The sequence below is a fragment of the Agelaius phoeniceus genome, chromosome 4 (genome assembly GCF_051311805.1).
Source record: "Agelaius phoeniceus isolate bAgePho1 chromosome 4, bAgePho1.hap1, whole genome shotgun sequence".
NCBI classification, from domain to species: Eukaryota; Metazoa; Chordata; class Aves; order Passeriformes; family Icteridae; genus Agelaius; species Agelaius phoeniceus.
The window spans coordinates 2,308,077-2,551,869 of NC_135268.1; the positions used below are offsets into that span (position 1 = coordinate 2,308,077).

The 243,793-nt window shown below is 40.9% G+C and overlaps 3 protein-coding genes, 1 long non-coding RNA gene and 1 other non-coding gene across 7 annotated transcripts; 4 read left to right on the plus strand and 1 right to left on the minus strand.

Moving 5' to 3' along the window:
* Window positions 1-119,739: 119,739 nt before the first annotated feature.
* On the plus strand, window positions 119,740-172,202 carry LOC129120450 (bifunctional heparan sulfate N-deacetylase/N-sulfotransferase 3). Of its 2 annotated transcripts, none has more exons than XM_054633058.2 (14): window positions 119,740-119,978; window positions 126,327-127,453; window positions 144,124-144,211; window positions 144,784-144,938; window positions 147,733-147,918; window positions 150,347-150,475; window positions 159,515-159,697; window positions 161,208-161,304; window positions 162,154-162,277; window positions 165,065-165,239; window positions 165,611-165,781; window positions 166,801-166,910; window positions 167,367-167,469; window positions 168,650-172,202. In XM_054633058.2, the coding sequence occupies exons 2-14, from the start codon at window positions 126,473-126,475 to the stop codon at window positions 168,767-168,769; spliced, it is 2,622 nt and encodes an 873-aa protein (XP_054489033.2). In that variant the 5' UTR covers window positions 119,740-119,978; window positions 126,327-126,472; the 3' UTR covers window positions 168,770-172,202. The 2 variants fall into 2 exon arrangements, with proteins under 2 accessions (XP_054489033.2, XP_077032832.1); XM_077176717.1 differs by lacking the exon at window positions 119,740-119,978 and adding an exon at window positions 120,448-120,607.
* A 1,933-nt stretch (window positions 172,203-174,135) lies between these two features.
* On the plus strand, window positions 174,136-175,976 carry LOC143693903 (uncharacterized). The gene is made up of 2 exons (XR_013181899.1): window positions 174,136-174,340; window positions 174,758-175,976. It is a non-coding gene; the product is annotated as an uncharacterized LOC143693903 (long non-coding RNA).
* Window positions 174,484-174,614, plus strand: LOC129121080 (small nucleolar RNA SNORA24). Its single transcript, XR_008534364.1, has one exon. It is a non-coding gene; the product is annotated as a small nucleolar RNA SNORA24 (small nucleolar RNA).
* A 1,217-nt stretch (window positions 175,977-177,193) lies between the features above and the next one.
* PRSS12 (serine protease 12) lies at window positions 177,194-210,937 on the minus strand. 2 transcript variants are annotated; one of them, XM_077176718.1, is made up of 13 exons: window positions 210,751-210,937; window positions 202,406-202,544; window positions 200,322-200,500; window positions 198,649-198,799; window positions 195,780-195,958; window positions 195,439-195,580; window positions 194,303-194,508; window positions 191,193-191,334; window positions 187,383-187,588; window positions 186,611-186,689; window positions 184,552-184,674; window positions 181,413-181,693; window positions 177,194-179,782 (listed from the first exon to the last, which is right to left on the minus strand). In XM_077176718.1, exons 1-13 carry the CDS (start codon window positions 210,920-210,922, stop codon window positions 179,475-179,477), a joined length of 2,307 nt encoding a protein of 768 aa, XP_077032833.1. In that variant the 5' UTR covers window positions 210,923-210,937; the 3' UTR covers window positions 177,194-179,474. The 2 variants fall into 2 exon arrangements, with proteins under 2 accessions (XP_077032833.1, XP_054489136.1); XM_054633161.2 differs by lacking the exon at window positions 210,751-210,937 and adding an exon at window positions 210,237-210,721.
* Window positions 204,364-240,793, plus strand: METTL14 (methyltransferase 14, N6-adenosine-methyltransferase non-catalytic subunit). Its single transcript, XM_054633188.2, has 12 exons — window positions 204,364-204,404; window positions 222,705-223,132; window positions 223,236-223,324; window positions 224,511-224,598; window positions 228,722-228,802; window positions 229,174-229,261; window positions 232,209-232,299; window positions 233,778-233,919; window positions 235,226-235,318; window positions 236,046-236,162; window positions 238,375-238,585; window positions 239,354-240,793. The coding sequence occupies exons 2-12, from the start codon at window positions 223,067-223,069 to the stop codon at window positions 239,665-239,667; spliced, it is 1,380 nt and encodes a 459-aa protein (XP_054489163.1). The 5' UTR covers window positions 204,364-204,404; window positions 222,705-223,066; the 3' UTR covers window positions 239,668-240,793.
* The last annotated feature ends 3,000 nt before the right edge of the window (window positions 240,794-243,793 follow it).

The following is a 243,793-nucleotide window of genomic DNA, read 5'->3' on the forward strand; positions in this document are numbered from 1 at the left end:
TCTTTTGTAGTAATTCCTGTAACCTCTTCACCATAGTATTTTAAGAAAATATAGGTACATAATTTATGATTACAGTGGTAATGCAAACTACTCAAGTCCTACACTAATTGCTTCAGTCTGGGTTGGAATGTAGAACCAGTGGTTATTCCTATTTCATAAAGGGATTTAATAACTTTGAGTAAGAGTTTTTAAAGGTGGTGAGGTAGGTGCTTAATAATGCGAAGATGTTTTTTGAAGTGCTCAACAAAATCTGCATCATTATTTCCTAATGGAAATATCTGGACTTAGCTGACTGATATTTTTGGTGACTTCTTAAAATCCTAGTAGCTGTTTATTGCTAGTTTTCGACATGAGTTTGTTTCAGCTTTTGTCTGTGTGGGGTGTACTCGTCACTCAGGGATGCACTCCAAGTGTGTGGATGTTCGTGTTCCTGCTGGCTTGGCAAGTCTGAGCAATTGAGCCCTCGGGCATCTCTGAGCACAAAGCAGGAGTTCCTCTTGCTGGAGCCCAGTGGGGTTTGCTGGAGGGATGGCTGAGTGCTGCAGGGCAGGGATGGGCTCTGAACAGAGTGCAGAGGGATCCTGGGCCAGTGGTGTGAGGGCAAATGGTTCCTAGCACTGACTGATCCCAGAGGTCAAGGGTGGGACTCAGGATCAGTGCCAGCATCCTCGTTCTTGCTCTTGTACGTTGAGTGCAGATCCTGAGCTCGGGCCCCTGGGATTCCCCCTGGGGGACAGCAGTCCCAAAGTGCTTTCAGTGGGAACCGTGCTCCGAGGAATTGGAATCCTTCCCTGGTGTTCTTTCCTTGGCTGCTTTTAAGCATCATAGTCCAAAGACTATTGTCTTTGGAGTCCTGCCTAACCTGGACTCTCTTGGAAGCAAATTACACTTCTATTATTTGAGATGGCTGTTTCATAAATAAGTACCAGATTTCAGCTGTTTTGATAATTGTCTTAGTAGAAAGAAGCTTTTGGAGCTCTTGTTTCTACTTTGTTTAATCCAGGATGATAGCATTTCATACTGAGGAGGATTACTACTGGTTCTGGCTTTGTTGTCTCAAAGCATTAGGTGAATTGACATTTAAGAAACCAACCACTAGCAACAATAACAACTAAAAATCTGCCATTTCTCTGGAGAGTCCAGATGAAGCTTTAATATAATGTGCCCCTGTACAACATTTGAGTCCCATTGACCATATATCATGAACTTTTTACAACACTTTTGACAAGAGCCAGTTAAGGCAGTTTTTATAGACATTTTTTTTCTCATTTTGTTGTGCACTGAATTTAGTCCCTGTGGAATTTTAATAATTTTAGCTGCAGCAGGAAAAGATACTTGTATCCAAGCAAAGGATAGGTTGTTTACAGTTCAGTGAGCCTTAAATTTATTAAAAGTTGAAGTACTTTATAATGGTAGTAAAATTAGATGGAAAGATTATTTATTGGGTCAGAGGCTGTGAACATATCGCCAGATGTTTGGCGAATGAGAATATCACAGCCTGTGCCCAAAACATGGATATACTTATATATAAACAAGAACTTGAGCTGCTTTTATGGAAAGCAGTTTTGTTGGTAATCTGAAAACTGCATCAAATGCGTTGGTGGGGTCTTTGCTGTGAAATAATTCAGGCACTTGTGTATTCATTGATGCCTCTTGGTGTGGTAGCAGTGGTTGAATCAGTGCTGGTCTGTAGTCAAAGCTCTGTGCTGGCCCAGGTGACCGTGCATCACAGCAGGGCGTCACTGGGAAGGAAATTTCTGCAGCTAAAAAAGGACAGCTTCCTTATGTTTTGTCCAATGCTTATATTGCCAGTGGATTAGCTGAAATAAGCTCCTTTCCAAACTTTTATGAGACTTTAATTGGTAGCTTTATTTGTAAAGCATTGAGAGGTTTGGGTTTTTTAATCTGTCCAAGAGACATAGCAAGGAAGAGTTCACGAAGGACCTTGAGAATTCCTATCGAAGATGGCAAGTTGTTATCAATAAAAATGACAATGGAAAGCAGTACTGAAGTCATAAATAAAATCAGGACTGTCCTAAAATTCAGCAGTAACCTCTCTCTCTTTGCACACATGCTGTAAGGAATTGAAATGATACAGTTCAGAGCATTTCTCTTACCTAAGCACTAAGTAGGAAAAGTACATCTTCCCAAAACCAAATGATGCTTAGATAATTGACAGCATTAGTGCAACCTCATGTAAATAGAAGATGAAAGGTGAGAAGAAGGAAGCAAATACCAGAATTTTTATGACTTTATCACTTCTCCTTGAGAACCTGGAGATATAACACTCATAAAACATTACAGACACCAAGAGTTCTAATGAACACACGTATAGCATCATAAAGAGATGACATTTGCATTAAAGGGGACTTTAGCTGTTCCATAATTGCACCTCAGCTAATATAGGAAGCTGAACATATGAGCTGCCAGCCTGACTCACTAAATCAGAGGGAGGTTATCCTGCAGGAACCCAATAATTGTGCCATGGGCGTGTTCTAATGGATCCAGGACGTGGATCTGGTAGCAGCAGCTGCTGAGATGGTGCAGGCTGGGGAGCCTGGCTTGCAGGAAGCTCCAGAGCTGTTCATCGTCTACATGGAAGAGAGAAAGGAGTAGGAGAGTAAGTTAGTAAGTGACAAATAATCAGTGTCTTAAAGGCAGTAATATACAGATAATTACCTATTTACCAGCTAGCTTTACATGACAGTCACAAATTGAAGAGCAAATGATTAATTCTTCGATGGAGCTGTGATGTGTATTGTGCAGTTCTGTTTTAGGTAGTGCTGGAGAATTGCTGCTCGTGGTTTTTCTGTTCTGGAAGAAAGCTGTTCTTTGTATGTGGAGCTGACATCAGTGCTGCAAGGGGTTTGTGCACCTCAGCAAACGGCACTGGCAGCCCCAAAATGTGGCACCATGCAGTTGGCTTGAGTGAATAATGTGCAGGAAGTGGCATTACTCACAATTCTGCCTACAGAAAATGTCAGGGAGCCTCAGATACGGCACCATTTTTCTCACTGTAGAGTTGATAGGTTCTGTGGCATCTGCTGAGTGACAGTGCCCATTCTGTGCACTTAGAGCTAGCACTTGAATATGAATTCTTAACAAGGTAGTAATTTGTGTCTGTCTGTAGCTGCAGCTGACCTAGAGTGTAGCAGCAAATGGACTCCCTGTTGTGAAGGACCACAGTTGTCTGCTGCTTGTCTTCCTAGGGCTGTCTGCCTGTGTCCAGGTCATTTTTAAGATCTTGTTTTACTTAATTCGGATCTTTCTCAGACCTTGTCCTTGTCTCTGCTCAAATACATGGGTGATCTTGCTAATGCATTTCAGGCTGTTTGAATCAGATTCCCCTACTGTGACTGTGCAGTTTGCTTTTCTGAAGGAAAGCAACCCAAGGTTGTTATTCACTTTGCTGCTTACTCTGTCTTTGGGTCCTTCTGTTCAAGTATATGTTTTGCTTTTATCTGGGGATCTGGGCTGGAGCTTACCAAGTTCAGATTTGCTGTGAGTGAAAACCGGAAAGGAATTTGCAGAAAAGCTTTGCTCTGAAAACATTCTCCCTTTGTTTTGATTTCTCAAAGAAACATTTGTTTAAATAAGCAATATTCAAATCCTGGCATGTCTCTTTCCCTTATTTTAATATTAAATGGGCTCCCTCACTGAATTTCTGTTGGCTGTGTCACAGTTTGTTGACATGTGCTGAGCCATCTCCCAAAGGGACAATTCCCTTAATGTTATCAGAGATGTGAAAACGAACAGCAAGCTTCATTCTTAGGGCTACTACAAGATATTTTGTGGGTATTCAGTTGTTTTCAAGAATTTCTTTGTGCTTGCCAAACATTAAGCTTCTGTGGGAAGAAAAAAGAGGAAAATTCCTTGACACTTAATCTCATCTTTCTATACCTTTATTTTTCATAAATTTTTAGAATGGAAGCTTACATGTGGATGAGCAACCCCGCTTTACAAGCCAACGAACACGTGTAGAATTGGAAAGTAAGAAAATTGCTTTGCGTTTTGCAGTGTTTGGGTTGTGCTGCTCCCACGCGGTGGCAGCAGTGAGCGGCAGCTGCCCCTTAACCATCGCTACGGAGCCGTAATTCACATTTTACTCGAGGCTGCGATAGAGCTAACTGACATCCCGCACACACACCTTGGAGTTGGATGTATGTTGAAGACATGAGGAGATAATAAGCCAAAAACTTCTTAAGCATTGCCATCTGAACCGTTCTTTCCAACTGAAAGGGAAACTGTATGAATGTAAACTGTGCTGAGAATCCAAGTGCTACAAACACAGTTTTTATGTTAGTGTAACTGTGTTAACAGTACTGATATTTGGCCCTGACAGGTTTCCTTAATTCAACTCCCTCGCATGCTTTTTGGAAAGGTGGGGGTTTTTCAACTCCTTTTTCCTTGCTTTTTTTATTTAACCCTTTCTATATTCCAGGAAGCATTTGCTACTTGGAATTTGTTTAGAATTGCAGGGAAGGGAAGAAGAGGTCAAGAGGCAATATCTATGTGCATGTTCAGTAATTCCTGCAGTTACTGCTTCCTTGGAATGCCTTGGAATGGGTTTCACTGTGCTTGGGATTTTAGTGCTTTGGATTATTGTAGTTAGAAAAAAGAAGGATCAGAGTTCTTTGTAGTCTTATCAGCAGGTGACCAAGCTGGGATGGGAGCTGGTCCTGTAAGCTCCAGGAGAGATCTGCCTTGTGATATCCTCACTGCAGGATAAAGAAGGTTGGAAGTTGAAAGTTTTGTTCTATTTTTGCACCTCTATGAGTTGTTTTTAAATAATTTTGAAAGGGATTCTGTTCCAATACTATTTTGAAGTGCTTTGAAAACACATGAACAGCAAAAAGGTTTTCTTTCCCCGTGGTCTTGTTCCTTTGCAGAAAGAATATATTTGAAGCTTGCTGTTCTCACATCCTGAAAGGACTTGGTCAGGATCACATTGGGGTGACTTGTTGGGTTTGGTTAGAGAAATGGCAGAATCCAGGCAAAGGACTGGATCCACCTCCAGTACTGCTGACTGCCATATGAGGATGAACCCCACATGTGTCAGTGGGACACTGCTGTCACTGTTTGTAGCCCAATAAAGAAGGGATAGCTGATGGTAAGAAGGAGGATTTAACATTTCAGTTATCAAGGTGCACATTATAATTGGGCATTGGGAAGCTCCACTCTGTGCTCCTGCTGAAGGATTTTGAGATAATGTGGTTTTTTTTTTAAATCATGTTCTTCCTTGAGGAACATTGGAGACCCAAATCTACTTTTGCTGTCACTTGGTTCGCACAGATTTGAGTATAAATTGAGTAACCATGGGAAACAGTCCTTCATGGGGTTTTTTTCTTTTAGTGCAGTGATACCACTGTGGAATAGATAAGTGTGAGTAGAAACATGCAAAGCTCACACTGGAAGCTACTCAGGTAAATAACTGCACATTAAATGTATTTGCTAGAATATATCTCTGGAGTTCATCACTGAAGAGCCTCTGCCTTGTCATCCTCATAATACAGTCACAGAAGAGCTTCTCATTTTTTTGCTGTGCTGTTTGTGTGACCCGGGGATGTTATTCTTTAACCTGGCAGAAAAGGTATCTGTTTGCTCTTAGTATAGGTGAAATCCACCAGGACCTGAATTCTGAGTTTGGTTTTTTTTTTCTTTACTTTGGGTTTTTTGCCCATAGCATAAGAAATAAGACTTCATATTTATGGTTGTGTTCTCCTCTAAAATAAAATGAAAGTAAGTATTTTCTTCCTCATATCCCATACTGTAATAGTTTACTGCAGCACCTTTGAGATGTTTTAGCTTCAGAAGATGTGCTTCTTAAAGAAGAATTTCGTGTTAAGTCTCTGAGATTCCGGATATATTTCTGAGACATTGATTCAGTGGATGATGCATGATCTAATGTGTAAAACAACCTTGAACATGAACATCCAGCTCTGATGGGAAAGTTCTGTGGCTGTCATTGGACCATTCTATGTGTCTTAAGAGTTGTTTCCAGACAGCTTGTCCAGGTCCTTGCTTAGGCTTTCCAGCCACTGTTTGGATGTCTGGCTAAATTGCTAGAAAGAAAGCAATTAAGAAAACATTAAATGGAAAACAATATAATAATAATTCTGATGTAGCCTATGTCTCCCTGTGCAGACATTGTGGGCAGGGTTTGTAATGTATTATCTCCTACTGAAAAAAACCCAAAACCCCAAACTGAAACCTAGAGACTTTTCTCCCTAAAAGATAGGTTTAGTTACTTGTAGTTCTACCACACAAGTCAGTTGGTTTAAAATGTTCTCTTTTAAGCTTTTCAGAATTCAAGCCTTTGTCTTTCTTGGCCCCTTACCCTTATGCCTGGTGCTGAGGCTAGTTGAGTATGTCATTCCTGCTGAGTGTTTTTTACCACTGTATGGCCACCAGGTAACCTCCTCTGCAGTCATCCTCAGCAAGATGCAAGAAGGAAACAGTCATCTCCAGAAATACAAAAGCACCAGTGGCTCCCTAATTTAGTGCAGTTACTTTGGGTCTGTTCAGCAGTGTCCGGTTTGCACTGTGGTGCCACAATCACAGGAGATGTGGGAGAAGTACGAGCAGACATCCTACACTTGTGGCTACCAGATTTTTAGGAGATGCCAAGGCAGGCATGGGGTGCTTCATGCATGTTCTGTAGCCTGGAGATAGGAGAAACCAAAAGTGCCAAGTTGTCAACTTAAACTTTGTCAAGTAAAATATGAGGAATAGTTGTGTCACCCTGGGAGGTTCCCTCTTGTCTTCTGAGAGTGCCAGGACACCATGAGAGAGGCATTAGGAAAACGTATGGTGTGACCAACATGGACTTAGGAGATGTTTTACTTAACTGCCCTTCTTGACACCAGCTGTGTAACAGGAATTAGTGTCAAATCTTTTCAGAGAGCAGAGGTGCTAAAATCCATACTGAGCCAACCTGTTCTTGTTGGAGGAGAGTAAAATATGGTAAGATTTCCAACTCTGCTCAGTTTTAGAGACATACTGAGTGGTGCCAGTTGATGTCAGAAATTGTTCTGTGCACTGTCTTTTTCCCAATTAAAACATATGAAACAAACACAATCATGGTCATGACAATACACAACTAGTTGGTTCTCTTTTTTTTTCCTCTTTTCTCCCTTGGCATGATTTTAAATGAAAATCATGGGGCTGGAGTCTAATACTTAGTGTGTTGTGACTCTGAAGTAACTGCATTTGCATCAATGCTGAACATGAGTGATAAGAGAGATTAAAGGCTGACTCTCTAGGCCCCGTATGGGGGGGTTGATTCTTATTTAGTTTCTTGTTCAGGAAAGTCGGGAGAGAAATGGAAGTTTGCATTCAAGGAATGTAACCTCCCAAAGCCCTTCATTAGCACTACAAAGAGCTCCTATCTCTGTAGTTGACCTGTTACAGTCTGTAAGGGTTTGCAGCTATCATTGTTGTGGCTTATTAATGTGATTTTGGTTTTGCCCAGAGATAAAGCAGGGAACAAAACCAAGGAAAACTGGCAGCTAAGTAGGGAGACTGCTAGAGAGACTGCAAAACTGCTTGAATCCTTCCTTCTTTCTTTAGGTGGAAATGTGCTTCTCTAAGAAATCAAACTGACAGCACTGAGAGAAGTCACACATATGGCTGTTTTTGTGCAATGGGTGATAGTTTCTAGAGGTCAGATGCATTTGTGAGTAGAAAAGAACCGCTTTGTTCTTAGCTCTACCGGTGAAAAAATATGGGCACGATCTATCAAATTGGAATGGATTTCATTTATATCACTGTAGCTCAGATGCTCTGTCACGCTGGAAAATTCCCTAGAATTGTCAGCCTGCTTTTGCTTAACTGTAAGCATTTATGTCTGTTAATTTGACCACTTAGCTAGAGGTAAAAGCTGTTCAGTTCTAGTTAGTATACAGTTAGTGATGATTTGAACTGCCCCATTTCTAGCCACTACAGACCTAAGGAGATGAGGATAAGTGGCTTACATAGGCACAGGTTGCTAAATGCAGATGGGATGGCTCCTGTATGCTTTAAAGTCCTGGTGAATGAATAAGCCAGACACAAAAATATTTGTGTGTAAGAGATCTGATGAGGCTTGGTTTAGATGAGGAAGGGAGCTGCAGATGACTGCAATTTTCGCTTTGTTCACGCTTCTGCCAAGTGATGGTTTGGGCATCTTCTAAGTCCTGGGCTGTGTCCTCAAGATGCTCGTGCTTAAATGGCCCAACACTGGGGCTTCATTGTCCTCGTCTGTGAGACAAATGGGGGTACCATGGTTCCAGTTTTTTCCTTAGTGTCTTTTGTTCTTTGAAAAAGTCACCTGTGTTTTACCTGTGGCGCTTGGTGCTGATGTAGTCAGTCATGATTTCTCATCACATTTTGTGAACTGAAACTATAGAGGGGACAACCTGAAGTCTCTGATGAGCAAATTGGTTCTGAGGTACACCACTGGCAAGGCCACATTTTTTCCAGATACTGCGCTGCTTATTTATTCAGAGTGGAGAAAAAGTTTTGCATGTTGCCTAAGGCAACTTACAGACCAAGTATGTGATGTAACCCATCCATGAGAGCCAACAGCTCTGAATTCTGTAGCTTTGACTAATTATTCAATCTGTGTCATTGTGAATAGACTATTTCTGTTGAGGTGAGAAATAAAACCAGCTTTCAGGGTAGGATTTTTGTTGGCTTCATAGGGAGTTGCGTGACTAAACACTAATTGAGGTTCTGAGGTTTAGTGCTCATTTCCCAACAAACTCCTTTTGAAATTTCAGCTTTGGAATTTAAAGCTTCTGTACTGATTTGAAAAGCTCATCTGCATTTGTAATGCAGAAAAGTATGGGTTTTTTTACTTTCAAATTAATACTTTTCAGTTTCTGGCTACTCATCATAATTTCCTCTATACAGGCTTGTGTTCTCACTGGAAAAGTGATATTTGATGGAAACTTTGTGTTTGTGTCCAGACTGCTGCCTGAAAAGTACAAAGTGAACCTGACTTTGCTCTGACCACTCTTAGGAGGCAACTGAGCTACCTCAGGGCCAGGCTAGATGAGAGATCCGGTCTGCAGTTTAGGTGTACCCAGATTACAGGACTGGGGCTTTCTTTGCCACTTGAGGACCAAAACATTGACAATAGAAACGGCTGTGCACAGTCCTGGCTCTGATCCAGGAATTTCCTTAAAGGTTAGCATCCAGGATTGTTCCAAGTGGCAGCAATGACATGAGGAATAGAGAAACATAGATCTAAGTCTGTTTCTGCTTTTACCAGCAGATACCTAAGAGACAGGAATTAGTAATCTATCATCTTGCTCAAGATTTTTTAAAAAAATCAACCTGAATCAATAGAAACTGATCTGCTTAAGCTGGAAGTTCTCAGAACTTTTGCTGTGGAAATGGGATAATGTCATGGTTTAAGGAGTCTGAAAGGGGGAGGGAGATGATTGTGAAGCTGTCCAGGTACTGCAAAAAGTGTGCTTTGGTTTCTTGGTGTGCAGTATTTGTCTCTACTGTTCCTTCTTGATAAGGTAGACCTGAAGCTTGTAGAAAAATACATTTCTGGTGGGACTCCATAGAATCACACCAGATTCATGAAATTCATGTGACTTTGTAGAACGCTTTGTTTGGAAGGCGCTTGAAAGATGATCTCATTGTACTCCCTGCCCTGGGCAGGGACACCTTCCTCTAGACCAGGTTGCTCAGAGCTCCATCCAACCAGCCTGTGGCCACTTCCAGGGACGGGGCAGCCGCAGCTTCTCTGGGTGACCTGTGCCAGGGCCTCACTAGCCTCACAGGGAACAATTTGTTACTAATATCTAATCTTACGCTTACTTGCCTCTCTGGCAATTGGAAGCCATTCCCCATTGTCCGGTCACTACGTTTCTTTTCTGTTGGGAGAACCATAAATTACATGAAGGGGTGTTTTCCATAGTCTAATCTTGTCTTGTATTTCTCACGTACCTTTTGAAAGTATTGAGGAAGAGTATAAACAGGAAAGGGAGTACTGACTGTACTCTGAACAGCATGAGACATGAGTATGTTTTTTCTTTCTGGAGTGAAGGCATATAATTTTGCAGAGCAAAAGCTGCTGAACTAGGTTTATTTTTATTATGTATTTATCTTCTGAAATTTTAAAACTTCCTAGGAAAATGTCAGTTTATCAAATTGAATTATGCAACCTTCAGACTTACTAAAACCTTACACTTTTCTACTTCCCACATGCTTTCTATATTTAAGAGGAGCCTTTTTTGCAGTAACTAGCCTTGACAGAGATAATTAGGAAAGCAGTTGGCTTTCTTCCTACCTCCTTAATCTATAATTTTTTACTTTTTCAACTTGTTCCTCACTCCAAGACAGAACACCTCCATCTTGAAAATATTTCAGTGGTCACAAGAGCTTCCTGCAGGAGCAATTGTTTAGGAGTGGTTTGAGTCTAGTCTGCAATTCATTACAATTCCAATGCCAGGTGGGTTTTAATGGCTTATTTTAAGACACTCCAACAGCATTGATAAATACTGAGGAGGCATATCAGCCAATCCTGTTTTCATTTGTAAGGGTTTTACACAGCTCTTTTCAGTGGTTTGTAGTTGCTTTAGTCAACTTGTCTCACAGCATGAGGCTGTGTTCTTCCTTTTAAGTCAGGTCATAACTGAGTGTGCTGGGAGGTGTTTGGCATGGTGAGAAGCACAATGGATGAATAATTATGACATGGTGTGGCACCTGCTGGAGGTGTTTGGACAGGTTTGAGGACTCTCACTGCTTTTATGATTTGTGATTCAAATGGGATGGCTCTTGGTCAGAGGGTTTGATCTGGAATGCCTGCACATTGCTGGTTTGCTGGGAGGAATGTTAGTTCAACATTGTCAGTTACAAGGAAAGGTTTTACTTCATTTTGTTCCCAGAAAAGATAATGAAATTATAACTCATTGATAAGTTTTACACTTAAATATGGACTTTAGTAACTCAGTTTTCCTTTTTCCTTCAGAAGGGCCCACTGCTATCAGTAGGATTGGACATGACATAAATGTTGTCTGTTTAGGGACTGTTTTAAGTAGCTTCACAACAAAATACTACCGCAGATTTTGTAGGGCTTTCCATTTATATATTTCTGTATTAAAAACATACCTTTCTGTTTTATTTTTCACATGCTACTTCTAAGTGCATTTGGACCAGCATACTTCAGCATGGTACCTCCTGGACTATTTGGAGATACTTGAAGGAAATGGGTTTTTAGGTTTTTTTTACTTTTAATGAAGGGGATCAATAAACAACTACCTTTATGCAATAAAATTCTGTCAGGAAATCTGAGCTTTGATTAGCTGCTATTTAGAACTGAACTGTCATCGTAGCAGAAAATTATTTCAGTCTTTCATTCATGTATATAAGAGCACTGTAGAGTATTATGCATCTGACATTACCTGTTCCTCCTTTGAAGAGGACAGGTGGACAACGGCCTTTGCAAAACATCACAAGGCTGTAAAAAGACCAGATGATGGCAGTGGCTGAGACCAAGGTGGCAGTGGCTGGAAACAACAAAGGCATCTTGACCTTTTTCTTCCTTTGGTCCTCCCAGCAGCTGTAATCCTGTACTGTGGAGGAGGGTTACAGCAGGGTAGCTTAGTGGCTGTAGAGCATTTCCTTAACATAAAAGGAATAGGCTAAGAAGGACATGTATTAATCCTTTCCTTCTCCAGAGGTTAAGTTAATAACTTGATGGTAGGAAAAGGAGCCCAGAATTCTGATGTCAGACCAGAATTCACAGCTGGGTGTGTTTTATACAGTAACTGGTGAGTATGAAATGTGCTGTCTGTCCTTAGGAGCAGGGCCAAGCTGAGCTCTAGTTCAGATCTCCTCTGCATTGGGTTACCCGTGTAATCACTGGGCTGCAGTGTCAAGCTCACCTGTGCTCTCACATACTGCTTCTATGAAGGATTCCTTTTCAGTAAGGACCCAGAAAGGCCTCTCTTGCAGCACAGATGTGGACAGTGTCTTCCTGAGGCCAAGACAATTTACATTTGGGTGTGTGAAGCAATCAGTTAAGATGTCCTAATTTCAATTCTGTTGGATCAAAGAGAACAGTGTGGCTTTTCTGCATTCACTACTGGTGCTATATGCACTGGGGAAAGGGAGTACTCAAGGGCTGTGCTTTTTATTTGGGTGTGTGTTCTGCAGGTGGGAAGGGTATCTGCGTGTTTGATTGGACTTAGAGGAAGACAAGCAGGTGGGCATCTGTGTTGATGCCCACCAGGCTGCTCCAGGTCCATGAAGATGGAGTCAGTTCTCTAGGTATTGCATGCAGATTATATATTTAGTCACACATGCGAGAACACTTAGGGACTGCGAAAAACATTGACCTGTAGAGGATTGATGATGGTTGGGGATTTACCTGCTGGGATATTGATGCCTTATTCCCTTTTAGTTTCTTTTCAGCATTTTAGTCTTCTTGTAGATCTGGGTCTAAGATATCAAAGTAATTCAATGAACTCCTGAATGTAGTTTTTTGGAGTTTATTTTTCTATTGGCACGTTTGCAGAAATCTGCTCAAAGTGAAAAACCTGTCTTTGATGTAATCACCTGCAACAAAATAGTAAGCTGGGCTATGTTCAGACATCATTAATCCTTTGACATTCATTTAAGATGTTTATCCTAAAGAAAACATTGTTAACAGTCTTCATAAGAATATGTTGGATTTTACAAGGCTCTCTGAAGCAGCATTTTAATAACTTGGTAATTAGTTTTGTAATTATTAGGCAATGAGCAGAAGTGGTTTAGTGAAACTGGGCCCCACATTGGAACTTCCCCTGAAAAAGAGAAGCATAGAATCTTCAACCATCACATGGCAAACATTTTCTGTGGCCACTTAACTGTGTATTATTGTCATATATACTGTATTCTTAATACTATTTACTGAGTTTTTCTAGAAATCAGCAGGACTTAAAATGAAGCACTCTTTGACCACACTACATGAAATATGTCAAGTTTCACTTCCGGCTTTGAAGATAGCTGGTATTTCAGGGTCTCATTTTCCATCCTGGTTGCTGGGGAGAGGACATGCAGACTAGGACATGGCCATGGGATGCCCCTGTGCGTCTGAGTCAGGGTCCACACAGCTTTTGACTGATCCCATCCAGAGAGAGTTGGCAGGAGCACCTGATACAGTTGGGCTCAAATTCATAGATGTTAAATGGCTGCATCAGTGCATGAGTCAGACTATAACTTGGGATGAATATTAGGTCCCCATCTGTTCCATTATGTAGTGGTTCATGTCATGTACCTCCCACTTTGCAGTCAGTACAGTCTTGTAACCAAAAGCAAGTTGGCTCTGGTTTCTGTTAAATTTTAGGAGATGCCCTGTCTCTCAATCTTGGTTTCACCGAAAGGCCAAATGAAGAGTTTTCTTGTTTAGTTTTTTCTTAAAAGAAAAAAAAAGCCTTTCAAATGTGGAGGAAAGGGAAACTTTTGAAGAGCCACCTGACACTGTAAAATCTCTGCTTGTGTTGTAAACTTGTCTCATTTTTCTAAATACAAAATAGGGAAAAATAGTTTCAAGAGGCATAGAAAAACATATTCTAGGCAGAGTGATGCCATTTTCATTTTTCATTAAACCTAGTCCTTCTTTTTTTAATAAATTCTATCCACAATTATGCTGTATTCAATTATGCATTTCAGCTTCAGGCTAATGAAAATCTAACATTTGCGATTGTATCAAATTAGCCCTGAAGACTGAGAAAGTACTTAGTAATCTATGCAGCTTGGCCTATATTAAGTACTGATTGATTTAATGTATGAATACGTTTTATAAACTGAATAAAATAGCAAGCCAAAACCTAAAATATATAAATAATATATTATCATAGATTGTATATTATAATTACAATTTGTACTTTTTTGGAAGTATACGTGGACTCTAAACATGTAGAAATCATCTGGGATTCTATCATTCACCATTTCTGCCATCCTTTTTTCAGCTCATGATTTAGTTTCCTCCTTCTGTGGTTTGTCTGTCAGGTGTTTGTCATGTGGAGCATGTTGATGCTGTTGGGGCAGCTGCATCCAGCAAAATTCTCTGTGTGTGACTTGTGGATTTTCTTCTCACAGGCATTTCTAGATGGCCTAATCTTCTGTTTGTTACTGTGAAGTTTGTCAGTTGGATAAAACAATTCTAAGAAGAGTAATAGAGAACCAAGTTGGTGACTTGAAAATAAGTTTCAAGTTTTTTGGGGTACATTAACTCAAGCTTGATTTTCAGCCATGTGAATTTCTTTGTATTATTAAGGAGTGTGTGTCCAAGCTGCTTCTGAACTCGAGAGCATTTACTGTAAAGAACTCGGAGGGGAACAGTTTAGGGCCTACCAGGCTGGCAGAGATCCAAGATTAAGGATGAGGACCTGAGCAGTCAAGTCTAGGTGTGAATAACTGCATAATTCAGACAGGTACCATGTTACATTTGCCAGCATTTGGTTTCTGTGCCTCAACAACCGGAATAAGGTAGTGAAGAATAATCAGTGCAGATTGGCTGAGCACAAACCACATCAAACAAATCTAGTTTCTTCTTTAGATCAAAAAGGCAGCAGAACAGATGAACAGGAAGAAGGAAATGTGTTTTGAATTAGGAAGCTTACTGAAATTTCTCAGACAAAGAGTTGAATTTTCTAATCTTGAGACTAAATTAACCTCTCATTCTCAATCCAGTTCTATTCACCAGTTTCCTTGAAAAGGTCAAATGCCATAATGTTGGGGAAAACAAAGCGGGGGTCCTTCAGAGGAGATAGTCAGATTTTGGTGCCCCTTGGAGCATGACAAGGAGTATTTAGGAAAAGTCTAAATATAACTAAATTCAGAAGCATATATATATATGTAATTAATCTTGTCTTAGAGCTTCCAGCCATACATTTCCATGATTCTATCACCTGTATTTAAAGCTCTTACATGACTGTGTTACTGCCTATCCAAAACATTGCAATATATAAACTAAAAATAGCTCTATATTCTTCTCCATTAGAATGTGTAAGCACAGCTTTCCTAGCCTGCAGCAATGCAGACCAAAGCATTCTTCACAAACAGCAGTATTAAACTACTCTGTGTGGCACACAAAGATGTATTAAAACAAATACAGCATATCGTTGTCTGTCTGGATGAGGCATTGAAGGAGAAGGAATGCCCTGAGCAACACAGCCCTTCTTCAATCCCACTCAGTCCAAAAAAAAAAAAAAGAGAGGAGAAACTGCCTATTGCACATAAATGCATTTGACACTTTTCTAAATAGAATCTTTATGCAGAGAGCTAAAATGAAAGCCAGGCCATAAAAAGGCTTTTCCGAGAGCAATCTCCTGAAAGTCACAGCATATTAGAGAAATTTTAAAAGTCACCGAACCTAAGTTCAGGCCCTGGCATCTTGGAGTCTTAAAATTTATGACTTCTTGTTGGTGGGAAAAGGGAGAAGGAAGTATTTCTTGTACTGGGTTTGCTTTTCTCAATCCTCAAGTATAATCCATGCCTGTAATGCTTCAGTCAGTTTTCAAAGTGGGATCTGAACTGTCCTTTGGGTTCCTTAGCTTAGGATAGATCAATATATTCATTTAATAGCATAGGTAAGGAGAGAACCCCCAAATTATAGCAGATGTGAAATCAGATAGTGGGGAGAAGCTTACATGGACACAAGTTCTCTGTGTGGAAAAGAAACCAATGTTCTTGCTGTTTTTTTCCTTTGGTGTCAGAAGCACTGAAATCAGACAATACCCATAAAGCAGTTTTTGCAAAGTGTTTCAGTCTCCCAGTAAAAATAGAAAGCAGGAGCACCTTCTAGAACAAAGTCCTTATTCGCTTGGAATTAAACTTTGGCTCCAAGTGAGAATGCCAGCATGAAGCCTGTTTTAGTCCTAAAACCAGTCAGAAAGGAGTTGGGTGGAGCCAGAAGATGCTCATTGTGTTCTGCTACTCCTGCCTGTGGGAGAGGGAGCGTCCAGAACAACCTGCTCACAGGCTCCCAGGTGCTAAACCAAAGCCTGACCTTGCTTTGTACTCTGAGGCAATTTTGGTTACAGGAATGCTATTGCCACTTCATATTGCATATAGGGAAAGAACTTGCTGTGTAACATTTTTCAGTTATTACAAGTGTTTAAACCAAAATGCAATCAAGTACTTAATGGAAAGAAATGCATGTACAATTTGTCATATCTAAATACTGCAGCAGGCAGTTTGAGTGTTTGGAAGACTTAGTAGAACTACTCTAAATTAAGACTGGAGTAGTGAACCAAGAACCAGTCAGCTGATCCAAAGAAGTGAGAGCTCTAGGGGTTTTTTGCGTAGAAAAGGCAAACAATGTTGGTATATACCACATGGGATTTGGCTAATCACAGTCCTAAATGCAAAACACAGCACTGCACCAGCTACTAGGAAGAAAACTAATTTGTTCCCAGCCAAAACCTGGCCAAGTAGTCAAAATTCAAGTAGTGCTTATCAAGCCTAAGAAAGTCCTTCAACATTTGCTTTATTCCATTCTTCTTGTAGAAAATGTCAAGTGCCACTTGAAATGGAGATGAAGTTTGAAACACCCAAACTAGGTTCCATTTTCTCCTAACTGTAGATTAGCTGGTAGGGAGTTAGAGTGTTCTGGATTTCAAACAAGACTGTATCCTCTGGACAGAGTGTCTGCTGAACTCCCACCTGAAGTACAGTTTATCAAAAACCTAAATCCAGACTAGGGACTGTTTCAGCAGCTCAAATATGATCCAGTGCAAAAGTGGTGTTTGCAGTTTGTGGGAGAAACAACAGCCTGTGTGGATCTGTTCTCTTTGCTATAGAGCACCTACCAAGTACTGGTGGCATTATAACAAGTTGGGTTATTTCTGACTCTAGAGCAACATGCTGACCTTTTTGTTAAGTGTACTGTGGCGTGCTGCAGATGGGCAAGAGACATCTCCTTTCTCTTGCTCTTTCCATTTGCAGAAGGGAGGCCAAGTGCAGGGGCATTTGTCGTGTGTTTCTGGATCAGTGATGAGCATCACGCTGCCTTTCTGCCCCCGCGCTGGTTGTGCAGGGTTTGCCACCTGCGGCGTGTGGCCGGTGCGGTGTGTGCAGACACACAGCTCACACAGCTCCAGCCTTACCCGGTGTGCAAGAGCAGCTGCAGTGATGGCAGGGCTGGAGGAGTCAGTGAGCTGTGCTGCTTCCCTCCCAGCCCCTGTGCCTTCCCAGCAGGCAAAACATCCAGTCTGTGTTTCTTACTTGGTGCTGCTGTTTGCTGATCATGTTAGTTGAGCTAATTAATTATTGGTAGTACAATTACATCTATGCCTGTTACAGTTTTACCACTGGTCTTGTCCACAGACCATTTTTTCAGAATCACTGAAGCAATTACAAGCACTATCTGACTTGTCATGAGATTTCAGATCCTAGGGCTCTTGGTTGCTGTTGGATTGCACATTTACAGACAGGTGTTGGTAGAGAGGAGCAAAGGGGGCAAGTTAAAATGTGTTGCTATATGTGTGTACAGAAAAGTGCAAGGTACTAAAATTCAATGTGACTTGTTTCTATGAAGGCCAGTGAGTACATTCAGTGTCTTAAAAAGCTGAATAAGTAAACTGGGCTGTGTTCTGCTGACTCGTGTGGGGATAGGAATTGATCTCAGGGATGCCCAGTTAGCAGCATCAATAAGAAAATTCCTGCTGCACCTCTGAGGCTGAGTTCTTGGGGGCTGTCTTCATCTCTTACGTGGCCCGCAGGAGGGAATAAAGATGCCCTCGTTTGTTAAATGTCCACAGTGTTTTAATATGTTTGCATTATAATTAAAGCTTCTGTTCCTTAGTATTCCTCTGATGCCTGGAAAAATTAGCAGCCTGCCAGTGCTATTGGGGTTTGCTGTACTTTACAGAGCTTAGACAGAATCAGATTAATTCTTAATTATTATCATTTTTAGTTTGGCTTTTGGTTCTTGTTTTCTTAATTTTAGGTGATGATGGGTGCATGCCATGTCCTGCACCTTGTTGTTCCTTAGCAAGTCTTTGAATTGTTGGTCAACAGGTTTGTATTGTATAGAGAACACTTAATTCCATTACATTAGTTTTGCTAGAAAATGTATTTGGTTGTGTGAGGGAGAAGGGATTTTTAAAGCTTAGAGGATGAAAATAAATTTTGATGAGATTCCTCTTCAAATCTCACGTTTTGTGAGTGCTTTCTTTTTATATCAGGTTAGTCTGTTTTGTTTAATTCCTTGATGAAAGCAGAAATAAGCTGACAAGAAGTGAAATCAGTGGGCAAGTTAGATCTAGAAGGAAAAAAATGCTAACCAAGGAGCTGTCAAAGGTGAAAAGTCTTGGGCTCCAGGCCATTGGTGCTGTGGTTCCTGGAGAGGCAGAGAAGGTTCCCATCCCCTAGAGGTGGGAAGTGAAATCAGAGTTAGCCTGCCTCAGGGGTGGATTAGAGAGCCCTCATGTGAAAAAGTGTTTGAGATTTGCTGATCTAAGGAAGCTGCTACGCTTTGGCTTTTTCCTACCTCTGTGCATGAAAGGTAACCTGTAGTGACTTTCCCTGTCAAGTGCTCCCATTCTCTAGTCCAGATCCTACTCTGTGCCTTCCACTGTGGTACTGAATTGGGCCTCCAGCTGACCAGCACTTGAGAGTAAAGGCTTGTCAGCTGTTTGATCCAGTCCTGCTGCCGACTGCGATCGTGTTCTGTACTACTCACAGTAGTAAACAACAGCTTTGTGGAAATCAAAAACTTAGAAGGAGCAGTCACAGCAAGGAGAGAACTTGATTTAATAAATGAACAACCACTGCACCAAAATAGATCAGACTGGCTCAGAGGGTCAGAACATTTCTTTCCCCTAAGGCAGTAATTTGTAAGTAAGGAAAAGAAGCAAAATCAAATAAACTGGGAGCAGAGTAGAAGAGAACCAATAACATCCATGATGCCAGTGATACAGAAAAGTCAGTAGCAGGAGGAGGGATGAGCTAATAAAAAGAAGCAGAGGAGGAAAGAGATGAAGGCTCCCAGCTCATTACAGCTGCTGGTGCTGCTCTGTCTCTGCTTGGCAAACTCGCAGCATGGCTCTCTGTCATCCCTATAGGTGGTTTTGGTTCCACTGTTCACCAGGAAGAAAAAAATTCATGTTCCCAGAAACGCTCCTGGCAGATTTGGATGAGTTTATAAGACACGATAGGATTTTGTCAGCAGTGATGAGATCTTTCAGGGAGACTGGTGATTAGTATAACAAGATTGCTGTTATTAGGAGTTGGCTGGCAAAATTACAGAATTACATGGGAAAAACTAATAAGAATTATTGATGTTACTTTCGAAGATGCTAAATTCGTCAACCAAGACAAATAAAACTTCAATATTTGATTGCTGGTTTTTTCTGTGGTGAAAACCATCTAAAACAGAATCACAAGTGATTAAGGAAAATTGACATCAGTGAAGGGAAAAATGGAAGCACATCTTAGTGTGAGAGGCAGAAGGAAAATCCAGTGAAGAACAACTCTTTTATCTCAAGGTTTAGATTTAGCCCTGAGATTTTTTAGGGCTTTCAGATTCTCTAACAGTTCTGACGTTTTAGTAACAATTACTGAAATTGTTGGTGAGTTGCATGAAGAGACCACTGATAGAGGAGGATCTGGACTCCATGGTCACAAATGTACATTCACAGTGACAAACACTTAAATTTTTCTTGTTCTGTCCTTGCCAGTGCCTTATCATCACTCCACGTGACTACATCACTGTTCTTACTCCCTCACTGGAGTTATTTCCGTAGTGATGTTTTCCATGGGATTTTTTTCCTCTCTGGTAGATTTCAAGCAGATATCCATCATCTGAAAGGGACATCCCAGGTTTGGAAAAGAGTTTGCCGGAAAGGATGTGGAAGTGACTGCTCTTGGCAGTGCTGTAGCTACTTGTAAGTTGTAATTTATACCAGGCTGACACAGAATGCCATCTGGTCGTGCCAGAGCCATTTGAAAGGAAGCACAGAAAGGCACGTTTGAGTTGGCCATCTGTCCTCGTATCTGTAACTTCATAGAGGGAGGTGTTGGCATGGCCAAGGCAGGGAGCTGAGGCTTTGTTGCTTTCAGAGAGCATGGAAGTAGGATCTGGCACAGCCCTCTCGTGCTGGAGCTCCTTGGATTTTTGCAAACATGATTGTGTAAGGTAGAAGGGGAAAAATGCCAGCTTAAGTCTGCGTCTTGGGTTTCTCACTCACATTTCCCAGCAAGAGCATGAGTTTGGGGACATGTGGATAGGTATATCCAGTTCTGGAATCACGGTCTTGGGAGTAGTTGCTGTCTCACTTGAGGCAAGGTTGTAACACAGAGTTAACAGTTCTGAGTGGTGAAGATACTTCTGTGGTTTCATCTGTTTATTTAAGGGGTTTGGGGTTTTTTTGGGGGGGAGAGCACTGGTTTGGGATTATTTGTGGGGCAGGGTTTAGGGCATGGAACTTTCTGTCAAGCCACTTTCTGTGAAGCCAAAGAAAAATTTTGGCTGCCTACTGCAGAGCTTTGGTGCTTATACTGAGTTTTTAGGAGCAATTAGAGTTTGATGGATGAGTCCATCCATTTGTTACAATTACTACTCATAAACCAGTGCTAATCTTGTAATTCATTTATGTAGAAAGCACAGCGCGCGTATTTTGTATGAGTTCTTTACAGAGCCTTCACAGTTCAGGAAAAATGAATACAATTCTAGGACGTCTTCCATACCAATAGGTGTTTCTGCCTGCTAGGGTAAAGGGTTTGGTTCCCTTTTATTTAACATCCTGAGTTGTCTGGTGGCCAGATAGCCACAGAAACTGCCCAAGATCCACCAACTGCAAAGGGTTCTCCAGAGAACTGGAGGCTGAGAACTTCCTAAAGGGCTCCTGCTGGTTATGGTGTGCAGAGCACATCTCCCACATCCTGCACAGTGCTCTAGGCAGGGGGTTGGGACCTGAGCTGAGCTGGGTTTGCTCCCAGGCTCGTTCAGCCCCGAGCTGCAGTGCATCAGGTGTGTTGTACTTGGAGGGCATGCCCGGCACACCGAGCTGGTTCATGGCTCCAAGGCTCTGGTGCTTGAGTTTGGGTTCAGCCAGCTGGTGGCAGTGGTTGGTACCTGGGCAGTTCTGTGCCTGCTGGGACAGCCCGGGAGCGCCTTTGTGTGCGTGTGGCATCTGGATAGGCTCAGGTGGGGCTTCTCTCAATGCTCTTCCGAGCTTGGTATTTAGGAGCTGAAGGCTTGCTTTGATCTTTGTTCTGTTTGATGCTGCATCAGCGAAGTAAATGTGAGTTCTATCGGTGACTTAGGTGCTGGATTAGTCTTGAACAAATTGAATCCTGGTAATACTGCTGTTGAGGCATGGATCTGGTAAATACTTTGTTTATTAAAAGAATGCCTTAAATTCTTACCCATATCTCTCAACTACAGTCCTCATTTAGCATAGGGAAAATGTGATGCATGTTTTTGTGATGGGGGTATGGGAAGGGGAAAGGAGGGGGGACAGCATATTTTAGCTGAGAGCCTTTTTCATTTTTTTTATATACAGAAAGTAGAAATAGGTAGAAAGAAAATAAATTATAATATAGCCAATTGTGAATTCTGTACTCGTGGAGAGCAGGAGGCTGTCTGGGCCTTTTGGGAAGCAAACTTGGGGAAATACAAAGTGCAGATCACAGCAGTTGTTCCCAGTGTGCTGTTTGGTATGCAGCGACTCCAGCACGCGAGGTCCTAAGCAGCAATCTTTGGAATCCATTACATTTGTTCCACAAAGTCACTCTAAACCCATTTAATCTCCTTCATCAGCGCTGCTGACATCTGCAACTTAGGCACCGAGGAGACAACTGAAGGAGGAGATTTATCAGGCAGCTCTGTCCATTGATTCTTAGCAGGCCAGTTTCTGCACTTTAGGAAGGGCAGTGCTTCATTTTACTTTAGCTTTTGATTTGACCATCTTCCATCTTCTCCCATAGTGGATAACGCTGCTACTGCTGACCTAGCAATGCTTGCAGGTTTTATGAACAGAAATTAAATGGTGATTATCAATGGCGCCTTCCCAGGGATTACCTTGCGCAGAACATAGTCCCCCTTCTCCACGTGTAATGTGGAAAGGCTGGGAGCACAAAAATGGTGAGGGACTGTGGCTTTTGTGTTTATTCAAAGGCTTTTTCAAACCAAGCATTTAATAGCAGATTGGTCTTTTTTTCCAAATCCTTTTGAGGGCACAGGGGGCACAGAAGCTGTGGCAGAAATCCTGAATGCAGCAGAAGGAGCAGCTTGTTTCACACACTAGTGCTGGCACCAGTAAATGGGTATTGGCAGGGTGACTGAGTGAGGGACTCTGGGCTGGGAAGTAAATCAGCAGCTTTTCTCTGGTTTATTTTCTCTTGCTTAAAAGGCCAGTGCAAAGGAAAGGGAGGCAGAGAAGATGGTAAACTTGCTGTAGAATTTTTAAAAGCTTTCAGTATTGATCTGACACCCTGAAGTTACAGAAGCCTCTATCTGGAGTTAAAGAGGGAAGAGTTAAGCCAATGCTTTGTGCTTAACTTAAGAAATCTTTTAACTGGAGATTATATTGGGCTGAGTAAGGCAGACTCTTAAGGCAGGTAAATTCCCGGGAGCAGAGGCAGTCTGTCCCTGCATTAAGGTGTGAGCTGGATTTGCAGGAAGATCAGTATCACATCCCCCCGCAAATCCACTGGCGCAGCAGCAGCACTGAAGGTCTGTCTGTCCATGGCAGTGTCACAGCAATGGGGATTGCTTTAGCCCTGCTTTCACAGGGAATGGCTTGTTGTCCGGAGGCACGTGGGAGCTGGGAATCACACTGGTCAAGAGCTATGTAGCTCTTTCCTCAAGACCTTCTACAGTACAGAGGTCAAAAGTACAGGAAACTGAGACTGTCTAAAAATGCTATTGGAAGGCTAAGCGAAATTATCCCAGAGCATAAAGGATGTTGGAAGACATTTTCTAGAGAGAAACAAAATTGGACTGAGATCTTAGTGCTCAGTAAATACTGCTTATGAAGTAGTTCAAGCCATTTAGACTCAGTTCTCTCACCTAGTTGTATGTTGTTGTGAAAAGCAGTATTTCATCAGTTTAATAATGATCATAAATTATAAAGTTGCTCTAAAACTGTTAGTTATTTCCCAGGTAAGTGATATTTGGGCTTCTTCAGCTGATATTGCATGCTAATCAGAGTAAGGAGTTCAGTAGGTAGATGGTGTTAAATTAATTAGTAATTCCCACTTGGCTTTTCTTGCTAACATCTTGACTTTTAACACGCATCCTTCACAATTCAGAAATAGAAATGTGTCTCTGAGAGATCTGGGAGAGGTCAAATAGAATCTTAGTCACAGGCTTTGTGGGTCTATAATTAAATACGTTTCTGAAACATGGCATAATGTGCAAAAACTTGCTTAGTTGCTGTTCTTTGGAATTCCTTCTCAACAGAGAGCTATTACTGTCTTGGAGGTTTCTGACTGCAACAAATTAAATACCATCTGCTAAAAGAACTGTGGCAATACCATCATCTAGAGTACTTCCCTTCTGGTTACTGTGGGCCTAATACAGGGAATATTCAGAGAAAACAATGAGACAAAGACCCATGTCATCCTTACTTTATTGTATCGTGGCCACAGAGATAGCCTCCATAAAGATCTGGGAACCCACTGTGTTAAGTGTGAATTGGGTATGGCTGGATTGAGGTGTATTTGTAGCTGAGAGAAATTATGTGACCTTACTGAGGCAATTAGGTTTGTGAGAGTAGCTTTTCTACTTTTCAAGTAGTTCACTTTTATTTTATCATACAAAAGAAATGAAGAGAGGGATGAGAGATGTGGAAGGGGATGAATGAAAGCTGAGAATTTGTGGAAAAAAGAGGATGGGTTGGAAAGTAGGTTACTGTCCCAGCAGAGATGTGAGGGAAGGAGCCAGGGAGCAGCCGAGGTACTGCAGCATGAGTCGTGCTCAAAGGCTTGAAGGAGATCAAGTGATGCTGTCACCTCTGCTGGTGAGCTCTGGGTGGTACCTGCCACAAAGGCCCTGGAGATGAGTTCCAGTTTTGAGATCCCAGAACCAATGACCAGGAGGCAAGAGGAGGATACCAATAGCTGGGAAAATGCACAGGAACACAAATTGTCAAGGGCAGCCTTTAGCTTCCGGAGAACAGTGAACATCTGCTAGATGCTTTGCTAGCTTGGGAGCTGCTCTGTCATTTCTGCAGCACTGTTTTCATTTAGGCCAGTCCTCATCTGTTTACCCTAACTCATCAGGCAAATATGGCAAATCTCTTCAGAGGAATATTCTCTCCAGAAGAACGAAATCTGAAGGCACATGCAAGTCCCAGCTGATCTGTGTTAGTTTTGTTTATTCTCTTGTTCCAGACAGTAAACGAAACAATTTGTCTTCCATTAACTGGTTTCTCTTGTATGGAACAGCACGCTTATTGAATAATTTCCATCACAGAAGTTTGTTTTAATGAAAAGTTTTGAAAGCCCTTCCTTCTTTAACTGCGCCAGTGAGAGACTCAAAAAGGCTGCCCAGAATTACAACAAATTACAAAGGTACATACATAAAATACTGCTTTTGTTTTTGGTCTTTGTCTAAAATTAATGAGTTTAAGGTTAAGATACACATTTTACTCTTCAGCACCATCCCTATATTGAAGATGCAGACAGAGAGCTTTCTCTTTCCCTGCTCAGAGAATGAATGCTTTGACTCTACCTGCAGCTTTCTCAGGAAGCACCTGATTCTTACACTATTTTTCCAGTTGATGACCCTCCTGAGGTGTACATGGAGTAGCTCCAGAGGTGTGGGTTTCTGTATATGCTGCGATGCTCTTCCTCAAAGGCAAATTCATTTTTTTTTCTATCATGTTTGCATGTCTGGCTGATAGCTGAAGAAACCTACTTGAGACGTTTGTAATTGAATCAACGGATGTTTATATAAAGAAAGGAGATGTAAGTTTGGAGAAATGTTGGCTCATATCTGTCTGTACTGCTTAAGGAGTTCAATTTGGGCTAAAGTAAAAAAGCCTTTACAATTGGACATCTTCTGTTTGGCTGGACTTGGTGTCTCAGCATAAAATAAAAATGAAATAACACAGATACAGGTATGAATATAAAGATTGGGAGGCATCCAAGATAGAAGTATTTAAACTATTTTTAATACATGAATATATTATTGTAATCACTTCACCTGGTTTAATCATTGCCTTTTGGCTGCCAGGAAAAATAAATTTGTAGTGTACAATAGGTCAAGGATCTGGTAGGGAACAGAATGTGCAGTCAATAAATCTGTACAAGCATGCAAGAAGCTCAGCCACAGCTGTAAGTGCAGCAGTGGCCCCAGCCTTTGCCTAAGGATGACATTTTAAGAAATTGTGACTGCTTTCAGGGCATCGGTTGTTAGACTGGACTGCATTCATTGCTATGTGCTGCCTGTATGGACAAAAAAGAATTTACTCTCTTGGGCCAGCTGGCACACTGTATTGGCAGGCTGCTGTTCTGGGCTGCTCAGGTGCAGTGATGACACTGCTCCATCAGAGAGAGAAAAAACCCCTGTGGTTCAATTCTCAGGGATTGGGTTTCCAAAGGCAAGCCCTCAAAAGTTGAAGTACAGAGTTAGAGTTTTGAATCTCTGAATTTCGTCTGGCACTTCTGTGTATGACATTTATCAAACCTTTATTTCTGTCTCCTATATCCGTATGTACCTTTTCTTTCTATGGTGCTCCTTCTAGGCAGCCCACAGATACCTGCCAGTGAATGTGGGGAAATCCAGTCATTTTTTAGTGTTCAATGTGAGGTGCACAGTTCTATTTACTACGCAGTGCCCTAATATCACACTTAGTTACAGATTTAATCCTGGTCTCAGGGGCTTTCTGTGCAGTTCATTATCGCAGCATCGGAGCGTTTCGCAAATGTTAACGGGTTTATCTTCTCGACTCATTCTGAGTGCTGGTATCATTACGGGCTCCTCTGAGAATTTCCTTGCCAGTCTTTAATTATTTTTCACTGAATATTTGCAAATGGCAGCTTCAGACACTGCAATTCAGTGAACGTTGGGCAGATTTGTTGGACATCAATAAGCATCCATATTTCCTGAATCTTTGCCAGTAATTTAGCAATGAAAAGTAATCCACTGCACATTGCAAAAGTATGAGTGCTGGAAAGCTCCTTAACTAAGCACTTGTAAGTTTGTTTCCTTGTTTTTAATTGTTGAACTTAGATATTTTCTCTGGCTTTGTTTTTGGAAAAAGCTGAGCCTTTTATTTTTTAAACTTCCTAAACCAGTTTTTGTGGACTGTTGCCCAAGCTGTTCAAAGCCTGCAGAATGTTAAGCCATTGATAATGATTTTTTTAAAAGGCATGCCAGAAAAAACAACTGTAATTAATACTTGTAAACACCGTGCAGTTCAGTAGCTTCAATTTGTTATAACCCAATTATTAAAATAAGTCATGGTGTTTAAATATGATATAAAGTACATAGAAATGCTATTAGGACATATATCTAACTTGTAATAAATATTTCTAACTGCCTAGTGTTAAGTCAGCTTTAACTGAGGTGAAGAGTTTCTCCAGGGTGTTGGTGTGAACCCATTGTGTCTCTGTGAGCCCTCCCATGGCTCTCATCGGTGGTGCTGGCACCTGGTCTCCAAGGGCCGCCTCCTTTCTCTCTGGACTGCAAGTAGGTCACCATTGCAGCAGTATGGGAAGTGGAACGTAGAAAAAACAGAAAACAAAGAAAAGCAGCCGGGAAACTGGGAAAGGTCTGTTCAGATTCATAGAACCGGCATCATTTGTCAATGGGAAATCCAAAAGTACTTGGAGAACCACGTTTTAACCCACTTTATAAAAAGCTGTACGCTGCACAGCCATAGTCTAGTCTTTGCAAGAACAACTTAGTCCTTCATGCATAATTTTCTATTTTATTTCCACGCTGAGTATTTTTTTTACTTTTTTCATTCTATAGAGTGGAGAACCTTGATTAAAAAGACATAAATTACTAGTGTATTAGGTAGATGAAGAGCAAGGACCAGATTTAAAGGACTTTAAGGGATCCTGTGACAGTGAGTTTTAGCACATATCCACACACGTTTTTATGTGCTTTTACACTTAGTTATTGATGTGAAATGTAATTCCCCTTAGGTGTCACCTTGGAGGTGCTGAAATGGCTGTGAAAATCCCTTGGCACTGGTTAGCAGAATTAATGTGTGTAAAAGATAACATATCGTGACATGACATGAAGACAGCTAGCCTCAGCTTTTTGTGTTGTAAAGCTCTCTACAGGTCCTTCACTTCGAAACATGTTCTATTTTGCCTGTGTTTAAATGAGTTTTGTTTTTATGACCTAATATAATTGACTTGGTTGTTTCAGCTTCTGAAATGAAAAATCTTGTATATCCTCTATATGTGTCGCCTTCACAAATGTTGCTGACCTCTGGGGCCAGAGCTCCAATGTAATTTTTACCTGAGCATGCCACAGTTCTATGGGATTTTAATTGGGTATGAAGAGGTGAGATAGATATAGTTTTAGAAATAGATGCTTGCGCTTCTGATCTGTGCTTGAAAGGGCTTTGCAGGGTGTCAGGAAGAGGATTCTTCTGCCAAAGCACCCGATGTGGGGAAGGGCAGCAGGCATGAAGGCTCCCTCATGCTGCATGTCCAGCCCTGGTGTGCTGGGCCAGACAAGTTGTCATTGTCCTCTACCAAGTTTAGAAGGGGGAATTGAATGTTAGCAAGAATGATGCTTGTAGAAGTGGGAACACCACAGCAGCATTATCTCTAAGGCTGCTCTTTCTGTGTGTACCTGTTTCGTTCGCTTTCTCTTTGCTTTTACATTTTGCTGATGCTCTCTCTTGCTCCATGTCGTGGGACTATTCTATTCAAGCCATGTGCCAGAAATCATCACTTTTACTGAGGGAATTGCTGTGTTCTCTATTGAATCCTCACTATTTTCTCATTGTGATGTTCAGTGGGATATTGTGATCTTAAATGAGTCTGAATGGTTGTTAAATCTAATTTCTAATGCATATGTGTAAGTCTTATACATTTAAAATATCACAGTGCCCATTTCTTCCAGATTTACACTTTGTTACAAATTAATTTTTTTTATGCAACAGGAAGATGATCCTTGTGTAAAAAGGTTCGCTTCCTGAAAGCAGAGGGAAGACACTTTAGGGGTGGTGTTACTCCTACCCATCATTGTCCCAAACAGTTGAATTAAATTGAGTTAGATAAGGGTCTATGGCATGAGCTGAGCGTGGCAAAGATAAAAGGCTGTTGATGTTTCTGCAGAGGTATATGATAAATTTTAAAATAATTTAGAGTTACTGAATGACTGAGAGGGAAGGAAATTAGGTTAAAAGAAAAATTATTGTATATTTATACTTAAGTACATGTATGTGTTGGCCATGTGTTTATCATCTGAGGGACAAGAATAATTAAAAGCATGGTGATGGATAAATGATACAAGAGTGCAGGCAGATGCAGAGGAATAAATGTTCTACTCTTAAAGTTAGTAAAAGTTTGATCCCTCACATCAGCTTGGCTTTACCCAGCCCATTCGGAAATACTCAGCATCTAAATTCCCCGTCCATTTGTGTAAGAAATTAGACACTGCTCCCTCATTTCACTACAAGGAGGTAGCATATAAAGATGCTATTGAGGCAGCACTCGGAATATTTCAGGAACTAAGTGGGTCTTGCCTTAAGAACCCCCTGGGCTGTATGTAACATAAATGTAGTTGGTGCTTTCTGAATGGGTCTTTATAGCTTGGTTGGAAGTCTGTGGGCATGGGGATGTTGGACAGCTATTGATATGTTCTAATAATGGAGATAAAACAGCCAGAAGTGGCAGAAAGTAGCCTAGAAAGCCTCCCATAAGTTGGATTGCAAGCCTTTGAGCAATTACTACATTGTAGTTTACTTATTTTAAACTGTGGATATTGAAACCTATACTGCAACTACAAAAATCATGTCTACTACCTTGTTCCAAGCTCCAGGTTACTGCTACTATAACAGAATGGTAATGTCATGGACTGGAACCAGAAATTATTTTTATCTGGGGGGGACTGAGAAGAAAATCCGTAGTTGTGAACCCCCTTGAGTGGTAGGGCAGTATACTGACTCGTTCAATGTCAACGCAATTGGATGTGCAGATGCTGTTACAAACTGGGCATTCTGTTCATTGAGTTCTCAACAAACTGTGGTGCAAGGGAAGTTGTTTCAACTTTTGCTGTGAGGTTTGTGCAGCACACTCCCTTTGAAGTTTCTTAACTTTTTCTTCATTTTTCTTTTCGTTTGGTTACTAACCACTGTCAAATAGAAGAGGAAAATCACAGGTTTTGGGACAAGACAGCATGAGTTGATAGAAATATTCACTAGCTCTTTTCCTTCATCACTTATTTTATTCTTTTGAACCTTATTGTGAGAGTCTGCTGGCTTTAATTCCCTTGCAAAGCTAAATGCCTGTTCATTATTTAATTCTGAAAAAGTCCCATTGATGAATAACACTTGTGGCAGAGTAACATTCAAATTAGAAATTATTGTTAAATGTTTTTGAAAGGTACTTGGGTGACTCTTAAGTTGTGACCTGGCTAAGTTCCTGTTTTGTGAGATCTCTTCAGATCCTGAATCAGTAACTGTCAATACCATTTCATTCAGCAGGGGAATTGTCTGACTGTACCAGAAATTCCAGCTTTCTCCAACCAGCTGCCAACACATGGAGCCTGACCCCTGACAAGATCTAATAGTACATATATAGTGTAAAGGGAAAATTCACAATCCAACATCTGCAGTCCACAGGCATTTGGAAGCCAAGTAAGGTTGCCTGTGCTGAATATCAAGTTAGGGAGATGACACAGAATATGTAACAGTTGTTTTGGAAAGAAATTTAGAGAATTTATTTTAAATGGATGGGGAAATGTGTGTATATTGGGGCCCAGGTTCCGACTGGGACCATTCAGAGCTAGTTCAGTTGCAAGTAAATTACAGCTTCCAAATACCTGAGCTGCTTTTGTTTTCTGTAATTTGCAGATCTCAGAGCTAAAACATGCACCTCAGTATGGAGTTTCAGTTATAATGAGCCAAACAGATTTTCAGGTTCTTCAGTGAAGTAGCTTTTATCTCTCTAATGGCAACTATGAGCTAAAAGGTAATAATTTTGCAACATCAGCTTCTGTGCAGTTTAATAAAATGCTTCCTTTTTCCTTTAGTTTGGTTTGTAGGTTTCTCAGTTTCCATCCCCCACCTTAGAACTATATGCAAAACTGAGTTATTAAACTTCAGAGTCCTAGAGGAGGTAAGCAAGTATTTGTGGTCTAGTGGTTGATTCTCCTGTGGTTGGAGCAGCTGATGCCCATCTGGGTTTGTGTTTCATCTCAGCTTTATTACTCCTTTCTCACTCTATCATTTAGTTCCGACTCAGCACTCCATTGGCACTTGCTTTTTCTAGAGCCATCAGCGCATCCATGGACCACGTTAAGCCTGAGATGCTTAAAAATACAAACAGCTTTGGTAATCTTCAGCTTGGAATTTCTGCTGCAAGTGAATTAATGGTTTCAGTATTTGGGTTCATTTGAGATTTCCAAAGCTTTGGAAGAAGATAATAGCCTATTATGCAAACTAGTTTTAGCAACTTCATTAGTGGAGAATTCCAGCTTAGCAGGCCCCTGGAGCATTTATCTCAAATGGCGTATTTTGAGATGTTTAATGTTGTTCTGTTGTCACTGAGTTGATGGCATAAATGGCCCATCTTAACAGCTTTGTATGCAAGCAGCGGTTTGAGAACCTTCTTCTGTGGTCTGTTTTGAGTACTTTCTGCTTAAAAAATGTTGTTTAAATTTTAGCAAACCTTAGTGTTATGTGAAATAAACCCATACCAGTTCAAATAAAAAAATTATGAAATAAAGGTGACTTGTAATTTTTGAGTTGTTCCAAGTTGAGCTCTAAAGTCAAGTGTTTCTCAGTTTTGGCACAAGGGCAATTTAGAGTAGGTTTTACGCATTTATGATTTTAGTGTTTGGCTGAAAATCAGTAAGAGGGATTAATGATTTCTATTACTGAAAGGCAAAGGGGTATTTTTTAAAACAAGAATTTGCTAGAATTTGTTGATTTCACATTTACCATCTCCTTGACCTTGCTTTTAAAAAAACCAAAAAACCCTACAAACAGATTTAAAAATCAGTAGAATGGGAACAGCTTCAAACAACCACTTTTATAAAACCGTGGTCTTTTCTGACTGAAATTGTTGATGTGAGTGTGTTTATGTCAATGTTTTGTTTTACCAAGGAGAATAGACTAGATCATCATCTGAAGTAAATAATTTGTTTTCCACTTCCCTCCCATGGGATTACAGTGATCTAAATCAGAAAAATTCTTTCAGTGGCAGACCAGTAATAAATATAGCTGTATGGAACGTAGTCTTAAGTGTAGAGTAGAATAAAGGGTAAGGTGACCTAGCAACTCTGTCATATCTCATTTTTATTGCTCCTTGGGGTAAGAAAGAAAAAGTCTTTTGAGCTGACTATGTTCATTGTAGCAAAATTACTATGAAAGATTCCCGTGGGACACTTGCATAACTGACCATTAGGAATAAAACTGGCAGTCAGGAGAGTAGAGCAGATACATTTTCTGTTCTCGTCATTATCTTTGTCCCAAGTGTAGGACAGGGTTATATAATCACAGTTAGAGTCTGTCTTGCATTCTAATGCACTCATCAGCCACTGAGAATCTCTCCAAGATGGGAAGATGCCATTGAAGTAAATCTGTCTCGGGGCAAATTGGAAACACTGACTGAACAGAAAACAGCTACAGTTATGTTCAACTTCTTACAAATGTTTCAGGCTACACAAAAATCTCAGCAGCTTCGTAGCTGCTGGTATGAAAGCATGATGTGGGCAGTGTAAAAGCTGATTTGGGCCATGACATTTCCTACATGAGCAGATGTATTGTAGTGATTCCTACTGTGCTGGTGCATTGGACACTAGGAAGTTTCACCTCAAAACAAGTATGTCTCTGTCAAATGGAGAATTGAGTGTGGTGTGTCTCAGACCTCGTACTATTTTTCTCAGGGAGTGTGAACTTGAGCGTTGGAAGGCAATGTGAGGGTTATGCTTAATTCCATATGTGTAATTCATGATGAGGCTCTGTCTGGGTGGAGTTGGTGTCTAGGATATTTGGACAGAGTCATGGGAGTGAACACATCTGGAATTGTGCTAATTTTGTGTTACCCAAAAAACTCATAGAAGTCAGTGGAAAGGCTTCCATTAATTACAGTAAGTGCTGGAGCAGAAGATCCTTGGCCTGATCTTTCGAAGGCAAGTGTACTCTGGTTCTCCTGTCTCCCTCAGTGTCTTGTCCAGAATTGTTCAGCAATATGGATAACTGAGTTGCTTTCCAGAAAGGCCTTTTATTGACAGCAATTTAAAAAATCATATAAGATGCACTGGAGTGGTGTGAAATGATACCTTGAAGTGTGTGCCATTGGGCAGGACAGGAAAAGGAGCTGCAGCTTGGCTTGCTGGAGGAGTTTCCCAAGCACCAGAGATTTTGTGCATTTTGTTTTTTCTGTAGCTTGTTAATAGTTAATCTATGTTGTATAGAGAGGCTGGTGAAATCAATGTTCTGCCAATTCTTCCCTGTATGTTTCCCTAAATGAGCTCTGCTGAAGTAACACTTGAAACAGGTCAAAATAATTTTTAAAAGCATTTTTAAAGATATGTGTTTTCTTTTCTAATATGGTACCACAGAATCCCACATGCTGAACTGTGAGAGTTCAGTTACTGATTCACCCATAGCAAGTGATTCTCATAAGACTGCAAGTGACATGATTCTTGAGAATTTTGATAATTATCATCTTGATAATTTTCTGTTTCGATGGACACGCACACAACCCAACACATTGTGTGGCTATGGGTGCACAGGTTTTCTGGAACTGTTTAAAAAGTGCTGTATCTAAATTACCAAACACTTCTGAACAAGCAGGTTTCTTCTTTGTTTAAAAAGGTAAACCAGGCTAAAATTAGAAGCGTCAGTTGGGAATGATTAATATTCATTACCCTGGGTGTTGGTGCAGTCGAACAGTATTGATTTCTGCTGTTGAGGATTGCATTCTATACCTGTCTGTCTGATTGTGACACTGAGTTCTGGTTGTTGTATGTCTTGGGCCACCCTGTGCTTTGGGTCTGCTGAGGCACGGCCAGACCATGACATCAGGCGTTTTCAAACCTCAGAGAATTCAAGCTGTAAGTAATACAAACCCAATCTAACACTGGCATTTCCAGATTGCTTTGGTCTGTCTTCTATCCTGTTTGTTGTTCCGAGAGCCTGGATGTTACTCCGTGCAGCAGCAGGTCCTATTCAACACCAGGAAGTGACAGAGGGATGTGGTGTTGCAGCCCAGCTGTGCTTCCCTGTGCTGCTATAATAGGAGGGGCTGCATCCAGGCCTTTGTTTGCCCTTCTCCAGCTGCACCAATTTATCCTCGCTTTGGGAAGATTCCATATTTATTCCTCTTGCACCTGGGCATGCTGCATGTAGTTGCAGCAGTGCTGCAGTCAGTGACTGACAGAGAAGGCACAGCAGCCAAAACCAAGTACTAGAGACAGTTTTGTCTTGCGGGGAGTTCTTTGTGATCCAATTTTCTTATTCAGTTACTTGTCCTGCTGTTCACAATTGAATCTCAGCTCTGTGCTATGGGTTTAATCCTCAGAGATTTCTGTATAAATGCACAGTAATGCATTTATGCACCTTTTAAACTGTACCAGAGGTATCTTTAGCTGTCAGTAAGTGTTTATGATCCAACTTTAAAATGCCTTTGTCAAAGTTTTTTCTTTAAGAGAAAACTTGTTTTGGAAGTATTTGCATACAGTCCTAGACTTGTCTGCTTTAATATCTTTTTCAAAGGGTTGGGAGTTGAAACCTAAAATGGAGAGAAAAGGGATGAATGTTGGTTTGTTTTTAAATGTTAAAATGCTGTTTCCAAAATATATGCCTGGCTTTAAATTGTAGAAATGCTGAAATCTCATGTGTTTATGCATTTCAGTAACAGGTAATTTTCCCTCTTGTCTGTTATTGATCAACTTGTATGTTAATTTCACTACTTTCAACATCAGTACCTAGCATTCATACTCCGAGTTCATGCTGATACAGGACTTATTCAAGGGTTACCTTTTGAGGCTTTTGTTTTTGTAGTGACGTATATTTCTTTAGGCTTTAGTACAAAGAATGCACAATATTTAGCACATGTAACACAAAAGCTAAATCATTCTTGCACGTCAGCAACAGCAACATAATTTAGTATGAGAATAACTGCTAATAAGTGTCCATACAATACAGTGAGTGATCTATAAGCAAACATACGTACCATGGTTCGTTTTGCAAGAACTGCAGTCTTTTCCTAGTCTCCTTTTCTATTGCATTGCTAGGCTAACAGTAAAAATTCACTTTTCAGTTGTGTTATTAAAGTGTGGTGGTGGAAGAATGTGTGTCAATTAATGTCAAATTCAGCTGAGAAATGTGATGATTAAATGGTCAGCAGCAGGTGAGGATTATGAAAAGCGGTAAAACCCGCAATGGGAGCCACATTCAATAGCAACTTTCTGGCACAGGACTTAACATGAGCATGTTGCTGAGGTTTCCAAGTACAATTTAGTTTGACCTTGAATTAAGCACCAATCTCTGCAAGGTAACTTAATTACCTTTTCCCTTGGATGGTCATGTAAGGTAGGCAGTATTGTTTGTGTGAGGTAGTTGTTAACTATATAGGCATAAGAAAAATATGCAGAGAATAACTCTTACCTCCTTTCTTTTCATCAGTTGCCAAGCCATGACTTCCCTGAAGTAGTTACACTTCTTTTGTGCTGCTACCCAGCAGTGCCTGTGTATTTTGCTTGTCCAGAAATGCCTTGTGCTTTTGTTGCACTGAAGTCAATTAGAGTAAATGATAGTAAATGATTATGTGGAACATCTTGGGACCTGAAAGACAGCAGAACCTTTCCATGCTCTGTATGCCCATTTGCTATTCTGTTGTTTGCACTCCCTTCTTTTATGCAATTACTTTTTCCTTTTTATGTCAGTAATTGCTTAAAATCACTCACAGATTGAACCTCTCTTGCTGCCTTTGTCAGTCAGTTCCACGGGCTGGTTTCCTGCTCTACACAGAGAAGTTTCTCCTCAGTTGCTGTAGTGACGAATCTTGTGTATATGCAGGCCATAATGTCTTGTTTCGGGACAGGCTCTGTTGGCCAGAAGACTGCTTAGGAAATGTAAGTTTGTGTCTACTTACTTTCACAGCTACAAGGGAGTGTTAAATACAGCATGGACCCTGAGGTTCTCTGTGCATTTCAGGCTCTGCATGCGTCTCAACTGATGCACTGGAGGACAGGGTATGTTCAGGTAGAGATGCAATGAAGCAAAAAAAAAAAAAAGTACAAAGCAAACTTTGTTTTTTTCCTCTGAGACATCAGGCAGGATGACACAATTAGAAATATCAAAGAAATGCTTGTGCTTAGGTGAAAAGGATTTACAAGCTGAGGTCTGTCTCATGCAGCAGAGCTTTGTTTGTCGGCTTGCTGTTGTAAAATGAAGACAGAGATGAGATCAAATGAGACTCAGGAGCTGGGAGAAGGGGGTGTACCTGGCCTAGCCTTTTGTTTCAGTCATTTGCCGTTTACCTTTGCATACTAAGACAGTGAAACTGGGGCCCACAAGTGGGTCTCTGTGTCCTTTGTCCAGCTGGGAAGAAAAGAGATTGAACTGAACTCTGGTGAGTTTCTGTTGTTTTCCTGAATGTATTTGCTGTGCTGGACTTTTCGGATGATTCGAACATTTCTATACCTGCATCTGATTCACCTCTGCTGTTAAATTGACAACAAGACAGCCTGGTTTAGACCTGACTAACACCTTCCCAAACAATTTTCAAGTGTGGCTTGGGCTTGCATCAGCTTTCTTTTCAATGCTAACACAAGATAATAAATGGAAAGGATGTATCACTTAGGCTGTCACACGTTTTTGTTTTGAACTGAGATTTTCCTCTCCTCTCAGAGAGCAAAAGGAGCAACCTTGCCTCCACTTGCACTGTGTTGTGCTTATTGTGAGTGTGTGTATGTAAATAAAAGGTGTAGAAATACTGAAAGGCAGAGGTGAAGAGCATCTTGGTAGTGTGAAGATGGTGGATTTCACCAGTTAGAGCTTCTCTAGCACTGGAGAAATTATTTTGAGGCAGACATAACCTGTTTAGCTGAGCTCTTGGCCAGGTTATTTCCACACACAGTGAGAGCCTTGCCAGCCATTGTCCTGGCTTTGTTGAGGGGACTTGGTGAAAGGTTCAGATAGTGGAGGAAAAAAATGGATTGTATGTGTTGTTGATCACTGCTTGTGGGATTTTGTGTGAACTTGCAAGTGATGAATAGGAACAGGTCAGACAGGGAGGCTGTGGCAGCAGCCCAGCTATCCTGCAAGGACTGCTCCCCCTGTCAGGGGAAGGATATGCCAAGCAGAAACTTAGTTTGGGAATTGGCAAATTTGGATGTTTTAATTTCCCGGATATCTTTTAAGAAACTGTCTCCATTCCACTCAACAAGCCCTGAATTTGTTCCATGAAATAAAAACAAAGAGAGCTTTCTCCTGAAACATTCCTATGAAGCATCTGTTTTCAGTTAGACACAAAATTTTGCTTGGAAACATCCTGCTGGAGATGAACACCAAACTTGTTTAATAAATCATTGCCAAAAACCATCTGAAGAGATCTTAGCCGATAATTGGCTTGACAAGATTCCTCTCCAGCATATTTGCCAAGCATTAGGGGCTGCTGATTCCCCTGCCTGGAGCAGTGGGGCCCTTTGCAGCTCAGTTACCAGCGGTGCTGGCAGGCACAGAGAGCCAGGCATGCCTGAGTGACACCTGCATGCTGATGAGCCTGGTTCTGCTTTTCCCTGGGCTCTGGGGTAATCAGCATTCAGGGGCATGGGCTTGTGCAGCCACCCCTGCCATAGTTCTGCATATGGAAATGGGCACTTCTGCCTCGTCTCAGCCGCTTTTGGGAAGCGGCAACAAAAGGGCTCTTGATCAAGTGCACTTATTTATTTAACTGGATCAAATGTAACAATGTGCTTGAGAGCAAGACAAAGCCTTAGTGGTCTGTACAAGTTTTCTTATTTTCAAACATGCTGATGCTAGCTGTCCGACTAGTGTGCAGTAATCTGCAGTGTCAGGTAATCAGGATGGAAATACTTCAGGGTTTTTTGCCCTTTTAATGTTATTGTTTTCCCCATCAGGAGAGGTTGCCGGCCAGGATGGCACAATAGAAAAGCCTAGGGAAGCGCCTCTTGGCTGGCATTCTTCTACAGCAGCACTAGTTATGCAGTCATCATGTTTCATCACTTCTGAGTTTTCACATTTTCATCTGAATCACTTCATGGCCCAAAGACATTAAATTGAAAGATTTTAACCATTTTGAAATAGAGGAGTCTTTCAACATTGATGGGGATGAACAGGAGCCCTGCCTGTTGAATTCTGTTTAGAAAATGCCTTGAAATATCCATGATCTGGAGTTAGCTGACAAAATGCATCTTCTGAATACTGAAGGAAACCTCTTCTTAGCTTCTACTGGAGTTTTTTAAAGGCAGAAAAGTAAGAAAAAAAAAAAAACCTTGACTGATTTTTCTTCTCAAAATATGGAGGAAGGAAAGTAAATTTGATTAAAGGGTTTTGCTTTACTGATAGTCTTCTTCACTAAATATCATCCCTTACATTTTGTGCAATTAGCCAGCTCAGTTTCCTCAAATAAATGCAACGTTAACAAGATGTTCATTAGAGCTGATATATCCTGGGTAAGGAAGTGGGTTTAGGTTTTCTTTTTCATCAGCAGCATATTTTTTAGTGTCACTGATTGCAGTTAATTTTTAAGAGGCAGTTAGGATTTTAGCTGGTAGGTTATGCCCACTGGAGCTGTGCCGCTCTGTGGGATACAAAACTGTGTCTGTGGGGTGACAGGAGAATGTTAGTGCTGGCCACACAGTGGGCAGTGTTGTGGTGAGTGCTGCTTCAGCTCTTTCCTAGTGCAGTGTAATACCCTGCTTCAATGGAAGTAGCAGAGATAAAAAATCCCTGTCTCACTTTACATCACCATTGGCTTACCTCACAAACAACTGCTGATTTCACAGTTTCTTTTGAGCTTGATTGTGTGGCACATTTGTTGTTCATGGAAAAATTCTTTTCTGAAATGGCTTCTGATGACACATGGGCAAGCAATGGAAGAAATACGAGTTTTGGTGCCATTTTCCCAGCAAGACTCACTCACAGTAGCAGAACACTTGTGCATATAGTTCTTCCAGACATATCATCTTTAGTAGAACTGAATGTTGGGCTGTATTTATAGAACTCCTCTTAAGCTAGAAAATTACAATCATCTACTTTTCAAATGTGTGTGGGTAGAGGCTGCAGATCCAAACTGAAGCGTCCTTTCTGCAGAGAGAAAATCAGTGACATGTTGAAATTCACAGCCAGCCTAGCTCCAGGGATTCAAATTCTTACAAACAAGCACCCTGAGCTTATGAACTTGGCAATTCTCACTTCAAATTATTTTGAAAGACAGTTTCAAATTTTACTATTTAATTCCCAAATGATAATAGCAATTTCTGAAATTTCCAGTGATAGGAGCAAGGTCTTTTGAAGTACTGACTACAGTAGTTGGATTGCTAGCACAGGTAGAGCAATAAGGAAATAATAACGCAGTAGGCTCTGCTTAACCAATATGTTAATGGGCTGAATGTCAGCGTACTTTAAAAAAAAACCATGGAAATTCGTAACATCACAGCCTACTGGTCAGTCACCAGTATCCCAGATGCACGTGACCAGTAACTAAGCAGTGTCTTTAGAAGGGGACATGATGCAGTGTCTAGAATTCATTGCTTATGGAGCTGTTAATTGGCAAAGTTTGAATTAGGCCTGGAAAACTTTCAAAATAGACTAAAATCAGATGGAAAACATGGTTAGTCATTATGGATCATGTAGTCATTCTGTTTTATCTAGCGTGCAGCTTATTGAAGTTGACAAAACCCTCATAAAGCTGCTGAGAAATTTCATCGGAACCTAGTTGTTAAAAAAACATTGAGATTAATGTCATCATTTGCTCTTCTAACTCATAGTAACAACTTCCTTAGAACCCAAGGCAATGTGTCAGGTGTAGCCAGGCTGTGGAGAGCAGACTGTTAGCTCTTTGTGGTTTGTGTAGTGTGTATGTGTCTGCAGCATAAAATTGCATTAACCTTTCAGACTTACACACCCCACGAAGAATAGAGCCCTAATTATCTTTCCACTGTCACCCTTAGCTTTATTTCAAAATTACTGATTTCCAAGTTTTCACATCTCTTGAATTAGCCTTATTTTGGATTTTCATTCTCCAGCTATTAGCTTGCATGTATTCCAGTCTGAATCATATTTTCCTGGGGGAACTCTTGCCTATTTTCTTTCGTTTCCCTAATAATGTTTTCTTTAATACACATTAGACTTTCAATTTCATTGGAACCTAATATTATGAGCAGATTGGTTGAAATAGTATTGCTGCTTATTTCCAGCTGCCTAGTGACAAAATTAATCACGAACAGGTATGTGGGCTGTTCCAGGTTCCATGTCCCTTCTTGCTCCGTGCCTGGTATTCAGCCAGAGTCTTAATTTATGGCCTTCAACCTGTTTTTAATCCAAACCCATGCTAACAACTTTTTTATAATTAGCATTCTTTGAATATATGAAAGCTATCCCTTCAACAACTAATTCTGATTGTATATCAAGGCAAACCATGAAATCACAGTGGTATAAATGTTAAGGCAAAAAATCTTGATTATACACTTTTTCCAAAACTTTTTGCAACATTAAGACAGGATTCAGCTCCCCAAGTGTAGGCATATCAATATCTGAGCTTGTCATCTACGTTCCTTTTATAGTAAATGAAGCAAAGGAAGCAGTTTCAGGCTGTCGTTGATGGCATCCTGTAGGGAAGCCTCAGTCTATGGAGCAGAGTCCTTCCAGTGTCTGCCTCTTCACTAACCGAACAAAGCTCATGTAGACACTGTACAAACAACTCTGACTTCTGTCCTTAATACCACATTAATTAATCTTGTTTATTAGATTAGGCTTCTAACCTCTTGCATTAACATCAGTAGCCTTTTCCATATGAATTTGAGGAATTAGAATCCCTTATTGTAATATGCCAGCTCGAGCCCTCTCATGTACCATTTGCTAACACTGAAACAGAGATTTAGGCTTTTCTGTGTGCATCCACAATAAGGTTTTACAAAAACAATCAGAAGGTTTGCAACTGACTCTTTACATCAAAATCTTAATTTTAATCTACTGAAGTTCAGCTACACAAAAGGAGTTTTTCAATGGCAGCAGCTTCTGCATGTCACGTTAGTCATTTGGGGTTGAGTTTTGTAACTTTTCGTTAAGCCTTGTTAGCAAGTTGTTCCACCCCCACAGTGGGGTCAAAAAGGACTAAGTAACAGGATTGTTAAAAGTGTTGTTTTCTTCCAAGTGCACTTGATTCTGCTTCTTAGACCAGATGGAATAAACAAGTGATCAGTGTGTTGTTTATCCCAGCAGCATAGCCTCCACAATTCAGCCAGGGTTTTTGCAGACACTGCCTTCAACAATAAGCTTCAGGATAGCAGGCTGGAGAAATCTATAAAAGTGTGTTAGAGCACTAAGTTCTCACAGAAAATAGCTTACATAATAAGGGTTAGGGTGACAAATCTGAGTTCTTTCTCTGAGGGTAAGTATCATGATAGCCACATAAGCCCAATACATTGGTATAGCATAGAAAGCTGGAAATCAAGAGTCACTATTAATGTTGAAACTAATTTCATTGTCCCAGTCACGCTATTTAAAGGTTGGTGTATAAAGAGAAGTTTTTTCCATGGTATTGAACTTCTCTACATATCTTCCTTTTCCTTTTTGCAACCTTTGGGGCTCAGCAGGGAGCAGTCTTAAATGTTTTGTGCTGTGCTGCCTTTGCTATTCCAAGTGACAGACTTTGTTAGCACTGGAGTTTGGTCAGAGCTTGTGGGAACTGTGACCAGCTCTCCCAGAGGTCCCTGACCTGATTTGCAACATGTACATTCAGCAGTTTGGAATCTTGTCCTGGAGGATTGCTGTGTCTAAATATCACTTGTGCATATCTAACTGCAAATAGAAAAGGGAATTATACCTTTTCATTGATTAGGAAGTCTGTCCACGTATTTTATGCACAACGATAAAAAACCCCAACAAACCTAGACACACGGGGTTGAATGCTTACTCATTCCAGCTTCCCTTTCATTGATTGGCAAATAGAGGGTAGATGGAGAATTTTAAAAGCCTATGACCAACAAAGAGGGCTGCAGCAGATAACTAAGTAAAAATAGAAACCAAACAAATCAAGATAAACAGGAAAAATCATCTGGAAAAGAATCTGGAATTTTCACTTTTCAGTTGTCTAAAGCTGAGGAGGTTCTTCAGGGGATTCTGGAGTCTGGTCTGTCTGTGCCCTGGCTCGGGATGTGTGGTGCAATTCCAGTGATATCAGTGGGATTTCCCTGCTAACACTGACAGAGCCCATGCCTGCGAGTGCGTCAGAGGGTTCAGACCTGGACTGCAATGAGGATAGACCCTGGCAACTTTTGGGCTGTGAAGGGTCTTCTGCCATTCCATCTTGTCATGTCATACCCTGTTGCTCATTCCAAGGCAGGACAGCAGGTCAGAGCTACAGGGAGCCATTCCATCAGCTTGTCTGTGTAGGAGGTACTGGAAATGCAGCGAGATAAATGTGCAGTTGAGGCAGCCACACAGGAGAGTAGAACAAAAGGTGCAGCAGAATCAGGATGCTTTTGTAGCCATTGAATCTTGTAAAAAGCCTTGCAGGGAGCCTGCCTGCTTGAAGCTACTCAGAAAATGGGAGATAGAGTTCTCTCTGCTTTCTCATTTTTAACACTACATGATCTGCTGCTTCTGTGCATCCTTGAGGAGTCATTTTGGAACATACTATGTTGCATCCAGTAAAATATGTGCTTGGATTTCTATCTTCCTAATGTTTACTGGAGTCATTACACTGGACTTAAATCCAGGGAGTGCTGTTTGGTGTCTTTTATTGGAAGAAAGCCCTGTGTTGAAAGTGCAAAAAGCATTTATGCTTCCCTTTTCCTCATTCAGGATGGACTTAGGTGTTCTTGTCTTTTGGTTATGTGGTAAAGAGGTGGTGTGGCACATGGAATTCCTAGGCAGAGACGCCAAGGCCAAATGATTGATGTCTGGTGCTGCTGTAGACTGGTCCGAACAGCATTCCCTAATATCTGCTTGCTTCAAAGTACAGGTTGTTGTCTGTGTTTCTGAGCCCATTATTACCTCACTTTGCCAAAAGGAACATTCCCAGTCCTGCATTTGCTGTCTCCACATACAGGCTCCCCCCCCCGGTCGCTGCCCACATGCTCTGGGCACTTCATTACACAAGTTTTGCCTTTCTGCACACCCTTCTGGGACCCTGTGCAACTCACTGAGCTGGCAGGAAGATAAAGCAATGTGTGTGTAAATAATTTTCCTGGGAATTTTTTTCCTGCAGACTTTGGAAATTGAAACAAGTCAGTGGGGGATGTGAGAAGCCCCAAAGCTGGTGTAAGGGGAAGGAGGTTGGGTATAAGGAGCAGGATGGGATCATCAGAGCATAGGGTCAAGAAGCAAAAGGAAGGGAGGCAGAGTAGCAGAGGAGGGAGGGGAATGGAGATGCTTTTTGGGGAAGCTTTTCCACCAGCCTTTCAGAATGTTTAGGTTATTGAATCGGACAAGTAGCTGTTGACAAAAGCCGTTGTTGAGCAAAGGCCTGTGACTGCTTTGAGGAATGAGAGGCATCTCCTCTTGGCACAGTATATGCCCTTGGGTTGTATGTTCTTAGAAGTATGAATTTCTGAAGGTAAGTCCCCAGTGTAAATGCACATGACTCCAGTGAGCTCAGACAAAGCTGACCTGGGATCTTTTCTCCTTGGCTAAACCATGTGCTGTGGCTGAGCCAATGGCATTGTTCCCTGGCTCTGAAAGGAGTATTCCTGCTCCCAATCCTCAGGCTGACTCCCTTCCTTGTGCTGCCTCCAGGATTGTTGCACCCTGCTGAGCCACTTCAGCTGGCTATAGCTGGAAAAACCAAATTCCAGCTTTACTCACAGTCTAAAGCCAACTCAGTGCTTTTTCAGAGATGTGGAACTGGTATAGAAGTGAATGTGTCACTTAATAGCAGTCTGGTTTAGTTCTGTAACATTAGGTCAGAGCCACTTTGAAGGCACAGATGCTTTTATATTTTATTAGACATCTGAGAGTTTAGTTTCCAGAAAGATTTCTGGTGATGTTGAGTTCTGGGGTAGAAATAATCTCATTTATTATGTAAGTGTTCGTGCACAGACAGTTTCTTTAGAATCAAAGCTCTCTGTGCCTTTAACAAGAAGGCTTCTGATAAGAAGATGTAAACTTAAAGTGGTTCACTTGAGGTCTTTGTCATATTTAGTAAGTATGAAATAAGATTTCTCCAGTTATGTATGATAGAACTGCGTAATGAGAGCTAATGAAACAGTCAACAGAAAGTAATTTTGTTCCTGCTACATAATGCTGTACGATAGAATCTGAAATTCGCAGCGCTTCTATCAGTTTGATTAAAGCGCGTTTCGTTCTCTAAATAAAGCTTCTTAGGTGCTGGATATTGAAACTGAGAACTGGCATCTCTGGAGTATTTCCTAAGGATTGTTTAATACCATTACCTGAGTCAGTTATTATTACGTTAATCAGCACCAAATTCAAAAAGGAAAATAAACAAAAACAACAATGCAACCCACAAAGCAACCAAAACAGCCCAGGGAAAATGAGAATTTCACCTCATATAAACTTGAAATTATGTTAAATTCCAGGACAACTGGATGTCACGCTGTAACTGTGATACAATGACTCTCTCTACATATAAGCAAACTCTGCAGTTTGTAGTCTCTGTAGACACTCTGTGTATAGTCTTGCCATCTAATTGGCGATTTATCTTGTTCAAAATGAAAGTTTTCTTCACCTAAAGAAATGTGTCAGTTGCTCCTGCTGGTGCAAAGTGTTAGGCCAGACTTGTGCCTCTTGCTGCTTCACTGCTCAGCCAGTCTGCTGCTGCTCAGCCTCAATTCTCTAGAGGGAGTTTAGTTGTAACCATGGGACTTAGTATGTAAAATAACTCATTTAGTGGAATTAAAAGTACATTTCTGAGCTAGTAACTGGATAGCATGCAAGGTATATGATCTGCTCTCTATTTGGGGACTGAGAAAGCAAATTGAAAGGTCAGCTGAACTTAGAATGTTCAGCTGGGCACTTAAAGGCTGGGCATGCAGGTTAGTAGTACAGATATTTGTTAAATGCATTTCTTTAAAATAATACTGTAATTCTCTGATACCTGTGTCATAAATCTGGGAACTGCAGGTGATGATACAGAATAATCAATATCATTCATTCGGATGACTTGTCCATCCTTGAGAGAGGGTAAGTCATCTACTGTGTAGGGTTTTTTCAGCTGCTGATAATCAGACTTCCAAAAAATCAATGCTTGGAGAAAGAATTCAGGTATTGCAGCAAAGGACTGCAGGCTGTACTTCTTCGGGTAATGAAAGTATCCAAAGAGGGCTGTGCCATCTCTTTCAATTCACTAAGGTTCTTTCTAGCTTAATTAACATATATAACATATGTAACCATTATGTTAGTCTCAGGTATTCTGTGTAAAAAGGTTTTGATAATGCTTTCTATCTCAGCCCAAAAAAATAGTCCTTCAGTCTACAAAAGGATGCTGTCCTTTGTGCCATGAGAGCACATACCTGTGATTTGAAGCTGTGCTTAGTCAGACTTCTAAGTGTGTTTATGTTCACCTTATGAACATGTGAGGTAGGGGTTATCTTTTTCTGATGAAGCCTCACTTCCTCCCAATTTAGGTTTCTTTCCTTGATAAAGATGCTACTACCATTCACACCACAAAATACATTTTCTGAGGCTCTACAGCAGATAATCAGAGAAATGAAGCTCCTGCAGTCCAATAGTCTTGGCCATATGTGTGAAAAGTTTATAAAGGCTTTAGGTTTAAAGGGTTTGGCTGCTGAAATGAGCTTCTAGGCATTGAGTAAGAGTTTGATCTGACGATGGAATGGTCCCAGTTTCAAGAGTCTTTTCTTCATCGTGTTGCAGACTTCTTCAGTGTCTGCTAGAGGCCAGTATCATGGGTTCAGGCTGCCCTGCTGCTCTGAAGGCTAACAAGCAGAGATGGTTGGGCTGGAAGCTTTGCCTGCTTCCTGCTCTTGGAAGTTAGCTCAGATGCCAGCCCTTGTTTCCTGATGGACAATCTTTTGCTGCCTATCATCATGAAAGAATTCATCCAGAACTTACTGGAAGTACTAATAAATTGGTGCTACCAAGAATTCCCTCTGTTAGCAGAAATCCAGGGTGCTTCTCCAGCACCGTCAGTCTTTGGCTTGCAAAAATTGTTTCCAGTCTTGAGCTCAAGGTTCTAGCTCAGATTGTGTCCCTGAGGCCCAACCTACTCAGAAACCTTCCCAGAAAAATCTAACCCTCCTCTCCAGCAAGGCCTTTAATTTCCTGCCAACTTGCTGGATTGTCGAGGCTCAGAGGGTGAACAGCTGAGGGTTTTTCACTGTTAATTATGCAAATTAGGGTCCACAAAACTTTCCTTGGACTTTGCTCATTCATAAAAGACTCAAATGATCTCATTTATTTTAAGTGCTGAAAAGCACTTAAAGCTCTGTGTGTTTCAGCATTGCTTCCGTGGCCTCTTGGCTGGCCCCAGCAAAAGGAATGGAATGCCAAGAGCATTTCTCTGGAATCACAGTGCTCCTGAGCAGCCTGGTAACTCTGGTAAAACGTGTGCTTCATGGTGCCTGGTGCCAGGGCTTCAGGAACTCCTCTCTGCCATGAGAAGTGACCTGGCTGTCTCCAGGCCACAGCTCTGCCACTGCCCTGGGAAAAGGGCACAGAGGAAGCACTGAAACAAACTGAAAAAAAATTAGAGATTTTACCACTTGAAGTCAAGAAACCAGTCATTACTGATGCACATTAAAAAGTGTCAGGTTAGTACTGGACAGATACCTTGTAGTGCCCTTGTTTATCTATCTTGTTGTTTCAGTTATTTCTCTAATTTTCTCTTAGGCCAGCAATAGACTTGGAGTTTAAAGTTGTTGGCTGTTGTGATTTCATGACCATACTAGCCACTCTTCTTATTACATTTAGTGGCTTGGTAAATTAGCTGATTGAATTGTTCAGTAGATTTACTTTTGGTCTGTAAAAAAGCCTCTTTTAATCTGAAATGTAATTGATTACAAAGCTATGCCCTTCATATCTTTCATATAAGAACTTGGTGTTATTTGCTACCCAGTATTTTCCAAGTAAAATGAGTATAATTAAATTCTTAATTAGCTGAAGCATATTTTTTATTTAATGGTGTCTTAATTACTCAGAGAATTCTATATTGTCCGTTTGGGGAATTGCTCCCAAAAGATTAGCATTTATCATACTGGAAAACCCATTTTAATTGATTATTCAGGTGGCTGGTGGCCAGTTTTTATTGTTAATGCTCTTACAAAGGCTAAGGCCTGCATGCTAGAGAAGTATCTACGGGAGGTGGACTTGGATGTCAGAAATCCAAAAGTTTTTTGGTTTTTTTTCAGTTTAAAGGGTTTTTTATGACTGTATTTAGATAGGGTCTTTTTTGCACATAGGAAATGCTTATTTCTGAAAACAAATGAAATTTTATGTAGGTAAGAATATTAGCATGAAATCTTGTAGATGTAAAGATAAAAAAAAATATATTTATGTCCCTTAGGTTATATGAATCATTACTAATTATTTTAATTAACGGCTTAGTTAACCAATTCCAATTGGAAGGTGCTGGTGTAATACAAGCTGTTATCACTGGTTGTTTTGGTACATAAGTACCAATTAATATTGCCTACATCTAGGGCTAATTGCTTGAAAAGATATATTTAATTAAAGGAAACAACACTGCAATTTGTATAGATGCTTTTCCCTTCCAATAGGCTTCTGCTCCTACTGCACATAATGGGGGAAAGTGCAGGATCAGGCCAAAAATAGTGTTCTGTGCTTTTTTTCATTTCATTTGTATGTTTTTAATCTCTGGTTGGCCAATGTTCACCTAAATGTTATGTAACATTCCCTCTTCTTCCAGAGCAGTAATATAACCAAAAGAACCCCTTCAAAAAAAACTTTTTAGGATGTTTGTAGCAATATTTCATCAGGAGAAAGCTCTTATGGGGAGTAAAGAACTGTTAAAACCTTAATCCATGACTCAATTTCCATGATTATGCTAAAGGAAATGAAATTGTCAACTTTAATTACTTTTACACTTAGAATATAACAATGATTTTGCATGAGCAGAACATTGTAATGTCTTTTCTTTGTGTATAATTATTACCATTAGAAGGAGTAGGGAGGAAGAGGTACATGGCATTTAAGGGATGAGGACAGAGAAAAAAGCAAAATGAGATGGTATCAGGGACTCCTGGAAAAACTTTGTTATGTCAGAGTAACATTTTTGGATATTGTGAAGATGAGAGGCTTTCTCACATGGCTTTAAGGGAAGGTACATACTCAGGGCAGCATCTGAGGAAAGCATAAATCATCGTCTCTAAAGATTTACTGTCCTTTGAAGAGCCCTGGCATAGCAATTCTGTGGCCTCTGCCACACCTGTTACCCTTTCATGAGCTGAGATGGAGCTGGCCCACAGAACACGGTGATTTTGGGTGAGGTCAGAAATTACTCTTTGTTCTCACAGGGGACTATCATTCAAGGGTTGCTGAAATCTAAGTTACTCCTTAACCTCTGTGTGTTGATGGCAGCCAAAACTCTGAGTAAGGGAATAAAGAATAAATAGGTAATTCAAGGAAAATTCCTTGCCTCCAGCTGGATATTTCTGGAGAATCTTTGACTTTACTGTGAACTTGAGTTTTTCCTTCTGCCCCTCAAACATCTCATTTACTGTTAGCTGGGCCAGTGTGAGAACAGTTGCTTCTCTAGGTCAGCCACTTGTTCATATCTAATTTATTTTTCTATGTGTTCTGCCTTACTATTGTTTTTTGTGCCTTTCTGTGTATAGATTACAGTAATTATAGAGAAATACCAAACCAGATCTCCCACAGGCTAGAGATGCAAGGTCTTGAAAACATTTCCTTGTGATGTTTCTCAGCAGGATCCATTTCATCATTACGAAATTATTGCAGGAAACCACAGCTTTTTGCCCATGACTCCAGACAATAATATGTGATGAATACTCTGGTAAAAGAACAGTGAGCTAAGACTGGTAAAGCAAAGTCTGCAGCTAGGAAAAACAAAAACTGTGGCTTTCAATATTTTGGTTAGAATAGTAGCTTGTTCTGTGCCAAATACAGGATGAAGCAAAGAATCAGAATAAACCTAAGAACATCAGTGTGTTTGCAATGGCAAAAGATGCACAAGGAGAATTCATTTGAATTGCTTGATTTAAAAGGTACTTCATCTTCATATCAGAAGCTTTGCTTTATGTAATGAAAAATCACACCATTTTCAAAGCAGACAAAATAGGAAGGAGACACAGGTGGGCTGTTTATTTTGAGATATAAAAGCTATGGAAGGGACATTTAGATTGATGGGAAAGCAGAACAAGCTTTTATCCAAGGAAAGGTATTTTTCCTTGTCACACATGAAGGGTTTGTATTTATTTCTCCATTAAAACCAAAAAGACAGGGGACATTTAGCGGTAGAACAAAATAAGTGATGCAGAGAAGATGTGATCTTGCTTTATGTGAATTTTCATTGTGTAGAAGTTCAGGCAATGACAACACTTCTTAAGATTTCTTCAAAATTCATGTTTCATGTTTGCCTTTAATCTGATGTCAATAGCATGATTTCATTTGCTCTTTATCCCTAAATATTTAATATTTAAGCGTTCGCTTGTTGCTTTTTCCTTATAGAAAGCTCCAAATCTGATTCCAGATCCCTGTCTCAATTTTTGACACAAAGAAAAGCAGATTGTAAAAATAACAAGTGAGCTTTCAGGAGTGTAAGAGTTTGAATGGTCAGAGAGGTGGGCTTTCCTTCTCCCATCTGATGTGTAACCTGTTGCTTACCCTCACGCTTTAGACTTTACCTGGGAAACCAGAGTGAATTATCCCAATTTCCATTTATTGGTACTTTACAGTTCCCATCTTGAGTGTTTGCATCATTCACCTGTCTATCCCTGCTGTATTTGTACATACATCTGCCTGGGATTTGGTGTGCGTTTTGGGCAAAGTCTACTTTTGATAAAAGGTGACCTTTTGTTTTGGTTGTCTGGCAGACTTGAGTGCTAATAAGCTGAAGGATGAGGTGTTTAATGAGTCCTGTGTATAGAAATAATGACGGATGGCTTATTTGGAATTCTACAGACACAGCATGGCCAGGCATGCTGAGGAGTGCCTGGAACTGCACCAGCCTTACAGTGGGAAGCTTATTGATTACACAGACACAGGGTACATTTTAATAATTTTTGGAACACTGTACTGCCTCAGGTTCTAAAATCCATTAAAGGAGGACTATGAACTTCGTTTAAACCCGGATCCTAAATTGTTTCTTGGTGTACAGTCAACAGCAGCTTTGTGAGATCAATCACAGTTACTAAGGTGTATTAAAATCAAGTTGTTTGATTTTAATTGCTGGTATGCCTGACTCTCTGTGAGGCAGCTGTTCATAAAGCTAAATTGCTTTTCTGCCAGGCAGGAGTTTCATTTCACTTCATGGTAGATTTTTGCCTTATGCACTTAACCAGCATTTTGCTTTCCTTTCCTCCTCCTTCCCCCTCGCCCATGATTTTCATTTCTCTCCAGATAATTTGCTCAGTTTTGCCTTCTATCCTCATTAGCAGAAACTGCAGCCTTGCCAATGAGTCAGCTTTAATAAAGTAGTTGGATTGTTTGAATTATTAGTTAATGTAAAGGTGCAGACCTGGAGCTCTTTTTGGTAGTCTCTCTTAACCTGTGCTATATGAGCAGTTTTGCCTGCAGACTCCTAATCAGCTCATAAAATCGACTGGCTCTGTTGATGGATATATTGTGAAGAGATAGATTTATTTTCAATTCAGGTTGTATCCTATTTTCTGTTTAGCTGCCTGCATTTTCGTTTTCTGTGCTCTGGTTTTGTTGTGGTTTTTTTTGTAGGGGAATGCTATAAAGCCATTTCATAATTTCATTCTTGGTTTTGCATCTCCTGTCACTCTGTTTTGATAGGGAAAAATCTATGTTCAGTTTGTAACAAGTTATTTCCTTGCTCCTGTCTCTGAAGTTAATCATAGACTTTAGTATCAGAAAAGGAGGAACACATCTGAGTCTTGATCTCCTACATAATGTATTAAATATGGCTGTAGCCCTCGTTTTCTTTCAGTAGAATGGGCTTATAAATAACCTTGCTGCTGCCCAGCATGGACACAAGATGCTGCTCTGTTCTGAAGAGTATTGGATGCTTTCCCATTTCCAGTCAATTGGAGGATTTTCTCTGTCCTTTGAGAGGCAATTGAAGCTTCTATATCAGGTCAATACTTTCAGACTCATAGTAAATGCAGGGAGATAAGAATAAAATTACTGGTTTTCATTTATTTAAAGGCAACAGTTTTTGGGAAGAGAACAGGTGGATGCAAGAGACAGGTGAGCAAAAGCAGAACACTGAATTTTGGGGAAAGAGCAATGGTTCCAGCACAGCAGTTGAACAAGTGTTGAATTTGTGCATGGCATTACGGTAATGGCCTATTAGGGCAGTAAGTGGCAGCAGTTAGGGAGATTTGGACACGATGTCTGTCATTGTGGAGGCAAAGGGAGTCAGTGGCGCTGGAGCAAAGATGCACAGCTTTCAAACTTGAACAGAACATAGAAAGTAATGTAATATTATCAAGAGCACCAGGAGTACACAGCACTGAGTAATTCTGTATTTGGATATTTTACTCAAATTTTTACCCTCACGATATCCTTGACCCTGTAGATTTTAGATTTTAGCATGCTCTGTGGATTTTCCAACAGTTTCACTCCTGTGAAATAATGAAGGGGTTTTTTTCCATACGGATGATTCCCATAATTTCATGAGTTAAAGTTCAGATGTTACTTGTCTGTTTCTGCTTTGTTTCTCATTTTTCATTTGTGTATATTCTGTGCCCCTTCTGTAGCAGATTTTAAAATGCAGGTTGCAGGTGGAGAGGGGCAGAGGGACAGCACACACAGCTGTGGTGCTGGAAAGCTTGATACAAAGGGAGCTCTTCAGAACTCCCTTTTGCTTTTCTCCTGTCTGTATATAATAAATTGCACTGACTTTGGATTTTTGGGGGTTTTTAAGTGAATAAAAAATGCTGGGAATGAGAAAAGCATTGTACAAATACAGCCATATTGCGGATCTCTTGAGATATTCTGAAGGCCGCAGTCCACTTTAGTGGGCCTCAGTGATTCACATAAAGCCCATCCCTTGCAGCTGCCCTGTGTCTCCTTAAGCTCCTCTTGTCAAGGCTTCCATGAAAGCAGACAAAACCCAAAGTCATCTCCTGTGGCCTCCTGTCTGCTTCAAAAGGTTGTTAAAGCCACATTTCTATGTTTCCATGCTGAGTTTCTGGAGATATCATCACTTAGCAATGAGGAGCGTGCCTTAGCGCATCCTTTTCTCACTTGTGTGCCTGCTGAACACCTTCTTCTGCTGGGTCTGCCTTCAAAGGCAAAGAAGGTTTGCAAAATTGAGCCAGTTTACAGGAGAGCCTGCTGTTTGCAGAGTTTGTTCTCTGAGGATTCCCTGGCTGTGGAATGCACTCCCTTGCTGATCTCAAATAGCCTGAATTTGGTTACGTGGTTTTGGGATAAATAAATGGCTATGTCAATGCAACTTAGCTCTTAATTACCTGGAAGGACAAAATTGTAAACCAGAGGTGTGTTGAGATGCACTTACCCTCTAAACAAAGCACCAATTTTCTTCCTTTAAAAATGCCTGACAAGTGACTGGTGTTGTTTAGGTAGATCTCTCCACATAATTGCCAGATAGTAAAACTAAGATGTGATTTAACAGTTTTTCTCTGACTGGGCCAAACTCTGGAAAAGATATTTTGCTGTAAGAAGGGGAGCAAGAATTCCTTCTCTGTGCATGTAATCTGGGAGTCGTTGTTATGAATAACGAGCCATCTGAATTGGAAGAGCCCCGTGGCTCCCATATATCAACCAGCTACCATGGTGATGGACATTGTGTAAAAATCTCAGTCAAATAGAACCCTAGGATATTCTCCCTAGTCTTTATTATAAGTCCCAGGCAAACACTCCCAGAAATGAAAATTCTCTAGGCAATGTTAAATGTAACTCAACCTTGACTTGCAGGAATTCATCTTCGGAATGGAAAAATTGTTTGTCTGTGTCCAATTAATTCTTGGCTTTCATTTGAAACTGCCAGAGACTTTGCCAACCCAGTTTTGATGGGTTTTATTTATGTAATATAAATCCTTGTCAGCTGAGACTTAGTCTCATATATTCATTGGAAAGGGATTTTTTTTATTCATCAGCAACCTGGATGTTGTACGCAGGAGACCTGCAAATGCAAGAATCTGTCTCACCTTATGAGTCAGAGCTAAACCCTCTTTGAAGAGCTGTTGACCCAGCATGCCCCATACAGGCAGCAGGTAAACCAATGAAACATTGATTATTAATAGAAAACAGATACATTTTCTTCTTCCTGCCTAGAACCCCTGCTAAAAAATAAGCTTCCTGAGTTCCTCAGCCTTATTTATATGAGGGAAAGTTTTCAATTTTTCCTGCTTGCAAGGTCTCTCAATTTTTTCTCCAAATGAGAAACAGTAATGACTGTAATGCTTTTGATCAAACACTTAAGACATATTGATGAGTGTTTTGAGAGTTATTGCAAGTTTCCTTTGCAGATTTTTCTTGGATTCATTCCAACATTTGGATTAGATCTGTGGTTTCTTGCTGTTGTCAATTTTGATGTTATGCGCCAGTACAGATTTCCCACTCCTAATTTTTCTTTAGCATGGAGGAAGATGGGGTGCTGTTCCCATTATCAGCATGTGGGCATCAATCCTACCTAGATTGTTTTGCTCCTGCCTGAACCTCGTGCTGAGCTCTCAACTCTCTAGTGATTTGGCCAAGCCTATAAATAAACAGAGTTCTCAGGAGCTGGAGCCTGCTGGTTCACCATGTGCTTTGGCAAGATGTTGATCTTCCACAGCAGCCTCGGGTGTTTGCTTTGACAGAGTGCCTGGGAAAGGTTGTGTGTGTCCAGCAGGAGCCAGCCGTGGCTCGAGCAGCTACCTTTCCTTAGAGACCATTTCATTTTTCTCATTTTAAGTGTGTGACCTGCGCTCTTCCCTGTTGCATGCCCTTCATGAGTTGCATGCATTCCAGCTCAGGATTTTCACTGATGTGATGTGTCCGTGTCCTCCAGGAGACCTCTTAACTCTGTGGAAAAAATCAGGACCAGATCCATAAAAATCCATAGAAATCAGTGTTATTAGGAATGTGTCTTGGTCATGCTTAAGGAGAGATTTGAGAGAAATTTGATTGATCAGAACCTCTTTAATGTTTTGCTTATTTGTACAGAATTCTCCTTTTCCCCTACCTGTTTAACTGCTTCCAAATAATTCTTTCCAAAACCAGTTGTAGAGTAGAAAATGTACATCGAAAAACTGTGAACTGCAGAAAAAAATGATGCTGACCTTTCAATCTTCCCTGAACATAATTTCTATTTCGGCATTCTCTTGTTCTTTCATGTGCTTTATAGCAAGTGAATGTGGAAGAGAACTGTAATTTAGTATATAGAAAACTTTAAATTCATTTGCATAATTCTATATGTACAGGCTTCTGAAGGACAAATATGGGCAAACACAGCTAGCTGCCTTTTTCTGCAAATACACAAGTTTCCCAATGTGTATAATCATATAATGTACTATATAGTTTTCCCATAATGCATAAAATACCTCAAAAGCATAAAATTGTTTGTTTTCTTAGTGCAAACTAATATCAGCAATTGTAGCATGAAAATAATGTGAAGTTTAAGAGAATGCTCTTATAATCTGCAAATTACCGAACAAGCAAAAATAAAAGTTAAGCAATCAAAATGATAACATGAAGATTTTGAATTCTGAATCTTCAGTTTAAGACTTTATCCGCAGGTTGTATGAAGTTTGCCCTGAAATAAAGGAGCTGAATTTCCAGGAATCCCTTCATTAGAATTGGATGTGGGAGTTTGAGCCCTCCTACGGAGCCAGAGCAGGCTGTGACCAGTTGTTGCAGGGGGAATTATCGGGTAGGCAGTGCCCTTCAGAAAAGGTGTGCACTAATCCCTTTGCTCTGCTCAGCGTGGGCAGGATCTCATCCAGAGTCCCTGGGCGGAGTCAGGACACTGCACTGCAAGGCAAAGTCTGTGCAGAATGAAGGGAAGCCATAGGAGACCAGGAAGAACAAAGAGCCCCAAATCAGCCCTCTGGGGAAAGACTTCTGGAGCTACTTCACAGAGAGAAGATAAAGGGATGGTACATGAAAGGTAGTTGCAGCGTGGCAAGGGAGAAATTATGATATGCGTTATGGATAGGGAAAAAAATACACTTAAAACACAATTAAATTTATCTTGTACATTAGGAAAACTTCCTAGTGGAGAGGTTAATTAAACATCGGAACAAGGTGGAGTTGAAATGAAAAGAAGTCGTTCTACATAATAAAACAGAGCAGTGATAAAATCATAGAGCAAATCGGCTTCTTTTTGGTGTCCACACCAGGCAAATTCTTTGACCGGAAAAACGGGTCTGCACCTGACTTCCCCTTCTCCAGCCCTTGCTTTGAGGAATGCTTTTGTGAGCTTAAGCAGTGGGAAAGGTGGCAGGGAGGACCTAGAGCTCCTCCTCTGGCTCTCTGCTCTGGGCTTGCAGCACCTTGTTCAGTCCAGACTGCTGTCACAGACCAGACACCGTGCCTGAAGTCAAGAGCAGACCACACTTGTCTCCCCGGGCAGGTTCTCATGGCCACATTGTTGGAATAATACTAATGGATTTAATTAACTCCCACCGCTGGAGAATTTGTGGCTACACGTGTAGTACCAAGTGTGGGAGATGCTGGGTTGTTTATTGAGATGCTCTCAAGTAGTTGATACCAGGCTAATAAGATTTGTTTTACATAGATAGCTGTATGGGTCATTAATGAAGAACTGAAACAGATGATTACTGAAAATAATTGATTTTCAAACTACAGTTCTTTCTCAATTAAAATTATCCTGAGGCACTCAAAAGCTATAATTTAAAGTTGTAATAGAAATATAAGCAAGTCCTCACTTGATATTTTAGATTCAATAACCATTTTGAGTCATGTGAGCTGTAAAAAAACTCTCTCTTTTATTCTAAATTGTCTAACATTATTTTTTTAATTGGATTAAGATTGATTTTGATTTGGTTTTCAAATGTGTTCCGGTCAGGAAATTGGAGGCCATTCTTCTTACTGGGGGAAAAATGGATAAAGAGCCCCACTGTGGTGTCATCATCTCAAACTTTACCATTAGCTTGGATGACATCCAGTCTTACCCAGTGCCCTCTACCTGAGATTTCACCTGAGAATGAGGGAAAGGAATCAGCCCTGGCTCTCATGAGCTTACTGTGGGCAACTAGGCTGGTCACTTCAGCTGCAGAGTGCTTTGTGCAGACCTGCTTTGTCAGTAGGGATAAGTCACTATCTCTAATGAAGAATTTTAGTGCTATCGGCATGGGGATTATCTTTTAAAACAAAGCTGTTACGCAGCAGCAATATCCACAGTATATGTGTGCTGGGAGACATTTCACACAGGCTCTCTTACCCTCTGTAGCCCTTCTGCTTTGGATCCCTGTAGGATCATTCCAGCCCACTTTTAAGACTCCCATTTCTGTGCACTCTTCAGTCTCTTCTTTTTCCAACTTTGCATCTGACTTGGTGCGAAATTTTGTGTGGGGTTTATTTTGTGAAATGGAATTTGTAAAGGGTTGTGGTTATTTGACATGAGAACTTGAGAGAGAAAATTCATGTTTGTGACAGAAATAAATTCTTACCCGAGAAGTTCCCCCCCTCAAATCTTTGCTGTGGGCTATATTGATAGAGTAGCTTTGGTATCCCTGTATCTCCTCAGTGCTTTGACTTGAACAGAAAATATAGATCTGTAGCATGATCTGTCCAAGGGCAACAGCATCATTAATTGCTAAGTGATCTGCAAAACAATTAGAGACCTCCTGGCTGGTGTACAGAGAGATGAATGGAGCTGTCTGCCTAATCAGATACAGTTGTATCTATCTGTGGACCCAATTGTGTTGTTCCAAAATGCCGGCAACATCTGTCACTTCCTCCTTCTCACAGTAACATATGCTGTGCTCTGCTCTGCAGGGTCCTGCTCAGAAGCCTTTGAGGGGAATTTTATTGGGCTGGGACAGAATGGGTAGAGTTTTTAAGGAATTTTTTATCCTCTGTTTACCTGTTCAGATGTGCTTTGTGAGAGATGAGCAGAATTAAGCTACATGTTCGAAGCGTTGAGGAAACTGTAATTCATATCTGCATTAACAGCATGAAGGCAGGACAAATGTATTAGAAATTAACTGAGCCTGAATGCAGTGAATTTAGCACATAAGGAAACAAAGAGGATCAATGGTTTTTGAGGCTGTGTTCTTCAGTACCTTGTGTTTCAAAAACAAATATAAGCACTGCATGCCACACATGGATGGTGCTTGTGTGTGATACTCAGTTTAGTGCCTCAATATTAATATCTGATTTTATTTGCATTCTTTGTTTACATATGTTACTGTTTGAATGCTTTTTTTTTAATCTGGTGATGAGATTTGTGAAAAAAGTTCCTGTGGCAGTCACTCTGTCATTCCAGCTCCAGTTTGAAGTTGGTTTTGGTTGAAATTATATACAAAGTTTAGGGAGTGTTCCTCTCTGCGATATTGGGTTAACACAAAGCTAATGAGAAATATACCCAGTGGGTAGCTTCCAAAATATTTGTTGCTGTATCTTGCCTAATTTTGACAGTAGAATTCTGCAGAGAAGCTTTTATTTCTTTCAGTACGGGCCTTGCTGTGTTCAGCACAAGGGCCAGAAGATGAGCAGGAGAGCTCATACTGGAGAGTGTGTAAGCTGCTGCTTTATGTGGGATTTAGCACCTGCTTCTTTTAAGGAGTGGTTAATCTTTCTAAATTAGCAGCAGATCCACTGACCATCCTTCCAATCCCTCAGAAGGAAAAGGGATGAGGGAGTCCCTGCAGTGAGTGATTGAGTGCAATCCCCATTATCGTGTCTCTGGGCAAGGCACTAGGAAAAAGCCAAGAGGATTTATCTGGTAGATGGAAGGGTTGGAGAGGGAGAGTGAGCCTTCTAAATCCAGCTGAAACTCACCCTGCTTTTTGTTCCTTTAAGAAGCAGTTCATAAAAAACTTGAGCTTTTCTGTCAAAGAGGCTGGATGTTTCCTGTTCTTATTTTGTCTTACCAGTATTCCATGCACGGAATACAATCAATGCTGTTTTTACAAAAATGTTCCCAATTTCGGTAGAATGGTTTTGTGATGCTTTCATTGACATCACATCAGGGGCTAGGTGGTGTGACAGAATAATAAACTGGCTTTCCACTTGTGCAGACAGGTGCTCACTTATACCACAGATCACATGTTAAAATGAGTCTGGCACTCCTGTCCCTATTGCTCTGCTTTATAGCCCAAAAGGGGGAGGAATAACATGAAAAATACTTAACTCTTGGCAAACTCCCAATTTAATTTTCATCTATGTGTTCTGCTGCCCTCCATTCAAATAAAAAAAAAAAAAAAACCAACAAACAACACAGTTCCTAATGCCACTCACAAGCAAGGTACCAGAAAGTCTGAGACAACAGCCTAAACAGGAACGAGGAAATTTTCTAACAGCACTGTGCTGCAAAGGGGAGGTGTTTGTAGCAGGGGAGATTTGATCTTTATTCATGCATGATCTTAGTTTCCACAGTTACTGGCATGCTTGGAGGAGTTGGTGCTTGAGGAGACTCCCACAACTCAGCTGTGCTTTTCCTAGCACTGCTCTCGTGTTACTGGCTCTGGTGGATTTTGGAGCTGCAGCTCCAAAAGCATCAGATAGGGACTTAGACATAACACAAGAATTTTTCTGGAGTACCGGGTGTAGGAATGGAGGGTTTATAGTCAGTATCTTTTATTCAGAATTGAGCAGAGCTGTTACAGTCTGTGTAGAGATTCTCTCTAGGTCAGGTTCTGGATCCAGCCTGTGCCTCATGCAAAGCACTGGAAATAATCGCTCTCCTCATGTCTATCCCAGCAGTCCAGAGCAATGTTTGCTGTTGAGATCCCAACCCAGAAATGTAAGAGGTTTTCTGGAAGCCTGTGTCATGACATCTTAGTATAAAAAATCAAAACCAGATAACTCTACATTTTCAGTGCCCTTCCCATGGCGTGGTCTTGGCAGCAAGACCCCAGAAAGTCCCAGCCCTTGAGCTTTTCCTCTGGAACATCAGTGATTTGTCTCATGCTGGCACAGTCAGACAGGGCTGGGTCGTGCCACCCTTAGTGATGCTCTGTAGGCTTTTCCTATGGGAGTGAGCTGGATTGTCTGTAGATTTCTGGTACTTACTCAGAAGCTGGGAATCCAAAACTTGGTCATGGATCTAAAGTTTTAGCTTAAACTAAACATGAAGCTTCTGAACCTGCCTGGGGCTGTCCAGAGTTGTGTGCAGCAGCGTTTAGTAAACAAAATGAATTGTAAACTTCCTTTGTGTGTTACTAGCCATGTAAGGAGAAAGAAAAACTTCAATAAAGGCAGAATTACTTCAAATAAATACTTTGCATCTGTGGATAGCTGTTTCTGGACCAAGAGCATAGGAAGAGGAGAATAAGAGGTTCCAACTTGGAACAGGAGTTTTAAGTTTAAATGTGCATGGCTGTGCTCAAATGCAGAAGTTAAAAAAATGCACATAATTGTAATGATTTTTCAGGATGGCTCTTTTGAATTCACTTGTGTTTTGCTCTGCTTAGGGTAGAACCTGATTTTTTAGGGAGAGAAGATGTTCTTCTTTTCTATCCATTAACCCTGTTTACCAGTTTCTTGCTCCAAATAAACCCTTTGATGAGACATTGTCATCCTCTTCTCCATTTATATTTGCTAAACTGAATTAATAGCAGCTAAAAGTATCTTTTTCTCCAAGAGGACATTGTTAACTCTTTTATTGCTGTCACCTGAGACATTTACCTAATCAAACACACAGATTGCAAGCTGTTCCCTGTGGTTTTTGAGTGCTAATCCCTGGCTGTTCCATGTCTGCCAGCTGTTAAAACAACAAGCATTCATCCTGAAGATGTCTCTAACTCCCTCATACATTAATAGTGAAATATCAATACACTAGATATGAGAAGTTCCAGCAATTTGGAGAGAATATTAAGATTCAATCACTTTGGATATAAAGTAAATAATACTGACTATTGCAGCCATTAATAATTTCCATGGTGAATATAGGACCTTTGCTTGTAATTCTGAGGAATTTTTGTAGGGAGAGCATATGGCCAAGATAAAACTGTCCTTCAGGTTTGAAGATGACTGTGGGCTCTGTGCCAGGGCAAGGGCTGCCATTCCTGCCAGGGCACTTGGGCCAGGACACTCCTGGAGATGGCTGAGACCTTGCCAGAGCAGCCAAGTGCTTTTGGAGGGAGAAGGGAGCACAGAGTACTGAGAATTGATTTCTGCATGGTTCTGACTATTGCCCATTGGGCAATATACAATATATCTATATGATGTCTATAAATGTAGAAATAAAGGACAGTATATTTCAAGGTCCATTCTGATTGTGGCATCAAGCTTGAGTAGATAGGGTGCTGTTTCCAAAGGCTAGTGTAGCTGTTATTGCAGAGGAATTGAGGACTGAGTTCTGGGAACTTCAGCTCATGGATGGAAATGTAAGTTCTTCTGCCAATTGCTAAGGGAAAATCCAGCATGGTTCGAAGGGGATTGTGGTTCATTTTTTTCTTTAAGTGTGTGTGACAAAGTATCTGGAACACATTTGACACTGTGTAAAGGCAGATTTACATTTAGAAATGTGAGAGTATTAAAATTTTGTACCCAGTTCTAAGTTCAAAATAGTATCACTGCAGCTAATTTGCAAAGAGGAAAACAGTTTCTGGAAGTTCTGTTTCACAAAATAACACTGTCATATTTATAGGCAGCATTTCCAGAAATAAAACATTCAGCAGCACCTTCACAGGCAGGTAAGAAAAGCCTATTCCTGTTTACAAGATCCTGGTAATGAACCATGAAGGATAGTGCTTTGAAGCCATCTGTCAAGCACCTTAGTTTATTTGGTAATTGAAAGTGATTTAATGCATCTCAGCCAAGAAAGGTCGAGCATGTGCTGTAATTCTTAGCCTGTGCTGTAGTGGAGGGAGCAGTTTCTTGGGACAGTCAGGAAGGGTAGGTGATCCCTGTGTATGGCCAGAAAGTGCAAATGGAGCCCTGCCCTGTGGCACTAATGGAGTGTAGGAACAGATAGAGATCTCTTCTCAAAAAGAACCTCGAGGTTGATTTCTGTACTGCGTTTCTGTCTCCTGCAGCAGATGTTATTCTCTAGTAGTTCTAAGGCCTTTGATACACATTTTTTTGTAAAAGTAACTTTGTAACAGTAAAATCAATCTGGGTTAAAGTTCTTTTTCCCCCTTTTCCAGCAGTAACCCCTCTGTTGATGAGAACTGCATTCACTGAAAGCATAGCATTCCCAAACTTGAGTGCATCACACAGAAGTCGGTATCATTTGCCACTGCCACATCATGTGTTTTCATGATCGCTCTGTAGAGGTTGTCCCACTCCTTCCAGAGCTCTGGAGATGATAACTGTGACAGGGAAGTGTGCCCCTGCCTGGGAGATGCAGTTGGATCAGGAAGTTCCAGGAAGATGTAGCTGCTGGTAAAGATGGCAGACAAGTGCAGAGAAATGCAGGGTTTGTATCAAGGAAGCTCAGGCTGACCTGCCCACGGAGGGAGTAATAGCCCTGAGCCACCTCTGTGTGTGAGGTTACCAACAGAGGGAAAAGAAATGCCTCCAAATGATTCTGGCTGAGGCAAAATAATCTGAGGAAAACAAAATAATTCTCGTTTCTAGGAGATTTCCTTCATTGCTAGCCAGAGTAACAGAGAGTAAGAAGACTGGCAAAATGAACCCAGTGTGGGGCAGGATTCTATGAAGCTTTCTTTTGTGAGGAAAGCACATTTGAGGCCTTTCTTCCATTTTCCAACTTCTGAGCATATAATTGGGACACACCTGCTGGAATCTATTTAGCCCTCATCATCTTTAAAAGAGTAGATAGTGCTTATAGACACTGTGGAAGATCAGTGCCCTCAAAGTATCGATTTCCAACTCCATTTACTAATTTTGTGATTAAATTAAACCTGAAGAATTGTCAAGTTTTGCCTTTACAGCGACATTTATGAATTTACTCTCCCATTGCACTCTGTTTTCTACAAGAGAAGTCCTTGACCTCAGGCTGGTGATTTTTTCAGTGTTACCATTTCTTGGGGTAATGAAAAACTTGAGTGACTTTGTGTGTCACAGTTCCTCCAAGGAATTTCTTCCCTAGCACCTAATCCAGATCATGCCACAGTTACCTAGAGTGCTTGCAATTAGTGTATCTAAGTGTAAGTGTGCACTAAGTGTATGTGACTCCTTGCTTTTTTTTTTTTCCTTAACAGAGGTTCTGCTTTAAAGAAAGAGTTTGGTGCTTTTTAATATAGGACTAATGGTGCTTTTTTTATGTAGGGCCAAAAAAAGAACCATTTAAACCAGCTAAACTCTCTTTGTTTCTTACTCTTTATGCAAAAAACAGCTGAACTGTTGAAAACTTAGTTGAAAAATTGTATCTAAGACAACTTACATGCCAAGCTTCAGCCAAAAATACTTTTTGCAGCCAAATTATCAAACTCTCTGAAAGAGTATTTATAATGGAATTGCGGATGCAACCTTTATTGTAGGGATATGAATAGCTATAATGAAGGCTTCAGCTGATGTTCTGGCAAGCCTACTGCAAAAAATTATTCTGAATTTATCTGGCATTCAGAAAATGCTTGAAGTGGCCAAAATGTTTACACCATCATTATCGTTCTGACAATATCTCTTTTATCCCGAAGGAAGTCGGTGATGAACAAATTGAAGCAGCATGTGAGACGTGCGTATTTAGCATCTGTTCCTCATTCTTTTGGCAGCATTGTTTGATTTGAGAAAAGCAGGACCAAGGCCCCAACCACCAACTTGCAAGCAGTTGTGTTGAATCAGCCATTATTGCCCATTGTGTCATTAAAGTATATTAGTGAGCAGCATTCTGCTTTTCCTAATGATTTAATTTTGGTTTGTAATTCAGCAATGTTTGCCTTGAGCAAGAGTGTGCAGTTCCGCAGGAGAGCACTTTGGACTTTCATGTCTTTCCTCTGGTTCTTTCCTACCAACTTTTTGCACCATTTCGAAACATCATTCACTCATTTATTTTTAGAGAAATTGTCCAAAGCTTTGTTAATTGTGGGCTAATTAGAGATGCAGCATTTTCCTGTCAATGTGTGACTTCAGTCTCCCTGAGTAGATCCAGGTAGATATGTGAGGATATAGATGGAATCTCTTTCAGTGGCTTTCTTATTTCTACTAGTATATTTTCAGGGGATGAAATAGTCCAGTTCCTCTACTTGTGCTGGTTTGGCTACTTGTGGGATTGCACTGATTAATCAAGTTTGATTGCTGGACTGATTGTATTAAGCTCTTGTTCAGAGAGCTATCAAGTGAATTAAACCTGTCCCGTATTGACTTCCCTTAAACTGAGTAGGGCTTGACATACTAAATCAATATAAACCAAATTTAAAATTATTTAAATGGGTGCACAGAAATGTTTGCACTAGTATAATGAAATAACCTCTAAAACACAGTATAGACAAGTTCAATATAATGCAACTCAGGCTTCTGGGTATGTTTTTTGAGGTTTCAGTGCTGATGGCAGTAAACTATGCAAAAAAGTTTCTACATGAAAATTCTTGAAAGATAGGTTTTTTTAAACTATTTTGTCACAGATTTTTCATAGAGAAAATGTTAGCATTTCAATTTCATTTTAGAATGGTCAAAAGAAAAAAAAAGCATAGCATCATCTAAAAAGGGTTTTTAAATGGAATAAATGTTTTTGTGAAACTTTAGGTGCACACGCTGGTTTGTGTTAATTGTATGTGATTCAGTAAATTTTGTGAAGCCTTCGTCTCTCCCTCTTTTCTTTGAAGAGTATGGAAAAGGAAATTGAGACTGAACCAAAAAATTATTTTTTTGGTTGGAAGGCTTTAAGTTAGGTTTGATTTGAGGTGTTTTGCTACTAACTGAGTTTGCTGATACACTGATTTTAACAAAACTTCTGTCTCAGTGTACCTGGGGCACTATCCCAGAAAGGGGGAGTCTCTTGTTTGTTTTTTGTTTGGCATCAAATTCTAAGCAGAAGATTGGGATTTTTTAATAGGAAACCATTCTGAATAAGATGGAAAAATAGTTGAAATTTCTCTTGTACAATCCTGCATTGAAGAAGAAATCTTGGCACATATTAACCTTTTCACAAATTAGAATAATGTTTCAGTCAGTCAAAAAATTTTCATTAATGTGATTGAAAAGTTTGACCTTGGAATTGAGCAATGAGAGAATATCCTGGGATGAGGGAAGCTGCTGTCAAGTGAGGTTCTTCTGTTGGTATAGTCTGCCAGCAAGGCCTAGTTGGCTCTGGAGTTTTCTTGAGTTGTTCAGACTGTACTTAGCACCAGTTTCTTGATTTGCCAATTACTGTTATCATTCTTACTTCCCCAAGTGATTGGGTGTCTTTGCTCTTAACTTAGTGACTGTTTATGAGAAAACTGGAAGTTACAAAGAACATTGAGTAACCCTAATATCTTCTTCAAGGGCAAACACAGCTTAGTAGAGGGCATCTCATTTACTGGGCAACAATAAAACCCCAAAACTGGCCTTGTCAATGGTGCTTGGCAGAGTTGCAGCTCATTGCAAGCTTAACTCATAGTAGGTCCTTTCTCAGTGCGAGATTTCATTTTCTTCTGGGTGGCTGGCTGTATTTAGTGTCAGCAGACATAAACCAGCCTGGCAGCAGTGGGCTCCACACTGAGCTGGGGAAGCACCCCCTGGCAAGGGAGCAGAAAACCTCCCCTTGGCATCCTGTCCACTGCAGGACTGTGCAGCTCTGTCACCGTGTCAAGGCTGAGCTCATACATTATGGATGTTGATCTGCAGGATATCTTATAATGCAAAGCAAGGAAGCTGAGGTACACTAGGAGAGCAGTTCTAAATACTGCCAGCTTAATAAAGCACCTAAATTACATGGGATTAATCAAAGCACCTCTGACACAATCCAGCCCACTGGGCCTGCTAGAGGAGCGCTTTCACCTGTTAAAAGGAGACACCAAGTACTTGATAGGCTTCCAGGATTCAGTCCTTTCTGGGTCAGGTGTTAACCTTGTTCTGGAAGCCAAGGAAATCTTTCCCTCTCTCTGCCACCACTGACATATGTGGGAGCTGTGGGAATGCTGATAAAGGTGCAATCCGTAAACATATCCAGGTACAATTCCATGAAACACCAGCTGGCAGCCAAATGGGAGTGAGGATTTAACAGGTGATAAATGGCAGATGAGCACACGCTGTCTTTGATCAAAGATTACCATGGGTGTCGCAGAACAGCTGCCAGTCTGATGATGGAAGGAGGGAAAGCAGGAGCTCAGCTTTCCAGGGGATAGAATTCCAGCTCCTGAGAGTGCAGGGCACACTGAGCAGTGAAGCTGTTAGTTTGTTGGCTCAGGCCATCAATGGAAAGGGTTGGGAAGGAGCAACCAGTCCATGGGAAGGAGGTTGCCTGTTTATCTCACCCCGGTGTGCCCAGAGGCCTCTTTTCCACTTCCTTAAAACGTCACAAAGATCCACAATTACACTTGGTGAAGTAACCCTATGTTGCTTCAGAACATTGTGGGAAGGTTTCATTTCAATATGAAATTATATTTCAAAATTTGTTTTAGAAATGTTTCATTTTTTAAAATTTGGAAATTAAACCACATTGACTGAAAGGTTTGGTTGGTCAGAGAAGGCTTTGAGAGGCTTTTTTCTATGAGAAAATAAAAGTTTTGCTTTAAGTGACCTGAAATGATCTTTTTCATGGCAGGAGGTCCAGTTATTTACACAGCTCAGCCTGTCACTCAGCTGAATTGACAAAGATCACAAGTTGTGACAATTTCTGGGTCAGCTCTAGCCTATCAATTTTGTAGCTAATGCACATTGACAGCAAGCACACTTGGGTACAGTAGTAATTGGGCGTCTTGTGAATACTTAATGACATTGTTTAATTTGAAATATGTTTTCTCTGTTGGTATTCTGATCAGCTCTGCATGGAGGAGGGGAAGCTCCTAAGCCTGCCCTGGAAAAACAGCACTGGCAGGAATAAATGGGAGTGTTATATCTTGTGCCCTAAAATCCAGGGGAACCGTGGAATAGGGTCACCCAGAACTACCTGTGGGACGTTGACTCCCCACACCCCATACATTGCAAGGCTCAAAACTTTCTCCCCTTCTGCAGAACTAGCTAAAGACTGATAACATGAAATTCTGTAATTGCAGAGGTGTTTTTCCTTTGGGCAAGAAAGAGTGTTTTAATAGTTAGTTTCTGGTATATCCATTTTGATAAATCTCATTTGAACTAAATTTTTTGTGTTTTCAAAAATAGTCTTTTACGAAACTCTATTGCACATGACTGTGTAACTTTAGTCTCGTCAAACCAGCAGCACTTTTCTCTCCAATAGTGCTTTTGCTACTTCAATCTCTTTCAAAAAAATGTAAAAATTATTGGAATGGAATTAATTTCTCAAAAACCTGTAGCAATACTTCACAAATAGTTCTTTCATGTACCTCCTATCATATGATTCACTGTGGTGAAATTATCCATGTGTAATTTAGGGCAAAATTGAGCCCTCAGTGAGCAGGTGGACTTAAGCCTGAGTTTAGAAATTATAGATGTATTCAACAGCCATAGCTGTAGCTCATTTTATCATCTGAAATGTGTTTTAGTGACATAAAGTATTTAATTTAAATGATTGTAGCACTTGTGATAGACAGAAGCAGGGAGGATGGCCTCAAATATTAACAGTTTCATTATTCTTTAAGCTGTCAGTTATTAGCTAACTTCTCCCTTGTTAATAGTAATGTTTGCATGAGTCTGTGCTGAATAATGGATTGAAGGTTTTCCCCACCAGCAGGCAGGCCAGTGGGCAATAGTAATTTAAAAAGCAGATTAGTAAAATTGTATTTGGGGAGCTATAAAAGCAGCTTAAACAGAGCTTGAGCTGTCCTGAGATGCGTTATTAGGCAAAGGATGTTGACAGACAGTAGCAGGACTTGGATCTCCACTACATGCCTGAAACTTGGAAATTGTAGACTTTAAATAAAGAATATTTAACATCTGATTTATCTACAGAGTTGTGGGAAGATAAATAAGAATGTGGGGCTTCTTTTTATTTTGTTTTTATCAGCATCTGCTGAAAGGAAGATTGCCAACATGCCAACTGAGAGAAGGTAAGAGAGGCAGAGCCAGTGCTGCCAAGTGGAATTCTTATGTAAGTGAAGGTTGGATTTCTTTGCACCACACACATGGAATAACTGCAGAGACAATCTCCTCTTTCAAGAATTAGTCACCAAAGTCATTGCCTGCCTGCCTGCCTGCCAGGGAAAAAGTGTCTCAAAAATTGATTGTAATTAGGGAGCTAAGTATAGAGCCAGTTCTCCTGACTCCCTTACATGTGCCCTTTCCCCTGACCCTGATAAACACAGCCTCGTGTGTTCATCCTCAGAAGGTGGAATCCCGCCAGGATAATGGGCACTTCAGGCTGTTTATTGCAAGAACAGGGTTTCTGGGAAATGCACTGCTCTCAGATCGAGGAGGGCAGACTGGAAAATAAGAATAGATGAAAGCTTTAGTGAATCAAAGTGGAGGAAGACCTGGTTGTGCTGTTTAACATTTCATGTTAGATGTGGCTGAGATGTCAACTGGTTTTTGTTTCTTTGCATAATCTTTCGTGCAAATAGGAATGTGTCAGCCACTCCTTGAGGGGCTGGAGCTGTGCTTTGCTGAATTTTGCCTCTTGGTGAAGTAAAATGTACAACTTGGGCAAGACAGTTGTTTGTTTGTTTGGATTTTTATTTGTCATTGTGAATTCTGCATAAACTCAGTCCTGTGGGTTGCAGGACGTGATAAAACTCTCAAACCATGACAGCTTTATCCACGATAACAAATAGTACCTGAAACTGCTCCTGCAGAGTCCAGAGAAAGATGTGGGGGTTTTTGTTGAAAGACTCATATTGTAACCAAGATTATCAGCAAGACTCTGGGAGCCCAATAAAATGGAAACATTGTGTAGTACTAGAATAACTTAAATTACTAAGGCTGGTTGGCATTCTTTCCAAAACAAGTGAAGATTGATCTTTGGACACAAGCTGTGAGCTGTGTAAAATTGCCTCTGCTAAATATATGCTAATTGGCATATGAATGAGATTTTTGCTCATCTTCTGCTTAAATAAGTAGGTAAAGAAAAGCTGTGAGTAAATCCTGATTTCTCCCTTGTAAGAAAGAGTGGTTATCTTAATAATTTAAATTAGCAAATATAATGCAAATATGGTTTTGTAGATACAGCAAATAATTAGCAACAATTATTTGGGAATAATATACCAAAATATGTGTTCCTGCTTTACTAAAGTACTTCTGAGGGTTAAAATTGACAGAAACACAACCAAATTGTACATTTAAGGTGTTAAATGCAGTTTTGTGTTCCCCTGGTTTCTTTAACCATATGCAAGAATCTTCCAAGAAGTCCTGTGTTGAGTTAGATGGGGTTTTTTGGTGTCCTAATGAGGCATAAAATCCAAGTAATGGAACAAAATTTGAAGCCAAAAAAGGCTTTCCTCTGCTTTATTTTTTGATTCAATTCAGTAACACGTTTATTAACTGCCCTAATATGAAGAATAAATCATTGCATTTTTAAGGGCTTAATGGTACTTCACACTGAGGACAAATCCCTGTGTCTTTAGGGTGCTGAGCACTGTAGCAGGTCATATTTCTTAAATTTCAGAAGGATCACAACAATGCAGCACTAGAGACAAGTAGGATTTCAAAGCGTGTGGGGGTTGTTTGAGCCTTGATGATTTCCTTCCCTTTGGGGCACTACTTTGCATCGGCTGGTGGTGGCCAGCAAACCTGTTCTTCTCAGGAGCCATTCTGGTCTCTGCTTCTGCACCAGGCAGGGAGAGGTGTTATGAAAGGCATCATTCACCTAAAGCAAGTTCTACAGTGTAAGGATCACTGTCCTGAGATTTGTAATTCTGTATTCCAGGGATATTCTGCACTTTTTTCACAGTAAATGCAGCTTAGTTGCCGTAATGAAGAAATGGGTAGTACTTCACACAACTTAGACATTTTTTAGCACACCTAAGGCAAAGTTCATTAATTATGTCACAAATCACCTTTGTGTAGCTTCGAAGACAGCATACATTATAAAAGATCTTTAATACATGGACATAATGCTCTGTCTTGTTAATACTGTGCTCAGTAAAAGGGAAAAAATACATTCTGGAGTGCATATGGATAGATGTATTTACATGCAGTGTATTTCTTTATGGTAGTAAGCATCAAACCCCCTCACCACCTCATGACAAATGCACTTTTCAGAGGAACTTCTTTTTCCTCTTAAAGCAGCCAGAGCTGAGGAATGGCTCATTAAGTGCCCAGCACGCACCATTAGGTAATGCAGGTAGCCCTCCATGCTAACCTGGGTAATACTCACACCCCTCACCTTGGCCTTCACTGCTGCCAAGAGGAAAAACGTTGCCAAGCAGGACATTGAGCCTAAGGCAGTAACATCTCTTTGCTTTCATGTCTTTCTAGTCTACATCAAATAACATTTTCATTTCCACTCAAACAGAACTACATTCTTTGGCTATACCATCCTATGCCATTATCTGTCTAGTAGAAAAGATGGTGCCCTAGAGAAAAAAACTTCCTTCAATAATACATATTTCCTGTCAGAAGTTTTCCCCCTGCAGAGCAGGTGAAGTGCTGAGACTCAAATCACACAATGGACTGGCAGAGATGCTGAACCCTTCTCTGCATTCCCGGTGTGTGAAAAACAGAGCAGCACTTTTCATTCATGACAGGATGTGCCTGGTCCACCGTAGCACACCATGTTTTTCTTGTTATGTAGGGTCAGTCTTATGAAAATGTGTTGTCTAAATTACCAGAATTCCTTCCTCTTCTTCCTTGTAAGGAATACAAGAAGTATCTCCTATGCCTCTTAGCAGTTTGCATTAGAAATAGAATCAACTCTGGTTTCTATGTTTTGTAATCCATCTGTTAAGATGTAGCTTTTAGCAGGTGAAAAATCATTTTAATTCTGTCTTATCGTAACTTGCAATTTTTTCATGTTATAAATTACGTCCTGTTGTTAGCTGGAATACTGCAATATTTATTGGCAAGTTTAGAGCTGGTCTCTCTAGGAGTACTGTCTGAGATGTGTGTGCATGGCATCTGCGTGAGGAGCATTGGTGGCTGAAGCTTCCTTACACCATGACCTTCAGCATTTGTTAGTTGAACAGGAGCCAGGAGTGGCTCCTTGGCAGGCAGGCGTGCTGGGAGAGGAGCTCGGTGGGCAGTGCCACGTGGGACCATGGGTGGTAGGGCTGTGTGAGGGTCTTCTGTGAGGGGGCAGCTCAGTCCCATCTGCTGGGACCCTTCCTGAGCACAGCCTTGGTGTGCAAGTTCTGGGCTGCCTGTCTCTCCTGCATAATGAAAGAGCATATTTGAAAAAGGCAACAGAAATAAAACCAGGAAACAGCATAAATAGCACAGGGCAAAAGGCATTTGGGGGAGAGAAGAGTAGCTGGATAGGAAGCCCTCAGAAGGAATGTCACCCCTGTGAGTACATTGTGCTTCCCAGATTGACCTGCGCTGCCTTGAAACCAACTTCACAAACAGAAATTACAACGTAATGAAAACAAACACCCAGAAAATGCTCAAGAAGTCAAAGGATAGATCTTTTGCCTAGGAAATGTAGCTAATGATATCAAATATTGGGAAAAACACTTCGCAGAATATAATACAAAAAGATGATTAGAAAGTACCTATATTTTTCTAAGGGTGTAAATAAAACAGTTTCTAAAAAACAGTTTCCTTTTAAAATGTTCTACAGCAGACTTAGGAACTTAGGAAATAATACAAGTAGCAAGCTGTTTGGTGTTTGTGGCTGAGAGAGAGGTCATTCAGCAGTTATGTCATGGACTGTTCTCCAAAGCAACTTGGAGTTAGTAAGACAGTGCTGACAAGTGCTGTTGTTGCTCTCTTTGTAGTGGGAAGTGGTGTCAGAAGGGTTTAGACTCCGTTTCCCCAAAGAAATGCACCCATCCTAAATGGAAATGTGGAATTACACTTAAGATGTTTATATCTACATTTTATTGTCTGTCTGCTTGTGCTCTGGTACTGGTTCATGTCTGAAGGCATATTCTCCAAGCAATTAATTAAGCCCCATATTTGTGTAATTGTTTTGTCCTACTTGTTGTAATTGAGCTACATATATTTGGCACTAGGCTGCTCCGTATACCTTTCACTCCCACGGGTGAGCTGTGTAACAAATTGGTGCGGCTCATTTGGAGCCAGGGAAAGAAATGTGCATGGCTAATGGGTTCCATGATGTATGGGCAGCCCATGCAGGGCTGCCTCCCTGAGTATCTTGGCTGCACAGAGCTCTTGATAAATGAGCAGCCTGGCCAAAGAATGAGGGCAGACGGGAGATGCTCAATAAGTACTAATAGACTACACAAAGTATTATGCTCAGCAATGTGGACTTTTTTCCATAATTCCAGATAGCAAACTGTGTTAGTCGTGCTAATGTGATACAGTAGTTGTGACTGCTTTGACACTGTCCATTTAAATATTCGGGAAGCTGCTTCTTTCATATCTGCATGTCCAAGTATATTGGTGCTGCATTAGCTCTAGTCAATTTAGCACTGTATTGTCAACTGTAGTTAAAACAAATGTCACAGGCTACTTCATCACTGAGTGACCTGCACTCATTATACAAAAACTGGCATTTATAAACAGCTCTTCCATGAGGCTGTCTTCAGTTTGTGGGAAGGGTCACATCCTGGCAGCTGTTGCACTCTGGATCTGCTGAGGCAGCTTCAGCATCTTGTGCTCATTCAGTTCAAACAAACAAAGCAACCCTCCTGCATCTGGATATAAGGAACTGCCATTTTACTTTGTGGTGACAGATCCGCAAGGCTGATGTCACTTGTTTATATGGAAAAAGCGAGATCGATAAACTCACAGGGAATTCAGAGCTCACACACTGCATTTCCTAGGGAGGATTAGCTGAAAGGACATGTCTGACAGCTCTGTGTCAGCTTTCACATTGCAAGCTGAAATATTCTTTCTTCCCCTTCACAGTCTGATGGAAATGAGAGACGTTAAACTGCTATTCACTTAAACCTGGGCCAGTCATTTAGCAAGAAGTGTTGTATCAAATCAGTAATTTTGTCTTCTGGAATATCCTTGACCTTTAGCAAATACTTAGGAACACATCAGCCTTTGCTGCCAATCAAGTCTAATCATTAGTTCTACTATCTTTACCCTAAAATCTGCCAAAGCATTTCTTAATCTGGTATCTGCTAAGGGTTCACAATGTAGATTGATATGAAAGGGCCAGAAACTTCCAGAAATGTTTTGTTCCTCTTTGCAGTTTGAATCTTCTTGATGAGGATTGTCCTTGTCATCTTCACTACATTGCTATATATTTATTGTGCCATTTTTAGTGCTCCAGTGCTTACATCTTCAGGACAGATGTTTCTGGGAATGCACTGAGAACTGAGGCTTTCCTAGAAGCTGTGAGACAATAGAAATATTAAATTTAGCATGAGGTCTTCCTTCTCTCCTTTCAAAACTCAAAACAATGATGAAAATGTAGAATTAATAAACGGCAGATGCAAAAAAATTGTTTTGGTTATATCTCGTTATATCACATGGATGAGTTGAGGGTTTTAAGATGTATTTCTAGGCCATAGCTGACTCTCTTCTACTCGTGCAAGTATATTCCCAAGTTGCACAGTCAGTGGCCTTGATTCACCACCATGTGTTTTTCTACCAGTTACTGGCTTGGAATACTGTGTGCTTTGGCAGAAGTAGCAGCCCTCCAGTATTGGAAATAGAACAGTGAGCATAAAACTTGATGTAGCTTCCTCCCACAACAGCAATGACCCTTTCTTCCTCCAGATGTGCTTCTACAAATATTGAGTTGGAGTAAATTATTCTTTTTCTCTCACAAATTCCAGTTTAAGCTGAGTCCTTCCTAGCTGAAGTAACTGGAAGAACCACTTATAGTAAGATGTAATCATTCTTTTTGTTTTGATGAAGATAATACCTCTTACAGAGCTGTGGCACAAACACACCAAGCTTTGCTTTTAGACTGGAGGGTTTATTTTACTCATTTTGAAGTGGAAGCTTGTAGGTGATAGGCAGCTCTATATTTTTCTACAACTCTCTGCTGATGCTGCTTTTAAAAAGAAAATGAATAAAGGTCCCTTAGGAGATGCAGAGTAAGACAAGTATTTCCTATTGCTTTGCCTTTTTTATTTAAAAACTGCTAATTTTTAAATCTGTCACTTTGTGTTTATTTTGATGTGCAAGTTTCCACAGTGTCTTGCAAGTTCCTGTACAGGTAAAGGGAGAGGTAACAGAATTCCTTCACTGCAGGCTGGGCTCAATCTTCCTTCTCAAGGCAAAGCGCTTCTGCTTTGTGCTTGGATCACAGCAAGTCCCTGCATCTCCATCTGGCTGAAACAAAAGGGACTACTGTAATCCAAAACCAGAAAGGATAGCAGGAAAATATTGTCCCAGTATGAAAAGGACATAAAAAAACACACCAAAAACTCTGATGGCTCAGTTTGAGAAGGATTCCAGCCTGCCATATATAGGACTCATTTAAGATTGTCAGTTTAAAAGTGATGATGATACGGTACAAAGATAACCTTACTTCTGAAAAACTCCCTGGCTTTCTCTGTTCTGATTTTTCTTTAAGGACTTCCTTCATATTTTAGCAGTGAATAAATCTTATATTATTTCTATAATAGATGATGGGAAAGCACTTTAGAGCATGAAAGAATATTCCACATTCATTTGAAATTCCCATCAGAAAGTCAGTCGCAGCATAATTGATCGGAAATATTAGATTATCTGCATTTTACCCAATTTTGGTGAAGTTTTCCATTAATGTGTCTTCTCTGTTTATCCTGGAGATACAATTCATCTGCCAATTTTTTTTCTGGAAATTAGCCTCTTACCACGTCTTATTTTTTTCTCTCTGCTATGTTTATTTCATGTCCTGCTTTCTAAACATCCTCAGACTTTCAGCATGCTAACTTGGATATCTTGGGCAAACCATTTGGCCTCTTTTTCAGTGATCTCCATCTGCTGAGGGGGGACAGTGCCTCCCCATCTCCCTAGGGCTGCATTTAAATGGACTGATGTTCATAAAATCCTTTCAATGCCTCCTGCCCAAAATTCTCCAAGGAAAATCATGGCACAAAGAGCTGTGGATACTGACTACACTTTGAAGAAATTGCAGGCAGCCTCTTTTTGTCTTCCCTGTTTACTTTGTTTTTCTGAAGTATTGATGCACTGGAAAGTCAAGCCAGGAAAGATAGGAATAAAAAGCTTGTACTCCTATTTGACAGATTTTTGCCATTGAATTAAAACTTCAAAAAAAATGAAAATAAGAACTTAGGTGTTTTAGCTCTCTGACCTTTTATCTTCGACTGAGTTCTCAAAGCCATTCCTGAAGTAGGCATTTCATACATACTTGTGACATGAGCCAAGTGTCACATAAAAGGACAGGCTGTGCCCGTAACATTGAGGTAGGAAGCCTTTACCTAAGTTGAAAGGAACACCTGAACACCCTGTGGCCATGTTGTTCTGTAATTATGCCTTCTAGACAAATCACCCTTGCTGTGATAAATAAAAGTACATGGGGCATAACACACTTGGCCGGAGGAGATCAAATGAAGAAATCATTTAGAGATCACAAAGGCTTGTGGCACAATGGAAATCCACTATTAAAAGATCCTCTGATAGCAGAAGAATCTCGAACTACTGATATCAAAGATAGTGTATATTAATTAGTGCAGAGCACTTGCAATGATAGGTTGTGCACTCCTGAACTGATTCTGACCGACAGGTTCCCATTTATACAGGGGCATAAAAGACAGAAAACCAACTGCCCCATGACAAGCAAGTCACTTGGGAATTCCAAACCTTTTACTTTGGTTTTTGAGCTTGAACTCCTTGGACTTTGTGCTAGTTTTCATCTTTAGTTTCTATTCTTTGCCTCCCCTTTTTCAATAAGTGCCATGTCTATCACCACACTCTGATGTGCTCAGGTGTGGAACATCTGTTCTGTGTACCAGCTGCTTGTTCTTAATTTCTGCTTCTTCTTGAACACACTTTTACAGTAAACTCTCCAACAGTGGTACACTGAGAATGAGTCTGTAATGTGCATAAATATGTGTATCTGTAAGTGAATGTGTTTTTGCATGCTGCAATTCTAGTACTTAAGTTCCCTCTTTTGTAGTTACTTTTTTGCTTTACACAAGGCTGGGGTTTGCTGCCCTTGTTTTGCACAAACCCCCTGTAACGTTATTAATAAAGACTTTAACATACAGTTTTTAAAATCTGATTTTCTGCAACATCACGTTATTATCTGCATTTTTCCAAAACTGCTCTCCATTTGTCGAGCACAAATCACATGATGTATGTATGAATTCATAGGAACAAGTTTAAAGATAATTCCTCTTCATCACACTCTCTGTAATTGATCAGAAATATCAGGAAAAAGTTGATCAGACTGTTTTGTTGATCTCTATAGATTTATTATGTGCAGAAACGCTTCCAAAATGAAAGGTGCTGTTACTGTTTTATGCTGTGGACTGTAGCTGCCGTGGTGGATCACTTGAAATGTGTGGTACTTTCCCAGAAAAAGAAAAAAAAAATTAAGCAAAAGGTTTTTACTGCTGTGTTCTGCAGTGCTGTAAATCTGGGAAGATGTGGTGGGACACATTATGTGTGGGATTTCTAACCCAGTGAAGCCAACAGATTGAGTTTATCTTGCTATTACTGTTGTATGAATAACAATAATTACCCACTTTTCCTTTCATTAACTTTGTGATTTTGATAGATACACTGCTTTTAGAAAGGCATGCACTAAATCTCTGAATTCTGTCTTGTAAAAAAAATCATCCTCTCTGGGAAAAAACTTTTCTAGAGGCCAAGGAAATACTTCAGCTGGCAGTAACTCCCTTTTGAGCTGGTTTCCTTGAGTTCTTAAGAAACTGGTCTCTAATGAGCAGATCTGATTTTGAAGCTGCTTCAGGCTTGCACTGGGAAGAGAGAAATTTCTAAGCTCTGGGTCCAAGTGTGAGGGAATTGCCTTTTGTCTACACAGTGTCTTGTGTGTGATGATTTCCTTGCACCCTTTTGCAAGGCTGTTACAAGTTCACACAGAGTGTCTCAAGTAAGGGCTGTTGGAATAGACTGGATAAGGATTGAGAAGCTGGATTTCTTTTTGCCAGTCTTGCATCTGAAAATACTTTTTCTTGTTATTTCTTTTCTCTGAAGCAGAGATTTTGAAGTGATGACAGTCTGAGGTTTTATGTGAGCTTTTCCATGGAGCTTACCTTTTCCTGCAGCGGGCTCTCAGCTATGCATCCTCTGGAGCATAAGGATGAGGCACTAACAAGCAATAGGCACTCCAAGTGTCCTCAGTGATATAATTTATTTAAACACCAAAATACCAAACTGCTTCAATGAGATGATGATTGAGTAGGCTGAGGACTTTGAAACATAGGAAGGCTGAATAAATAGCTAGTTGATTACTGACTGAAATGTTTATTTAATTTATGTGGAAGAAAATATTTAAAACCCAGGTGAGATCTTACTAGCATAGATTTTAGTACGCGGAACTCTTTAAAATAATCTGGTACTTTGTCAGCAGCCCCCAGCCCCTCTGTACTTCCTCTGGGTTCCCACATCACATGTGCCATGTCAGAGTCTGGCACTAAATTGCTGAGCACTTGAGTGGAAATGATGCTGCTGACTTTCATTTTGGGATAAACTCAAATTTTATTGGTGCTTCTCTCATCCTTTGTTCATTCGGTAAAGTCAGCAATGTAAAGTTGTCCTTCACCACTAACATGAGCTTTCCACTTTCTGTGAACTGATTTTGGTGAACTCCACTATCTAGATTATGTACAACCCCAGCAAAATTATTCATTTGGGCAAAAATAGTTTATTTTACTTCACTGACAAAAAAAATATTTGAAAATAAAAGTGGTATATAGGCCATTAACATTTGTATTTTTTCTCTCTATTCTTTTTCTTTTTTTTTTTCTCTACTTTTTTCTTCTTTCCTCGGAAGAGACATGGTAAGCTTTTAAAAAGTATATCTGTGAGCACAATAAGTTGCACGCTTTTGTTTTATGTTTGCTAAGGAAAAAGTTTATCAGACTGTTTTGTTGATCTCTATAGATTATTTCTGTAGAGAAAGGCTGCCAAAATGTCAGTCAAAGCTTAAGGCAAAGCCTGCAGCCATCCTAATGTATTAAAACAGGAAATAAAAAAAGAGGGTGATGAAAACCCTGATCCACTGAATAACTAGAAAGACCCTTTTTTTTGTTCACATTGTTGTGGTAGATCTGGTCTAAGATTCTCACTCGTGATGTCAGTGCTGAGTGAGGAGCATTTGTAAATTGTGCCTGTGCTGAGGTTCATTTGGGATGTTTACCACTGCTCACAGTGCTCACATGGCTTCATGCAAGGGCATCAAAAGGAGCCCCAGTTCCCGTGGCCTCAGACATTCCTGACACAGATCAGAGCTGCAGGGAGAAGCTCCATCAGCCATGGAGCTCCAGTGTCCAACACAGCCCTGTCAAGTGTTGGTCCTCTTATGGGGCTGATGTTTGGCAAGTCTCTGATGCTCCCTTCTCCTTAAGGGTGGCATGTCACAGTGGTACAGTTAATTTTTGTTGGTGAGAGGACTGCACCTACTTTCCTTTTGGAATGACAAGTTGGGATGTGTCATTTATCTCAGGCCCTGTATTAAACCTGTGGGCCTCTTCCAGCCCTAGAATTTATGGTGAGCTGTAGGGAAAGAAAGCGTGTGTGATAGATGTCCTTGTTCACTCTACTGCTCTGGCAACTTCTCTTTTTTGTGACACTTGGTTCACCAAGCCCTCATTATCTTGTGTTGCTGAGACATGCAGCTAGTCCCTTGCTTAAGATAACTTAGGCTGCCTCAGACAGCTGGGAGGGAGCAGGGAGTGGAGACCATGGCTTGTGGAGCATAATTACAAGTTCATGTCCAATTCACTTTGTCATGGTGTCCACCTGAAGGAACACTCTGGCTTCACTGTGATGTGCCTGTGATCTGTTGATTGCTGTCTTCTCCCCGAGTCAGAAACAGAATCCCCATGATGTTTAGCTTGAGTTGAAGGGATGTGAAAAATTGATGGCCCCAGCAAAATCAAGGCTGTAGTAAAAAATCACTGGTTCTCAGCAAGCATTCATTAGTGTTTTCTTTTCACAAATCAAAAACTTTCCCAGATAATGAGAGCTGAATTTTATGTCATTCGTATTTTTCCATGTCACATTCTAATTGTTTTCTTATCAACTCTGCAAATAATTGGCATGCCAGTAGTCTCTGAATATTTATGTCAACTAATAGCAGACCATTGTGAGTTCATCTCCCTAGACTGATAAACAAAGACAAAAAGAGTAATTTTCTTACTATTTATACCAGTTTTTAAATGGAAGAGGTTAACTTCTGATTTAGAATTGATTTCAAGGTTCAAGGGAGACGGGGTTACACATGTATTAAGGCAGAGATTTATCTGATAAAACCTGAATGAGGATTTGCACAGCCAGGTCCCTAATTACCCAGCTGATTGCCCTGTCAATTAGGAGTCCCAAGCCTGGCTGGCTATTCTGTCTCTGGCATGTCTGGGCTCCTAATGTTCCTTGCTTGCCTGCTCTTTCCTACTGCAGTTCAGGCAAAGCCAGAAATCTTTGCTCATGCCTCTTTTCTCAGAGCCCTCCTTCACAGGAGGATGCACTCGGTGATATCCAGCAGTTGTCTTCCTGCTGATACATTGACCTCATTTTAAAATTCATTTCAATTACTGACATAAAACATCAATTTCCTCCAAATTCTTAGAAATTCTTATTGGCTAACAAAGATATGCCTATCTGGTTTCTAAATCCTTTTTTTTTTTTTTTTGCAAAAATAAATGTGAGGTGTGTATTTAATTGCATTCAATTACTTGAGATGGAAGAGCTTTCTTAATTTAGTAAATTACTCTGTGGATCATAATAAGGAGGATTGACCTACTCATGCTCTGACTTTCTGATGGCATCAGCAATAAAAAGCACAGAGGACCTATTTTAATCATTAAAATTGCAAAGGCATGTCAGAATGCTCAAGTAAAACAGGTCTTCTGAGTGGATGGCATATTTATGTAAGTGCTTTCAAAGGAAAAATGCTTCTTATGGTTGTATCATTACAACAACAAAACATGAGGAATGCAGCAACAAAGTTTTCAATCTTAATTGTAAATCAGTTCTGTTACAGGTACAATGTAACTTGTATTTCTAGTTTTCTTCCTATAAAATTAAATTATCTTTGTTGATATAAAAGTATAGTACATATCTGTCGAGTAGAATAATTCAAAGCAGTAAGAGTTGCAGATTCCAATTCCTTCTTTTCCTTTTTTTTTTTATATTTTTAGCTACACATATCTGAACAGCGAACTACCATAGAATTTTTATTGTTTTAATTCAGTTTTTCAAGCATTAACTTAGTTCCTTCAGAAATGAACTACCTGAGATTGCCATCTGAGTTGTGGGCCAATAATTATTTACCAAGTAGAATTAGCAACACGTACATGTTTGTGTGGAGGTGCAAGACCTTTTGCAGTCCCAGGTCAGCAATTGTAATCCCAAGGCTCAGATCCTTTCCCTTCCAGAGCAGGGCTCCAACACAGCACAGTGGGGAACACGCCTGGAGCCACAGCTCTTCAAGCAGGCTGAGGTACAAGGCATTGGCCAGGAAGCAGAAAGAAACCAAAAATTAAGTGAAAGAGAAAAATCAGTCAAAAATGTACAATTGAGAAAATAGCTGAAAAAAGTCTAGCTGCAAATTCCGGAGGAGAACAGAGCCAGTTCTGCCTGTGAATATCCACTCTACTGAAGAGCTCGTTGTGAATTTACTGTGTGCCTGCAGTGCATTATTTGAAGTGCATCTCTGTAGTTCATACATGCATTTATGATACTGGAGGTAGTGACAGAGTGGGTGTAGGGGCCTGGGAATGCATCTGCCTGGATCTCTGGCACATACTGAACATCTGCAATAACAGGCATCTCAAGCACTCTTAGATTACGCAGTCACTGAGAGAGATTTCAGCATCATGGTCTAAAACAGTGTTTCAGAGCAAATAACCAAATAAGCCAAGTTTAAACTCTGAGGTGGTACTTACTACTGTATCTAGATAATTTACAGTGCTCAAGGATGGCAATGCAGTGGATGCTCTATGAATAATTAGTTGGGTGAGCAAACAACTGAAATTAGGAGAAAAATCTATTTATGGAGGAAGTTCTTTGTGAATTCCAGCAATCCTGTGTTTGCGGGAACAATATAATCACAGAACAATGTAATTAAGGTTCCATAGGAAAACTGGGTCTTTCATTCCAGCAGGGCTCTGGAATGTACTTGACAACATCTATGTGCCAACAGAAGTACCACACTTGCACTTGCTCAGTGATTTTAGAAAACCAGTTACTGCAATTGGTGTGAATTAAATGTGCTAGAGAAGGTAACTTGTGAGAAAAGGTCTGACTGTGTGTGTAGGGGGAGCCTGTGGTGTCCTCAGCCTGGGCAGTGTCTGCAGCAGTACTCTCTCACTTACAAAGTGATCTTTTCAAGCCTTGGGAGAGGACTCTGCTCCTGGATCCTGAGGTGAAGTCAGATTATGGCCAGAGCATGCATAAGGTCTTGGGAGAGTGAATTTTAGACCTACGAGAGAAGAGCAGTGCTGAGAAAGACTTTACCAAGCAAAAGGGCTTGGTGTGCCCTCTCTGTGAGACCTCAGGAACCTGTGACTTCGTGTTGCTTAAACCAGACAGCAGGCTGAGAAAGTTGTGTTACAGGGTAGTGATGTTTTATTTAGATGGGGTTCCAGAGAGGAGAGAAGCTGTAATAATAGCTCTGGGTAGCCGTGGGTAGAAAAATACCTGGGTTTTTAACCTGCCTCTAGTGGCTGAGTCTATTCACAGGCCTCTCATGGGCACAGGCACTGTCACTCTTGGGGAGGGTTGTGTTTCAGCAAACACAAAGTGAGTAATTTGTACTGTTCTGTGGGCGCTATCCCCACAGGAGACTTCAAATGAAGGCTGGTGCACTGCTCGTGTGTAGCATTTGTGAAACTCTTGGATGTAACAATGTGTTTAGTTGGAATTCCAAAACATGGCTCCCAAATCTAGTCAGCAGAATCACCTGAACAAAACCATCTGTGTCTGGGTACAGCAGAGTTCTAGCATCAGAGAAACAATGCAAGAGTAGGAAGTTGTGGCTGTCCTTAATACTGAATATTTCCAAGGAGCTTTTTCTGAATTTTTTTTTTTTACATAACTTTGTTTTCAGAAGTCAGTCCCTGGAACATCTGTTCTTTTGTGGTGAAATTCTCTTGCCTTGATTCATGATACAAGCCCTTCTCTCATGCATCTCCATAACCCAATTATTTGCATAACACTGGAGAGAATTTTGCATATTAACTAAATCTATGGCTTTCCAAAGTTTATGGAACTGTAATTATTTTCAGTTAAAACTTTTTTTGGCTTTGTAACTGAAAAAAGGGGTAAAAGCCTTTTTTTTTTTTAGTTGGCAGTAATTCTTAGAAAGAATTAATCTTTGCTGTATTATTTCAACAGTCTCTCTAATTGGTTTTTGGGTAAATTCAGTTACTGTTTTCAGAACATGGATACCAAACTGGGATCCTCTGCAGGCACTAAGCTAGGAGAGTGGAGCAGGGGGAGGGTGAGCAGTGGATAAATGGGTAACTATAGGAATAGTTTTCTTCCCATTCTCACCCACTTGTTAACATAAAAGAGGAGTATGTAGTCAGTCTCAGCAGTGTATTCACTGTCCAGTGTTTCAGGAATTATTTCCATGCAGAAATATGGGATTCAGGTATTCCAGAGGGCTTTCATCAGGTTCCTGCAGGACTTCGGTGGTGTCACCATTCAGAATTTGTTTCTCTCCTGTAGCAGAATGCTCTGATGGGAGCTCTCATCAGAGTAAAGCATCTCCTCAGGTGCCTTTTCCCAGTGCCCACCAGAGGTTTCTGTAGTCTATTATCCTTCCTTTGACATTGATCCGTACCCTGAGGTGGGGAATGATGTGATGAGCTCAGCTGTTTTGCTGCCCTTAGGATGTCAGGAGGGCATCCCATCCTGATACCTTCAGTTTGCACTAGTAATTAGAAATGCTGTAGTCCTAAAAAGCTCTGGAAATATAACTAAAATCAGACATCGTACTTCCTGGGACAGAAATTGGCAGTGGTACTTTCTGTTCCCGAGGAAATGTCCAAGGCAATAAAAATGAGCCCTTCTTTGTGGACAGATGGGAAGCTTCCTGTGTAGGACAGAGGAGTGTGCATGGCTGTTTTTACCTTCATCTTACCAAGAGGGACCAAAAGGGAAACACTGTTCCAGTGAGGGAGATGTTCAGTCTGCTTTTATCTTCTGTGTGGAATATGCAGTTTGTCTGTCTGAGGGATAATTAGACACCAGATGACAAAGTGAGCTAATTTAATAAAAAGGCTGAGGAATAAAACTTTAGTCTGCAGCTGTGGCTAATTCTGTTCTGTTTGCAATAAAAATAATAACTTTCCTGTGACGTGGCCATTTTAGCATCTATGTTGCAAATAACTGGCATAGCAACTTGATAGAAAAAGACATAAAGATCCTTCCTGTATTGCAACCATTTTGATCAGGAGATAAAAATGACCATGTTGTGGAAGTAGTAATATCTGGGTCATTGAATCAATCCAATAGCAATTTATGACTGTGCAGGGAAATGAAAATGGAAAACAAACAGGCCTAAAGTCCTGTTAACAGGAGATACCTATCACTCACTCTCAGCTTTTCATTTTCAGGGATAAGTATACTATAAGCACTGAGCATGACTCTCAGTTCATAAATCAGTTTTGAAACAAAAATTTTTTTGAAGTCTACAGGGAATCTTTACAGAACTGCTGTATAAACCAGTAATACAGATGTGCAAAAAGCAGAACGAGATTAAATGTTGTATCTATAACCTTAGACTTGGTTGAGGTTTAAGAAGGATGTCATCATTCTTGTGGCCTTTTAAAGGCAGAAACACTGTGATCTCTCCCTCGTTTGTTCTTAAGATTGGTAAAATTAGGTGCTAGTAAACTTTGTCAAGGAGCTGAAGTGCCAATCTACCAAAATAATAGATCCTGCTCCTGAGAATCAGTGATGAATATTTTATGACTCCATATGCGTAGTGGATTGCAGTTGCAGTATCCCTCTGAGTTGCAGAGGAATTCAAGCTGAGAGAAGCTCCATAGATTCTGCTTATTGCTTGTCTGGTGGTTCAAGGAAAGCCCATGTCAAATCAGGCACTGATAGGGTAATACCTTGCCAGCAGCAAGATATTTTGAGATAACATTTATTTATATACAGTATAGAAATGTCAGGCACAAAGCATGTCCCTGGTTCCCTTATTAATTTGGGGTTTTATTGTTTACTGAGGTATTGTTCTACAGTCCCTGTGCATGGTGTTCCTGCTGGAAAGGTAAAGCCAAATCTTAGTGCTGTTACTTTGTCCTGGCTTCAGTTTGTCTGTCTGCTCAGTGCTCTATCTGCTGCTTTGCCTGACCAGGATCACCTGGACAGTGACTGCAGCTGGAGCCACTGGGGCAGTCCCATGGAATGATGTTGGGGGTTTGTCTTCTTCAAGTGTCCTCAAAACACTCAAGCATAAAGCGTTCTGCTGAACTGGGGGCTTGATTTCTGCCTACTTATAATTTCCTAGGGAATGTGTAGGATTTTTTCCTCATTTCTTATCTCACTTGTTGAGTTAAAGCCTTTGGCTCAAGCTGCCTACATTTCTGTTTGGGCTGTGATAGAGGCAATTGATGATTGTGAATGGGCAGATGTGGTAACACTGATCCATATTCGATGTTTCACTGTCTGTCTTGAGGGGGAAAAATTTACTTTCTCAGTTGTTTCTATATCAATATAAAACTATTCTTCAAAACATAAGGCATGACCAGAAGAGCAGTATCTGATGGTGTTATGCAAGAGCAGCATACCAGTACAAGACTCGTGGCATCTTCTGAGCTCAGCTGGAAGGCACTGAGAGTGCATGGAGTTCTTTTTCATCCCACTGTACTTCCCAGCATAAACAGAATCCAGTTATTGCTCCCAGTTTGTCAGTGACTTTGATCCAGAGCCTTCTGGCAGCTTTGTCCATGGGACAAGAGGGATCTGCTGCCCTGAGCACACCTTGCTGTTAGGTCAGTGATGCTTTGGTAAGGCTCCATCTCTCACAAATTTCATGTGTGGGGCTGGTAGGTTCAGTGAAATCTAGTCCTGCGTCCTGTGGGGTATTCTGAAGTTCACTAAGATATTTGTTTTAAAGCTTCACTTTAAAAAGCATTGTTTTCACTTGAGTTGCTGGCAGACATTTTTGAAGATTGGAATAGATTTTAAGTAAGCCAGCAGAAAAAAGGGCTTCCTTCCCTGTCACACACAGACATGACTTTGTCCTGGTACAGCATTTGGAAGGGAGCTGATGTGTGATCCAAAAGGGGAGCTGGAGCTAGGGAGCTGTGCCAGCATGAGAATGAAGCAGCTGAGAGATCCCTAGAAAGAGTCACATGAGGAGAGAGAAATGCAGACTGGCTGGCCATGGTGTGCCAGAGGCACGGAGAAAGGAGTTGCTGGGGAGATGACAATACAGTTCTGACAGCAGAGCAGTGTTGGGAGCTGAAACCCCTGTTTGCTTGTTTCAAAGGCCAGAAGGGCCTTTTCAGGGGGAACTGGTGAAGGAAATGTGGGAGGCCTGTTCGGGCTGGGAGTGACATCACCTGGCTCATGCATGTACCACACACACTGCCAAGGAAGCCACTCCTTCCTGCTGCTTTTATTCTCTTCAGGGGTCATGGAGCTTGCAGTTTTAGGGAGTTAATCAGCTGTAGTACCTGGAGGGCCTCAGGCTCCAAGATGGTAATTTCATTCCTGGGACCTCCCACATAGCTCTGAGTTTGGATGCTTGGGGCTCACAGGAGTGGGAGTAGCCATGGTCATGCACTCCATTCAGGTTTCTGTTTGCTGCAAAGACAAGACATTTCATAGCATGAGGCTGCAAACTTTAGGACTTCCTTTCAGCTCCTGCTGCTTCGGGGTTTCCACTTACAAACTTGGAACATGCTTCTTGGTTTGCAAAGGTGGTGTTTAATCCAAATGCAGAATGGAAGCAGCTTGTATTGTAACGCCCAGTTGTTTTGGTTTCTTGCCACGTCTGACTTCTCCTAATTTTGTGACTGTAACTCAGATTACCTATAAATTATAAATGTTTGACTAACTCAACAAAAGCGAATATAAATTATACATATTTACAGTCAGAAAGAGTCAGGTAAAATGTCCTCTTTTTCCCATTTCTCTTTCAAACTCCAATTGCCCACTTGCCAGAGTCTGCTGCCCTGTCCCTGTGTGTCTGATCCCCTTTCTGCACCTCTGCCACCAGCAGTGCTTAGGTGTGGGCTACCAAGAAGCGATTCTCAAGGCCTTAGTTTAGGAAGGCTGATCATCTGCGTGTGCAAGTGTCACCCATCTCACAGTGTGTGAGTCTGTGACTGGTGTGTCATAAAGCAGCTGTGTGTTACTCTTTCTAAAGCTGAGTCCAGCAGAAACAAGCTGTGGGTTATTTTTACAGTCCAAATGTGATGCCTGGAGAATGGGGAGCTCCTGGATAACTCTCAGGTACCTCAGATCTGAATCACTGATGCCTTCCAATACTCAAATCATGACTTAGCATGTCTTGAGGACAGGCAGCTGGGGGTTTTACTGCTCTCTGAGGATTTTACCAGAAATACTCTCTTCCTGAAGCAGTACCTAAAGGGACAATGTTAGCATGTCATGGAAATGACTTTACTGTAATACATCAAAGAATAATGTGCTCAAGTTATGTGCATGCAAGCTATTAGTGCTTCCTCCCCTTCACACAGCAAGCTGTTTATCTTTCAAAAGGCTGGAAACTCCTCGTTTTGCTTTCCAGAGATTTCCTTACGGAACAAACAGTATAAATAACACCTGCAATATGAAGCTTTGGGGATAAAAAGAGTAGCTTTAGGCTGTGATGTCTGTATTCATGTATTATTATTATGTTTACACTCAATCCCAAGGAGCAGAGAAGGCAGGGAAAGAGTGCATTAGGACCACCATGCATTGTCTATTCACAGGAGGAAGAAGCAGCTGCTGCTGAGATTCCTGAACCTTTGCTCTCTGCCTATCTGGAAGCATAACTAAGATTACCTATGAGTTGCTATTCTCACAAGGAATTAAATGCAGGGCTTTGGAGTATCTTTCTTGCTGTTATTTATAGTGAAGTTACACATAGAGCCCCAGTTGAAACTGGGAACCATTTTTACTAAGCACTGTACAGATTTGTCAATGCAATGCTGTGTCTCAAAATAAAAGTGGGAAGCAGCTCTACAGGTGGTTTTTATAATTGCCCCAAAAGCCACTGCTGAAAGCCACAAATAGATCCTGCCTCATCCTTCTCAGCCGAATGCTCTCCCCACTAGAACAGGATGTATTTTGGGCATATTTTAACGTTCTAGCACAGTGATGCCAAGCCCTGTGATTACATTTTATGTAATTTGTGATTGCTGCAGTATTTGACATTTTTCTTTGAGTGTCAGTTTCTGTACTCAAGCAGCTGAAAAAAGAGCCTCAACGTTCTTTAAAAACAAAAGTTTTAAGCGTTTTGTGGTTGCTTGAAAACTTCTTGTATTAGTTGCTTTTGAAGACCAGAATGTTTGTATTCCTTCTTTTCATTTTTAAATATTTTTTTAAAATCTGTAACTACTAATCACTAATTATTGCTGAAATTTTTCAGCTAATTCATGACTGTGTGGTCATTTGCCATGGCTGCACTGCTGAAAAAACCTGACCCTGTAGGGAAAGCAAGCCCATATTTTTGGCCTAACTGTTGGATGAGCCTCTATTAAAAGGTAGGACTGCTGAGGCACGTTTAGTTTGCATTCCCGTTGCAGTGAGACATTCCTGATGGTCCATCACAGCTACCATACCATCTGCTTTTTCCAGGCTATTTATTCCATCCTTGTCTAACCTCTTTCTGCTTTAAAAGCAAGCACATTTTCTCAAACCTGTTACCACTCACTAAATTACTTTGAAAGCATTTTCTGGAAAAACTTATCCAGCCTCCCCCTTGTCAAACACTCTGTTGCTGGACCAGCTATGGCTTCTGAGGGAAGAAAATCTTTCTGTGAATTAGGGTTACAGCATGATACATCCACACTGGAAGAGTGTCTCTTGCACTTTCATCAGTCAGTCATCAATTTGCACAGGCTGCTTAAACTTCTCCCTAATTTTGAGTGAGTTCCCATCATGCTCTATTTAGTGATCTCCACAAGTGAAAATGAGGTTAATTCTTGACTACATTCCTGAATCAGTGCTTGAAAAATGAGGTGCTCCTCCTTCATCCTATCCTAGTAGTATTTTATGGTTGTGTTCTTAGGAAAGTTTTTAATTGTTTTCAGGGGGAGGTGTGGATTTCATAGCTTTAAAAACAGCCATCTTTTCAAACCTCATTGAGCCCTTGCCTTCGGTGATTGTGGTGATGGGTTCATTATGCAGCACTTTGTATCTGTTTTACATTTCTGATTTTCAAACATCCTTCTTGATCTCGTGTTTTAAGAAGGCCTATAAAATGCAGGGCTTTGTAGCCTGGTATCTCAGCTTCCCTAAGATGTATCCTTTTTAATCAGGGCAGCACTGATCTCCTTGTCCTGCTTCTCATTACTGTTGTGGCCGGCAGTGCATTATAGTGAGCACTGCACAAGCAGAATGCAGAGACCAGCCCCAGAACTTGTAAATCGTCCTTCATATGGAAATGTCCTCATTCCTTTAATAATTTAAATCGATCCTTTTAGAGTCTGCTGTCCCATTCCCCCAAAAACTTTGTGTAAGTCTGTTACCAGTGATGAGAAATGAACAAAATGTTTTGGGGAAGTGCACTGTGGATTTGCATAACAAAACTGCAGAGCTGTGTTCCTACCCCGTTTCTTCACCATTCTCAGAGGGTTTGAAAAGGATTTAGAGTCCTGCAACAGTGACGTGCTACTACCAACCTCACTGTGAGAAATTGCTTTTAGAAGCTCTGTGGCACAGACACAGTAGGTTTTAATGGCACTGTCCCTTAGTGACATTCTCTTCTCTTTCTTGGTTGATTAACTCATTTAAATGCACAGAAAGTGCAAAGTTTGAAGTTATGATTATTGGTTATATTTTACTTTGCTTTTACTCTCAACTAATTCCATCTGCTCTCATGCTTCCCTTCTGCCCCGAGCTTTCTTGGGCTTCTCAGTGCCCTCCTAGACATGTTTGTTTTCTACATTTTATAGTGTCACCACATTTGTGTCCTGCCTGTTTTCCAGATGGCTGTTAAATATATTAAAAGCTTTTATTCTAAGGCCAGTATAAAACCTTATGACTCTCTTTAAACATACATAGTTTATGGCTTACTTACACTGTGTTTTTTCTCTTCTGGGCTAGAACTATACATCTTGTTCATGCTGCCAGGGATTTCTGAGTGCATTTTATCCTGCTGACTTTGACTCATTAATACAAGGCTGTACAGTTTCTGGCACTCTTCTTTCTACTTAATGTGGTGCAAGTTACTGGAAATGGTAAATTTTTTGCTCGTATTTCAGTGAGGAAATAAGAGCAATACGCCCATGTGTGAAAACCTTCATTCCTGCAGCTGATCCATCCATTCTTGCTCCAAAGGAGCCCAGTTTGCCTTACACCTGAGGAGACAGTGTCTGATATTTGGGAAGGGGCTCAGGATGTTAGGCTATCTCTCACAAACTGCAGTGAAGACACTGTTTGAAGGAGAGATCCTTCCCACTGTGCTCAGGCAGCTGCCAGCACACCTAAAAGCCCTGGATGAGCAGTAGGATGTGCTGGGCAGGCATGAGGGAAATTCCATGGCACTGTGGTGTTCCCAGGTACAGCCCTAGCTGCTGGACTGGGGCTGTGGGGCTCTGTCTGTCAGAGAAACACCCAGCACAGTACAGACCTGTGTTTGCTTCAAAAGTATCCCACACAGAAAGCATAACCTTGCCTCAATATGTGCATGCTGGCTCTCCCCCCCTCCTCCTGCTCTCTAATAGTTTTCCCTAAGATTCCTGAACAACAGAGCAGATGGAAACCTTATTTAAATTTAGAAACCGGGAATACCACATGCTGAGCTCAATGGAGCAATTCAAGTTGTTTTCCCTTAAATGATTTTTATTTTTAAATGCTGGATTCCATTTAGAATTTTTAAAACAGCACAAACATGGGATACAAAGCATTTGAAGGTACCTGTATTCCTTGCCTCATAATGCCTCACTTAGACACAAGTGTGAAAATGTGTCCTAAACAGGCCCAACTTCACAGCTAGTCATCCTAAAAGACATTAACACTCCGTTATTTATAAGAGCCATTATAAAAGAAACTCCAGCGCCGTCCCCAAAGAGAGAAAATCTGTCATGGTTCCCAGGAAAGAGAAGCAAGGATTATCCTTGAAAGCAGTCAAAGGAGAGAATAGTTTTTTACCAACTTGTCAGAGGAGTTGCCATGGGCACCAGCCAGGAGCTGAGGTTTAAATGTCAGATTTCCCTTCCAGTACTGTTTTTTCCTTTCCTTTGCTGTATTTTTGCATTCATTCCATTATTCTCTCTCCTTTTTCCCCCCTTATATAAGAATTTCTCTAACCATGTCCCTGTTTTCCCAACATCCAGTTTTGCTTCTTTTTATGCCTGTCCTTGGACACCATGCCAATCCCAGGTAAAAAAATCTGTTTGGGTTTTTTTTTTCTTTTAAGTAAGAGAATTTGTTCTTGGATACTGGTTTGAAAGTCATTAGCATATCAATATTTGTCCATCAAAAATTTTAAAAGCCAATGAAATTGCATTAGGAGACTGAGGCAGTTGAGGAAGAAACTACAGCATGGAGCGGGGAGCAGCTCATTTCACTGTCACCGTGCGTGTGTGTTGGAAGACATGTGGTACATTTCATTATTTGCTAAAATATTACAAAGAGAGGGGTGGGGGAAGGAAAAGAGCAGAAGGAAAAAGCTCACATTTGTGGTAATGTCTCTGCAGGGGGAAAGAAGGCAAATCCTACCATTTGTGGAAGGTATTCATGTGTTGTCGGCTGGTTAAACTGCACATCAATTGAATTAATGTATCCGTTAAATCTAGATAAAAGCTCTGAAGCGGCAGTTTAGAAAACACTTTTTTCTTTTCTTTTTTTTTTCCTTCCCTTTCCTTAATTCCTCTAAGCTGCCACAGGACATCTGGGCTGGTTTTGTTTTGTATGCTGGGTTTTGTTTTGTCTTGTGTGTCTTCACTGTCAAAACCCCCAAACAGGCGCAGCTGCCTTAAAAAACCCAAGTCCGTTTGTGTTTCGCTTACTCGGTAATAGCGTTAGCATGTAAATGAACACACCCAGGCTCCGAAGTGAGCAACTGGGCTGTGGGCGGGCACTCTCACCTCCTTTGGAGCTATTGTCTCAGCCTGTCTGGCTGCGGGCTCAGCAGGGCCGGAGTGCAAGCGCAGCCGTTGGCAGAAACAAGGCAAGAGTTGCAAAAAGAAAAGGGAATTTTTGTAAGAACCAACTAACGCTGTCATGGACTAGGCGCCTGTAAACTCCGTTTGGTCACTAACTTGGTTCTGGAGAGCAAAGACGAAATTGAAGCAGTAGCAAATGTTCAGCTTTGGATCCTGGTTTTGGCCTGAGAGTTTATTTTCTCCCTGTGGCTGTGGATAAGTGTTTGTGGTTTTGAAAGCCATTTCTGATCTCACCTTGCATTTAGGGAGCTGAGCATGCTTCCATCTGAATTATTGACACATAATTAATAGGTCAATACTGACTTGAACACTGGGTTATTAATAGAACTAATAGGATGCAGATTTTCAGGATGCCTATTCTTAGTGCAGACTGAAGTTCCCCCAGTGGTTTTGAATTATGGGATTTTTTTTTATCCCCTTTTGGGAATCATTTCTGGGTTCCTGGTGCATGTAGCAATGGTGCTGGGTGGTAGAGAGAGGTGCATGGTCACGGTACAAAAACAAACCAGTGTTTGGAGGCCGGGACAGCCTTCAGTCCTTTGTGTACAGCCTGAGGTGATTGCTATCACATCCAGTGCCAAGCTCTGTTACCTGCAGACCATCCAGTCCTTGAAACAAATGCTTCAGGAAGCATCCTGTGCAAGAGGGAGGAAGGTGTGGAAGTTCATTGCCTACAGCAAATCATCGGGAAAATTAGGACATGGTATCAGTGATGTTCATTGAAGAGCATGAACGTTTTCATTTGCTGAAATCTGTGAGGTGGGAGCATTGATGTAACCAGTTACTTGATTTAGAACAGGAGTGTTGTGGGTGTACTTGGCTGAAGAAAAGTGCTGAATATAACCTTTCTGTCATGGAACAGTGGGAAGGACTGGGGCCCTTTAGCCTAGGTTTCCATGAAGATGCAGAGTTTCAGACATTTAATGAGAAGTCTGGCTTAATGACAGCAGTAGCCTACCTTTATGTACAGTCAGAAATTATTTATGACCCTGATTCGTGAAACCTCCACTCTTAAGCCTAGGAGTCATGTTAAAAACAACTCAGAAACCTCTAATAATTTGTTGTGAAGACTTGGTTTTAAGATTTTTTGCAAGTATGCATCACCATAGTAATTTAAAAACTTGTATGTAAAATGATAGCAACCCTTTCCTTGACATCTCTGAAAACTCTCTCAGAGTGGATATTTTGGGTACACTGGAGGTTTGGGACTAGGTCTTTACCTATTTACCAATAGTTGCTTTCTAAAAGAAAGAAATTAATTCATCCTGCTTGGAACGATAGCGGAATGATGGATTCTGGTATTTTATTTGCCATCTAAATCTAAAGTAATCATCATCCCCCAGTGCAGTGCAAATAGTCATGCCTTTTAGTCCTTGTCCAATCCAAAAAATCTGTTTTCATGACTCACTAAATAATATCTTAATTTAATTTTCATTCTAGTATAATCTTACTCTGAAATAAAATAGATCAAAATGTAAACTCAAAGAAAATACACAGAGTTGGGGTTTTTTTGCCCGAGCCTTCCTGTATCTTTACACATAAATTAAAATCAAGCTCTGTGTGTCACTCACGTGTGCCGTGCTAGTGAAATCTATGTGAAGTACATTCTGCTGGGGCATCAGCCTTGTCATGGAGAGATTGCAGCCCTTCCAAGAGAGACACACAAAGTAGGAAAGTAATTGTGACCATAACGTCCAAGATTTTGAAGTCAGAGACCTCCTTTTTTCCTGTCAGTAAATGAAGGTATATGTCAGACTGCATATATGATAAATGGTGATTATATAAATTGAGGTATGCAATTTATCTCATTTTCAGTACGAAAGTGTTGTTTTTCTCCTTGTCTTCCCGCCCCACTGCTGTGATCTTGGAAGGGCTTTGCTGTGCCGCAGATGGCAGTGCAGGTGTAGCCATACGTTACTTTTGCAACCTTGGCCTTCAGCCATGGGGGAATGTGGAGCAGGGAGTCAGATTACCAGATGGAAACTAAAGCTGACATACGAACACAGATTAATATTTCCAAGAATGAGGCTTATTACCCTGTTGTTAGCACCAGACAAAACCAGGAATTAATATCCTCATTCAACACTTGAACAATTTAATTGATGAAGTAATGTGAAAACTAGGGACTGCTGAAACCTCAGTGAGGGTGTGTGTCTGGTGCATGGGGGATTCATCTTAAAGTTTTATTGTGCAATGCCACGTACATTGGAGAACTCAGGGAAAATAGCTGCTAAAAATGGCTTAAAATTGCAGAAGCTGCACCAACAAGTCACCTTTTCAGGGATGTTAGAAAGCCCCTGGGTCCAATAGCTGCCTTCACACTGTAGTGGGCCTGGAACCCCCAGTTAATATTGAGGCTCTGCCAAATGTGATTGCTGAGCAGGCAGTAAGCGCAGGGGTTAAATCATGGTGAAATGATTCTCACGTGAATTCCCCAGCCAGGGCAGTTTCCAACTCAGCTGGCTCTTAGGACTGATGCTTGATGTCAGGACTGGGAACCTCCCAGTGTTGTTCTACCGTTGTGTGTTGGTCAGCACATGAGGAATTCCTTGTTCATGGCTCAAGACAAGCTTCTAGAAAGCCAGGTTCAAGGAAAAAGAGAGCAGGCTAAGCCACGCCAACATGCTGATCAGAAGAAATAGAAATTGGCCTTCTTCAGCGCTCCATACACCTTGGTATTCCCTTTCCATCACTGGATATAGGCACATATTTGGGAAGAGTAAAACCAGGACAATTTCTTACATGTGTTTCAGCCCTCACCTGATGTGTGCCTCCAAAATGTGCTAAAATTAAGTGGTTTCTTTGTGGTTAGTAATATTTAAGGGTTTCCATGGACTTTTTGAGTTTCCCCTGGAGTCCTATTCAAACTTCAGGATTCACAGTGCCCTTACTGCTCTTAGCAAAACCTTCTGTTTAGATGCAGGGCTCTTCCTGCAAAATTAGGCCATTAACTGTGAAAATATAAAGCAAAATACAGATCTGGCAAAACATGTGAGTAAGGAAAGCCACCTGAAAATGTAGCCCCAAACTCTCAAACAGGGGGTCTGTGTGTTAGCATGTAGGATCCTTAGTATTTTAAATGTGCTTCCTCATATTGGATTGACAATTTGCCCATTAGAGAGTGGTGTCATCATGCTCTAGTTAAAACTTTTGTGCATATGCTGCAGAAATTGCCAGAAAGTTTAACAGACTTCAGTTGACAACAGCTGCCCTTTATTATGATGCCAGTGTTAGAGAGTAGAGAGATGAAAAGTACAGAAATGAGAGTGAAGAAAAAAAAAATAAACTAATGGAGGTAGGGGAGCAAGTAGAACCACTGCAAGATTTGTCTTTCTGAAAACTGCCTGATTGCTTTTCAGATCTATCCTTTTTTTCCCTGTTGACAAGCAAAGCTTGGGAATAATAAGTGCTGCATGAATTAAATCCATTACACTGGACTGACTGGATACCATGTACTGGATCTTCCAACCAATTTGGGTTCTATCAGTGTGCCACTATTGATTTTGGTGCCTTGACAGAATATAGCAGAGAGACAAAGGAAGGGGCGCAGGAATCCTACAGAGATTTTTTTGGGATGCTGTAGCGGGTAGCTAAGGTAGGGCCACATTTCTTCCACGTAAAGTACCCCAGGAATGTGTGAGCACAGTTTTGTTCTGCTCAGTCAATAAATGTTAAATATGTCAGTGTTGGTGCTGCACGCTGTTCTTCTGTGGCTCTTTAGGAAAGGCTTATTGACAGCAGAGCAGGAGGGTGGTTATTCTTGTCCACCTACACCGTGTCTGTTCCAAAGCAGCAGCAGCTTTCCCTTGGCAGTACAGCTGTGCTCTGTCAGAAGTACAGGGATGACAATGTCAGTCTGTCCCGTTGAAATGCACGTGGGCAGAGATGTTGCACAGGTCTGTCACCAAGCGCTGTTTATTTCACTATGTTTTTATTGCTCATACCAAGACTAGCTTTGTTTTGGTAAAAAGCATTTTTACCAAATGCTTTGTTTTGGAAAAAGCATTCTGTTTTCATTTCCTTGTCTCTTTTTCTGGATTTTCTCTGTTCCACTTCACTTAGGAAGTTGAAGATCCTGCCCTTGGTTGGGCCTAGGGGGAGAACTGTGACCAGAATTACCCAAGAGCTGGCTTGTATGAGGAATAGCAGGGACTCCTGATGGAGCACTGGGGGGCTACTGGTTGTTTTTCTGCTGAAATGTATGATAGAGTAATGAATACTCCATATTCCATGGAGTGCACTATGGATTGCTCCTGGGCATGGAGCTGTGGTAGGTAAGGCTGCTAAGGGAATGGGAGGTTTCAGCTGAAGTTTTCCTGTTTGCCTTGTGCCTCACTCAGGTAGGATGCAATATCCTTCTGCCTTGTCATTGATCTCTGCACGTTGCCAGTCCGCTTGGGCAGGGATGTTTCTCCTGTGCTTGCCTAGGAGTTGGAATAAAGTTGTCGTGAGGGATCTGTAGAAGCTGCTGTAATTCAAATAATCCTTGCAGAAAAGGGAGTTGTGTAGGAATGGCTGTGCCAAGCAGGTACAGTAATGGAGTTCAGCACCTTGTGCATGCAGGAAGTTGAGAGAATAGGGTTTGCACCATGCTGCCCTCTCCTCTCTGGTTTTTGTTCTGCCTTTTCATTTCTTCCTTTTGATTCCTTCATTTTCATTATGATCAAGGCATAATATAGGGTTAAAGGACTTCTCTGTGAGTAAGTGAAAACCAGTTGTGTTCATCCCTATTAGCATCTGTAGCACATTTCACCTGAGTGAGCATGGTCATTTTGGATAAAGGGTTTTCAAGGGTAAATATGTGTTGCTGAAGGGAATGGATGCAGCAGTTACTGTTCCCAGAACAGGTGATATTTTCTACAGAGGGCTTCCTAGGGAGACATGTTAAACCTTAGGATTTCATCTCTCTTAGGAGAAGACTTTAGGTATCTTCTACTGTACACTACAAGTATAGAAAATAGACAACAGTAACAAATGGTTACATTTAGTAATGTATTGTAATGATCAAGTTCACCTCTGATTACTAAACCTTTCAGTAGCTGAGGCGGTTCTTACTACTGTAGGAGTCTGCTCCAAACCCTCGTTTCTGTAGTGTCAATTTACAGTAATTCCTCACAATTCCCAAGTGATGAATTTTAGGAGAAAAGCATCACAGAGCTCCCCAGTAGGTACAGCCTAGTTGGCTGTGGTGGCTGTTCAGGAATGCATAGTGCTGCTGGGGGGAGTTGAACTCCCTGCCTTTTCTGAGGTGCAGAAAATGTGCCATTGCCACATAAAAGGCCATTTCAGGGCTGTTGCTGCAGCTCCTTTACAACATGCCTGTGGCACAACGACAGGTTTGGGCCCCTTGGACACAGTTACTTTCCCTCTTAATAGTTGCTGACACCACAAGGCAGAAGTGGCCCTGCCAAGTACTCTGAAGGACCAGTCTGAATTCCCAAATCCTTTCTAAGGTAGCAGCAGCATTCTTTTAGCTTCAGTACTGTGTGGTGGCTGTTGGTGATGGTGAGCTAATGAGACCTGGTCCAACAGGAATCTTTCTTCCTCTACAAGACCCATCCCATGCAGTCTGGTCCAGAATCACATTCCCAGTCTGTCTAGAAGGCTTTTGGAAAAGTAGAATCTCTTTCTCAGCCCAGCACTGAAAGACAGCTTGTGATTAAAAGGTTAAGATTTAAAAAAGGCAATAAAAGCTGTAGTAAAATATGTAAAAATTTTAAAATATTTTTCCAAGCAGTTTCTACTTTAAAGTTGTCTGTATATTTACTTCTAGAATTTTGGGATGTGCCTCATTGAAAAAAATAGATTTTCTTTTTCATTTTACACATTCTTAGAATTTAGAGAAGCTCATTATTTCAGTCTATGTAAGAGTTACGACTTGTTTGAGGAGTTATGGACCCTGTGTCACCTTAGAAAATTTGATACGCACTAACCAGACGTTTTAAATTGTAATCTTCTTTTAATTTTGTCTTTAAAAAATGGCGATTTCTTTGGCTGTCTCAGGTTGGAGGTGATTACCTTCACTGAATTAATACAATGCCTCCACCTTCAAGAGCAAAGTGACAAAAAGAAGCTCTCAGCATCTCTGTTCCAGTAAAGAAAACATGGAAATAAAAACAAAGACATTTCCAATTACAGAGCAACTGTTCTTGAGACGTGATTAAAGCTGTTCAGATTTCCAGTAATGTATATATAATATATTCCTGTATCTGCAACATATTGGTAGGAAACTTTAAACAGCAGATGCTCTGTGGGATTCTTACACTGAAGTCCAATCTATATAGAAGACAGAGCTTATAATGAGACATAATGTAGCTGTGAGACAAGACTCACAGGCAGTTTCCTGCAAGAAAGAGTGAGATTTAATCACTTTGGGCTACTTCTGCAGCTACTGCTAAGGCACGTTAATTCCTCTGTCAGAGAGGGAGATGCTTGTCAAGGTTGTAAGCAAATGGAATTGCTGCCAGCCATTTACTGAGAGACAACAGATGATTCTCATAGACCATTTGTTTTATTTCTGTGCTTTTTGTCTTGTGCTTTGCTGTCTCTGTAAAATCCACGGCCTTTTATGTTAGGACAACAGGACATTAGCAATTATGGTTGTTGCAGTGCTCCACACATAAGCAAAACCCTCTCTCTGCCACGTATGTCATCAACTGAGAGCTCAGTTCGGTTATTATCTCTATGACTTGTAAAAGTTTTCATTCTAATGGCTTTATTTACCTCAAGGAAATAACTTCAGAATTTTTGATTGATAGAAGTAATTGTTCAGGTACTTGGAGAAGCCAGTCTTGTGTTGTATTTAATGGCCTACAGGTGAGTGACTGCTGCTTCCTACCTGCCAGGCACAGAGCGAGCAGGGGGATGAACTCCAGGTTATCTCCATGCTTGTATTTTCTGCAGCTCACATAAAATATTAGCCCCCATTAGCATAGTGTTGCCAGCCTCAGCTAACACTGTGCAGCAGCACGAAGAAAAAGCCACACCTGGCAGATAATGAGCCAGGTAATTACTTAGGGACTTGCTGGGCCCTCATTCCCAGTCCAGAGGCAGGGCATGGACTGGCTAACCAGCAGCTCTTGTACCGCCCTGCCAAGCTCCACGCTGTGCAGTACCTGCCACTCCTCAACAACATTTATCCAGCCTTCCTCATCCTGTTGGGATTATTTGCAGCCAGCAGTCTCATCTTGATTCCCAGGTTGATTGCACAGATTGTAACCCAGGGCAAATTTGGCAGAGGGACTACTGGCAATAAGGCAAGGAGAGGCAGATGGGGGAAAACGTCATTGACCCAATTGCCTTGTCTGAACTAGATGGAAAATTATATCTTTGTCCCATCACTCCCCACATATCAAACAAATTTAGGATTCCTAAGTGAATTCTGTGGCATCACTTCCACAGCCCAGGGATGAGTGCTACTGAGGTGAATTTGTGCAGTAATTTGAAGCCAGCCTCACTGTCACCACCTTTTCTTTTCCCTCTGAATACCCTCAGCCAAGCATCTTGCCTGGCTCAGACTCTTGCTGTGGGCCAGCTGCACCAGTCAAAGGCCCAGCAATGGATTCTGTGCTCTGCCTGCATCCTCTCATGTTGATGTAATCCCTTCTCGTAGGGCATCATTCAGGACAACAACCTAACTGGAATCTTTTTCCAGGATAAACATCACACATACCAGTACACTCCTAAAAAGCAGGAAACAGATCTAAGACAGTTTTTTTTAAACATCTAATTATTGCCAATAGCAGGACCATATTCCAGATGATTAGCATCCTGCAGACCACTTAGTCTTAGCCAAGAGCCATGACAGAAAGGAGATTGAAAAGACAAAAAATTTTAGGTTTCCATGGCAGTGAATCAGGAACAGCGTCACCAGTTTCAGTGCAGAAAATATGGGAAGAGGAAAAATATGGTCCCAAAGGATTATGGCTAGAGAAAGGAGAGAGGGTGGGTGGGCTGGAGACCCCATTTGCCAGAAAACATGAGGTAGTACGTTTTCCTATTAATGCAAAAGTTTTGATGAGAAACTCACTTCAGTGCTCATAGATTGGTTCTCAGAAATGTAAATGTGCATTAGGATTGTGGGGGCAGCTTTCAAATGCAGAAAGCCAAGTTCTCCAAAGCAGAGGGAGATCAGTGGTGCCTTCTTGGCCAAGACACCTCTCTTGATTTCCATAAGATGTAATGGGCTACTGAATTGTCAGGATATCCATAAATCAGGGTAGTGCTTTGTGATTGATTCTTTCTTTCTTTCATTTTTAGCAAATACGATCACAATAATTCACACTCAAAAGAACATTTTCCCCATTGCATCTAATGTAATTTCATCAAGTTAGCACAGTCCAGATTAAAATGTGAACACGATCTGTGTTTAATATATCAAAAGCAAATTAAGTCTGGATTTGGAAAGGTGTTAGAGCTTTTCCTTTCATAAAATAAAATTAGTTCTAATTTGTCTCTGAAATTTAAACTGAAATGAATTTATTGTTGTAATATAAACCGATAGCTTAATCCAAACTTAATACATTTTACGCTGAGAAAACTTCTTAAGGAATATTTTTATTATTCTTAGAAGCTGAGGGCCAAATCAGCAGCACTGCTGAAATTACTGGAGCTACAATGGGTAACCCCTTTGAAGTTTATGCCCCTGGAAGAGGCCACTGACAAGGCAATAAATACACAGTTATATTTTTAGTAAACTCACAGAGATAGATTTTTACAGGTGTTTAAGGTGGGACATGAATATTTTGAAGACATGTGAGGTCCAGTATTGGGTGTAAATATGGAAATAGCACTGCAGTGATGTTTTACTTGAGGGTTACAAATTCTGTCTTCTGTGTTTGCGTCCTTTTGCTTGTGTTCTTCATACTGTGTAATGAATGACTTTACTAAACCTAATGTGCACACTGTTGGCAAACATGATCTATAAGCATTTGTCTAAATGGCTGAAAACCAATTTTGAGTTTGGAAATGTGACTATTTGTTCGAGGAGTAATTCAATTTTAATGGAAAACCACAATATAGGCCGTCAAACTAAATGACAGAATCTAATCAGAAACCATCAGATATCTAAACAAGCAGCCTGGGTTAGAAAATACTGAAATGTGATCATCAGGTGATTGTTGATCACCTAATTCTGAATTTAATCCTGAATCTTAGCCATCTGGTTTTTTGAAAAGTTGGCTTTCTCAGCCTTGGTTTTTCTTTTAGTAATGTTGGAGTAGTGATACGTCCTCTGCTTACAGAAGTGGTAACAGGATTGCTTCTCTTCACGCTGCTTTGCCTATGGAAAGTCCTATTAAAGTGTTACCTGAATATTTTCAGAGGGCTCTGGTGTTATCCTATTACCCACTCACAGAGGCAAGTGGTGGATAATTGGGTTCCAGCTTACCTTCATGGGATAAGAGATTCCTCGTTTAACTCTAGCAATAGAAAGATTAAGAGTCCTTGTTATTCCAGGAGAATAAAGTTGTGTAGGACAGGAGAAGTGAATAATAGTGAGTGTAAAGCCATGGTTGTAAACCAGTAGATCTATTGCAATAAAGAAGTTTCAGACAATGAAATATCCTCTCTAACTTTTATGGTCATGCTTACAATTCAGTACATGGAGACACATTACTCTGGATCACGTGAAGCAGAATAAAACAGCCCATTAATTTCATCAGAAGTTTGCAAGCTGACTTCATATATTCACACCTGTCATGGGAAGACAGATGGTGAGACTCCTGTGAGAGCAAAGCCAGTGGAAAGGCACTTGGAGCTCATCTGCACTTCCATGACCTCCCTGGGCTGATAGGCACTGCTTATTGTACCTGTGCAGGATTTGGTTGGGTTTGTACAGCACTGCTCTGTTTGCTGGCTGTACACAAGACTGCTACTTTAAACTTCTGTTCCAATAGAACCTGCTTTTGCTTTACAACCTGCTTGCTTTACTTTTGAAAAAGGCTGGCCAGAGAGGAAGGATAAAAATTAATTTTCATTTGGGGGTGTGCCAAGTTCCCAGTCATGTCCAGGGAGGTGAGGTGCCCTGAACTCCTTCTGTTGTCATGGCCTGTGACACAACTGAAAAGCTTTTCCCACTGGGAACTTGGGGATGTTGCTGGCAGCAGCTCCTGCACCTAACTAATGATGTTTTCTGGGGACCCAGAGATGGTTTGTTCTCTATCAGGCAGAATTTTGTTACAGGAGATCAGTTAGTTCTGCAACTCTCGTTGCTTTCTTTGTCCGCTTTTATCTGGGAAGCACATGGAAAAGCACTTAGCACTTAGCCAGCTTCCACACAAGGCTGGTGTCTTTTCAACTGTGCCATCTCTGTAGGAATCTATGGCTGATGGAGTGTAGCAATGCTTTTCCCACAGCTGCAGAACATTTCTAAGCTATTCTCTGTATTTATCTGCAGTGACCTTGCAAAAATCACCCAACCCCCCCTCCCCCCCCCTTATGGCTACAAAGCCTAATTACTGTAATTCTGATTTAGTTTGACTTCCATAGGAGTCTCTGTGCTCTAGAATAGCATTTATCTGCACATTTATTCCTTGGAATAGACTGATCTTTATGGGATACTGTAGGGTGCTGTCTGCCTACAGATTGTCTGGTAGGCTGTAACTTGCACTGTTAATTTTTAAAACCTGTAACAGAGAGGCAATATTACATTGCAAGGCCACCTTTCTGCAGCACCTCCCTAAAATCTCTTTTTGTTTTGTTACTTTCCATATTTCTCAGGTTCCCACTATCCTTTCTGTAGCAACCAGCTCCTTATTGCTGCAGGGATGTTGAGAAAGTGATTTTCTTCTGGATTGTTCTGTCTGTTTTGAAATCACTGGAGGGAAAAATTTCAGGGCATCTCCCCATAGTCCAAGCTGGGCCTCCCTAAAGACCTGATTTTTATCTCCTCCTTTCTGGGTCTTTACTCTGCAGCCACTCTACTGCACTGTTTACCAATTTAAAAATAATCCTTGTCAGTCTCTGAAGTGCAACCAAAATATGCTTTTTTTGTGGCATTGTAGCAAACCCTTAAATCACTGTGACATTGTATTGGTGATGAGAAAAGAAAGCATTTACATAAGGAGCAGCTTGCCAAACCTTAGCAATTTCTTCTACAGTCAAGAGGAAAATAAAGCCTCTTGATTCTCCTAGCATAGATTTAAGAGATTATTCTGTGCTATTGTTCAGTATGAATGTTTTCAGGAGGATTGTAGGAAAAATCTTGCTTGCAATCTCCTAATGGAAAAACACGGGTATGGCTCAGGCACTGTCAAGAGTGGGAATGTATCAGTAGGCTGCACAGGTCAGCTAGCCATGGTTAGGGAAAAGCAGTCAAATTTAGGTTTTACATTGCCATTGACATGGGTGTCTGAGCCTTGCCAGGGAAAATTGAACATATTTTATCCACAGGGTACAAATGTGCTCCAGTTCCCGTTTTCCAGACTTCACAGTATTGAATTATAGCGCTATATTTCAGTTGTAAACTTTTCAAATTTATGAACAGACAAGTTTACATGACTCTGTAAAGGAAATAAATGAGATCTTTCTCATTCCTCAATTGTTTGATAATTAAACAAAATTACTTCTTTAAGTCATCGTTTTAAGAGATCTTATTATTCTGTAGGCAAGGATGGATAGGGAAAGATGCTTCATCATAAATACTGAAAAAAGCTGTATTTTGGAGAAGGGGAAAAAGAACATGAATAAAATTTGTAGGTGGTACTGAGGTGACAGGTACTATAAACACCACAGGAATAGAGACATAAAAGAACAAAATAGCGCCTAGTGAGAAAAGTATATTGCACTGGAAATGCAAAATGAGAATCAACCTGAAAAAAAAATGCAGAGAGATCTCCCCTGGGGAAATTATTCCTGAGCACACAGGCTCAATGAGCAAGAGAAAATTGGAAATGGTAGTGATTAAAGAGGCCCTGAGGTGAGGCTAGTCAAAGAATTAGACAGCAGCAGCAGTATGATGTGGATATAGAAAGAGGGAATTTTAGGATACATTGTGTTCCAAATACAGTCATTCCCTGGCCAGGGAGCTGGTGCAGGATTGAGGTATTGCAGCTCACTGATGGCAGCAGCAGGTTGATGTTGGCTTTCTCTGTTGTTGCCTGGAAATGCATATTCTGGGCTTTCTGCAGCCCTGAGTTTCCTCACTCCTGCTGGATGAGGAAAATAGAGATTAATTGCTGATGATGTGAAACACAACAGCAACTTTCCTAATTACTATTTTCAATCAAATCATTGTGATTTTCCTATGAGAAGTGGAATAATTAGAAAAAGCAGAGGCCTGAACTACATTGCTTTAAATGTATCCAGTTAGTACTTCAATCTGTGAGGAGAGCAATCATTTCTCTTTGTCTTTTGATGGAAAACTTCCTCCTTCCTCCCCACTTCACATTTTGTAGTAAAAAACTTCTCCTGTTATGAAGCAGAAGTCATCTCAATAGTAAAGAATTGCAATCACCAGCATTCTCCTGTAAGACTGAGGCAGACATGCACTCATCCACTAGAAAGGGCTGAATGTGCAAATCCCAGATCCAGCCTTTCATAGCAATAAACTCCCCGGTCCCTGGTGGAGAAAAATCAGGTCACAAATTGAGTTCAAGAACCACTCAAATGTCGCCCCAGTTGTTTATTTGCAACCTCTCTTGTAACTGGGAAGTGTGTCCTGAGCCCAAGCTGCTGAAGTACATCAGTTCAGGGGGGCACTTGGGCACGTGCTCAATGTTGGACTCTGGGGTGCTGCATCGAGGGCTCCTTAATGGAGTGGTCACCTGTGGCTTCACTGGGAAGCACCTTCACATCCAGGTAAGAGCAGACATCAGCAACCTGCCCAAGTGAACACTGCCACCCCCAAACACCCAAAATGTGTTTCTTCTCCTCAAAGAACAGGTCTGCTTAGATATCAGCAGTCACTTGCAGGTGAAGGAAGCCATTGAAATGTCATCCTTGACTTGTGGTTTCTTAAGTTTACAAAGGCCAGAATAAATGAATATGTAAACACTTAGGGTTTATTTTTTTGTTTGTTTCTGTACCTGGGGCTGCTACAGCTCAAATTATTCCAGGGAGTCTGTTATGCTAAGCTTGGCAGAGATATTAGTCCTCTGGAAGTTCAAGGTCAGTGCTCAGGCTTTGAAGGACTGTGTGTCCTTATCTCTATCTTGTGCTCAGTTCTTATCCTGCAGTGAAAAAAGAGCTGTCTGCATCTCCAGTTTATGCTTTTTTTGTTTGTTTGTTTGTTTTTTGCACTGGGGAAAAAAAATGAAACCAAAACAAATTTTGGTCCCAAGGACTTTGATCTATATCTCTGCCAAAATAAATGGAATCACACTGGAAGAATATTTTTCCACTGCATTGTTCTGTTATGGATTTATTCTCCCCAGCCACTCATGTCATTCAGCCCACCACATTTCTTGTGATGCCTGTCACTCAGAGGAGAGAACAGCAGCCCCCTGTATATCCTGACTGAGCAACATGACAGTCAGTGGATTTTTAATGAGATAATACAGTTCATGGAAGAGCTGAGCCACAGCTGATAAGTGAATGTAAAATACAGCCCTTGCTCTTTTAATCCCTCCTGCTTACTTTACATGAGAACGGAGTCTTTGTAAGCACCATACTGGAAGCTCATTATACAAGAGGAATAAAATTCAGCTCCTTGTTTTTATGTTATTTTTGTTGGAGACATATCCCATGTAGGGATCTCAACTATAAAGCAGCCTTAATGTAAAAGAAAGAAACAATGGGATCAGTGACAAGCCTAATTGGCTTTTTCTGATGTTTAAAACATGAGGCCAGCACATTTATGTATGTGATGTACATGAGATAAGTTTCTGGTAAAGAATTAACAGTCTTATAATGGTGCACTGTGCATGTGTGGATTTCCAGGCTTTGGTTTGGGCTAAGACATTAACTGAGGGTGAATAGTCCCCAGTAGTTATTAATTCCATTGGAACTGAGAGCATGATGTATCTGTAGTTGCAGTGCTAAATTCTGCTCAAGAAATCTGGCATAAGTCTCCTTAGGTGAAGAGGAAAAGCATTTGTTACCTGAGATTCTGGGAGCCTTGCAGAGAAAGGTACCCCTGTTCTGCAGAGCACAGGACATGCATCTGTTTCTGTGGGATGCAGGAGGTGAGGAGCCCTGTCCCTGTCCCCTCAGGGGCAGGAACACACAGTCACACCCTGCAGCAGGCATGGTTCCCAGCCCCACATCTGTCCCATGTCCTGCAGGGTGTTCATGAGCACCCCTAGGAAACACAGGAGAGTGGAAAACAGTGGAATGTTGTCCCTAATGGAATAATTCATCTGGTACCCACTTGGTCTCCCAGCAGCTTCCACTATATCTCCATGTCACACAGAATCACACTTGCATCACTTTTTTCTTGCTGGTATTTTGTCTCCTGAGCACATTTCTGGAGCTTTGTTTTTCCCCCTGATGGCTTTGTGTGTGCTGCTTACCTTGATCAAGGTTTGTTTACAGTTGCAGAGTAGCCTCTGAATTTAAGCCACCACAGCCCTGACAAACATTAATTTCACTTTCCAGTGTTTACTTTTAATTTTTCTTGCTTTTCTGTATCAGGTTACCTTAGTATAGCAGGATCTGATCAGTGGGGAGTTTGACATTTGCTCACTAACATGTAAAAACTCCAATGAACTTGGGTGGATTTTAGATTCAGCTTCCCTAGGGAAAAATCAGAGATTCAACAAAAGTGATTCAAATTGTAAGCAAAGTCAGTTATTCAAAAAGATCCCATTATTTATTCTCAAATGCAGTTATTTTCACTGCAGTTTGGATGCAGGAGCATATCTGTGGAAATACAGCCATGTGCTATTTGAAAACATTTATTTTGAAGCAGACACATATTTTCTTTCTTTTCTTTGTCAGAATAGTTTAATTAGATTCAGGTGTCCTTTTAAAGAAAGTTACTTGCTGCCTAATTGGTTAACTCACCACATCTGTGAGTTTGATTAATGGGGGGGAAAAAGCCTGGTAACTTAACCCAAGCTGTGTCCTGGGTGCTTCCTGAGCAGTGCCCCAAGAGCTGAGTTGAAGCCAGCAGTACTGGGAAAGGTCAAAAACCCATTTCCAGAGCCCTGTCTGAAGGCTGTTAGAAATTCTGCTGCAATCTGCTTTTATTGCACATTAGTTTTAATAGGATATTATTGGTTTGTGAATACCCTTTTCCCAGATGCTGCTACAATGTAGTTTTTATTGCATAGCAGTTTTAATGTGATTTTACTGCTTTATAAATACACTTTTCACCATTCTTGCCTTGCTACTGTGGCTGTACCAATATGTTTGCACATTACTGTTACTGCTGTCTTAAAATCAAGGTTAAAGCAATCACAGTAGGGCTGTGCAGAATGAATGATAATTGAAAATGCACCTAGCAGGATGCTCTTGATATTCTATAAACAAACAAAGCAGAATCTTTATTCATTATTTATCACTTGTTCTTTGTGACATTTCTTTACAGGATGTATCTTTTTCCTTTCACACAGCTGAGCCAAAACATATGTCAGGCCAGATGCATACATTTACCTCTCTCCTTTCTCCCACGCTGAATCACAATCGCTTTGATTTTTCCCAAATTGTGCTTTCCCTATGAATTTACTCCATTTGCAAAGAGTATCATACAGAAGGTTTTGATTATTGGCACAAGATTTTGGTACCTAAGTGTTCTCTCAGTGCCCTAGTATTCCAAGATGTTTTAAAAAATTTAACTCAGGAAAAATTGCTGACCCAAAATTTTAGGCTTCTGGGTAGAAATAATCTGGACTGCCTGACTAAAAAGCATGCATCCCCCATGGTTGTGGTTTAGCATCCCCTTTACAACTGATAGGCTGGAGAGCACCTGTTTTCACAGGATACAGGTGCACTGTCCTGGTTTTTTCTGTTTCATGAGTATTTAGGAAGTAGTTCCAAGTCTTCTCTATCTCTGTTAACAGCTGTAGGTGTTTACCTCTGGTCGTCATGGATTTGAGTCTTTATGTCTTTAGCAAGCCATATCAACTTCCTGTACTCTAACCTGTCATTTCTGCTGGGGTCTATCTCATTTATTCCATCCCTAGATTTACAAGTGGGCTTTGTTTTTATTGTTGCCTTTACTTCTTTACCGAAAGAAAAGTTGCTTGGAGTTCTCTTCCTTTTTCAAAGGATGGCTTTAACCTTTGATTTTAAACAAGTTTTAACTGTGTTTTTCTGCATGACTTTTCTTCCCATTCCATCTCTCATATTTTCTTCTGCTTGGGAAAGTGAAGCCCTCAGAACTACATATGGATATGTGTGTTGGTTGGAATGCTTTTCTCTTCTCTCAGACTTGGCAGGTCAAGATCCCAGTTCCTCAGGCAACAGCCTGTGCCTAGTCCAGTGTTTTATCCAACCTTCTGCATCACCCTCAAGGCACAGCTGCCTTACTCCAGGTGAGCTGTGGTACCTTCTAGGTTTGAAAGGGCCTTGCTGATGTCAGTGGAAAAATGCCAACTTCCCTGAATGAACTCTGTGTTGCAAATTACTTTCTGGAACCCAAAACTGTTTTATTTCTACCTTCTTTAAAAAAAAATCTTTTTAAAAAAAGATCCTTCAGAGCACAATTATTTTCATACTCTTTTTTTTCCCCTCTTGCTTTGATTGCTTATGATTGGTATATAGCTTTGCAATTCTATGAGGAGTAATGTCTGACTGTCCTTTGCTCTTTCTTACATTCTGGTATAAATCAATGAGGTTCTGCTATGTACGTATCTTCTGATCTGTGAAGAAACTAATTTAATTCCAAATTAACTGCTCTCAAAAGTACTTTTTTCCTTCTTCATTTCAACACATTGCAAAGCTACAAGTAACTGTGGACCAATTTTAATCAGAACAGTGGAAGGAGATAAATGTCAGTATATGTCAGAGCATCTTAATTTCTGACTGGTTTAGTGAGGAGGGCATTACTGAGATCCCTTCCATATTCATAAATTCTCTCTGACTTCTCACTGCTCTTCAGAAGCCCCCTGATCTTCACCTTAACTTCCTTAACCCAGAGTCCTCCAGCTTTTCTGGTCCTCCTATTTCATCCCCTTCGGTTATTTTGTTCCTAATTTTGCCTGCCCTGCCTGGGAACATTAGAATTACTTCAGTCAGGTTTCTTTGCCTGCCCCTGGTGTGTCTGTATTTATGTCTTCTCTGATATTTGCATTCTTCAGCAGGGACAGTCAGTTTTGTTCTCCGTTTGTCAAGCAGTTAACAAAGTGAAGAGGTTCAATGTCAAGGGCTTACAGGCAATAATTTTGACAATAAATATTAGGATAAAATGTTCAAACACTTCTACACCAAGATATTTTGTTAACTCTAACCTTGTTTTGAGTTTAAACATGGACATTTCATCAGCTTGTTACTTGTAGAATGTTTGCTGTCTTATTCAGTAGGGATAAGACAAAACAATTAGGGCATTCATGTACAGCTTCATTTCAGTGGTCACATGTTCTGTTCTTCTGTTTCCTGCTAAGTGCCTGTGCCTTGTTCTTGCAGCCTGCAGGAGGTACATCCTACCTTAGAGGCAGCCTTGACTGTTTGCATAAATCACCAGCCTTCCACATCCATCATCATAATGAAGTTTGGAGATGTTATTCCTCACTCCCTTTTCCCTCTGTACACATTCAGAGCAATTTAGACACCATCCCCACTTGCTCTTAGAGGGAAGCCATCCCAACATTCTGTCAAGCTGTAAAGTCCTCTGCAATAAAGGAAATATCACCATGCACATATTTACCATATGAATATAGGAAATTATTTAAATTCTACGCATGGCATGAAAGTACATGGACATACAAAGATGGTATTTGCTAAAACTTTCTATACTGACCTTAACTCCAAGTTATCTATGTCAGAGTTAACCTGTCCTCTGGTTCATACCTTGATCAAGTGCACATCCCTCTTCCTATATTAAAAATAAAAAGAATAGAAATAGCTATTGCTCCACCTAATTATCTCAAACTCGCTTAGAAAAAGCAGTTATTTCACAGCTGCATCCCCATGTGTAGTTTTTCCACAGATATTCCCCAAAAACCATGACATGAAATAAATTATTTTTAAGAAGATAGATAGTTCATGAACATGAACAAAGACTCTCTTAAGTATTCGTGGAAAAAAACACCGTTGTAGTAATTTTGTTTTCTGTAGTGGACTTTTCTTTTGGCTACTCTTCTTGAGCATAAGTCAAATATCAACCAGAAGAATAACCAGCTTTAAGTTAAATATTATTTACATATTTATTTTTACGTGTTTTAGAGGTCAAGAGACAGTAAAAATCCTCTTCATTTTTTAACCTTCCCTTAATTTCCTCAAAGATAGGAGAAAATAGGATTTTGGGCTGGTTTAGGTTTTTTGGGTGTGGATTATTTTTACTGAGTGTGATTTAGTCTGATTGCTTCTGCATGGAGTGGATTGAAACTAAGACAAAGCTTCATTAGCATCATGACATGTATTTGTGCTTAAGTTTCATAATTCTTCCAGGCCTGACAGTAGAAAAGACATGCTTTTTGGTCACAGGGAGAGAAAACTAATTAGGTTTTCATTGAAAATGACATGAAGTATCTATGAGGAGAGATTTATTTTTCCAGCTTTTGAATTATCTCCAATTCTGGTGTAGTTCAAAAGTTTCAGACCAAGGAGACTGAACCAAGCAGAGCAGAACATTCTTGTAAGAACATCTCCTGTGCCTCAGAGATTTGTTTGTATATCTGATGGTAACATATTTTGTACTTATTCTGATCCCAGCATCACAGCCTGCTTTTAAAGCAAAGCAGCCTGTAAAACTCAGAGGCTGCCAAGGTTGGCTAGAGCTGTCAGCTTGGCACAGCAGAGGCCCCTCCAGTCGTACCTGAGAGCAGAGAGACTGGATGGCTGCTCACAAGGCACCAGGCTAAATTCAAGATTGAGTTAGGAACATCAGGGCTTGAGTTTCAATCATATCAGCTATCAGCAGGTGAAGGGTTTGGCAGCCAAAGAGCTGCACTCTGAAGCATAAATAAACTGCAGGAAGCACCACAGGTAATTTGCCTCTAAAATGGAAATTACAAAAAAGGAAGAGAAAAGTTTGATGATTTTCTAGGGCACAGTCCTACAGTAACTATGGCAATATTGTCATTAAAATCACAGGGTTTGTGCCTCATTGAACAAGGTCTACAGGAGCAAGATAATAATGTAAGGAAAGGTAAAGCATATATGAGGAGAATCTAATTTGTCCTCGAGGAAGTCAAGCAAGCCAAACAATTATCTTGCCAGTGACTTTTGAGAATGTACAGAAGTTGAGTTTAAGGCATTTGTGACACAACACCCACACAGCAGCAGCAAGTGTAGAGTGAAATCCTTTGGTGTCACAGAATCACTGAATGGCTGAGGCTGGAAGGGCCCTCTGGGGGTCATCTCACCCAGCCCCCCTGCTCCAGCTGTGTCACCAAAGCAGCAGCCCAGCAACAGCTCCAGAGCCTTATCTGGGCAACTTGTGCCAGTGCTCGGTCACCCCCACAGTGAAACATGGGGGAACCTCCTGCCTTTCCGTGTGTGCCCGTTGCTTCTGCTCCCCTGGACTCTGTTTATGTACAGGGGTGTCTCAGATGAGGTCATGTGTGTGTCAGAGAACTGGAGGAGGCAGCGAAGATTCAAGTGCCCAGCTGGTGTGATAGACTACAAGAGAACCAGAACAGCAATTTCCATCCAGCACATTTTTTATCAATCTTCTTATGGCTCACAAGGCTCATTATGGATTCTCCAACTTTAACTTGATCCACTTCAATCCCTTCACCCAGCCTGTCCCAGCAGTTCCACCCAGTTTCACAGAACAGATCCAGTGTCACTGGATCCCTGCTATTCTGGACTTCGCTTGCTCTTGTCAGTTTATATCCCTTTCCATCTGTGTCCAACCTTCATCTTTTGAGTCTTATTGCCTTCATTTAAAATAGGAATAGAAAAATAGAAAACTAATATATTCTACTATTTGCAATTCCCAGAAAAAAAGACAGTTATTTCTCTTAGAGGTAAATGAAATTCAGCAGCGACATGGACATAGGCTGTGCTTATTCTCAAAAGAAATCTCTTCCTGGATTTCTGCTATGTGGGGAGATATTGAAAATGAGCCTTTAAGACTTGAACTTCAGTCTTATGGACTGACAGGAGAGGTTTCATTATGTAGGAGTATTTGGATAAGGCTTAGCAGATGTTTTTCAGCCACTTGACAGACCAGGTTGTCTTTTTTTGTGTGCCCTACTTTGTATGAAAAAAAAAAAAAAAAGTTTTGGGAATATGAGGTTGGGGGAGCTCATTATTTGTAGGGACGTGTGGGTGACTGCAAAGTGCAAACTTTGTGGAAAACATGATACTGATGTTTTTATTCACTTTGATTAAGAGAGATGCCAGTAACTCTGATGAATGTTGAAAAAGTGCATATTATGAACATTTTTGAACAAAGACACTTCCAGTAATGCTGCTGTCTTGTAATAGGATCAAAGAAAGGGTCATGTTTTTTGACAAAGTGTAGAAGTCCTTCATCTCATTCCTTAGAGGCTAACTGATGAGCCCCAGAGACAAAATGGATGAGGAAAGATCCAAGGATGTTTTCCATAAAATAGGACCAGTTCCTGAAGAGCAGATGACATAGCAGAAGGTTAGCAATGAACACATGCATGCAGGTTGCCACAGGGTTGGTTGTATGTGCAATTTGCTCTTAGCTCAACAAGAGTTTTTAAGACTCTTGCCAATAGTTTCAGTTTGGAAAGGACAAAATAGTATCAGATGCTGTGACTTAAAAAGCTTGTCATTGCAAGCACAGAGGCCTTTCTGGTTTGTGTTCTTGTGCTTTACATTTTCCATCATGTCTACACCTGTGAGACTGTGCGTACCAGCACAGCTGGAAAAGGGAAGAGAATAAATCTGGGTTCCAGTACTGCCACTGAGCACTGAATGATCTCTGGACACCCACTGGAGATCCCATAAAAGGTTTGAGTATACCCAGACCTCCAGCTAAAAAAGGTCTTCTCCCTCTTGTGCACAGTAAAGTACGAATGGCAGTTCAGAAAATGTATAATTACAAGTAGCACAAGAGGAGAGGTAACTCCTGAAATCTTACTGCTCCTGGTCAGCAGTGGAAGAAATGAGCTTAATTGAACAGGCACTATAATTTAAATACCTATTTTGCCCACAGCCATCTGAGCATGAGATGATAGGATCATGTGATTTAGCTTCTCCCAGTCCTCCTGTAAGAATATTGCCCAAGCTGCCAATTCAGGGCAGGAATACCAGAGCGTTCAATGTGATGACAATTTCCCAGCTCCCCAGTGAGTCTCAGACTTTTCCTTTCTTGGCTTCATGAAATATTTTTAAACAGAAAGCTCTTGGTAACAATCTGATTTCAAAACATAAACCTAATGTCCTCTGTAAATGACTAGGGATATAAAAATATTTCATATTCTATCTACCCTATGAAAATTAACATTGCATTATACTGACGCTTGGCTTGATTTAACAATTTGAATTGCCAGTTGTTATGTAAAGTTGGATTTCTGTTCTATTCTGTGACCTGGTAGAAGGCGAATTGTAAATGGCACCTCTAATTAAAAAAAAAAAGAGAGCGAGAAAGGAAAAGCTTATGTGGGTAACAACAACATGTACAAGCAAATGCTACAAAATTCAATTAAGGCTGAAAGAAAAACCATTGCACTAGGGAATGTCTACTGCAGAACAGGGGGACATTTTCTGTGTAATAGTTCTTCAAAGCATACAGGAGTTGGCATCACTCGTTAGATCATGTTGGGAGTGCAGCCTTACAATTATATGGAAAAGTATTGTTCTTTTTATTTGAAGGCTGGGAAAAGGGATGTGATTGATTGTTTTTAAAGGAAAAACCTTTACAACTGTGTGTCTTAAGGGCATCATTACCCTCGTAGAGCTTTTTGCTTCTAGAGCTGATGTTTGAAGCTGGCTCATGTCCACACCAGCTGGAAATGACCACCATCTGAGCCCTGGTCCTATAATACAAAAAAATTCTCTGAGGTCAGTGGTAGCTTTGTATGCAGGGGGTATTCATTATGTACCTTTCCTGATTGCTGTTCAGTGGCTTTTGTGAAGTGAGAGTTCTCAGCTGAGAGCCCAGTGGATGCCTGCAGCAAGGAAAGCACCCGGCAGCACCACAGGGGGTTTTGTCTGCTATCCTAGCTGGGATACAGGAATTGAGCAGGTACCTCATAGCTGTGGCCCTGAAATCACAGGGTATTGCCTCTTGCAAGCAAAGGTCTACTGAGTAAAATAAGAACAGAGACTGTAATTGAAAAATTTCAGAGAGAAATTAAACTGTTGAAAGGTATTTTAATACTCCAATCTGAGACTAAGAGGTAGGGACATTCTTCATTATGCTGCCAGTTCTAGAAGAGGAGTTCTAGAAATGCTTTTGTAAAGACTGATTTATTAAAAACTGCAATGCAGTTTGTCCCACATGAGTGCTGTCACTGTGTTACCTTTGGAAGAAGGAGCTTGAACATGGATTTTATTCAGTGTTTATATGGCTAGAGAGTAAGATACTATGGGAGGAGACAAATGAAATTTGAGTTTGATCAGTTCATACTGAAAGCTAGAGAAAATGGAAGGAGAATGGGAAAAATTAGCTTATTTGTTGTTAATTTAGTGCTTTGTTGGTTTGAGCAATGGCTAATGTACCTATCCAGTTACTTAAGGACAAACTGTATTGGGGTTTTTCTGATAGCAGCTGAACCTGTATCAACAATTTATGGGTTTTAAAACATATTTTTCCCTAGAAGGAAGCATCAATTCCATACCACAGCCATGCATAAGACTTTTTACAAGATGCAGACCCTTGGCTTTCTGTCCAGTATCAACAAAGTTAAATTCTTTCTCTATGTATAAATGGACAGACTTGTCTCAGAAGTGGCTACAAAGGCAGGGAGTGCAGTGCATACAATGGGATGATGGAAGGAAAGAGGGAAAAGATTTGGTCTTTTGCTTAAATAATGTTATCAGCATGTGGCAGAAGTTGGGAAATGACACCTGTCCTGGAACACAAGAGCAGAGTCATTTGGAAGTGATAAGCTGGAGCTGTATCTTGCAGCTAGCAAGGGAACCTCCCTCAGTGCTCTGCCAGGGCCACTCTGCTGTGCGTGGCACCAGCAAGTGGAAAATGGCAAGAGCATACTAAAATACATTTGTACAAGGCATGAGATTGAGCACCAGAATCTACAAAGATGGATTTTTCAGGAGAATGTGTCCCTGTCCAGCACAGTAATTCATCTTCATCTAATAAAATATAGAGTGCAGTCAAGTATACATAAATCATTCCTTGTTTGCTCTGTTTGTACTGGGCATGGATGGGATTAGAGTGCTTTGGACACTGTTTATGTCAAAGAGGAGAAACATTGCAGTGTTAAGATAAAGAAGGAGAATGCTGCTTTGCTAGAGGCAAAACATGCACCTCATCAGTCTGCAGTCTGCTTCAAACAGCAAATAGTGCTTGGAAGAGCAAACTACTAATTCTAGAAAAGAATTAACCAACAGTGTTCTGTATGAATTGAGAAGTTCTGATAGTGCCCCTCAGTGCAAAATACCAGCCTCAAAAGTGGACTGAGGGAGGAGCTCCTCTGCAGAAATCCCAACTCCTCAGTTGTTTGCTGGCTGTGGTGCTCACTCATGATGAGCTTGGGCCTCCTGTCTGAACTCAGTGTGGCTCAGCCTTCCCAGAGCCTCCTGGGTCCAACTCTCTGATTTCCTGTGTGTACAGTGGCACTTGAGTTGTTTGCAGAATCAAGACTTCAAACACTATCGAGATAGTTGTAAATCGTGTTGTAAGGCGCAGGGAGTTGTTACAGCATCGCAGTCGTGCTGGTGTGCCAGAGATATCGGCTGTGCTCCCCCTGCTGCACTGAAGGATGGCAGGAGCATCCCTCCTGTTCACACATCTATATGATCACAGAGGCCAGTGACACGTGAGAAGCAGGTAGTGGGCAGGGAGCTGCATCCAGATTTTGTGTGAGTCCCCTGAGTTGTCCGGCTGCCTCTTTGCCCTGTCGAGTTTGTAGCCCAGGAGTAGGCACCATGTGCAAGGGCTGTGGCACACAATGGGTAAATCAAATTAAGTGGTAAGGCTGACATGCCAAAGCAGTATTTTGTAGGCACAGCTCCTAGGAAACTTCACAGGGAATTACATACAAAATTTCTGGCATTATAAATCATTATAATTCACTGCTATTATATGACCACCAGCTGCTAGCTTAAACCTACTGCAATTTCTGCTCTAGAACAACCAAGCTGAAAGGTAGAATTATGATGAGAATCACCTTTTTCATATATTTGCACAATATCTAGTGCAGTGGGGCACTAATAACAATAGGAATTTTTAGCTTTTAATTTTAATCTTTAGTCCATCTGAGTTAGCATTTGCCTTTAAGGTGACTTAACATTTTGCATGTAATTAACAGTCTCTGGAACTTTGAAAAGAACTGTTTCTCTTGAGTTTTTTGAGTGGAATAAAATACATTTATTAGCCTATAACCTTTTTTAAATCCCTCTCCCATATGGTATTCATGTGGCATCACATATAACAATATAGGATAATACCCTGGATAATATGGGCTATCATGAATATTGATGAACAGGGTAATTAAGATCTCTGCGCATGGTGCATGATTACATAGGGGCAACCTATTGACGTAATTTCTTATGATTAAATCAAAATAATATATGAGAAACATAAGAGTTATACCAGCTTATCTGATATTGCGATCCATTTCATGTTTGGGGAGAATTGAAATATTAATAAGCAGAAAGATCTGGTATTCAAATGAATTCTAGCAGGAAAGAAAACAATATCACCTTTTTTTCTTTACCTGTTGACTTGTGGGACAGATGACAAGCTGATATGTTTCCCTGGAGGCTAACATCTTCTGTTCCAGAATACAGGCTTTCATTAAAAAATGATGACTTGTGAGGAGATGTTCATATTCATGTGAACAGAGTGCAGGTGCTCATCTTCTCTAGTGCTTACAGACAGCCTGAAACAACCAGTGTGACAAACAAACCACCACAGCTGAAACAGCCGATAGCAACTTCAACATCAGTGATGAGGATTTATTTGTGTTCTTGCTGAGTTTGATCTCCCAGCACTGTAAAAACTCTGGGGTCACTGATTGACAGATGCTCTTAAGCCATCAAGGCCAGTCTAGCACTGTGATGAACAATGTCTGATTGTCACTCAAGCGCCATCTCAAAGTTAACCACTCTTTTTGCCCTCACTACTCAGAGTAGGTCTGCTTCACTCTGGTGATTTAAGAGCTTCTTTTTATTTCCACCCTAACTTTCTGCACCAGTTTTACCCAATCATTATTATGACAAAAATCTCTTTTCCTTAAATACTTGTGAGCTACCACTGCATATTGATGTCTCCCCCTCGAGTGCTGCAGCTACATCACCTCTCAACCTTGACCTTGACAGTCGTGGGACAGGCTGTGTATTCACCTGATCATGGGAACAGCTCTTCTCTCCACCTCTTCCACTTGGAATCACTTTCCCTGAACTTTACCCAGCCTTCCAAGGGAGGGTGTACCTCAGCCATATGAAATAGCATCAACACTTCCATATATCCACCTCTCCTTTTCCTCTCTGAGCACTGCCTGCAGTGTTTTCCAGACACATCACTTTGGCAGCTGACAGATACTCCCTAACTTTGACTGGTCCCCACGTCCTTTCTCACCTCAGTGATTCCCAGCTGATGAGCTCTCAGTCTGGAGCAGACAGTCATGTCATTGATCCTGCAGTGTTACCTTGCATGCTGAGTAACTTCCCACTCCTGTGCAAACTCCTCTGGTTATTGCTCTTTGTTTGTTGCCAAAGGGAAGCAGGGCTGTGCTTTGGGTGTTCAGGAGCACAGAGGGCAGGAGGGATTTTTTTATATAGAAGGAAGGGAAGGGTACGAGGAAGTTGAAGGCAGTGCTAAAGCATGCTGCTTTTGCAAAAAAGTCAGCTAAATTACCCATTTTCTCCAGAGTTACTTCTGCTAAGGGAAAGGAAAGATGAAACTATGATGATTTTTCCAGCTGACTGTGAATGGCATTCTGCTTTGGGAAGTGTTTGGATTATTGCTCAGCTGAAGAGCTGGGTATAGCAGTTTAATGTTTTCCCTCTCTGCAAATAACAAGACTATTTTAGAACTTTTCTTTTGTTATTCATGTGGAAAATGAATTGATTTTAGGGTAATAATACAAATTTTTCTTAGCCCTATTTTATTATATATTCTAAAATCAATTTTTAACAGAAGTTTTAATTGCTTATTACTTTCTTTAAAAGGGCAAAGATGCTTCAGACTGTTGACTGTGCTTATAGAGACTCGGTTTCTTTTTAATTTTCTTCCATCCCCATTATCCTTTTCCTGTAACAAATTTCAATATTGCTAAGGAGCTTTCACTCAAATTGACATACATTCAAAACAACCCACTAAAATTAATACATTCTGAATCACTGCTGGGTTTTTTTGGGCTTTTTTGTTGTTTTTTTTTTTGTATCTTTATTAACTTGGAACCTCTGAACCTGATATAATGGGAAGGAAGAGTCTTTTCTCTCTTTTCATAAGCAAATTTCCTGGTAAATTTGCAACAGAAAATGCTCAGTCCTCCTCATTAACGGATCTGTCTTACACTTCACATGGCATCACTTGAGCAGTAAAGGGTGGGTTTGCAGCTTAAAACAGACACACCTAAGGAATTCCTGAGCTGCCCATTTGATCATTGTACAAGATGACAATTGTCTCTATACCCTGATTAACATGGAACAAAACATATTTATAACAATAGTTTATTCTAAGCCTGGAGATAAAAGCGCCTTGCTGCTGCCAAGCAGTCAGCGCCCACGGCATGTAATTAGCAACTTCCTTCCACTGGTTTGAAAGGTATTACTGCAATGTATGCAGATAGTGGGATTTTTTAGGCTGTTATTGAAAATTAAATAGAAAGTTGTGAAAAGAAACAATAAGTGGGTTTTCCATCTGAAAGATAGTGGCTTTATAGGGAAAAATCCATAAGTGTGGCTGGCTTCCTGTATTGTTTGCTACAGAATAGTCCTTAGACACTTCACAAGTGAAGGGTATTGTAATAACAATACTGGAAAAATGTAGTTCAGTTATAAACTTGAACAGTGTTAGGGTTTTTTTCTTCTCTGAGATAGCCTCTTAGCTGATTACGTTCTTGACCACAAGCATTTCTTAAATCTTAGGCCACATTTTTCTCCTCATTATATTGATAAAACGTGTGAAGAAACCTTTCCCAGTTAAACAAGTTTCTGATTAATCCAAAGAGCATGTTAAATCTACAGTAAGTTTGCCTTTTGACTAGTAGCATTTGTAATAGCTTTAAAAAAGTAATCATGAAATTGCTAATAACAGGCAATTGCCTCGATGCTCCTTGCTTTCAAATACCTATCTCAATTTAATGGCTTCCTGCAAGAAAATTCGAACAAAAATAATACAAGTAAAAATGAGTGTTTGGTTGAAAGACGTCTTTAAACTTGGAAATGGCAAGACTGGATAAAGTATTTCTTTATTAATGGAAAAGTGTTGCTGTTACAAGAAATGCTCCAAACCATGACCTTTCTGATGTGCACTATGATCAGTCTGTGTATTCTATGAGCAATTTGTGCTGGGAGTTGTAGTAATGATCAGCACACCAAAAATAAGCAAATTTTGCACAGGTTTGAGTGGGACCAAGAGTTCATTTGCAGATGTAGAACCATGCAATGGTTAGAACTGTTGCTTGCACTAATTGTCTGAAATTAGTGAGACCCTGAGACAAGGTGGGATTCAGTTCATTTGAGGAAGAGAGGTTGCTGATGATGCAGAAGGACATCGTTCAGGTGAAAACTTGAGTTGGAAGAAAAACGTGAATGGGGAAGGGAGCATTCACGTGTAGAGGCCAGCAGTAAGAAAGGCAGAAGGTTGAGTCCTTAGTTCATCATGGAGAGTAGCAGTTGTCTAGATGTGTCTCTGTTTGCCTGCAGTTCAATAGGTTTTCCTCTTCCCTAATTTCTTGTCTGGATTTACTACTCTTTTTCCTATTTTTTTGAGAAGTGCTGTGTGCCAGGCAGAAATCTTGGCCAGAAGTGCAGTCAGCGGTGCCTTAAGATGTATTGCTCAAAGAATGGCTAAGACATCACTCCCAGTTCAGGCTGCACTGACAGCTCAAGAGCAAAAAACCTGAAAAGTAGCACCAAGAAAGATGAAAGTTGTTAATATTCCTGCCAGAAGCGCTTGGTGCTGCAGCTGCTGACATGCAGTGCTGCAGCCCTCAGCTGTGAGGTGTCTGGCACATCTCTGTGAGCAACCAAGTGCTTCTGAGGACAGGCGCTCTCCAACACATTTCTGACCAGTCTGGCCAGTGATAACCTAAAAACAGCTGCTCAGAGGGAAGGCTAGGAGGGAAAACATGACTTTGAACTCATCACAGCTGAGAATTTCGGTCACTTGTGGCTCACTTGCACCCCGTGCTTCCTAGCCTGTTGTAGGAAAAATCCGTCATAATAGAGAGTCCCCAAAACAAGACTGTGTCAGGATATTCACCCAGTCGAGAAGCTTAATCTGGGAGGAAATCCCTTTCTGGAGAATACTGAGAGGGCAACAGGATTTCAGATGGACTCTATTCCAGGAATTAATAACCTCACACATAGTAAGCCCTTGTGACAAGTTCTCTTTTCTACTCTAAGTCTAGCTTATGGACCTTGTACTGTTTTGTAGCCCAGAAGACAGTAAAATTTGGTGTGTCATGAGGGAGTAAAAGAGAAGAAAGTAAATAACAGTATTCCTGAATTAAGAGCTGTAAATTCTCCTGATGCTTGGAAAAGCAACATTCAGATGACTGTAGCTTTTCTCCTTCAAGTTTTTGCCTTGAGTTAGTCACAGAGAGGAAGGTTTGGACAGACAAGCGTCAGTGATGGAATTAATCCGATGTATTGAACTGTCAGCCATTAGGTGAGCTAACAATCACTGGGCAATTGTGAGGTAAATTAGCTAGATCAAGAGGGCACTTGTAAAATTTATTCATTTTATTTCCCATTTGTGAAAGCTAATGCAGTTCACACAGGGAATCGTTAACTCCTTCACCTACAGTAATGGAGCAGCTCCATCTCCAGAGCGAGGGATGCAGGGTGTCAGTGAAAAATACAGTGGGACTAACTGTGTTTAACATAGGGTTAGAAAATTCAATTAAGAAAAGCAGCGAGGCTGCAAACACATTACCTGGCATTCTCTCAAGATTTTAACCCTACATTGTCTTGGCAAAATGTAATTGACCTCACGGAATTTCCACCCTTGTGTGCTACCTTTAGACCGGCTCAGAAATCGGCCGTACCTAAAGCTGCACCGACAGCGAGAGATTTGGCGGGAGGGTGTGAGTTAAACTTCGCCTCAGCGCGACTGCAGCAGGGGCTTCCTAAATTGGTTTTGGAGGAGCGAAAAAAAAATTTAATTTTTTTTTTTTTAATCATACTTTATTTAAGAGAGGTACTAAGAATCCCACAAGTGAGGCGGCGGCGGCCCCCGTGTGGGAGGGAGGTGCCGCAGGTGCCGTGAGGGGCGGGCCCCGCGAGCCGCTGAGGGCGGGAACAGCCTGAGGGCCCGGGGCCGCAGCCGCCCCCGGCCCGGCCGAGCCTCGGAGGAGGGCGGGCGATGTGGGAGGCGGCGCGGCGGAGCCCCCGCCCGCCCCTCGCCGGCGACCGCGGCTCCTCCTCCGGGAGGGCGCGGCGAGGCTGCCGGGCGGTGCTGCACCCCCGGCGGCAGCCCCGCCGTACCTCCGCGCCCCGGGAGGCTCCGCGCCCCGGCGCCTCTCCCGGAGCAGGCTGTGCGGAGGGCACAGACGGCGGCAGGATCTGAGGCACCTCGCGGGGACATGCCGGCGGAGCGCGCCCGGAGGTAACGAGCGGGGCGGGCGGTGCCCGCGGGCCCGGCGCGGCGAAGCCGCTCAGCTCCGCGCCCCCGGCAAAGTTGTGCCCGAGCCGCCCGCAGGCTCCCGCTCCAATGCGGGCACCGCCCGGGCCGGGAGCGCGGCGGGACGGGGCGGCTGCCCGGCGCTGAGGCTCCCGCTGCGGAGGCTGCGTTTGCGGGGTTGTTCTGTGGGGTTTCTCGGGGTTTCTTGGTGTTTGGGTTTGTTTTTCTTGTTTCCCGGCGCACTGAGCATCTGCCTGGCGCGGTCCCCGCAGCAGCCCTTCAGTGGCTGGGCTTTTCCCGTTCGCTCTCCTCCCGGAGCTGTTCAGCGGGGTGCTGTTGCCCTCTAGTGTTTGCGGGAATTGCTTATGGCTCTGTTGGGGCACAAAATTATTAGTCAGCCTAGTGCAGTAATTATTCATAACTTCAGGTGGTTATAGCTGCTTGGATTCCCCAAATCCTGTCAAAAATTGATGTGTGCTGCTGCTCGGTTCAGCTGTCATGTGCAACCCTCGGGAAATGGCAGAAAACTTGTATATTATTCAATTCGATGTCTGATATGCTGGATAATTGCTTCAGGTTTTGGTGCGGTGGGGTTTTCTCTTCCTAATCGAATGGTAAGTGAAAGAAAGAGGGTTTCTCTCGCTGTCAGCATCTCCAGTCAGGTGTCTTGGAATAAATGGTTCTGAGCTCTGCCTTATTAACTCTTTACACTTGGCAGTTGTGGCAGCAAAGAGAGGGGAAGTAATGGTATGGGCATGGACCAGACAGTGTGCTGGACATTTATCTCAGAGACCTTGAGCAAATCATTTACTCTTTAGATAGTGATGTTTTTGCAATTGCTGAAAAATAACAGGGTTTATCTCAGAAAAATTGTGCAATGTCAAGAGCTTAAAGATATTTCTGTACAAAGTGTTGTATGAAGGTAAAGAGTGATTTGAAGACTAAACTAAACTTTTGTGTTCTGTGGAAGTCTTTACAACCTTCTTTTAAACTATTTGTAAATGTATATTTAATCTTCATAAATATTTTTCCTTGACAAACTGTAATGCTTGAATCCCTATCCTATAAGGGTCTCTAGTACTGCATTAAGCAATGCAGCATGGAGCTTAGGATACCACAGGTACAGTAGAAACTACAAACTGCTTACCTGAAGGACTTGAAAAGGAATTTCTATCCATCAGAATTGCTGTGCTGTCTGAACTATTCCCTTTTTTTCTAACAGCTGTGAGAGAATGTAAACCTTTCAGTAATCACACATTCCAGGGTTTGTTATGTGATACTAAAGGATCTCAAAGGCTTCCCGTGACAGCTCATGTCTCATATCGCCTTTTTACAAGTTGAAAATGTCTTTTTAATATGCAGTTGTAAGGTCTCATTCTCAGCCTGGATTTATTCATTTGAGCTGTTAATGCTTGAATATTTTAGTCAGTAGAGTAATGTTGTAAGTAGGGGTACTCAGAGGTTACTTTGGTGTTTTCATAACTGATTTAAAAATCTGAGCCCTGCTGTTCACCCCAGGTTTGGTTGTGCTCGGTTGTGCTTTGCTGCTTCCTACAGTATCTTTTGTATATCCAAAGATTTCCAATTTAGTAACGCTAAAATGACTTCAGAATGCTTCCTATGAAGTTGTATTTCATAGTGAGTGGCCAGAGCAGACCTTTATGTTCAAAGCAGTTAAGCAGCATTCTAGTCAGTAGAGATTTAAATGTCTGTAGTAATATGCTAAACAATATGCCTCCTTTTTTTCTGCTCTTCATTTAAAGCATAAAAAACTCATCCTTCATGTAATACATCCCCAGCGTGTCACCAGCACTGTGGTAGTGTCCAGGCTGGTAAAGAACAGAATGGGAATATAGTGATGGGGATTGTGAGAAGAAAGTTATTAAAAATATGTCCCCAGATAAATGTAGTATACCTCAATAATATTGATGACTACCCAGTCCAGAACTTTTTAGTAGTTCTTGATGAAAAGGGTTTTTGTTACCCTTTAAGAGTATGTTTTTTACCTTTAAGTATGACCCAACTTTATTGTTTCTAATAAAGGGTTGCAATAAACAGTTGCCCTAGCACAGGCCTGAGGTAAGACTAAACCAGAGTTTTCTTACTGGGCTTTGATAAATTTGATCTGATAAATTGAGAACAATTTCTCACTTATTTATGGATATTTTAGTTGAGCCCATTGCTTTAATCTTGATATTAGGACAGCAGAAAGAAGTTTCTTGTCATTTTAAAAATGGTGTTGATACTTATGATTCAAGTTTACCAGACATTTTTTAAGATTCTGTGCAGTTTTATGTGCCTGTGCAGTTTCTGGATTGAGAACCCCTGTGAAGATTTTAGTAGGCATTCCCAGCCTGTATTGTCTTGTGGAAGAGGTTTCCATGAGGGTTATCAGGGGGAAATGATTTACAGAAGCCAAGAATTTGGTCATTTGTGCTTAGCAGTGAAACAACAAACTAAAGAAAGCTGCAAGTGGTAGGAACTCATTTATGGTGTCCTTTGGGTCTTTAGGGTTCCTCGCACTGTTTGTACTGTCATCAGTGGTACTTTGTTAGTGAATTTAAAAACCTGAAACAGAACAAGCAGAACAAGTTATAAACCCCCCAAACCAATCCAAATTGAAGATCTCTATTCAAATGCATCTATTTCATGCTGGTTGCCTGCAGATGCCTGTAATTGTGACTGCCCAGCAGTATGTTCAAAATGGTCAATCTTCTGCTTAATAAGGTGATATTTCTTTCCTGTACCAGCAAGGTTTTCACATGAGCAGGTTCTGGGCTGCAGAAACCACTTCTGCAGCAGATGACAAGAGCATTGAGCCTTGCTGTCTGTGTTCATAACAAAATGCAAAACTTGCTTCCATGACTCAGCTTTCTCTCAGCAAGATCTTCTCCATCGTGAGTCTGTAAGTTAAAAACCAAATTCTGAATATTCAAAGATGTTAATTTTCACCTTAAGAGAGCATTTTGATACCTCCTGCTTTGAGCAGTAGAGGTAAAAGGTCCTGGTCTGAATTTCAACACAGTGGCATGAAAATGCAAAATAGGAGATCAAATGCAGGTTCTTCTAAAGCAATAAAGTTCTAGATAGAAAAACAAACAGGCGAATTTTATTGCTTCAAACCATGGAAAAATACCATACAAGTTATTTTATAGGTAAAATTTATTGCAACATCAGCATTACAGAACTTTGGATTCATTAATATCGGATTCCTGTTCTCAGGTGATTTCAAGTGATTTTAGGTACAGGTGGGACCATATTCCTCTGCCACTGAATTCCACATGACTGTAGAAATCAAAAAGAGCTGAGACTGCTGATGCAGTCAGCTCTATCTGTGGGTGTTTTGCATGGTTTTTCACTGAAACAATACTAACAAGCTTGAACTCTTGTGAAGACTTTCTAGACTCTGTTTTTTTTATTTAAGCCTTTTTCTTATACTTGGATATTTTTTATTGATGTTGATGTTATCATGACTTCTCCTTTCTTTGGTAAATACTGCATTCTTTGGTCATGAAAGTAAGACTCCTCAAGCACTCTCCTCTTCTGAAATGCTGCTTCTCACAGCTTACTCACTGTGGGTACATTGAGAATTACACTTTTTGTCTGGTTGTACTGTAGGAAATGATGATAGCAAGCAGGGAGCATCTTGGCTGAATCCACTTGTAGAGATGTGATAAAGGTCACGGTCATGATCTCCACAGGTCCCACGGGGTGTGGTGCGGTGCATCCCAAGGGTGTCACTGTCAAGGGGGTGCATTGTGAGTTGTTGTAGCATGCTGCTGTAATACAGCACTAGAGTATCCAGCAAGGACTACTGCTCAAAGGAAAATGCTGCTGTCCCTCGAGGAAAGCAACTGTACCTTGTCAAGGCTTTGAGACTGTTGATATTGTAAAATGCATGTTCTCTTTGACATTTTTGTGTTCTTCTTTCTATGTTCTTTGGAACTCCTGCCATGCAAACCAGTCCTTAAGCAAGTGAAAATTACCTAAGCCTCAAGCTGATACAAGAGAGTGTGCATTTAAACCTTGTGCCTTGCCCTGTTCCATCCCACTTCCTGGCTGCCTTCAGCAGGGAGTGTGCCAAGTCTGGCTGTGTCCTGCTGCCTCAGAATTCCTCATTCCTCACAGTCGAACCTCACATCTGTCTTGGCAGTTCCAGCCACTCTTCCTTACAGCTGCACTCTGTAGCCCCAGGGGGCACCTGCAATCAGGAGCCGAGGATACAATGACAGGGCTTTTCTTGAAGAAAACACGGGTGTCTGGGCTGGTTGCAGATTTTCCTCTCTAAGGAATGGCATTAGGAACCGTGTCCTTGCTGCAAATGTTTCTCGGGTTGCAGCCCTTGTGAAATATCCTGTTCAAACAGCTCCGTCTCATCAGCCCTTCCTTGCTATGAGCTTAGGTCAGTGTCAATTCTCATTTTTTCTGTATATAGACCAGCCAGATCTGTGGCTATCAAAGAGAAATAGGCATGTGTACAGCTTTTCTACAGAATGCAGTCAGTGTTAAATTTAGGCACTAAAATTATGTGTCTCTTGGCATTCAGGCAGCTGAATTGGAAATGCAAAATGAAGAGAACCCTTCGTGTGTGTAATGAAAAATCGTCTGTCTGGAAACCTCTCTCTGGTGTTAACTCATTCAGGATAGAACTTCTCTTTATCACCTGACTTGTTACCATGTTCAATAGCTCTGTTATGCCATCCAGACTGATATTCTTGAAGCTAGTGTGGCAAGGATTGGATGTTTCAGTTATTAAGAATGTGGAGTTCTTCTAAAGGTGCTTCCATATTGTTGTTTGGTCTTTATGCATTCTTCAGGTTTGTTTCAGATAAAACCCAGGAAGCTGGGGTTATGTTATTTTAGTCTAACACTAGTTAGTGAGCCTGGGTGAAAGGCAGGTCTTTTGCCCAAAAGCTTTGAGCAGGACTTTGTGCAGCTGCAGGTAACATTCAAGGCTGAGTTTAAGGCTTCCCAAAAGAGGAGGGGTTGATAAAAACTTACCTGTGAGTAGAACATGAGGAGACCAAAGTCTATCCAAAGCAGAATCTATCCAGACAGAAGGAATCTTGCTCTCAATCTTAACTATGAATGAGACAGCTCATGTACCCTTGCTGTTCATGCTGAATTTTGCAGTTTTGATGAATAGAATGAGTTGGAGTTTCTTTTTCCCCTCATCTGATTTTTCTCATTTATTACTACTTTATGCTCATGGTGGCACTAAGATGATCTGTCTTCAGGGTTTAATTATATTTCTGGGAATTACATAGGTACTGTTAAGTATGTAACTTTTTTTTAGCTTTTTTGAAAATCTGGAGTGAAAGACCAATTTGCTTACCATGTAGGATAAAAAAAAAACCCAACCAGGAATGGAAGGATTAACCTCTCGGTTGGGATATGACCCTGTTAATGCCACACCTTATCCTAATCCCATTTCCAAATGGGCCTGGGTGCAAACTACACTGAAGTTACAGTGGCATGTTCTACATCTTGACACACTTAATATTTTTCAAAATCTGCTTTGAACCTTTGTTTATGATGTATGATCATTATTTTATGCTTGTCATACCAGCCAGTTGTTTTACTAGGGAGTTTTGACAGCAGTTGTACTCCTGGCTTGAAAAATTACTCTTTCCTTAAGTACAAGATAAAACATAAGTATATCCTTAAGTGATCTGCATGTTAGGTTTAACTTTTGATTTATTGCTTTCTCTTCTCAAATTTAGGAGCTTGATTGTTCTATGGGTTTTTCAATGCAAAGAAATGCTTCTAACAGCTTGCAAAGCTCCACAGTCCAGAAAAATGCTTTGTTCTCCTCTAATGTTGCAGGAAGCAAGTTTTGCTTAAAAAAATTCCTCTAATAGATATAATATAGAGTGTATCAGTATCTGTTTGTGCAACAGTTAAGATGTGCATGTTCTTGGTTCTTTGAAAAACTAATACAAGATAGAATTTGTTTAATCATGTTGCCCCAGCTTTTTACAGGTTATAAATTTTCTTCAATACTTTGGTTGTTAGCAATTGTCTACTTGGAGTTAACTTTTATCTTTAGGTAAAAAGAATTTCTAAAACACTGTAAATGCTTTTATGTCCTGCTTTTCAGTGCCTTTGCCTGCTTTATTTGATTCTCTGAGTTGAGGAACCTGTGAGATTTAGAGACCTTCAAATGCACATGGCAAGTAGTGGGAGCAGAAAAAAATATATTGTTGCAAAATGTTGAGCTGTTGGTCTCCAAACCTCTGGCTGGCAGTGATTTCTTTGCTCCCCATTCGTTTAAGCAGATCATTCTTCACAAGGTGGTGTCTCATTTAAATCTCTGATTTTCTTTTCTTCTAGACTGTACCTTCAGTAAAGCTCTGTGGAAGATAGATGTGTGTGCTGCAATGGTGACATAAATATTTCAGAGGACTGGAACAAGTTGTTGAGAATCTGTGTTTGTTTTTCATGCTGCTGTTGAGAGCTGTCTAAGGCAAGTAAACACCATGAGTTTTATCCTGAAACTTCACAGACATTTTCAAAGAACAGTAATTTTGCTGGCCACTTTTTGTATGGTGAGCATAGTTATTTCTGCCTACTACTTGTATAATGGCTACAAACAGGAAAATGAACTTCCTGAAACCTCTTCAGAAGTGGAATGTGGTGATCCTCAACTGTTGCCATACAAGCTGATGGAGATGAAGACCACGAAGCCTGTTGATCCCCTGAGGACAGACCTTGTAGTGCTGGTGTTTGTGGAAAGCCAGTACTCAGCATTAGGCCAAGATATCATAACCATTCTGGAATCTAGCAGGTTTCAGTTTCACATTGAGATTGCATCTGGGAAAGGTGACCTCCCAGTGCTAATAGACAAAAACAAAGGCAAATACGCTCTCATAATATATGAAAATATTTTTAAGTACGTGAACATGGACTCCTGGAACAGAGGCCTTCTAGATAAGTACTGTGTAGAATATGGTGTGGGTGTGATTGGATTTCACAAAGGCAATGAGAACAGCTTGCAGAGCTTTCAGTGGAAGGGTTTTCCTTTCCATGTCCACAGCAATCTGGGTGTTAAGGACTGTTGCATTAACCCTCATTCCCCACTGCTCCATGTGACTAAACCTTCTAAGCTTGAGAAAGGGCCCTTGCTTGGAAATGACTGGGCTGTTTTCCAGATTAATCACACAACTTATCAACCAGTGATATTTGCAAAAGTAAAGACACCAGAAAACCTCTCTCCACCTGCTGCTATAAGTGCTCTCTATGCCACAGTAATTCATGATTTGGGGCTCCACGATGGGATTCAACGAGTCCTTTTCGGCAATAACTTGAATTTTTGGCTGCACAAACTGATTTTCATAGATGCCATCTCTTTCCTCTCTGGAAAGAAGCTCACCCTATCCTTGGATAGGTACATTCTGGTTGACATAGATGATATCTTCGTTGGCAAGGATGGAACAAGGATGAACACCAACGACGTACAGGTAAAGTATGTGCACAAACTAATGGTCATTACAACAACATGATTTTTTTTTTATCTGAGAGTGGATAATTGTTCATACTTGGAACTTCAGTGCTCCACCCTGGAGCTGTTCATATGTAATGCACATGTTGAGAGTCTTACAAGCAGGAGGTAAATGTAGTGAGCAACAATAAATGTCAGCATAAACTTTGAAGAGTGGACAGGGTTACTGGCTGTTTGAAATAGGTTGGGATGTCAGGAGTTGCTTGCAGCCTTTCACTTCTCTCATCTCTCTTTTATGGCACTTAGTTGCAAGGAGGGTTTGTGTTATTCATGGTCTTAAAAGCTCATTCTGTCACTAAATGACTTGACAATTTCCATTTTTATGTTTAGAGTTGTTCATTCCTGAATTTCCACCCTGTTGTACTGTTCAAGTGAGGTGATAGTTGTTGGTCAGTAGCACTATCATATTAACATTATTTCTTCCTGTAAGTATTTCTTCTGTGCTTTTTGTGAGGAGTGTTGTCCCAAAGCACGTAGTAGGATTAGGGTACCTTTCTCAACTTGGTCTTGAAGCTAGTAATCTGTATCATACTGCTTGTTGCCCTATTTGTGCTAAAAATAAGGGAGAATGTTTTCTTAGAACTTGGTTAGTGGAATGAATAACTGCAAGAAGGAAATATGAGGACAGCACTGCGTGCAGTGGGTTATTTTTGTTTCATTTTTAACCATGCTTTTGGATTTTTTCAGCGTTAATGTATTTGTCAAGCTACAGCAGCTCTGCATACAGTGCTTCCCTAAACAAAAGGCTTGACCCTGCAGTTCAGCTTTTAATTTGCTTTAAAATTGCAGCATACACTCTCTTCCAAAACATCCTCTGTACATGCAATTGTAAATGAGATTTGCCTCCTTGTTAAGTGGGTGTTTTCCTTAGGCAAACAAATCAGGTGGGAGAGAAGAGAAATCAAGGTGAAGCTTCCTAAATGGTTTTCCTGTGGAGAGAACGATGGCAGTGCTTGAATTAGATAAGGGAGCATGCTTGGAGGGTCTCCTAAATGCAAACTCAGGTGGCAGGAAAAGAGTCAGATCTGACAAACATCACTTGCAGAACGTGTGTTGTTGTCCAGCAGCACCACTTTGTGCTAACAAAGTGAGTGAAATAAAGCCTGAATAAATCCATCACTGTGTTGTGCAACAGCAGTCGGAGACAGCGTGTTTGGTATTGTTTCTCTTTGCAAGTGACACCTTAGGATTGTCATTTTAAAATAAGTTAGGATATTTAATTGCCAGAGTTATATACCAGAAACAGGAGAGTATTGAGACAAATTTGATTACAGCAGATACAGAAGGATAAACCATATTGTTTGGGGAAAATAATTTGCAGTATGTCAGAAAGTAATCTTCCCGAAATAAAACTGTCAAATTAAATAGAATATCAAAGTGGAAATAACTTTTAAGTAGGATAATTTCTTTTATACAGGACTGTGTTCTGAAACAATGGAACCTAAAAAAAACTGTTCCCTTCTGATTCTTCATCTACTTGTAGTTAAAATGTTGTATTAAACATGTTGTTAGAGCTGTCAGATGCGATGCATCTTCATTACTATTAATATCAAAGGAGTTCTCCTCGGTGGCACAATGACATGTGGAAGGAATGAAACAAAATCAATTTGCAGTAGTTGGAAATACGTTATTGTAAAGTGTATTTGCAGATAAATGACATCTCATTAAAGAGGAGTTTTACTGAGTTCTGCTGCAGTGACTGTGACGGAGAATTGGGTGCTACTGGTGTGAAAAGAGGTTCTAAATGTAGACTTTGTATCATTTCAGTACACAAGATTAGCTCATTTCCACCAAGCTTACATTTTAACTACTGGCAATATAGAATTAAGGAGGATGCTCTTTTGTGATTTAATTTTGTTTGACATATCTCCTTGATAATATTTTCAGGGTATACTCGCAGCTGCTAGGGCTGTGAGCTGGAGGAGAGTAAGGTGAGTGTTTCTACCAGTGTTCTATTAATGCTAATCAATCTGAAACTTGAGGGGTCTCCCAAGAGCCACAAGACCTCTAGGGTTGGTTCTGGCTGCTCTGTGGATAGGATGGAGTTCAGAAACTGGAAGGTGAATGCAGAACCAGTATCAAAACTCAGGTGGTCATCTGCTCTAAACCCCCTGCTCAAGCTGGGCCATGGCCAGGTGCCCTTTGAGTGTCTCCAAGGAGAGAGATCCTGACTGCATGTAAGATCATGGTTTCAAAGCGATTTCTTCTTTAGATATCTAAAATAGATTTCCAAAGTGGCCAGAATAATTAATATGTGGGGACTTAACCCATTAAAGCTTAACTTCCCTCTCTTTTAAACTATGTGAATTGGAGTTAAGTACATAGAAAAATTACTATTACAATGTTTAGTGGTAATATTTTATCAGTGTTATATATTGAGCTCATAAGAGGTCAGATTAAAAGCAGGCCTTCCAAAATGAGTGTCTTCTGTACCTCTAAAGAGGAGGCCAAGTGGTGCTACTTGAGCTCGAGTACCTATAGTGTCAGGAACACAAGTGTAAAGAGCCCTTCTGAAAATGTTTTACCAACATAGTTTATCAACCTAAATTCTGTTGTAAATGCTTTGTTTTGTTAAACAGCAGATGAAGTTTATTCTAGTTTCACCACAGCTTCTTCAATTACAAACAGAACAAAAAGGACCCCAACATATTGAAACAGTGGTTCAGACTCCTTGAATAAGTACCTGTTAGAGACTTGGCAGTCTGTGTCTAACATCCAGGCTGATGGAACACAGTTCTTCGATGTAAGATAAGGAGTAGCTGTCACTGTGCATCAGCAATAACCATCCATCCTTATATTTATGTACTTTATCTTCCCCTGGTAAAATAGAAATAATGGAAGAGAATGTTTCCATGGTCTAATTGCCTCCCACTTTGAAAATAAGCTTGGTAATAATCAACTCAACATTCATTTTTCAGTGTTTTTTTCTCTCCTATTGTCTGTCAGGCAGGAGGGACCATTAGGCTGTGACAATGTTATATTTTATTTTCCTTGTTTCTTTTAGAAAGACTTAAGAGCCTGTGCAGTGCAAATAATTCATTTAAATGGACATACAGAGCAAAATCTATCTAGATATCCACAGAATAAGTTTGTCTTAATAGACCGTGATTGTCCTGGCTGACAGTCTACTAATTTAATATCTTCTTTTGTTAGAGTTACTCTTGGTGAAATTTTTATTACTGTAAAGCATTGAGATTTTTCATGGGAGAAGCAGATGATAAAAGAGGGGAAATTAAATGTGGGGTTTTTTCCTGATGACAGTTTGTTCTGTGCTGGTGGTCTAGGCCATCCACCTTTCCCTTCATTTCCCCAATATATGCACTTGCTGGAGTTCCTTGAGAGTTAATCACATTTTTCAAATGAAAAATTAGAACACTGCCAAATTATTTTGTCCTAAGAATTAGCTGTTTGAGCTCCTCTTGACTGCCTGGTCCTTTGTGTGCTTTTCAAAAGAGACAGAATTGAAGTCAGGATGGGGATCTCTTCAGGTAAGCCTAACCTTTTCCTATACCTGTAGTTATTCTTTATAATTTGCAAGGAAAAATCTCCATATTAACCATATCCATTATTGGAAGGGGATGGTAGATGCTTATGTATCATTCTGGTTTGGGAGTGCTTGGGCAGTGCATCTGTTAGTGTACATGTGCATGGCAGTGGGCAATACAAGACTCAGGCTGCAGTCCCCCGCCATTAACACTGCAGAACTGGAGACAAGAGCTGTGACAAACATTGCTCTGGTGATGGAGAGGGTTCAGCCAAAGGGAATCAATTCCTAGCCCTTCAGTCTCCATACAGTCTCTCATCTTGCCTGGGTGTTGAGGTTTATAAGGCAGACACCTCTAATGGAGCTACTTCTGTAAATTCCCACAGTAGACATAAACACAGAAAAACAGCTCATCTTCAGGGAGGCTCTGGTTAAGTGAATTGCACCTTAAAAGTATGTGGCTTTGTTCATAAATTGCTTCCAGAGTGACTGACATCAAATATAAACATTTGTATTGGGTCAGATCAGTCCTCTTCCATTTCCCATCCCAGTGCTGTCACTTCTTTGTTGCTTTCTTAGTCACATTGGTGGCCTAACCTTTTGTTTAATATACTTCTGTTTAAAAACAGATTTCCCCACTAAGAGAATTTAATTGTATATTCCCTGTATTAAATTCATCCACATTACTCACATTACTGCTTAAATTATTGCAGTTATTTAAAACCCATTAAGTATCTTTTCACCCTCTGCAGCATGCATGGCAAGGAACCAGAACTTCCCAAGGCAAAGCAGACCACTTGGCTATAAATTTAAAAAATCTAGTCATTTGGCTGTTCAGCTTTTCGTGCACAGGAATGACCTAAATATTTGCCTTGGAACAGAATTTTCTCTATATATTGTGTTAAGGCAGAAGGACTAAAGGGTTCAGGCAGAAAGCCTGAATTGTCAAGACAAAGAATGGTCCCTGTCACAGGAGGAAGTCTAATTCTCCAAGTTAATTGCTTCTTTATCTGTAGGATCACGTAGAAGGTTATCAGAAAAGAAATGACAGATGTGTCATCAAATGTGTCAGCTGCAGAACCACTGAGCCATAAATCTTTGCTTCGGGGACGTTCAAAAAATCTTTTTAATCACATCTTTAAATTACATAAGAAATTAATGATGATGAACTTTTGGTGTGCTAAATCATTCTTCATTCCCAGTTGGTTAGCTGTAATACCTGTACACCATTGTGGAATGTGTCTGCTGTGTGTGTACATACATTCTTCCTTAATTTGAAGCTCCTAAGCCATTTCTTACTTACTTGTTGGAAATGGCAGGTAAAAAATGCATTCAGTTCTTCAGAAGTGTCGAGGAGAAGGAAAATTACTGACTGGGGTGTTACTGTAGCTGTCTAAAGACTGGTTTACTTGAGCATATTCTGTCAGCTGTAGTAGTGTGGAATATTGCACACTGTGAGACAGTAGAGACTTAGAATTAGATTTCAGAATTTAAATACAATTTGAAAAAAAATTACAAAAATTGTCTTACATATTTTATGGGCTGCTACCAGCATATAGTACATTCTACCAGTCAGTCACCATAACATCTAACTTCTAAAAGCAGTTTGGTTTATGTGCCAGCCTCTGTGAATTTTAATCTAGTAAGATGGATACAACTGCTGCTCCATAGAGCCCAGCTCATTTTTAAAACTGATTTGAAGTTAAAAGCATGATAAAAATCCTCTCCCAGAGGAAGAGGACTGCAGAGGGGCCACAGGGATGCAGGTGAGCTGGTTCTGCTTTGACTGTGACACTTCTGGGGCTGCCAGAGCAATGCTGGTGATTCCTCATGGGCCTCTTCCTCCTGTTCTGCACCTGTGTGAGCTGGACACCTCCAAATCTGTGGAATTAGCTTGGTGCTGAGTTTAATTTAGCAGTTTATCCATGGTGGATGATGACAAAAACCGTGCATGCAGTTTTGGTATTGCAGCCTTCATTCCTGTAAATTCAGTGGTTTCCGTTAGTTCTGCTTTTGATGAAATTCTTGTTTGTGTCATCAGGTATTTTGTGTTTGGTTTTCTTTGAAAAAGGAATTTCTGTATTTTTTTTCCTCTCTGTTTAGTTTTGTAGTACTGGAGCAACTGAATCTGATGGAGTTTTTTTGTTTGGTTTGGTTTTTAATTGTAATGCCCTGACACTGTACATGAAAACCTAAAAATGTTTAATGCAGACCTGAGTCTTGAGACAGTGATATGTCAAGGATTGCACCATCTTCTGCTGTTATAAATTCAGTGGCAGGTAGCTAAGAAAAGAAAAATGCATTTGAGTTGCAGTTTTTTGTTGTCAGAGAGACTGCAGAAACTGTTTCTTGGCATGGTAAATCCTATGAGGTCTTTGAGGGCAAAGAGGCTGATTTGCTTCAAGCTCTTGCACCCCAGCACCTGATCTGACTATTGGTTATACATTCCTTGGTTTCTTCAGGATAGAACCAAAGGAAATCATGGCTTCTGTAGATCTGCTGGTGCTTTGCCAAGTAAGATGTTGTGCAGTGTGGGTTCAGTCCTTTGCATCTTTCCAGAAAATCAGAGTAATTTGTTTTCATTTCTAAAGTCCCTGTGTTTCTCTGTGATGGTGAACACTTTGCTGTCCGTAGGCTTAATGTGACAATGGTGTCTTCCTGTTCTCAATGGAGTTTTCAGATTGAAGAGCTCTTTTAAATGAAACTTAAGGAATGACACTCAACTGAGATCAAGTGATCTAACTCTGAATATTTGGTAATGTTGTTTCTAGTTTTTCCCTTGACTTAATATATTATGTAGAGAAATATTTACTCTTGAGCATAAGGCTTCCCATGCAAAGAAATCCATAAGAAATGCTTTTGTCCACCCAGTGTGCCAGCCTGCACTGAGGTAATTCTTGGTTCACAGCCATATGGTTAGCAAGGTCTGTCTGTCTACTTGAAAGTACACACTTTAGGAATGTAGGTGAATATTTTCATGGGCATAATAAAAAATGCACGTGATTCTGCACACTTTGAGTGTTGTCACCATAACCTAAACTCTGCAGTGGTTGGGTTGATCCATCTGGCCATGGAAACACTGCTGTCCTGTCAGTGCCTCTCTTTCCATGGATTGTGAGCTCTCTTGGTCAGAGGCTCTTTTTGTTCAGCAAGCACCTCAATAATACAAACAAGAATAATGCATTACAGCTCCCTGCAGAGCTGCACTGATACAGCAGCAGTGTACGAGTGGCTGCTGCACGATTTATTCTGGGCTTTTTCAGTGACAAGTTAGCCATCCACTTCCTGCTGCTAACAGAACAGAATAAAACTTTCACAGCCAACAGATAAAAACCAAACTGCAGAGAGATCTAGAAATCAAAGCCATTAGCTGTAAAACATGATAGCAAAAGCGAGCCTTCCTCCATCCTGCTCTTCAGTCACATCAGGGGGCACAGTCTGGCAAGAAAACAAAATGAGAGTGGAAGTCCTAATCACAATTCATTTGTTTCCTTCACAGTACAGCAGCATGGGAAGTGGCCTTGCTTCTCCTGTTCAGCCTGGAAGGTCAGTGCAATGACCTGACTGATTCTAGGTGACCGTGCTTACAAAACCACGTGAAGGAAAAGCAGTTGGTTGCCAGTTTATGTGTAGCCCCTCATGGAATAACAATTCCCTATCTATTTCCAATTCCAGTTTATTTTCTGTGCACAGACCATAAAAACCTTACGACCAATTTTTAGAAGTAGTTACTCTTTAGGAGATTCCTTCTTTCACTTTGTAGTCCTGGAGATGAATTACTGTTGCTCCTTAAAGTGTAGCTTCATATCTGAGATAAGTAATAAATTAAATTTAAAACCACTTTATATTGCAGAAGTTATACTGCAATCCATTTGAAAATAGAAACAGTAGTGAGGACAAATAAAAAAGCCTGTGACTGTGAAGAAGAATGCTCCCCAAATCCATTCCAACCCAGGTCAGTAAATCCACATGACAAAGGCTCTCCAGAGGAGACAGGTTTGATTTGGTTTGGGAACACTGGTTGCATTTTTGTGGAACTGATAAGCCACAGCTCTTCCTCAAGCTCCCTTTTACTTGCCTTTTAGTGTTAGCAATCTTAGGAATAAGCCAAGTGTCTCTTCTCCGTTCTAAAGTGGACTTGGACTAAAGATACCTAAGAGTTGTCTTCCATAGAAGGCTAATGGTACTCAAAAGGAGGCTGAAAATCAATTTTGCATTTCTGTAAAAAAATGTTATTTTATGCTGCAAGATGTTCCTCTTATCCCTTGTCCTTTCCCACTGCCATTGTTAAAGGTAATAGAAATGTTGAAAATGGTAATCCTGAGACTCTCCTAAAACAAGATGAATACTAAAATGTATCTAAGTTTGTAATGTAAGCTGAATTTAAATTCAGACAGACTATGAAAAATATTTTACATCAGTGAAGTACTTCATCTTACTGACTGAGGAGATTTCTAGCAAGATTGTGCTCAGTTCCCCACTACCGGATTAGAAATATTTGGAGAGTGCTTAGAGACACCAGAATAGTCGGGAAACATCTGAGCAAAAAAAATGACAAAATAAAGGCTAAAGAATGCAGTAAGTAAGGATGACCAAAGCAGAAAGCAATAGGCTGCAGATGTCTGCAGGGTATAAACAGTGAGGATGGATAAAAATATTTAATGTAAGGCACAGAGGTATTTAAGCGTAGGCTGAATAGCCAATAAAAACAGCAGAACAGAGGCTAATTGCCAAAAGGAAGTTGAAGCATTATGTAAGTCTTTAAAAATTAGATTTGGCAAAAAAGTATGAAATATGCTATTGCAAGGAAAATAATACTGGCAGGGGATTTGTATTAAGATATGTTCTCAATCTCGTGCAGTAAATCAAATGCCGAGCTCAGTTGGATTCCTGTGTGTTGGTTTGAGGCTGCAAGTGTAGACTTTGCCAGCTGGGATTTTTATCTAGGCATATCTAGCCTTTGTAATCTTGTCTTTTAGGAATGCAAGCATTCATGAAAACAGGTAAGTTGTGCATTAACACTTCTAACAAAATCATCCCCCCCCCTTTTTCACAAAAGTCTTGGGATTTTCTGCAGTTACATCCTTTAGACTTGGTACTATGTGGGAGCCAATGAAATTGTCAAAGTTCTTATTAACTTGAAATAAGTTATTATGTTATTTCTGTGTTGGCTGCATATAATCATGAAAGTATGGCTTGAGAAAAGAGATGTATTTGTTATTTTGTGGAAATTTTCTCTTGGGGCTTTTTTTTTGTAATTTCTTTGATACCAATGGTGATGTAGCGGGGGAATTTCATTCAGCAGCTTTAGAACCACTCATAAAGAGAAGGAGAGAACCATAAATTGTGACCCGTGGCTGGTGAGCAAGCTGAACATTGAATTCCCATCTGTATCTTACCTGGCGCTTTCAGACAGAGTGAGAACACGAAAATTTTTTTGTTAAAGATTGTTTTTTTCTGTCAGTAAAGATGAAACATAGAAAAAGAGCTTTTAGTTTTTCTTAGCTCACCTGAAACATAGGGACAGAGGTAGATAGCTATTTTTATTCAGAAAGAGTATTAGAAGCAGAGGAATCTTTTTGGCTCTATTAGGAAAAAAAGGAACATCTGAGAAGCATTTTGGAATGAACTGTGACATTGATGCATTGCCCAGCACGTGGAATGATTTTTATTTAGTATGCCAGTAATGTGGTAATTTTTCTTGTGCTTTGCTAAGCAGGGAGAGCCACCAGTTCATTTTGGTTGTTGTCTAGATTACAGGGCTTGAGTCTTCATTCATTTGCACTCTTCGTTCTCTAGTATGTAGAACTTGGCATTGACACAAATGCTGTGCTTTAGTCTTACCTGGGGGGGAAAAGTATGAGCTGAGAGGTGAGCAAACCCCAAGGTGTTTGTTTTTGCTTGGTGTCATTTTGCATTTTAGACATGAAATGCTTGCAGTGTCCAATACTTCTTCCAAGGTACCTAAATAGTAGCTTGTTATACCTTGGTACGTGGAGTTGAGTTTTTCTGTAATCACGTAACAGATTTATATTGTTACTGTGGCCATTGTTACTCTGTGGGAAAGAAGTATAGAAATTTAAATGCTTTGAATTCTATGTGCATTGGAAAAATAGATAAATTTCACTCACTCTTGAGCTCTGATTGTTTACATAATTATGTAGACCAGACTTTGAAATCTCATTTATTTAATATTGTGCTGAGCAGGAAGCACAGCCTGTAGGCCTTTTGGGGATAAGTGAGTCCTAGTTTGTCCAGGCTCAGGTTTTGAGGTCTGGAGAATATTGGCACCGAAGATAAAAGTAAGGCTGAGGTTTTTCCAGAAGGCCATATTCACATTCTCTTGGATTTGATATATGTAACACTGACACTACATTTTTACTTGCATTACCTAAAGAAATGAATTTTTATTTTTTTATTTCGCAGTCTCCCTCTGTCAGTCCAGGAATTAAATTGAAAGAGGGTAGATGTGGAGGGACAGAATGTAACAAAATAAAGATAGTGCAGAAGGCGGTCTCACCCCTGAGGAGTTGCAGCTGTACCAATCACCAAAGATAAGAACAGGCCTGCCCTTAACAGGCCACAGCTGTGTCCAATAAGAAGACGAGTGCTACAAAAAGAGTTGGGGTTAGCTGGGTGAGGGGAGAGATGGAGCTGGTTGGCTGTGCTGTGAAGAAGAAGGAGTCAGTGCTGCAAGGAGGTGCCCATGAGAAGTCACCAAGAAGGTATGGGACTTCTGCAACACGATGACAACAGGTAGATTTGTATCGGACATCAGGAAGCAGAGATTTTTACAGTGAGGGTGGTGAGGCCTCGGTACAGGTTGCCCAGAAAAGCTGTGGTGTCCCCACCTTCTGAGGTGTCCAAGGCCAGGTTGGACGGGGCTTGGAGCAACCTGGTCTAGTGGAAGGTGTCCCTGCCCTTGGCAGGGGGTTGGAGTGATGTTACTGTTCCTTTCTTATCTGGGTAGGATGTGTGGGGAAGGGAAGGAGGTGCTTTGGAGACCTGACATGGAGAGCAGGTCCCTAGGCAGCAGCATGAAAGGAGCTGCAGGCTATTGCACCTTGGGAATAGCAGTTTTGGAATCAAATTGTGATAAATTGTGTTTTACAGAACATGACCTTTTGTACACCAGCCATGGTGGATAGGTAGGCCTGAAGCTGCACCGCTAGGACGTGGGTGCTTTGTGCAGAGTGAGGTGGCCCCTGACAGACTTGTCAGGGCAGAGCTGGTGCAGTGCCCCAGCTGCAGCTGCCTGTGCATCAGCTGAGCCCGAGCTCTCTGCTGCTCAGAGATGAGGCCTTGATCTTCTTCCAGAGCTGTGCCTCGCAGCTGTTTGCAGCCGCTCAGTGCCAGTGGCAGGGTGAGAGCGCCCACTCAGGGACTGGGATGTGCTGCAGCCAGATCTGCCTGCTGGGCCTGCAGTGGGAGCTACAGCTGGAGCTGGCCTGTGAGGGCGCATTAAATAAGGAGCAAATGTGCTGTTGATAATGAATGTGGAGCTGGGAGCTCAGATCACAACCTCTGTCCTTTCTGAGCTGGGTGGCTATAAAATACATGCCCACTTGGACGGAACAGCCCATGGCAGTGCTTTATCTGTGACAGAACACTGTGCACCCTTGCAGACAGGATGTGAAGCTGCAGCAGTGTGGGTTGGCTAATGAGGGGTGCAGAGGTGTAATGCCTAATGTTTCCTGGGAGCCAGATAAGTGTCAGCACAAATCAATGAGCAACCCTTAGAATGTAGCTGCTGCTGGTGGAATGCAATGGAGACAAGTCAGACTAAGCAGGCAGAGCAGAGTGGCCCAGAAGTGACCTGGAACAGCATCTGAGGGATGGCCTGTCGTGCTCTGGGGCTGTGTGTGGCTGCAGCTCAGCTACCAGAGTGCTTCCACTGGGCTCAGAGACCTCACATTGCCTCTGTACTGACCATCACTGGATCACAAGAACTTAAAAATACCTAGAGGTTCTAAATGCATTTTAGAGACACTTTGGTTTTGCTCTGAGTTCTTTTATGCTCTGCGAACTTGCCTCTTAATACGTGGTGTTACATAAGCAGGTCAAGTATTAGGTAAAAATGCAGCCAGCAAGGTTTCTATTGAAAACTATCTAACCAAAATCCACGGGAAAATAGGTAGCAGTAGGGTGTTTTATTATTTCCGTTTCAACTGAGCTGGGGGTTTTTTTGACCTTTAATTAAAAGAAATGCAGGATTTTATTTCTTCTAACTGCAAAATAACGAGATGGTTTAGCTGTTTAGTAACAGTAACCTCTTTCATCTAAGTACAGTTTAATTAACAGCTAATAAAGCCAAAGTTCAGACAGAACCCTGAAAACAGCATGCTAATTACCTATCTTTATTAAACACCATTGGCACCAAGTGTTTATAACCTTCAAGTTACCTTGCAGTAATTAGCTCAGTTCTCATTAGATGATAGCTCAGCCTCCGAGAAGTGAGAAGTTGGTGAAAGAAGTTAGAAATGTTTCTTAAATCTCTTGGTTGTTCAAATGATTTACCTAGATGAAAGAGCCTAATTACTTGAAAATACATAATTGCACTATCATTATTGTATGGGATAAAAAAACAACTCTAAAGGAGGACCTGGTGACATTTAAAACAGTGTATCCTGATGAGAAAACTTTTTATTGAAATAATTTGAGCGACATTTTCCAAAGCAACTCTTTATATTTTAAGGATCCTTCAATGTACACATCAGTTTGGACCCTAAGGTGAAGTTGTGGCTCCTGAATTTTTTTCTTCTGTTGGACACTAAAAACTTTAGGGGGGCACATAATTGGGCTCCAGGCTGATACTTTATTGACACTTAGAGGGAAAATTGGGTTTCCTGTTCTCTGCCAGCAAAACACTTTGCAGAAAAAGCCAAAGGTTTTCTTTGTTTTTTCTCTTGCCCTCTCTGTAGTGTCAGCTCTGCTAAGAGAGTGCACAAAGACAAATGAAGCTTTCTTGTCCTTTTGTCTGAAGGATAGATAAAATGTTTTTTTCAGGTACATCGCTATACCCAAAGCAATTATTCTTTCTCCCACATAGATTAAATGTTTATGCTAATGGGTGTCAAATTGCTAATCTTGGAAATCCAGAAAGAGTAGTCATTGCATTTTAATGATGTTCCAAAATACATAATTTATCATGAAGGAATCATTTTTCCTCAGAAGCAAAACTGTCCAATAAAATCCTGATTCGCAGACACTTGGGCTGGACCTTCACTGGGGCTGTCTTCTGCTGCTGCTTGTCGTGCTGCTTCCCAGCACCCAGGTTCTGCGGGAGGGAGAGGTTGAGGGAGCAGGTGCTGTGCCAGTACCTGAGCACAGCTTCTGCTGCAGCACTCCCAGAGCAGGAAAAGGCAAAGTGATGTCCCAAAAAGAGCAGAGTAAAAGGACATCGCATCAGTTACAGCTCATTAAACCTCTCTACACCAAGAGCTCCGCTCAGAAAATGGCTTTACTTCTTGTTCTTACCTCTCTTGCAGGGGTTACAGAAGAAATACAATATGGAAAAATTAAAGCTACTTCTGTATGAGAGCTCCCCTAGAGGGGCTTGCTATGCTTAGCTCAGGTGCTTTCACATTACACTTTCTATTAATTGGGCCTTGCCTTTATTGAAGAGCCAACACAACATTAGAAATTTTACTCAAAAGCAAAATAGTCCCTAATTTAATGGCTCCTTTGATAGTATTTTCAGACAGTAAAATAGTTAAGCAAGCAAGTGTTGAGAGATGAGATCTGTTTCCCAAAAAAAAGGAGGAGGAGAAAGGCTTTCTGGAAAATGATGAAGCTGCCCTTGCATTTGTTGCTGACATAAAAGCAGGTACCGATGTGAAGTGTAAGATGTTCATGCTGCAGCACTGTGAGGCTCTCTCTGTCTGCTTGCCAGTTCAGTTGAAATGTACGTGATTACGAGTAGAATTACCAGCATATTGAACTATTTCTCTTTTCAAGTGCCTGAGTTCTTTAGCAGCTTTTCAGCAGGAAAATAGTCATAAATATGTTGGTGTGACTGCACAAAGAAGGCGTCATTCCTCTTTGGTGAACCAGAGTTCAACAAGGCAATCTTGATTTATTCCTTTGATCAGTCAAGGCATTTGAGTCTGAATATTTCTGTTGATGCTGAAGAAATTGCAACTGTCTGTGTGCTGGAGACAGGCTGACACTTGCAGCTTTTCTGTGGCAGACTCTGAAGTGAAATCACATTGATATATTTGAGGGCAGGAGGCAGGATGGCTTCCTGGCTATGCAAGTGGGAAGCAAGTTTGAAGATGGGAGTTTTATCCTTGGCTTTTCAGCTGATTTACTTGAACTAAAACTTTTGACAGCCCATGTCATCTGTCCATGCCTCTGTCCTGTTTGAGAGATGAGAAAGTCTGTTGTTTTGCTGTCAGGATAACTTCTGTCTATCCCTTGAATGGTACCAGGGCCTTTTTCTGAGATGTTGATTTTTACTGTTAGTGGAGGAAAAGGGGTTCTTTCATCATGTATTGAACATTTACGTTTGATTTCTGGCACTAGGAGTTTCCTAAACCTCGTCTGTGAGCTTAGGAAAAGTTCAAAAGAAAGTACATTGGAGCTGTGTACATGAAAGGGATTATGCAGCCAACGTTGTACTTTGCTTATAGTACCAGCAGAAATATAGCATGTACTAAATAATTATTTATAAACGTATGAAGACTTGACTAGACTAATTCTAAAATACAATCTTCAGTACTGGTGTATTTATGTAACCTCTCATACAGATAGCCAGAGGTGCTGTTCATAAATAGTTATAAAATATCCAGAAAATACCAGCAGTTTACCTTCAGCTTATAAAGCAGCATGTTAAAAGAAAATTTCAGGCTTTTAGTCCCCCTACATTTCTCTCTTTCTGTCTTTCTGATGGAAACTCACAGTAATACGCCCTGCCATCTGCTACTATATATTTTTCATGAGTTTTAACATTTTGTTTTTAGAACCTGAAAGATGAGTAAAATGTCAAGTCGCCCAGAAAATAATCATAGGCACGACAACTCAAATGTTAGCTCAGCTTGTCTGTACCCAGAGTGGTTCACAGCTTGTCTGTGGCCTCCCTCTTTGCAGGCAGAGCAGGTACACCCTTGGAATTAGCTGATAACATTCCCAACACAAGGCAAGAAGGTGGGACCCACACTGGCAAAATTAATTCCCAGGGAAGAAGTGAGTTCTGTCTTGCATTATTGCAGAAATGTCTTGGGCCTTCTGCCACCTTTCTCCCTCCTCCCTTTTAAAAGCCTGTTGGTCATTCTGGTTTTTCCATGCTGCTGGATGGAGACCAGATTGGGGGTGACAAGCTGGGAAGGTGTTACCTGTTAGGAAGGTACAGCATAAAACCTTCAGCTCTAAAAAGTGCTCACAGCTCTTAATGTGGAGGGAAAGAAGTGAGCAGCCCTTCATGCCACCTCCTGTCAGGCTGTGCTCAGCCTCCCTTCCCCTCAACAATGTGTGCCCTTAGCACAGGAAGGGAATCGCTGAATTATTTGCCTCCTACCTTTTTAACCATGCAGAGATAAGGTTATTTCATTGAATAGATTCTGAGCAGCCCAGGATGGCTTTTCATGTAAGTCCTGTGCAGATCTGGTGCCTTTTATTAGAATAAGAAGCTTCCTTGGAGATCTCTGCACTCTCAGCCTGTGCAAAAGCCCTTGTTACAGCGTTGCAAGATTTTTAACTTAATATTCTGCTTCATAAGTCTGGAGCTTGGGTTCAATTATCTCAATTCTGTGCTTCATTTTGCTTATTCCTTTAGAATCTCTCTTGTTCACAGGACAGTTTTCAGGCTTTGCAGTGGAAGATGATGATCTTTACCAGGTGAGCCCTGGGAAAGACCTGAAGAAGAGCTTGTGTGCTCTAATAAGGTGGATATTGCCTCAATCTGTAAAATGGGTCATATTTTAAGGAATTGTAAGTTGAGTGTACTGTGCTTAATACCTCTACTTTCTACTATTTTTTTTGTCATTGGCATATAATTGTAGGCTAATCACTTATATAATGAAAATGTTCAGGGACAATAATTAAAATTACTGAATCATATTTTTTAAGGCACTAAGTTGTCTTTGTATTTCAAGAGTAGGGCGCCTACTAGACCTTTCAACCTTTGAAAATCTCCAGTCATTTTCATCTTTTTTTGTGCAGTTAAATACATTCCCCATTCATAGCACAGTCATGCTTCTCTGACAATAGTAATGTTTTCAACCACTTTATTAAAACCATTATTAAAACCGTGCTATACTGTATGTTGACTTGGAAAACTTATCTGTGACCTTTGCTCATCTGTTTTGGTTTTGTTTTGCCAAGTTGGCAAAGCTGGATTTCTGTGTTCCACCTGCCAGACTGAAGGAGAGAACAGTAGAGTGTAAGAGTCTGGGAGTGATCTCCTGAATGTGATATGTAGATTTTAGGAGTAACAAATCAAGAAGAGCATATTGAAACCAATGAGTGAAGCTGTACCTGATGAATAATGCTTCCCCCTTCTTCCTACATGCTGTTTTTTTGTTTGTACTGCTTTAGTGCAAGTACACAGATGCTGACAGTCAGGATGCTCACTGTCTGAGAAATGAGTCAGAATTTTGGGGAATCTGCAATCCAGTTTTTTGATGTGGAATAAGGTTGATTTAGCTTCTTCCTGTCTCTCTAGATTTTTCTTTTTGCCTTGCCCATGATTTTGAAACCTGACTGAAATGCTGTGGATGTACTTGAGCTGACGCAGAGCAATGCAGCTCTGACAGTTGCTCTGCACTCTTGTGAATGGAGCAGTGCTGGGGGCACAGGAGATCTGAAATGAATTCCTGGCTCTGGCCCAGCTTTACTGAGTGACTGCTGGAAGGTCTTTTCTCTCTGTGTGCCTTTGTTTTCCTCTCTCAGGATTCAGGGAGTAACCCAGCATTTAGTAGCTGGTTATCTTCATGAGGAGAATGATGGAGTTTTCATGCGGTCTTTAATCTTTATGTGCTAATAAAAATATCTGTACTTCTCTGTCATGCATAAAGAGCTGTTTTTAAATAGCAAAAGAAATTGAAAAGGCACACAACTGTAAAAATATTTATGTTGTTATATTAAGTTTGTGTGCCAGGTTGTGTTCTCTACAGGTATGTTTATATGCTGGTTTGCTTCTTTTTCAGGCCCTGCTTGATACTCAGAACCTTTTGAGAGCCCAGATTACTAACTTTACTTTCAACCTTGGATTTTCAGGAAAATTTTATCACACAGGTAAGAATCAAACACTAAAATTACTTTGATTTTGATGGTGTTCTGTGTAGTGTGAGGACAAGTAGGAGTGATAGAGTCACAGCATAGAGTCTTTACTATGCTGTCTTCCTGCATTAGTTGCTGGTATGGAACAGATTAAATGCCTCTGCCCTTCTATTAAAATTTAGCTCCTTTCAGTCTGCTTTTGAGTGCTAAATTCCACCAATCACTTAAAATTTTGTATTTATTTCACTGAGGGATCTGTTGAGGTACCACAGTTCATCCTTATGATTGTTTCATCTCTACTGTAGAAATATATCAGTATATATTATCCCTTAAAATAATTTTGTTTTAAAACTATATAGAAATAGGAGAGATAAAAGAAAGAGTATTAAATAGGATGTGGGCCAGCCAAGTGGTCCTGACTGTCCCATTTTGCCAGTAGTGCCTCAGCAGGAAGTATTTTAACTGGTCGCAATTTATTATGTTATCATCATTCTTACTGTTTCCAACATTTGTAAAAATATAGTAAAAGGAGAAAGTTTACTTCAGAAATGTTTGGGGATTTTGTTTTTTTTAAATTCCCTCTGCAGGGACTGAGGAGGAGGATGAGGGTGATGACCTGCTGCTGAGATCTGTGGATGAGTTCTGGTGGTTTCCCCACATGTGGAGTCACATGCAGCCACACCTCTTCCACAATGAGTCCTCACTGGTGGAGCAGATGATCCTCAACAAAAAATTTGCCTTAGTGAGTTATATTTCTGCATTTTTTATTTAATTTAGGTACTCGGAAACCATTATTCTGTTTAGACTAGGAAAAAAACCCCAAGTTTCTGAAAGAATAAATACTCCATTGAAAGGTATCAAATGACTTTGTGAAACCACTGGATGTTAGGGTTAGGTAAGTGTGCCACATTTTCAAAGATGCAGTTCTGCAGTGATAATCAATAACATCTCATATATTCCCTTTGCATCAACTTTATGTAAACTTGTTTTGAAAAGCATTGCCTTTACTAATTATTCTATAATACTATAGAATACTAATTCAGAGCAAAGCTCTGAATCAAAATGTTTCAGTGAGAATGTAAGAAAAAATCAAAACAAATTTTAGGTCTGAGGATATTGGAGAAACAGATCACAGTTAAATTCATACAATAAACAAAAATTGCCATATATAAGACATGTTATTTGTCTGAAGAGGGGGCCTGGTGTTAAGACCTATTGGTATCAAAATATCTCAGCAGACATAACTTGTTTGCTGAACTGCTTTTGCTCTTACAACAGCCTAATTTTACTTCTTCCTTTTCGAAATCCACTGGTTGCTCTTTAGCTGGGAGGTGATGGCTTTGTTCCTGCAAGGAGCAGGGGGATTTGAAATAGCAGAGCAACAAAGAATGCACTTAATGGTCATGTGTCAGTGAGTGTAGGAGAAAAAGATAGACCTGACTATCAGCCAATTAAAGTTTGTATTTGAAATCTTGGCTTTTAAGTGAGACACATGCTTTCTTTCAAACAAAGACTTCACTTAGTTTGCTGTAAATTGTAGTTGTACTGAGCACAGGACAGCTCTGCTTTATGTTTCCCTTCAAAAAGGGATTGCAGTAGGTGTTAGATTCCTGAAAATTTAAAAGTCTTGTGTCCAGAATTGCCCTTATAATATGATTCTGTGTACTGGTGCAAGCTCCCCTGGAAATCAAATGGGTCCTTGTAGTTCTGTGTGGTCTAAGACATCCTCTGGGATTAATGTGCAGGATGTAATTGTTAGAGTGTTATAAGGATAATGCATTTTCAACCCTGGTTTATGTAACTTCAGCAGTTGCCATTTACTTCACTACTTTCAATGCTTCTAATGCTTACAGATATTTTATGTTAATTTTTTTCATGTTTAGACCTACAGACATGAAGCTACTCACTATGTTTCATTTCTTCAGAGCACTTAAATTAATAACAGAGCGAAGTAGCCACTTTTTTGAAAGAGGCCAAAATTGCTGATGCCTGGTGCATTATTCACTCAATGTGTGTATTGTGTGGGAGATGTTCAACTGGGGAATAACAGTCAGTGAGGAATAATGGAGACACTAATTCATTGAAGATGATAGGCCCCTTATTGGAGTGAAAGATTTAGATTATGTTCTTATTACTGCCGATTGTCAAACTCGAGGGGAGAAGCCTTAAAAATCAGACTTTTGTTTATAGATAAATGAAGGAGATGCAGTGGGATGTTAGAGAATGCAATTTCTAACATGATCTGTGAATATTTTCCGTTCTGATGTTTATGCATGCTTAAGGGCAGTAAGAAAGATAAAAGGAAGAAGAATTGGATTATCTGTGATGGAATTAAATCGTGTAAAGCGGCGTAACTGATGGAGTATCTGCTCTTTATCTTCTTGTGCAGTACAACCAGGAGGGCAGATGTTATTCATTCCTGCTTGGCAGAATACACATGGTGCCCTTTATGTGTGCCATAAATTCCTAAAGGCAAACAAGAATTTCACAAGTCTTTAAACATAAAGAACTCAGGGTTCTCCACTGTGATTGAACCAGGCGTGTCTGTTACATACAATGAATGGTTTTGCTAACATCACACACCCATTTTTCTGGAGATTTTCATGTTCCTTAGTACCTAGGTTATTCAAAGGAAGAGGTCCAGCTATCAGCCAATGCTTTGCACACACAGTATGATTAGGAAATATGGTGAAGATGACTGTATCAATTCAAGCCATATTAACAACTCTAAGAATTCAAAGGCAGTACCAAGGCAGTCTTCCTAAATCATGGCAAAATTGATTCCTCTGATCAGACTACAAGGAATATCTGCTATATACTGTTCCTTTGAAAGGTCACCTGAAGGAAAATGCATTGGGTGTGAAGAGAATGTAATGGCACCAAGGTATGTACACACAATAAGTGCCAGCAGTCTTCAAAAATAGGAAATGTGGTACACAAGGGTTTACTGTACAGCCTCTGCCTGTAGATTGTTACAAGTGGTTATCTGTCTTCCATTTTTAATATGACACTGAAATAGTTAAGCTGGTTTTTGAAAATGGATTTGTCTTTTGAATGGACTAGAGGGGAAATGCAGTGACTCTGAAATTCAGCTCCTCATCCAAGTAATTGTGAAGGGACGTGTAGTGCAAGTTGTGGTTTTGTAGTTGTAGCTGCCAAATGCTATGTGTTGTGTTGAGTATGTGCCAGTGGTTATCTCTCTGAAATCAGAGTTTGTGAGCAAATTGCTTGCAAGAACTTCAAAGTGTGCAGCTTTCTGTTTCATGTAGATTGAATAAACCAATGTAAAATGCATTTATATCCTTCTTCCTTGCCTACTCACAAAAATATTTTCTAAAAGGGTTTTGTCTTTAAATCGTGTGTTTCATCTTCACCATGCTGCCCTCCATCTCCTTCCAGATCATCATATTTTGATATTACTGTTATTTGAATTTCAGACCTGTTCTTGGTCTTGCACAAACAAAGCATTTGAGAAATGCCAGAGCATTAAGTTTCTTAAAACTGTTGAGTGCAACCATTGTTCTGTCATGTTTTAGGAACATGGTATTCCAACTGACTTGGGCTATGCAGTGGCTCCACACCACTCAGGAGTCTATCCAGTACATGTTCAGCTTTATGATGCCTGGAAAAAGGTCTGGAACATCAGAGTAACCAGCACAGAAGAATACCCACATCTGAAACCTGCAAGGTATAGACGAGGCTTCATCCACAAAAACATCATGGTGAGTTGTGTTGCGGATGTTCATTTTGTACTCTGCCATTTCATGAACCATTTCCTTTGAAGTGGAAAAGCAGGATATCCTGAGAGTTCACACTGCAAGAAGCACACATTGCTATGCATAAGTAGCAAGGTATATTTCACAGTGCCTTGTTAATTAAAATCAGGCTGTTGCTGGTGATATTTCTGCTGATGAAGGTGGCACCCTGCTGACAGCAGTTAACAGGCTGTTAACTGTTCTAGTCCTGCGGTTAATGCTGGTTCAGAGAGCTCAAGCAAAAACTCAATTTTGCATCATTTAACACAATATGCTGGGTTAGATTTCTCTCAGGTTTTAAATTTGCATGGTACCATTAGCTGCAAAAGAGTATTGCCAGATTATGCCACCTCAGAATCTGGATCTGGCTGGGTACATGTTTTTGTCTTCCCTATGAACTGTGCATGGTTGCCCTTGTTTGGCTTCCTGCCATACACAAATACGGGCTGGGCTTTGCAGCCTGGGTTAACCCAGAGCCTCAGGAGCTGTGGGGAAGGAAGACACCCCCCACACCACCTCCAGGCTACCAAAGTGCTCTCAAATCCCACTGTTTTCCTGAATTTCCTAACTCCCAGCGCTGTCACAGCCACGTTTTCCAAAGGAAGGGCTTGTACCCAACTGACGTGGAAGGCTTGTGCTGTTTCCATCTGGGCACTGGGATGGAGGCTATTTCGGGTTCACATCTCATCAGTATTACCTCAGAACTGTTTCAAAACAGCTTTCCAAAATACTTGGTGGCATCTTCCCAAGTAACTTTCTTTTGGAGCGTGTGGGAGAGCAGTGAATGGGGTCCTGTTGTACCTCTGGCTGCAACAGGCACTTTGGGGAGGTCGAGAGCCTTGGCACGACACTTAGAACAGAATTCTGGTATTGTTCTTGCGTTGCCATGGATACCACTTCCCTAAGCTAAGCAGTAGTATTTTAACATTTTGATCTATTTTTGGGTGAAGCAAATGAAAATGATCTCCAGAAATCTAGGAACAGAACTGACACCAATATAGGGTTGAGCTACAGTTTGTACTCCTCAAAGCAATCATTGCGTGTGAAATAATGGGTGTGTGGATGTGCTTAGGGAGCACAAAGCATTTGGGGAAGACAGATTGACTCAGAATCTCCAAAAATCCCTTCCATAAATATTTGTAAAAACACGTCATTTGAAGACACATAATGAGATTTAACACAAGGACGCTGCAGCCAAAAATCCATTTCCAAAAGCAGTCTCATAAAACCACCTGTTCAGGGAGTCTCAAGCTTTCAGTTCTCCAGGGCAAATGCATCAATATTTTACATCTGCAGGCTAATAGTAATGAACACACTCAGTAGGAACATTGCTGTGTAAGATTTGTCAGAGCACCTCCCATCCAGTACAGCTTCATTCCCTGCCTCTGTGAAAAATTGTTCTCATATTTCCTCTATGAAATCCAAAGGTTTTTTAAAACTTAGGCAAGTCTATAGCAGATGTACAAATTCCATACATTTTCTGACAACACAATTTACAATTCATGATCACAGTATTCCCTACGTCACAAGAAAAAACATGTTGAGAAATTGAACTGCAAGAAATAAAGAGTATCTACAAAACCACAGCCAGTGTTAAAAAAGGCATTTGTATGCTTAAAAAGTTAATCCATCATAAGAATCCCAGTTAAGCATTATACATGAACATCCATACTCAGCTGTTGATTTTCCAGAAGGAATAGACATAATTGAAATAATCTCCAGTAAATTGTTATCTGAATTCAGGAGAAAATATTTTGAGTTTCTGATGAAAAACATAACTGCATTTAGTAGTTCATATTCAAAAGATTTGTTCTTGGAATGTTTTTAAAAATAGTTTTGCTTGTACTACATATTTCAGCCAGTCTTAAAAAATCAGCACAGTTGAATGAGAAGTAAATCTTTCTTATAAGGTGAGCATTACTGGCAAATTTCCCATGTGTCAGAGTAGAATTAATGGTCGTGATGCCTAAGCCAAAGAAAACCCAATTTGCCTTTCCAATTACAGTTTGAATTTACAACGAAGCCATCATTCAGATAAAAGTGGAACTGATTGATATAATATAGACTGATAATATTTTAGATTATCTTTCACATTATTTTAAAACTCTAGACTTCAAATACTTGGATTTAGGATGAGGTGTTAGAGACAGAATGAGTTGGAGGAGGCTCCAGAATTGTAATTTGGTGATAGAGATCAGTCTCCAATTTCAAACAAAATATGATGAATTTTTGGATGCTACGATTTTAGTGATAATAATTCATTTAGATCAGTATTGATTTCCAGCAAAGTTGAGAGGACAAATAGACCCAGCAGTTATCTGTTACTTCTCTGACTTTTATAATCTCATTAAAAGTATAAGCTCTTGAATTTTCCGTGTGTTTTTCATAAATTCAGGTGCTTCCTAGGCAAACTTGTGGCTTATTCACCCACACCATTTTCTATAAAGAGTATCCTGGAGGTCCAAAGGAATTAGACAAAAGTATTCAAGGAGGAGAGTTGTTCTTCACAGTGGTTCTCAATCCAGTAAGTACAGTGGAATTTTTAAATGTTTTTTAAAAAGTAATTGAAGAAAAAGTTCCTGAATGTTCCAGGGCTGATCAGCAGTATTGGTTACTGACAGTGAGTTCTTTTGCTTTTTCAGTTATTTCAGTTAAGGTGTATGCTCTGTTAATTGTGCAAAGCAGTCTCCACCTTTTTTTGACATCTGTGTTGTTAGTAATGCAGCAGTGCCAGCCTCTCTTGTTCTTTACTTTTTGCATGAAATAAGACCCCTCCCTGAGATTTAATATGTCAAAGAATTGGATTGTGAAGAACTGCTGTGAGTATCTCAGGTAAAGTTCGTTTCTCTGCTGTGCCAAAGTGTTGGGAGCACTTATTGAGGTGAGAAGGCTGCAAGCAAGGAATGCTTGGGCTCCAGTCAGTTTTGAGAAATTTCAGTTGCTCTCTCATAGCAGCTTCAAAGAGATCCAAGTAGAAGAACCACAGAGTTGAAAGAAAATATCTGAGTAAATGAACCATATCTGCTTAACCTTTCATTTCTCTTTAATGGAAGATAAACAAGAAGTGAGGCACTGAAACTACAGAGCACGGACAGAAGAGAGCAGCGTAGTACTGCAGAATGGTGTGGGATTAGGTCAGCTGCCTCCAAACTGACCTCTTAGACAAGCTTCTAGATGAGGCTTTCATTTGGGATCCAAATCAAACATATCAATAAAATTCTGCTGTTTCATGGAGATGTAGTCACTGGGAACACCAAAGGGAACAAAACATATTTCTACTCAAATCTTTTGGAATAACCTGAATATTTTTTTGAATAAGCCTTAATATTTTGTGTCCTTTTTTAATCTTCTGCAATGTAATGCAGTCCAAAGGGGAAACCATTTCTGAAAGCTACTTCAGCAATTTATATGGAGGTGTATTTTGCAAACCCCAGATTCTTTCAGGCTATAGTTTTGGCTCTTTGGGAGCAGTTACTGTGTTCTGTTCCCCTTTTTCATGTTCACATAGCAGAATTGGGAAATATAAACTTGCTCAGCACACGTGTGGTTTCCCTTCTGGGGGGTGGCAGTGTTGCAGTCCTGGCTTTGATGATGTGTGTCATTCCAGGCACAGCATAGAATCAGTCATAGAATAGTTTAGGGTGGAAGGGACCTTCAAGACCATCTCCTTCCAACCCCAGGTTAATAGAGCTAAGACCTGGAAAATTCACTGGGTGAGGAGGGTATTGGCACCATAGCAATCCTTTGGCAATATGTGGGTTTTGACTAGAAGTTACTCAGTGACCAAATTAGAGGAAGGCACAGAACAATATTTTCCACCTTGAAATGCAGCCACAACAGCCAAAAACTATTTTACAATGTAGGGAAACAGCAAAATTTAATATGAGTGCTTGAGGCATAAGCCTCTTTAATAAAAAGAATGAAGAGAATGAAGAGAATGGAAGGGAAGACAAGTAGTGGAACATCCCTGATTTTTGATATTCATCATGGAGGTTTGATCATGTCTGCCTGACATCCTGGAATGTGAGTGCAGTAATGTCTTTTTACACATCACAATTAGGTCTTTGATTCATGCATTGCTGTGCAGACTGTGTGATCACCTACTTCCGAAAATTATGGTATCCCAAATACAACACAGGCTAAAAGAACAGAAGCTAAATGCAGTGTTTTCTAAATATAACTGTAAATGAATATTATGCTAAAATCTGCCCAAGACTCCTTCTGAGGAATGCCTTTGAAAGACAATGCATCTGGTTTCTAAATATCTGCCTATGAACAGTTCCTGAGGGTTCTAAGCATTAGCCTGGCACATAGTCAGTTTAAAGACTGAGGTTTTTATATTTGTGGGCTTTAGGTTTTGCGTGTATTTGTCATAGTTTGCAAGTCCAAGTTGGGCAAGGATTTAGGCATTAAAATGAAGACTAAGTAGCTTTAGGAGTCTCTCTGATTATGGAGTAGCATTTTGGATTTCATAAGCTTTCTTGTGTTTTCATTAAAATTGCTATGTTTTCTTTATGTGAAACACACAGCTGTTGAGAGGATGCAAAAATTCCATTATGAGGCATTTTCAAAATGTTATTTTTCACTGATACAAAACTAAGAGAAAACACCACCCATGAATCATTACAGTGTCAGCTAAACAATGTTCTCAATAATGAGTACATAAGTAGTTAGTTTCCAAACCTGGAAAATGTGAGTGTGGATTAAATGTTAATCTTAAAAAATTTCTTCATTCTATTTAATTTGGAAGTGAATATCATTTTTGAAGTGTAAGTTGCCAGGCTGAGACGTCAGGAGCTGAGTACCCTACTCTGAAATAAGTGCCCCTAAGAATGAAGCCCAACATTTCTCAGTGCTTTGGCTGTGCAGTGGTGTAAGAGAGTCTCTGCCTCCTTACAGTGTGCTTGATCAACCACCATGTGCAGGATAAGCCACAAAAACCACAGGACTGTGTGTGCAGCTGTGAGTTTTTGTACTGAGAACCAGTGGTATGGCCCTGTTCCCAGAGCAGGTGTTTTGCAGGTATGGAAGGCCTCAGGAAATGCTGCTCTGCAGATGCTTCCCAGTTTGTGGAACTGGGAACCAGCAGTTGGACTGGTGGAGGAGCAGCAAATCTCATGGCTGGCAGGTTGTGTTCCTGTGGTTTCCATTGGTACCCCTGCACTGGTGGCTGGGACCTGATCCTGACCACTATTCCTGTAAGCCATCCCAAATTCTCCAGTGCCACCAAGCTGAAAAAGAGCCCAAGCACCAAGAGAGCACTATTACCCAATCTTCAAGTAATATTTTTGTGTCTATCTCCTGTTAAAGATCTTGCTGGCTGCAGCAGCCCTTGGGCAAGATCGTGCTATCTCAGGATCTTGCACAAAATGTTTCACAGGAAAAGAAAAAGCAAGCTTCAGCAGCCTGTATTCTTGGTGTACTGGCATCATTTCTCCCACATTATCAGCTGAATAACTCACAGGGAGGTTGAGGGACTTGCACTGATTTAGCCACAGAATTCTGGGGCAAAGCTGCAAGGAAAACGTGCATTGTAGGAGCACATAGTGATGAGTGTTTTATCCAGTCAGACACATCTCTGGTTCATTGTCTCACATAGTTACAGCTTTTCATACCACTGTACCGTCTTTAAAACATTTTAGCAAGCGTTTTTCCTGATAAACTAGTTAGAATCTTCAGTGATTTCAGATTCATCTCTCTCTGCAATATGCAGTGAAGTTCTTGGATTAGTAAAACAAATTTCTGTTCAGTGTGTCTTAGAGCAAAATTGTCCCAGTTTCCTAAATGTGTCCCTTGTAGCAAGTGAGCCATTAGGTTTTGAGCTATGTATAATGAAGAGGTCGCTATAGACACTGCTGTCAACTGTACCATTGCTTCTCAGATCCTTTGAACTGCAGGAGATACAGATCTGGAGCTTTTCTATCCTACGAGATGAATGTTGAAGGGTAACCAACAGTTCATAAAATTTTCTGTACCTTTTCTGCCCCTAAGAAGAAGAAACAGAATGCAGTAATTGCGTTACGTGCACTTACATGCACTTCCTTGCAAAGTACTGTGTGTCTGCAGATGGAAAGGGAAAATGCCCTGTGGAGAGGAATTTGGTGAAAGCCTTCAAATGGTTGACAGCCCAACAATGAAACTAATGTGTAGCCAGCTGTGTGCTCTTGACGTGGTTACAGCAGTGCTGATGAAGAGGAAAGGCTGCTAATGCTTTAGGCACTTTGACTGATCTTAAAATAATTGTAATCTTTGTGTGCGTTCAGTTCTAAGTATTATTTTCTTCTAATTTTTACCTCTCCCCAGTTGCAGTGAGTAGAGCTGTTATTAAGCTAATTGACTTGCAGCAAGGGAGGAATTATCTCCTTTAGCACTGAAAATGAGAGGATTTGTATGAGCATCAGCAGAACTTGCTGTGTCTTAATGTGACCCTGAACTGGCACTGTAGAAGAAAATCAAAATCAAAGACACTCAGACTCAGATCTTCCCTTTCTGTCCATCTTGCTTGGCACAGCCTCATATTTAACTGTAGTGAGTGTAAGAAGCAGGAAAGTTGGTTCAGTTTGACAGGCTTACCCCATTTCATGGGTGAGAAAGGCATCAATTCCATCTCTCCTCTGTCCTCTCATGCCTGTAACTCCAGCAATAGTTGCCATCAGCTGGGGCAGGGGGAGAAATCAGTTTGGCCAAGCATTTTGGCTGACTGCAGAGCACAAGCATTCTTTGCTTTCCTATCTGTTCTTCAAAACCCACCCATAAAAGCCAGACAGAGTCTGGTATTTTGTGGGTGGAATAAGAAAGGAAAAAATAATTCCCAAGTGAACAGTCAGTGTGGAGGGGCTGTGGAACAGACGAGAATAGTTGTCTCTTTAGAGCTGATTCCTTCTAACAGTGGGCAGGAAATGCATTGAAACTGTGGCAATCAGAATTCTTTACTCTTCTGTGATCCTTAAAATTCTTGAATGGAAAGCTTTGTGCCAGTGGTTTAAAGTCGAGCAAGTCTTTTGAACAGTAGTACCATTACTCAGTCAGCAGGGGAATGAGCAGCAGCAGCAGAAAATAAACTTGAGGTTCCTGCCTGTCAGATCAACAATTCAGAACTACATCAAATAGATGATTTTGTTTGAGCTCATAACTCTTCTCTGGCTCCATTGTATTTATGGTGGAGACACCACTGTGTAAATGGAGTGGGCAGGTCCATGGCAGCTGTGAAAGCAGCAGGACAACCTCAGGGCTAAAGAGGGACTTGCAAGCTGGAATCTCCGTGGTGGAATTGAACACAGCTTTTCTGCAAGCATCCAGGTCTGAAAGGACTGTCTTTCACCTATTAAAAATACTTATTCAATGTAGACTCTGCTCTGATTTGTTGTTCCATCACTTTGGCAGTCTAATGGAGCAAAACCTGCTGTTACTGACTGTGAATAGCTGAAACAAAACTGTTTGGTGTAACTTGGAAACAATAGCAGAACTGCAAACAGTGTGCACAATGCCAAATTAATTGGAATATAGGTGTTGTGAGAGTTGCATGTACTCTCATGGCCTGTAAACATGTGCTCAGCAGCTGAAATAGCAGCAATATTCCAAATTGGTAATACATCTGCTGTGAGTACCTGGCTGAGACCACAGAATTAATTGTCAATCATAATTTAACTTCAATTTGAAGGGTTGTGCATAATTTCATTGGGTTGGGTGGCCTCAATGCTACTTGTAATGTTCTTGCACAGATGGGAGGGTGACATAGTGCCTGTGACTAAAGTACCTTGATGACTGTTTGATTAGTAGGAATTTATTCAATTTGGAATTGCCTGCAATAGATCTATATATGGTTAAAAAATAAGTGTCCAGTATGTAATAAGTGTTCATTACCTATTTTTTTTTTAATACCAGCTCTTGTAGTTGTAGATTTGAAATGCCAAAATAATTAAAATCTTCAAGATCATCCATGTCCTGCAAGTCTCAGACTTCCCTCCACTTCCCTTTCTGCTGCAGTTGATGTCTGAAAAAAATCTCTCTGCTCTGGGGTCTGATCCTGGCAGCTTAAGAGAGACTCCTTGAAGAAGCCAGGGGCCCTAGGAAGGGCTAGTCACTCTTGGGAATGGCAATATCATTCCTTTGGGAGGCAGACACCTCTATTTTATCAGAAAACAGCAGCTGTTCCTCAGACTCCAGAAGCTTGCTTTGAGTAGTGTCCTTGTATATTTTCCATAGGTGCAGCATCCTCATAATCTTGATTTTGTAGTGATCGGTATTTTTTAAAATACCCAGCCAGCTAACATCCATCACTAGAAGTTGGGTAACTTGTTGCATTGTTTCCTTCTGTGTAAGTTGTTTATCAAGCATCTCTCTGCTCTTGATACATAAATTAGATCATCTAATTTATGTATCATCATCATGCTGGTTCATCTTTTCCTGAGACAGGATTTAATAGCAGCAGCTCCTTCTGAGTCTCAGCTCTGGTTTGTTGACCTAGAAGCTGTTGCCTCTAACTGGGAAATGTTGTAGTAAGGAAATAAACTGTATGGAATGAGCAGTCAAAAAAATAAAAGCTCTTTCTCCTGACTGCTTGTTCTCATTTCCCTACATTTCTGCAGTACCAGACAGAATCCCAAATAAGATCAGGACTCAGGAAGGAGAGCAAATGAAACTTAGACCCTTTCACTCTGGGGAACAAGAAAATCCTGAGGAGAAGCTTGAAGGAGAAGGCAGAGCACAGGAGAGCACCTTTGCAGCTCTGATCTGAAAATGTGTGAGAGCAGCAAAGGAGCTGCTGCCCAGAGGCCAGATTTAGTCCCAAACCATCATTTTAAAAACTGTCTGCATTCCATTTCAGTTCCCCTGTGAAGGATATTAAATCCCGTGGAGAGTGTGCATTGAAGTGCAACCAAGATGATGGTTTGTTTATGAGGAACAGCTAAAAAAGGGTGATCCTTCTGCACTGAAATAAAGAAAATGCTGAGATGCCTGAAAGAAATGATTTGAGAAGAGTGCTGGAAATAATAAAATCAAATCAGCTCTTTTTATCTGAAAGGGAGGTTAAAATGCTTGTTAGAGTAAATATAAGTATATTCACAGCTGCTTCCCTATTGAAGGAGGAATAAAGAAATATATGAAGTTCTGTTTGTATTTTACAGCGTTTCCCAGAGGTGGAAGATTTTTGAAGAAATAGTCTTATTTACTGGGTCTAGCCTTGGGACATGGCCACAAAGGATTCCTTTTAGAGCTCCTAAAGGAATCCTAAAAGGATGGTGGTTCCAAGAGAGTACATCTTTAGAAGCAAGAGAGTAAATCTTAAGCATGCTATTAGTTGCAGAGAAAGAATAATGATCCTTGTTAATTAGAACTTGTTTGAATGACTCAGAACATGGTATGATAGAGCAAATTACAGCATCATAAACCCAGTATGGAAGGGAAAAATCATCATTATGTTTTGTGCTGGTGTGAAATGGCACCACCTGCAGATGGAAGGGGATTGGTGTGTGTCCCCATCCTTCTGCACAGGGAAGTGGGGAGTGATCCACCATCCCTCTCAGCTGATCTCTGATATTTATGATGCCATCTAGAAGAGTCTTTTTCTACAATGTAAAGTCATGTATCTTCTTGGCTAAGTATGGATTTTTTAAAAGATTCAGCCATTAAAGTTTTCAACCAGCATTTGATCATTTTTGTGCTGTAAATAATTAACCATGAAGTATTTGACTTAAAAAATATAACTAAAATGGGAGCTTAGGTCTCGGGTAATTTTTCCCCTTCACTGACACAATTTCATATGCTGGAAATTATTTATGATGATATGTCCAGTCAATTTCTGAGCCTGTACTGGCATTCTTGAAATTACAGTGATATTCTTTTCAGGGAAAGAATAATTATATTTTCCCTGAACTAGCAATCTTTTCAACTTCTTCTGCTTTTTCTTTCATGGCAGTGCAGTATCCGTTGGCAAGTAAGGAGTTGCCAGGAGGTGAATTGACATTAAAATGTCAGAGTTGAGCCCACATGTAGGAAAGAAAGGGGCTGTCAGGAAAGCAGGTTAACCTTTTTTATGGAAACCTGCTGATTGCGACTTTAGTGAGAACAACGTGGTCCTGTGGCTGCGCTGTTCCTGCTTTGAGAACTGAGATGAAAAAGGAAACTTGAAAAGGTTACACATCTGGTGCCTAAAGGGAAGGGGTTTTCAGTCTCAGCCCTAGCCACAAAGAAAGATCATCTCCTAGTGATTTAGCACTGTGTATCTTCTGATTTTACTGTAAATACCAGCTTTTCATTATTTTCCTTTTCTTTCCTTAAGCTAAGGACTGGAATTCCTTTACAAAATATTAACTTCAGTTCCTGAACTAATTTCAGCATTCTGACCATGATAAGCTTTTCTTTTTTTGAAGCGGCTTACTTCAGGTTTTACTTTAAATAGAAATTGCTCATTCATGGCATTAGCAGATTTATTTATAAAAAGAGTCATGTTTCTAATTTTTTTAAGGGAAATTTTTTTAAGGGTCTGGAGAGTTTATCTTGGGGGAGTTCTACTTAAAAAAAATGTAAAGAACGAAATCACTGGTTTGCAGATTTCAGTGCAAGAGCAGACTGTTGCATCAGTGAAAAATTTCCTTGGAAAGGGATCACTGTAGAAAAAGAGGGGGTTCTGTCTGCAGCCCTTCCTTGCAGTCTGTGCATCCCTGCTCTGTTCACCTGTTCAGTTTAGGTGTATCCAAAAATGCCCTTCCTGTGAGAAACCTTCATGGAAGCACTGCTTCCATTGGGTGTGCAGAAGTGCAGTTGGAGCAAGAGCTGGAATGGGAGGGTCTATCTGCGTATCACCTTCGTAGTAAGATAGTGGGAAAGTAACATACCAGCAGCCTTCAAACTTTTGGTGTTTTTTGTTTGGGAATATTCCATGCAGTTATTTGAAAGTGCTCAGGTTTCAGATTTTTTTGGTCTGTTTTGCATGTTAAAGTCACAGCAATAGAGCTCAGCTGCTTCCCTGGTCTGTGACGGCTTTACTCTTCTATGAAATCAGAAATTATATTATAAACAGATATGTTTTAGTACAGTATTGTATTATATTATATTCAGAAATATATATATTTTTAACATTGCATTTTTATTCCCCTGAAAGTAAAGCAGTGGGCACTGTTTTTGCTGTGTGCCATCAAGTGAGTGCACATAAAGGTTCTGTCAGTGCTGCTCAAGCCCAGGGTAGCACTGCACATCCTGCAGCTCACAGAGCTCATGGCACCTGGTCCAGCCATTTCCTCACTGCTTGCATTGAGTTGACTGAGCAGAAAGAAGTGATTCAGTGAGGGGCCAGGGTAGTAAGGGCTGTGTCAGTGTGATCCCAACCCTGGGTGAGGTTGGGGCTGTGTGAGTGTGATCCCAGACCTGGGTGAGGTTTGGGCTGTGCGAGCGTGATCCCAAACCTGGGTGAGGTTTGGGCTGTGCGAGCGTGATCCCAGACCTGGGTGAGGTTTGCTGCCCAAAGAGCCAAGTGTGGATGATGAGGTTTCCATTCCCTGGGGCTGCATTGCCATCTAGCGGTGCAGGGGCTCGAGGTGTGCTGTTCGTTTTGTCTCCACAGATCAGCATCTTCATGACACACCTGTCCAATTACGGCAACGACCGCCTGGGCTTGTACACCTTTGTCAATCTGGCCAACTTCGTGCATACCTGGACAAACCTGAAACTGCAAACCCTGCCCCCCGTCCAGCTGGCTCACAAGTATTTTGAGCTATTCCCTGAGCAGAAGGACCCTCTCTGGCAGGTGAAGGCTGAGCAAGAGATCAGAAAAAAATTGTCTTGGTGTTGTGTTTTTTTTTTAATTCTTTGTTTCAGGTTCTTGTTGAGAAAAGCAGTATATTTTTAAGTTAGTTCCATAAAACAGGCAACTGAAGCTTCAGGATGCGCTTGTGGTCCCCGTCACTTGTTAGAGGCCGTGTAATTAATATGCGTTAGGATGCACAACTAAAATTATCTTTATTTTGTTTTATTTGTGACACTACTTGCCTTCAAAAATGTGGGGAAAGGCAGGCGAGTGCATGTTGTGTTATTTCTCTTCTCCTTTTGGAACTAACAGGAATAAAGCCTTTGACAGGCAGATTTATATGCATCTTCTAGCAGTTGAAGAAATGAGTTTTTCTCCAAGTGTGTAAGGAGAAGAGAGCATCCAAAAAGAGAAAATAGCATTAAGATCATGGATACCCTAATTAGCCAAGTGGAAATAGATAAGATAATCAGAAGTTATTCACAGTAGGTTGGGAGCTGCCTAAGGAAGAAGTTTGCCAAGAAGCTGTAGATACCCGAGTCCTGACAGTGATAATATTAACCCAAATAAAATCTTTTTAAGGTGGCTTGGTGGAAATACTCTAAGGAGCAAACTTTACTAAATCAAACATAAAAATGCGTTTCAGCTTGCTTACTAAAATGTTTTCCAGTGCTGAATATTGAATTTCCAACTTAGGGTCGGAGATTGCAAATTTGTACTTAAATATGCATCTTGAAATTCATGCTGGTTTTGAATAAAACATTGAACTAGAGGGGGAAATGTCAAGGATTTTGCATAATACTGAGAATAATTTTTAAAATGGAAATTAGCCTGTAGCCAAATTACTTGGAAAATTGTAATTACTTAGAATTATAGTTATAAAAAAGACATTTTTAAGTTACAGCGAGCAAGACATACTCTATGTGGTGTATTTTGTCCATAATTGATGTGATTTTGAATACAGATATATATTCTTAAAGCCTCTGAGGGGTATGTGAAGATAATTCTCTTCATCTCGGTGCAGTATTGCCAAACCAGTGTCAAAAATTGTTTGTGAGTAGCATTTCCAGAACAAATTTAAACTGATTCAATTGTGAAGCAGCAAAGATTAATATTAGGTACTGATTTGAAATGCAAGATCAGAATATGTATTTGTGAATAGAAAGCCTTAAATCATAATAAACTTACTCTTTTAGTTTTAAAATGCAGCAGATGTAGTATGGTAGCTGTTACAGGAATGGGGCAACTATATATGTGTAGGATATATTTCTTCAACATGCTTCTCCTTAAAAAAATTCCAGACTTTTAAGCGAATCAGGTTCTGACCTGGTTACATTGGAAATAGCATTCAGAATTGCTGGAATAGTTCTGGAATGCATTGGTTTTCAGTCATAAGAAAAAATAATTTTTGGTAAGAATTTTTGTTCATGGGTGAAAAATAGATAATTTATATATGAACCTTTTCAGATGTGATTGCCAATGAAACTCTGAGTTTTCTTCTCTGTTTTAGAACCCCTGTGATGACAAACGGCACAAAGATATCTGGTCTAAGGAAAAAACCTGTGATCGGTTACCAAAATTCTTGGTTGTAGGACCCCAGAAAACTGGTGAGATTTTCTTTTATTCCAACAAGATAGGCTGTGTGTAAGTTCAGATACATAAAACAATTAATCACTGCTGACTCAGGCTGCTGTGTAGAGATCTTGATCATCCAACAGCATTATTTTATTTTTGAATACCATGCTAACGTAGCTTAAATCATGTAAATCACAACAGCAGTCAGTACACATTGGGAATGCAGGGTTCAGGCGTGTTCAGGTTTCTTTGGGCTTTATGTCAAAGTGAGTAAACTTTGATAAAGAGGTGAACAAGACAGACAAGCTCTTGTCAAAGTGGAAGAAAGAAAAGGACAGGACAGAGACATCTTTCAAATGGGTTGGATTCTGAATTGCAAGTTCTTGTGTGTGTCTTGTTTATAGAATATTGCTATTTCTTGGCATTTTTTTCAAGTCAAGAAGTTCCTAATGGGCAGTTTTAATTACAAGATTGCACTAGTTTATAAATTTACTCAATGGTTATTTTTGTTCTCTGTGATCAGAAAATTGCAAAATTCCTTTCATCTTCACCAATCCCCAAAGCTACTGAATGCAACATATTTTAAAATTATTTTTGTGACAGTCTCATATACATAAATCATTGTTTTTTAAAACAGACTATTTTAATTTGGAAAAACAGATTTCAACACTGGTACTTCAGTTGTCTGTATTAACTAATTACAGTTCTTAATATGTCCTAATTCTAAAAGCTCAGAAAGTGCAGGATCTTATGTGACATAAATCGACATCCCCTCAGTGAGTTGAAATGGAATAAAGCTGATTTAGTCCCATCTGCAGCCCAAAAAATATGTGTGTGTGTGTGTTTTTATTTTAAATCTTGGACTTTTATCCTATTTGCAGGTACTACAGCCTTGTATTTGTTCCTGATCATGCATCCTTCCATCATTAGTAACTCCCCCAGCCCAAAAACCTTTGAGGAGGTACAGTTCTTTAATAGAAATAACTACCACAGGGGGATTGATTGGTAAGATGGGTTATTAGTATAAATCTAAAAGTTTATATATTGTGAACAATAGAAAAATGACATTACTGTTGGTAATGGTAACTGTGCATATATAAAGTGAGATAAGAAATAACCTTCAGTGTCTTTCTGAAATGAGAAGTAAATGCAAGTGAATAATGATCTTACTACAGAATATCTTAAATGCACTAATTTTTGTGAGGCTTTCTTGTAAATATCCAGATATGACTATCTGCAGAGGAATAACAAAATAATGTATTTCTTGTTACACATGCCTTTGAAAGTGGGACAGTAATGGTTGGTGGTTGGCTATATGGACACAAAAGTTATCTTCCTGCTGGAAATCTTATTTCTTAAGAGAAAAACAAAGATACTATCAGGAAGAGGCATTTCTTCCTTTAAGTAGAATATAGCAGTAGCAATAATGTAAATAATAAAAAATGGGGACAGGGAAAGCCTCTCAAAATGCTCTTTGAAGATCAGGTAATTAGGAGAATGTGTCTGTGTGGGTCAGTAAGTGGTGCTGAGACAGAGCCTGTGTCCCTGCTGCCACACTCACTGTGGCTCCCTTGGAGTCACCAGGCACAGCTGCACCTGAAGGTCACTCCTGATTCCTCTGTTTTCCCCAAGTGCTGCACTGTAAAGCACTGCAGCATGAAAGCTGCTGACATGCTGTAGCAGCTGGGGAGCACCAGGGAAGGATTATTGATTTCTTGTCTTGTTTCTTTATTTTGCCCCCAGTTTAAGGGAGAGTACTTTTATTGCCTTGGACTCTGTATTCATCCATAAAATGAGCAGGGTGAAGGCTGTTGTGTGCTCTCAGTGCAGACACATCAGATGCAGTTTGTTTGGCACACCCCTCGTGTTCCCAGAGGTGGAATTGCTGTGGATCCCACATTCTCACTGGGAAGGCTGCTGAGTCAGCTCTTGTGCTGGTGGAGATGTGCTGGGTGAATGAATGAGTGAGTGGCACTGGGAAATGGCTGCCGAGGCATTGGCAGCCCGTGAGGAGGACGTGCAGGCGAGGCAGAGCAGCTCCATGCTGATGGAACAGCCCAAGTGCAGCGAGCCTGTTCTTCCACAAAATCCATGTTTTCATGTTGCTGGAAAACTACTGTGCTGCTTCTCTCTTTCCTCCTGCCTTACCCACTTCCCCAAGGTGCAGGTACAATGTGGCTGCCACACACACGTCAGATTACCTTCATCCTAACGTGGCACCGTGAGTGAGGCTCACAGTGGACAGCCTGTCTAAACCAGGCACAGCCCTTGGGCAGGTTCTCACCACAGCACCCACTCTGTGCCCCACCACCCCTGCCAGGTTCCCACAGTTAAGTCTCAGATCCTCAGCACTCCCTCTTGGTGTTGTTGCATAATTCTTAGATTTGCATTCTGTCTGCCAGGCAGATCTCTCAGACCACCTAGTCTGATAGGGTGTTTAAATGCTGGCTTGTAATGAGCTTGCCACTTTGTAATTAGATACAAGGGCTCTCCTCATTAGTCCATTAATTGGCTGGTATTCCTGCAAGACTCACAAATGGCAATCGGTTCAATTTTGTTTACAGTTGTGGAGATAGGGCTTTGTCCCTGAGCTGCCTCTTAGTCTTTGTTCAAGGTTGGATTTAGAGCAGGACCAACTACAGAAGCAGAAGAGTGTCCTTTTAGCCCTCAGAACCTCAGCATTGCCCTTTTGAAAGCTGTGTAGGTGTAAATTGCAGGCTTCCAACAGACATGACGGAAGAGTAAGATAAGAACTGACTGATAACAACTTCTTGCTGTTGTTGAAATGCAGAAGTCTAAACAGAGCAGTCCTGCATTTCTTTATGTAAGCTTTGTTACAGGTTTCTTGGACAAGCTTCTCTAAAGCCTTCTCAGCCTCATCAAATCAGCCCTAACACTTCTGGGAAATAAAAGTCCACTGACTTCAGTGGTTACAATTTCAAAGCAAAGAAGACCCCATCGTTTGTACTGGAAGTAGCTCATCTGTATGAACAGAGCAAAGTCTAAGCACTGCAGGAAATCTCGGTCCTTAAGCATGGTCTTCAGAAGAGGCTGTTTAAATAACATTTGTTTTCTCAGTACAGGTTAACTGAAAAGTCAAGAGGGCCAAAATTTTTCATTTATTGTTTTCCCCAGCAATAACAAGAAGTGATCTGAGGGCTGGGAATAGAGAAGTCCTTAGATGACAAAGCAATTGCAGGAATTTAACTACAGCTTCATAACAGATGAGGGAAGCTCACAAAAAACCCTTAAACAACTACAACCCAAATTTCCCCCAAAACGTGACTCACAGAAAAATAAGGGAATTCTGTCACTGCTCAGAAACCTTTTACCTGATGAAGCTGTGGGGGATTGTTTCAGTGCATCTTCCCGTATAAACAGCCTCTTCTCAGTGAAAGCATCTGATTGATACTAAGTAGCTTTTTCTTACAGTATTTCAGTTCAGCTGGTGTCAGCAAAAGGCCAAATTTGGAAAACTCAATTTCTACTTTAGACTTGAGCAGTTTGTTCTGACTGAAAAGTGCGAACTCGTGAATTTTAAATACATAAATACTGTAACATTTTTATCCCGTTAAAAAAAAAATAGCTGTAATGTCTAGTTACATTTAGTGAGAAGGAAGCTAGTACCAAGTAAAATATGATCAAAGATAGAGTGTAAGCTTTGGTTTGCTTTCTTTTTTTTGCACTTAGGCTTTTGTTTTAATTGAGTACTCTAGAGTAAAGTATGCCTAACAGATTTATCAGCATTTGTGTGATTTTTAAGTAATTCTGAGGATGATGTTGCTTTCCCAGGTACATGGATTTCTTTCCAACTCCTTCTAATGTCACCACTGACTTCCTCTTTGAGAAAAGTGCCAACTATTTCCATTCTGAGGAAGCTCCCAAGAGAGCTGCTTCCCTCATCCCCAAGGCCAAAATCATCACCATCCTCATTGACCCGTCGGACCGCGCCTACTCCTGGTACCAGGTATGCCCTTGGGAGAACATGGGCAGGCACCAGGCCAGGCTTCCACCCTGAATCCTCTCTGTGTGTCCTCTCAGGATATATCCCTATAGTCAGTGACCATCTGTGATCACCCATGGGTTATCTGTCATATTTTTAGGGTTAAAATACCAGTAACCACTTCTTCAATTTATCTATGATGCAAGCATGTAAAAATGATTACTTAATTAATGCAATCAGCACATACAGAAATAAGTATATAGACACAGTTATCTAGTTCATGCTCAAAATACAGGCTAGGCTAAGAAATTTTTGTCAGTAAGAGCAGCCAGTTTTGCCTTGTTTCCCCAGCTTTTGTGGTCTGTAAAGTTCCAGCAATGTCACTTCTTTTGCAGCATCAGCGATCCCATGAAGACCCCGCAGCTCTGAAATTCAGCTTCTATCAGGTGATCACAGCTGGCCCTCGAGCCCCCTCTGAGCTCAGAGCTCTGCAGAAGAGATGCCTGGCACCTGGATGGTATGCTACCCACATTGAGAGATGGCTCACTTACTTCCCACCTTACCAGGTGAACAAGACTCCTGACATGTTCATCCTCTATATGTATATTATATATTTATATGTATGTATGTATATATGCTGTCCTTAAAGTTTACCTTTGTAAAAGTCTTGTCTACTGATTGCTGATCTCCAGGATATTCTCCAAATCATTACCTTCCTTCTGGCCCCATGTAAGGTCAAGCCTCAAAAGATGCACATCCTAAGCCCTGAGTGTCATGTGATAACAGCAGACCAGGCAGACACTATCACATGATTGCTATCTCCTTGGGGATTTATTTCTGGAATGGAATTTTGTGACATTGACAGCTTGTCTGGCACTGCTCTCACCCAACAGTTAGAGGGAAGTTGGCTGCAATCCCAACCTTCTGTTTATCCAGGGCTCTTGTAGCTGAGACAAGTTGGCTGGAGTCTGCACCTTCTGTTTCCCCAGAGTGTGCCAAGGAAGCTCTGATGCATCTTGCTGCTGTTATTCCCCACATACTCTCTTTTCAGCCAGCCTTGTATATCTCTTCATGAGGTGCACAATGCTGTAACATCCTGACTCCTGAATGAAATTCTCCTCATTATGTTTTCATTAGCTTTTCTCCACAAGTAACCCAGGAATATTGAATAATATGCATTGTCATGCAAGTTTTTGCCAGATTTTATGTCCCACAGTGATAGTGAAGAATCAGCCCTGATGGCCTTATGTTTTATCTGGAAAAGTAGTAGCCATTAATATAATTTTTTCTTGGCTGGGCCAGTCTCTCTCACTTTCCTGACAGTATTTCTTATCTTTCTAGATCCTTCAGTGCTGTTTTTCTGTTGTCACAACAGCTTCCAATGCAATATAATTTCAGATTTAATTAAAATGCTATTTACTCTGCTCCCAGATCATTAATGATGATGACAATTAAGACTGGGCCCATTATTGTTCCCTGGGGCAGTACTCTTCATATGATGGAGTTTTACAGAGGTGGAAGTTTCAGTTGCAAGCCTGAAATAATGAATTCCAATTTAAACCTCCATTTATTTTCTCTGTCGTAGTTGCTGATTATTGATGGACAGCAGCTGAGAACTGACCCATCTACTGTAATGGATGAAGTACAGAAGTTTCTGGGAGTCTCTCCTCATTATAATTACTCTGAAGCCCTAACGTGAGTTAATAAGTTCATGATATCCACATGTTCCTGCATTCCTAAAATACCAGCTAGCCTGTAAGTCAGCTCACTGCAGAACAAAGCCCTTCATAGTTCCTTGAGCTGTCAGTAGGGTGACTTGTTCAGAACACAGTTTGGGGTTAAATGTTCTGTGCATCATTCACTGAGCCACTTGGCTGTTACAGAAGTAGAGCTCTGACAGACAAAGTGCTGCTTTGTGAGAATTGCATATGAATTTTGCAACGCATCAAAATGAATTTTACTTCCATAAGTGGAACATGAAATGCTGATATGCAGAAACAGAAAGCAAATAGAATAATTTCTCTTTATTTTTGGCATTAGCTGAAAAACAGATTCAGTTATATCAGTCAGGAATGTAACATCCAGTCCTTTGGGTTCTGACTCCTAGATTTGATTACACACAGATTTTACACTGCACAATGTTTGTTTCAGGTTCGATTCTCATAAAGGATTCTGGTGTCAGCTCTTGGAAGAAGGAAAAACCAAGTGTCTTGGAAAGAGCAAAGGCAGAAAATACCCTCCTATGGCTTCTGAGGTAAAGCATGCTGGTCATTGGCATTGTACAGGAATTCAGTTGGCACACACAGGATATGACACAAGCAAAATCATGAGAAGGGAGAAAAGACAAGATTAAGTAGAAGTTAGTTATTTGGCTACCTTTCCCTGCAAAGGAAGTGTTTTAGATGGCTGTGGGCTCCATAGACATTCAGTTCTTCATTTCAAATGTGAAGATGAAGTCATTAAAAAACAACAGCGATGAAAACCCCCCACAAATTCTAAAACTTGGCACCCCTTAGAAAACTAAATGTGCTGTTCTGGAAGTCCTGTCCCTTTACCTTATGGACTTAAGCAGCAGAAGTTCCACACTGCAAGTTTCTGTCATCAGATAGGTGTATTTTTGTGGTCCCTTGTCTATGAGCCTAGTTAGACTGTGACAGGTAATGGAGGCACTCCTGTAATCCAGTTTTAACAGAGGCTAGATTCTGTTTCTATGAATTTTAAAAATACCTTCCCCAGGCAAATGCTCAAATGGGGAAGTTTCAGTCAGATCAAATGCTGCAGTCTGTACCCAAGGGCAGTTCAGTCTCCTGTTCTAGCTCTAACTTCCATGTTGATTCTGCCTTGCATTGCCATTTCATTTAGCCTGGCTAAAATGCAAATAAAACCCTTCAGTTTGAACAGCAGCAAGAATTAATGTACCAAGGACGTTTCCCTCACAGTACTTAAATTATAAATAACTTCACATCAGTAGAGTCATAAAGATACAAAACCATTGGGTGAAAAGGATTTTGGTCAGAGGTAAGACAACACTGTATTTGTGCAAAACCTTGTCTTTTTCAACTGTAAATGATTCTCAAAATGGGGGTTGCTAACTGATACAAGTCTACATAAAAAGATATTTTAGTAGCTGTTATTTCAATCACACTGTAATATTAGTATCTCCATCACATTCAGTATGATTCCAAATGTACAAGACTAAGAGTAGAATTCAGTTCTGCTTTGATTTTGGTGTTCATTTTGAACAACCTTTGTTTCCCTTGAAATTACCTTTCAGAGTTCAGCTCCTTGCATGCAGTAGATAGCATAAAACAATATAAATTGCCTAAAGTAAGTAGAGTTTTCACACAGGTCAAACCAACTTTGAGACCTCACATTCACAGCAACTGCAGTACAGAGTTTTATTAAATAAAAACCTCTCCTTTTGTATCCCTCAGTGCAGGGCCTTTCTGTCGAGCTACTACAGAGATCACAATGTGGAACTGTCAAAACTCCTCCACAAGCTGGGACAACCCCTGCCATCGTGGCTGAGACAGGAACTACAGAAAGTGAGATAGCATTGGAGAACAGCTTTTTGAAATCTCCTTCCACACTTCAGCTGTAATACCTGAACTTTCCAGTGGCTACCAGAAGGTCTTGTAAGATATACCTCTTCAAAAAAGTGTAAAGGATAGAAATTATTTCCATATGCTGGCATGTGGATTGTAAAAATACATGTGTTCCTTAGAGCTCTGGTGGGCCAAATCTTTCTCATAAACATTTCTGGGCCTGTGGACTTGTGGACTACTGTGCACATATGTGGGAGTTATTTACAGCTGGTATAAACATCAGAGATACATGACCTGTCTGATTTCACGGTAAATATTCACATTTTTATACATCAGTTTTAAAGTATTGTGTCTCATGTAGGTTTTGTAGCCCTTTGTTGGACCACTGGCAGTTTTTCTTAGGATTTGATTGTTGTGTTGCATAGGATAAGATAATGAAATGTAGCACAAAATGCCCAGAGTACTTCTGCCTTTGGAATCAGCTTGCTAATGCCCAAAGTGTGTGCAAACACTGGGGAGCAGTACATTATCACCTATCATTTAGCTGTGCATGGCAACAAATGCACCCAGCAATGTCTGCAATCCACCACAGTAGAAAAAAAACCACAAAGAAGCCAAAACAGAGCCTGTGATTATATCTGGTGACAACAAACCCTCACAGTGTGGGAAAGGCCTTTGTCTGTAGTTGAAATGTCTGATTTTGTGCTGACTGAGATGTGAATTATCTGAGCAGAAATTTGATTGGATATGTGAAACACACAAGTTGCAGTATTAGACTTAAACAGGTGTGACCCAAAGTGGAGCAGTGCAAGGAAGAGGCTTTCACCCCTGGTTCTGTGAGTGGCCAGATCCAAACATTGCACTCTGGGCTTACATTGCTCTGAGTCACTGAAATGAATTAAGAACTCCTAAAAAGCAGTGTCAGATCCTTACTTTAGTTGCCTTAAGTTGCACCACTATTTTTTCCTTAATTTATTTGTAAATTTAACCTATGCTTTTCCCCCCTCAACCTCATCAAAATTGTAGCATCTTTCTGCAACCTTCAGATGACATCAGCTGCAAAAATTACCAGACTTCCAGATGAAAATACCAGTTCTGTTCCCAGATACATTAAACATATTTGGTATTAAATATTAGGAATAAGCTTTAGAGGGGACAAAAATAAACACATAGAAAATTACACTCAAATCATGGGAAAAGACAAATATCTGCCCTTGCAGGCAGATATTTGTGATAGTTCTCAGGAGTGCATCTCTCAGTGCATCAGTTTAGATGTGAGATCAAGTCCAATAAATAGTGCTTAGCAGTTGAGGAAGATCACTGGAATCTTCACCTAAGTGTGGCCTTGATGCTCCTCACAGAACTTTGGCTCTGAGTGTTTCTAAAGGCATGAAGGGTTAGTGAAAACAAAAAAGAACCACAGTACGAAACGCAAGGCTTTATACAGGAGCTCTGTAATGTCTTCATCATTTGTTTCAGGGTGAATATTTAAAAACATGCATCAGATGGTGGAAAAAATGTCCTATATCTCAGTGCTGTTTTACGACATTTGTGTAATCATGCAATTTAACTTTCAAGGTAATGGAATGGAAACCAGTCTGTTATTCCCTAAATAGAAAACATGTTGAGATCCTTACTGTACCTCTAACTGGTAATCTTTATTATTTATTGATTTTGTCTATGTAATACGTGGTTTTGATAGGCCTGTAAAGAAACAAACCTAGACAGATTTGCTGTATATAACAATATTCTTTACGCAGCACATTTTTGCTAAGGGAATATGCATGATTAAGGATGAGGACCTACTAGAGTAGACATTTTTTAAGATGAACATTTCTGTTATTTATTAGAATGAGAATTTCATTTCACTTTAAATATTCAGTCATATGGATTTGTCTCAAAAGCTGACTTGTCTTAAAGTACTTCTTACTTGGTGAAAGGAACACTCTGGATTCGGAACATCTGTAAAAGCAAAAGCTCTGCATGCTACGGACTGCTCGTGCATCCTGCAAGCATCTATATAGATTTGTTACAGTTCAGTTGAATAACTGGAGAAAATACCTGGGGTTTTCATCCTGTCATGATTGATTTTACTCTTGATACAACCTGCTGTAACATCACTCAAGTGTTTTAAAAATGCAGGGATTGCACAAAGCTCCTGTTGTGCATTGCTGCCTCAGTTCTCCACGTTCTTCAGTGAAACAGTGTTAAAAAATAGGAAAATGGGGAAAACCTTGGGCACTGTGAAGGGCCTGATGTTTTCAGGGTGAGAACACAAACTGAGGGCCTCCTACATGCAGGAGGAATGGCCTTCAGCATCATTCTTTGTTTTAAAGAATTCCCTCTCTGTCTTCTTGCCCTGGGAAACCAAGGCCCTGACAGATGGAGAATGAGTGGGCAGTCAAGGACAGAGCGGTGACATTGGTCACATTGTCCCCTGGGGAATTTTGCAGCCCATCTGTGGTCACCACGAGGTACTGGCACAATAAATCCCCCACGTGCATAGCCTCGGCCTTGGGTGGATTATTAGTTGTTTGTAAAAGGATGGGATGAAGCCGTGGGGGGTTTTATTCCAGAACTATTCTATTGAAATATGTTCTTACATTTAACAGGAGCCTTTAAAAAGCACTTGTAACATGCAGCCAGCTTGGTGGAGGAGGAGGAGGAGGCTGAGCACAGCATGCAGCCAGCAGCTGGGTGTGTCTCAGGGGATGCACCTGAGCACAGGGCAGTAACCAGGTCACACCACACCAGTTACCTGGCCAAGTGTAACCTCTTCTGTTCACAGCTTCCCTGCAATCAGTGTTTGGTTTCCAGAAGTACACTGTCAGGATTAATACTCTAAAAAAAGCAGTTTTGTTACAACAAATCCGTTTGCTAGTTCAAGTCAGATGTTTCCTTGTGGCTGGTAACACAGCCGTGGTTCCTGTTCCCCCAGAAGGTAACTGCACAAGCCATGATTTCTTTAACAACTGCTTGATTTTGTGAGTTTCATCTTCATTTTCATAAACATGATTCTGAAAGTTGCTTAATGTGGGCATCAGTGCCATTAAAAAACATTGTGTGGTTCTGAGCAGATATTGACCATTTGGGGGTGTAAACACAGAGCCTGATCAGAAGTCACCTAATTATTTGAGCTAACATTCCTGAGAATACTGTGATATTTTCCCAGTTCTACTTGTGCAGAAAGAATGAGTTTGGATGATTTGCAGACTATCTTGTACAGAATATCCTTTTTCATTGCTTAAAAATGTGAAACTTCCTCAGGAAGAAATTAAATAGATATTTCAATGTTTATAGATGTAATACTCTTGTCATTCACATTGAATGAAAATTGCTGGAAACATTTTTCTCAGAGTTTTTTTTTAAATAAAAAATAGATATTATTCTGATAGTGGCATGGTATTTGAAGTGCAACAATAAACTCTGATAAGAAAATGTAGTGCTGTGTGGAAGTGACTTTCACGTTGACCAAGTTGTCCTTTTCCAGGTTGGTTAGCAGCCATTGCAGCTTGATGCTGAGCTCTAACACGGTCCAGCAGCACAGGAGCAGCATGAGATGTTTTCAGAAATGAAAAGTACTGCTTACTCTTGCTGTGAGTGAATATTGCTGCTTTATGCAGCTGCTTGTTTTACTGCTTTTCTTCCTGCTTACTTTTTATTTCTCGTGCCAGCACTTGCTAATGTGCTGGAGAAACATCTCCAGAGTTTGCTTTTTTTAAGATAACAAGGAAAATTTATTCAAATCATTTGCCTTGGGGATTCAATAGTTGTGCCAATGCATCAGCCTACACAGACATGAGAAAAGCTTTCTTTGGAGAAACCTCTGAAGATGGTATGAATGTCTAAAGGAAAATTCACTGTTATCAACAAATTCAGAACAGAACACAAAATTGTACTTATCTAGCTGGGTAAAATCTGCTTAGGGGAGTTGTGCGAGATAGGAAACCTACATTTACAAAATATTGCATTCATTACAGAGAAATGATGCAACTTAAAATTAAGAAGTCTAAGCTTCTTGTATAATACCTATCTCTATAAGCTCTTATAAAACCAGTAAAGAAGTAATAAGAAAAGGGGAAAGATCCTTGCTACAAATAATTATAGCTTTTTGGCCTCTGTCTTTGGTTTATCTACTTTCATATCATATTTCTTTTCAGTTCTTCCAGTCCACCAATTCCTAGAGCTCAAAGGCAAAAGATGCTCTTTTTTTTTGTCTCTCTGGGTGAAATGGATGGAGAAAGCACAACAGTCAGCCAAGGGCAAATCCCAGGAGCAGGAAAGCGATCAGCACTGACACCAAGGGCCAGGGAAACCTGAGTGGAGGAGGAATTCAGACCAAGTCAAGGGTGATCATCTTCCCTGGACTGAGGATGACTAGTAATAGTCCAATAAGCTGCTGTGGTGTGAGAGTTACAGTAATTAGGGGAGGTTTGGATTTCACATTAGGAAGCATTTCTTTATGAGAAGGTGTTCACACTGGAACAGGCTCCCTGGAGAGGTAGTTGATGCTCCAGGCCTGTCAGTGTTTAAAAAATCATTTGGAAAATGCCTTTAACAATAGGCTTTAACTATTGGTCGGCCCTGAGGTGGTTGGCATTTGGACTAATGATCCTTGTAGGTGCTTCCCAACTGGACTATTCTGTTCTATCTTGTTGTAACTGCAAATTGAGGTGTGGACATTTGGCCAGCGTGCAGTTGCTTACATAGACTGGAAAAGGAAAGTAATCTGTGTTCACCTGGAGGGATGACTTCATTTTTCTAGCACATCTTTCACGACCTCTGATTTTTATGTTAGTCCATGGTTTTCAAGAACCGAGCAGTGTTATTGTAACATTTAAGGCCCTCTGATGACTGGACCAAGCACACACACACGTGTATCTACACAGACGAAGCCGCATCGCTGTCCCAAACCAGCTGAAGGTCTCTGTTTTCTTTTGGAGAATGCCTTAACCCGTTTCCCCGCGGGGATCCTGCTCGGTATATTCGGGAAGGAGCGTCAATCAAAAGGTGAGGGGGATCGATCCCATTGACCTCCGCACCTTCCCCTGTGGCCGAGCTCAGTGCGCGTGCGCGCCGTGGCCTCGCCCAGCGCCCCAAGCCCCGCCCCCAGCCCGGGGTCCCGGATGCGCTCAGTTCCCGCCGCCGGCGCGTGAGGATGGGTCGCGTGCTGATGGGGCTCCGCGTGGGCGGGCGCGCGGCGCGGCCGTTGGCGCTGAGGGGGGGGCGCGCGGCGCGGCCGTTGGCGCTGAGGGGGGCGCGCGGCGCGGCCGTTGGCGCTGGGGGGGGGGCGCGCGGCGCGGCCGTTGGCGCTGAGGGAGGGGCGCGCGGCGCGGCCGTTGGCGCTGAGGGGGGGGGGGGGCGCGCAGCGCGGCTGTTGGCGCTAAGGGAGGGAGCGCGCGGCGCGGCCGTTGGCGCTGAGGGGGGGGGCGCACGGCGCGGCCGTTGGCGCTGAGGCGGGACGGCCACGGGAGTAGAAAAGTGAGGGTGAAGATGAAGTGGCAGTGACGGCGGCGGTGTTCGTGGATCGGGCCCCTTCTCCTCCACGGCGGTAAAGGAGCGGAGCGTAACAGACAGAAGGTAGGCTCCATGAAGGCGTGGGCTGCGTAACAGGACGGGTGGGAGCCGACCGCGCGGGGCCGGGGCCTGGGCCCGGGCCCACATGAGGGAGGGAAAATGGCGGCCGCCACGTGGCGACGAGGGGGGTGGTGGGGGAAGCAGAGATCCATGAATCCATGGGAGCTGCCGTCTGTGGCTCACTCCCTTCCTAGACATGGAAGAGCAGGGCCTTGCTAATTGGCATAGCTTTTACCCTCGTGTGGGTATGAGTCGTTGACTGTGGCAAGTGACAAACCGATTCTGCCGTGGGGTTAGACGCCTCCCCTTTTTGGGTGTTTTCTTGTTAATTGGTTTTTCAGGTTTCTCCCCTTTTTTTTTTCTTCAGAAAACTATTACAGCCCAGTTCTTAAACTTTTTTATTCTTTTTTAACTCCGTAGGAGCACAGAAGCTGAAAGCATGAAGACGTAGTTGTTAAAGATCTTCTTCCCAAAAAGTATGTGTCTGGCTGTGTCTAATAAGCTCTTCAGAGGTGAGATTTAGGGCAGGAATAATGCCGATTTAATAATTTATGTTTAACGATTACTCTACTGTGACTTGTACTTCGAAATCTAGGTATCATGGTGTTCTGTTTTAAGGCATGCTTCATTTTTATGTGTTTCTGGGACAGAAAAGTGTAATCAAGTGCATTAGTGTGACCAGGAGGAATTTGGTTTGGATGTAGAGACATTAGAAAACATAATCCCCTATTCCTAGCATAAAAAACACACTGCCAGTACTTTGCCTGCCAAACTAGAAGCATCTGAACGCACAGATTCCTCAGGGATATCCTGGGCAAGAGGAGTATCTTTTTTTATAAGCACGTGAGTACTAAGAGAAATCTGCGGCTGTAGCAGCAAGGGAGATTGGAAGTTAATACCAACAGCTTTGTTTCAGAGCAGCTTTACAACTTCTGGGAGAGCATCCTACTGTTTGGTGATGATTGCTGTTTGTGTTTCCAGTAGCAATATTAAATTGCCTCAAACTTGTTTTTACCGGGGAAAAACCATCTTGAAAGAAGATGAGGCTAAATTCCACATATGAGTTCTAGGAGTAGCTGTGTCTGAACATGTTCATTTTCAGTTAGGGTGGGGTGGGTATGTTTAATCATCTGGAATCGATGTCTTTTGGGAGCAGTAATATTTCTGCTTATTAAGCAGAGCTAGTAAAAGCTAATTTTAGGCTAGGTCTTTATCTCAGTTTTTAAACCAAGTTAAAATTTGGAGCTGTAATGAGAGCTTCTGCAGTCCATCTCATCTTGATGAAGAGGGGCTGGAACCCAGCTTACTGTGCCTACAATTAGCTTTGACTGCTTTGATACAGACAGATACAGTTAGGATCTCATTGTGTGCTGCTCCTCTCTTTGGGCTGGCACTGGGCCTTAAGCTATTACAGTACTGGTTTTGGTAGTCAAGTGGCTGCACTGCACCTTCAGGGATGGCTCCTCTGCTCCCAACGTGTTAGAAGGGTGTTTCAGCGAGTGTACCCGTGCTGCAGAAGCTGCAGGTAAGTTTTTGAAGTCTGGAAAATGCAAGTGCAAAGTCCAGCTGTAATTTTGGTGTCTGTGTGAATGTAAAGCCTTTGAATGTATGAACAAGTCAATAAAGAGACATGACTGGCTGCAAGTGTGGTTCCTTTCTTGAAAAACTGCTGGTAGCTAAGACTTGACCTACACGTGTTTGTCAGGATTACTTACACATGCCAAATCTGCCAGTTCTGGGGACACACCTTTTGGGCAGAATCTCTGGTTTCAGGTGGCTCATGCATTGTCTGGGAACTGCTCCAGAACTGGTACGGCTTGAATCAGAGGTAGGTGCTGCAGGGCAGAAGCAACAACTTAATAGAGTTGATTTTTGCCATTGCTGAGGAATCCATACTTGAGAAAATTGATATAGATCCAGTAGATGGTGAATCATTGCCTGCTCAGACAAGATACTTCACTTGAATGTGCTGTTGTAGTGAATACCAGCTGTGCTGGCACAATCTCTTGTGGAATATCTTTCAAATAATAATGTATTTGTTGCAGATAGTTAGAACTGAGAAGTTGGGAGTGAAAAGGGAGGGTTTGAAAGGACTGGGGAACAAAATCTGTGAAGCTGGAGCTGAGATGATAAGCATGCGGTGTACTTGCTGCTAGGTGTTTGGCAGCTGAGGTCAGGATTCCTGCCTGAAGTGAAGGGAGCAGAACTGTGGGCTCTAATTACACCGTGCACTAGATCTGAGCAATTGGCTTCCGGTGGTTGTGTTTGGTGGGCAGATTAGAGAGCTGTCACAGGAAACTCACTTTCTTTTTAAGCATAAACTTCTGCCCAAGTGGAAGTACAGTTAAATGCATTTTCTTCTGTGGTGCTGTAACAAGTGATAGCACACCTGTTTAACTGGTGGTGCATGGTTACTCTCTGCTTTTAACAGCCCGATCATATGGCTTACTGCTCTGCATTCCAGGGTGGTGGCTGCCAAGCCTGGTGGCCAGCAATCAGGAGTGTGTACTCTGAAATCTCTTTTCTCCAAAACCATTGGACCTCTGTAATAACCTCAGCACATCTGCTCTGCAAGGGCACTTGCTTATCTTAAATAGGCAAATGCAAGCGTTTTCATGGTTTGTGCCACCCCTAACACAGTTACTAGACAGCTTTAAAAGTGTAGGATGAACTTAGGACAATGTAACTGGTCTGAGTTAAAGCACTGGGAATGAGACAAACTCCTTTAGGTTTATATGCTTTGGGGAAGATGATTTCAAGAGTCCCCTTATTCAGGTACAGCCTATGTGAGTTTTACCCAGCTGATGTTCTGCAGCAGCTGCCTGTACATCTGTGGTATTAATTAACATAGAGAAATTGTAGTCAGTGTGGCAGTTTTTATTGTATACATGTACACCATCAGGCTCACTGAACAAAAATGAGAATGGCATAAGATGGAGGCAATTTCATTTTCTGTTAGAAACTGAGAAGGCATGCTCAGCATGGAAACTGCAACATTTTAAAATCTAACAAAGCGTTCTATTAAAAGAGCAAAAATAAGAAAGTACTGTACTAAATCTAAATGTTTACTACACTAAGTGTGCAGGTTTAGTTCCCCCCCCCACAAAGTATCCTGTTTCTGTGGTGCAGCTATTAAAGGATGATCCTTTCCCCTGTATATAACGCATATATATTGCACTACGTAGCCTACTTCACCATAAGTCTCAATGGGTCTTGTACAGCAAAACTTGGATGTTACATGCAGCTACTTTTGACAGACTGACTTCCCTTGTAATTAAGGGCTATATAGAAGTAAAAATGCAATGGTTTTGAAGTTGACTAGCACGGTGTTTTGCATTGGTCTAACAGTAGGTGGTCACAGTACAGTGATTTATGATGTACTAAAATATTTTACACTATTTCAAATAGTGTGGAATTACAGAGAACTAAAATGTATTAAAGCACCTCATGTACTACTTTAGCACCAGTTACAATAATTAGTCCTGACCCTTGAAAACTTAAATTTGAGGTTGGAGATATTAAGGGCTAAATGTTCAATCATATGGGCTTCGGCAATGTCATTGCCACTTCATATGCAAGTGAGTCTTGGACATTTGTTACAACACCAGAGAGACACACAATAATACAAAAATGAATAATTGCCCACTTACAGCATGAATGCAAGCACCCCACTTTTTCACAAAACACCACACAACACAGTCATAGCCAGTTTGGGGAATAGGAAACGGAAAGTCACTGGTGGTCGCAGTTTGCACAATCACTATGTGGTGACGCTCATCTGCCACACTTGTCACACGGGAGTGTTTCATGGCCCACGGCTTTCAGTTGTTTTTATGAGCATGCTTGTTACTGTGATGCATAGAGCACACTTGGACTCAGCACAGTCTTTGACCTGCGGATTGTAGTGTGGTGGCTCCCTCCCCAATGAGTCAGTTCACAGGTGATTTCCAGACTGATGCCTTTCAGTGTTACAATAAGGTGGTGATTACCTGCTGTGTTCTCGGTTCGGTGTGGTGGCTCTTTCTCAATGGACAGTAAGTTGGTTATCAGTGCATTTTTTTAAAAAGTTGTTGGGGATTTCATGGCACGGGGAACAGTATTTGGAAATGGAATTAAACAAAATCAAGATGTGTCAGTGTTTTAGAAGTCACTGAAAACTAAGCTTTCCTGTGAGATCAGTCTGAACCAGTGTTGCAGCTAAGCAGGAGAGAGTTGTCTAAATCTTACTTTATAGAAAACATAGTTTAAGACTTTATAGACCTTTTCAGATAAGTTTTGGCTCAACAACTCCATTGTATGTATAACTTTGTCTGGTAGGATTGACCAAGGTTCTTGGCGCTGCTTGAGCAAAGCCCAGCAGTGAAAGGATAGGGATGTCTGTTAGTCTGACACTACTGACAGCTAGTGGTAAATAGAAAAAGTGAATCTTCTTCCAAAATGCTGTATATACTCAAAATTGCCAATTTCAGAAATAGGACAAATGCTACCTAAGTGAAGTAGATAAGTTGTTGCTCTTGCAGCTGTGCAGGATGTTGTGGGGAAACTGTCGCTGTACTGCCTGTTTTATGTGGGAATGTACTTCAAGCATACTAACCTGTGAAGACATTTAGCCAATTAACTGGGAATGTGATTATTGACCATTCTTTTCCTTCCTGCATTTAATACATACTGAGAATTACTTATCAAGAATCAGGCTATGAATGGTCTCAGAAGCTACTGAAACATGATCCAATTTAGGGGACTGAGTGTAAAATCATAGGAATAAAATAGACTAATAAACTAGACTGAAGATTAATTGAGATCTGTAATTAATTGTAGAGAAGCTTGGAGCATAAATAGCTTGGAGCAACAGTCTTGTGGGCAGTCTCCAGCTGTCCTGCTCCAGTATTAACTCTAGCTGGCTATCACTTTTCCCCTTAGATACATAGTAGCTTGTTCATGCAATATTTAAACTTCTGGAACAGGAAGGACGGTAATCCCTAACTGGAAGGCTTGAGTGTATACAGCTTGGATTTAATGAAAACAAAAACACATGAATCAGGAAAATGTCTGTTTCCACCCACTGTGGGCCCCAGCTGTGCACTGCATCTGCTGTTCAAATTGTCCTGCCTCAAAGTTCAGTTTTCATTATGGGCATTCATAGTTTGGTCACACTTTTAATCCAGGGTACGAAAGATGAAACTTTTGTGTAGACACCTGGGGAATCTTTGACCCCACAGCCGTAGCCCCAGGAGGTGACACCGTACACAACCCAGCTTTCCCCTGGGCGTTCACACATCAGTGGTCCACCACTGTCTCCTTGACAGCTGTCCACTCGTTTCTGTTCCTGCACGTTTCCAGCACAGAGCATTCTCCCTGTGAATCTCCTTTTGTAGCGTTCCTCACACACCCTCTTGGGAAGTAAGGGGATGGCAGCCTGTTGCAGTGTTCTTGAATAAGCCCGTCCTAAAAAGGAGATGGAAATTATTGTCTCATTACAATGGTCAGTCTTGGAAACATAAATGTGGTTTAATCCAATTTTTGCTCTCAAGTCTTCACACTGCTTTGTCATTACATAAAGTTTCTGGAAGCAAGACTACTGAAAAAAATCTCTGCATTAAATACAATATTAAAATACAGTAGATATTGTAAATGTAAAATGTAGATGCTTTTTTTAAAAAGTAGCTTTTCTGCATGTGCTCTCTGGATTTTTCCAAGGATGGGATTTGGTTTATTCTGAGCACTTTGTCTTCTACAGAATAGCATACGCTTTAATACCTCTATGTGGAAGCAATTTTGGGGAGTCTTGAGCAGCTGAGAGTAAAGCAGCAGAAATCCTTTATTTCTGTGTCATCAGTTCAAATCTAGTGTAGCTCAGCCTGAACAGGTGCTGCATCTTCTGGTGGCTTTCAAGTAGATCTTTCTACTTTTTTTACACATCTTGCACCTCTTTCAGTTGAAAGCATGGGAAATGAAAGCCACTGTTGGTTTTACCTTTTTTTAAGTAAAATCTTATAACTTGTGAAGCAATTATGATTCATATAGTAAGTGTGAAATGTCAGCTGAGGTACTGCAATGATGTAAATTCTTACCATAAATTGAAGCCAATTACTGCAGTGTTTGATGTTTCCTGAAATAGATGTCCTAAGTTAACAGTATTGCAGGACTTTCAGTGAATTATGTAAAAAGGCTAGACAGAGCTAGGCAATGAATTAACAATTGTTTTTAGCAAAAAACCCACCCTACACATCTCTATCATTTATTGTAGTACAGTGACCCTGACATCTGTGCACACAGATTAGAGCTTGTAAAGAGGAGGGGCAGATACTTGGCCTTGCCTTGTCTCCTTGGCAGTTCTAGTGAGTCACTGGAACAAAGGCTCAAGTGTGGTTGCTGTCTTGCACTGTATTCAGCACCACAACAAGATAAAAGTAAAACATGGTTATTAATTTGTGAAACATTTAAAGGACAGAGACCTTTGAAGAGGAAGAATCTTGTACTGACCGAAAAAAAGCAAGTAGAAGCCTGGAGTGCAGATTGCATTGAGGCTCTTGTAAATTTTGGCAAGATGTTCTGTTATTTAAATCAAAGCTGGTTGAAAATGTCAGTGGTAACAGGGAACACTAAAATGCTATTTAAAATTCTATCGTGCATATTTTCCATCCATTTTTCTATTGAAGTATTGTAATTTCAATAACCTTTTTAAAATTAAAATATTCGTGGTCCTTACCTTTGAAACCTTACATCTACTAGAGCTGTTAGGTATGTACTGAGGCAGGGGGTGATAAGCTGCTGTGCAGGGTCTGCCTGGCAACAAATAAGCCTTTTATTTCTGCTTGTCATTCTTAATGAGGCCACGTTACTGACAGGGGCTGTGATTTAGAGTGGCATGGTTAATCACTGCTTGGATACAAATACAAACTGTAATCAGTAAATAAAATACTGTCATTCCTGGTTAAGGATCAGGAGAGAAAATATTTGCCTATGTTAAAAAAGAGCAAAATACTTTCATTTTGAGCATTTTCTTTTAATTATTTGGAGGGTTTTTTTGAAAACAGCCTGAGATAAGCAGATTGATGCACGGAAATGATTTTACCTGTGTCCCCCCATCCAGTGATGAAACAGTTGGGAGCAGTTTTCTGTGGTCGCTCCCTCCTCAGTGGCAAGCAGGCAGGCAGAACGTGGGTGCTGAACCTCGCACACTGTTCCTCGGGCCCCTGCAGCCTCAGCAAGGCAATGTCGTAGTCACTGCTGTCAGGCCTGTAGTCCTTGTGCACCACAATCTCCTGGACTCCAATTTCCTCCTCGTACTCCTCCAGCACCAGCGTGTGGTAGTCTCCAACCCGTACCACGTAGTTGCGAGTGTTGTTGCCATACCTGAGACAGAGGTGAAAACAAACAGGGCTGGCTCAGGCAAAGTCACATCCTGAGCGTGCTAACCTAGTTCATCGCTTTCTTTATTGTTAACATAATTAATGTTAGTAAAAGATTTTTTAAAGAGCGAAAATGCTTGCTCAAATGTTTACACTGACATTTCAGTGTGTTCTAAAGAAGATAAAAACCTTCTTCTGAGGTTTTCGGTTGTGCCATGTTTTTTTGAATATTTTCACAGGCAATTTTCTTCTGGCCATTTGCCATGACTGGCACTTCACATGTACAAGGTGTGCATTATAAATTTATTTAGGAAGGGTAATGCAAACTGCCAGTAATTGCAGCCTGAGTACTGACATCACTGGGATACTCCAGATAATTACTGGTATGACAAGTGTTCAGGCCTGCTTCTTGAGTTGATTGAGGAACTTTAGAGGCTTAGGTAACTTAATAAAAACCTCTTACATCAAGTGAAGTTAAAGTAAGGATGACAAAGTATTTGTGCATCACAAGCACAAACTATTGTCAAACTGATAGGAGGCCTGTAAATCTTAGGCTTGTTTTGCATCTGATATAATCCCAGTTTGTTTCACATTGTGGACTAAATGGTAAATAGAGATTACTACTGTGGCTGAAATAATTTTCTGTGCATGTCTGTGAAGATTTTTGTATTATGCACAGACCTTCCCAGGCAAAATGCAAACAGGAGAGTACTGTTGGGTACATGTATTTATTTTAAAATATGGCTAAGCTAACAGAAATATTTTTCCTTTTATTTCTCCCTTAATAGCCTTCAACAAGAAATTTGTAATGTGCTTGGAAAAAATAGTGCCCACAGTGGCCCATCGCCTTTCAACCTATGCCTGTTCTTTTCATACCATCCAGCAATGTTCTGGTCTGCATAGCTTGTTAAAGCCTGCTTGAGGAGCAGCAGACAAAGCAGAAAAATTACAGTTTTCTGCACAATATGTAGCTGTACCACTGAATATTATTTGTAGTTGTGGGTTGCATTTCTGGTTGCCTGGTTGTAAAGCTTTCTTGGTCTAATCCTTCAGGTCTTCCATGAGCAAAATTTCTCTTCTAGGCTTTATGGAGAGAGAACTGCAGGCTGTGAACAAACATCCCTTCATCCAAAGATGAACTTGTATATAAGATACATTACGGGTTTTTTCCGATGCTTCCTCATGTTTCTAATTATCCAGTTATTTTTTCTAAACGCATGAACCTTCCAACTTCCCTATAGCTGTCAGAATAACTCAAGACAAGGATGGGTTATAAAACAAAAAATAGCTTCAAACATTTTATCTTAAATAATGTATCTCCCAAAATATAGAAACCAATAATTCCCCTGTAACACTGGTGAACAATTCTAATAATCATACATAAAATTATGCTTAATTTTTATTTGTAGTATAGATGAGCCCACATTGGTTACTTAAGCAGTGTTCCAATTTCCAGGATATGAGAAATGGTATACTGGCCTTTCTGTTGTCCATCTGTGGAAAATATGTGAAGAAGGCACTTGATCTATAGATAGCTCTTGGAAACCTATCCCTGAAAATCACTCTGAGATCATTTGGAAGTTCAGCCCAGCCTTCCAAAGCCAGCTTAGAGCTAAAGGCTTCCCTCATTTACAGTAAACAGTAGTGCATCCACAAGGTGTTGGAGCTGCATTCTTAGGTCTAATTAAAGTTTAAACGTAACTTCTGGGACAAAACAATACTTAGGTCCCTGAGACCACGGGTGACAGTTTCAGGGCAGCCTGGGGCAGCCCCTTGAGTAGCTGCACCAATCTGGAAGTACCACAGTGTACTTTGCTCCAGCCATGCTGCTGCCCCATTCTGTGGGTGCTTAGCAGAGTATCCAGAATTGGCACTCCTTGGTGCCACATTCAGTTTTCAAGCCTGTAATCAAAGGCTTTCTCAAGACCCTCAGGCAGCATCCTTGGCAATCACTACAGAGAAAATGAACAGGGAAATAGGAAGCCATAGTCTATGAATTTTGACGAAAGCAACTAAAGAGCTTCCATAGTTCTGCAGAATCATCTAGGACATCAGTTGAAATAGCAGGAAATTTTACTAACTTTGACTATTTCAGCTTGAAATATTGCCAAGGAAAGTCCTCTGTGATTTCAGGACACAAGAAAAGATGTGCATCTGGTGCACAGCACAGATAATGCGCACTGTATTTGAGTATAAGTGTATCTGACTCTTCATTTTCGTTACTAGTGTGCAAAATAAAGACTCAAAATCAAAATTTAAAACATTTGCAGCTCACTTGAGCGAACTCTAGCAAATACCCTCAAAACTGTAGTGCTCCTCTACGTTTTTTCCCAGCCCATTCCAATGAAATAGTCACTAATCACAAGATTAGCCTCCTTATTGTGCAAATTGATGCTTTTATACTTCAGTAACTTCATCAGTAGTGAAGTCCTTTATTTAGTTACTGCTGTGAATACAGTAAAAATGTCTCTCACTGTCAGGATCTGTTGTTACCAAATTTAATCTAAAATATTCCAGTCCCTATGTTTGGTGTCTGCTCAGTTGTCTTCACTATAATCTAAAAGCCATAAGCTGCATTTTTTTTTGGAACAGACAGTTAAAATGGCCAAAGCGTTATCTCTATTTTTTCATTAAAATACTGAAGTGGTGAATATAAATCACATGAATGATAACATTCAAATAATTTCAATGCCTTAGGGTGTTGTGTTTGTTTGAGGGAAAGGAGGTTGAGTGGTGGGGTTTTTTAAAACCAAAGGCCAGCTCTTGGAGCAGTTTTCCATGGGCTTGAACTGTAATGGTTTTGCATATGCCCAGAACAACAAAGCAGTTTAAAACAGGGTGCCCTATTGGAGAGAGACCCACCTTTTAAAGCAGTGTGCAGCAGTGAGGACCCAGCAGCTGCTGATGAGAGTAGCACCACACAGGAGTCTCCCGTCACCATGAGAGGATTTCAGCCGCAGTGCCACCTGCCACGGCCAGCCGCCCCTGCAGGAGTGACACACGGTGCTCAGCACCCAGCACTGGGGAACTTGGGTTACCTGCAGTGTGCATCCTGTTGGCTTTGTTTGTCTGACACAGCTTACTTACAAAATGTGCTCTTTATTAAGGATGGTCAATATTTTATATCCTGGCAACATTCAGAATTCCTTTTAACAATGGTCCACATTACTTTACAGAAAATTTAGGCATCCAGCACTCTTAAGTGCTTCCTCCCACAGTCAGCTATTTGAATTTTCTCTTCTCGGATTGCATTCATTGAGCCAAAAATACATTCTGTGGGTTGCTCGCCAAATACCGTCCAAGTCAACAAACCAGAAATTTCCTGTCAACTGGAGAGGGGAAAGGAAAATTTCTTGAAAAGCTGAACCCAGCATCCATCCCTGTCTTCATGAGAAAGGAAGGTGGCAAAATGAGGTATAAAGCAACTGTGGAAGTCTCAAGTATAGAGGAGCACCTTTTTTCAGCCTGTCATCTGTTTTTTATAGTAGATCAGGTCATTTTTGCATACTATGAATACAGGATGATTTCAATTTTGCTGGTTTAATACACTAGGAGTCAGAGAAGAGAAAGGGAGAGAGATGCACCTGTAAGCAACAGCAGCATCTGAGAGTATGCAACAGGTAGTCTGAGTGTTTTCTGAGTACTGTCAACTTGAATGGGTGTGCTGGAAAACAAGAGCTGCCAGGGGCCATCTAGTCCAGCATCTCAGAGTTACCCGTGCCAAATGTTTTAAAGTAAGGTGGAGGAGCTTACTTCCCATAAAGAATAAAACAATTTAGACACTCCTCCGTTTTAAAAGGTAGGATTTAATATGTTTTTCTAAAATGAGGTGATTCAGACAGCTTTGGATTTGCTGGTACATATGTAAGTATCCAGTTCTTTTCAAACTTCCTCAAGTTCCTTGTCTTAATGACTTGTTGTGACATTGAGTCCTTTTCTGATACATACATATGCTCCCTTTCTTGAATTTGAAGCATTTCTGCATGCACTGTTGGATTTTCATCACCTTTTTGCTTCATCTAACATTTCTGTACTGATTTATGAGACCAAGTTCTTTGCTCTGAGTTTTGCAATACATTGTTTGTCACTGTTGCATTTCAGCAAGTGTCCTTAGAACTTATATTCTAAGGCAAGAATTCTCAGTCTCCTCCTGTGCTATGCATTATCTGTTATCTTATTTGTCTCTTTACTAAGGTAAGTCATCCTACTTTACTTTATCTGGCTGTGTTAAAATATTTTTCTGGGCTCCCTCTTGTTACTGTTCTTTGAAGCTCTCCCACTTGGGCAGTGTCTTCTTATAAATGGATTGATCAGTGCTGTGCATGTACTTTGAAACAGGCTGCACAGTGCTTGTAATGATGCTGTTAGTGTATTTTTGGCAATGCCTTTTGTAAGATTGTGTAATTTTATTTTTTTTTTGTGTTTAGTCACAACTGTTGAAAAAGTAAAGTCAGTTCCTCCTGGATTTTTAGTTGTGTCATCATCAAGGCTTATTTTATGAAAGAAAATAAGGTCTTAGGCAGTGAATCATACCCAGGCCTCTTTTTTGGTGTAGATGGCATTTAAAACCTTGTACTACATTGATAGCTCTGTTTTTATAGCTCACATCCTGATATGAAGACATCCTCTGATAAAAGTAAAATAGCTATTTTGTAAGTTTAAAATTTAACCCCTTCATGGACTTTACCCACAAGCATCTACAGATTTTCAACTAATGCTGCAAGTACTTACCAATTAATACCTTTTAATTTCCTGCAAATTTGCTTTGGGTATATTTCTATTCCTACATCATGACAAGTCAAAAGAAAAACAAACAGCAAGCCTACAATAAAATTGTAAAAAAAATTGGCAAAGCACTTGTGGCAAATACATGTCTTAGAAGCTTTATATTCAAAATTATTTGTCTTTACCAATTATTTACCGTAAAGAATTTTTCCCACCAATTATTCGCTTTTGTCGACGATGGAGTAACCTCAGCCCACAAACAGAAGCAAGAGAATCTAAACCAGAAAGGGAGATATAGAGAGCGTTAAAGTCAACATGAAAAGTGGCCAATATTCAATGAGAGGTAACTTTATAAAAAAATCTAAAGGTTGAAGGTATTCTATTTTTCATGGTAGTTTTTAACAGGCAAATTTTGATTGGGGAAAACAGATTTAGAAAGTCTTTATAGCTGAGATCTTTTGACTGGGGAAAATACACTGAATTCTTTAAAGACTTAGAAATGCTTTGTAGCTGAGTTGTTTTGACTGTGATCAGAGTCATTCATGAACACATTTGCTTTTCACATGTAGGATTTTATAGGGCTCTTCCTTATTTCCTGTAAGTGGAAGCAAACCTTGCCAAACCACACAGGTCTCAGTCCTTATCTGAGGATAACCTACACCTTGAAAAGCTGAAGGGAGCTATTTGGGTTTTTGCATCATGTCCCTCAAGCAGCTTAATGAACATGGCTGCTCTAAACCATGGCAACAAATACCCTGTATTGATTGAGCAGTCTTGATGATTCCTTTCTGCAGCTGCAAAGAATAAGCTCACACAGTGTCAGCAGAGAGAATTCCCACCCCTTTTGTTCTAGAATTGTTTTTGATAAAGGTGTTTCCTCTGTGAGGTGGGATTGTTAAGTCTGTCTCTTCCTACCAGAAACTTGCTCACCTTGACCTGTTGGTCTGCCCCTCATGACAGGGCCTCACCTTTATTGCTGTTCCCAGGGACTTTCTTGCTTAGGTGGTCGCAGATGACCCCCGCGTCCTCGCTGTGCCGGCAGTTGTGCATCCCAATGTCCTGCTTAATGCAGTCTGCCAAGGATCTCTCATTTCCTGTACACTTGATGTTATCCACATGGATCGGGCCTTTGCCCTCACCAAAATAGGCCATTGTTCTTGCTCTGGCTGGACCTCTGCAAACAGAGCATTTTTTTTTAATTATTAAACATTTTGAGGCATTAGTCTACATTTTACTCAAATTTCCAAGTGAATAGTCAAAGACATTGAGGTTTCATTCCAAACCCTGTCACTTGTTTCACTTGATAACAAGCACCTTCCACCACCTCTTATTCTGCTATGTAGAAAAAATAAAACTGTGACAAAATTGCTATATTTCATTAAGGTTTAAAAACTGCTTTTTTGTGTCTGGTTAGAAGGCAGTGTGCCAAGTATTTTACATTGTATCAGCATTACATTTTGCCATAAAATACGTGAAAGCTGCTTTTTCATAATCTCTTTAATCCTTGTATAAAGTCAGCATCTGTGAAAGCTAAAAATAATTTGTTCAGGTCTGATTCCCTCAGATAGATGGGCCAGTTAAATACAGTATACTTGTGATGCAGTAGGAATGATGATGTACAGACCTATAAGTTGCTAGTAGTTATTAAAGTATTTTATTATCCTGTTGTTTTTTACAGGGCACCCCATTTGAGGTCTAAAAATGTCACGTGGCTGAACACCAGTTCAGTGTCTGCACCCCCCTGTTCTTGGGAGGAACCCAGTACTTGGTGCTTTTGTAGCATTTAAGCATCTCATTTGGCAACTCCTGTGATAGAGTATTACTGTTAATTAGTTAATCTTCTTAATTTATAAATAGATGTTTTGTTGTATATGGTTTAGGAGGCAGAAGGAATTATGAGTGAGAGACCACCCAATTGGCTATACAGAGAAGTGGGGCAGGAAGCCACAGACACCTCTAAGCATGCCTGAACTACAAGCTTACCTGTTGGTTAAGAGCAATTCACTGACATTTTACTGGAATAAGGATATGTGGAATTCTAGATAATTAAAATACAGGTTTCCATTTTAAAGGATACTTTATAATTGTATATTGTGAAGTACTGCTTCTGTGCATACAGAACTGTAACTGCACATGTGATGAAATGCTGGAGCCGAGAAAGAGAATTCGACTATGAAACTGTATTAGGCAAGAAAGTATTTCTCCCCCTTTACAGCTCTTTTTGTACCTCTTTATTACCTGCAGTGTTGGGGAAGGTAAGTGAGAATGGCATGAAGGGTTTGCATCCCTTCTTGAGCTGGGTTTGGTCTGTTCGGGAGCAATCCTGATTTGTCAAACCATTTTCAAAGCTTCCTCACAGTAGAAACGTGACTGGCTCTAAGTGAACCAGCTCTCAATTGCCACATCCATATAACTGAACCATGAAAGTAACACAGGAGCTTCCTCCATTTTGAAACTTTTGCACATGGATAGCTTTGCCTGTGTGGATTTTTTTTACTATGTTCTGAAGGGTAGATGGGTAGGATTTCCAGGTAGGGAACATTGGTTAGAATGCAGAAATTGTAAAAAGCCAGGAAATAGAAGCTCATGAAACACTACGTGAGAGGCGACACTACAAGGTCAACTGTCCTTACACATTTTCAATTTCCATGGTTAGGAGGTATTTGCCAGATAATCCAAAGCCTTAACTGCCTTTGGAACCAGTATAGGACAATCTCTGCCTAAGGAGTTTACTATGATTTGACTTGTCAGTCCCAAATAGAGTGACTCTTGCTCCAAATGTTTTTCTTTTGTGAGGGATACTCTGATTACAGATAACCACAAAAAAAATAAGTCCAGCTCTCTGATACCTGTGGGCAGCTCATGTGTTCATGTTTGCTGTTACAACACAGTGACCCAGTACAGGCACTCATTGTAAATTCTTACTTGGTTTTGGTTTCTTTGTCAAATAACAAAGTTTCTGCTTTAGGGCATTGTTTTAAAGTTCCTCAGGATATTGAAAACTGCTTTGTTATCAATCACCAACTGCAGTATTCTTATCCTTCCCCAGAGAAGTATTTATTGCAGTTTAGTACAGAATTCGCTCTCCAGATCTTATCAGTTACTTAGTAAAAGGGCACTACCTCCTTCTTCCTACCTTTGTATGAAAACAATCTATCTCTTACTGTGCATCAGTAATCTCTCAGTTTGCTGATAATATGAATGAAAGCTTTTCAAACCCAACCAACCAACAGCACCATAGAAAACCCAAACCAACCCCCACTGAAAAACGTCTCAGGAAACAATTGTAAAAATCGTGGTGTTCTTGAGCAAGGAGTGCAGTTTAATAGAGGAAATTATTTCATGTAATTGGGAAATCTCTGAAGGTACAAATGTTACATCTCTGTTTTTGTTACATGCTGGAATGTGCCCTTACAATGGCCTTAGTGCACCCCTAACAAACACGTGTCCCTTAATTGCTGCTTTCCAAGCCAGCTATTTATGCACTGATGACCCTCAGAGAAACAACCTTTTTGTCAGTTCAGATCTGTCCCTGGAGAGAAGTGGCTTCAGATCTTTTCCTCTTAGTTCTCCCACACCAAGGGCCATGCAGAATAACAATGCTGAGTTTTTCAGATGCAGTACTATTATTATTATTCATGATATTGTTAATGAGGAAATCAAGTGGATTAGGATAGATGGACACTTATCCTAGAATTAACAAGTTAGGTACCTTGTAAGAGTGATATATTGACTTCTAAGTCAAGTTTTGCCATTTAGAAGCCACAGTGTAGTACTGCTTTTAAATAGGCTTTTACTAAATGAATACCAGGGAGTTTTTACAAGGTATATATTGTGTGTTCAGGCATAATGTGATGATATTTGGTTGGACAGACTTCACATTGTTAGATACAACAAACAATATTATTTGTATTTCTTCAGCTCAAATTTCTTTATAGATATACTTGGAGATGACATTTCACTAATTTCCTGTTGTATTTCACTACTATTCTGGGTATTTTTCAAGTCTTATTAGTACTGCTATTTATATATCTCCCCTATAGTTATCTTTTTGCTGCTGTTGGGTATCCAGAAGAAAAATGCTGATGACTGGTGTAAGCCTGATTAAGTGATTTCTCTCAAAAGTGACACATACATTGCAGTAGTTTTAATTAGAGGGTGGGTTTGTTCTGTCAGGTCTATTCCTGTATTAAATGAAGCTTATTGAAATTACAGTCGTGCAGACTGGAGCCATAATCCCTTGTGTAACAGTTTCATCAGATCTTCGAGCTACATGAAATCTAGCCAGATCACTAAAGGAAGGGAAAACTCCATTAAGTTAGGAATTCAATAGCTGGTGTGCCTGCATCTCAATCTGCAGTCATCGTGTCCACGCCTCGTGACAGTGGACACTGACCTGTTTTTTAAACGAATATGACAACTAAAGTTTTGTATTTAATTAATAGATTCAATAATTTGGAATGTTTAACTTATAATGAAAAGTATTTAATAACTCTCACTAACTTGCATTTTTGTTGTCAGTCAGACTGACACACTTTTGAATACTAACATTCCCATTCCCAGTTATGCTACTTAATGAACATTCTTTTTGAAGACATAGCCTTACTACTTCTCATACAAATAGTAGGAATACATTTTTCTAAAAGAATGCCAAACTAACAAGTTTTAAAAGACATACATTATCTTATTAGACCTGTTTGTGGTATTTGGTTGCAGAAACTTAAGATTTTTAGATACAGAAAACATAACCTGACAAGCAGCCTAATGAGCTTTCTTACTTGTAGCCAAGCTGTCGGCAGACTACAGCCGCATCCTTATCAGACCATCCATCATCACAAATTGTGCCCCATTGGCCATTGATAAAAATCTCCACACGTCCTTCCTTCTTATTCTCACCATCCATCAGCCTGATGGGAGGACCTGGGAATAAATTACTGCTGTCAGCTCACAGCAACAGAAGCAAGAACTGGTACTTTTAGTTACTTTCATTATATTTAGTACAACTGATATTTACATTCAACAAGCCTAATATCAGTGAATAAAGTAGTCATATTCATCCTGGCTGGCAAAATGAAGCAGTTTGTACAAATTACAAGACAGTACTAAATACTACTGTACTTTACTCTTCAGCTGATTCCTTAATTCCAAGCCAATATGTGGCATAGTTCAGAAATTGACCACAATTCTATAGAAATGGTAGAAAACACCTGAGATACCTTTGATATGATACCCATACAAGCTGGACAGATTTTCCTTAGAGACACTTTATGGGTGAATGTAACTCTCAGTCCATAAATGCATTCTCAAACTGGTTGTTGCTGCTCCTCCTAACCACTGTCTCAGCAAAATAGTGCAACATTGTGTTGTACTTCAACTATTCCTTATCACTGTGCACCTTGTTCTGCAGCATGTTATTCTATATTTTTCTAGCAATTTAAATTGATTGTTTAATCAGATAGTTTCATAATATGAAATTTCACTTATGTGGATTAGTCAGACTTAGTTGATCATGGTTTCTGCAGTGCTTGGCCTCTAGTTAAGTTTTGACTCATTAGGCAAAGTACATACTTAATTCTTACTTATTCTAAAATGCCTCTGTAGCCTGCAAGCAATGCAAATACCTTTAAAACAGTAATGAATTCCTCTGTGGCCTCTTTGTCGTGTTCAAGGGAGTATCACCTTCTCAATCTTTTTGTATGGCATACTTTATAATCTTTAATATACACATGAGAGTTGCTTTTTAGAATAATGGAAAAGACTCTTCCTCATTCTTCTAACCTGTTCCCAATCTTTTCTAAATATGTGAGGATGAGGGATTACTTAATTGCATTCTTAAAGCAGTATTTTAAGATGGATGCATTTGATATTTAATTCAGATTAATTTGGGGTATGTGTAACTTCTGTATAACAAACATGATTCTGGTGAGTGCTAGTTAAATCTGGCCTAAGTCATTAAATGAATGGGGAAGTATTTGAAGATAAAATCCAAGTATGTTTGCTTCTGATGTAATTTAAAGCATATTGTGTTGGAGTTCATACTCTCTGGACAGTTACATGGTTTAACTTCACCGACATTCTGTTTACTTACACTGTTGTGATCTTACTGAACAAATGTCATTATTGCAGTAAATCCTATTTCCTTTTTAGTGCTCCATAATATCTGTGTTTTTTTAAGTCTTATCATCTACTAATTTCTCCTTTTTTTCCACTGAATTGATCCTTATGGGAAAAAAATGCTTTTTCAAATGCTGGGAATTAAATGGTAACAACACTTTGTCCACTTTCCAATCAGAAATCTCCTAGGAAATGTCAGATAAACTCTTATTTTCTTGTTGAACTGATATGTTCTGGAAGAATACAACTTAGGTGAGAATTATACTTCTATTAACCAAATAGAGGCACAGAATAGTACTAATATTTTATTGTTTGTTTATTTATTGTTTAAATAATATTTTATTGTTATCTCATCTTCTTGTGGTTAGAAAACATATTTATATATATATATATATATATATATTTCTGAGCACAAAATTAATATAGCATTCTGGTAGTGGGAATGTGAGAATGTTACTATATGGATGTATTTAACTGAACCAGACTCCTTCAGCAGAGATATTTCATAGGAATTTGAGCAAAGTGGCACAGATGGTTTGCATCTGTAAAGACAGCAGTCATGGATTGAATTCCTGTTATTTTTGGTTTGAGAAAATTCTTTCTAACAAATAGGATTTGATATATGTACTGCAACACAAGACATTTATTGGATGGTGAGAGGGCTATATAGAATAAGCCTGTAGAGAGGGAGAGACTCAAAAAGTACATGTGGAAGTGCTGAATTTTGTTGTAAACAACTAGCAACATTGTGCAGTAAAACCATGTTGTAGTTTGTGGGATAAAGCTTCAGTCTGTGATTTCAAGGAAACAGGCATATAATACCAATTTCAAATTCAACAGAAATCATCTTGGGTAAGCTAAACGGCATTGCCAGCAATTTTCTAAAAGGCTACATACTGACAAGCTACACACTTCATGTAGCAAATTGTAAAAATGAAACTTTTTCTGTGCAACCCATTGTTCCCCTGTAGTTTCTACTGCAAATATCTCATAGCCAGAATTATTGTTTAATTACCTGCATGTGGATTTAGTAATCTTTGAAATTTATTTGTTTCTATTTTGTTGTGTTTATATTTTTATCACTGTGTAATTGGTATTTTTCTATCATTACTTATCAGTCTTTTTATTCTCTTTATTTTCATACAAGTCTGTAGGCTTTGACATTGGAACTAACTCTTTTATCTGGGTGTGTAGTATCATTCTGTCCTGGTCAGTGACTGGGGCCCGTTCACCCAGACACTATAAATGATAGGCAATAGTAACACAGAAATAATTTCATGCTTCTCATCCTACCTTCTTGCTGTCTCTGAACTTCCCATCTTCTCCATATCCCTTGTTTTGGATTGTCTGAATGCAAAGCCATTGGAGGATGTACTATTGATTTGTATTCTTCAGTGCTCAGGTATGTCTCCAGCATTTGACACCAGACATTACTTGGAGGTTGAGAAGTGCCAAGTAAAATTAGATATCTATCATGAAGTGCTGAATAGGTTCAAAATCTAGTGGAGACAGACAATGGCATCCCTGGAATGTGACTTGGTTACCTTGCAAATCTGGGTTGAGCTTTAATGTTCTGGATGCTTAAGTTCTAAACAAAACTTGATTATTTCCTGTGACCTTCAGGAGAAAAGTTAGATTTTTTCCCTTCCTGTTCTTTCCTTGCATCTATCTGACAAATATTATGATTCTGAGAATCCTTAAGTATCCTGTACTTTGGTTAGATCTGTAACCACAGCAATACTCATACTGTGACTTCAGCAAAGGGCTTCCTTACCAAGTGAGCGCTTGTGGCTGTCGTTTTCTGGGTGGCAGATGAGTCTGACATCCTCCTGATGGTTGCAGTCGTGCTTCCCCCACTCCCGCCGGGAGCACTGCAGGAGGTTTGTCTCCTTCCCAGAGCAGATCACATCATCCAGCCAGATGGGCCCAGAGCTTCCTTCTGAGGAGCCCTCTTTTTCCATACCTGCACTTTTTCCATACCTGCACAACACAGAGGTATGTTTTGGTCCATGGTGATCAGAGGACACATGATGCTTAAGCATGAGAAAAGAAAGTGATATTCCTGAGGAAATAAAGATTTCTCAAGTATTCTCAGTAAGCAGGTTCAGTTAGCATTAAATTCAATGAAAGCACCATATGCTGCCTCTTCAGTAATGTTTTTTTTAAGGAATTACTGTTACATTAGTACAAACTTAAGAATGTAATGCCTTTGATTAAGGCTGCTCTTCAACCAAGCATATGGCTGGCTCAATGACTCTGAGGCTTTAAGCATCTTCTTAGTATTCTGTGTACATTTAAATGTCACATACTGAGACAAAATCCTTTTTTGAATGTCAGCTGTTACAGTTTGAAGGCAAGACAACAGTCACCTACTGAGAGTGTATCTTTGTAGCCAGAGATCAGTAGGAAAAGTAGGGAAGACTGAATGCATGAAACAAATGGGATTTTTCTAAAAAGCTTTTCAATACATAACTGTTCCAGGGCCAGGCTGTGGGAATTTCTGAGGCAGTGCAGAAGTACTTACACCTTGAAAATGTGTGTCATTAATGACTGTACAACAAGCAAAGATTTAGAAGAAGCAAACTTTTATGGGGAATATAGAAATCAAAATCAGTTCTTCTCTATAGCACATGCATTTATCTCGGCCAAAAAGAGAATTAGAAGGAACTCAGTGAATAAAGGCTGCTAAATCACACTTGTTGAAGGTTTTTCTGCCTAACCTAAGGCCTACATACCTCTGTGAAACTGAGGAAAGCAGGCTTTAATGGATTGTAACTTGGTTGTTTCTTTGAAGCACTCAGCTAATATTAAAAAGCAGAATCTGAAAATAGGACCCATGTAGGGTTCATGTAACTGTTTGTCATCATGCTCAAGTCACAGAGTCAGATATCCAGTATCAAGTAATCTTACTTAAATCCCAGCTGCCAGCAAACCACCTGCGTGTTGAGCTCCGTCCAGCCGTCGTCACAGACCGTGCCCCACTGGCCTGTGTGATAGACCTCCAGGCGGCCCTCGTGACTGCCCTTCCCGCCTGCGAGCCGCAGCGCACCATCTGTGCCCGGAACAAGGGAAAGCAGAAACAAGCATCACTGTTTCTTAGATCTCATGGCACTTCTAAAGCAAAATCAGTAACATTGCCTTTACTGCATCCAGTTTGAGTTTGTGCCTCTGCAAACTTGAGAAGTTTTTTGCAGAGCTGTGAACTCTGCCTTTGTCCTGTTTTTTCCTGTGGTGATTGATGACTGGAGTACCTGTGAGAGGTGTGCAGGAAACACCAGCATCTTCTTTGTGGCCACAGTTGTGTTCTCGCCAGGGGCTTTTTGGGCACTGTTCTATCGAGAGTTCATTTCCCGTGCACCTTACTTCATCCAGCAGCACGGGGCCAGAGCCTTCTCCAAAGTAAGCCTGGCTCCATGCCTTGGCAACACCCCTGTAGAAATGCAAGGAGCACCCAGTCAGAAGGAAGCAAGCTGAAGATTTTCCTTTCCTGTGCCTTTGACTTTTAACTTTCCTAGGAGAGATTACAGATGAACAGCTTGGGTATGAGGATTCTAATTTTAATACTCATTTAATATCTATACATAGTAAAAATAATCTAATATATATTTCTAAAGTGACTTTCCCCTGTTGTCCTCAAAGCACATTAATCAAATACCCAGATAAATGTGATTGTTCCCTATTTAGTCCTGTGAAAACTACAGCAAAGAGATCTTAAGTGACTTGACAAGTGTCATATCACCCATCAGCAATAGAAATAAGAACAGGAAGCAGACCAATGACTAGCCTTGTATAGGGTATATTCTCTGTCAGCAGAACGGGTTTTGAGCACAAAAAAACATGTTGATTGAAAACACTCTGTTGTTTTAGAATTACAGAAATGATGCAGTGTTTAACCCTTGATCATCTATCAGGATTTTTCCTATTCTATTTAAAATATCATGTCTTTCATATGTAAGTGTTAGCCATGGTTTGGTTTCTTTCCACTCAATATTTTCTCTGTTCCTATATTCACTCTAGTTTGAAATGGCAAGATTGAAAAGTCTAAAGTTTGCACTGTAATGATTTACCTATCTAAAGCATTAGTTTAAATTAACTAAAAAAGCATCTTGTCTTTCCAGTGTATCTGATAAAAATGCTGGCAGAAATGTATAGAAAATATTAAGGAAAAAATCCCTATTCATTAAGCAGCTGGCTGAAATCAAAGAGATAATGATGGACTGCTCTGAATTCTTTTACAATTTATTCCATGTTATCATATTCTAGTAAGAGTCTCTGGAGTTAGGCAGAGACAACGCATCCCATCATTATAACCAGGGGAATTTGTGTCAAGCAAAAGTTGTTTAGGAAACCAAATAATAAAAGAAGTTGCCATTATTTTCCACCTATGAATGGTAGATTCAAATTCTGGATTTTTACAGGAGTGCTACAGAAAAGTAGAAGGGGTGTGGGAAGCTACTTACTGAGAAGCTTTACTTTTACAGTTTCTGGCGTGTTTTCAGATGGATTAACAGTATGCAAATTTGGATTATTTTTAGTACTTCAGAACTGGTCTACTGCCTCTGTTGGTAAATTGATTTCACTTCATATTAATTAGCATGTTTGTTGTGACATCTTGCTTACTTGAGAAATTCTGTAAATCTCTAGACATATTTCAAAAAGACTTAGCAGGTTTAGCACCATCTTAATACAATTAATTTACTCAGAAAAACAAATCAAATTAGAAGCATCACAAAACTGCAGTTTGTGATGATGAAATATAAGTAATAAAAAGTTTTAGTGTCATCAGGAAGGAGGCAGGCTAAAAGCATTACACTTGTCATTAGTATACAGAAATGCAAAGCAGAGCTTAGTAACTCCCCACACCTATTAATAGCAGCCCAATTCCAAAGCAAGAAAAGCCTGCCAGAAGACAGACTTTCCAATAGGTATTCCCAATTGAAAATGTGCAGGAATAGAGAAATACAACATAAAATAAGCTGGGGGAAAAAACCCAGATGTCAGAGAAGCATATTGGTTCCTATGTTGGCTCAGCAGGGCATCTACAATATTTTTAACTACTCCAAAGTTCTCATCCTTCTGAGCTAATTTGGGTGGCATGGGTGACCCATGGCCTCAGCTACAAAACAAGTACACTCTGGGAATCACCCATGAATGCCACAGAACTTTGTACCTTCAATACCACTTCTTTCACTTCACTGTAGTCCCAGCAGGCTTGAACAGGCAATTTCTGTTCCAGTCTCCTCTGCATTTACCTGCTTAGCTCTCATCCAGTCTGTCTCAGACATGATCCCCTTCTCCTGCATGGGATACAACCCAGCATCTTCTCTGTTTCTTGCTCCCAGTTCTTTCCCTCTTCAGCCCTACTGGCCTACCATCCCAATTGTCCTCATCTCCTTCCTCTCTGGTCCAGCAGTTTTCCTCTTAGTCTCCCACCTCTGCAGCATTTTTCTGCAAATACCAATACTTATCTTCTGTGGGGTATCAAAATCCCCTCTGGCTGTTAAGAAAGTGAATCAAAAAAATCCTCTTCTGCCGTTGTAGCTGTATTTCGGACCATGCTTAGTTCAGACAGAATCACTGACAAGCTTAACTGTCAAAACCTCAAACAGATCTCTAGCTCAGTATATGCAAACTGAAAATCTTCAGAGATGCGTGGCTTAAACAAATCTAGAGAGATTCTCACAAGCATGCCAAAAAACATATCCTTCCTGACAAAGCAGCGTTCTTGTGCCAGAGCCAGGAGGCTGTCAGACTCTGCAGTAAAATGAATTGTAAGGATTCAAACAGTCAAAAATTTCTTTTCTTCACCTACAGGTTTGGATTGAAACTTTACAGGAATTGTAGTGAGTTTTCACTACAAAGTTAACATTTATTCTTTATCTGTCTGGCCAAACAGACAAAATTGGCCCTCTCATATGACACTAAAAACTGGTTCCAGGGAATTGAAATGAATGTCACTGTACCTGAATCTTCTATAAATAAACTCAGTTACTGCTCCAAAGTATCAGTATGATTCTAAAGGAGCATTTTTTTGACAGTTACGCTTCTCTTAGCTTCAGCTGAGGGTCTGATAACTCTTCTGCTTTGTTGCTGGAATAACAAACATGTAGAAAAACAAACCCAAGGCCGAGCTGCCGACAGACAACTTCAGCATCTGCATCATCCCACTGGTCATCACAGACTGTGCCCCACTGGCCACCATGGTAAACTTCCACTCTTCCTTCGTGGGCGTTGCTCCCACCAGCCAGCCGGATCGGAGTGAAGACAGGGCCTGGCAGCAAACACAGGATATAGAACAGGTCATTCATGTCCTAAAATACCATTCTGATAGTAAAGAGGGAGGAAGACGTGGCTTAATGGTTCCTCCAACATCACTCAAGAACCACATTTTCTTTTTTCTACTAGATGGAAAATCTGAAAGTAAAGTGAGTTCCTTTATGCTCCACTCTCACTAGCTGAAAAAGCTTACACGTACAAGTAAGCATATTGATCTTGAATTACCTAAGTGTCACAGCATTCACAGACACTTAGTGCTGTAAGGCTAAATACTGAATCAGTCAGGAGAGCTACTTTTCTACAAGTAAGAGCAAAATTGGGTAAAATCTGAAGTAAGAGGTAAAAATTATGTGATGAACACAGAAATTAATCCCTTTTCTCATTCCATTAGAAAATGCAGTCAGAGCTGTGAAATCTCTTTGACTGTGGAGTCTCAGTTGAATTGTGCAAGTATTATTCCCTGCTTGCTTCCAGTCTTTTAAAATCAGTAGCTCTCTTCTGGTGTACCAAGGAACTGTATTGAAGCATCACTGCTAAATAAATCTATAATAATAGAAATAGTTTAAAGCCATATAAAACTCCATAATTGCTGTAATGTGAACCAGGTTATTTTTAAGTTCTGCCATATCTAACATCCAAATTATTTAAATTTGAGTAATATTTGTGTAACTTTCCAGCCAATTAATGCTACTATTTAGTTCTTGGTTATTAAAAAAAAAACCCAAAACAACAGTACTGAGGGCATTTCTCCAATTTCATATTAGTGTGTCACTGATATGGGGAGGGGAGGGGGGGGGAGGTTATAAATATTTTAAAAGGCTATTTGCAGTAGAACCTGAAAAATGTGAAAGCATTTATAATTTTCAGTTTCTTTAGGCAAAACTCTCTTGTTTTCATTCTTTAATTTGTCTCCTAGCTTGAAAAGATTCTCCCTTCCCTCTACTCAAGAATTTTCTAAGACCAAAATTTTCTTTTAAAAGCCACTTAAAACCATAAGTAGGAGAAGAAAGGCAGCACAGAACTGGCTGCAGCCACATGTTTTGGTTCCAGCTGAAGAGATTGGCCTTGCCAACTCCCCAGCACTGTCTGCCTAGCCCCACTCGAGGCAGCACTATCTTAAATCTGATGGCATGCCTGCCCATTTAGTTAGCATCTTGATTAAAATAATATCAAATATCTTAAAAACATTAATGATACTTGTTTTCCTAATAATATAAGTTTGACATTAAAAAAAAGTGGGGAAACAGTTTTCATTTTACAGACAGAGATTCTTGCTACCTTACTCTTTCTCACAACCTACATCTGAAAGAAACAATTTGTTGTTGATTAGGAAAGGTAAAAAGTTGTTAAGCTAGGTGCTGCTTGAGGTATTTGGAGCAGTTAATAATGCAATTATTCAATCTGTATAATCTGTTCCAAGAAATCTTAACACTTTTTCTAATTTAATTATTGTAATTATTACAACTTCTACTTAAATAAAACACAGACTTGAGGAAAACATATGTATTTTTTTTTACCCAGGGAGGAGCTACATGTGACAGCAGCTGCCATTTTTTGAGGACATGTCCCATCTTGCCAGGTATCTTTTTCACATAACAGTATATTTTCTTCATCACCACGACAACGCACTTCACTCCAGAAAACAGGAATAAGGCCTAATCCAGAAAAGGGTATGTGTTTTGCTGTACCTTTTTCCCTGTAAAAATAATCAGGATAGGATATCAGAGTGGGAGGATGGGAAGTGGAAACATTTTCTCATATATAAATCTTGGAGTAGAAAAGAAAGGGCTTTCTTCAGTAGTGTAAATTCATCACATTTTCATACAGTTCACCATTGTCTTCTGCACAAAGAAAAGTAACAGATGTGACCCAGTTCTCACCATTTTGTTGTGGGATATTTTAGTACAATGACTGTGTTGCTGCAGAGCCAGCTACATTCCTGCTCTCCCAGTTCTTAACTACAAAAACTACACAGACTCCACAGTCCATAGGTGAATCTACAGTACCAGCCCACTATAGTTACAGTTCCAGGAGGAGTAATGCCACCAGGTCTTTCTCCCTGATTCTGTCCTTTACTCCATGCAGACATACCATGTTCTGCCCATAAATGCCTTGTATTGTGGCTGTGATGATGGGGCAGTGCCACCACCTCACACTCCATCAGATCAGGCCCCCATCCATTTTTCTCCATTCAGCCATTCCCATCCACCCAGAACATTTTATAAACAGCTCTTTTTCCTTCTCATGCTGAATCTACAGCAACACTTAAAGAGCCATCTTCTCTTCCTTGCAAAGCACAATGAAGTTAAAACAAAGCCCAAATATGGTGATATCAAAGGAACAGATAGATGGAGCACCTGAAAAGCACCAGTAATACCTCATGAGTTCACCTGGTGGTACAGAGATCCAAATTTCTCTGAAACATTCAAGGCAGCTCCAAGTTTTAGCTACTGTTTGCTTGGGGCTTTTTTGGCCTGGGTTCAGCTTTGAGCCATTTCTGTTGAAAAGACAAAACCATTCACCCGTATTGCTGAACGACTTTTGCTAACAGCAGCCTCGTTCAGCTGAAATGTTCAGGGTATAGAGAGCAGATAGGACTCACATGAAAATGAGGGAAGGAGCCACTGCACGTAGACAGCTGAAGTCATAAGCAAAATCACAGCCTCCAGATGGCTGAACTTTTATCTCATCTAATCCTTATATTTTTATAAGTTGGCATGGTGTGTCCAGATTGGTATTGAACATTATAAACCAGCTTAGATTTAGTTCTGGCTAGCAGTCTTAAAAAGTGGATTAATCATTAGGAATGTCACAGTGCAAGTCTGCTATAAAAGCCCCTTACTGCTTGTAGCAAGCAAAACCAGTGCTTTGGTATGTGAGTGAAAGAAATGTTAGAAAGGCAATAAAGGCAGACAAATTATGCTAAAGGGTGCTGTTGATTAACTGCATTCTGGCAGCACTGGGAAGTAATGGTCAGTGAGGACAGTGCAGGGATTTTCAGCCTGTCCAGTATGGCTGTAGCTCTGAAGTGTTGCCATTTGCCAAAAACGTAGGATGAGTTCCAGGTGTCATTTGGCATACTACAATGGGTGATTACTAGGATAACCTCTTGCCCCTGAGAATTAGGAATTTTCCTGTGATTAGGAGCCCATGTAGAGTCTAATCCTGGCTCCATTTACATTGTTATAGATTCAATAACCTCACTGGAGCTGTTAATTTACGCTTAGATGTGTGAGATCAGGATCAGACCACGTAATTCTGTCCATGTGGACATCTCCCAGATGTCCAGTAGAGCAGTTTGTTGAAGCTTGCTGCCCTGTTCACACATTTCACTTTGAAAGCAAAGCATTTGCCACAGTCTGCTCCTGTCCAGATCCTATCTCCAGCTTTCTGAGGAAATACTGATTTCCTCATAGAAGTGTAATGCAGCTGAAGCCAGCAAAGTATTCTGGGAAGAACAGCTTCAGCATTCAAATACATTCAAACAGAAAAAAGCAATCATCAAACACAAAAAGCCCCCAGGATTTACAAAGCAGATTGTCCTTTACACTGAAACATCATGAAAATGAGTTGACTGATTTTTACTTGAACTGAAACTTACCCAAGTGCAAGCTGTCGACATACAACTGTCGCGTCATTATTGTCCCAATGGCTCCCACAGATTGTTCCCCAGATTCCATTCAAATAAACCTCCACTGTACCTTCAAACTCATTCTTGCCTCCCCGGAGTCTCACTGACCCTAGTTACCAAAAATTAAAAATAAAACAATTACACCTCCAAGATAATCTATTGCTTGGTTAAGGCATCCCACACAAAAGACTCTGAACTTCATTTTCCCTGAGTTCTTGTTTCATGGATACTGAGCTGTTTCCAAGAAACATTCTGGCGCACCTAACATTCTCATACAGTGATGCACAAATTAAGAGAGCCCTTTTTGTACATGAGGAAAGCATTATTCTCCCCATACTGAAACTGCATCATATTTCTGATCCTTCTGATGCTATAACTTAAAGATCTCACAAAGTATTTATAGACACATAATTATTGAAACGTGATTTCCTCTACCCAAATGAGCAAAACATATATATGTATGTGTGTGTATATATATATATTTATACAGTGTGTGTATATGTATATATATATATATATATTTGTGTAAAATATGCTGTACTTTTATCTTTCACAAAATTCCATTGACCTTAAGGGAATCAGAAAATAACCACATGGACTGCATAGCTTTTGCTCTGACCCATGTAACATTATGCATGTCATAGATGACAGCAGTTTATTTTAGCCAAAGAATGCATTTGTTCATACTTTTCTCAGACAGAAGAACACTGCATGTAGTTCTATTAATTCATGAGAGGTCTTTACCAAACTCTCAGACAAAGCAAGCTAAAAACCATAAGGAATTGTCTGAAAGAAGTGGGGAGGGAAAAATGCTTATTGAGAGCTACAGAGCACAGAAATCCAAGAAAAATAGCAGATTTTGCATTTTTGTATTACAGTAGTTTTACTTGAGATGTCTGATGCATCTACTGTTGAAGGCAGCCAAGTGCCCCTGGCAAAGGTGGGAAAAGCTGGTCATAGGGGTAGCTACAGAGAAACAGAGAAAATCATGACAGTAATTCAACAAGAAACATTTCTGTTAAATTATCAAACACAGCCCAGCTATATTCAGACAATTCATATTGTCTGAAATCCCAGTTAATCCATCTGCTTCTGTTCTGTGATCTACTTAGAAGCTACACCATCATCCAGTTTGCAGGAGTTTAGCAATAGGATGAAGACAGTCAGTGTTTGTGCCTGCATTTCATTGTGTCTGTGTTCATCTTTGTGTAAATAATAATAATAATAGGTAGATCCACTTTTTCTTCTCAGCCTCTGTCCTGGGTTTAGTTCAGTGTATTTTATAAAACCACAAAGCCAAACAACTGCCAAATAACTCAAGGAATTAATTAACCTCATGTTTGGCTTGGTGTGTTCCTTTTTGCCTCCAATTTACTTTCTCAGCAGTAACTTACTGTGCAGTAAATTACAAACAACATTTATTTGACTCATGTTACAGAGTAAGCTATCATTCCTGAGAGAGGATTATTACTGAGTCAAATATAACTATACTGTAGACATGTTGCACATCATTTATCTGTCTTTAATTTTTTTCTCTTTGTTTTTTTTCTGTATGTCACAGACAGACAGAGTTTGGAATTCTGTTTATTTCTGCTCTTCACCAGACTTTTGTATAGACTATTATTTTCACTTGAAACATCAACTGCACTCATAGCAAAGTGATTCCTGACATACCAGAAAGCGAGTTTGAAGATGTCATCTCCAAAAATAAGTTTATTTTAGTGCATGATTGCTTACAGTGCTGCATGACACCTACTGAAATCAATACAGTGCTTCCTGAGTACACATTACACAATGTTTCTATTCAAATATTTGAATAAGGGAGTACTTGAAGAATAAAATTTTCTTCTAAAGTCTCCATGGCAGAATTTGGCTCACTTCTCTTTCTGTATTTACAGATTTCCCAATGACAGTGGTGGAAGAACTTAGTCACATACACACAGCAAAACACACAAGAGGATTGCTAAAGGTAATTTTGTAACCAATTTTAAATATTCTTGATTTTCACCTGATGAATTAATATAGAAAGAAATAAAAAGAAAGCCTATTTTTACATGTAGGTAATATTAAATCTGCCATTTAATAGAGCCAACCAAATATAATGTACATGTACTTTGAAGTACATCTCAACCTCTGTCATATGACCAAGTCATAATTATGTAGCAAACATATCAAAGGTACTAATGAGAAAATTATTTCTCTGTTGTTTACTGAAAATGTTGTGGTGTTCAGACACCTGGTAGTTATATTACCAGATCAAGAGATACATTAGTTACAGTAGTGATACCTCATAAAACAGAACCTCAACATCAAGACTTTCATTACAGTAGCTTGTTTTTTCTTTCCAGTATATAAAACTCTTTCTTCATGATGAAACACAGCTCTGTGTTTCCTATGTCAACTGATCCTAGGGAATTGCAGGATAACATGATCTGCCACGGTGTGTGTTTATGCTGTATTACCAACTATCTCTTTATGTGCTAATATTTTAATTGCAAGATACTCAGTGTTTGCAGTGTAAAATTGCCAGGAAATACTTTTTCACTTCATAGGAAGCAAGAAACCTAATATTTAGCATGATTGAAAGGATACAGGTTAATTCTTATTTTCACTGGTTAAGTCTACTGCCGTTCCAATGTAACACCTCAAGCACCCAAACACGTGTCTCAGGGGCTTCCTCTGTGCTGCCCCTGGAGCACAACAACTCTGCAGAGTGTCTGCATTCCCTCTTACAAAACATGTCTGGCTTAAGTGTATGCACTGGAGGCTCTAGGTTTCTGGAGTCAGAGGTACAGTAGCATCTCAGATTTTTAAGCTATAATTTTTCAGCTCTTTTTGTTGCTGAACAAAACTATAAACCCATTGGGAGTAGAACTAATGCAGTAGTATCTACTCTTTCTGCTCTCCACCAGTTCAGTATGGTGTCAGACCTCTGCTTAAAGTGCTTATCAAACCTGCCCTGCCTCAACACAAAGCTCAACAACAGAGAGCAGGAGCACCAGGATCCTGCCCATGGCTCTGCCCTCCTCAGCACTGGTTAGGAAGAGGGAGGATGAGGAGAGGTGATGTGACCCCACAGTAGTTAGAAACAAGGGCACAGGACACAAAGCAGGCCTATGAGACAGCTCTAGACATATACTGTGGTCTTAGGACATACTTAATTCAGCCCTTTATCAAAAAATACAATCTGCTGTCTTGACAGAAATGCCTTCATTTATAAAAATGAGTATACTCAGAAAGTATGTATGCATTTACTGTCATTTTGTTTTAGCTGGGGTTACTGAGGGTCAATTCCTGTTGTTTACATACAGTCTGGTAATTTTAGTTGTCCTGGTATCTGCCCAAGTCAGAGTCTTTCCTATCTGCTATCACTGTTGAAAGGAGATTAAGTTATACTTGCAAATGCAAGGAAGTAAGGGTATCCAGTGGGTGCTGCTGAGACTTGCTCCAGAACACCTGCCATATAGGCTGAAGATGAGACACTCAGGAAAACAGGGAGAGGAAAACCACCCAGCCAACTTTTAATTAACTCAGAAAAGCAGAAGAGCTTCAAAGGAATTGCACTGTTGTGCTTGGCCTCTTTTCCTATACATTCTCATGTGCAGAGTTGCTGGGTAACTTCAAACTCTTTTATTTTTTATGTTTCACTGGGAATGAGCATTGTTACTGTGTGGCTGAATTACAAATAGGATGGGAATCACTTCCACTTCTGCTGTATGTGTTAGTGCTGCAGCAGTAGTGTTTATGATGTTGGCTGAAGGCGTGCCATAGTTTCTTGGTATACACTGTCCAAAGGTTTGCAATTTGGCTGTAAATGTAGGCTGGGAAAATAGGAATCAGAAGTAAAAATTGCCTGTGCCTTTCACCCCAGTGCAGCGTGCTCTGAAATGGCAGATTTAAAGCAAAGCAAGAGAAGTAATTTCAATTTTGGAAATCTGTAAAAACAACAAATATTTTTACTTCTGCACTAATATTCAAGGTGTTCCAATGTGGAACAATGCTTCTGAAAGGCCCTGCATTGACAATTCATCTCTGCTGTCTTGGAGTCAATTAGGTCAGTCCAAATTGACATCAAGTGCGAAGGTTTCCCACTGATATATGCTCTATATCCCATGGGATCACACAGTTACTTGTAGTATTTAGAATACATGGGGATGATCCATAATACATATAAAAGGGGTCTATCCCAGTTTCAGAATAAAACTAATTCACTGGTTTGTATGAGGTACTTGTAAAAAGCTGCATGTAGCACAGGTAAAACCTAACATTGGTTCAAATCAATGGAAACTCCCCTTTCAGGATCAGGCCTAACTAAAATAAAATAAATTAATCCTGTTAACTTCAGCAAAATTATGCATGGTGCTCACTGTGATCAATGAATGCTATTGTCTGTCACTTTCCTGAGCACTGCTCTTAGACTAAAATTACAGTTATTTTCTCCAGGCATTTTAACCTTGAAAAAGGGTGCCTCCAGCAGAACTACTTTTTAAGAACTATCTTGAGGATCAGTAGCAGTATTGCATACTCAAGGATTCTTATATTAGAACTTTCATAAATATTGTATACACTGAGTGTGTAATGTGCTGTGTTGGTTCCTCTGCAGCACTGAGATCCATCATGTCAGCAATCAGTGGTTTAAAGCTCTGGGAATCTAAACTGAAAGTAAGCAATGTAACAGGCTCTGAAGGACTGCACTTGTCAGATGTGGGCAGAGCTGGAGAAAATGAGGGGTCTCGCTCTGTGCAGCTCGGGTAAGAATGGTTCCAGAGGAGCTGCTTCTTAGAAGGAAAATATGGGCATTCATGTTTCACTTCTAATCATAAGCTCTTGGACAAAACCAAAGTCCCAGAAGTCATTCCATCAACTGCTTGGACTATAGTATAACAGGTAGGGAGAATAATCTAGTGTTTAGATTATGAGTCTGATGATTGATTTTTCTCTCACAAAAGTTTAGTGAACCTTTATGTGATTGACATTAGTGGAATCACCTTTTGATAAAAGCAATTTTAATGGAAAGGTTCTAAAGTCAGGCCTTCCTGGAGATGTGTACTTTTGTACTTTATTTCCAGTTCTGCCACTGACCTCTGACAAAGGCACTTACCTCGTTTTGTATTACCTCTTCGTAATAGAAAAGCAAATAATTAACCCACTTCATTCAGAGTGCCTTAAATTATATGTGTAACAACATAGCATGAACAACATATGCACAAAACTGTAACTATGTGCCACACAAACATTGTGTGACAGCAGCTGCTCCCAGGTACTGAGCTAGGCCTCGTTCTTGGAACCTGAGTAGACCACAGGTAAGTTGTTATTAGCAGCAACTAAAATACTAAATTCTGGTGGACTTAGAGGGGCTTTGTGCAGAGTATGCTCATATTCATTTATTGTCCTCTCTGGTATCCTTGGTTAATCGTGTTAAGTTATATATATTTCTATTTCATTTACTTGCTTTCAAGGCATGAATAAGTAATGTTACCCAGATATTTTTAGAAGGAAGGAAATGAAACACCAAAACCTATTAGTTTAAACAGTAAAACTGATTTTAGTCTAGTACTGTACGGTATAATTGCAAAGGCACTTTAAAATTTCATTGTCACTGTTTAAATATAAAACAATTTAACATATGCATAAGCACAAAGTTTAGCCAATTAACTTTGCAGATATGTTATAATATTTAAGCTAGAAAAACCCAGAGATTTACAGGTAAGCCTTTGAATATGGTATTGTATTTAGTTATGGCAGGTACCTAACACTGAGTATGGGCTTCCTTAGCCCAGGTACTAAAGCAAGAGGTGTAGTGAGTTTCTCTCTGAGCAGTCTGTTTCTCTCTAGCTATAACCACATCATGACATTGCCTCACTGGCATCTTTTTGCCTCTTGTAAGAAAGGAACATACTTCAGGGGAATGTTACAGGAATCTTTTATTTCTGGACAAATGGCTTGATTTGTGTCCATGTTCCACCTTTAACCATCTCACAAACTCTCTAATTCTTTCATCTTGCCCCATGGAGGCTTTTGGACAGACACTGGCCCTGGTGATGCCACTGGAGTTTACCACCAAGTCCAACAGGAACAGATGATCTGTCCATTACAAAGTATTGGCTATTTTTCAGTAGCTGTGTCTTCCCTTTTAGCAGGGGCCAACCTGAATTTCCTTTTTCTGGCGGAACAAAGCAGCATTCTGAAAAGACTGGAGAAACACAGCAAAACCCAAATCATGTAGTATTTTTAGTGGTTTTTTTTGCTTAAATCCCCTTCATGCTGAACTTACAGGGGATTCTGAAACTTATTAAGTGCAAGATTGGGCTCTTAGCAATAAACTGCTGTGTTCTTCACTATTATATTAGACTAAGCCCTCATAAAGTATTTTGGGAACCAGACTGAAGAATTCTAAGAAAACTATTAACATGCTGGGCTAAATTAGAGAAGCAACTGTGGTACCCTCTCTGGAAGTGAGATCAGTTAAAGGGCATGAAGTCTTCTGGGGTTTTTTTCATCTGTGAAAAAAATATATCTGTTTTCTCCTCCATGCCAACAGCTGCCTGGTATTCTTCCCAGAGAAACATCTGTACTGCATAACATCATTCTGTCTTCTTGAAGGAGTACATGTGACTTGGAACACAGCTTTGGAAGCTGCATTTTTTTGATGTGTAAATGATCAATAGGGACCTTGATATCTCCATATCCTCTTCATGGGGTATTTTGTACCAATATCTATAATTGTTCAAACTACCTTTTTTTCACACACCTTCTATGGGTAGTGTTGTAAGAGAAGGATAAGAATCCTTTTCAGTCATCTGAAGGTAAATTAATTTTTAAAAACCCTTACAACCCAAAGTCGGCTTTCACAACAAACAAAAAAGTAATATTAACAATACATCTCCCTGCTGACTTTGTGCTATTACCAAAGATGTAAAAGGAAGGATAATGAAGCAAGGAAATTTCATTTTCATTTCAACAATTATGCTTGGTCATGTTTAGTATAGCTATAGATAGGACACAATTCTTATTTAGGTAGAAGATACTACCAGAGCAATGTGGGAGAAAATGTGAACTCACTCAAAACCAGACTGTACATCAATTTATTTAATGCCAACACTGATGAAATGTAAAGCTGATCAAGAGCTGGATGCAGAAATTGCTGTTCAGTCCCTACGCATTGAAAACTTCCACTGAAGTCAGTGGGAGTTCATCTCGGAGTGTGTGAGGGGAGCACAAGTCTCTTGGCTTAGCTCACAGATGTTGTTGAGCACCAGCACTAACTTGTGAACCCCATTATCCTAAGACTGGGGAGGGGGAGGCAAACAAAGTCATACTGTGTAAACATCTCATCTTTGGAGCCAGGCATCCTTCTATTTCTCTTTCTGCCACTTCACTTCTGTAGACAAAGTGCTTTCCCAGTAAGTGAACCCGGTTACAAAACAGGAATGCCAGCCAGCCTTGACAAGCTGAGCCTACTGAACGCTCATGGCGCAGCTTTGAAACGCTGTTCACCTACCCAGTATTAGAATAGCGGAGAAATAAACCCAGGCGGGACCTTCGTCTTTCCGCTGCATCCTCTGATGCACGAGTTTAACTCTCCTGTGCGAACAGCTTTCGCTGTCACTTTGGTACACGGTGTCCATCCCCTCGTTCCCCGTTCCCTCCAGCGGCAGGGAACCGGGTACGGGATGGGAGAACGCCGCCGCCCGGCCAAGGCTCTCTCAGCGTTTGTCTCCCACCGCGTCCCTCAGCCCCTCGCACTCTCCCGCTCCGCTCCGCCGCCACCCCTGCCTCGGCTCACCCCCTCCCCGCTTACCTCGCTCGCAGTCAGCGCGGCCGCGCTCCGCCGCGCCCCGGCCGGCTCCGGGGGCGCAGCCGGGTCGCCCCTCGCCGCCGCCGGGTAGGGCGCAGGAGCTGCGGCGGCCCCGCGGCGCCCGGCCCGCCGCCCCCCGGCGCGGCAGAACGGGCGCCGCCGGTGCCCAGGGGCGCTGGGCCGCAGGGAAGCCCCCGGCGGGGCAGCCGGCGGGGGGCTGTGGGGCGCGGGCGGCCGGGAGGCTGGCGGAGACCTGCCCCGGCCCGCGGGCTCCAGGGATCGCCCCTATCACCAGCGCCACCACGAAGCCGGCGAATGTCATGGTGCCAGTCCCGCCGGCTTGGGTCCATCTCCCCCTCTCATCGCGCCCGGGATGCGAGGAGGGAAGGCGGGGCCGCGGCGTCCCGCTAATCCCCCTCGCCGCACACCCCTGCCGCCCGCCCCCGGCTGCCCGGCCCGCGGGGGCAGGGCGAGCGGGGCGAGGGGAGGCGCAGCCCCGGCACTGTCGGCTCCCTACCTGCCGCAGCCTGCCCAGCGCGTCGGGGAGCGGAGCGGAGCGCCCGCCCGGCCACGGGCACGGCCCCTCGGGCAGCCCCGGCGGGGTTTACAGGGGGGTGCGTCCCCCGAGCCCGGCCCCGGGGCTCCCTCCCGCTCCCCCGCCAGCCTCGGGAGTACCACCCCTGTACCATCCCTCACCCTCGCCGGCGTCCCTTTGAGTTCTGCTCTGCCCGCGGTCTCACCGCAGGCTCACCCCACCCCTCGCTTTGGCGCTCCCCTAGCAGCCACCTTCTTTGCCTTGTCCCGTGCCTGTCTCTCCCCGGACCTCCGACAGCCTCACAAAGAGCAGAAGGAGCCTGGACAGAGCCTGGCCTGGGACGCCCAGCTTCGGGGCGAGAGGCCCCCAGGGCCGTCTGGGGGCACAGGGGATGGAGAGATCTCCAGACGTGTTAGCGGGGAACAAAGGGGCTGGAAACAAATGCCGTGAAATGTCTTCGAGGGTTTAGCATTATCCCAGTCCCATGTGCTCTGAATAGTAATCTGCTTATTTCTGAGCGCTGCAGAGGTCTGCATGACCTGATCATCTCTGATTTCCTTGTCCCACCGGGCTGGCTGTCAGTCAGATGGCTTCTTTGTCTCACATCGTTTGCTTGTTAGTTTGGGTTAGTTACTATGTTTTACTTTTCTGCTGGTTTTAATCTATGCCGTTCATTCTTGAGGTCCAATTCCGCCTCATGGAGCACGTACACTTTATTTGGCAATTTGTAATGTGAGTCTGTTGATTCACCTCTCCATAAGGTCCCCTTTTCCTCTCTTAATTTTTTTTTGTCTGGAAAGTGTTAATCTGGTTCTTGAGTGAGCACATGACTATTTCCACTATCTTTTTTTGAGACAAAAGTCTAAAAGAAAGAGAGTGATTTTGCTTTCCATGCAAAATGCCACATATATCCAGTGAACTGTGCCCTTCCTTTAGCAACCTCCAAACTGTTCAAAAGGTGCAAAATGCAACTTTATCAGTTTAAACTTTTGTTTATAAGAACAAAAGAGGTCCAATGCTAAGGAAAGCAGGTAACGTAGTGTTTGGGATTGCCTGTGTTCGTCTTAGTTCTGCTTATCTGTGGTTAATTCTTTATGGAGCATTACAATTTGTATTTTAATCACTCACAAACCATACTCTGCTGGGGTTTCTACAGCAACGTGAAAACTATGCTATCACAGTGTCTGTTGCACTTCTTTGTGGACAGAAATGCACAGATTGTTCTTTCTTGCTGAGATTTCTTCTGGGGATATGGATATGCATTATTTAAAAAACATCAGGACTGGCAAGAATTTAATTTGTTTTCAAAGTATTTGACTATATACAAGATATTAGCCTGAAAGCAACTCATTATGGCCATTTTTAAATTGTCTGAAATTCTGTTTCTGTCATGACAAGTTGCTTGCTTTTATCCTTTGGGAAGGACCAGTTAAAAGCATGCTCAGCCTAGCTGGTTAAGGTTTCCTTCATTGCCTAGTAAACACTTTTTGGCATCAAGTAACAATATTTCATTTTCCCTGACCTAAGCTCTTTTTCCAACCCTTCTGTAGTCTGGAAGAAAAAGGGCTCTCCTGATCAGCACAGGGGGAAGAGAACAAATGAGTATGATGAGTCTTGCAAAGTGCTTCAGGCAAAGCTCGGAGCTTGGCACTTAACTCGTGTATTCTGATTGCATTTGCCTCCCCAAGGTGTGTGGGCTGTGCAGTGAACCTTCTTTACCTATTTGGGTAGAGGTATTTGTGACTGAGCTTGCAAAATGGTACTCAGCAGGAGGTGGGGGAAAAGAGGGCAGGCTACTCAGGGAAAAAGGTTTGGAAGTAACTACAATTCCAAAAAACGCATCAAGAAGAAAAAAAGCAGCGTCATAATGATTCACTCCCAAGACAGGGTGCATGTTTAATGGAAGGATCCACATGTACAGACTGACTCTTGCAGATTTTAATTTTTATCATGATTGTTCTTTGTGATGTGACCTTATAAGCAGAAGGAGCCTTCATTTGTTTTAGAAACTATAAATGAGCTTTCCCTATGATATGAGGTCTGTTAATGCTACAGGAAATTAAGCTTTTGTTACAATTTACAAATTAGAGACGCAGTCTGGCGTCCGTTCAAGACATAATAGTAAACTTACTGTAAAGAGGAACTGACTCTTTTAAGGAATCCTGGAGCTGATGGAGGGTTTTTTGCAGGCTGTACACTTGGCACTTTGCTTGCAGCTTCTCTCTTGGCTTGAGCATTTCTGAGTGTCTCCCCCATATTGTTTCTCTGGTGTCTGAACAGTCTGAGCACATGCACAGTTTGTCCTGCGGCTCTGGCACTTACAGGTGCCATGCAGAGAATCACTCTGATCTGCTTGACTGCTTTTATCACACTCAGAGGAAGCTCATTATCTCTGTGACTACTGCCTCTGTCACATGTAGTCACAATCACTCAAAAGTTATTGGAAAGAGCAAAGACAAAGCAAGAGTTACATTTATAGACTGTGGTCTGGAGAAGCTTGATTCTTTTGGACTTAAAATGGACTCTCACACTTAAAATAACGGTAAAAAACTGCACTTAGCTTTAAGGGTGGACTTTACCTTCACATATTTAAAAACAAGAAACAGAGGATTATTACTCTGATATAGCTTTAGAAAGATTCCAGATATGAAATACTCTTAGTGCATTTAGCCACCTTAAAAAGTGTTCTCTCTACTGTACAAAACTATTGAAAACTCATTCACAAATTGAACTGCTTTTGAAAAAGGAAATGCAAATGAATAAGGAATTGCAAATGAAAAGGAAATCAAAAATATGTTTTCTTAGTTAGGAAAATAAGCAAGTAGTACTTTGGAAACCTCAAAATCAATCTGGGCGTTACATATAGCTTGGATTCTGAAATTACAGCATCCAGCTTTTCAGGAAAAAAAGGCAAAAAAATGCTGAAAAATCACAAATCTGTGGAAACTGGAAGTTAAACTCCTGCTGCAGCACTGGGGGATTTCAAGTCAGTAATCTGTGTTTAACAAAGCCTGTATTTTTATAGGAAAGCAAAGGCTTGTTATGGTCTTTTGGGATTGGTAGGGAAAATAACCCATTAAGATGACATTACAGAGGGTGAACTGGCTCCAGGTGAAGCCCATTCCTGATTTTGCAAAATGGTTCCAATACTTAGTCTTGGTATTTAGCTTGTTTTGACAGCAGTCCTGTAGACCAACACCAATGACCAAAGCTGGGGAATCTGTGCTGTGACTGGCAACTTCCATGACAGCAGTTGGAAATCATCTGCCAGAATAGGTTTTAGTTTCTGTACAATTCCACAGGGTTGGCTGCTTTTTTCTCTACTGATTTTTGATAGCCCAAACACCAAACTGTTGATAAAACAAATAATAATAAATACTTCATAGTTATGAATGGATCTGACCACTTCAACACCTCCTGCTCCCCTCATATTTCTGTGCATAGATTCCTTAGGTTACCCAAGAAATGGAAATAATGGAAATACTCATATAATACAGAGCAGTGTGTGTTATTCATTATATGCAAGGCTTTAAAGGAAACTTACTCAAGAGCTTCCTTCATCCTAATATTTTTCTAACAGCACTTGACAGTTCTTCTCTGTGGCTGGCTCTGATTTTGCATCGTGTGAGGATACAGGTTATTAGAGGACTAATTTTCAATGAGTGGTTCATGTGAATTGGTGAAAATGTCTGATGTGTTGGTTAACCGTGCAAAAATAGTAGTCCTGCATTACAAAATATTTAATACCCGGCATTTAAAATTCCGCTGGAGAATCAGTCTAATTCTGCTGCCATTTGAATCAATAGGAAAATTCACTGATTAGCCTCTTCCTGTGTTCAGTAAAGCTGCTTACCTTTATTTTTGAGTCACTCATGCAGTGTGCTGTCAGCAGAGATTTTAGAAAAGCTGAGCACTTCCAGCTGTTGATGGAATTCAGTTAAAATACTGGTGACAAGTAAAGGCCTGACTCAGTCCTGTCTCACTGCCACTGATAGCCCTATCCAAGGTATTCTCTCCTGCATTCCCTCCTGCCCACATCAGCATCAAGCAGCAGCACAGATGGGACAGCTCAGACCAAGGGCTGACTTCAGGTTATGAGCTATGTGAAAAATTCCCCCGGGAAACAAGTACAAAGCAGAGAAAATGTAGTCAAACAGCCAGGCACAACAAAGAAATTATTTCCTTACTGTCTAGCTAATAATTTTGTACTCTTTTTTTCATATAATTAACTAGGCTGGGGCAAATAGATCAAGTGCTGGAATAAATGGAAAAACTTGTACACATGACCTGGTGGGCACTGGGTGAGATCAAACACCAGGCTGAAGTCAGGACTAGGAGAGGAAGCGCTTCTCACAAAGGAGATTGCATGTGCAAAATGAGCCATGGAACGGGCGCCGAAATGAGTCAACATTTTTAGGATGTAAGTCAGCGCTCTTATAAAATAATTTTATTCATTAGTGTCATTCTTTTTAACTACATGGGCAGCAGAAATTTGAAATGCTGCCAAGTCTGACTCAAAATTAATTTGGGTTTGTGCTTATGTGGAAGAGAATAGGCCTTTTGTCCATAATTCCATATAAGCTCCATAGGATGACCCTGCATTGCACAGGATGTAGCTGAACAGCCGGTAATTGATGAGGTTTCCATTAACACATAACACAGTGGGCACAGTAATGAGATCACAGGAAAAGCTTTTTTAAAATGTTAAGTGTTTTCTTGTACAAGGGGCCGAGTTCGTATTATAAGGGAATAAGGAACCTGTTTTCCTGGAAAAAGGCAATAAGAAACTTGATTTCCTGGAGGAGTTCAATACATAGGTGTCTATGTGCTCTACACTGGGTTGCACAGACACGATGAATTAACTGCAGTTAAAAGAGAAGGGTTTAAAACTGGGGACCAATTTCTGTTGCATGTGTAAAGCAGGTGACAGGAGTACCAGGTGGAACACTGGAGCACTGCAGACAGGATGTGTCCATGGTGTTGCTACTGTTTCAGCAACACCCAGGAACTTGCAACTGGCACAGCATATGGGCCTGTTCATGCACTCTCAGTGCTGTGGGGTTTGAGCCTGGTTTGCTATTGCTTCCCTGAGCAACCTCCAAGCACTCCTTATGCTCCTGTCACAGCAGGAGTGTTCAGCAGATCCCAAGTGTGCAGTGCCATGTGGCAGAGTGGGGAATGAGACTGGAGTGTGAGAGCAGGAGAGCCCCAGCCTGCTTGTGGAAGTACAGCAGAGGTGCTGATGCTCTCAATGGGAAGTAAAGGCAGCATCCCATATGTTGCAGTCTGTTAACTGGGTGAAAGGGGAGGCTGTGTAGCCAACCTATAAATAAGTATATTTAAAGAGGCAAGAATATGCCAAGGAGGATATTTCTAAGAAATGGTATAGAAAATCACATTTGTTAACAAACAGGCTTAGTGAAGATTTGCTAAGAAATGGAACTTCAGTTCCAAACCTGACTACCCTGAGTCTGTGTGGGATCTGGTAAGTGAGTCAGTCCTTCAAGGGACACAAAATGTGGGAAAAAAAATTGATAAATTCATCATAAAACATACATTTTGGACTCTTTTTCATGTAGAAGGTGGCCTTGCAAATGAGTCAACATTAGGTAAGCCTGCCACAGAGTAGGATTAAGCCTTATTTATACAAAACATCCCCTGTCATTGAGGACAACTGGTTACAGAGCTGAGATATATGACCTTCTACAATTTCCTCTGACATTATTCATGTGTAGAAGGTTCCCTGAGGTAAACAATGCTTTAGAAATGTACTTGTTTAAATAAGTTCTCTCACAAATAGTCCAGGTAGTTGCCTCCAATGATTTATGTCTCGAATGGTAGCATTTGTCTTCTCTTTGCTCAGTGATAAATTTCTCAAAACATTTCTTAATAATACCTGTTTCAGAATTCTGCATTTCATTGTTGTGAAGTCTAAGTGCAGTGAAAATCCCAAACCACAGAAAATGAGGCAGGCAGGGTTGGTTTGTGTTTTTGTCTTTCACCTCACCCGAATCTCATCTCCCATTAGCAGCAGTGGAATGAGTCATTTCTGCTAATTGCTACACTACTTCCAACAGCAACACACACAGAGTCTGTAAAGACTTTTTTTCTGCAGAGTTTCAGAGGGATGCAGGAATTTATTATTGCTGAGCTACATATGTGCAATGACCCTTGGTCAACATTAGCCAAATTTAATCCTATCTATTTTATATAAATTTGTTTTCTGAGAAAGATGGAGGCTTCATTCTCTCTTCATTCTCTTCTCTTATAATAGTTTTGGATAAGGATATTATTCTTATTTTTTCAAAGGAACCCATATTCTCATACTTACTTAAGGGAAAGCTGAAAAAATAGTTTATACTTACTTGACTCAGGGAGACTGGGATTTATTGGTTTGTATTGAAAGCATGAGGACTAATTTCAAATTGCCTTTTGTTTTACTTGAATTATTTGAGAAGTGTAACTGTTAAGGAGGGGAATATATTGATGAGTGTTTATAATCCATGGTCTCTTGGCTGTATAGGTTAATAATTTAATTGAAACCAGTGAATCTTCTCATGTTAGTGAGAAGATATTGTGCATTATGAATACATGCCTTAGTTTGCCCATATTGGTACCATTTAAAAAATACAGTAGTTCCTAGCTTCCTTTCACAAATATATGCAGAGCTGCATATATTCACATTGATTGCTATAAAGTGATGCACAAAGATGTACTTGATATTTGTGCCTCCTTTCAACAATGTAGTTGAAATTTTACAATGCAGACACATATGCTTTAAAATAAATAAGGTGGGGATCCTGTGTACAGTTTTGAGGAGTTTCTGTACCAGGTGGGATCAGAGTTATCTTTGCACTATTGAATTATGTCTCCTGTAGTTAGAACAGCACTGGCATTTTGCAGACCAGTGACAGACATTGGCACTTAGATTGCCTTTATTCCCACAGAATGGGACAGGTGGCAGATGACAAGGGCACAAAGCAGGAAAGTTCCACTGCTGGAACTACTGGCAAAACAAAGAGCTTTCTTATAATCATCATTGTTGGCTAAATCCTCCCTTATTCATCTTCACTTCTGACTTTATCTCCCCAGATCCCTCTTGTCCTATTATTGTGATTTCCCCATTGCTATTTCCTTATTAATCTAATGGGTCTGTGGAATTACACGTTCCAACTTACTGGTTTCATACTTAGCCATCTTGACTGACATAATGATATGCCAAGTAAAAGGAAAAATTAAAATTAAGCCCATTGGATTATGAAGAAGACTATTTTTTCTATAGTACAGCTATACAAAACATAGATAGTGACTTCTGTTTTCATATTGATCTGCTTAGCACTCCATTTATTTTTTGAATAAGCACTGTATTACACTACACTCTACCTATTTTACTTTAAACCTTTAAACATTGTTGTTTTACACAATACCTCCTGATGGTAAATCATTAAATTCGACCAGACCAAATGTCCAGTTGTCTGAAGTAGAAGTACTGCTAACTTTATCAATTGTAAAATTTCAAACCTCTCCTTGCTTTATTATGATTATTACTCTGTTTTGGAACCAGGTCTCAGAATGTTGCCATTAGTTTCAGCAGAGCCTTCATTTAGCCCTTAGAAATCAAGTAAGTAACTTGTGCTGCGAGCAGTAGGAGGTGGACTTGCAATTTGAATCATAGGATCATAGAACACCACATTGGAAAGGACCTCAAGGATCATCTGACCCAAACTTTCTTGGCAAAAGCACAACCTAGACAGGATGGTTCAGCACTCTTAAAAGTGTCCAATGTTGGGAAATCCACACTTCCCTGGGGAAATTACTTCAATGATCTGTAATCCATGTGTCCACTTTTTTTTTTTTTTCTGTATATGTTGGCTTTTCTTCCTGAATTTCTCTCTGAATTTCCTAGGATCCAGGAAAAGTGAAAAGCTCCTTTCTCTAAGATTTCACTACAAGCCATATTCTGGAGTAACAAGAAGATAAACAATAAATTCAGGGCTATATTTAAAAATATTTTAAACATTTTGTTCAAATAACATGCTGATGGAAAATACCCCATTTAGTTAGCTGTGGAGATAGCCAGGAGACACTAAATAATACTGAAAACTAAAGTACCAAGTATGTCAGGTAATACATAAAGATGAGTTTTCTGGAATACAGAGGCATCAGACACAGGAGGGTTTCAGTGTACAAAGCTGCCATATCCTGCCACATTCTGTACGGTATCATTCAGTCTCCTTTACTGCCAGTCAGCACCAACAAAGCAGCTCAGACAGAGCATGTGTACAAGTACCCCAAGTAAACATAAAATGATTGGGCTTGTTTTGCAAGCATGATGGGACACAGGGTATGGCTGTAGGATAAAACAAGCAGTATAATTTTAATGTATTGTGTGAAAAACATAGGAAAGCAGTAAAGTGATACATAATATTTTCTGGTCTCGGTGCTTGTAGAGTTAAGTCTGTAAGTTGGTGAACAGTGAGATGTATAGACATATGGCTGTCTGTTATTCAAAGCATTACCAATTCACACTTTAATGGTTTGCTTTGTAACAGTAAAGCCAGGAGACAGAGACATCATGTCATTAGATCTGTACTGCCCTTGAGTGGATCAAATTCAGCTCAGTGGTAGAACAAATAATAACACTGAATTGTATAGTTACTAGAGATTTACTCCTGCCTCACTAAGGGGACAGTGTCTAAGTGAAAAGGAGTCAATACAAGGCTAGATGCAATGCAACATAAAGCTGCACTCCACCCTCTCTTCATGGGCTGCATTTTAAGGCATATACACAGACGTTTCTGTTGAAAAGCATTCTCTGAATGTGGTGAGAAGCCTATTGCCTGGTCTCCAAATGAAGTGGGACTTGAGGGAAGAAATGTAAAAAGGCCAAGTCTTATCTTTTGCAATACAAATTAACACACTGAATTTGTAAAGTAGAATAAACTAGATCAGACTGTTATGTGGTCCAACTGCCTGAGTACCTCAGGGCACACCAAAAGTTAAATGTTCTGTTGTTAAGTACATTGTCCAAACACCTCTAAAACACTGACAGGTTGCCTGGGGCATTGATCCCCTCTCCAGGGAGCCTGCTCAGTGTTTGACCACCCTCTCCTAAAGAAATGCTTCCTAATGTCAAGTCTGAATAGCTGTAAACAGGATATCTTGAATTAAGAATATAGACTATAATTTTGGTAGTTTGTGACATTTCTAGAACAAAACATATTAATCAGAAGAATTTTTTAAAGCAGAAATTATTACTATTCCCAGCAGTTAAACAAATCCAGTGCAAGGTCTTAAAACCCTCTCTTGACCCATCCACATTTTTCAGCTAAACAAAGTTCTATTCAAATAGCTTCTCTAATTCTGCTCCAATCCTGCTGGTTTTCTTTCAGCAATGTTGGATAGTGCTTGTGAGGAAGCCAGAAAAATGTTTTGTTCAGGCCTTACATAAGTTTCTTCCATGTAGGGGAATTAGAATTATTTTATCATTTTTGAAACATTTGTGTGCAAGTCCCTTATTGTTGCTGACAAAGTAGAATGAAATATGGTGCCACTCAAAAGCAGAGGAGTTACAGAATCTCTTTGAAAATTCCTGTCAATGGTCACATCCAGGTATGATCACTTGGTGCAGGGGCAGCACCTCCAACATCAAGGCTCTGTGTCCATCACAAAGGACATGTCCGGGGCTGGATCAAGTGGCAGTGTAACTTGATCTAGATAAGTGTGAAATCGCAGCACATGCTGGGCAAATTATCCCCAGCCAGTGGCAGGGTGTTTATGGAGGCTCTGTTTTGGCTGGATGCTTGTGGGCTTACTAAGGACAGGCAGTGCTCGCCTGATAGACACTCTGCTGCTACTTAGTTCCTTCCAATAGATTTTTTAAACTAAATTGGAGCTGCTACAGTGAGCTTGTACAGACTTATGGGTGTGGTGTTTTTGCACTAGGCTCATTAAGTGGGATTTGCCTTCTGGTGGGGACACAGCCTAAGGCAGGGGTACAAAATCAAGGGCAGCCGCAGTCACTGGGTGTTGGGATACTGTCACTTGTTCAAAATAGGCTCCAATATTGAGGTAACAATTTATAAAGACATTGCTAAAGAGGTACATCTAGGTACTTCATTGAAAGCATGGGGGAAAGGGACATTAAATAAGAGTGTGATGTTAGTCCATGCTAACATCTGTTTTTCTATTATAAAAGGTTCTTATATTTTTTGTTTTTCTAATCATCCTTTTTGAGTTGAGACAAACTTTCTCATTTCATCTATTTGATCCATTTGGTGCTTTTAGTTTGTTAATTTTTTTAGCATCTAATAGGGCACAATGTAGTTTGAATTTTGTGATGTGACGAACAATTAAAATGAGGGAACAGTGCTAAATCAAGGTAGCCACTTGTGTCTAATTCTGTGTAACTTCTACAATAATTTCTACTGACACAAAATAAGTAGTAGTTTTTGCTAAATGGACTAGTCTAGACTTGAATATATGACAGTGTAACACAATTCCCAAATGGGTGAAAATTTGTCTCATTATTTGTTAGTGTTTTATAAATACTTTATAATGCTGTAAATGGTTAAGCAAAGTGGCAGAGAATATCTGCTTATTGCACAGCCACCTGACGTTGGAAGTAGATACAAGTAGGCTGGAGGACAGTATTTGAATTCAGAATTATTGCAACAATAGAAGGAACTAAAAAAATTGAATGCATATCAGAAAAGATAAGTGAAAGGTAAAGTACTCAGGGATATTCAGCTAAATAAAAATAGGATGTGTAAACAATTGGCTTCATAAACATGAAGGAAAAACTCTGGATAATGGATCCAGAGTTGATGACAGTTCCACAAACTCCTTAGTCACCATTAGACCAGTGAGAATTCTGTCTGATACTGACCACAGCACGCACAGAGAAGCAGAAAGGCATGGAGCATTCTGCAAAAATACAACTTTATTGTTTTGAAAGAGTGCATGTATACAGCAGAACATCTTCAAAGCCATTAATGTTTGTAAAGATCAGCTCATCTTAGCAACCAGTTCTAAAAATGGAGTGCAGGCTCCCACAAACCTCATCAGATCACATCCAGGAGGAAGTGATTTTGTTACTGTGCAGAGGCTTCTACTGTATTCATTACAGCCAACAATATCAAAGCAGTGCACAGTAGCACGAGACAGCTACTGATCATTTCTTTCCCCATAACATTTCTATGGATAGGACAGTATAACTAGTAATGTATTCCCTAAGGAAATTAAAAAAACAACTTTTGGTATTGCAGGGTTTTGGATCAAATAGATGAAATTTCAAAAGCTCCCTAGGACATTGTATCACTGAGAAATGTGATAGCTGCAAATGGTTTCTTTTTGTATTAGTCTGGACTTCATTCATTTCCTTCTCTTCATGCATCTTTCTGAGTTTTCAGTGACCTGCATAATGTCATTGTCATGTACACAATATAAAAAAAGGAGAATATTCACACATTCAAAAAAAGGAAAATAACATCTTGTACCAGTAAAGTGTGTCATTATCTGGCACTCAGAAACCAGCAGAGGAACAGCATGCTGTGTGTAGCAGGGACCTGAGTGTCACTTCTCAGCTCTTGCTGCCCACATCTCTTGCTGGGTCTGGCAATTATAGGAAGAATTGGTCTGTGTCAGGAGAGCAAACATCAGCATTAATTATAACTGTGGGATAATTTGTAATGTTTCTTTTTTCTTTTGCTAACTTTCCTTTTGTGAGACAGTAGGGACTGACATTTATTGCAGGCCTTTATTTCTTTCCATCTTTATTCTTCACTGCATTCTGAATAGTTCTCAGAAAGTCAGCGTGAAATATGGATTAGATACATTCCCAGACAGATAGTACAGAGGAGAAGGGAAACAGGAGGAAGCAGGAAAGACACCAAAAATCAGATAAAAAGAGCTTCAAAGATTCTCTTCCCTCATAGCGCAAGTTTCTAAAGGATCAGAAGATGAAGCAAAACATGAAGGTTAACCTACGAATAACCACGCTGGATACTGGAATTGGATATAAAGGATGTACTTTAGAAAAACCGACCAGGTGCTTAGGTGGTCACAGCTGTGACACGGCCTGAGCCGGGTGTCGCCTCAGGGGGGGTCCGTGCACTGCAGCGCCTGAGTGAACGTGAACCTGACATCTACACCTGACCATCGCCGGCATCCCACGGGAACGGGCGGTGCGCTGGCACCGGGATTTCCCTGCGGGAATTGCTCGGCACGGAAGTGACGCGCGGCCGGGAAGTGACGGCGGTGGCGGCGGGAGCGCGGCATCGCGGGGCCGGTGCGGGCCATGAACAGCCGCCTGCAGGAGATCCGCGAGCGGCAGAAGCTCCGCCGCCAGCTCCTGGCGCAGCAGGTACGGCCCGGAGCAGCCGAGGCACCGGGGCGCTGCGGGGGCGGGGGCCCGGGGCGGGGGACCGGGCTGGACGCGGCGTGACTTTGTGTTTGCCGCTGTGCAGCTGGGGGCCGAGAACGCGGACAGCATCGGCGCCGTGCTCAACAGCAAGGATGAGCAGCGGGAGATCGCGGAAACCAGAGAGACCTGCAGGTCGGTATGGGAGGGCGGTGGCTGTCCAAAACTGGGGGCTCGATAGGAGAACAGGCCCGGCAAGTGCCATGGCATCGCACTCGGTAAAAGGAAATTAACTAATGAGTCAAATCAGAGCCGCGACTAAGGCGAGTAGGGTCTGATTACTCCCTTCTAGGAGCAGGTTGGAAATACAGGCTGACTTTTGTTTCTGGTGTGAAAAAAGCTACCGTGTAAGAAAACTGAGATCTGAATTTAGAATGGGCCGTCTGCTTCGGTTCCAGAGCCTTCATGCTTCTGCTAAGCACAGTTCAGGGCAGTTCAGTTTGAAAGTTCTCATGAAACTACAGATACGTCTAGGACAGAGCATTTACTGCTTATCAAAACAAATCTACTGTTTATCTTTCCCTCCAAGCTGTGTCTTCCTCCTTGATTTTTTCCCCTGCTTTTGCAACATCTGTTAGGTTAGTTTTGGTCCTTTGCACTGCACCAGATGTAACCCCAGTCCATCTTCTTGTAGTCACTAAATTTCCCAATTTTTTTCCCCCTTCAATTTCATTTCCTTTGATGGTATCTCCATTCCAGAGTGTTCGTAAGGCCTTCTTTTCTGTTTTGGCTTTCAGCGGTGAAATGAAATTGAAGGGGAATTTTGCCAAGCTTTGATCCATGTCCCTGCACTTGTTAGCGTACAGGCCTTTTCATGGCTTTTGACTTTGGCAAGGATTTTTTTTTTTAAGTATACATGCCATGTCTCTGATCTCTTCCCCCCCCCAGCTGTGTCTTCTTCCTTGATTTTTTCCCCTGCTTTTGCAACATCTGTCTGAACAGGCTTACTTTTGTAAACAAACTGCTGTAAATTTTTGTAAATAAACTGCTTTGGGGTAAAACAAGCTGTACTTTTTAGAACAGAAAAATGAGAAATGGAAGGGAATGAGCTTAATTCTGTAGATATAGTGCATTGGTTAAAATAAACTTTACTTTTGAGAGCAGAAAAATGAGAAAGGCAAGGGAATTACTGTTTTCAAGAGTTCTATTCTTAATAAGTTGTGCTGAACTCAAATATACTGAGACAGGAATAGCTTTTCATGTATGATGTTTTGAAATAGTTTCAAATTTGTAACATGCAGACAAGCATATTATCAAAGATTCCTGAACACTTTTCTGTGGAGACAGAAACTTTCTTAAGAGGATTTTTGGCTCTTCATAGGGCTGCTTATGATACGTCTGCACCAAATGCAAAACGTAAATATCCAGATGAGGGAGAAGCTGATGAGGAAGAGATTGAAGAATATAAGGTAAGAAAAAGAGGAAAAAGTTACTTTTCTTTGGTGTTGTGTCCCTGACTTAGAAAATTAGTGTGTATATTAAAATAAATGTGATGTGTATACATCCTTTAATATGTATGTTTCCCCAGTGGCATCTCCCTTGATGCCTTCCACTGCAGAAGTGTAAGAGAGAGGCCATAGATGCTACATTATTCACCTCAGGTGTGCATTGAACTGTGCACTCACCAAACCCCAATGTGTAGAGGCTTAATTAGTACTGCTCCTAGGAGGAGGTAGGCCTAGGAGTCAGTGCTCACAGGGAACAGCACTGAGCTGTACCTGGCTGTGGGAAGAAGCAGTAAAATGTGTGTTTGTGTGCTTGGGGAAACACAGAAAGAATCTTGACTAGAATTTCATTGTGTCAAAAGAAAAGTGGCGCAGTTAGCAGCAGGCACAGGCCATGGGATGAGACAGGGGAAGCTGAGAGTGTCTCCTGGCCCATCTGTGCAGTGCCAAGGAATGCAGTTCTGGATGAGTGGAAGAAACAAGGGATCCTAAAGGATCTGGAAGTAAGAGGCTTGGTTTGGGATGTTAAGTGTCCAAAATGCCCAGGAAGAGTAAGGTTACAAAAGACAAACCAAAATGCCTCCATGGTCATTGCAGTGTCAAACTCTCATGCCCTTCACTTTTCAAATGCTCATCCCAATGCTGTGTGACAGCTTTCTCCTCATGTGATGATTTGGCCAAGATAAGAGATATAAAGAGATTAAATAAAGGCATGATTACGATACAGCTGTCTTTATGATTTGGGTTGGGATCTGGTTGCAGTGTATGTCCTCCTCCCTTTTTTCCATGTCCTAATAACCTTCTTTCTGTGGTTAAATCGAATCAATGTCAATATGTATGTATTTATGAAATAGTTCGGTGTCTACTATTCTCTTGGATGAAATAGTAATTTTTTTAATAAAAAGCCTTCATGTTACATTTTGTACAGGTTTGTAAATCATGTTACATTTGTGTACAGGTTTGTAAATCTTCCTGTAATAGTGTCTACCTTTTATCTTACTAAACCAAAAGGTTAATGTATGACAGAATGGTTTTTGATGGTTGATTTTGAAAGTCTCTCTGTGAAGGGGCAGACATTATTTTTAACATGATAAGTGTTAGTCTGTGTATCTTGTTTAGTAAAGAATTTGTCACCATGAGGTAGACAGCTGCTTGAGAAGCGGTGTTTTTATTCTTGCATTAGTGATCAGTTAATATCAATTAATTTTACTTCTTCACCAAGTACATGGTAAAGAACTAAATTTTTATTACCTATAAAGTATATGTGGATAAGTTACTTGAGTTGGCAAAATACATGAATCTTATCATTAAGATTTTCTTAATCATTGTGGAGAAGACTTACCCTGAGGTGAGCTGTAACCACTTGCAAGTGGTCAGACTTTTTCTGTATTGTTGAAATGGAAGAATATTTTAATAACATTAGCTCAGACAAAATTCAGTCGAGCAGATGAACAGACTTAAGAAACTTGAAACCCCAGAGTAGAACATCTATTGTGGAGTCATCAGCTGTTTCCTGCAGGCATTGCTAATTCTCTATTGGCAAGGAGATAAGAACAGTAAAATTCCATCTGCATTTTCCTGAACTCTCTGAGCCTGCTTAAATTTAGTCTTCTAATATGAACTCATACAAAAATCTGCATCTTTAAGGTGTCAAGCCCTATTGTATTGTGTTTAATGCAACTTAGACAAAAGCAATAATAGACTTAACTAGAACTGTTGTGGACAAGTTTTGCAAGTTTCCCAGTTTTGTTTGGAAAATCAGAGGTATTTCTGATGTGAAGGGACTTGTGTCTATACCCCTGACTTGCACTGTTGGGTTCTATGTGATGGGATCAGGTGAGTCTTCTGAAATGATTTAAACTTTTTGTGCCCTGGCTTCACATTTGGTGGAAGTGAATGTACCCTCAAACCTGTGTGAGAGCAGTTTCTAAGATAAAAGGTGAAGTATTTTACTTTTCTCAGCCATGTAGGAATACCTGATGAAAAAAGAAAAAAAGCAATGTGTTTTAATTTTGGTGGGTTTTTTAATTTCTGTGTGTCTGTTTTTGGCTTTTTTGTAGCATAAGTGTGAATTTGTAGTGGTGATTCTCCATAAGGCTCGGGCTGATGTGAGAACAAAGTGCAGCACTGACTCCAGTCTGGCAGCTTGACTCCAGTCCTGGAGCCTGGCTCTGCCTTGCCAGCCTTGGGAGGTGGGTGATAGGGAAGAGATGCACTATTGGGAAAAGGAATCATGGCTATTTTCAAGTCAGAAAGTTCAGTTGTGGTTTTGGAGAGCTCCTAAAATACTCCTTTCTTGTGGAATTGTAACAGTTGTCCCAGAGTTAGCTGAGCTCCCTGGTGTGTATTTGGAAGTGAGAAACAATGGGATTAGAGTCTGCTGCCACTGTGAGGCCCCTCTGGGAGCTGTGAGTGCTGCTCCACCTGCTGCCTTCCCCAGGTGATTTGGCTCCATTGTTTGAATGTGTCTGAGTGTCTGGTGTGTGGAGTACAAAACCACTTGTGGTTCTATTTTGCTGTCAGCCAGCCTAATTTGAGACTGCCCCGTTCTACTTGGTTGGTGCAAGCAGAGACCTGCAGGCTTGGGGTGCTTCCATGCCATTGTTGTGGAGGCTGAAGAAAGCTTACTTGGTTGAATCATGGATTCCATGTATCTCCAGTCATTTGAAACAAGCTATGTTTGAATACTGTGGGGTGTTCCTGTTTCCCTAACTCAGCAGCTCTATAGCAGATGCTTTGGAAAACACAGATAATTAATGTACAAGAACCTAGTACCTTGTGTTACTGCTGGTGTCATTCTGTCTCTGCTGTGTCTGTGTCCTTTCCCTCTGAAAGTTGGTGGTGTGGGCTTTTGTTTGTGGCCACAAGATTCTTTTTAAACTGCTTACAAAGGCATAAAATAGAACTGGGATCACTCGGGTATCTAACTGGTACTTATCATCAAAAGGACAAGATTTAGAGAAGGATGAAAGAGGGAAACAGGTGTAATTTATGATGGCATAAGCAGTTTTTAGTAAAATTCAAGCTTTCAGCTTTTTTTTTTGACCTGAATAACACTTGCTGCTGCTTGTCTGTACATTTCTTTTCCTTGCAAACACTCTTGCTGTTTCTGATTGTAATCTTTTGTTTGATCTGGTTAGACAAGCAAAAAGACAGTCTCTCTCTAAGTTCATCACCTGAATGGGGAAGGGGAAGCTGTGACTTGTTTATCCCATCAGGCATTTCAGAAGTCAGTCCAAAGCTCCACCTTGGAAATAACAGAAGTTTACTTGAAGATTTTAACATTTAGAGGGATCAAAATTGGGAGGGACAGGTCTTAATTTTTTATTCTGCATTCAGACAGCTTATGTAGCATAGAGTAAATACAGCTGTAATAATGTGGCAGATGTTATCAATTGAGTAGTTGTTCAGTTGTACTTCTGTGTTCTCTAAATCTATATACTGGGTTGATCCAGGATCAGTGGGAAGGCAGTGATGTCAAGTGAGTCTCTTGAGTTTCTGTTCTCTCTCAGTTCTCTGTTGAATGTTCAGAGCATGTCAGTGTAACAGATCTCTGAGTCCCAGAAACTGTTGAATAACAGTCAGTGGCTCTCTAGATAGTTTTAATGTAAATTCTGGGGCTATAGAAGAGAAAGTTATATTTAAGGACAGTCCAGATGCAATACTGACTTGTACCATGAGCTGTTTCTTCAAAGTGTGGACTTTGCTAAGGCTGGGAAATAAGAGATGGCTGTCTGGATATAAATGCTCAGAAGTTCTGCTGCAGAATAATATTGACAAAAGATATACTTTCAGTCCAAAGAATAAAAGTTTTGTGGGACAAAAATGTAAAGCACTCTCAGGGGCTGCAAGTGAAGGGGTTTTTACTTTTTTCTTCTTTCCGAGGCCTTTCCCAGTAACTCTCTCCTTGTTGGTGAGAGAGGTGCAGACCTTTTGGGGAATAGGTAATTTTTTTTTCCCCACTTAAGCCGTGGAGCTGAATCTGCTGTTTGTACATTCCACTTCTCCTTATGATCTGCTTCTTAAGCAAAGGACCGAAACAGCTTGATCTTGTGTGCACACTTGTAATACCTGCTTTATTTCCAAGGATGAAGTAGAGCTGCAGCAAGATGAAGAAAACCTGCCCTATGAAGAAGAGATTTACAAAGATTCCAGTACCTTTCTTAAGGTGAGCTGCTTTTGCAATTGGAAGTGTAGTCAAAGCTGGCCTAGTTGTCTTAATCTGTTTCTGCAACTAATGGGATCTGAAATACAGCTTTAAAGGCTGAAGTAGTGGCTTGGAGCTCACAGGTGCAGAAGTTGCCTGTGACAGTTCTGACTGTTACTGGTGTTTGCATTATTCTGAGGCACCTCACAATGGGCTGCAGGAATGGTGGGCCTGGGTTGGAGCTAAAAGGATGGGTTGACCAGGGGAAATTATAAGGGCATGTTGAAAAGATAATCTGCTCCTTTCTCATTTATCAGATTAACATGTACAATGTGTCTGTGTATGTCCACTTATCTTCTGTTGCTCTCACTGAACTTCTTCCTATTCTCCAGGGCACTCAGAGCTTGAATCCACACAACGATTACTGCCAGCACTTTGTGGATACAGGACACAGACCCCAGAACTTCATCAGAGACGTTGGTATGTCACAGCCAGGAACTGTTTGAAGATGACTCATTTGATTCAATAGCACTTCTTTTTCCTCCCCTTTTGTAATTCCTTACAGTTGCTGAGAAGTGTAGATACACAAACTCTTCCTAGTTTTTTGTCTCAGTGTGCATACTATCAGTATAGGCATCTACATGAATGGTTTTATTTTCAGTTACTTAGGAGGTCATTATTGTCAAGGCTGTTCTTACCCTTAGTTTTACTTGAAAGTATTTCACCAGGAAGATTTTTTTTTTCCAACCTAAGCTATTTTGATTCCAGAAAGTAGATGAGTTTAATGAGGAGATCTTGAAACCTCTGGAAGTTTACAGTTCAGCTGTGTACTGGGCTGTATTGCCTCTTAAGCATGTAAAGTATGGGAAATAATGACATTTAAGTCAGGAAGCAATATGGATAATGTTTCTCAGCTAAGTTAGGTAACTGCTGACAGCTTGTTAGAATGCCCAGGTGTAGAGGACGTTGCTTTTCAGGTTTACATGTATCCAGACATAACTTACTACTGAAATGATGCTGCACTGGGCCTGAACTTAAACTTGCTAAAACTAAGGCACGGTTTGGTCCTGTTTCCCAGAATAGGTGCCTGGCATTTGGTTTTTAAAAGGAGCAAAACATCTCCCTCTGCAGTTTTATGCAACAGTTCTCTTTATTTTATCAAGTGTAAGATTGCCAAGGCAAGGGGGTTGTGTTTTTAAATGGCAGCCCTAAGAGGTTTGATTTGCCTCCAGAGGCTTTTTAGTTTATTCTTCTCTATTTTGTGAATGGTTCTGTGAAACACATCTGGGCTGTTTTGACTCAATTGGATCTTTATGCCAAAAGTCCTTGGCCTTCACAGTTATGTACTTGAGGCAGTTCTGCACTCTTCTTGGAAATGGAGAAACAGCAGCCCCTATTGTGTGCCATGACTGCTGTGTAACGGATGGGGAAGGGACAGGACAAACAGGTGGTGTTGGTGTGGAGATGAACGGGGAAGGGACAGGACAAACAGGCAGCGATGGTGTGGAGATGAACGGGGAAGGGACAGGACAAACAGGTGGTGTTGGTGTGGAGATGAACAGGGAAGGGACAGGACAAACAGGCAGCGATGGTGTGGAGATGAACAGGGAAGGGACAGGACAAACAGGCAGCGATGGTGTGGAGATGAACGGGGAAGGGACAGGACAAACAGGTGGTGTTGGTGTGGAGATGAACGGGGAAGGGACAGGACAAACAGGTGGTGTTGGTGTGGAGATGAACAGGGAAGGGACAGGACAAACAGGCAGCGATGGTGTGGAGATGAACGGGGAAGGGACAGGACAAACAGGTGGTGTTGGTGTGGAGATGAACGGGGAAGGGACAGGACAAACAGGCAGCGATGGTGTGGAGATGAACGGGGAAGGGACAGGACAAACAGGCAGTGTTGGTGTGGAGATGAACGGGGAAGGGACAGGACAAACAGGCAGCGATGGTGTGGAGATGAACGGGGAAGGGACAGGACAAACAGGTGGTGTTGGTGTGGAGATGAACGGGGAAGGGACAGGACAAACAGGCAGCGATGGTGTGGAGATGAACACCGCAGCAGCAGGGCCTGAGCCTTTAACAGGGCTGAGCTGTGTCAAGCTGTACATTGGTGAGCACACATTTTCCACACCATGATCACAACTCTGCTGAGGTGCTGCATGTTAGTGCACATGGCCCAAAGAGAAACAAGTGGTTCTAAGAGAACACCCAGCTGTATCTTTTTGATGTTGCTGTTGGAAAAGAGGGAGAGACCTGTGGGTCTGTGTTTGGTTAGTTTGAGGGTTTTGGATTGAAATTTGTTTTGCGTCTATTGCTTAGCTGCTGTTGCCCAGGGGTATTGGACTCAAAATGGCTGGAAGCAGCACAGTAGTGGAAACTGGGAGAACACAGCAGTAACTTTAAGCTGTTACATATGCAAAAAAAAGGATGAAAATAACTTTTGGGTGTTTCATGCACAAGTGGCAAGAGATAATAAAGGTTAGGTACTGAGAACTTCACTTTTATCATTGCATTCCTAGAATTGGGACTTAAGAAGTTTGAATTAAAATAAGGAAAGAGATGAAGGGTTCGTCGGTTTGGGTGAAGTTTTCCCCCCCCAATTTATTAGTACCATTCCAAGTTGTACTTTTAAATGAACATGAAGCCTTTTAAATCACTCCTACTTAAGTTGAAGTGATACTGCTTGGGAAGCAGGAATGACACCTTGTTTTGGTCTATGCTGAACCTGCTGCTGGCAGTACCAAACCCATTGTCTCTAAGCAAGAATGAAATATACTTCAAAGAATATTTTGCTTTTCACAACGTTTTCTGCAAAAGATCTAATGAGGGCTCTCTCCTTTGCATTCTGTGCACATGAAAGGTTGGAAAATTGACATCATAAAGCTAAATGTAGGAGTATGTGTTCAGATCTTCATGACTGCCAACACAGCACCAAATCTCAGTTTGAGGGTTGCCTCAGGGAACCAGCCACACCCCAGGTGCCACTTTGGAAACAGTCCAAAGATTACACAGTCAAAGATTACACAGACTCTGCTGTGAATTAATATTAATTAGATCTTAATAGAAATTTAGAGATGGGGGAAAACCAAAATAGTTTCTTTCATCATCTTGGCACTTTCAGTTTAAATGAAAAGTTGTTTCCTTCTGGTAACGGGAGTTGTGAATTCCTGATCAGCTGTAGTGTTCTAGAGAAGATCAGAGTATAAACACTGCATCAGTAACAGCCCTGATTGGCTGGGTGAGGGCTGGAGGCTTTTCTCAAGTACTGAATGAAAACTGCTTTAAAGGGTTTGCTTTGTTCTAACAAAAATTAAAATGAGGCTAAGTATTAACATTTGGACGTATTTAGAATACTGGACAATGCTTAATTGATAGAGATTTACTCTGTTAAGTAGTTGTTAACTTCATGTTTTCTTCTTCTTAGGCTTAGCAGATAGGTTTGAAGAATATCCAAAACTTAGAGAGCTCATCAGATTGAAGGATGAGCTGATATCTAAATCTAACACTCCTCCCATGTAAGTGTTCTTGTGGAAAATGCCTTTCTTCTCCAGACCTGTTTGAAGTTAGCTGTCTGCTTTGCAAATCTCTATCTTCAGCACCTGCTTAGAATTTACATTTTCTCTTTCTGTTTGTGTATACAAATGAATCAATTGAAGCATAGAAGAGAATAAGACCACTCTGGTGTTGTTAGTTTAATCTAGATGTTTAATACTGTGTATAAACCAGATTTTCTTTCCAGTGTGTGATTATTTATAGTCTCTAAAGCTTTGATTTTTTTAAGGCCAAATTGTCAACTCATTTGGCTGAAGGCTCTAATTTGGGAACTAAGAGAATATCATGTGGTGGTGAATCTCACGTTTTTATGTGGTTTATGATAACAAGAGCTTTAGAAAATTTGCCTCTTAATATAACCTTAGCTTTTCTTGTAGCAGCTGGTTTTGTATAGTGTTCAGCTATTATCTCAGTGTCCATCAATCACTTGTTATTTTGGAGTTGAAGACAAAAATGTTTAGGCTGACTGAAAGTCATTTGTCCTTGTTTTTGCTGAATGTCAGACACAGCCCCAGTGTGCAGTGTGTTACTCCAGGGATTCAGACCTCTCTGAACTTAACAACTTAATCTTATGCTTGTCACATGCAGTAGTCTTGATCTGTACCACAAAAATCCACCTTATTTAATGATAGTCACATAAAACCCTATGAAATAGTTGTCTGAACAACTGAGTGCAAATTGCAAACTCAACCTGCTCTTTTAAGCTAGGCATGTGTTTTGGTCATAAAGTACAAAAGTAGGAAAACCAGTAATCAAATGCTGCCTTCTGACAACACCAAGTACATATGGAATCTTTTCCACACACTGGGAAGGGGAAGGTGGTGGTCTATTGATCAGCTTTACTAAAGTTAAAGGAATTTAGGGGAGGGCAGTGTAATTTTTTATAGTGATAGAGCAGTGAGTGGTGTGCAGGTGTGAAGGAGAGTCATAAGAGTGTGCGTGAGCATGTGTTTAATGGAGTCAATGGCTGGGGGCAGGGGGTACAGGAATAGAGAAATACATGTATACTATATAAAAAGTGACAATGTTTCCAGTATTTAGAGTCTTTGGAATAATTCTAAAAATATGCCACTTTCCCAGTTAGCCAGGCAGTGAGTGTTTGCTTCTGAAATGTTTATGTTTCTTCCTATTATAGTCCACAGGTGTACAGGAAGTGCAGTGAGTCTGCACTAGGTATTGTTGTACAGTCTGCGTGGGCATCTGTTTCCTGCTTGCTAAGTTAGAAGCCTAAAAACTGTTTATTAAGACTACTTAAAAACCACAATGCACCAGCCTTGATTAAGTGAGGATGTGTAATGGATCTCCTCTGGATTTAGAGCATTTGAGATGTACAACCCACCCAGGAGACCCTGCTCTTAACTGGCTGCACAGAAGTGCTGTGTGGAGTGGAGTTCACTGTTGCACCTTGTCTGATGCAGACTGGCATCATCTGTCTAAACAGGTATTTGCAAGCAGACTTGGAAGCCTTTGATATTAGAGAACTGAAGTCCAAATTTGATGTGATTCTCCTGGAGCCACCGTTGGAAGAATATTACCGAGAGACTGGCATTACTGCCAATGAAAAATGCTGGACCTGGGATGACGTAAGTACCTGTTTTGCTGTGAAGAACATTTCATACGTTTGTTTAAGCAAATGGTTTCAGGGTTTAATGTAGTGAATACAACTTTTTGTTCCCTCTGAGCCTGGCTGAAAACTTGAGCCTAGTAATAGTGGGTTTTCTCTCTGCCCTTACCTTCACTGAGCTTTCTCTGATTTTTAGCTGTTGAAATACTGAATGTCCATTGAAAAGATTCCAGTGTTTCTTGAAATTCTTGAGATTATTAAGGCATGTTTTTTAATATGCTGGTCTTCTAGTAAAAAGTGCAGGTTAGTTTGCTTTACTGACATTCCTCCATTCTCCAAGTATTGATTGGGTAGGAAATTTTGATGGTCAAACCAGTAATAATCCCTAGAAACTTAACAAAATAGGTAAACCTCACTTGTGGAAGTCTTTCTCATGTATTTATTCAAAAATTATGCCTGCCAGTGCTGCCCAGGGAAAAAACATTCCATCCTAACAGAAAAACTAGAGTGTGGGAGGCAGGACTCATCTTCCTAGTGTGGAGTTACATCCTCCTAGACTGGCTCCTACTGCATTATTCTTCCTTGGAATGGCATTGAATGAAGCTTGATTTGATGTGTTAGCAAGTTGGAGATGAATCCTTTCAGCTTGTGATGACTAGCGGATGCTTTGCATCCCAAAGTTATTTCATCTTGAATGTTACTCATTTGCCATTGTTGAACCACTGTTCTCATAAATTCTGGCTGCTTTTCCTGAAAGTGAAAATGGAGAGAATGTCTTTCCTATTTAGTGATAGGAATTAAGCTGAGATTTTTAGAATGTCTTCACGACCTTCATGTGAATACTTAGAGAGAGGAGAAGAAACAGAGTACTCTTGCTTCTGTATTAAATATTTTTGCTGCCAGTCTAATGATAAAACAAAGCAGAGATTTGAGGAGGAGGAGACCATGTGGATTGTGTTGACCTTTTAAGTCTAGAATTTCTGAAAATAGGTAGAATTTCTGTTTGTGATGGTTTCATCCCAGCCAGCAGCCCAGCCCTGGGCAGCCACTTACTCACTCCCCCACCAATGGGATCAGGTAGAGAATTGGAAGGGTAAAAGCTGGAAAACTCAAATTTTGAGATGAAGACAGTTTAATGGGAATACAAAAGCCAAGCACACAAGCAAAGCAAAACAAGGAATTAGTTCCCTGCTTCCCTTGGGTGGCCCCCAGCTGTGCTTCCTGATGGTTTCTGTGACAATGCCTCAAGACTTAGTATTCTTCCTGATGCAACTGGTGATTTGTATTTAATTCAGAAATGCTTTTATTGCACTTACTGTTACTAGATCATGAAATTGGAAATTGAAGAAATTGCAGCCCCAAGGTCATTTGTGTTTCTGTGGTGCGGCTCGGGCGAGGGTCTGGATCTCGGCCGAGTGGTAAGATGTTGTTTTAATTCAATTTATCAGGGACAGGCTTACGCGTTTATTTTTATCTTTGACTTTTCCCTGTATAGAATTCTCAACCCTAACTACTGAGGGATGTTTTGTTACTGTGTTAGAGGATATGTGATTTTAAATGGCATTAACTGTTTAGGTACTGTAAATGTCCAGCTGAGTCACTGACTATGTGAGGAAGCATAATTCCTTGGGGTTGTGGTTTGGATGTATGTGTGGTGACAGAGGAGCAGGTTGCCAAGTTAGAATTTTTGAACAGAAGTCTCAGTAGTTTTCTGCCAGAAAACTGCAATGCTGTTCATGCTAGAAGAAAGGCCCTACTCTTTCAGAAATTGAGATACAATTGTCATCTTTGTGCATGCCAGGGAAATGCTGCTCGTGTTGGGGATGCTGCACTAAGAATTCCCAATTGGCTCCTGCAGTGCTTAGTTCAAGCAGTATTTTCAAGCAAGCCAATTCCCAATTGGCTCCTGCAGTATTTAGTTCAAGCAGTGCTTTCCATGAAAACAATTCACAGACAACTGTTTAAGGGCAGCTGTGATCACGGATCTCTTTGCTTTGGCTGGTTTCAGTCTGAAGTTGGGTTTGGTCATAGACAGGTTTGTAGTAGCTGGACAGTCCTTGACACTCACTCCTAAGTGAGTGTTCAGTTCAGGTCACTTGATGTTTTTATGTAGTGTGAACTGGTTTATTTGTTTCTAACATTTAGTGTCTGCGTAAATGGGGTTACAGAAGATGTGAGGACATTTGCTGGATTAAAACAAATAAGAACAACCCTGGCAAGACCAAGACTCTAGACCCCAAGGCTGTCTTCCAAAGAACCAAGGTAAAGGATTGGCTCCATTCCTCCTCTGTTTCCATTCTGTCTCTCTGTGCTGATGACACAGCCAATGTTGGTGACAGGCTTGTGAGAGAAAGCCAACATGAAGACTTCCAAGTTCTGTTCTGCAAAGTACATTTTATGGAACTAAACTTAGCAATAGAATTTGACTAAAGTCAATGTCAAAAGAAGTCTTTTAAATCTGTAGATTTTAACAGAACCTATTAATAAAAAATAACTATAGAAGATCAGCTATTGGTTCTAAATGCACACTAAGTGTGCACCCAGAGTTTGGACCAGAGAGAAGCCTGGGGGAACCGGAGCGTCTCCTGCCTTCCTGGAAGTGATTGTATAGCACCAGTGACAGAATGGGTCAGCTTGGTTTAAACCAAACTTTTTTTAAGATGCTTGGTGGAGGATGTATATTGAAGGAGGTGCAGAGAAAAAAAAGTGTTCTGGTTTGTGTCTCAAATGTCTGTTGATCAGAAACTTAGAGAAATGTTAATGGGACTCATAAATAATTAGTTTGGGTATATGTGGGTGTAACTGGAAGTTTTACTGAGTACAGAGAACTGATTGACAATTTATTAATTTCCAGTTGTCAGTGAACCTCAGGGCTCCTTCCTCATTCATTAATCATTCATTAGCATTAAACATCCTCAAGTCTGTCTCAAATTGGCCATTGTTAGGAGTATAAACTTCCCTTTAGGATATCTGGAATCTCTGTTTGACTTGCATTTACATTAATCTGAAGTTTGTTTGAAAGTGTGTTGTATTAGTTATAAATATTTAAAAGTATAAGTATTGTGTGTTTATTGCATATAGTTTTGCAAATATGTGCAGTTTGCTCATGAGGGCAAGGTTAAACTAACACAGGACGATTTGAGGGGAGTTTATGTCTTTATTTAGCCCAGAAAAATAGTTTCTGGTATGGGGGAATTCCTGTTTATCGAGCAAGAGTTGAGCTGAGGTCACTGTTTGTGATGAACACTGAAAATGGAGTGAGTTTGCTCTGACTAAACAAACACTGTTGCAAGTTGTGTTTGCCAGTGCTTAGAGCAGCAAATGGGTTCTGTTGTGTTTGGCTGAGGAATCTCTCCAGGGATGCTTGGTGCTGTGCCACTTGTCAGAGAATCCCAGTGAGTTGTGAGTGACATACCCTGTGGTATGAAAGTAAAAGGTTGGGGATAGTTCTCCTAAGGACTAGGCTGAGGAGGCTTGGCTTGGTGCGTGATTTGCCTAGCAGTATTCTGCCTTTCCCTTAGGTAAATTCTAGGTCCAAAGCCGTGTTGCATGAGTGCAATACCATCTGCACAGATTTGACAGGTCTGATGTTGTGCCTTTCATGTTTACCCACTCACTTTGCAAAGCCTTTCCAAAATTCAGGAATGATTACGTTCTCTTGTCTGCGGCTGTTTCCTGAGCCATCTGGTGGCGCTTAGCGAGTCAGAGCATTTGATCCTGGGGAACATCGCCCATCCAAGATTGATATTCCCAGAAACAGAGCTCTGAAATGAGTATGTAGGAGCCTCTTTTCATCCTGGAACAACCCTCATTCATGGGTGCCACATATCACTCACTCAAATTGTTCTGCAGTGTTGGAGAAGGAAGGAAAATGATGCATGTTACAGCTCAAGAACACTTCTAATGCTGATGAGCTGCCTGAGAGTGTGATAGTGGTTGGGGGTTTTATGCAGTAATATCTTCTAGAAAGGAATCTGAGGGGAATTCTGAGGGTCCCTTTATTAACAGAGGTACAGTATGAAAAAGTACCTATTATTTCCACTGCCTGTTTCATGACTGAAAACTTTTCAAATTATTATATGAATAAAGTTATGTTCAGAATGCTAAGACAGGTATTAATCACAATTAATAACTATTCCTTGCTCTTGCCATCACGTTTTTCTCTTTTGCCTTGTGGAGACTTCTCAGCCTTTCCAGCCTAAAGTTCTGTAACTGAAGAAGTCTACATAGCTGACTTGAGCCTTGATTTGAGTTTTACCACCTCATAGTGGAGTTTATCAAGCTTCTGCCTAAAGTACTGCTCTGCTTTGTTCTCAGCTGGCTCCTTTTGTGGCTCCAGCTTTTCTGCTCTAGTTCTTGTTTCAGGCTTTTCTCTCCTGTAAGAGTGGAATGTGCTCAGAACTGTCCTTGCTGTCCCTTGTGCTCACCTGGCACAGCAGTCGGTGTGACAGGTGACAGCTCTGTGTGTCTGCAGGAGCACTGCCTCATGGGCATCAAGGGCACCGTGCGCCGCAGCACCGACGGAGACTTCATCCACGCCAACGTTGACATCGACCTCATCATCACTGAGGAGCCTGAAATCGGCAACATAGAGAAACCTGTGGAGATTTTTCACATCATTGAGCACTTCTGCCTCGGGCGACGGCGGCTTCACCTCTTCGGGAGAGACAGCACTATTCGACCAGGTAACTGCTGTGTTGTTTTTGACCAAACAGTAAAATTCATTGCAGGGTCCTAAAAAGGTTTCCAGATGTATGTCATAGGTCAGACAGCAGATCTGAAGGACGTAGTTTTTTGGTGTATGTGAAGATCCATCAGTCACAGAACTGTTGTTTAGAAAGTTTATGAGAACTCTCATTTCTGTAATTTTTCCAGAAGAGAGATTTTTGTTTACCAATATTTTTGCCTTTCCATGTGTTAAATGCATCAGTGAGCATAAAAAAATCCAGCTGAGATTCCTTTTCTCCCATATGTTTATGCTTCTCAGAAAAGTGATTTCTTTTTCCAACTGATGTTCAACCCCTATGAGCTTAGTGCTCTTGCCTGTGTCTCAAGTGGCAGTATCTCACAGTAGGTCCTGCATCTGGCATGATGCAAAATGCAAAAAAATACATGGATCAGGACACATTGTTCAGGTATTCCTTCAATGCTGCTGCCAGGGGATTCTGTATGTCAGTGTCTCACAGTCAGGTTACTCTGGTATAACTTCAGAGTCTTTTTTAAAAGCACTGTTGTGGTGTAAGGACAAGTAAGAAGAAGGGGTAGGGGTTTGTGAAAGCACAGTGTGAATGTTGCCACAGCCATGTCTAATAAATTTTTTTTAAAAAAAAAGGAAAACAAGCCCTTAGAAATGCCCAGATGAATCTTAACTTGGCAGCAACTCTAGAGGTGACTTTTCATTCTGTTCAGTGAAGTTGGTTGTTGCTTCTGCTCACTGTGGTTTTGTTCCCGAGGTTGGCTGACCGTGGGACCCACCCTCACAAACAGCAACTTCAACGCAGAAACGTATTCTTCGTATTTCACGGCTCCCAATTCCCACCTGACCGGCTGCACCGAGGAGATCGAGAGGCTGCGGCCCAAGTCCCCGCCGCCCAAATCCAAGTCCGACCGGGGTGGGGGTGCTCCCAGGGGAGGAGGAAGAGGAGGGACTTCGGCAGGACGGGGAGAAAGGGGCAGGGAGAGGAACAGAACCAACTTCCGTGGTGAGCGGGGAGGCTTCAGAGGGGGCCGTGGAGGGACCCATCGAGGGGGCTTCCCCACCCGCTGAGGAGGTGACGGCTGCTTCCCCTGCCTACGCTTTGACTGGGAATCTTTCCTGTAGTCTTGTTTTTCCTACAGTGAAAAACTTGCCCCTTCCTCTGGGGACTCAAGCTAGATGACTTTTACAATTGTTTTTGGTGCACGCAGTTCCAGACAGTCGGCCTTGCAGTCTCAGCCCTTCACACCGCGGGTAGGATGGAAATTACCCCCTTGCTCTCCACTTAGGAACCTTGCAAGCTGGAGACTTCTTTTTCAACTTCATTTTCTCCAAAACATGGATTCCTCCTCCATCATTGGAGGTTTGGGTTTGGGTTGACTTGCATTAATATGATGGAGTGGGCATGAAATGCAGTTCCGATTTGGATGGCCACAGCAGACTTGGTGTCCTGTGGAAGAAAAAGTTCTGTGTCTGTATTGACACCTATTTTAACTTCTCTGAAACCAAGGAGCAAATGAAATAAATAGAATTCTATTTTTTCTTATTTGGTTTAAACTTCCCAAATTATTCTGGGAATAGGAAAAGGTGAATTTTTAATTTGTGGTGTGTATGCACTCACCTATTGTGTCAGCAGTGGGGACAGTGGTAGTTCTGTGCAGCTGTGCGTTGTCCTTCCTGGAAAGCACCAAGTTGTGCATTTATGTGCAGCCCAGAAGTGCACAGGTCTGGGCTGCTCCTTGAGTGGGGATTTTCCCCCAGTGTGTGTCTGTAACACCTTGTTCCTTGGGAGGGAGAGCAGTGTCACTGCAGAGCAGTCCCAGAGACCTCGCTGGAGGGAGGATTGCACCCGGGAGGTGATGTGAGTGTGTGATTCCTGAAACAGGGAACGCTGAGGGAACTGAGTGCTGCCTTTCCCTGCGGGTGTTGCACACATTTGAGAATGGCTGTTGCTGATCCAGTGCAGTGGGGAAAGAAAGCGACCCCCTTCCCTAGGTACAATGTCTGTTTTTAGCAAAACCACAACTCTGAGCTTCTTGTGCAGTTCTTGAAGGGTGAACAAACCCGGCTTTTGGTGTCTCAGTGTCTTAGGTGAGGGTTTTGGAAAACTGGCGTTTAAGTCTAAATGTTTCTCCTGAAGCCCAGCTTTTAAATAACTGTCCTGTAAAGTAGTGGATTATTAAACATGTTTATCAAAGCTGATGTTTAAATGTCTTTCTTAATATTTTATGTTTCTTGTCCCTGAGGTTTTGGAATTGCTAGGTGGTTTCCTCTGTGCTGTTGAAAACAGGAACTGTTCTTTTGATTTTGAAGATTTTGATGGGCTGGGGAACTCCCTGGCTTTGGTCATGTTTAACAGGAGATTGCTGTAGTGCCAATGGAAACTGCCTGTTGTTTACAGCTTGTTTCTTCCTCTGCCATATGTGTGTATCTGTAGAGTGACTGGATTTGGGAAGGGGAATTTTAAAGTTGATGTTAAAGTTGAGGGGAGTTACGAACTTGATGGTCATTGGTGAAGTCTGCCATGGGCTATGGAACGCACCTGAGAGAAGGTAAATGCCCTAGAAGGGACACTTTTTTTGGTGATTTTTGCCCTAATTATGTTGTTATTTGAAAAGTAAAGATTTTTTTTTTTTTAATTTTACCTTAGGACCAGTGCTTTTGTGCCAGGGAAAAGTATTTTCTTGTTTTTCAATGAGTAGAAAACGTTAATTTCCATTTCCCTCTTTTAATTACATGCCCAATACTGGTAGTTCAGTGAATGAGCTGCTTTTAACATACATTTAGGCTAAAGGGAAGAGGAGAGTCAAAAGCTATTGGATCTGAAGTGCTTCTGTATTAGTTTGTGGTGCTGCTCAAGACTTCACTGACTGAGCAAAGTCGTGGCAGGTGATGGAGGTTTCTTGGTTCTTCCCATCAAAGCAGAAATAGCTCAATAACTGTAAGGAAAAAATGAATAGTACTGCAGCAAGTGTTAGGTTAGAGCTGTCTGGATGGGCCACCTTTACCGGAAAAGCCTGATGTCCATGTTGTTAATGAGCAGCTGATGGAATGTTTTAATTGAGGTTAATGGATAAGGAACTTCACCTCTGCATTTGTCCTCCTGAAGAGCAACACTGCCCCTGCTCAACTGAAGGTGGAATTTCAGCAGTGGCAGACTGACAAAGGCTGTACAGGTAAGGCAGTAGTGCAGGGCTGTGCACTCCCAAATCTTGGTCCATATCCTTGTGGAGATGGACATGAGACTTAGGAAGTACTGGAGTGAGACACAGTCCCACACACCCCATTATACAGGAAGAAAATTGGGCCATTTTCTCAGTCACTGGGATTTGGACCATATAGAAACGGTGACTAGAGATGAAAAACTGTTAATGCCATTAGCAACTGTCAGTTAATTTCTCACTTGTAACACTTTCAGAGCAAGGGGAGAATAAGGCTCAGAATCACTGCACTGATGAGTATTTAATTTGCCACAAGTAAATGAAGCCTTAATTTGAGCATGCTCTCCTGGAAGATAAAAAACCTGATGAATTTGTTCCTTTCTGCTTTTATTAAATGCATAATGCCTCCAGTCGGCTGAACTCGGTGCCGCTCGCAGGGTTCGGCCGAGCTCGGCGCGGTTCGGCTGATCTCTGTGCCGATCGCTGCATTTGGAGCTCAGCTCGGTTTGGTTCGACCGACTCTGTAATGTTCAGGTTGGTTCGGCTGATCTCGCGTTGGTTCGGCTTATCTAGTTTAGTTTGGTTCGGCTTATCTAGTTCGGTTCGGCTTATCTAGTTCGGTTGAGCTGAACGCGGTTCCGTCCCGTTCCGTTCAGCTCACCTCAGCTAAGCTCGGATCGATTCGGCCAATCCCGGCCAGAGTCGGCCGTTCGGGTAGGCTCGGCTGTTGTCGGCCACACTCGGCTGTTGCCGGCTCCACTCGGCCACACTCGGCTCTTCGGCCCTACCTGACTCTGCTCCGCGCTGCAATGGCGGCCGCTGGCTGGGCCCCGCTCCCCGGCCTGAGCCCCGGGAGGGGACAGAGCGCTGGGACAGCCGCCTCAGCCCGGCTCACCCTGTCCCTGCCCGGCCCCGCGTCCCCCGGAGCGCGCCCTGCAGCGCAGAACGCGGCCTTTGGGCCAGGAGCGGGGACAATGCCCTCGGCTCGGCAGCAGCGCCGGGAGGCAGCGGGCGGTGCCCTCAGGTGAGCGGCCGGAGGGGAGGGAGCTGGGCCGGGGGCACCGGGGCCGGGGGCACCCACAGGGGGCCGGGGCTGCTTTGGGCGCTGCTGCGTGGGACCCGCTGCGGGTGGCACGGCTCTGTCCCGGGCCTTGCGGCTCTCTGGGATCGTGTGCCGTGGAATAAAGGTGGGGCTCGTCCCAGCTGCGGGAACAGCGTTTTATTGGGTGAGAAACAGAGTTCACTCTTTAGAATTTTTACACGTTTGTTAAGGGATAAAAGGCAGCGCTGGAGTGCTTGGCTGTTTGCCAGGAGCACCCGGTTCCCTTAAACCGTGTTGTCTAGATTCTGTTCCATTGCAGTGGTGTGTGCATATTCATTAGAGTTTATACATATTCAAACAGTCCTTTCAGTTTAGATGTTCTTTTGCTTGGTTTGAACCTTCGTGCCATCTTGTGGATTAAACCAATATACTTTATTTCTTCCTGTGGTGCCATCCTGTTTTATTTTCACTCCCTCGTTATTTGATAACGAGGGTCAGTAAATTTTTCCTTTTTTTCAGTGCTCTGGTTTGTGTTTCTGTTATCTTGTGTTTCAGATAAGATTGTCCCCAGCTGTGGGAAATCACCTCATTATCTGACACCATTTTCTGAGTTCCTTACATGTAACAGCATTTGAACATTTCACAGTCTCTATTATGCTACAGTCTAAACTAGTGTCTGTTACAGTGCTGTTTATGAAAGCTGTGCAGTGCATACACGAACTGACAGATTATCCTGGATCAAGAGCAGTAGTTACAGACTGTCCCCTCTCGGGAGTTTTGTGCTCAATAACACCGTGCCAGAGCTCAGACATAAATGGCAAGGGCAAGAACTGCATTTGTTCTGTTCCATTCTGGGCTGGGCTGAGCTCTGTTTGCCGGGAAGCAGCGGGATGGGTGTCCCTGTGCCCACCCCCCTGGGTCCCAGAGAGAAGCTGCTCCTGTGGCTGCAGCTGAGGGGCACTGGGAAACCTGAACGGTCCTGATGGAAACCGAT

Bases quoted from the DNA above. Each gene is read 5' to 3' on its own strand.
- LOC129120450 (XM_054633058.2), top strand. From the start codon at position 126,473: ATGAGTTTTATCCTGAAACTTCACAGACATTTTCAAAGAACAGTAATT. The intron at 147,919-150,346 runs GTGAGTTGTGTT...TCATAAATTCAG, and splicing joins TCATCCACAAAAACATCATG to GTGCTTCCTAGGCAAACTTG. The intron at 166,911-167,366 runs GTGAGTTAATAA...TGTTTGTTTCAG, and splicing joins AATTACTCTGAAGCCCTAAC to GTTCGATTCTCATAAAGGAT.
- PRSS12 (XM_054633161.2), bottom strand. From the start codon at position 210,555: ATGACATTCGCCGGCTTCGTGGTGGCGCTGGTGATAGGGGCGATCCCT. The intron at 191,335-194,302 runs GTAAGGAAGCCC...ATTTATTCCCAG, and splicing joins CAGCCACAAGCGCTCACTTG to GTCCTCCCATCAGGCTGATG. The intron at 184,675-186,610 runs GTAAATAATTGG...TCACTCCTGCAG, and splicing joins GGTGGGAAAAATTCTTTACG to GGGCGGCTGGCCGTGGCAGG.
- METTL14 (XM_054633188.2), top strand. From the start codon at position 223,067: ATGAACAGCCGCCTGCAGGAGATCCGCGAGCGGCAGAAGCTCCGCCGC. The intron at 228,803-229,173 runs GTGAGCTGCTTT...CCTATTCTCCAG, and splicing joins ATTCCAGTACCTTTCTTAAG to GGCACTCAGAGCTTGAATCC. The intron at 235,319-236,045 runs GTAAGATGTTGT...TCTAACATTTAG, and splicing joins GTCTGGATCTCGGCCGAGTG to TGTCTGCGTAAATGGGGTTA.